Source organism: Equus quagga, chromosome 12, assembly GCF_021613505.1.
Source record: "Equus quagga isolate Etosha38 chromosome 12, UCLA_HA_Equagga_1.0, whole genome shotgun sequence".
NCBI classification, from domain to species: Eukaryota; Metazoa; Chordata; class Mammalia; order Perissodactyla; family Equidae; genus Equus; species Equus quagga.
Window position 1 is genome coordinate 17233340 of NC_060278.1, and position 213259 is coordinate 17446598.

The window sequence follows — 213259 nt, forward strand, 5'->3', positions numbered from 1 at the left end:
AAATTATTAAACGTTTCAAGCTGGTGACAGCAGAGCATTAAACCAAGTGTGGAGCCCATCTCAGTGTGGAGCTCTGTATAAACTGCACAGGTCACATACTGAGGAAGCTGAGCCTGTTTCCATCTTATAAAAATCTGGAACTCAGGGACACATTTCCTTCAGAATAGCACTGGTAAAAATGAAGAGTATGAGGGAAAAATGATCAGGGAGTGAAAACAAATTTCTGGAAAACAGGAAGCGAATGGAAGCATGCTGACAAATGAAACAGAAGGAAACGGCAGCCCAAAATAATTTCCAGAGAGAAATGCAGCAGAATTGGGAATCGATTTTCCAGGTGTTAGCTAGATGGGGCTGGTAGGTGCAGCGTGAGGAGGTGAGCCCGGAAGTAACAGAACTGTATCAGTGGCTCAGAATTCACTATTTCCCTCCACCAGTGAAGGCAGCCTTGTGATTACATGTGGGTGTAAGACTAGGTGCTCACTTCTAAGGAAATTTAACAAACAGCTCGGGGAATATTAATACTGACCCAGGAGGAAAGCAAATGTCCACAACAGATGAGGAGAGAAACCGCACCAGCTATCTAGAAAAGTCAGCTCAAACTGCATGCTTGAATATGAAAGGACAACCAAGCAGCAGCAGACAGAGGAAGACTTCCAGCAGGATGAATGGGAAAAATCCTAGATAAACACGCATAAAAAGGGACACTTGAGGACACATAGTTTAGCAAACAGACAGAGGTCTAAAAATTGTTATCCTCAGAGATATTTGAGAAAAGAGTGCATTCATGAGACAAACGCAGGATACTGTAAAACAAGAAAGAGGACTTAGAAAGTATCTTTTGTTAATAGCCAAAATAATTTTTAAAAATTTAATAGAAGATTTGGAAGATAAAGTTGAGGTAATCACCCAGAACATTTAAGCTAAAGAGACTTTTAAACATGAAAAAATATGTGAGAAGAAAAGATAACTTTAGCAAATTGGCCCAGGAGGCTGCCATCTGAGTAACGAGATTTCCAGAAAGAGTGATAGATCAGAGAAAATGGCAGGAAAGAAATTTCAAAGAAATAGCAGAAACCAATTTCCAGGAAGGAAGAGAGAAATGAATCTTCAGCTAAAAAGGACCCAATGAGTGCTGAACAGATTAAATCAAAAAAGACCCCCAAACAGAGATATTATGGTGAAATTTCAGAACATGATGAATAATTTTTTAAAAATCACAAATGCTTCCTAAGAGAAAACAATAGTTCCCTGCAAAGACTGGTGACGACACTGACACACTTCTGGGCATTAGCATTGGAAGCAGAAGTCAGTAGAACCATGCCTTCAAAATTTTAGAGAAATTAATTCTGAACGTAGAATTCCACGCCAGACAAATGAATAAAGGTGTGGGCAAAATAATATTTTAAAACACGTAACTACTCAAAATTTGTGCCTCCTAACCACCCTTTTAAGGAAAGCTACTTGAGAGGTACTCCAGCAAGATGTAGACAAGAAATGTCGGTTTCAACCCAGGAACCAAGTGAAAAGAAAGCACAGATAACCACCCAGCTGGAAGGACAGAAAGAATCAAAACTAGAGCAGTAAGTTAGTGGGTTCCTAAAGTCTTCAAGAAGAACTCATTGGGTTTCAAGCAATGAAGAGGAATGAAAAGCTGCTAGATCTTAGAGATAAGGAAGAGAGAAGCAGTTAGACGCTCTAGTAAAAAGAAAAAAAAAGAAAATTGTGTAAGGAAATCATCATTCAATAGAAAGCAAACTAAAATATGGCATAATTTTGAGCGCAGTGTAAGAAAAGTCATTTATTTATCCGGGTATATTAGCTTCCTGTGACACAGAGGTCCAGGATGGCGAGCTGGCCGCCGGGGACACACAGACCACCACGGAGTTCTTGTCTTGGAGGAGTTCCTAAAATAGCAGGAGGCACAATTGTGGAGAAAGGACTCAGGGTAGCAGCCTCGGGTTAAGTTGAGCCGATCACAGAAGCAGGACACCCAGAGAAATGTACTCCTACCTTCCCCAGAACCCAAACAAGCTCAGCTACGACCCTTCCTCCGCAGTCTCTCCCCAAACTTCCCGGCTTCCGCCCACAGCACTCTGCGCCTCGACCTAAGAACTGAGCCTGCGCCAACCCTGGTGTTCACGTGCCAACTCCGGTCCAATCGGAATCCCAAATCCGAGGGATTCCAGGGGGACGGACTAACCTCGGGGTGGGGCGGAGTCTCGAGGCCGAGTAACGGACGTGATTGGCCGGCTTCGGGGTACACATTCTTTTAGGGGCGGAGCCTCGCCCCTGGGCCTCGTCTAGTGAGCTGTTCTCCTAATTTGGGAAGGGTCGGGTGCGGGCGGGGCGTGGAGCGGCGAGAGGCGCGCTGTGCGCCTGCGCCGAGCGCTGGGACAGGGCGTGTTCCTTGCCCGGGTGCGCGTTTTGCTCAGACCGAGTGTATCTCCTGCCGTCGAAGTGCGCCCTGCGGAAGCCTGTCTCTCCCACGCCCAACCTGTTAGGTGCTGCCCCTCGCGGTGAGTGTGTGTGCCGTTGCATTTGGGGTTGCTTCTCTCCGCGCGTCCGGAGTGGTGCTGGACCCTTCCCACTCCCCTGCCCCCGCCCTGCCCCATCCCCCTCCCTGCACCCGGACCCTGCCCCGCTGGTGCCCACTTTCCAGGACCAGGGGAAAAACAGAAAGCGCCAGCCAGGGCGTTCTCTCCTTTCTGTCTCTGCACCCTCCTGGCCGTCGCCCACGTGCTTTGTTGTTGTCATTTGGTACAGATCATGTCCAAGTCCCTGAAAAAGTTGGTGGAGGAGAGCCGGGAGAAGAACCAGCCGGAAGTGGACATGAGTGACCGGGGCATCTCCAACATGCTGGATGTCAACGGCTTGTGTAAGTGCTCGGGCAGGGCGTTCCCCTTGGAGGAGCTGGAAGGGTTTATAAGTTTTCCGAATAACTGCCAGTCGTGGTATGAGAGGCAGTGGTTTACATCCCACCCCTGCTTGTAAACACCACTTGTCCAGCGCTTAACTCATAAAGTTTGCAGTCAGAATTTATCCTGTTCCTACTGGAAAACGGACATGAGAGCCAGGACCAGTACCACGCAGACTGTTGCTGCTGTGTACCTCATCAGATATCTATGCTGATTTATGGCATTTGGGTGGAATTTCCACACAGTGTACTTAATAGCCACTTTATGTTTTAATTGAAAATCATTTTTGAATCCTTCTTCCTTTCGCCTTATATAGTCTTTGGCCCTTAAACAAATGCCACACAAAAGTTTTGTGATAAGTATTCTAGTACCTGGAGTATGTCAAATGTTTCTTGACTCGTTACCTTTTTCGGGGTCTTTATGCCCGTAACTTAGTTCAGGCTTTCGTTATCTCCTCCTTGTGCTATTGTGATGTCTTCCTATCTTTCCCTCTTGCCTCCAGTTTTACTGCTCCTCTAGTTGAGTCGCGGTATTGCTTCAGAGTTATTTTCCTGTAACACACATCTTATTGTGTTACGCTGTCCTTTAGACCAGGGATTGCAAATTCAGATGCCTGCGGGGGCCAGGTGAGGGTGGTCATGAACTTCTTAACAGTGTCCCATCTGTAGGGGCAGCTGCTACGCTTGCTACTCAGATCCAAACACGTGTTGCCCCCTGGGGATGTTGGTCCAGAGGTGCCAGATTTTCTTTTTTTTAAGAAGCCAAGAATATGGATGAAATTTTCTAATTTTTAGAAGTTGGCAACTAATCCCAATATTTGAAAAATACTTTATAGGTGAAATAAAACACTTCTTCAGGCTGAATGTGGCTTCAGTTTGGACCTTCTCCCTTAAACACTTCTCCTGGTTGTTCATTACCAAGAGGCATGCTCCAGGTTGCTCGGCGTGACTCGCAAGTCCTTTCTGAATCAGACCACAACCTACCTTAGCTCCTCTCTCTTCCATGCGTTTGGCGTCCTAGCCATACTGAACCTATTGCCCTTCCTGAACCAGGGCACACTCTTTGGGGTCTTCATGCCTTTACAAGTATTGTTTCTTCTCACTCCGCCCTTGTTCACCTGAAAGCCTTTTACTTTGCCAAGGGTCAGCTCAGACATCACAGCCTATGTGAAGCCTTCTCTGTATCAAGCTAGCATAGTCGCTCCCTTCTCTAAAGTGGGACGTGCCTTGCGTCATGACTCTGGTTACATAGGATTGTAATGTGTTCTTAATCTAAACATCTCTCTTTCCCCTGGGAGACTAAGGCTGTGCGGTATTCAAGTTTGCTGCCTTTACCGTAGTGCCTGGGGCACAGTGGGTGCTCAGAAATGTTTGGTGAATGAAGGAAAGAATGATGGATTAGGCCTTCGAGTTCATGAGATCAAGACCGGCATGCGATACTGGAAGAGAAGGGGAGATGGTCAAGAGACCCTAAACGAGGATGGATTGCCTGTTAGGCATGGAGGGTGTGGGCTCACATTTATTGTGGATCCATGCTGTGTCCCTGGGACAGAGACTGGGGTTGGTGCTATGGAAGCTTCTTGGCCAAAGCCAAGGGGATGAAAAGCTTAGCCGATTTGCATTTAGTAAGCCAATTTAGGAAGACACCTGCTGTTAAACTTAGCTTTTGTACTAATTAGCATCTCAGCCCCTTGGGCTGTCTTGGTCCTTGCGCTGGTGATGGCTTCTTGGTGGCAGCACCAGAGCGGAGGTCTCTGGTACTGAATCGGCACTTACAGATTTGGATGTGTCCCCGCGCTGCCCTGCCCAGCTCTGCTGTGGTCGTGATGGTCATTGAGAGTGCTCTGCAACAGAGCAAGAGGATGGCCAGTGGCAGGCGGGAGGCCTGGCTCGGCTGTGCTCTTGGCCCCTGGCTTTCTGCTCTCAGCTCTCTTTTTCTCAGAGGGTGGAAGAAAGAGGATGCTTTTAGCAGAGGAACTTTACCCTCCTCAGCTTTGAAGAGGACTCTCTATGTAATGTTTAGAAGTAGGGGGAATGTGGTGTAGCTATTTCAGTTCAGTTGCATTATCTCTTTGAAGCCTCGGCTTTTATTGAAGAAGAAAAGATAGCCACTTGCTTCCCTAAAAAGATGCTTCCGGTGTAGTATTAGGTGCTGAAAAGCAAGAGCGTTCTTAAGTTTTCCCAAAGAAGTGGCTGAAGGAAGAGCAACACTTCTTCTTGGGGAGTTCGTGGAAGTGAATGTGGAGATTCCGCTGCCTCTGTATTGTGTGTAAACCCAGAGTGGCTGCTTTCTGCCGTAACTCCCTGACTTGTGCACTTCTGAAATCTGGAGCGTTCCTGGCTGCCTTCTGAAGACCTTTTCTCAATTGGGGCTCATTTATCAGAAGTGCACATAATGCTTACTGTATATATTTTAATTTTTTATTTTATTGTTTACTTTTTAGCTGGGGAAGATTTGCCCTGAGCTAACATCTGTGCCAATCTTCCTCAACTTTGAATGTGGGTTGCTACCTCACTGTGGCTGCTGACGAGTGGTGTAGGTCTGCGCCTGGGAACTGAACCTGGGCCGTCTAAGCAGAGTGTGCCAAACTTACCCACTAGGCCATGGGGCTGGCCCCTATTTTAATATTTTACATATTAAAATATTTGACGTGGTTACATTAACTGTAGTATGAGAATTTTCATGTTCCTTTACTTATAAAATTTTAACTGTGATCAGGAGGTTTCATGTATTAGTGTCAAGATTAAGTACAAGAGACTAGTCATCTGTGTGGACAGAGAATGGTTATTGCATCTCAAGCTTTCCCTTCATTATCCTGACTGTTTAATTTCTCAAAACATAAGCCAGAATTAAGTTTGGAAGATAAGAGTGGAAGTTTTGTGCATATTCTAAGCATGTGAAATGTCCGTCTTTCTGCTTGGGAGAGTTGTGTCTTATGAACACAGCGCTTTACTTCCTCTGAGACAGTAAATTGCCTTTTAAAAACTTTTTTCAGTTTAGGTACCAAAAGCTTTCTGATGGGGAGAACTTCCTGGGCTGGGGACAGACGGCGGACAGGTTCTCTAGTTTTCGGCCAGTCCAGCCAGATCCTGGATGTGGTCAGATCCTATCCAGTGAGGCAGAAGAGAACGGTGCTCACGAGCGGGGCCCTTGGAGTTGGATAGACTGGCTTCAGATTCTCCATCCCCTTGTTACCTCTGTGTAGCTTGAGAGAGGCGACTTAACCGTCCTGAGCCTCAAGGTCCGCATCGTTAAGAGGAAGCGTAAGTACCACGTTCGTAGGGCTGGTTTTGTGCTAAGTGCCCTGATGCGTGTCAGCTGCTTGCTCAGCACCGCACCTGGTGCTGATGATGAGCGCACAGTGAAGTTTCGCTGTGAACACGAATACCCGCATAGAGCCCCACGAGCCTCGGGAACCAGGTCCAGCCTCGTCCATGGCCTGAACCGAGAAGAGCGTGGTTTGTTAGACTGGCTGAGGCTTTTGTGTCGTATGCTAATATTTTCTTTGTGGCTTATGAGAACCTGGACTGCCTGGCATTTTTGCCTAGGGTTCTTCTTTTTTATTTATTTTTTTATGGAAGTAACCTTGGTTTATAACATAAATTTCGGAGGTACATCATTATATTTCAATTTCTGTGTAGACTACATCATGCTCACCACCCAAAGACTAATTACCATCCACCACCATACACGTGTGCCTAGTCACCCCTTTCCCCTCCTCTCTCCTCTCCTCCCCTCTGTAACCACCAATCTAATCCCTGTATCTATATGTTTGCTTGTTGTTGTTATTGTTGATTTGGATTACTGTTTCTTTGAAATGACTCTTCAGTTTCTTTCTTTTCCTTTGTTTGTTTCCTACATGGCATGTAATCCACACACACATTCTGTCTCACAGCATCACTCTCCTCACCTGCGTGATAAAGTTGCTTTTGAAGGTCCTGCAGGCAGCCTCCGCTTGACCAGCGTCCCATCAGTAGCCTGGGAGACTTCTGTCATTTCTTTTACTTAAGTCTTCTGTGACTTTTTAATCTCTTCAGGTTTATTGCCCTCTGGGCGGTCAAACCTTTATCAGTTTTCTTTTGTCAGGTTAGACTGAAATATCTTTCAAATAAACCTTAAAACAGAAAAATAACCTGCCTCCCAGGGAGTGGTCTTTCTAAAGGACCATGCAAAATAGTTGACACACACAGTCGTGGGTTATCAGGGAGGGCTGTTCCAGAAGCCTTTTGAAACCTGGAAGTGGTCACCCGGTTGGGCTGTCTTTGGGGGAAAGATAAAAGAGCTGCAAGACTGTGTCTTTTTAGCTTTATTAAGACCTTTTATTTTTTTTACTACTCCTAAGTTGTGTGTATAGGTCCACCGTTGTGTCTCTAAACGTGCAATATCTTGGCCTGGGAATCTTTTTCCCTTTTCTCTCTCCAGCTCACCTCCTCCCCCGCCTTGTCAATGAACGCTTGTTGAAAGAAGGAATGACTTGTCTATCCACATGACTCCCTTCTTGTGCCACCTCTGAGAAGCTTCCTCAATCCTCAGGGGTTTTTTTTGTTCTTTTTTGAGGAAGATCAGCTCTAAGCCAACATCTGCCGCCAATCCTCTGCTTTTTCCTGGGGAAGACTGACCCTGAGCTAACATCCATGCCCATCTTCCTCTGCTTTATATGTGGGATGTGTGTCACAGCATGGCTTAACAAATGGTGCCATGTCCGCAACCGGGATCCGAACCAGCAAACCCTAGGCTGCCAAAGCGGGACATGCGAACTTAACTGCTGCATTACTGGGCTGGCCCCCCGCAATCTTCAGTTTTAACCCAGCATCCTGTCTGGCCTGGTGTGCACAGCTCTGTTATCTCTGCACTTGGCATTGTGCTTGGGAGAAGTTTATTGAAGGATGCTATTGCTTTTGGTTAAGAATTCAGGTGAGCTAGGGTAGAAAGTGTGGCCCTGGAGAGGGAGCATCCGCTGTCTCCATTCCACAGACTCCTCCCCACCTTCCCAGAGGGAAAGCAGTCTGTACCCATCAGGAACGTCCTAGAAGTGTTCAGTTTTCAATTTTTGATTTTAGGACAGGGTAAAAACTGAAAATGTTGCATCCAGATAGGAAATAAACATAAAGAAAACTTGTGACCCCTTTGGTGTAACTGAACTAATAATGACCTTCTGTTATTTTTCCATCATTCCACATTTCTGCTCCAGTCAGCCATGGCTTCTTTCTTGTAAGTAGCTCTTGTGTTACTAGCTGTGTAACCTTAGGCAGGTCACTTACCCTCTCGGTGCCTCAGGTTTCTTGTCTATAACATTAGCTACCTCAGAATTGCTGTGGATTGTAAAGTGCCCAGTATACCATCTGGAGTGTCTTAATCCGTTTGGGCTGCTGTCACAGAATACTGCAGACTGGGTGGCTTATAAACAACAGACATTTATTTCTCACCGTTCTGGAAGCTGAAAGTCCAAGATCAAGGCACTGGCAGATTCCGTGTCTGGTGAAGTTCCACTTCCTGGTTCACAGACAGCATCATTTTGCTGTGTCCTCAACAAGGAGAGTGGCAGCTCTGCAGGGTCTCTTTATAAGGGCACGAATCCCATTCATGAGGGCTCCACCCTCATGATCTCGTCACCCCCCAAAGACCCCACCTCCTCATACCATCACATGGGGATTAGATTTCACTGTGTGAATTTTGGGGGGGACACAGACGTTCAGTCTGCAGCATCGCACATTAGTCTTAATATTCACTATTGTTAGTATTTTAAAATCTTTTTTGTCTATGATTGTGTAAAAAATGCAGAACAACGTCTCTTTAGTTGTTGGAATTCTTGGGCATGGCACTTCCCCGGTAGCCTTTGCCTGTGTGTCCCATTGTTTCATCGTCTCTGGGCCCCCAGTGCCTCATTCCTCTCCTGATTCAGAATTCCCGGGCGAAGTTGGATGGGCATGCCCAGTGTGACAGGGTCAGGAGGAGAAACGGTTGCCTCACAGGGCAAGTTCAGAGCCATCGGCAGTGTGGGGAGGTAGCTGGGAGGACAGCAGGGCATGTCGCAGGATTTTAGTTGTAACGTGCTTGTGTCTGTTGAGAATGGCAGGAATTAAAAACTTGGCAGTTTTTCAACTAATAATTAAAATACTATATGTCATTCAATAGCTGTTTATTGAATGTATTTTTTTTTTATCATGGGCACTATCTAAGGATCTTTCTGGGAGTTTCTACCATATTGAATCTCTAAATTATCCAGTGATAAATTAATATTTGCTGTGTTAAGAAAATTAATGGATCTGAAGCGGTTTTTCACCGTTAGACACCATAACACCCACTGCTTTGCCGTGATAGCCAGCTTTTAATTGCAGTAGTCGGTGCTAGAATTGATGTGGATAATAGTTGAAAACCAGACCCTGTATTCTTTCATAAATTTATGTGAACCCACTTTAAAGAAAACCCGATCTAGATATATGAGATCCACTTTTCTAAAGCAAGAAACTAGAGGTGATTTTTTTACATCACATCAAGGCCTGTTACTTCTTTGAATAGCGAGTTTGCACAGGTTGGTCTATTTTTTATTTTTTAAAGTAAAAGATGGCAGAACAATGTGGCTGAGGAACATTCCATGCAGATCCAGCGCCTGGCCAGCAGGGGTCAGTGTTGAGCCTCACCATCACATGCCCCCTCAGCTGCTGCTGCCTCGGTAGGTGCTTCCTTCCGCCTTCCTCACAGCGCCTCCTTCGGGTAAAGAGAGAGCCTCCTTTATGGTAATTTATCTGTGAAGCTCACCGTCAAAGAAACCTCCCCTCTGTTATGATCCAAAGCATCTTTGACATTAGCTGTTTCATAACTGCCTTGCGGGTCTGAAGCTTCTGCTGGAGGCTCAGGGGCTCCTGAATGGAGGGGTGCTGGTCTGTCAGCGTGTTTCCCACAACAGATGGGGGCGAAAGAGAATTCGCAGTGTCCCCTTCGGCCAGATTTCACCAGATGCTTAATAATGTAAGACAGTATTTTAGATTTGAGGTGTCGGTGAAGCCAAAGAGACAAATGATAGTATAATGTTATTTATTAACTAGTTTGCTCGGGCTGCCAAACAAAATACCCCAGACTGGGGGGCTTCAACAACACACATGTGTTTCTCACCATTTTGGAGGCTGGAATTCCAAGACCAAAGTGTCAGCAGGCTTGGGTTCCCTGAGGCCTCTCCTTGGCTTGCAGACGGCTGCCTTCTCGCTGTGTCTTTCGTCTGTGTGTCCACATTCCTGTTCTCATCAGGACACAGTCGGCTTGGATTAGGGCCACCTCAGCAGCCTCATTTTACCTCCATCACCTTTTAAAGTCCTGTCCCCAAAGACGGTCACATTCGGAGATACTAGGGGTTTCCGGTAACTTGGCTTGGCTCTTTTGGGGTTCTCTCTTCTGAGGCTGGTGAGGCGCCATTTTATTTCTCTCTGCTTTCACCACAGATGCTGATGTCATGTTGGTCCTTTGTTGGTTCTCCCCAGGCACTTGTATTCGGGAGTTTATGGGGACACTTTATTCCTAGTTTAGTTGTGAGTTGTGTCCTTGGATCTTTGATTGCTATCTGGCTACTCTATTTTTATGTGGGGGTCAAGATTCCTAAAATGTGCGGCCGTGCCTGCCCCATCTTCCCAGCACTCACTCAGACTTGGTTTTTTTTGTTTTTTTTTTTTAAAGATTTTATTTTTTCCTTTTTCTCCCCAAAGCCCCCCGGTACATAGTTGTGTATTCTTCGTTGTGGGTTCTTCTAGTTGTGGCATGTGGGACGCTGCCTCAGCGTGGTTTGATGAGCAGTGCCATGTCCGCGCCCAGGATTCGAACCAACGAAACACTGGGCCGCCTGCAGCGGAGCGCGCGAACTTAACCGCTCGGCCACGGGGCCAGCCCCTCAGACTTGGTTTTTAATGTAGCAGATACAGGAGTTGGTCACTGGGCTTCCTGTTCTGCTACGCGCACCTGTGTCTTCTGGCCTGCATGTTGGGAGCCTGAGCTGTGGGGTCTCCCAGCTTGTCTACCTCCCACGTCTTGCTCTGCCACACAGATGTGGCTGTTGTGAGGTTTTCGAAAGTTTTCACTGTTAGCGATGAAATGGTGATGATTAAAGTCAGTGGTGAAGCTACACGCACAAGAGACCCACCAAAATGGTGGAGTGGGGGAGCAAACCCACTGCCCTGAGGGTCTCAGTCTGGAAGTGGCACATGTTGCTTCCACTCAAGTTCCCTTGGGAAGAACCCACCATACAGGGAGCTGTATTCTTGATGCTCATCACCAGTCCTTAGGTCAGGATTCCTCCCATTATTTAGATGGAAGCTTACATTGTGGTGGATTCCTCAGGAAAGGTCAAGAGCATAATACCACTGGAGTTGCTGCACATTGATGATAGGTGGAAGTTTGTGTCCTTTTTTCTTGAAAGTCAGCCTTACTGGATGTAAAGACTCACAATGTGTTTCCTGGGGTCTTGTACATTTGTTATTCTATTTTCTTCTGCATAAAGCATTGCTGTGCAAAAGTCTGAGGATAATCTAATTTTCTTTTCTCTGTAAACATTTAGTCTTTTTTCCTGGAGGCTGAAAAGATTTTTTACTTTTTCTGTAAGTCTGGGTGTATTCGTTTTCTGTGCCTGTTGTAACAAATGACCACAACCTGCGTGGCTTAAGACAATGGGAATTTGTTCTCTCATGGTTCTGGAAGCCAGAAGTCCAAGATGAAGGTGTTGGTAAGGCTGCTTGCTCTGGGGGCTCCAGGGGACAATCTGTTCCTTGTCTCTGGAGGGGAAGCTGGACAAGGTCATGTTAGCCAGGGGCCCAGCACCTGCTCCACCCTCTTCAGTGGATGAGAGGAAATCGGGTGAAACCTTCTGTCCTCTCCCTGTCTGCCATCGTTTCTTTTCCACTTAGAGTCTTAGACCTTCCACAGAAGGAGAGAGACATTGTCACAATGCTTCCTGTTTGGGTGTTTTTTTTGATGCCTCAGTGGTTGAAGGGTTGATATCAGGAGCCAGGATAATGTTATGGCTCAAAGCACAGACTTGGGAGTCACAGTCTTTACTAATTATCCCAACTTTGGTGTTTATTAATAAGTTCTTGGAAAGATCAGCTGGCGTCTCTGGGTGTCAGTTTCCTCATTGGTAAAATGGGAAAATACGCTGCTCCTCAAATAAAGGATGATGTCCGTGTTGTATCTGGTGTGGAGTAAGTACTCGAAAAATGATGGTCATGAAATTAGTCATTAGGAAATTTTGCACTTGTGAAGCTGAGACAAGGCTGTTTTTTGTTTTATTTTATTGAATTCACATTTATAACATTGTGAAATTTCAGCTGTACGTTCTTATTTGTTAGTCACCATATATATGTGCCCCTTTACCCCTTATGCCCACCCCCCAACCTCCTTTCCCCTGGTAACCACTAATCTGTTCTCTTTGTCCATGTGTTTGTTTATCTTCCACATATGAGTGAAATCATGTATTTGTCTTTCTCTGTCTGGCTTATTTTGCTTAGCCTAATACCTTCAATTTCCATCCATGTTGCAAATGAGACGACTTTGTCTTTTTTATGGCTGAGTAGTATTCCACTGTGTATATACACCACATCTTCTTTATCCATTATCAGTTGATGGGCACTTGGGTTGCTTCCACATCTTGGCTATTGTGAATAATGCTGCAGTGAACAGAGTGGTGCGTCAGTCTCTTTGAATTGTTGATTTCAAGTTCTTTGGATAAATACCCAGTAGTGGGATAGCTGGATCATATGGTATTTCTATTGTTAGTTTTTTGAGAAATCTCCGTATTGTTTTCCATAGTTGCTGCACCAGTTTGCATTCCCACCAGCAGTGGATGAGGGTTCCCTTTTCTCCACACCATCTCCAACATTTGTTGGTTTTTTGTCTTGGTAATTATAGCCATTCTGACAGGTGTGAGGTCATATCTCATTGTAGTTTTGATTTGTATCTCCCTGATGATTAGTGATGTTGAACACCTTTTCGTGTGACTACTGACCATCTGTACATCTTCCTTGGAAAATGTCTGTTCATATCCTCTGCTCTTTTTTTTATCGGGTTGTTTGTTTTTTTGTTGTTGAGTTCTTTATATATTTTAGAGATTCACCCATTGTTGGATATATGATTTGCAAATATTTTCTCCCAATTGGTGGATTGTCTTTTCATTTTGTTCATGGTTTCCTTTGCCTTACGGGAGCTCTTTAGTCTGATGAAGTCCCATTTGTTTCTCTTGTCCAAGTAGACATGGTATTTGAAAAGATCCTTCTAAGACTGATGTCCAAGAGTGTACTTCCTATATTTTCTTCTAGGAGTTTTATGGTTTCATGTCTTACGTTCAAGTCTTGAATCCATTTTGAGTTAATTTTTGTGTATGGTGAAAGATAATGGTCTACTTCCATTCTTTTGCATGTGGCTGTCAAGTTTTCCCAACACCATTTGTTGAAGAGACTTTCCTTTCTCTATTGTATGTTCTTGACTCCTTTGTCAAAGATTAGCTGTCTGTAGATGTGCGGTTTTATTTCTGGGCTTTCAATTCTGTTCCATTGATCTCTGCGTCTGTTTTTGTGCCAGTACCATGCTGTTTTGATTACTGTAGCTTTGTAGTATAGTTTGGAGTCAGGGATTGTGCTGCCTCCAGCTTTGTTCTTTTTTCTCAGAATTGCTTTAGCTATTCAAGGTCTTTTGTTGCCCCATATGGATTTTAGGATTCTTTGTTCTATTTCTGTGAAGAATGTCATTGGGATTCAGAATGGGATAGCGTTGAATCTGTAGATTGCTTTAGGTAGTATGGACATTTTAACTCTATTTATTCTTCCATTCCATGAGCGTGGAATGTCTTTCCATTTCTTTATGTCATCATCGATTTCTTTCAGTAATGTCATACAGTTTTCAGGTATAAGTCTTTCACCTCCTTGGTTAGATCTATTCCTAAATATTTTATTCTTTTTGTTGTGATTGCAAATGAGATTGTATTCTTGAGTTCTCTTTCTGTTAGTTCCTTATTAGACTATAGAAATGCAACTGATTTGTGTAAGTTGATTTGTAAATGTTGATTATTTCTAACAGTTTTCCAATGGATTTTTAGGGTTTTCTGTATGTAAAATCATGTCGTCTGCAAACAGTGAGCGTTTGCTTCTTCCTTGCCAATTTGGGTACCTTTTCTTTCTTTTTCTTGCGTAATTACTCTGGCAAAAACTTCCAGTACTATGTTGAATAGGAATGGTGAGAGTGGGCACTGCTCTCTTGTTCCTGTTCTCAGGGGAATGCTAACATCTGTTGCCCATCTTCCTCTTTTTTCTTTTGCTCACCAAAGCCCCAGTACATAGTTGTATATCTTAGTTGTAAGTCATTCTAGTTCTTCTATGTGGGATGCTGCCACAGCATGGCTTGGTGAGTGGTGTGTAGGTCTGCACCTGGGATCTGAACTGGTGAACCTAGGGCTGCTGAAGCAGAGCATATGAACTTAACCACTTGGCCATGGGGCTGGCCCAAGAGTTTTATTGTAAATGGCTGTTGGATCTTGTCAAATGCTTTCTCAACATCTGTTGAGTTGGTCATGTGGTTTTCATTCCTCATTTTGTAATGTCGTGTATCACATTGATTGATTTGTGGATGTTGAACCATCCCTGTGTCCCTGGTATAAATCCCACTTGATTGTGGTGTATGATCTTTTTGATGTATTGCTGTATTCGGTTTGCCAATATTTTGTTGAGGGTTTTTGTATCTATATTCATCAGTGATATTTGCCTGTAATTTCCCTTCTTTGTGTTGTGCTTGTCTGGCTTTGGGATTAGGGTGATGTTGGCCTTGTAAAATGTGTTAGCAAGTATTCTGTCTTCTTCAATGTTTTGGAATAGTTTGAGAAGGATGGGTACTAAATCTTCTTTGAGTGTTTGCTAGAATTCTCCACAGAAACCATCTGGTCCTGGGCTTTTATTTTTTGGGAGGTTTTTGATTACTGTTTCAATCTCTTTGCTTGTGATTGATCTATTCAGATTCTGCATTTCTTCTTGATTTGGTTTTGGGAGGTTGTATGAGGCTAGGAATTTATCCATTTCCTCTAGGTTGTCCAATTTGTTGGCGTAGGTTTTCCGTAGTATCCTCTTATCATCCTTTGTATTTCTGTGGTATCGGTTGTAAGTCTCCTCTTTCATTTCTAATTTTATTTATTTGAGCCTCCTCTCTTTTTTTCTTAGTGCGTGTGGCAAAGAGTTTGTCAATTTTTTTGTCTTCTCAGAGAACCAGCTCTTGGTTTCATGGATCCTTCCTACTGTTTTTTGCTTTCAATTCATTTATTTCTGCTGTGATGTTTATTATTTCCCTGCTTCTGCTGACCTTGGGCTTTGTTTGTTCTTCTTTTTCTAGTTCTGTTAGGTGTCCTTTAAAGTTGCTTATTTGAGATTTTCCTGCTCGTTACAGTGAGCCTGAATTGCTATGATTTCCCTCAGCATGGCTTTTGCTTCATCCAATATAAGTTGGTATGGTGTATTTTCACTTTCATTTGTCTCCAGATATTTTTTGATTTCTCCTTTAATTTCTTCAGTAACCCATTGGTTGCTCAATAGCATGTTGTTTAGTCTCCATGTGTTTGTCACTTTCCCAGTTTTTTTCTCGTAGTTGATTTCTAGTTTCATAGGTTGTAAAAGATGCTTGATATGATTTCAATCTTCTTAAATTTGTTGAGGCTTTCCTTGTTTCCCAACATATGGTCTGTCTTTGAGAATGTTCCGTGTGCACTTGAGAAGAATGTGTATTCTGCTGATTTTGGATGGAGTGTTCTGTATATATCTACTGAGTCCATCTCGTGTAGTTTTTAATTTAGTTCCACTATTTCCTTGTTGACTTTCTGTCTGGTTGAGCTATCTGTGGATGAAAGTGGGGTATTAAGGTCCCCTACTATTATTGTGTTGCTGTTAATATCTCCTTTTAGGTCAACTAATAATTGCTTTATGTACTTTGGTGTTCCTGTCTTAGGTGCATATATATTTATAAGTGTTATGTCTTCTTGGTGGACTGTCCCTTTTATCATTATATACTGCCCCTTTTTGTCTCTCCTTGTCGATTTTATCTTGAAGTCTACTGTTTCTGATATAAGTATGGCAGTACCTGCTTTCTTTTGTTTGCCCTTAGCTTGGAGTGTCATCTTCTATCCCTTCACTCTAAGCTTGTGTTTGTCATTGGAGCTGAGATGTGTTTCCTGGAGGCAGCATATTGTTGGGTCTTGTTTTTTAATCCATGCAGCCACTCTGTGTCTTTTGATTGGGGAATTCAATCTATTTGCATTTAGAGTGATTATTGATATATGATGGCTTAATGCTTCCATTTTATCACTTGTTTTCTGGTTGTTCTGTGTTTCCTTTGATTTTTGTCCCATGTATTTGGACTGCCAGTTCAGTTTGGTGGCTGTCTATGATGGTTTTCTTAGTTTTCTCTTTATTTATCCTTACTGTCTCTGTTCTGGTTTTTTGTTTAGTGGTTACTGTGAGATTTGTATGAAAGCTCTCGTAGATGAAATAGTCCGTTCTCTGATAGCCTCTTATTTCCTTAGTCTAAGCAGCTTCCATCCCTATCCTCTTCCCCTTGTAAGTTATTGCTGTCACAAATTATTCTGTTTGTCTTGTGAGTTTGCGGTTAAAGTGAAATGATTATATTCATTCTTTATGTTTTCCTTCCTTTTATGTTGTAATTGTTTGCTAATCTGTTCTGATAGAAAGTTGCAATTTTCTGATTTTGTCTGCCTATTTATCTCCTTGCTTGAGGCTTTGTAAACCCTTTTTTTTTTTTCCAGGTATACGGGCCTTCTTGATCATTCCTTTTCATGTGTGTGTGTTGGGGGGCGGGGGGTCGTGTAGAGATGAACTCCCTCAGCTTTTGTTTATCTGGAAAAGTTTTTATTTCTCCATCATATGTGAAGGATATTTTTACTGGATAGAGTATTCCTGGCTGAAAGTTTTTGTCTTTCTGAATTTTGAATATACCGTTCTACTCTCTCCTAGCCTGTAAGGTTTCTGCTGAGAAATATGGTGAAAGTCTGATACAGGTTTCTTTGTAGGTTATTTTCTTCTGCCTTGCTGCTCTTAATATTTTTTGTTTGTCCTTTACTTTTGCCAGTTTTGCTGCTATATGCCTTGCAGTAGGTCTTTTTACATTGATATATTTAGGAGATTTGTCAGCTTATTTTACTTGTAATTCCAGCTCCTTTAACAGGTTTGCAAAGTTCTCAGCTATTATTTCTTTGAACAAGCTTTCTGCTCCATTCTTTTCTTCTCTTTCTTGAGTACCTGTAATCCTTATGTTGCATTTCCCAACTGAGTCAGATATTTCTTGAAGTATATCTTCCTTTTTTTTTAGTCGTAGTTCTCTGTCTTCCATCTGAAGCATTTCTATATTCCTATCTTCTAAATTGCTAATTCTGTCCTCCAAAATATCAGCTCTGTTTTTTAAGGACTCCAGATTTTCCTTTATCTCGTTCATTGTGTTTTTCATCTCCAGCATTTCTGATTGGTTTTTCTTTATAGTTTCACTTTCTTTTGTGAAGACTTCCCTCTGTTCATTAATTTTGTTATTGATTTCATTGGACTGTCTTTCTGAGTTCTTCTGTAACTCATTGAGCTTTTTTGTGATGGCTGTTTTGAGTTCCCTGTCATTTAGATTATAGATTTGTGTGCCTTCGGGATGGATTTCTGGGTGTTTTGTCTTTTTCTGTCTGGTCTGGAGTATTAATATACCTCTTCATACTGTGTGATGGGGTGGATTTGTGCCTTCGCATAGTGAGAGTATCTGGTCGCAGATTTCACCTGCTGCCACTGGTTGGGGGGGCAGGAGCTGTGTATTCTGAGCCTGCCGGGATCCCTGTCAGCTGGCACAGGCTGTTTTGAAGATCTCGTGGTGGGAGCTCTGGTGGGGCAGGAGGTTTGGGGGTAAAGAGCCTAATGGCCTTTGGGCTGAGGAGTGGAGGCAAGGATCTGTGGATGCTGTCTGGGGCACCTGTGTTTGCTGGATCTATGTCTTGAGAGGAGAGAGGCAGATGGAAGAGGCTGGAGTAGGATGATGGGAACAGACATCATGCTGGGGAGATCTAGGGAGACCCTGTAGGTGGTCAGAAAAAACATGCCCAAGTTTGACCTAGAGGGCAGCTGATGACGAGTGTCAGTGCAGGAGACTAGTTATCCTGGACTGGAGGAGGCAGCACTTGGAAGTCAGGATAAGGGATGATGTGGGGAGAGAAGCTGAAAGCCCATGGGAAAATGCCGATGAGCTGCCCATCAGACCAAATCTTATCTTTGGTGTAGGTGAGAGCAGGTGGTACACTGGTCCTCAAATATTTAGTGACTCTTGAAGGATTTATGACTCTGAACTCTGAGAGCCACCTGGCTCTGTGTAGGCAGCTGGTCTAGGATTCCAGTTCTTCCTGCTTCTCAAGAGGGACTTGCCTTTGCCGGGACATGTGGGGCTCTTGGGTTGAGGATAAGAAGTGTGGAGGAAGGTTGAGGTGGAGGCAGAGAACCACTGCTCGAGAGAAGTGAGGAGTCGGAAATGTCTGCCATTGGACCCTGGGAAGAAAAGAGAGTGCCTCTGCCTCACCTGGCTGCCTTGTTTATCGCCAGGGATCCATGGAAGTTGAGAATACCCCATGTTGTCTGAAATGGAAAGCATGCACATTTGGTACTACCCGTGTCTTCATTTTGCAGAAAAAAATGAACCTATGACCTCAGACTTCTTTTTTTCTTTTGGACATCTTAAAATGGCATACAATTGGCCATTTGTAGATATTTTCTTTGTTTTTGGGGCCAGTAAAAAAATAGGCTCAGAATTAATCAGCTTCTTATTTGGAAACAGCTTTGAAAGGGTTCTCTCTGCTTACCAGCTCTGCAGCCATGAGCAGGTTACTTAACCTCTCTGTGCTTCATTTTTCTCAGCTAAAACTGGGAGGGTGGTGGTTAATCACAGTACTACCATGTAGGGTTATTGTGAGGAATGGTTGAGGGGATACAGTTCTTGGATCTTTGCCAGCCACGTTTTAAGGATTTAGTAAACATCAGCTATTGTTATTACTTTATTTTGTTTTATCATTTTTGATTCTAGGGGATGTCTATACAGTGCCCAGCAGAGCATATTGATGTAGTAGGCATTCCATAAATACTAGTTCTTTCTTATCTTTTCTATTTTCTTTGTTTTGTAGCATCAGATAATTTAATTCAGCCTTTCATTTTCAAGATGAGGAATTTGTGCTCCAGAAAAATCCCGTGATATTTTTCAGGATCTCGTGGGATTACAGTCTGGGTCTCACACTGCTTGAAACTCCCTTTTCTTTGCTTTGAGTCACTTTACGTAACTGTCATATTTTATTCAAGAGAGAAAGGAATTTTTGCGTTCAGGTTTATACTCTTTTTGTTATGATAGGAATTTCCAGCATCTTGAAAAGAGCTCTCCGTTCCAGATATGAATATTATTTTCCCAATTTGGAAAGAAGCTCCAGATCTGGAATCCGGGAACCTTGGTTGGACTCTCGGTTCTCATGCTGGTGGTCTGTGGAACCTTAGAAAAATCACCTTACCTCTCTGGGCCACCTTTTCCTTATTAATTGCATCCCCTTGTTATTACAGAGTAAGCTCCTTGGGGGCAGTAACTGTGTCTCACTCATCTACCGCATCACCAACAAAGTACAGTGCCTTGCAAAACAGTCCTAATTCACTGAGCATTTGTTAATGCCATGCTACTTACAAATCTAGAGCGGTTAATGACTGCATACTGTAGGTGGCTTACTATATTTTTCTCTTTAATTCTTCAGACATCTTCAGAAATAGAATTTTTCTTTGTCTTTTTTTGGAAGGAGAGACTTTAAAGGGAGGTGTTCAGACAGGAACGATGTGGGCTCCACGTTTTTAGTAACACAGTACCCTGTGTCTAGATCTTTTAACCTAATGTCCTGGTGGATGCAAAGCCCCTAGTCAGTGAGCAGCTCATTGGGGGTTCTCAACCCACATGAATTCTCTGCCCTTTTTTACGTATAGAAAGAGTTATCACTTTTTTCCAGTGGTCACGTGCCGGGGTCCTGCCCCGGCGGAGTCCAGGTTCCTGAGGGATGGACGGCATCGGCGCAAAGAGGGGAAAATAAGGGGGATGTGAGACTTGGGTTGGTGTTAGCAAGTCCGACTTTACTGTGCACCAGTGTCGTTTATATATTTTTCAGGATTAGTACAGAAATAGTTCTACATATATTCTCAGAGAAATAAGGAAGTAAAAAACGAGCACAAGAATATTTATTAGCATTCTATTCTATAGAGCATAAGGTTAATGGTAGTCTTCTCAGCAATTAACTAGTGTTTGTTGTCTCTAAGCTAAAGGAGATAGGTACCTAGGCGTCTGTTGTAATTCATGGTAAAGTTAAATCAAAGAGAGAAGGTCCAGGCCTCTGGACAGGACAGCAGTCCGTCTGGTTACATCCTGGTGGAGCCATCCCTGCCTCCCGCAATCATTTATGCCGTTAGTGTAGATGGTTAATGGGAACAAAAGGCGACTCCAGGGTGTCTTATCCCCAGGGCTATCTGCATTCTCAGCGGGCAGTTAAACATCTTTACTTTTTCGCACCCTTTAGGGGGTGGAAGCATTCCTTTGTCTTTTAGATTGTAGAGCTAACAGTCCCTTAAGTACACTGCCGGAGAAAGTATCACTTTGTTAGTAAAGGGCTGAAAAGCTAAGCTAAACTATATATCTTCAAGAATAAAAAAGAGAAATAAGTATACACATAACCTTGATAGAAAGCATGCATATAATTCAGAAAATATCAGGGGTGTCGGCCAGCCATTCTTCACCGAGGGGCATCCCTGCACCCCTCGGCCCTTCTACTCATCAATTATTTATTATTTATTGCTTTTAGGAGAAAACCTCTATAACATTTTAACAGAAAGCAGAAGGTCAAGAATAATATATAGATACTTCTTGATCATCCAATTAACCAGCAAACTTAGAAGGACGATGCATATATTTTTAGACAAAGAACTGGAGGGAGAAGGAAACATTAACCAGATGGAGGCCATAAACCTAATTCGACATCTTATCTGGGCAGGATTCCTTTCTGCTTGTCTCAAATGGGACTGTGTGCTCCTCCAATAATTAACTGAAAAATATCTTGAAAGTTACCTGCAGGTGGTCACATTCTCTTACTATATCTAATTTTCCCAGGAGGTAGTGCCTTCCAAGCAGCCACCCAAAGGATTGAAAACTGGAGGTTAAGAAAGGAAAAGGAATGAAGGGCAATTAGAAGCAGCACAGGTTTCAGAACTATGTGAGGGGCTGGCTGGTTATTCTTCACCAAGGGGCGACCCTGCACCCCTCGGCGTTAATCGGATGGACCCTGTCAAACAGCCGATCAAATGATGTAGCCACGGCTCCCAGCAGTCACGTATGATAAATTGCTTTCTGTTGAATGAAAGAGCAGTTAAGTACAGTTGATGGACCCTTTATCTGCAAATAGGAGAATTCAGTCAAGTAGCCAATTTTGAAAACTTGCTACTAATGAACTTCCAGTTCTCCACAATAATTAATTGTGAAATAAAGGAAAGCTTTCATACCATGGTGATTTTTCTTTGAAGTTTTATATTATGAACAAAATTCAAAAGAAGTCTGTTTATGATTCTGGGTGTGTTGATGAATATGATATTTGTATTATATTTTGGTATGAAACATTTTATTGTCTGTCTCTGCTTTAATATATTGTCCAAAGCCGCATATTTAAGAAGATCTGAATCTGTAGCCTGCTACCAGGGGTGAAATAACTCCAGCCATGCGACATGGGCAGGCATTTTAATCATGCATCCTGGAGACACAAAACCCAAATGGGTCAGCCTGGCTTCCTGGTGCTGACATCTGGCCGGCTCCCACATCCCTGTGGAGTCTCTGAATCAGGGTTATTTAGGGCTGTTGCTGTTTCTAGCTTAGTGGGGAGCCAAAATGGAAAAACCATTTGGACCATCCTGTATTTTAAGTTCAAATTAATTCTTCTTTTTTGGTCTACAACTTTGAGAGGAATTCAGTTAACAGAGGATGCTGTTTGCAATGTAATCTGTAGAGTGGCACAGAATTTGAATGGTGCCCCCTGGGGTTGTCAAACAAGGTGGCCCTCTTTGAATATCCCAGGACATATGATGGGTCTTCGAACATGGCGATACTTGATACAGGAACTGTCATAAAGGGGTAAACCATGTGCCTTCTCATGATAGCAACATTTTTCTGGTTGCTTCCATTCGGAACACAGTCTGTAAAATGAACTGGTGGTCCCAGTCCAGTTTTTGTGACGAGCATTACAGACCTTTCATTTGGAACCCAAGGGTGACCCATTCCGACCTGTGACAAGATTGCAGAAACTTTCAAGTCCCATATGATTCCCCTTGTCTCCTCCTGGCCGTGTGTTCGTCTCTGGATATAAATGTCACGCTGTGAAGCTGAAACTTTTTACCTTCTTGGAAGTGCTACCAAAGGAATAATTTACTTTCTAATTTGCCAAAATGGAGACTGTAGAGACAGTTTCCAGTGTGCTACATCATTGTGATATGTTGGCTTATTTTGGAAACAAGTCTATAATGTCATCTGCTGGTACTGAGAATTTCATCATGCTGATTTTTCTTCTCTCGTGCTGCCTACTTTATGCTGAAGAAGAAGGGGGAAACTGAACCTTTTAAAAATAATAATAATTGCTCCCATGTATTATCTAGAAATGGTGATTCTTTTTCTTGTAGTGTTTAGTTAGTCCTTTGATTTTTCTGGATTTGTTCCATTAAAACACTACCTGCCCCCTCCAGTCCTGTATCTTCCCTATTTTCCATCTATTTGCTCAAAGAAGTCTGGAATTGCTTCCATACTCTCCAGCTTCCATATGTCCTTCACGTCCTGCTTCAGTGCGTTGTGTCCTCTGCCCTAAAGAATTTTTGGATGTGTCATCTTCCAGGAACTAACATCTCCTTCTGAACTGCCATTATCCCTTCCAATAGACTTCTCTTGTATCCATGATCCTTTTATGTCTTACATTTTGGGATTTTGGTACATGTTCTTTGCTCTCTAAATTGAGTGACTCTGTAGTTTGTCATCCAAACTAGGCATCATCCAGGACTGTCCCAGGCTAGCCAGGATGTATAGTCGACATTACTTCTAAGGGAATCTCCAAGGTAGAAACTATTGGCACTCTGAGCATGCTCAGTGAGTGTCCAGTCAGTGAGTGCCCCCATGAGTTCTTGATTGTCTTTCTTGTGAAATTATTGAACCAACCAGTTCCTTTTTGAGCGTTTTCCTATCATTCCCTTCTTGGCTAGAGAACAAACGATCATAAATCATAGGTCCACTGCCAGCAGCCTCACCCCGTCTCCACCCTCCCCTACAAAACACCTCCCTCCCAATGATTTTGTTTTCCCACTGTTCCTGTTGGCCTGATACAGTGTTCACCCAAATATCATTCTAAAGGCTAGAGGCCAAATAATAGCCAAGGCACCATAACATTTGACTGTGTGTGTCAACACACTTCTTAGCTGTTTAACTGACTTTTGAAATAGATTCTGCTTTGAAAATGCCTGGGTAAAGCATAGTTTAATATTGCTGTAGGAATTTTAATACAAGTGTGCTCTCACGGTTGTGGCGCTGCTCATTCTCGACAATTATGGTGGGCTGGACCATCAGAGCATGTTATTCACACGGTGGAGGGTCTCCTAGCGTGTGATTAAGGCCGCAGGGCAGGTCAGGAGGGGGACAGCCTGCTCAATTTTCCCAACATGTTTGACTAGGGGGGCTTTTGTATTTTTAAATAATCCATTCTATTTTGGTAGACCTTTTCTCCCCTTTCTTAGCAGCACAGTTTCCATACAAGACTCACAATGAACTCACCATTGCCGAGTGGAAGGGAGTGGCGGGTCAGATAAATGCATCTGTCACTCCTTGGTCTTTGCCTGTACCAGGCTTTGATTCATTCTGTGATTTTGATCCTGCCCAGCCTAATTGCCCTCCCCAGAGACCTGGCCTTCAGTCCTTTATTGCCCTAAATATTCCTTCAAAGATCTTCTATGAACTTTTTCTTTTTTACTCTAATTTTTCTCCTCTTACCTATTGTTAGCATGCAGCCCTGTAACAATAGTGAGAAAGGAAAATACATTCTAGTGCTGTGAATGGGTGAAGCAGCAATTCTGAATTTCTCTTGTCTATTAAAAAAAAAAAAACTTTCAAATTTCGTCACTTTCTCTCCTTCTAAATGCTTGTTGAAAGGGCACAACGTGAAGTGATTGAAAAGAACTAGCTTTCTCTGATTAAGTCTTTCATTGTGAACGTTAGATGGGAGAAGAGCAAAAGTTTTTGTTTTTCTAATTAGCTGTGATATTTTAGGAAAAATTAAGGCAGGGGGTGATAGGATTGTCAGTTTTCTTCTGTAATCAGAATGACCTTCTGTGACAGATGGAGTGGTCTGCTAGTGTGAGAGGCTACTCGTAGTCTGCCAGTTTGTGTTTGCGTCATCTTTCTCCGTAATAAAACCCTGAATTTCTAGCTGGCACATGGTCACCTGGAACACAAACTGCATTTCCCTGCCTCCCTTGCAGCTAGACGTCTCTGTGCTACAAAGTTTTGATTAATTGCTTGCAAGTGGAAGTGCCACGTGCCACTTCTTAGAAGCATTCTAAAGGAGGAAGACTTCTTTTTCCTTTGCATCTTCCTGAGGGGAATGCAGGCATGGTGACTAAGCTCAGGCAGCCATCTTGGACCATGAGGTAGGATCCATGCAGTGTGGATGGTTGGGCAACAAGATATCAGGAACCTTTGGACTGCCTGTGTGTAAGTGAGAGAGAAACTCCTGTTTTGTGTAACTCTTGTTATTTGTGGTTTGCTCTCACATGAAGCTGACCTTACTCTTAATTCATACAGCTATGAATCTGTTTCATTTGCTTTGGTACGAGGGCAACTCTTTGAGGGTGTTTTTTTCCTATATCAGACTGTACACCTGAGAGGTAGAGGAATGCTTTATTTGGTGGACAAGAAATCTTAACTCTTAGAAATAAAAAGTCTGAGATGTTCTGTAATATCTAAAATCTTAAACATCCTGTGAGACGCTACCATTGTGGTTGTTTTAAAAACCACAAAAGTGCTCTCTTTCCATTTGTCTTTCTCATTCCCCCTTCCCCAGTAGTTCAGTCCAAAGCCAGCAAGTGGGACAGAAAGAGGTGCTCAGGGTTTGGGGGTTGCGTAGTGGCCTAGAGTAGGGTGTGGGAACCTGAGTGGGGTGAGTTGGGCATCTGTGCAGGGTGGGGGAGCCTGGCTTGGGAGGTCCGAGGGTGAGGAGGGCGTCGCTGTGGAGGGCGCAGGCGAGGAGGGGAGGGTGAGTCTGAGCCGAGAGGGCGGGTGTCCAGGTAGGAGGAGGGCGTGTGGGGAGGTTGGTTCCTGCATCGTTCACCATACTGCATCAGTTCACCCTGATGGAAGGACTCAGAAGATTCCACAGAGCCTCCTCGTGTTAGGATTTAATAGGCACAGGGCATGGTTTAGGAAGAGCAAGAAAGCACAGCCAGTATCAGGGGCCCGAGAGGCTCACTGGTGACCCCCAGGTGTCATTTCTTCATTGCTCAGGACATACTTCGTTTCCAGAGATGAGCCATCAAGACACATGTGAGGAATCTGGGGTTCCGGAGAGGCTGGACAGAAATGCTCAGCAGTGTGTTTTATGCCTGACTGGTCATACACCCTGTAGTCAGATGTAAGCCGTCAATCTACACATCTCCAAACGTGAACAAGCTGGCCGTGGGTGCTCCAGGTCGTTCTCAGCTTTAAACTGAGTATTACACGTCTCTGGCTAGGGTGCTCGTGCTCATCTTGACCGAGAATCAGTACCAGGCTTCTGGGGGTCCCTGAAGCTGTGCATGGAGCTGTCCCAGTCTAGCTGTAAGAGAGCTGTGTTTTATGCAGTTATATATAGAAGTATTGATTACGTAAGTAAGTAGGTTGAAGATAAAGGAAGCCAGAGTTCTTGCTGTTAGAGAAGGGAGTTACAGATATGGAAAGGCAGGAAACAGGCATGAACCGTGTAGCAGTGTATTGGAATTGGATATGTTGGTGTGGACTCATGGTTTTCAGTAATGTACATAGTGAAATCAATATAGGGATGTGTGTGTGTTTATTCTCTAGCTCTGGCCACTGAGAGGGACTGAGAATACTGACCCCAAGATATCTAGTGCCCAGATTTTAGCTTATAAATACCATTTTCTGCAAAAGGGAATCAGAAGTCATTGGAGAAATGGCTGATTCCAGGGCAGTGGCAGAAGTACAGGATGAACTCGAATATCTTGTGCCAGAAAGTAAGGAATTGCTCAAAAAACCATGAGGATGTGTCAAAAGGACTTAGTAGCCAGCTTCGATGGGCTCCCCCAGCCAAATCAGGGGCAGTGTGAACATCAACATAAATAATAATGATTGTTTATAACCCATTGACTAAAATAGGAATCCACAAAGCTACGCAAGTATAAATAAATACATCTTGGTTTCTCAGCAGCAACACGATTGCCCTTTCAGACGGGATGTTGTGGGTGGGCTGCCTTGTGCATTGTGGGGTGGTTAGCAGCATCCCTGGTCCCTCCTACCGGATGCCACTACTTTAGACCAGTCCTGTCCAAAAGAAGTATAATGCAAGCCACATAGGAAAGTTTAGATTTTCCAGTGCTCACAGTTGTTATAACCAAAAATGTCTCTGGACGTTGCCAAATGTCCCATGAGGGTCAAAATTGCCCTGGTTGAGGACCACGAAACACACAAATAAATTGAAGGTGTGGTGAGAAGCAGGATGTTTATATAGTTTCAAAGTGTTCTCCCTCCTCATCCCCACTATCCCCCCCCACCAAATACTAATTATAAAGAGATAAAGAATAAATTGACAGTGGAGAAGCCAGGCAGACAGAAGTGGTCAAGGGAAGATGATCAGTGACAGGCCAAATGGAAATCGTGTGCCACCTCATAGGATGCAGTGAGAAGAACAGCATTTCTTTGATATTCCTGCCCAAGATGCTCAACCTAAAGCTAGTCAAGAATAAACAAATGCCAAATCCACAAGGAAGACGTAAACAAAATAATCTGGTCTGCAAGTTTCATCATTGCCAAGGTTACGAAAGTCAAAGAAAGAGAAACTTAGACTGGAGGTGACTTAGAGAGACCAGGTAGCTACATGCAATGTGGATTCTGAACTGGATCCTTTTTTTAAAGAAATAGTAGGAGCGTTTGGCAAAACTTGGATGAGGGCTGAGGATTCGATGGTAATGAGGTATTGTGTTAAGTTTTTGATTGTGATGGCTGAATTGTGGCTATGTAAGAGAATGCCTTTTTTTGGTAGGAATATCCTAAATTTATGGGGCATGAGACCAGCAGCTTAATCTAAAATGGTTCAGGGCAGGAGAACAGGTCTTTATACTGTATTTTGAGCTTTTCTATAACTTTGTGATGATTAATAAAAAGAAAAATACTCAAAAGTTGTGGTCAAGATTGATACAGTCTCATTTTCTTCTAAGCATGCTGGGGTCCAACACTGAGACCCTTCTTGAGAAAGTTTTTATCTTCTTATCCCCTTCAGGAAAAAGCTCTCTTACATTAATGTAATATTCTCATAGAAAGAATATTGGAAAAATGTCTGAATCTGTTTCTTAACTAACATATAAATTATAATTATATACATAAAACATATATTGTTGTGTGTATATATATCATACTGATCATACAGTGAAGTTTTAGAATCCAAAACGCAAGGCAGGTCACTTTTTTCTCAGGGGTTTTTCTGTGTGTGTGTGTGTGTGTATGTGTGTACCTGTGACTATTTTCCTCCTTTAGAGTTGGAAAAACCATCTTTTAAGCAAAGCTCATCTTGTTCAGCAGATTAAACCTTCATGCTAATGTTTGAAACTGGCAAGCAATCTGCACGTGCTTTGAAATGTCAACCAAAATATTTTTAGAGGAAAATTGGGTTTTTAAAATTCTGATCATGTGATAGTGTGTAGAAGAATTTCTGGGTCGACAGTGGACGTAGATGCGGTCGTGTGCTGCCAGCCTTCTGTCATGTGCTCTTTCTGTTTTGATGGGATGGGTTTTTGCACAGGTCAGGGCTCTGTGCCCCTCCACACTCTTGGCCGGTTCTTCTGACCGGCGCGTGTTATTGACATGGGTCACTAAGGCTGGGCCAGCAGACCAGGTCTCTGAGCAGAGCTAGCTGGCCCTTTGATGTTTGATCTGTGACATTAATCTCATTAGCTCTAACTTGCTTTGCTAATTGCACTGTTAATTGCATGACTTTTCTTATTTGGTTTAACATTTAACAGACAGTGTTCTATGAATCCTTGCTTCTATTTTGGGGAGTGGTAGCACTTCCACCTGCGAAAAGAATTTAGCACTTTGTCTTGTAGGAGTGTAGGTGTAATTTGGGTACATTTACTGACTGTGTGATTTTTCTTTTTTTCTTCTTTTACAGTCTCCCTGTCTCACATCACACAACTGGTCCTCAGCCACAACAAGCTAACAAGTGAGTTACCGTCATCATTCGTTGCACAGTTTCCACCTTTTAGGTGATATAGTGATGCTGCTGATTCTCTTGTTTCCTTTAAAGATAGTAATGACAAATGATTATTTGGGGGAACCTAAAATTTATTTTGGTGACATTAAGATATAGGAGCACATTGTCTTCAATATTTTGTGCTTTGCTCTATTTTGAGGATTTTTTCCTATCGTGTGTGAATTGAAGAAAGAGAATGACGTCGTTTCTCTGGAAATGGCCCCATTCAGGGACGGTGCATTTTGCAAGTGACCTGAACTGCTGGACCAATCATTAGTATTTCACGAAAAAAAAAAAGCTTATCAAAAAATAGTAGAATAAGAATTCTTGGCTTTCATCTATACTTCCCCCTCAAAAGGGGAGTACTTAACTGTTTTACGCGTTTCTTCCATGGTTGATAGGGGAAAAAACTCGCAAAGTTGTATAAAGTATATATATTTGCATCTGTATTTTTCAAGTTTTTGAGTCTGGTCTCCAAGAAAAATTCTCTGGGGCGTTGGTAGTGCCATGGTATAGTTAACGATACGGTAGAATTAATAATGGTTTTTATAAGAATATCTTGTGTGAATGATATGGGCCATTTTATTCTTAGGGCTGTGGCTTTAAAGATTTTAATGACAGGGACCCCACTCTCCTTTCTCCTTCCTAATTGACTGTCACTTCTTTGTGCTTGCCATATTTCCTGCAGACTTGAATGATTTTCTAATCATGTGGCAAGAATTTGTTAGGGAGCTCTCTGAGTCTGGTGAAATTGAGCAGAATGTCACGTTGAGGGATTTGTGTCATGAATTTATGTGTGTGTGTGTGCATTATATACAGCTCGAAGCAATGTCACTGAGCTGTTGATTATTGAGAATTAAGAGTGGCAGTTAGGGCCCCTCATGTGCAGGAGACAGGCAGATTAGTTCGTTTTTAGCAAAAAGCGCCTGTTTGCAAGGCAAAGGCAGAATGGCTTGATTGTCATGTTTGAGGAGTGGTGGCCCCAGATGCTGCAAGCGTGGGCTACCAGTCACATTTGGGCATTTTTGTAACAGGTAATATGCTGCTACACTTGTGGCTTTTGTAGCAGATGGTCCTCCTGTCCACTGAGTCCCTAACCCCAGCCCAGAGTGGGTTTGAGGTCGTTTTGAAGAGTGAACTGGACGATCCCGGAATTTCTGAAGCTCCCCATCATGTAGTTTATAAAAGCATGTCTTAATTGCCAAGCTCACCATTGCTAGATCTACGTCATTATTAAAGTGAAAACAGTGTACATTTGTACAAAAAGGCAAACCATTTTTATTCCTTTTATATCATTAATTGCTCTGTTCTTTAAAAAATCCTTCAGATAGTTGTAGTTTATTTCTTTTTATATGTGCACGAAGGTAGAAATCTCAGAAACCGGTGGATCAGTTTCTTTCTCCAGGCAAATAATATGGGATCAACTTAGAAAGGCATAAATACGGAGTTAAATTGTATCTGCTTTTGAAGAGATTGGCTGTGAATGGATCCAAACTTCCTATTTCTTCCCTCCCTGGTTTTTTTTTTTTTCTTTCCATTTGAGACAGTCTTGACCTAATCCAGTAAACTCTAATTAATCGTCTTGGTAAATTCTGTTTCAGGCCATTGTGAGTAGTGTCAGTGACACCCGATCTGTTCCACTAAGGTCAAATTAGCATCTTTTACTATTTTTCTGGCATTTAAATGAATGACTTTGCTATGGTTTTTCAAGTATTTATAGTAAATATGTCCATTTGATGGAAATATAAATATGCATTAAATGTAAGTGGCTGAGCACACCCTCCTGTCACTTTTTATTGTAATCAGTATCTTTCACTTGCCGTGGTGTTTAATAGGAACTGCCTGACAAAGCTACATTAAAACCACTGGGACTCAAAAGATAAACCCCTCAGCACTGCTTTGATCTTGGAGAACTATTTGTGTCTTTCTCTTAGTATGCCAGTTACACTGCCCTCTGACATTTCCACTGCGTACAATGGAAGGAATGACTGGCTCACTCATACTGGCACCTGATTTGGGGACACTCTTTGGCTCCATGCACTCGACTCAGTATCTTTGGGGTCATCAGAACCTCATCAGAGTCTCACTGTGGCACTGAGGTGACTTCCTTTCCCTGCTGGTGGCTTTGACATCGACAGGTCCACTCTGCAGGACAAGTGAGGCCGTGAGGAAGCTGAAAGTCGCTGATGATCCTTAAATTCCCCCAAGATTTTGTGAGCAGAAATTCTTGAAGTTTTCTATATTAGGGTTCATGAAAGAGATTTCAAAATCGTCAAGCTCATCGCTATTAGAGGCTCATCATTGTCGTTGGTGCTGTGGAGTGGATTCCGCCTCCCAGCGACCCTGTGGACCGCAGAGTGGAGCCCTGCCTGGTCTTTTTACTCCATCCCCTCACCTTATGGCACTGTATCAGCCAGTGCTCCACTCCTGTTTTCATGGCCAATTCTTTTGGAAGTGGGTGGCCAGGTCCTTCTTCCTAGTCTGTCTAGTCTGGAAGCTCTGCTGAAACCTGTCCACCATGGGGGACCCTACTGGCATTTGAAATACTAGTGGCAGAGCTTTCAGTGTCACAGCAACATGCGGCCGCCACAGTATGACAACGAGACAGGAGGTGTGGAGCCCTGACCGGAAAACAAACGCAGGCTGCGGCGGTGAGAGCACCAAATCTTAACCTCTAGTCCACCAGGGCTGGCTACCTCATTACTGCAAGGACACTATGTAAGTTTGAACCTGGGGGATTGGGGCAGTGCTGATGGGTTTTCGTGGAGTCAGTGGGGAATCGCTCTGCCTGCAGCAGCTTCCCTAGATGTACACGTGGCCCTGACGTATTTAAGGAGATGAGAGGCAGAGTAGCAGGTGAATCTTTTCCTCTGCCTTTTTGTGTGACTGGGCAGGTGCTATCTGGGAACCCAACAGAGGTTCTTTCTGGCCCAACGGACTGGTTTCAGAGTAAAGCTGAGGTTCTGTTGCCAGACTCTCCTTTTGGAAACACCAGTTTCCCTGTGATGCCACACATCTGGCGGAAGGCGCGTTCTTTGCCTGCCTTTCAGAACCTGCCCTGATCTGGCCGCATTCTCCAGCCAGCCTCTTCTCCCTGCATGCTGCGGTAGGAAGATGGATGAACCTTTTCTCCCCAGGCCCAGCCCTGCCACAGCGCCTGTGCTGCCTTGCCCCCTCCCTTCTGCTCTGCAGTGGCCTCTTTGCCCTTGCCCCCGCCACATCCTCTCCTTGTTTCTTACTTGTTATGGGCTCATTTCAAATGTGGTGGACTGCAGGCGCTCTAAAGAAACATTATTTTTGTGTTCTGCAAATTGATGTCCCTCTCACCTTTATAGTCGTCAGGGCCTTTCATAGTTAAGGAATGATGTCGTGGCATTGCACTCCTCAGGCAGGTAGGAAAGGTGGTATGACCAGCGTGGATACTTCCTCCACCTCACAGCCCTCCTGGGCTCAGCCGAGTTCCACTTCTCTGTCAAGCCTCCTTTTACAATTGTAGGCGTCACAGCTTCTGGGTCTCTTACTCTTTCGCTTAAAGTTAGTTTTGTATGTTAAAGGTCGCAAATTATTTACTAATTTCTTCATATAATTAATTGTATTACAGTCATGCGACACTTTCTGAGGAATGTGTCGTTAAGCGATCTAGTCGTTGTGTGAACATCACAGAGTGCACTTACACAAACCCACGTGATAAAGCCTACTACACAGTTAGGCTAGTGGTTCTAATCTCGTGGGACCATCATCGTGTGCGGGGTTGTCGTTGACTGGAACGTCATTAAGCGGTGCCTGGCTGTGTGAGTTTCCTGAGGTCGGGAACCCTGTCTGATGCTATTTTGTATCCCGTCCCAACGTGCCAAAAGCACGCTGAACTGAGATGGACTCTTGGTTAATACGGTTGATTAATGGGTTGGTGGGAGATGAGTTGTTCTAAGTCCGAGCTGACTGAGATGATACACGCAAGGGCTTGCTTGCTCTCGGTGTTTCCAAAGATGGGAACGTAGCAACTATTCTAAAGGCTGTCTTCCTGTGTCCCTGCCCTCCTCCTCCATCCCCTCTCTCTGTGATTACCCTTCCTTGTAAGCCAGAGTTAGCTGTCTTTTTCAGTCATCTCCTAATCTGGTCCTCGATTGTCAGGGTGTTTGGGGAGTGTTAGTTTTGTCAATGTTTTTCTGCTTGTTCTCATTCTTAAACAATTTCTTTTGAGACAGCCATTTTAAGACTCGTCACTAGGGGTCACTGTTGAGATACGCATTTTTCCCGGGTCTTGTGCCTAAAGATTAAGAGCCAAATCTGTGTTATCAGATGAATGTTTTGCAAGCAATTCGGCTCTGTCCCACAGGGTATGTTGCTATTGCCATTTGCATAGTGAAGTTTACCAAAATTAAGGTAGACCCTTCTATGAGGAGGTATGTGAATTTTGTTCTGCTCCTAAAATTATGAATTCAGTTTCACATATAATTTCTTAGTGTTTATTATGGCTACTTTCTCAAGTTAGAAACTTTTAATTTCTTCCATTCTCTTTAAATTGGAAGAATGTTATTGCCTTCTGTAGTATTTTGTGTTGAGTATATGTGAGATCTTTTTTCCTGTGGAAGACGGTTTAAAATATGCCTGTGTGTAACCAGATTTTAATTCAAAAATAACCGTGTAAAACTCAGGAAGATGTGCATTTTGTGCATATTTATACTGATTCTTCTACTAAATGCCATCGTGTAGGGCACAATACTCTGCATTATGAAATGAATTACATTCTGCATCAGCGATACAACAATCTCTGAGCGTTAGTTTTTTAATGTGAAGCTTTTCTTAATTTTAAAAATAATTTTATTCTTACAGCAAAGCCCATATACAGATGTTGATAGCACCTTAAATATGAGAGTAGTATTTTTCATCTTGTGACTCATGCATATGAGGATTAAGTGCTCATATTTGTGCAAAAAATGCTGTTTGCCTTGTGTAAACATTGAGAAGCCAACTCTATGTCAACCTTTCCTGAATGTGGGTCTCTAATGTGGTTATTTAGTTTTATACTTGGAACTTTCAACTGTCATGTAAAACCTTGTCTTGAGGTATTAGCCATTTTGCCCGTAATTTCAGGCCTTAAGGTGACCATATCTTGTCATTTAATGTATCGGAAATGGCTAGGCAGGCAGTAAACATAAGTTTTATGGCAAAATGTGTGTGTGTGTGTTTTTAACAGACTATTTCCTATTAGTTATGGCTTATGTATGAATTCGAAATTATAGTAAACAAGAAATGCTAGGCTATTTTTTTTTTTGGTGATTTCAGTCATTTCTTTATCCGTGATATTCTGAATACATAGAAGCTAATATAATGTTTTAAGATTTTATGCAGATATGTATATAATAGGATATCTACCAGAAGTGTTATTATGAATGAATTAAGCAGCATGTTCCACATGAAAATATTGCATTCACAAAATATGCAGATTCAATTATAATGAAGAAAATTAAGCAGTTTCTGAAAAGTGTAATAAATTGAAATCCTTTTCTACAGACATAATAGATTGTTGAGATGACTGAGAAAAATTAACTGTCCCAACTCATAAGGATGACCTTCACCGGTCTTCTAACACCTTCCTGTTCCGAGGTCTCTAGTTATTTCCCTGTTCATAGATTATTTGTCATGGCTTATGCAAAAGTTCTGTGCATGGCTTGTATGAAATTAAACTATGAGGGGGGGTATGCAAAATAAATCGTCTCTGTGTCATGAATTTATCTTGTGATGATATCAAAACAACTTGCTGTTTGCATTTTAACGGGGTATAAATGTATTTATAATACAGAGGCTTTGATCAATAGCTTATTTTTTCAATTAGTGCACATTTATCAGTTTGTTACTGTGCCATCATTTGAAAGATTGGATTTGAAAAAATGTATACATAGTATTTTTGAATCTGACAGCTATTAATTAAACAGTATCTGTTGGATGGTACCAGTGGTTAGGTTACCATAAAAAAATTGCCTGCAATTGGGAGTTTGTTGTTATTTTTGATTTTAGTAAGTGAGTAAGTATGCAAGATCTTCACATGTGTAAATTGACTAGTCTATAGCCCAGAACCAGGGCAGTCAAGGCCAAATGGGTGAAGTCTTGGCTCTCCATGGTATGCCCTCTGCTCAGAAACTGTGGTCCTCTGATCCCTTTCTTGCCAGCCCCACCAATGAAAATGTACCTATTCTTAAATCCCTTTTCTTGGAGTCCTGCTCTGTGCTAAGAGGAAGTCAGCTGGAGCATAGTGAATCAATCCTTCGCATTATATTTTTAAACAGAACAATTTCAATTATGAGAATTTCAGCATGGTGGCATGCTGTGGAGAAAATCATGTGAGGGCAGGTTGAACCTGTCATTTTCCAAATCAAAACTAGTCCATTTGGGGGAAGCTGATCTTCAGAAGGGTTTCTTTGGCTATTTACAATAGAGCTCTCAAACAGAATTGACTTAATAGCAACATTTTTAGGTTTGCTTTTTTGGTTTTTTTGGTGAGGAAGATTGGCCCTGAGCTAACATCTGTTGCCAATCTTCCTGTTTTTTTTTTTCTCCCCAAAGTCCCAGTACATAGTTGTATATCCTAGGTGTAAGTCTTTCTAGTATTGTGTGGGATGCCGCCACTGCATGGCTTGATGAGCGGTGTGTAGGTCCGTGTCCAGGATCCAAACCAGTGAACCCCTGGTGGTCAAAGTGGAGGGTGCGAATTTAACCACTATGCCACTGGGCTGGCCCCCAGCAACATTTTATGTATAAACCATCTGTTGACTGTCTCTCCTGGATAATGTGTGTGTGTGTGTGTACATGTGCTGTGTGGAAGGAGGGTGGCGGAGGACGTTCTAAGAGGTGCAGTACTTGGGTATAGACATTCTTTTAGAGCAGTTCCTAACATTTCATAAGTCACTGACCTTTTTTAAGAATAGGGTGAAAGCTGTGTCCATCTAAAAAAATGCACATAATGGTTAGAATTTGGACAGAGCTGTGGATCCTGTTAAAACCATCCATGAATTCTTGAGAGGTGCATGTAACTCAGATTTAGAAATCCTGCAGGAGTGGAAAGATAACATTAGAATATTTGTAGTGTAGATACACTGATACTCTTTCTGAAAAGGACGTATTTCCTGGAAATTCGTAAAAACTTGAGAAAGATGATTTTTAATGCAACGTGAAACTCCTTCTTGATAGCTTTTACAAAATATTCATAAGCGCTACCCAATTTATCTGCTTAAATTTAAATTTTATTAAATAAGAATTTGTAATCTTGAGTGGAATACATATATATATTGTTTTTTTCCCTTCCAATAAAACCTTAAGAATGCCTTTCTGTTTCAATTTTTCTTTCTCTTTGTCAATCAGCTTAATAGGACAAACCACCATTTGGGGATAGTATTGACCACTAGTTAGCAAACTTATCACCCTCCTTTTCAGTTACTTTCAACCTGAACCCTCTCATCTAAATTTTCGCTGTTCCTTTAGCCTTTTTCTCCTGTCTGTGTACTCTCTGTTCTGATCACCTGATTCTTCTCTGAGTGCCTGCTCCTTTCTGCATATCTTGCTCATCCTTCAAAAAGTTGAGGTGAATTCTCACCTTTCTCCTTTCCAGCCAACTGAACCAGTGCTGCATGGAAAATAAAGGATCAGGCACCCCACAGCTCATTAGACTCTGAAGGACCACACCCCAGATGCACCATGACTTCGGTGCGGAGGGAAGGAGGGAAGAGACCTAGCGTTCATTGACGCCCTACTCTGTACCTGGTGGAAGCAACAGGCTGAAAGTAGTCAAGTAACTAGAGCTGGAAGGTGGTGGGGCTTAGGGCTTCCAGGCCTCTGTGCTCGCTGTTCCTGTGCCCATGATGCGTGTGTGCGGTTCAGACGTCCCACTCAGGTGGATCAAGAGCTCCCTGGATGAAGCATTCCCATGGCTCTGGGTCTTGACTTGTTCACGTGGAAAAGCAGGGAGAATTCCTAAAGTTAAAAGACAGAGTTGTTATTGTTGGTGGGGGGAGGATATCAAAGCTGCTGTGTGGATTTTGTGGATTTTTCTAGAGTGGGCATCTCCCCCACCTTTGTCTGTCTTCCTTTCCTCTTTCCTTTCCTTCCTTTCTTTCTTCTCTTCTTGCCTCTTTCCCTTCCTTCCTTCCTTCCTTCCTTCCTTCCTTCTCTTCCTCCCTCCTTCCCTTCCTTCCTTCCTTATGTAATTACTCCCTTCCTCAGCATGGACACCTAAGGTGAGGAAGGAAGAGAAGCACCCCAGTGTGGCCTCTTGCTAAAGTCATTCTTCATTGTAAAAGAAGACATGAACTATTGGCAAGCATGTTTTGTGTGTGCGTGAGAATTCGACTTGTCTACTGTCTCCCTCTTAGTGTTAATGATGGAGGATTGAGAGTGTGTATGCATAAAATATATTATAATGATATTTGTTTGTTTAAGAGCCTAGAGAACTCTTTTTATGACTCTGAGCTTGCATTCTCCATTGATTGATTGAAGGTTTTTCAAGTTTCTCCTTTGCCTTCGTGCCCTTCACGGGGTTTTGGAACTTCTTAGCATTTTTCCCCGAGGAGCCTCTGTCCTTCTCTTGCCCGTCACTAGATATCTCTTCCTCCCAGACCATGGAATGCCACTGCCTTTCCTCTTAGTCCTGCTTCTCTAATCCAGGGCCCAAATTACACCTCTTTATTGAGGGATTGGCTTGCTGGTGGTATAGCCCCTCGGTGCTGGTGTGTAGTTTAGAAGGTGTGTTCCCGTAAGAACTCAGGGTTTTGGAATCCTGAGGACCGTGTTGACCATTCCATGGTTCCCTCTGGGAGGTTAATACAAGATTCAGAATTAACTAAGTTTCGCATCCTCAGAGGAGAAGAAATCCGTGCTTGTCAGCTTTTTAGATTTGTTTGGCTGTGCGTACACACTTTTTATAGCCCAGGGACATATATTTTTGCATATTTGACTTTATACTACAAAATCTACCCTACTGCTTGCTTGTAACTTTTTTCCCCTAATTTTTGTATAATTTATTATTCTCATTGCTGCTGAAAGAGTAGGACCTTTTTTTTTTTGCAGTGAATTGAGTCAAGGATATTTTTGCTTAGTAAAATTACTTAAACTGCAGAATCTTAAGGAGGCCCATAACAGAATACAATAAGTGTGTACTTCTAGGTGTGGGTAATACTGGTGTTTTGGTTTTTTTTTTTTTTTTTGCTGAGGAAGATTGTCCCTGAGCTAACAGCTCTGCCATTCTTCCCCTACTTTGTATGTGGGATGCTGCCACAGCATGGCTAGATGAGTGGTGGATAGGTCTGCACCCAGGATCCGAACCCACAGACCCTGGGCTGCTGAAGCAGAGTGTGCGAACTTGACCACTACACCACCAGGCCAGCTCCTAAATACTGTTGATTAACTGAAAGTATTGTCATTTATAAAGCTAATAATATTGGAGGGATGTTGGCCTTTACTGCTTGAGTGTTTAGATATTTTGCTATTTTATTTTGCTTTGAGAAACATGTAGATCCTTTTAAATGAGAATTTGCTTCACTGTTTCATAAACTTTATGTTTTTAAATAATCATAACTACTGTAATTCAATGTTCTAATAGCTCCTTTGGGGGAGATCCCATAAAGCCTGTAAAGCTAGTTATCATTAGTCTACTTTTGAACTTCAAATTTTTATGCTAAGATATAATTAGTTCATTATCCACCTTGTGTTTTTGGCCAGAAAACAAAAGTCATTAATCACTCTAAGTACAAATGGCCTTTTTTTGCATATAAAATTCTGAAGAATGTAATTATTTGTATGCGAGAGTGAAGAGATTCTTCCGTACACATAATCATTAAAATGAGATTCGGGACTATGATTCCTAATTTGCTGGAAGAATTGGCATCTGTATAATTAGTCTAGACATCGCCTCTGTGGTATGAATAGACTAATGTCTTCCAGCCATTGTAGCTGAGGATTCAAAGGGCTGTCCTTTTACTCTGACCAAGAATGCTCCAAGTCACGTTTCAGTGACAGTCGTGCGTCGCTTAATGACGGGGACATGTTCTGAGAAAGGCGTCGCTAGGTAATCCTGTTTTTGTGCGAACATCACAGAGTGTGCGTATGCAAACCTGGATGGTACAGCCTGCCACACAGCTAGGCTGTATGGCACTGCTCTTACTGGACCACTGAGGTGTATGAGCTCCGTCGTTGACTGGAACGTCGTTATGCGGCACAGGGACTATAGTTCCTGTTAATTTGGCTTCTTCCCGTCTTCTCTCATTCAGGCCAGAGGGGGATGGTTGTTGTCCAGTATCGTAATCTTCAAATATTGGGGCAAAGAAATGTTTGCTTTCAACATTAACTCCTAAGTGGTCTCCCCACCCCCCCACTCTATGTAGAATGAATAATCTCACTCATTTTCACGTATTTTCATGTTTTTTGCGATTTTTCTAGGAACTTTGTTGTAGCGCTGTAACTTAGGAATCTAGATAACTGGGCTCATTTTAATATCTTCTACCATCCTTTTATCCTTCTCTGTTAAAGACATTTTTTAAAGCAGCAGAAGCACATAAACATCTGACCAGGCATTTGCATTTGTTACGGCAACAGACAAAAATCTCTTGTTTTTAACATAAATGTGTCAGGTTTGGGGAAGCAGTGCTATTCGATTTATTTTGCTTTGCTTTATCCCGTGTGGTATCCTCGGGCATTGTTTGGTCCCAGGGTCAGTGGGACTTTGGAGTCACTGCGCATGGGCATGAGACAGTAGTGTTTCACCCCTTGCAGGAGGGACGTGCCCACCTCTGGGCCGTGTACCAGTCTTTGCCCTCATTCTAGCTAGCTGGTTCCCAGCAAGTACCAGCCCTGAGACTCCCTCTTCTTGCACTTGGAGTGGTTCGCAGTCCATCCCACATTTCCCATAAAGGAGGCAGTGGCCGAGCCATGGATTCAGTTTTTCAAAGAGGCGTGTGAGCAGGGTCCCCTGACTTTCCATCCCTAGCCTAGTGCCTCTCCTTTGCAGGACTCACCAGAGCTGTCGGCAGTCTGGATGCTTCTGCAGAAGTTGTTGGGCACAGTGTCGTTCTAACTGCTCAGAAGTTTGGTAGAGGTGGCGGATAGAGTTCACCTCCGGATTTCATGCCAGTGCTCATGATGAAATCCTACATGTGTTTCGAGCAGCTTCTGGCTTCCCAGCGGCCGTGGGCGGATACATGGTGCAGGGTCTACGACTACCCTTTTGTAGCTGAAGAGGACCCGGCTGTTGGTGCCCACCATATGGCTCTAAAGACCAATGCATGACCCACCGGCTCTTCCATGGGCAGCCTGCAGGCGAGCTCCTGACCTTATGTTTTGCGTGGTGCCTGCTGCTCCCAGAGCCTGTCACTCGTCACAGTTTTCTTTCTTTGCCTCAGGGGCCACACAGTGCTTTTGCTCAAAAAGCCTCCGGATCGGCTGCAGCCCAGCTGGTCTGTACTGTCGCTGCCACCCAGCATTCTACAGTTAGGCCTCAGTGTTTCGAAGGCCAGACATATAGCAAGTGGCATCTCTTCACATGACCATCCTTGGGCACGATGGAGTTGCTGCCAAGTGACTTAATTCGATGAACTGGGGAATTCAGTACTTTTTCCCCTTGAATGTTGTTCACACTACTTCATACTGTTTTCACCATAAAGATCTGTGTGGGGAAGCAGAAGTTGATGGGAAATGGTTTGATTGCAGCCCCCAGGTTGGGTGGATTAGATATCTAGAGTGTCTATTTTTTCACTTTTTATCAACCCCCAGCCTCAGTGGCTCACTGAGGTGACAGAGGAGTCTTAATTTGGAGCAGATTAATTATTATGATCTTGATCAGCGTTGTTGTGTGGGGTAAGGGACATATGTATTGGAGTAATGATTTTAATGTCACCAATGAATTAAAAGTCTTCTGAGTCAAAATATGATCCCCAGACCAGCAGCATCAGCATCCCCTGGGAACTTGCTGGAAATGCACATTCCCAGGCCCCACCCCAAAGCTACTGAATCAGGAACGCTGAGGTACCCCCTCCTTTGTTTTAACAATCGCTCTGGTAATTCTGATGTATGGAAGGTTTGAGACCCTTTGCTCTAGAGCAGGACGACCCAGTACTTTCTGGAGTGGAAGGATTCTTCTCTGTGCTGTCCAGTATGGTAGCCACTGGCCACATGTGACTGTCGAGCCCTTGAAATGTGGATAGTGTGACCAAGTGACTGAATTATTAATTTGACTTAATTTCGACTCATCTAGATTTAAATTTATTATTTTTTTCTCTTTTAATACCTTCATCCACTTCCCCCACTTCCCACCCACCGCCTCTGGTAACCACAAGTCTGATCTCCTTTTCTATGAGTTTGTTTGTTTTTTTTTTTAGATCCTCATATAAGCAAGATCATCCAATATTTGTCTTTCTCTGTCTGACTTATTTCACTTAGCAGAATGTCCTCAAGGTCCAGCCATGTTGTCGCAAATGGCAGTTTCCTTCTTTTTTATGACTGAATAATATTCCATTGTATGTGCGTGTGTGAATACATATACACAGACACACGTGTCACGTTTTCTTTATCCATTCATCTATTGATGGAACTTAGGTTGTTTCCATGTCTTGGCTACTGTAAATAATGCTGGGGTGAATGTAGGGGTGCAGCTATCTCTTGGAAATAATGATTGTATTACCATTAGATAAATAGCCAGAAGTGGGATTCCTGGATCATGTTGTAGTTCTATTTTTAATTTTTTGAGGAACCTCCATACTGCTATCTATAACGGCTGTCCCAATTTACATCCCCAGTCTAGATTTAAAGGTAAATCGTCACATGTAACTAGTGACTGCACATTGCCCAGCCCAGCCTCAGAGCATGCCCTGCTGTTTATTATTGTGAGGATAAACTCCTAAAATGCTTTAAAAATAAGTTCTTGGTTGTAGAATTACTAATTTTAGATCCCAGGATCAGATGCTCCTGGAGTGAAGCTCCAGTTGCTGTAACAGTAGTTTATTCAGGCTCTTCTGTTGGGGGAGCTGGGGAGCTGTCGCTAGCTAGTGGGGGGCACATATTCTTGAGGGTGATGTTGATTTTGTGAATACGCTCCAGCTTGTGCAGTGCGTGGTAGCTATGCCTCTGGTAAATACAACTGATGAGGACGGATAATGTCCTTTGAAAAGGAGTCAAGCTGTTGCTCAGGAATAGAGCTGGGTCAGCTGGGTCTTGGTGTCAGGACTGTGGTCTGTCTGCTGTGTCCAGAGTGTTTTCTGAGCCTTCCTGCCCGAGGGAGCTTTTTAAAGAAACATTCATGTAGAAGATTAGGTGAGTTGGCTTCTTGGCCCCCACTGCTGAGCCCCCCATGGACTTTGGGCTTCTTGTTGTGGAAGTGTCCAGAGACTGTGCTGGGGCTGACTGCTGAGTGGGGCTGGCACGCTGTGCTCAGATAGACGAAACTCTAGAATAACACTCAGGTTCTTAGATTTAGGAGGGCTTAGAGGGAAAGAGAGCCCTGCTGGGCTTGTTAGTTGGAATTGTTATAAATGCCCGAAGATACACTTTGAGTCCAGTCTCTGTTCTCATAGTTCCTGGCATGACCACATTTTGTCACTTCTTCCAAAACACAGTCGAAGCTCTGGGCCAAGAGCATCCCCAGTGGTCATCAGATCTTGTAACTGGAGCAGAAGGGGGCATTTTAGGAGTCAGGGAACACCTGACTGTGGTTAGGGATCTTGCTCGCACATCTAGCAACTGAAGTCTCAAAATGAAAGCGGCCGTCATTGACAGAAAATGATGCTCAATTCTCTGTCACCAGCAAAGTTCTGCGTGACTGAGCTTCCTAATTGAGGGCCCCATTTGTTGCATTATTTAAATTCATGTCGTTGATTTTCATAATCCAGCTCTTCTTAGAATCATAGAATGTTAAAGCCAGGCAGAAGAGAATTTAGAAATGATCCTAGTCCAGCCTTTTCATTCTACACTCGCAGCCCAGAGAGGTTGTGAGTTGAGTGAGGACACACAGCGAGTTAGGGCCAAGTCAGGGGAGGCCAGAGCCAGCCCGAGAGGACCAGGCCAGGATTCCTGTGTTCGTACATCACACTGCCCCTCTGTTTCCTTTCTGTGCTCAGCTCCTTGTTGTCTGTAGACCACATGTGTACAGCTGGGGTCACAGAATCTGGACAGATTAATGGAAAGGAACATTTCAAAGGTGTAGTAAGAATTATAATCCTCACTGTTTAGTTATTTTATAAAATACTTCTTCTTGCTAACCTGTCACATACATGTCTTGAAAAATTCTACCAGGATGTTTTGGCTGGCGACAGAATGCCGCTTACCTTTTCATATTAGCTAAACTTGTTCATGCCTTGTATATATATGATTTAGGTATTGCACAACTCATATTGTTAACTGGGGATGTTTTTGGACAGTGTTTTGGGGGATTAGTTTGTTTTCCAAGCAGTAGACCTGTTTCCATTTCTCAACTCTGATACTCTTTCCTTTGTAACTAACTTTCTTTAAATTGCATGCCTCTCTTACTTTATCTCAAAAATACTGAAATGCTAGATGCTGGAAGTATGGAGCTGTGCACGTAATAAACATTCTCTAAATACTGGTTGAAAGACTGAATATTATCCTATCCAGACTGGTCTGAAAGTTAATTTCTTTGATTTTTACTATGGCCAGGGGGAAAAATGCTATAGTTTAAGGAGACTATTAGCTGTGTAATTTTTTTCCCCTCTAGCTTGAATGGAGTCTTAAACAAAAAGATTCACACGTGTCCGAAAAGGCTGCGAGAGATTTAGTAAATTGAATGTGGGGTTATTGTTTGTGTCCACAAAACGAAGCCCTAAATCACATTTAGCATAATTTGTGGCTTTAAATTGGACTGATTTAGCAAGGAGAGTGAAATAATCTCTCATCCTGTCAAAAGGGCGATACCTTCAGACCAGGGTTTAATTGCATTGGCAAAGTAACTTTGGGAAAGCAGCAGTAATTCTGGCTGCATTATTCTTGGTTTGTGGCTAAATAGAGATCATCATTTTCTCCAGGTTGCACTAACTTTCTTTATTGCTCTTCAAACTAATCAGATGAATGCAGAGGGAGAAGCTTAGTGGTAGCTGGAGGGTGAATGGGAAGGGGTGAGGTCTCCAAGCAGGGTTGTCATCATCTGTAGGGCTGTGCTTCCCACACTTCATGGTTCGGGGATGGGATGGGTGAGCTGCCACTCAGCGACTCAGCAGGCGCAGCCTGACGAATGTCTTCTTGATCCTTTGCACAGAGTGAATACTGTTCATTCACACAGAAGTGTGTTATTGACTACACATTTAAAAATGTGCTTTTGCAGCGAAATTGTCCAGGTAGGGCTCATATGCATTCATGTTGGTATCCAAGAGTACGGTTTCTCTAGGTAATTTCCAGCTGCCTCAATTATCCCATTAAAATCCATCCTTTTATCTCCATCCTCACAACCAGCCACTTCAGTAACTACTCGATGCCTTGCTCATCTTCCTTCTGGACCACTGCCTCTTCCCGAGCGTCTTAGTCCACACTGGTTCGTATTCTTGACACTCCCTTCCTCCAATGAAACCGTTTCCCTTCCCTTTTACCAAGCATTCCCACTAAAAGAAATCAGGTCATTGCTACTTTAAGACATTTTATAAAGCTGAGAATGACGACTCAGAACTCTTGTGGACAGCGTGCTGTCCTCTTTACTTTTGTCCCCCTGGGAGTTACACACTGGACTTCTTGGAATGGCTATCTCCTTGAATATTTTAGATGTCTGGAATTTTATGTACACCTTTGTAATGGTTCTCAGCAAAGCTGCTCCCAGGTATTCCCAGTCTTCTGAAGCAGGCCCTGGAGGGGGCTGGGGTATGGGAGCTAAAGGTACTGGCATAAGACAGGACACTTCCTTGGGCTCCACTCAAGGCCCGTGTCAGTGGTTTCAGTTACCTGGATAGTCTTGGTGTTAGAGTTGACATGGACTGTGGACAAGCTCATGGCCAATAACAAATCTTTGTAGAAGGACTGAATCAGCGATGGGGATGGGTGAAGTACCATCTGTTGAACATCCTTCTGTACCAATTGAGAGTTAGTACTTATGGGGTAAAGATGCCTTTGGCTTTTAAATTGGTATTTGCAAGTAGAGACTCCAAGGAAGGAGGAAACTTTCAGGCCCCCAGTGGTTTATTTTCACCTCTGATCTGCATACTAGTATTCCTATCATGCCACTGAGTTGGTTTTTCATTTTTCTATATAATAACAGTGCATTGATCTGTTACTAATCTGATGTAACCTCTATGTGTGTGTGTATGTGTGTGTATTGATCAAGGTGCAAAGGCCAGAAGCCAAAATCAGAAAGTGGATAGGTTGACTATTTCATCATTTAAAGTTGAACTTAAATTGTTGTGATTTAGTGCAGTGTGAATAGAGCAGCTCTTCAGATGTCCAATTATTGAAACAGATTGATGAATGTATCATGACTCGGGAAGGGTCATGGGGTTTACTTTCTTCTGGTGGAGCTGCGAGAAAGCCAAAAGGAAGAAAACAGTTGCACTTACTAGACATTATAGGACAATTACACAAGTATATATGCTTTGTAATATTCACTTATAGGCTGTGGTTGGCTCAGAAATTCTCTTTTGCCCTTTGAAGAATCATTTCCGTTTCTACTCGGAGGTGAGTTTACTACCTAAGGAAAACCTCCAAAACATAAGCAAGCTCTAGACGTGAATTAGATGGTCATATTGGAGTTTCAGCTCTCTCTCATGTGAAAAGAAAAACAAGATGTGTTGTTGGCATTCCCTGTGTGAGGAGGCAGGTTCCCGCATTCACGCTCAGCGTTTTTGTTTCCCTAGCTGTGCCAGCAAACATAGCAGAACTGAAGAATTTGGAAGTGTTGAACTTTTTTAATAACCAGATCGAGGAGCTGCCCACACAGATCAGCAGCCTTCAAAAACTCAAACACCTGAATCTCGGGTGAGTCTTGGGGGAGGAGGAGAAGGGAAAAGAAGGAGAGAGCGGAAGAGGAGTGCGGGCTGTGGGTGAGGGCGGGGGCGCCATTTGGATTACTGCCTTGGAGGAGCTGGTTTCTAATTTCTCTTCTACGTTTTAGGTTTTTTAAAAAAGTTTTATTGTTTTAATACATCCTTTCTATTGGCCTACATTAGCCCATATCTATTTGAGAGCTAATCGAGAAGCTAATTGTTAGCGCAATAAGGGAGTTTTTTTTACTGTATTTTGTTTCCAATAAAATTTTATTTCAGTTATGTTGACCAGGAAGGGACTTACTGGCATAACATTAACTGTTCAGACCAGTTGGAATATGGTCGATTTTTCTCTCTGTATTAAATAGAAATAATTCACAAAGCGCTTTTCTTCTATGGAGGGAAGGGTTCCTTTCCTAACACTTCTTCACTGATTCTTGTAATTCTTTTGTATGGTTGAGAGGTTATAGTCCTGTGTCTTTCTTGATACAAAAGTGAAGAGAGGGGTTTGGACTCAGCTGAGGTTGGAGAACCAGGTAGCAGTGAATATTAATAATACCATATATTGCTTTGCAGTTTTCAGAGTCTTCTTGCCGGTATTTGACCCTCTCAACAATGATGGGTGGGGGGAGGGCGGAGCTTGTTGCTTTCATTTCATGGAATGGAAGCCAAGCCCTTTCTGGGAGGTTAAAGAACTTGCTCTGATTGCCCCTGAGGCTAGTGACCAAGCTGGACAGAAAACCCCGTTGTCTTGGATCCATGCCCTCTCCATCACATCCCACAGATGCCACCAGAAGTTGGGCTTCTGAATTCCAGCTTCCTTGTTATAGCTGTTAAATGAAACTGCTCACTCTTGCTTCATCCTCTTTGGGAAGTAGTATATTCATTAAATTATAGCCATGAAATGCTCTTGTTAAGTTAGTGGTTTACATGGAGTGGCAATAGACGCTGGCCAGCTATTTATCGACTTCTTAGGAATCCATCATGAAAGAAAAAATCTCATTCCAGGAATGATTTTTAGTTCCTTTTTTGCATGGGGAGTTTGGGTGGATACCCTATTTTCTCTTTCTTTTTTTGTTTTTGAGGAAGATCAACCCTGAGCTAACATCCATGCCCATCTTCCTCTACTTTGTATGTGGGATGCCTCCCATGGCATGGCTTGATAAGTGGTGCCATGTCTGCACCCAGGATCTGAACCGTTGAACCCCACACTGCCGAAGCGGAACGTGTGAACTTAACTGCTGCGCCACCTGGCCGGCCCTGATACCTTATTTTGATGTATACTCTGGTTAAGAGACAATCTTTGTAAGATCCATCAGCATTCTTTTTCCTAATGTCTAAGGGGAAGTAGAGTTTAAAGGAGGGGAAATATCACTTTAGATCATATGGCTTTTTCTACTACAAGTAGTGGAGACTGTATACCCATCTGGCAAAGCAGAAAAGAAAGGATCCTGCATTTATATCTTTGTTTTGAAAATTATTAAGTCTTAATGTTTAATTTACATGTAAGAAAGAAGCTGAAACTAGGCATATATACTAGATGTATAAAACTAGGTATGTTCTTACTGTTAATTTCTTCATCATTTATTAAATGAGTTATTATTTATGTATAAGGTGCTTGGAACAGTGCCTGGCACATAGTAACCAGTACATAAGTGTTACCTATTTTCATCATCATTGTTTTATTTACTCATTTATTTCTTGACCATGTAAGTGCCAGTTCTGCATCAGGAAGCTTGCTGGCGTTGGGGATCAGAGGTGAAAGTCACATCCCCTGGCCTTCAGTGTGGAGGCAGAGCCAGCTATAAATGAACAGTGACAGCATTCAGTTTGGTCACTGATGTGTGGAAGTTGTTGAACGGCAGTGGGAGAGAAGGACAAGGAGCCTGTTAGACCACAGATGAGACTCTCGGAAGGGTTCCTACAGAGGGTAGCATTTGAGCTGAGACTTGATGCATGAGAAGGAATTTCTCAACCTCACAAGTAGAGGGAAGACATCTCAGTTTGTGAGAATGACATATTTAAAAGTTCGGAGCACTGCATGTTCCAGGAATTGCAAGTTCCTGGTGTTGCTGAGCATAACATGTGAGGCAGGGAGTGGTAAGATAGGAGGTGAGGCCAGACAGAGAAGCACAAATGTCTTCTCTTCCTTTAATGAGCATTTCTTGAGCTCCCAACTGTGCGCCTGGCTCTGTTCTCAGTATTGGCCATCCTGCCCTTAAGGAGCGTACATCACGGTTGGGGACACAGGCTAAAAACTAATAAATGTCTATAAAGGCACGGAGTCGACATGCTAGTGAAGGGTCTTGTATGTCATTTGAAAGAGCTCCGATTTTATCCTGCTGACCATGTAGGACTTTGCACAGTGGAGTAGCGGTGTGAGATGAGGTCAGATTTTCATATGAAAGGTCATGTGGAGGAGAGGTTGGACAGGAGGTCAGGAGACCCGTAAGATGCTAGGTTAGCGTTCCTGGTGGACTAAGGCAGTGATAGTGGAGGCAGGGGAGGGTTTTATATGAGAACTCTATAGGAGGTAAAACTGGGAAGACAGTAACTATGGGATGGGACAATCCCTGGATGTCTGTCGGGGGCAGCTGCAATAGAGATGGAGATGGAGACAGCTTCAGGAAGAAGATGATCAGCTCAGGCTTGTTCAGCTGGGTTCGAGGTGGCTTAGGACAAAGTTTTAAACTTTCCTTTTTGATTGAATGCATCTTAGTTGCCTCTTTGTCGTCTTTGGAGCTGTTCACATCTTTGGCTCTTGGTGCTTTATTGATTGTGTAAAGCTTTCTGTATTTAATTACAAAGCTGCATAGATAGGGTGGTCAAAGTTGGAGCAAAATTCTTAGTTCTTTGGGAAAGGAATTGACATGGGTTTCAGTAAGGGATACTTCTGTCCTCAAGTGGCATAAAGAATTACACCTGCACAGCCCTGTTTAAGGCAAGTCACAGAGAGAGGACTCTGTAGAACAAGCAGCCGGAATAAAAACATACACAGGAGACCCTACAGCAGAGCAGTTAGGCCACGCGTATGCATGATCCAAACAGCATATCCTCTTAGAAGTTGCTTTCACAGCTTTATATAGTATTTGCTGTTTATTCTGTTGATTACCAAGACCTGAAAGAACTTTTTGGCCATCTGAATAAATAAAGGAAAGTTTAATTATGTTATTAATTCTTTAAATGTGGTTCATCTTAGTTACTTTGCAAAAATGTAAAGTCATATTTAGGCTTACGTGTTGGTAATTATTACTTTATAGGATATAGTGAGATTTGGGATGATAAACCATGTCCAACTCTTCTGGAATAGCTTTTGACCTAGCAGGATGCCAGAGCTCATCTCGTGAACACTTGGAAGTTTTCACCAAGCACAGGGTTAAATGTTCGTGGATTTGGATTTTGTTTGTGGGTTTCTGGGGTTTTTTTTTTTTTTGCTAAATGTGTGAGCAGGTGGAGGTGAGAGACGTTTTTGCCTTTAGCCAAGGAGGTCTTATTGAAGCAAGAGTTGCCCAAGAGGATGTCCAGAGATCAAAAGGTTCCAAAAGGGAAGCATTAGATTGGGTCTTCCCAGCTTTTGAAAAAGAGAAGGAAAAAAGATGCTGAACAGCCTTTGACTATCTGTTTTATACATTGCTCCATCATATGCAGGCATTTTCTCATTTCCAGTCACATTTGAAAAATGTTCATTGGTGAACAGAAGAATTTATACCATTTGGCATGGTTGAGCCATGAGCTGCTTTATCTTGAAACACCTGGAGTGATCGGAGAGTAAGCCGGTGTGCTGCAGATAGGAAAGCCTTTCCTGATAGTTCAGGCTCTCCACTGTGGTCTTCTCCTAATGTGAGCTTGCCTGTTTGAGGCTGGGTCAAAATCTCTAACTTCCTGAAAAATAATTGTAGTTATACCTATCATTTCTTGAGAACCTACTTGTAAGTCACAAGTTGTGTCAGATGCTTCACATGTTTTCTTTCTCCTTCTCCTGGTGATCCTGCCAGGAAGCTGTTGGTATCCTCATTTTACAGTTGAAGAAATTGAGCCTCAGAGAAGCTGAGTAACTTCCCCAAGGTCATCCAGCTAGCTGGACTTCTAACCGGCCTCTGTTCTTCCACTTCCCCTCCTTTAACCTCTCATGGAATCCTTGAGTGCCAGCATTCTTGGAGGGGGCCCTGGGAATAGATGCCCCACATGTGTAGATGTTGATGGATGTTAGCACCCACTGTAGGGGAAGCCAGCGCCTGTTACCTGTCCTTCTGCAGAGAGATGTGCTGTCTGCTGGTGTGCATGTGCTGGTGTCAAGAGAAACAGCCAGTAGTCCCTGCAGCTCCTTGCATCATTTGTAGCTGGGACTGTGTCAGCACTGCTTCCAGACCTCCAGCAGCATTGAAGTTAGAGCTGTCTTTCTGCCTGCGGGTTAGTGGGCCCACTGCCATCACTACTACTGTCACCTGCATGGAGGCTCTGCCGCGTTCCTAACACGCTGGCGGGATTGGTTTATTGCTCAAGAAGAAAGAGAACCTGCAATTTAGTAGACTTTTGCCATTTCCTGTACCTCATGTTTCAAAAGTGTACTTCTGTCTTTGGAGAGAAGAAAGTTATCGGTGATTTGCAGAAATGGGAAACTTAGAGCAACATGTAAAGAAAGAAGCACCTGCTGTATACTTCTGTGCTTTTCTCACCATCTCTGATTTTTCCTTTGGTTTACTCAGAATCCTTGCGCTGGAGTCCAGGGATTGGGGCTGCTCTGGCCTCCGTGAGCGCTAGGTGCTCTCAGACACCTGTCACCTCATCCGTGCAGTCAGAAGTCCTTGGTACTTACCTTCTCTTGGCCTGTTTTTTCCTCTCAGCATTAGAGAGATAATTGTAAGCACTGTCCTGCCTGTGTTACACAATAGTTTTGGTGACCCAGGTGGAATACTTGACAAGTGTGCTTCACAGGTTGTGAATTCGCAGATATATCAGTTGTTGTCATTACAAGAAATTGTCATGGAGGTTATTTTGCTGAGGGTGAGGTTACCCTAGGACTTCATACCCATCAAGAGGTGGCAATCACTTTTCTCTTGGCTTCTGTCTCTGCTCTGAGCTGTTTCTTATGAGGCCTGGTTGGTGCGTGTGGACAGGGTTGTATCTAGTAGGAGAAGGATTGATGTCTAGAATTATTTTTAGTGTCACAGTCCCTCCCACCTTTCAGTATCTGTCAGCCTGTATTAGATTTTTTTTAAAATTATGTTTGTCAGCTTTTAAGTATGCTCAAAGGGAACTGCATTAAGAAAAATAAGGATCTTGAAGAAAATAATAAAAGATAGTAATAGACAATTTCCCTTCGATTTCATTGGCAATATATATGTATTTTATTTTCACTTGTGGTGAAATACATATAACATAAAATTTACCATTTTACCCATTTTAAGTGTACAATTCCGTAGTGTTAAGTATATTTACATCATTGTGCAGCCGTATCTCCAGAAGTTTCTCATCACACACAGCTCTATATCCACTAAACAACTTCCCGTTTCCCCCTCCCTCAGCCCCTGGCAACCACCTTTCTCCTGGGAGATAATTTTGAATGTTAGTAGTTGCACAAAAAGTTACTTTTTTTTTTCCCGTTGGGAGGAATAAGTAAAGCAAAAAATCTGAAAACTGTCAGCTTAGATTGTATCTTTGGAGCTCTTATTATTGCTCATTCATAAGGAAGTTTTTCTCTAGAAGGACAGATGTTTTGTGATGATTTCAGTTTCTATGTAAAACAATGATTGAGCATCACCATTGGAGAAAATGACAACTAAGACATTTTCAACTGTTTGCCAAACATACAGATTCTCTGACCAAAATTACTAGGTTGGTTAAAATAACATGAAGTGATTATAGAATTATGGCCTCTTTTAAGCTTTCAGCCTCTCGCCTGTGGCTCTTGGGTCTGTGGAGATCTGAATGTTCTGTCTGAATATATGTTTTGTGTGTGACATCTTGCATTTTTTTTTTCCCCAACAACAGCATGAACAGACTTAACACTTTGCCTCGCGGGTTTGGCTCCCTCCCGGCTCTCGAGGTCCTTGATCTGACTTACAACAACTTGAATGAAAGTTCTCTTCCTGGAAACTTCTTCTACCTGAGTAAGAAACTTTTAATTCTATAAATCTCCTTAAAACAGTCCTTTGCGTTCTAAAAGGGAAATTTATTTGCCGGGGCCCAAACTCCCAGAGAAATTATTGGAATCTATATTTTTTTCTTCACAGATTCCTTTTGAGTATTCCTCCATAGCTCAGCAGTATGTATATATGATATATAGTTACCTGACACCATTGTGCTGGAGTAGACTTGGTAATGTCATATTAACTTTCCAGGACAGATTATGTACCTAAATGAGGTCAAGTCTCATATTTAGCTAAGGAACTTGGCTTTCGTTTTAAAGAATGTGGAAAAAAAAATAAAAATAAAAAACCAAAACATGTGGCCTCTCCTGTTGCTTTTATAGGCTGTTTACCCAAGCATATTCTAAAAATATCCTTTAATAAACTCTCACAGAATTTTAAAAATTTCCAGCCATAATTCTTGTTTTAGGCCTTTAAAAAAGTACTCTTATTGATAATAGTCTGTATTGTCTAATATACAAACATTAAGAAATTGTTAGTCGCAGATGGACAGCGTTTATCCTTTTATACGCAAGCAGATTTCTTGCTGCAGATGCTCATAAAAATTAGGAAAAACGGAATTTTCTGAGAACTCCTGAAATATTTAGGAAAGAGTTGTTTTCCTTCAGTGAGAGTTCTGCTTTTCCAAATAGTGACATACATGGCATCTAGGAGTTCTGAATTTTCTGAGCTAGTCTCTAAAATTTCATTTTTTACCTTATCTAGACTCTTCTCTCAGACTTTCTCGAGCACCTGAAACCAACTCTAAAATATTTTCTGGGGCCATGGAAGCAATTGTTTTTATTACGTATGTTAACATACAGTTCTGTCAAGTTTTAAAACATTGGACTATAGTTAAATGTCAACAAACCAAACATGCATCAGATTATACTCCTCCTTTTTGGTTGAGGATAAAAAGATGGTTTAGGATTTTTAGCCTTCAGTAGTTTGGGTTCATGGTATTGTGTTATTTTGTGAACAAATCTGATTACTGATATTCTGTCTAAGTTAGGGTTTTCTTTATTTTTTAAACTCCATGTCATTATTTTAGCCCCTTTGTCTTCGTTTATTTTTGTCATTAAGGCTATAGAAACAAGTAATAATAATATAGCCTGATTGTGGAAACAATGAAATAGTGATTGTGGCCTTCATCACCAGAAAGCCTTTTAGTTGTTTCTTTCTTTTTAACATAGTTGCATTTACGTGAAAGAGCCCTTTTACACTAAGTACTGATATAAATGACACAGTGGTTTTCTTTGTTTTACTTTGGATGCAAATCAAGCCATAAATGTGATTCGGAAGTAATAGGAGAAAAGTAGCTATCTTTTCTGAAAGCGTATTGCGACTCCGTGCCAGAAACTGCTGGTCCCCAGTTGTTAATTGTGTCAGTCCTCTTGGATATAGCTGTTTTCCTGAACACGCCAGCCCCACAATAAGCCAGTAAATCTAAGTTTGACCTGCTTGTTATTATCGTGAGCCCTAGGTATGTCACTGGCTTTTCACCAAGCCAAGGTTATTAATCAAAGCTGACTCCCTTGTATTGATCAGACCTCAAATGGTTGGGTTCCATGCCACCCTGTTTATATATTGCTGTTTAATTTGCAGCCACCCTGCGTGCACTCTATCTAAGTGACAACGATTTTGAAATCCTGCCTCCAGATATTGGGAAGCTCACAAAGTTGCAGATAGTAAGTAATTTATCTAAATTCTCAGAAAATCAATTCACTTCTGCAGCCCTTGTAGGAGCAGAATCAAGTCAATTTGAGCAGGAGTGTGGTTTGTTTTGCAGGAATAAACCACTACTCCTGAAACTGTTTCTTGTTCATCTCCAGACACTTGTAAATAAATTGGAAGGATTGAGCCTTGTAAGAAGAGAGGGCACGAAAGAGGACAAGAGTTTCTGTTGAGCACCTCTTGGTGTGAAAATTGTTTTGACAACTCCTTGTTTTCTTATATTTAGCTCAGCCTTAGGGATAACGACCTGATCTCGCTGCCTAAGGAAATCGGGGAGCTTACTCAGCTCAAGGAACTCCACATTCAGGGGAACCGCCTGACCGTCCTGCCCCCAGAACTAGGTAAGGTTGCTGATGAATGATCTGAGTTCTGGGTTTAGTTAATAATGATGATCCAGATGCTGCAATTCTGCACAACCCTCTCTCGTCTTCTTGGCAAATCTCCTCCACCGAGGCACCCAATTCTGATCATTTCTAGTAGCATTTGTCCTTGGCCAGAGGTTAGCTGTTATGGGTTTGACCTGCCCTGATGCTGTGTTCAGCAGCTGCAGCATCCAGTGTCTCAGAAACTGTAGACAGAAGATGACCCAGCTCAGCTGCTTGCACAGGGTAGTGGAAAGAGCCTGAGATAGTGGTAATAGTCTCATTTATGGCTCCTCCTTTACTAGCTAGTGATGTTTGTTTTTATCAAACCATCACTCTTATTTTTTTTAATCCCTTAATTTTTTGTTTTAATCCCTTGAAAACTTTTACCAAATAATTAAAGTATTTATGATAGCTGCTTGAAAATACCTTTTCCAGTCATGAATTTGGTTCTCTCCTGATTCCATCTCCAGTGGGAACTGTGAAACATATTCCAGCTGATATTCCCCAGTCCTGCTCCCAGGGTGGCTGAATCTTACCACTCTGCCTCGTCATTCAGATGGTCCGGGGTGGGCTAACGACGTCCCTCAGAGGTAACGTCCAGACCAGTTATTCTGTGACTGAGGTTATGCTGCTCTTCTGGGAAAGTTTCATGAGTTCACTTTTCTTTTCTCGTGTAGACTCTCGGAATCCTCTCATTGCTTCAATACATTGAACTGCACTGTTTCCCAAACTATGACTATTTGCTTTTCTGCACCAAAATACCATAGTTTTAAAAAACACATTCAACCCAAAGTTCTTTGAGGAAGTACCTCAAATGCGTCTGGTGGTTTTACAGAGGCCAGTTATTCTCAATTAGGATGGCAGCTCCATGAGCGCAGAAGTTTATATTTGTCCCCTGCTCTGTCCCCGGTGCCTGTCATGTGCTAGGTATGAAGTAGGTGTCAAGGGACATGTACTGAATGAGTGAATGAAACAAGGACCTCAGATAGCAAGGTGTTGGGAAGGCCACCAGGAGGCGGAGTTTGACTGCTCTCCAGAGTCGCGCTGTCCGGTATGGGAGCCACAAGACACATTCCAAGTCCTCAGTAGCCACAGGTGGCCCCATTGGAAAATGCAGATAGAGAACATTTCCATCAGTACTTCCAAAGGGAAGTTCTGTTGGGCAGCACTGGTCCAAAGGAAGAGCATTCACATGATTTCATGGAACAAATGTAAAGTTTCACCCCCGCTTTTCCCATCTGCTTTAGCTCCTTCGTTGGTGTAAAAAGTCTAGAGGCATTTGTTATTGATTTTAAGGGCTGAGGCCTTCCCTTCTCTAAGTTACAAGGAGCCAAGTCTCACTTTAGGAACAGGCTACAGGCTAAAGGATCAGGAAAAGATCTTTGCAAAAGTTTTTAAGGCACAAAACTTCTCGTCAAAAGAAAGATTCTGTATGGTGACTGTGAACCATTGGTGTTAGCATGAGTAACACCTGGGACTTTTGCAGACTACAGATACTGCTCCCTCCCCAGCCTGCTGAATCAGAACCTGCACACGTGAGACTAATTCTTGTGTAGTTGGTAACGCTCCCTCAGTGCTTCTGGCGTGCATACTTGGTTAGTGTGATTAAAAGAAGTGAAAAAAACAATGTGTATTTTGTTGTCGTTTTATTTTATTTCATTTTTCAAGCCATGAGGCACTGTAGGTCATTAGATTAATCAATGATTTCCATCAGGTAATAATTTGTTAGAAAAATACTTAGTTGAACCCACATATACATATGTACTTAAATGTCTTGGAATCTTACTCATATTGCCCATCTTATTTCAGTCCTGCCTGTAGTCATATTTGTCTCATGTTTCTGTTAAGCTCCCCAATAACAAGTTAGATATTTTTTATTCAAGAGTAGAATTGAGAGGGGCTGGCCCCGTGGCCGAGTGGTTAAGTCTGTGCGCTCCGCTGCAGGCGGCCCAGTGTTTCGTTGGTTCGAGTCCTGGGCGTGGACATGGCACTGCTCATCAAACCATGCCGAGGCAGCATCCCACATGCCACAACTAGAAGGACCCACAACGAAGAATATACAACTATGTACCGGGGGGCTTTGGGGAGAAAAAGGAAAAAATAAAAATTAAAAAATTAAAAAAAACAGAGTAGAATTGAGAAGGAAATTGTTAAATGACTTTATTTTTGCGAGCTATACCTAGAAAAGCTTAATCTCAACATCTGTCTGGTGGCAGTTTTCCCTAATTGCAGGCAAACACTTAGCTAGAAATAAATGATAAACCCCTGGGAGTTTCTGTTAAAAATCTCAACTCAAGATGGAGACAGATGTATTATTTATTTTTGGACAGTGATTTTTTTCAAGTCAAGAATAAAATAATACACAGTCATGTAATAGTAGCTATTATAATAGCAGCCAGTATGTATTAAGGCCTCGTGTGCCCTGGCCCTATGATAAAGTGCTTTTTCTGCTCTGTCTCCTGGAATCGTCATAAGAATAGTAAGCCAACTTTTTAGAGGAGAGAAAACTGAGGCATAGAGAGGGTTGCTGACTTGTCCATAGGGATCCAGTTATTGAGTCACGGAGGCAAGATTTGGACCCTGATAGTCTGTCCTCCAGGCCCATATTCCTAACCTCTGCAGTCTAGTTCTTCCCATCTGTGTCCTACTAAGAGGATTCCTAGAATGCGGTTTCCAAGTTGGAACAAAACACGACACCTGCCCAGCCCCCGCCCCACAATGGTGGCAGGAGGAGAGTGATACAGTGTGAACAATTGCATGCCTGGCACCAGGATGGGGGCAGCAGGGCTAGAATAACACTGTGTGAAATGCAGATGAGGTGGCATCTGCAAAACGAATTGCTCTGCTGGTACTCCATTCCAGGCCACTTGCATTGTCCCAGAGGTTCTTTCCCCTCAGTAAATATCCAGCCACAGGAGGAATGTCTTTTGTTTGGCTGTGTACTCCATATCTGAGGTGATCTGGAGCTGCCTGGCTGGCTGACGAACTGTGGTAGGGACTGAAGTACTTGAAGCTTATTATATCTGTTCCTACAGCACCCACTGGCTGCAGGGTGCATTTTTTTTTTTTTTTTTTTTTGAGGAGGAAAATTTCGCTCTGAGCTAACTACTGCCAATCCTCCTCTTTTTGCTGAGGAAGACTGGCCCTGAGCTAACATCGTGCCCATCTTCCTCTACCTTTATATGTGGGATGCCTATGACAGCATGGCATGCTAAGTGGTGCCATGTCCACACCCGGGATCTGAACCAGTGAACCCCGGGCCGCTGAGAAGCAGAACGTGCGAACTTAACCACTGTGCCACCGGGCTGGCCCCTGCAGGGTCCATTTTAAAGTACAGCTAGTGATCTCTCCCCTGTGTATTCATTTTTTTTCTTTTACATATCTGAATATGCAGGGTAAATGCTTTTGAGATTTCTGTGAAGTTTCCTTTAAAAATAAATTTGGAGTTTCTTAAGTTGAGACCTTGTTGGTAAGAGTATTTGAACCAAGCAAGAGACTTCAGATGAGTTCTGATTTGTCAGATCTAAGGACGTGCAAGGATGACACAAAATAAAGTCAGGGGCTTGGTGGGAGTTTTCTTATGTAATTGTATTACTTTCCTATTGTGCATCCCTGAATAAGCTACTTTAACCGTTATGCCTGGTTCCTAAACTGTAAAGCACTTGATTTGATGTTAGTCCATATTCCTATAGGAAATTAGATAGCAGTTGGGTCTGTCATTCACCCATTCATTTATTCATTCCTTCAAACATTTATTAAGTTCTTATTTTACAACAGGTTTTGTCTCCAAGGAAGTTCCTTTTCCAATAAAGTAAAATTCACTTATTCGACAGCTGTTTATTGAGTCCCTGCTTCATGTTTTATTTCCTGAGGATAAATCAAGAGACAAAACACCCCTTATGACATTCTGGTGGGGGAGGATGGATGGATAGATGGATGGATGGATAGATAGCAAGCATATCAGATGATGCTAAGTGCTCTGGGAAAAAATTAAGCGTGGGAGGTATCCACATAGAGGGGAAGGTCTTGCTGTATTATACAGAATGATCAGAGAAAGCCTCACTCATAAGGTGGTGTCATTTAAGCAGAGACCCAAAGAAGGGAGGGAGCTTTCCTGGCAGAGGGAAGAGCAAGGGCAAAGGTGGGCATGTGTCTTGAGGAACAGCAAGACTAGTGTGGCTGGAACAGAGTGAGCGAGGGGGAGAGTTGGAAGAGATGAGCTTAGATAGGAAGTGGGACTAGGTCACATGGGATCTTGTAGGGCATCGTAAGGATGTTGGCTTTCACTCTGAGTGAGATGGTACAGTAGGCTGAATAAGGGTACCCTAAGGATGCCCCCATCCTTATCATCAGAACGTAGGAAGATGTTACATTGCCTGGTTAAAGGACTCTTCAGATGTGACTTAGAATCTTGACATGGGGAGGTTATCCTGAATTACCAAGGTGAGCTCAGTGTAATCACGAGTCCTTAGAGGTGGGAAGCAAGAGGATCAGAGACAGTAGTAGAAGATGTGATGACAGAAACAAGAGGTTGGAATCATGTCTGGAAGGGGCCAGGAGCCAAGGAACATGGGCGGCCTCCAGCAGCTGGAAAAGACAAGGCAGTAGAATTTCTCTGAAGCCTCCAGAAGGAGTGCAACCCTTCTGCATTCATCCAGATGGTGGTAGTGGTCAGATTCTGGGTCTGTTTCAAAGGTAGAACTAACGGGAATCTGTGATGTTTTAGATGAAAGGGGAGAGAGGGAAGATTGACTGTGAGGTTTTGGACCTGGGGAACTAGCAGGATGGGGAAGATAGTGGGAAGGGGGGTTGGGGAGATGTGGGAGGAGAGGAGCTAGTCGTGAGCTGAGTTTGGGTGTCCTCAATTTCAGATGCCTTTTGGATGTCTAATCAAGAAGGCAACTGGATATTAGGATCTGGAGTTCAGGAGAGAAATCTGGGCTGCATGTATAATTTGGGGCGTTATCAGCTTAAATGTGATGCCACAGATTGGATGAGGTCCCTTAAATGTGACCGTAAAGGGTGGAAGAGAGAGCCGTGAAGCACTGGTTCATAAACACTGAAAGCAGAAGGATTGGAGACCTTTATGAGTCAGGCTGCCTCCCAGGCGAGCATCTGTGGCAGTCTCGGTGGCTGTGGTGCCCCTGGCTGGCCCCGTGTGCTCATGCAGTGGGTATGCTTTCGCTTCATAGGAAAAATGGGTTCCCTTATGAGGCAGATTGAGGCTGCTCCTTTTTTCCTGACCCCTGCTAACTCTGCCAGCGAAGGAGTGAAATAGACACAATTGAAATGGTCTCCTGAGTCTGCCTGAATCTAAGTCTCTTTGGACCCGTATTTTCAGCCAGCAGCTAATCTCTGCTTCTAAAAAGCAGCAGTGTGACTAACTGAAGTTTCGCCCACTTTTAATTAATGGGAGAATTAATTAGTGGAGTGGAGAAAGGGCCTGCATTGGTAGGGGAGGAAGGGAAGGCAGGCATCCTGACCAATCTTCAGAAGAGATAAAGCTGCGGAGTCAACAGCCTTATGGTGGTTTCAGAGCTCGTGTCTCTGTGGGCCATCTTTTGTTCTGCTTTTGCATTTTGTCGCGTGCACGTGAGACAGTTGTGGTCTTATGAGCTGGAGATGTGAGATGTATGTTTTCGTATGGTCTCTTTCCTAAGTTTTCCAGGGTTCAGTTAGTTGCTCTTGATGGAATCATTTCTGGTTTCTTGGCTTCGAGACGGTCGTGAGACCTCTTCTCCTGCTTTTGTCAGCCAGATAATTGCCGTTGGTGAAGGAAATTGCATTGGTCAGTTAGGCATGCAAGAAACCAAAGTGTTTGAGATGTCAGAACCTTATCTACACCAGTTTGTGTATCCTTTGAGAGCAATGCTACATACACCTGGGCTCACTGCCTTTCTGACCTACTGTATGTGTCAGTAATCAATAGCAATTTTTATTACAGAAATATGAGAAGCATATGTATTCTTTCTAGCGTGCTCCTGAACGGTGGAAACGAATATTAATCCCATTCAGAGAGTAAATGTTGTCGTGAATGAGTTTCCCTCCAGTTGTATTTTCCAGAACGGACAGAATTCAGAAAGAGTGGATATACCAGCCTAAAATCCTTCCATTACACCTCTTAATCCTTTTCTTTATGGGCATTGAGAAGCTGCAGAAAAATCTTGTCTACTGAGGCAGGCAAGAAGGCAATGCAGTGTTCTCTCTTTGGTCAATCAAGTCCCAGGTTATAAGTGTCTTGTTTATCTTCTCCTGTGTTATTGTCACTCTGTCAGTTGATTCCCAATGATCTCATCCAGAGGTTTACAACGTGCTGAAATGTATGCAGTAGATGGTAAGGCTTTGTCTCTTCCTCACTGGGCTGGGGCTCCAGTCTCGCTCGCTATCCCAATTCCTTGCTCTGTAACTGTGGGTAAGTTATTTTATCTTCCATGCCTCATGTGGTATGAGGGTAATAATAACCCTACTTCAGAGTGTTGTTGTGAGGATTAAAATAATCTGTGTAAAGAATTTAGCCCCATGCCAGGAGTAAGTACAGCCGCTCAGTAAATGTTAGGTAAATGAACACAGGCACACAGGTGCGTGTGTATGGGTGTGTATAGTGTGTATACATGTACACACACCCCAGTGGATTTCATACTGTTAAACTCTGGCTGTTTAAAGGCTGCTTTTCTGAAACTTGGGCTCTTCTAAAACAGTCTAAGCATCGTGGTCGCCCCAAATCCCACCCTTTGACAGGGGAGAAGCAGTTAGCCGTCAGCGAGAACAAGAAGGTCCAAGACCTGAAGTGTCTGTTGCCCGCTGTGATTGGTGGGTTTATCAGGTGGTTAAAAGAAAGGCTGTTGAATTACCCTCCGGTGTACAAGCTGAGAAGAAGCCTGGGCGGTGTCAGAGAGAGAGGCCGGGGTAGAGAAGGGGAGGAGAAGGTGAAGATCAGAGGGAGTGGCTCTGCACGGCACACAGAGTGGACAGGAGGCTGGCAAGAAGCATCTCACTGCCACCCTTTCAATCGCATCATCATAATTTTAATAATATACTTTGTGTGTGTGTGTGTGTGTGTGTGAGGAAGACTGGCCCTGAGCTAACATCTGTTGCCAATCTTCCTCTTTTTGCTTGAGGAAGATTGTTGCTGTACTATCGTCTGTGCCAGTCTCCCTCTATTTTTATGTGAGATGCCACCACAGTGTGGTTTGATGAGCAGTGCTAGGTCTGTGCCCAGGGTCCGAACCTGTGAACCCTGGGCTGCCGAAGCAGCGTGTGTAAACTGAGCCACTGTACTACCAGGCTGGCCCCGATAATACACTTTTAATTTCACTAGTGATTTTCCAAGTCTCTGCCTTTTTGTGAGTTTATATGGAGGCTGGGAGCAGGTCACCTGGTTCTTCCACCTAGAAAGCTCTGTGGTTAGCTTTTTGCTTGGACCATTGGTGGCTTCATTCATTCCTTAATTCCTTCATTCATTCACTTGTTCACTTTTTGACATCCTTTGTATGAGTATAAACTTGTCCCTAAGTATTGAATACTTCGCAGTGTTTGCACTAATTAGATTCACTTCTTCATCCCATATTAAGATATTAAACTGCCTCTCTGCAAGAAGCAATTGTTTTCCAATTGTTTAATTTCTCCCTGTCTTATGTTACCTTTTGTGATAGTGCTCATTTCATTGACGATTTTTTTCCTCCTCCCAGAACTTGTGATAATCATTGTTCTGAACTAATTGTCCACATTTTTTAATATTACTGATGTGTGCATACACTGTAATCCTTTTGCCACTTGTCTACATATTAGTAATTTATTTCACATGTAAAGCACACTAAACCCGTCTTTCTAAATCTTTATTATTTTGTTATAAATGAAAACTGTTAAAGATCCAGAATGTGATGTCTGACTCCTTTGGAGTTGGGCAAACTAGTTTAGCTATGCTGTGCAGTCTTTTAACTCTTTTCTTAAGAAAAGATGTAACAGCAGTTATTAACCATCTCTAGAATAATCAGACACCAAGGACATAGTAAGAAGTTAAAAAAATTTTCTAGATTCTCTATTCTGAATAATTATCCACCCTAACCCCAGGCCACTTTATATTGTTATCAGAATTGGTTTTCTCTATCTAAATCCTGTTACTTGTGAAAGGTAGAGATGGGTCACGATCTGTTAATTAGGCTAAGAAGTGGTCCTTCTGAATTTGTCATCTTTCCTATTTCTCTTCTCCTTGATTTTGTTGATGATGTCCATCTTAGACTTGTGAATGAAGTCAAGACATGGGACTGCGTAATTGAGAGGGCGGTATGTGGCACCAGGTTGCCTAGGGTGCGGTCCTGTCTCTACTCATCACAGGATGGGTGACCTTGAGCGTGTCACTTACCCATATGGTAGTCACTGGCCATAATTAAGTAGCACTTGGCCTTTTTCCAATGGGGGTACAGTTTCTAGTTCACTGAGATCCTCACCTGACCCAGTTAAGATTCCTGACAAAATGAAAATGAAGAAATTACATAACAGAATTATACAATGTTTTGGATATTTTGTTTTCCTTTTAAAATTAATTTTAATATACAAAAATATAGCACAATATCATGATCCTATTACTGACTGGACAGTTGTAGGATTCATAAAGTTTAGTTTGGAATGCTGCTGGCGATGTGGTCTGGATAATGATGCATGAGTTTAAAACTATACAATAAACATAGTCTCATTTCAAACTCATTTGTAGAAAATGCCCAGAATTTGAGACTTTTTGGAAGTGCTATTGGTCCAGACTCCTCACTTGCATTATTGGGGTTTTTTTGCTCCTCCTACTACATTCCTTTCACTGGCCTCTGTATGCACTTGAGTTTGTAAACCCTAATTTTACTCCTGGACCCAGTCTTTCTGTGTTGGAAACAGTGGCCGCATGCAGGAGTCTAGTGGCTGGGTGCAGGAAGCATTCGGTGCCCCTTGGTTCCGTAACAGTTGCTCCTGCTGTTATTCATCTTATCAATATTTTCAGTAGTGCTCTTCATCTCTGTCTCTCCCCTTTAGAAGAAGTGGCTGATTCTGGCTCTGAGATCCTCCTCCCGGAAGCCCTCAGAGAAAGTTGCTGTCAAGAGCTGGGTGAGATGGAGGAGTCTGGCACAAGGGCTTGTGATGAGCAGGGAGAAGTGGGTGCAGGTCTTCAGAGAGGAGCCAGGGAGAAGGAAGAGAAAGGAGGCAGGAGGTGCTGGTGCACGTCTTTGCATGTTTATATCCTTTATGGGTTAAAGGTTTATCATTTTAGTGTTTTGTGTTGATCCAAAGAAGCCAAAAGAATGTAAGAGGAGAGAGCGAATATTTCTTGAGCATGTAAACTGTCCCATTAGGCATTTTATATGTCTTCTCATTTAAATCTCACGATAGCTGTGGGAAGTTGGGGGCTTTCTCCCCATTTTGTGGGTGGGGAATAATAAGGCTCTGAGAGGTTTAGTCACCTGCTGAGGTCACACAGCCAGTTAGACTAGAGCTGGCCTGTAGAACACATGCCACAAGCTGTGCTAACTACGCCAGGTTAACCAAGGGTAGGACCATTTGCTAATTCTGTTTTGTGCCATTTCTGGAACAAAGCAAAATATATTAGTCTAGGGCCAGCCCTGGTGGCCTAGTGGTTAAAGTTCAGCATACTCTACTTTGGTGACCCAGGTTTGGTTCCTGGTCGTGGAATCACACCACTCATCTGTCAGTTGCCATGCTGTGGTGGCGGCTCACATAGAAGAACCAGAAGGACATAGAACTAGAAAATACAACTATGTACTGGGGCTTTGGGGAGAAAAATAACATTAGTCTATGTAAGAAATAACATTTTTATGAATAAAAGGCTCTGTGGGTCAGATACCAGTGAAGATACGCACTCCAAAAGACATAACTGTTAGTCTCTGAAATGGTTGCCAAACGCCATGAGATGTTAGCTTAATAGAGTGGTAAGCGGCAGGTACTTTCTGCGTGGAATTATAGACGCTGCCACTTGTGCAAAATCGAATTTGTCAATTGGTCACGAACATGTTTGAAGTTACTTTTAAGCTAGGTAGAATTTGTAAATACCTCAGTTTTTACACAAAATATCATCATTTACAAAATAATTTTATAGACTTTATCTCAACTCTATAATCTAGGCAAGGAGAGCTCTTTGGCCACCATTTAAAGATGGCGAAACTGAGCCAGCTTTGATGGCCTAGCAGTTACGGTTCGGCGCTCTCTGCTCTGGTGACCTGGGTTCAGCTCTTGGGTGTAGAACCACCCCACTCATCCATCAGTAACCGTGGTGTGGTGGTGGCTCATATAGAAGAACCAAAGATCTTACAGCTGTCCGCAACTATGTATTGAGGCTATGGGGGGTCAAAAGTAAGAAACAGAAAAAGGAGGAAGATTGGCAGCAGGTGTTAGCTTAAGGAGAATCTTCCCCCTGCCAAAGTAAAAAGGAAAAAAGATGGCAAAACCAAGATGTATAGGGAGCTAGTGACTTAGCCAAAGCTATGTTATTGACATGGCTTGTTACTGACGGAGTCAGATTTTTAGTTCATATCTTTTGACTTCAAAAATAAGTATTCCTCCTGATAGTATAGCCATAAATGTATTAACAATGAGCCAATAAAAAGTCATCATTGGGGCCTGCCCGGTGGTGCAGTGGTTAAGTTTGCATCTTCTGCTTCAGTGGCCCGGGGTTCGCAGATTCAGATCCCAAGTGTGGACCTACACACCACTTATCAAGCCATGCTGTGGCAGGCATCCCACATGTAAAAGAGAGGAAGATGGGTATGGATGTTAGGTCAGGGCCAGTCTTCCTCAGAAAAAGGAGGACGATTGGTGGCAGATCTTAGCTCAGGGCTAATCTTCTCAAAAAAAAGTCACCATTTATCATTAGATGACAGATTATCGTGATTCTAAACATATGCCTTAATTCTATTCTTTGAAAAATATGGAAAATGTGAGGGATAGGAAACTTTGAATTTTGACTTGAATTATATCACATGCTCTTACATTTTATTTCTGTGTTAATATTCCTTTTGCCATACTTCACAAAAAATAACGTATCCTATTCTTTGATTCCCGTGGTCTAGGTTGATAATCAAACATGACTCCCGTCAGGTCTCCTCCATGATATTTTTTAACAAGTTCCATTTTATATATTCGATTTCAGCGAATCTCGAGCCCCAGAAAATGCTTTAAGTGTGGATTTTAAAAATGCTAAGCGAATTATATTTCTGCCTGGTGAGTTATTGCTTTAAAGGGGGTGGGAAGTTGCAACACATAAAACGTTTCCATTCTGTCTTATAAATTTCAGGAAGCCCAATGTCAGGTTCATTGTGATTGAACATGTGCATCAATCTGTGTTAACGCCGGCTGGGAAAGCATGCCACTGTTTGCAGTGGACCATCCTTTGATTTAATAGGACACTAAATGTATTCTTGCCCTGGGAGAAATGCCGGCAGTACTGAGATTCCAGATGTAATTTTTTTTTTTTATTCCAGAGGCGTATCTGTAAATACAGTTCCTATCATCTGAACACATATATAATAGCTTGCATTTATGTAGCATCACCTTCAAAGCCTCTCTCATGTATAATATTATTCTTATATTAAAAATAAGCAGTGTTATACTGAGTCAGACCCGAATGGTATTGTGTGTGTGTGAATGTGAGTTTCTTTTGCAGGGGTTGGGGTTTGGAAGGGGCGAAGGATGATGTCCTTCATGTTGTCAACACCAGAAATTTAGTGATAGGATAAGCCAGAGCTTTGGGTCCAACTCCTCATGGGTCATAGTTATGTTTATTTAGACCTTTCCAGAATCATTCACGTTTTCAACCAAGTGTTAATTCCATAAGTTGACTACCTACTGCACGAAAGCATCTAGTGGTGCCATTTGTGCTTCTGTAGAGTCTTCGGCAGCAGCCCGCATTCTAATATTATTAAACACGCCCATGTTCACTGTCAGTACACGTTTGGCGATGTTCATAGGCATCAGTACTCTCTGTTGCCTTTTAGATTTGCTGTTTTAAGAAGAATGGCTCTTGTCCTTGGACAGCCCCTAGCTACCTTATTGTGTCAGATTCTGACCTCTGGCCCTGTATACGGTGTTTTCTTGTAATCTGTTGGGTTAAGGGAACTGCAGTAAATGAAACAGACATAATCTCTGCCCTTATAAGGGGAATCTTTGAAAGAAACAACTAAACAAAGAGTCGAAAATGACAAAACGGAAATTAAACTGATACCCAGATCTGCTAGAAGGTCAGCTCCAGTGTTACACTTGAGCTTGCTTCCTTCAGAGAAAAGAGAACGCCACCCTCTTCTCTCACCTGGGTTGCCCTAAGAACCTCCGAACTGGTTGCCCTGCTTCCTCTCTGGCTCCTTCCAGTCCAGTCTTCACACAGTAGTCAGGTTGGTTTTGTAAAATCCCAAATAGGATTATATCACTTCTGAGATTGGAATGCTTTAGTGTACTCTGTTGAGCTATGAGACCCCAAATGTTGAATATAAGTGGCAAGAGCAGACATCCTTATCTTACTCCTGATCTCAGTGGGAAGGCATCCAGTCTTTCCCCATTAAGTGTGTTTTCTGTGAGTTATTTGTAGATGACCTTAGTCAAGCTTAGGAAGTGCCCTTCAATTCCTTGTTTGTAGAATGATTTTATCATGAAAGGGTGTAGGATTTTGTCCATTGCTTTTTCTGTATCTGTTGAGATGATCATGTGGTTTTTATTTTTGGTATTTTCCTTTTTATGTATTTCTGGATTTGATTTACTAATATTTTGTTTTAAGTTCTTCCACTTTGTTCCGTTCATGAAGGATATTGGTCTGTAGTTTTTTTCTTGTCTTACAGTATGCTTTTGTATCAGGAATATCCTGGTCTCGTAAAACGTGTAAAATTGATATTATTCTTCTTTAAAGGTTTGAAAGAATTCATTAGTGAAGCCATCTGGGTCTTGAGTTTTCTTTGTGAAAAAGTTTTGAATTATGTATTCATTTTTTTTTCATAGATAGAAAGCTCTTCAGATTTTCTATTTTTTTAGTGTTGGTAATTTGCATATCTCAGATTTCGTGTATTTCTTCTAAATTGGTCTGTAGCATCTATAATGATGTCCCCATTTTCATTTGTGATACTAGTAATTTGTGCTTCTTTTTTCCTCCCTTTGATTGATCTAGCTAGATTTCATCAGTTTTATTGCTCTTTTCAAAAAAACCCGTGTTGTTGTTTCATTGAATTCCTTTATTCTTTGTTTTGTATTTCATTGACTTCCTTTTTTTCTGCTCATTTTGAGTACAATTTGCTTTGCTTTTTCTAACTTCTTTAGGGGAAAGCATAGATCATTGCTTTTGAATCTTTATTCTCTAGTATAAGCATTTAGAGAAATAAATTTCTCTCTAATCACTATTTTAGCTAGATCCCACATTTTTTGTTTTCATGATCATTCAGTTCAAAATATTTTCTAGTTTCCCTTGTAATTTCTTCTTTGGCATGTGGGTTATTTAGAAATGTTTTGTTTTCAAGTATTTGAAGATTTTATAATCATTTTATTATTGATTTCTAATTTAATTACATTATGATCATAAATTATAATCTATATGATTCTCAACTTTTTAAAATTTATTGACTTGTTTTATGGCCTAGCATGTTAATGATTTTTCCATGTGCACTCGCTATGTGAAATTATGTACCCTGTGAGATTATATACAGTGTTCTGTAAATGTCAGGTCAAATTGGTTGATATAAGCTCCAATAGCATAGTTTTTTTCTTGTCAGCTATCTTTTAAATAAGAAAAGGGAAAAATATCTTTAGTGTTTATTGACATATTTACCTTTTCTGGTGCTCTTCATTCCTTGATGTAGATACAGGTTTCCGTCTGATATCATTTACATCCTGAAGAATTTCCTTTTATACTTCTGCTAGTATAGTCCTTTGTGGCCACACATTCTCTCAGCTTTTCTTCATCTGAAATATCTATTTTGCCTTCATTTTAAAGGATTTTTTTTCATAGGTATAAAATTTTAAGTTGACAGTTTGGGGGTTTTTTTCCTTCCAACACTTCGAAGGTAGTGTTCTATTGTCTTCTGGTTTGTGTTGTTTTGGCTTCATTCTTGTGTTTTCTGTATATGTCTATTTTTCTACAGTTGCTTTTAAAATTTTCTCTTCATAAATGGTTTTCAGCAGTTTCATTATGTGCCTTCCTGTGGTTTCCTTTGTTCCTTCTTCTTGAGGGTTTTATGGAACTTCTTTGATATATGAGTTTATACTATTTATCAAATTTGATAAGTTTTTAGCCATTATTTCTATATTTATTTGTTTACTTATTTAGCTAGCTGTCCCTCATGTCTGTCTCTTCTTCTGGATGTCGTATTACACTTACGTTAGATTGCCTGGTGTCTTCCACAAGTCACCTGCACAAAACTTTTTGTTTTATCTTGTTTTGTTTCTTTTCAACCTTTTCCCCCCATTTATGCTTCAGTTGGATAGTTTCTTTTGCTTTGTCTTCAAGTTAATTGGTTTTTCTTTCTGCAGTGTCTAATCGCCTGATAAGCCTATTCAGTGAAATTTTCATTTCAGATCGTGTATTTTTCAGTTCAGTTGTAACCATATAGTTCTTCTCATTATTCTATTTGTCTATTAATAGTTCCTATTTATTTGCTTATGCTCATGTTTTCCTCTAATTTCTTGCACACATTTTAAATAGCTGTTTTCACATTTTTGTCTGCTAACACAATTTCTGAATCTGTTTCTGTTGACTGATTTTTCTCTTGTTGATAAATCACCTTTTTTTGTTTCTCTACATGTCTAGTGTTTTTTTTTTACTGTATGGTAGACATTTTGAATAGTATACTTTTGACTGGATGGATGTTATAATCTCTCTTCGTGGGCTGTTGAGTTTCCTTCTGGGAAGCAATTAATTTATTTCCCACCAGCTTGATTCTTTCAAGGCTTGTTTTTAACCTTGACTAGGGTTGGTCTGGACTAGCCTTTACTCCAGGGCTAGATCAGCCCTCTTCCTAAGACTTTCAGGATCTCTATCTAAGGAACAGGCTCTTCAGTGAGGTCTCTACTCTCTGGCTGATCAGAAAGTGAATGTTTCCTAGCCTTGTGCAAACTCCAGTAATTGTTTGGCTTACATGTCCTCTATAGTTCGTTCCCTGTTAGTTTATATTTTTCTTTCCTAGCCTGGAGGAGTCTTGCCCTGGACACTGCAGTTATTATTCAGCCAAAGAGTCATAGGAACTCTCTGCAGGTTTCTGGGGCTCTTTTCCTTTCTAGCTCCTTTCTTTCTACCACCCTGCCTCGAAAATTCCCATTACCTTGGTAGCCTCAAATGCTGATCTTTCTGCAACACCACTGTGGTTTGATCCCCCACTTCCTGCATGACTGTCTGGAACTGCTTCTGGGAGAAAATTAGGGTAATCGTGGGGTTCTTCTCATTTCACTTCTCTCAGGAATTATAGTCTGGGGCTGCCTATTGCCCAGTATCTAAAAGCAGTTATCCATTTTGTCCAGTTACTTCATCATAGCTCGAAGCAGAAGTCAGGATTAGTGTTTGGTAATCTTCACTGTGGGCAGGTGAAGTGAATGAATGAATACAGTTATTTTTCTGCCTCTTTCTTGCTCATTTACACAGCCTCAAGAAGTTACTTTAATTCACTTTATCCCTTCAACCTTGCACTCACTGGCTTGGTGTTGTAGCAGACATGGAAGTATTATCATGCTTTTCATCCTCCATGTTACTTCCAAATGTTCAGTAAGACCATTTCCACTTTCACTCTTGATATTACCACATTTTTAACCCCTAGAATAATCTCTTGGTCTTGACTGCTTTTTGGATTATCGTTTAAGCCACTGTTACAGCTAAGACCAGCCATGTAAGTTTGCAAGGGCTGCTGTAACAAATTATCACAGAGCGGGTGGCTTAAACAGCGGAAATTTATTTTCTTGTACTTGTGGAGGCAGGATGTTCTAGATGGTGGTATCAGTAGAATTGCTTCTTTTTCTGGCCTATAAGGGAAGGATCTCTTCTAGACCTCTCTCTTTGGTTCGTAGACGGCCGCCTTCTTGCTGTATCTTCATAGTTGTCCCTCTGATGTGCACGCATGTCTGGTGTTTCTCTCCATGTGTCCAAATTTCCTCTTCCTATAAGGATGCTGGTCGTATTGGATGAGGGCACACTCTAATGACCTCATTTTAACTAAATCACTTCTGCAAAGACCCTGTCTCCAGATATAGTCTCTTTCTGAGCTACTGGGAGTTAGGACTTCAACATGAACTTTTGGATGGAAGACACAATTGAGCCCGTAGCACCAATCATTTTTCTCATCTCTTTATTTATAAAACTTGGTGTAAAACTTGATGTCCTTTGAGACTGTGTCATTGTTCACATGGCTACTTATGGCTGTCGATCCCTTTTATTTTGCAACAATAGGTCAGGTTTCTTTAAGCCATCATTTTTTATCTTTTCGAGAATCACTGACTCCTTTGAGAAACCAGTGAAACCTATATAGAGCCACTCTCCCCAAAATATGTTTTCACATGTGAAACTTTACATATAATTTCGAGAATTTTAAAGGCTCCCAAATCCATCTATGGACCCTTCAATGTAGAATTTCCACCCCAGATATTCTTAGTTTTAACCCTTTGTTCTGGGTTCTATTTGCTGACTATCATTTATATATATCTGCCAGACTTTCTTCTGAATCACATGCAGGTAAAAAACAATGACTGAGCCCAAGATATGTGAATGGATTGTGCATGACGTTATAGCTGGAGAAAGAGGAAAGACATTCATCACTCATTTGATTGGTTCTCTTTTGAGTCTAGTTCATAGGATACAACGGTAGCTGGCCGTATATAAACTTTAAAGGGGTGTTCGCTTTTTTCCCCTTGCATTAAAAGGTTATGTGCTGCAATGTGAGACAAATAAATCATGATTCTCTACAACAACAGCGTTGTAGTCAGTTATATAAATTGCCAGTGAAACACTAAATCTGTCACTTTGTGTGTTCTGACCATTTAACAATTGGAACAGTGTTGGAAAAGAGGGCTGCCTGGAAACAAAAGAAGCAAATAAAGTGGCAGATGCAATTAGCAAGATCAATGGTTGGTGTTAAAGGTTCATTGTTTGGTCATTTCAGTTGATCCAAGCAATTGCTATCCAAGAGACTTCGCTAGCTATAATTTGCTGTAAAAGAATACAGAAAAGTGAGCTGCCCAACTTTACAACATCTTGGAGGATGTTATTTCTCAGCTTACTGTGTTCCTTAGGACAGTGACCAAAAGATCAAGCTTGTTCTTTTCATTCATGCTTTTCATTGATATTACAGAACTTTTGCTCGCCCTGTAAACTTTTTTGACTTAACTGTTCACCTGCTTATTTAACAAAAATCTCCCGGTCCGTGTTTGAATCCTTCGTAGCAGTTCTTTGAATCTCAGTTTATCACAACTTTCTGTTTCTTCAGGCTGCCAGATTGTGCACTGTCAAGTCGTAACCTCAGGATGACTTCCTGAACTGCGGCCAACACCACTTTGAATAGCATTGAATTATCTGTGTTAATAAGATTTTTATAACTTTGTGTTTCATTGTCTTAAATTGGTCAGTTTTTATAAGTGAAGAAAGTTGGAAATGTGCCAATAATGATGATGATGATGATAATGACACTAGTAGCTCCCATTTATGAGTGTTTGTATCTCCTAAATAAGATATTTAATTCTAAATAAGGTCTTCCTATAAGGTGGAGCTACTGTGTCACCCATTTTACACATGAGAAAACTGAAGCTTAAGGTGACTTGCCACAGTCACAGAGGTGGAAAATCTCTTCTCTGTCAGACTCCTTGCTTTTAACCATTACTTATGTTCTCTGGAGTCTCTTAAATGCTTATTACCTAATATCTTTCCAGACCTTGTGAAAGACACAAAAGGTATGATGCAGTTCTCTCTCCCACAGAGCCAATAGCCTAATGAAACCTAAAACGGTTAAGGAGCTATTAAATTAGGACACCAAATGTAATTGCAGTAGGATTGCAGGCTGGGGAAGATCAGCATGGCTTTGGATAGTTTAAAAAGCCATCAGCTTGGGCTGCCATAACAAAAATACCTTAGCCTGGGAGGCTTAAACAATGGAAATTTATTTCGCACTGTTCTGGAGGCAGGAAGTCCAAGATCAAGGTGCCGGCTGACTTGGTTCCTGGTGAGGACCCTCTTCCTGGTTTGCAAGAGGACACCATGTTGCTGGGCCCTCACGTGGCAGAGAGAGTTGTCTCTTCTTAGAAGGGCACTAATCCCATTCATGAGGGCTCCACCCTGATGACCTAGTTACCTCCCAAAGACCCCAACTCCAAATAGCATCTCATTGGTGGTTAGAGCTTCAAGAATAATGGGAGAGACAGTCCATAGCAAGCAGAGATGAGATGTCAACTGGCCCTTAGCAGAAGCCGCAACAATAAAAGACAAAAGAAAAGCAATGGTGTATATTAAATTTCTTGACTTAAATACAAATTTAGTCATCTCCTAGTATAGCCTCCTCCAGCACTCATCGAAACTTCTCCCTTTCACATAGCTAGGTGTTCTGTGACTGGTTGGACAACTTTGAGCATCCCCATAGTGAGATGCTGCTCATGCTGTTCCTCCCCATTTAGCCCAGTTGGTTCTCAGAGTTTGTGAGATCATGGGCTACTTAAGGAAGCTAATGAAAGCTATGGATTCTCCCTAGGCAAAAAAAGTGTATACATGCTCGTTGGAACTGGGCTTAAAAACGTCCATCCTGGCCCTACCCTACACTATCAGCTTATTTTAACCACTCTTGGAGGTGTTGGAGATAAATGGCAGAGCTGCTTTACATACTTCAGTAGGAAAAAATTAGCAAGAACAGATGCTTCACAAGGGAAGATGGATGGCCAAGCATGTGAAAAACTGGTCAACCTCACTAGCAATCAAAGCAATATAGATTAAAAAAAAGTTGCCATTTTTTAGTGTATCAGCTAACAACGACTTTAGAAAATAATCATATAAAGCGATGGTGAGGGCTTGGGAAATGAACGTTTTCATACACTGCTGGTGGCTTGTAAATTAATGTGATGTCCTAGACTGTATTTTAACCGTATATATCAGGCACTATGAAAGCTTCCCATCTTTTGTGGCAGTATATGCCTTTCTGGGAACCTGTCCTCAAGAAATAATCAAGAACTCGGACAAGTTTATACAAATATGTTTTTGTAGCAGTCTTTATAATAGTGAAAATTTTGAAGCCACCTTAGAGTCCAATGATATAAGAATAGTTAAATAGTTACCTTATAGAATATAAAATGACATGGGAAGTGCTTACAACAACCCATTATTAGGTTGAATGCATAGTATGATTCTAATTATAGGGAATAAAAAAAGTTATTGATTAATGTCTTTGTATGTTGGGGTTCTAGGTGATTTTTATCTTTCAAAAGAATTTTTCAGAAGTTTTGCAATGTATTTGTGTTAGCTTTATAAACTATATCAAATTAGCTTTTACTGCATAACAAACTACCCCAAAACCTAGTGGGTTAAAACAAAGCCATTTTATTTGCTTATACGTTGGTCAGAACTGTCTCATTGGATACTTACTTGAATCTTCATGGCTCAGGGGTCAGCTGGGGGTTGGCTGATGGCTGATGATCCAGGATGGTGTTACTCACGTATCTGGGGCTGGCAGGCTGTCTGCCAAGGCTCCACAATGCCCAGGTGCACGGGCACTTTCCAAGCCTGTGTTTGGTTCACATTTGTTAATGCCTCATTGGCCAACACAAGTTACATGACTAAGCCCAGAGTCAATGTGCAAAGGAACTAAGAATGGGCTGGGGGAGAGGATTTTTGCAGCCATTTTTGCAAGCAGTCTTTGACCTAAACAGTTAGATAAAAATGTCATTAGAAAAATAAAAAGAAACACCTAACTATCCTGAAGTCCTGAATTACAGCCTCTGAGAGTCATAGTATCTTTATGTTGTGGTGACTTTATCTCCTTGTCTTTTCATTCCTTTGTGGCTGTAATGAGCAGGGAAGAGAGTAGTTTTCCAGCTTCATTTCCCCTACCACATCCTTCCCCAGCTTCAGTAGCCAGGAGCTTGGGCTTGTCCATTAATTTTCTTTCTCTGTAACTGAAACTTTCTGCCACACAGAAGAAAACCAACAGAATGAGAACAACATGGAAGTTAATAGAAGTTTAACAGAAGAATGCCTATTTTATGGGTCTGATGTGGAAATAGTGTGTATTTCTTTTTGTAATATTGCTAATAATGTTTTATAGCTTCTGTAAGCATCAAAACATATTTAATTTGCAGATTTTGTGTGCCAAGGTAAAAATGTATTATGTTACTCTCACTCTGTGTAATAGGAGGCAACAACTTTCATAGACGTTTGGTGAATAGTATATTGAGGCCTTGAAAAGTTTCCTAAGTTGAGATAGCTGAGAGAGCTAATATAGATAAGCACCCAGAATGTTTTTGCAGAGTGTCTCAGTTTCCTACTGTAGAAGATTGCCACAAACTTAGTGGCTTAAAACAACACCGATTTATTCTCTTACTGTTCTGGAGATCACATGTCTGAAATCAGTTTCACTGAGTTAAAATCAAGGTGTCGGCAGAGTTGGCTCCTTCAGGAGGCTCCAGGAGAGAATCCAATTCCTTGCCTTTTTCAGCATCTAGCGATTGTCTGCATTCCTTGGTCTGTGATCCTCCATCTGAAAGTGCATCACATCAGTCTCTGCTTCCATCATCACGTTGTCTTCTCTCAAACCGATTCCTCCCCATCCCCCGTAGAAGGACCACTGTGATGACGTCAGGCCCACCCAGATCATCTTCCCATCTCAGGATCCTTAACTTACGCACATCTGCAAAGTCCTCCTTGCCGTATATGCTGACATTCACAGGTTCCAGGAATTGGAACATGACTATATTTAGGAGGCCGTTATTCAGCCTATCACACATAGTAATATACACATGAGCTTCATAATGCAGTCATATTTGTGAATTATCATTTCTTCCCCCCACTTCTTGGTGGGCCCACTCTCAACCTCCGGGGTTGTGTAAGCTGGGTGGTTTCATGGTACCTCTTGACTGCAGGGTCCTGATTCCACTGGGATTTGGGTCTGGGTTTGATGAAGTGTGTAGGTGTATGTATGACTTGATTTTCATTATTCATATTGGGAAGAAATGAAGTTCATACTGCTTGTCTCCCTCATTCTATATATTGATATTATGATTAATAGTTTTTGACACAAGACTATTTTGAAATAGGAGTCTTTGATGACGTATTTTGACAGGAGCAATGTCATAGTTTTAGCTGCTCTTACAGGAGTAAGAGGGGATACTAGCTTAATATTCCCTACCTGAGTAAGCAGCCAAAGACAGCGTGTCCAGAAATAACACCAAAATGTCAACCACAAAATCTCCTTAGAATAATCTCATTCAGAGAACTTGAATCTTCCTTCCTTGCAGTTTTGAAATATCAAATTTTTTAAAGACAGGGAGCCCTAAGTTATTTCTTTTTCAGAGATGCCAGATGGATGTTGAATTAAGTCCAGTTTTTAGTTTTTCTTCAGATAATTTTTTTAAGTTTGTGGTGGAGTTTTGGATCATTATCAGTATATAGAGTGCATATACTGATCCTCCACCGTCCCCCACAGCTCCCCACAGCCTGGCATCAGCGTGGTTGCCTTGGTACCTGTTTCTGAAGGATGTCTGCAGTGAAATTTGGTTGTTTAAATAGCACGACTTGTCATCTAAAAGTAGAAGTCATTAGCACGACGCCGCTTGGTTAGTGGTGTCTTGAATACAGTTTTAAAATTTTTCTTATTTTATCACTTTACTGTTAATGTTTACTCATTTCACCACTGGAAATTTCAGGGCCCAGTTCACAGTATGAATCCGGAGTGAAAAATGCAAAAACTTCTCCCTAAGAGTCTCCTGTAACTTGTGCCAAAAGCAGTGGCCTGAGTTAAACATTTCGTGTATTTTGAGAGCTGTGAACTTTGAAATTCCAGCTCCGTTATTACCCTGCAGGATCAGTAATACTTAGATGTGTGTAGCTGTAATCCACAACTGAACAGCCTTCTGTCGTGTCTAAGGAAAACGAATTCTAAAATTCTTGCTGGCTTCAGTTTGGACTTTAATTGGCTTTCATTGTGATTATGAATTTGCCAGAAACACATAGTTATCTCAGAAAAGTTAGAGTTTGTTTTTAAGTTGAACATAAAAGTTGAATTGGGTGCTTTGGGGGAATTTTTATCCATTTGTCCCCATCCCAGTTATCTCCTTTGTGTAATTATTACTAAAGATGCATCCAGGTGGAACATCATCACTCTTCGAACCCAGGTGAGTTGACTCTCAAGTCGACGGCTGCTGTCACTGCAGGTGAGAGGGTAGCATCCTGCTACCAACTGCAGCTTGGGTTGGGAGGGAGGTGCATTAATTATTTACTTGTAACTCTCCCCTCATTAACTCCAGGTAAATTGTTAGAAAAAAATGTTCTGGAGTTCAGAGTATTAGTTTTGATAACAGGAAAACAAGTTTAATTGGAATATATCATCTTGTTTGTAAAATAGTCAAATCATATACAGTTCTTTTTCTTTGGGGGATCCAGTTTTGTCATTAAGGTGCTTGATCTTCCTTGAACCTTGTGGCTCACTTCATCCGGTGGGTATGTGTAGGTCGCAGATGATGAGGTCTGTTTTTTAGGTGCATTTAATTTTATGCCTTTTTTTAATTTGGTAGGAAGGTTGGTGGTGGGAAAAAGGAAAGGACACCATTTTTTGGTTCTAACTAGCTCAATTTGACAAAAAAAATGTTTCGCTATTATAAAATGTTTAGTTCTTTCAAATAATGAACATGAATTATTCAGAAAGCTTAAGAAATTCACTTAAAGTCTCACCAACTTGAAATAGCGATTCTGTTTTGGTGGCCATCATTCTAGGTATGTCTCTGATACGAACAGAAGGGTGAGTCGAGAGTTAGAAGGGTAACTATATTGATAAATGGAAAAACATAATAGTTTTTAAATGCTAAATTTTTTTTTGAATTTAGGCAAGGAAAATCAAATGAAGAAATTACTGAAGTTTTACTGCTTGTGCCCAATAATATTAAGATATTAATTCCTAAAAGATCACTCTAAAAGTGAAAATAAAAATTATGGACAACATTGAGGCATTTTATATATATAGTCTATATATATACGCATGCACAACTTTTATACATAAATATATTTAAGTATATATATATTTTATATATATATATATATTTTTTTTTTATTGAGGAAGATTAGCCCTGAGCTAACATCTGCCACCACTCCTACTCTCTTTGCTGAAGATGACTGGCCCTGAGCTAACATCCATGCCCATCTTCCTCTATTTTATATGTGGGACACCTGCCACAGCGTGGCTTGATAAGCAGTGCATAGGTCCGCACCTGGGATCCGAACCAGCGAACCCTGGGCCACTGAAGTGGAACGTATGAGCTTAACCTCTGTGCCACTGAGCTGGCCCCCTATTTAAGTATATTATTTTTCAAGATAGGTTGATAGTTTCTTGATTTGTTTAATTGGCTGGATTTAATTGTTAAGTAGCTTTTTGTCACGGGTTATTTTGTGTCCTGAATTTCTGCATACTTGAGAATGTCTGTCCTTTGTTATTTTATACTCTGCCTGGGTATAGAAATCTTGACTCACCTTTTCTTTTCCTAAAACTTTGTAGACGTTGTCTCTTGACATTGAAGGTTGCCAGAGAGACATCAGAGACCAGCCTGATCTTTTCCACTTACTGGGAGACTTGCTTTTTCTACAAGGATGACTATAGGATTATTCAGTTATTTTCTCTCTCCCTCTCCCCTCTGTCCTTTCCCATCTCTCCTCTGTGCTCACCCCCTCTCCCCTCTATCTATTAAAGCATAATGCACATACCAAAATGTGTATACAACATAGGCTTATAGCTCAATGAATTATCAACCTGCAAGAACTCAAGGAGCAACTACACAGGTCAAGAAATAGAACACTGCCAGAGTCTCAGCCTGCCCCTCAGGCCTCCTTCCAGTCAATCATTAGGCCTGCCTTTCTACCGAAAAGTAACTGCTGTCTTAACATCTAATGCTATGACTTGGTTTTTCTGTTTTTGAATTTTTATAAATGGAACCATTCAGTATGTATTCTGGCTCCTTTCACTCAACGTTATGTTTGAGATTTATCTATGCAGTTGCATATAGCTGTATTTTATTTGTTTTCTGTGTTCCAATGATATGAATTATCTATGCATCAGCCCCATTTCTTATTTGAGCTGTATGTATTTGCTTAAACAACATCCCTCTCACTCTTCAGACCTTCCCCATTGGGGGCCAGCAGTGGAATGAAAGGCTCTCAGGCTCACGTCAATGGCACCACTGCATCCTGTCCCTCCTTTGGTCACTTCCTTCTCAGACAATGAAGGTGCTCACTGTTCCACCTTTTCTTCTAGCAAACCATTACCCTTAGCTATTGGCACTTCAACTGAAGGCTCATTGGATGGTGCTTATAGAACTGTGACAAAAATCTATGTGATATTTGAATTCTGAGATGCTATCTGTCAACTACCAATGTTCTCCCTCTTTTTCGTCTAAATTTCCCTGAATTCAGCTAGTTTGTCATAGTTTGTGATGGTAGGTCGTGACTTTTTACTTGTTTCATTTAAGAAATCATTCTCTCCCTTCTCCCAGTAGATTTTTAAGGAAGGAGAATATAGGAAAATGCTTGCATTCCATCCTGTTTAACTGGATGTCTCCTAAGTTACCTTGGGAGTGAGTACTTTTAAAATCTAAGGCTCGTGGTGCAGATGAACCAATATGGGAGAAGCGTGGGTTGACTTTTCAGTTTGCTTTTCATGCCACCTCAGTTGGCCTTCTTCCATCTTACTCACTGGCATTGTGCCTCCACCCGTCTGTGTCCATCTTTTTGCAGACCTACCTCTCTTCTGTCCTACGGTAGCCCAGAACACCTGCCACTCTAGCTGAAACTTCCCATTCTTCTTTGAAGCTGCTGATCTCAGAAGAGTGCTTTAACCAGAAGGGGTAAATTATAGTATGAGGCTAGCTTTATGTTCCTTTATAGGTTTTTAATATCAGGGAATGGAGAATTATTGTATGCTGCCTTTGCGTAGGAGCTTAATATTATCATTCATCATCAAAAAGCGTCTGAAAATTGCCATCACAGCTCCTGCTTCTCTGCTTCATTGGACTGTAGTGAGGTGCTTTTTGTTCTCTTGTGCTTAATTTGATGCCAATGGGGCAGCCCCCTGAAGATACAGCCGTAACTTTTACAAAGGAGCAGTATTTCTTTAAAGAATATACACAGTTTACAAAGATTTAAAGTGACAGCAACATGTTTGAGGAAAGATTTTATCCAAAGGATGAAAAAAAAGCCTGGATATTAGACAACTAAAGAGAAATTCAACCTTTATATCTGATCGTATCCTTCTCTTTCTGGATCCACCAAAATGGTACCCAGAGTTGAAAACACCAGGAGGAATAATTGAAGTCAGACTGCCATGCACTTTACTCGCGCAGCTCAAATTACGTCAATTCATATAATAAATTATATTATATATAAAATGTAGTAGGTTGTTACATACAAATAGTGTGGTCTTTGGAAAGCTTGATTTCCTCTAACCTATATTATCCAGAATATTGTCTGTTGGGTTCTTCTGTGTTATATGGCCTGTATCTTGAAGATGCTTAACTTTGTATTTTTATTCATGAATCCTAATTCCGTATTCTCAACCCAGCTAGTTCTCTGGCCTGATATTCCAAACTAGATACCTTACTGCCTGGTGGCTGTTTCCACTTTGATGTTCCACAGTTACATCGCATCTAACACACCTGGAATAGTGCTATCACTTCTCCTCTTCTTCTGGAATTCTCTGTTTAAGTTGGGGGCACCACCATTCATACGTTTGCCAACTGAAAGTCTGGGTATCAGTTCCTTTGCTTTTTCAAATCAGTTTTCTAGATCAGAAGTTCTCATCTTTTATCTTTTTTGTGATGTAGTCGAGTAGTGGTAGCAATCACCATGGTAGTAATAGAATACATTTCTGTTGTACTTGCTGTGTGCCAGGCGCTGTTTGAAAAGCTTCACGTTAAATAACTGTTAATCCCTTAGGAACCCTATGAGGTAAGCACTTAAAATCCTCCTGTTGCAGAAGAGGCAGCTGAGATGCCGAGAGGATAAATAAATGACCTGTCCAAAGTCTTAGTGTTAGTAAATGTTGCGTCTGGGATTTGAGTGGAAATATATGGAAATGGATAAGGATTACCAGAGCGTTCTTCCCATTGCAATTATTGGTACACTAGTTGTTTTCCGCCCATTTCTCGCTCAAATGTATGAGCGTATTGATATTAGAAGGTTAGTCTTGGATCCAGCCTAATTTATAAAGAACATTTTATAGATCATTCAACTCTCTTTAGTAACAAATTGCTTGGGAAACAGCTCAGAACTCACTGTCACATTCCTGTGTGTCTTTGTGGCAAAGACTCCTCTTCTGTACAGAATGAGTAAAGTACTCTATCAAAAAACGGAGGTCTGACCTTACAGCTTTCCTGCTTTACACCTTTTGGTGTTTCAGAGCATATGCAGATAAAGCCCAAGCTCCTTAGTGTGGTTGATCAGGCTCCTCATGATCGGGCCCCTGCCTACCTCTCTAGACTCCCATTCTTCCCTGTTCTGATTGTGGTTTTTGCTTTTTGCTTCTGGTGAATTTCCCCTCTTCCTAGAGATTCTACTGATTAAGTATCTGGTTAAGTCCCATTGGCCCCTAGAGAGTCATTCCTTACCTCTGCCACCATTTTCGCTCTAGATCAAGTGCTATTGTGTTCTGATTATCTTTTTTGTATGTATCCATTTGAACCACTAGACCATGAACACCTTAGGAACAGTTTCTTCTTTATCGTGACACAAACTATACTAAACAAATGTTTGTGAATAGATAAGTACCTTGATTAGTCAGAACCAGATATCTAGAGCAGATTTTCTCTCTGCTTCTCCAGTTACTTGACTATTAAGAAAATGAAGATAGTGGCTGTTGTGGGTTGAATTGGGCCCCCCTAAAATCCATGTGTTGAAACCTGAAACCCCAGCACCTTAGAATGTGACAGTATTTGGAGATAAGACCTTCAAAGAGGTGATGAAGTTAAAATGAGGTCCTTAGGTTGGGCCCTAATCCAGTCTGACTGGTGCCTTATGAGAGGAGGAAGTTTGGACACTCAGAGAGACACCAGGGTTTGCGCCCAGAGAGGAAAGACAATGGAGGACACAGTGCAAGCCAAGGAGAGAGGCCTCAGGAAAACCCGAATCTGCTGACACCTTGACCTTAGACTTCCAGCTTCTAGAAGAAAGTAAATTTCTGTTGCCTAAGCCACCCTGTCTGCAATATTTTATTATGGTAGGACTAGCAAACAATACAGTGGCATATAAAATAACTTCTGAAAACCAGTGTGATATCTGGAGTTGTGTGTGTGCGCCCACTTCCACGTGCATATGTACACGCATGAAAGAGTTGCCGTGTTTGGAATAATTCATTTTCTATGTAGCAGACTTACTCATATGAGAAACTCCAGTACATGAGAAAATGTTTAGCAAGAATAGAAGTAAGGAGAATTTTCTGCTTAATCTGAGTTAACTATAAAATTAATAAGACTTTTTCATTCCCTAAACATTCTTGGTGATATGTGTGTCGTTTTGTATTGTGAAATGCTCAAACATCATCTGTGTAATTCACCAATATCTGTAGTGATTTAGTGCTTCTGAGCATTTCTATTTGATATTGGTTTCTATTTGGTATTTATATTTATAGATATATTTCTGGAATATGTATAATATATATATAATATATGTAGCATATATTATATGTATGTTTATATACTATGTTTATATTATATATTTATATGTAATATATATTAATATGTTATATAATATATATTTATATAATATATATAATATATGTTTATTTATATAAAATATATAATATAATATATATGTTTGTTTATTTGCTATCCAGGCTATTTCATATGATGAGCTATGTACATTTTATATCATAACCATGGTTATGCTGTTTTAGGCGTCATCAGCCAGTTGCCCTGAGCCTGATGCGCATCAGAGTATGTTTGGCGTTGTCACTATCATTTTTTCTTTAGAGGCGAAGGAGGAAAAATAGGCAAGACTTAGGAGAAGAGAAGAAAATGAGCAAACAGACAAACTAGTCCTTTCTGACAGTTGCCCGTGGCATGTAGAAAGGAGCAGACCTTGGTTCGAATCCCAGCACTCCCGTGTACTGCTCTCTGGTCTTCAGGAAATGATGGAATTCTCTCTAAACCTCATTTTCCCTAACTGTGAGGCACCTCCTCAGGTTGCAGATTCCTTTGAGGCCTGAGGTCGTATGCATAAAGCATCAAGGCTAGTCTCTGGTATATAAATACATAAAAAGCGTTTTCCCCATTCTCGAAATACTAGATAATCGCTTAAACCAAACGTTTTGTTTCCTTTTTGTGTTTGGGTGAAGTTGAATCACGCATGTAAGTGCGTGCTAATAGCCACTTCAGCACACCTTTGAGAGCTTGCTACAGCACCTTCTGTCTCTTTTCTCTGCCCTTCCCAGGCATTCTGTTCCACGCAGGCTCACTCACATCTCTGAGGTGTCATTACTGTCCAACGGAGCGGCAGAGGGGACATAGCAGAATCTGTGGTGGGGGCTGGGTGAGGTGTAGATCAACAAGTGTATGGTTGTTTTTAACACCCTTTCCCTTTAGATCATGGGAGAGACAGCCTTAGAGGGATAAAATCTCATCCCATTTGAAAAGCACATTCCTATCATATGCAAGACACCAGGGAGAGAAAAATGAGTAAGATGGAATTCCCATCCTCTTTAATGAGGGACGCCGGAATGGAAGCAAAGTGATTATAGTTCCAGTGTGGTTATGTAATGGGAGGATGGACCCAGCAGTCAGTGCTATAAGAGGAGCAAGGACGAAACTCTGAGAAAGGGCATTTGAACTGGTGCCAGGCACCATGCAGAGCAAGACCATCATGGCCTCTGTGTCCATGGAGTTTACCGTGGAGTTGGAGAAACAGACCAAGAAAAAAAAAGGCCAACGAGATAATTATGAAATGTAGTAAGTACTGTGAAACAAACAGATAGGTGCTGTGATAGAAAAATCACAGGGATCGCCTTTCACTGAGGAAGTCCAGGCAGGCTTCTCTGAAGAGGTGACATTGAGTGAAATGATGGTTTGTCAGGAATGGCAAGGGAGAGGGCATTTGGGTAGGTGCAGAAGCAAGAAAGGCCACGGTACATTTGAGTCATTGCAAGTAAGTCACACACTGTGTCTAATGGGAAGCGAGTCTCAATGTCTCACTTTCCATCATATTCACATGTGAATGATTTTTGCATGACATTGTTTTTAAAGCACAATTGTTTGAAAGTTGAAGCCATGATTCTGACCACTGTGCAGGGCCCAGGTTGTTTATCCTAGATGTCATCATTTACTATTTTAAATTTACATCATTGACTAAGGGGGCCTGGGTCTTGATTAAGCCATAGGGCGCCATTTGTTCTTCTTTGTTGATGTCAAATTACCACCAAACAAAAATTTTTCCCATGTGAACATGCCTTTCAGTCTGCAGATCGTGGAGATTAAATAAAATGATAAATGTGAATAATGTATAAAATGGCACATATAAATAATTTACTTACTACTTAAAGTCATTTTTTGTTTAGAACAATTCTTGCCATTGAAAATACATTAATTCTATTTCTCTATTTTCTCAAACCAGTTTTCATGATAATAATGAAAAGGAATATTAGGATAGTCTGAAGTTTGGGAATTGACATAGCAAGCTGGAATTTCGGGGTTGACAACACTGTATAAACCAGTAGCAACCAGTAGAGTTATTCACAAGTGCCATTGCCTGGAGCCACGCCAGGGCTAGGCTAATTTGAGCTCTAATTTTTTGTAAATAGATTGAGTTTCTGAAACACCTTCACACATTGAAAACAATTTTGTATTTATTGATTGTTTTTTCCCTTGAGTAGAGAGTATCATAGTAATTTCCTTTTTTATTGTTTGTTAACTGTGACGGTATTGCGTATTTTTAACCCAAGACAGTTGGCTTGCCAAAAATACTGGAAACAAATTCCTGATGTAATCATCTCACCCGAATTCCCAATTGTGGTAAATCTCCCTTTTCTCTCTGTTATTTATAGTGAGTGCCTTTTCATTTCAGGACTGGTTAATTGTCTAAGGAAATCCTTGGGAAGTAGAGTAAGACTTTTTTTTCCTTGAGTTGTATATATAGTTATTTTGCTTTCATTTTTCTTGAGCCTTACTGTTAAATTTTTGAAACACATTAGTTTATATCTTTGGCTTATGCTTGACTCTGAATTAGCATGAGATGATAAGACACTTGTTTATGTTGGTTTGAGATGTTGACGTACCTTATATCACTTATACTGAGGAAAAGTATATAGTTATCTGTAAAAGTAGAAACAACAATTTCTTTCTTCAACTACATGGTTCTTCTGCAATGGCATGCAGTTTTTCTTTTATTGTATTTCTTAAGTCCTGAAGTAGGGTGAGTGTGTAGGTGGGTGTCTACATGTCTTTGTGTATTTACACACAAGGATATACCACTTGCAGAGAGTTGTGATTTTCTTCCCATTGCATCTTGCTTCTATTATTGTTAAACTTGAAAATAAGTGAAAGTAAGCTTCATCAAAACGCATTAAAATGGATTGTCAGTACATAAACTAAAAAACATTTGGCGCATTTTTTAGTGTGACTAGTTTTGAATTCACTGGAAATTACGTTACAATTGTTGCAGTTTTCCTTGTAGACTTAGCGTTTGTGTCACTCACAATTCTTAATTATCTTAGTACATATTTTATGTGACATAATATCTGCACTCTTACCATCTCCAGCTCTGCAGAGAGTGCAACACATGGCACCAAAGTAATAAAAATATAAGCTCTCGAGCGAGAAGCAAAGCCGAAACAAGCCATTTTTACATATAACTTAAGTTTCGGTTCTGTGTAGTAGGCTGATCCCTTACTTAACCTTTAATAAAATTGGATTCAAGGGTATTTATATATAAATAAAAAAATAAAGTTAATTTCATTTCATACTTCCATATGAGCAAGTGCCTAGTAATATGTTACGACGACATTTTAACTTCAGTGTTAGTCCTATTGGCTGGAAAATTGCTGTATTTTTTTAGCAACTGTTTTTGAGGTTGGACATTAGAAAGATGAGTTGTTGCCATTTGGGAAGGTTATTAAGATAATTATTATTAAGATTATGTGATTGTATTCATGCTGATTGAATCAGCCTATATTTGTTTGACCTTTTATCTCCTATGAAGTTATCTAAGAAGTCATTTCCTCTTTTTACACAATTGGGAAATTCAAAGTCGATGAAAATCTGGATATGTGTACGACTCCATCCTCACAAACCCCTCACACCATCCAGATGTTCTTTAATCAGTTCTCGAGTTGCACCTGCATCCAGATCTTGAACAGATCCCATCTAAGTAATGTTACAGTTCGAATGTTTGTAGTCACGGACTCTCAAAGTACCGTTACAGGTGTTGGGTGAAAAGGGAAGAATCTCAGATCTGTTGGTCACGTCGATCCGGTGTCTTCATTTGGGCCTGATGTCACGGTGTGGCAGGAGGTAGCAGGAGATGGGAGTGAGGGGGGCATAATCCCATTGCCTTCCACCCCTATCTTCCCCTAAAACTATCAGAAGCATGTGAGACCTCTCAGAGTGCTTATAGTCAGCCATGGACATTGTGACACATGAGTCGTTGCTGTTTCTCTGCAGTAGTGTAGAAGTTTCCATTTTTGGAGAGAGATTAATATATACCACTCCAACATCCACACCCTGGCCCTGTCACCTGCCACCCTTCACCTGTCCCCAGTGGCTTGTTCTGTGATGGTCCTACCCAGACTCCAACCTATTCTGCCTTTTCGTCTGATCAAAAATTTCCCTAGGTAGTTTCAATTTCCATAATCATCTAGTGATTTCCCTAAGATGCTTATTTTTAAAATGAGATAATAGTACTTTCCATGCAAGATTGTTGTAACTACTTAGAATAATATGTGCAAAGCTCTTGAAGCAACATCTGGTACATAGTACATGCTCAACCAATAATAGCTGTTATCATTATGATGATGATAATGGTCAGCATTCATTGGTTTGTGGGTTAGGGGTTTTTTTTTGACATCTTTAGTAGAACTGGTAAGAAGTATCTAAAAATTCGGATTTCTTTTTCAGTACTCTAAATAGATTTAATATTCTTTTGCTTATTTATTTAAAATCTCAAGGACTTTTTATTCAAATATTTTTAAACTTACTAAGGAATAATTGACAAATATAATTGTATATATTTAAAGCATACAACACGATGATTTGATATACAGTATAGAATGATCACCAAGATTATTGGTAAACAGCGACTTTTCTAAGTATGGTCCCTGGACCAGAAACATCACCATCCCCTAAGAAATTGTTGGAAATGCAAACTCTGGGGCCTCACCCAGGTCCTGCTAAAGTCAAAAACTGAAAGTTTTAACAAGCCCTCCAGGAAATTTTGATGCACACTCAAGTTTGAAAACCACTGCTTTGGAAAATCTGAGAAACACAGAAAAAGCTAACTTTCATGATCCTACCATCCAGAAATAATCACTGTTAAGATTCTGAATATATTTCCTTCTAGTCTTTTCTCTATTCATGGGTGTATATACTTATGTGTGTATTTTCTTCTACTCTTCTTCCTAAGCGTGTGTGTATATACTTATGTTTTTTTAAAAAACGTATTATCATACTATGTGAGTTTTATAGCCTACTGTTAAACTCAATATTATGTCATGACCATTACCCCATGCCATTAAATTTTATTTGAAAACATTTTTAATCATATGGCTACATCCTATGAGTGTCTCATAATTTATTAACCAACCCCTTAGACATTTGACTTGTTTCCAGATGTTCAGGAGGAGCACAAGCAACACTGAATTGAAAATTTGTATTCATAAATCATGGTGAATATCTATGATTATTTCTTTAGCATAAATTTATTACCAGGGTGGAATTACTAGGTCAAACAGTAGGAACATTTTTATAGCTCTTAATATATATTGCCAAATTAACTTTCAGAAAAGAGATGCCAATTTGTACTGTAACGAGCAGTGTAGGGAAGTGTCCAATCCTTGAACCCTGGACTAACTTCGGAATTGCAGTCCTTTTGAACATGTGCCAGTTTGATAGGAGGATGTTTATGAATTGTGAGTGAGTAGGATATAACTTGACACTTTCTAGTCTTTGTAGTGGCTGACAGTTTTGTATTTACAAATGTAAATGGTAGGTGCTAAGACATTCAGGTTGTGAATTTCTAAAACTTTGCCCTTCCCATCCTGCCTGCCCCTCACTTAACAAAGACTCTGCAAGTTTTGTTGAAAGGGGGTTGCACCTCTTCTAAAGGTGTGCTCTGGAATAAAAATAGCTGGGCATCCTGGGTGTAATGGTGAGCCCATGTTTCTCCAGCTTTAGGGATTTACTGAGGATCAGAGGGCCTTCTAGGAAGAGAAAAACAAATTGTTTCTGTCTGTAGTATCACAAGTCAATTAAGTAACACTGTTATTAATATTAAATCTGACTAGTGAGGGAATTGTTGAAGGGATTTGAAACAGACTGTTAACTAAATGCTAAATTAGCTGAAAAAATGTTTTATCATTAAGGCTTCCATCTTTTATATGTTTAACTTAAACAGCTGTGGTGAAGGCTGGTTTGTGATAACTTAATCGATCCTATAAACAGTTGCGATACTGAAACTTACTCCTTGAACATATATTTATTTTAGTTTATGTTGCGTTAATCAGTGACTTCTCCCTGGGTCCCCAGGTTAACTGGGACTCCCTTGGTGCTGACATTTCCAGCTTCCCAGGTGATTAGAAGGATGTCCTAACTCGGCCCCCATGAACTGAGGATCAGGGTGAGGAAGTGCCCTCTGGGATCTTACCCCAGGGGGTTGCTGCAGACTGCTGGTGTTTAGAAATCTTTCGGCCTTCTAGGAAATGACATGAGTGTTCCTAAATTTTATATTAACCCTACTTTTGTGTGTGTGTGAGGAAGATTGTTGCTGAGCTAACGTCTTTGCCAGTCTTCCTCTGTTTTATGTGGGATGCTTCCACAGCATGGCTTGATGAGCCATGCTAGGTCTGCACGTGAGATCTGAATCTGCTAACCCTGGGCTGCTGAACGAGAGCATGTGAACTTAGCCACTATGCCACCAGGCAGGCCCCTGTTAAACCTACTTTTGATCCCAGATCTTTGAGAAGCTTTATGAACGGAGCCCTTTCCCAGAAGAGTGCCATCATGCATATAAAGACTTACTGTGCATTCAGTTTCAAGAGGTTATGAATTCCTTGAGTGAGCCCCTGTTTTAGGCAAGTTGTTTTCAAATATGCATTTTATCTCTTTTGCAGATTTCATTTATAATGATGAATAATGAAAAGAATATTTTATATTTATATGGTGTTTTCCAGTTTATAGAACCATTTTATATGATTTTTTTGGCTCCTGTCCACAATCTTATCAGTTAGTCCTATTACCCCCGCCTTGGCAGATGAGGAAACTGAAACTCAGAAAAGCAAAAGGATTTATCCAAAATCTCTGGATCGCGAAGTTGATGAATGGTACTTGGGATCAGAAGTCAGGTCTGGCCACATCCACTGAGCTCTTGTCTACAGCTGATAGTATTACATAAGCAATAAAAGGGAAATCTGGCAAGCAGAAGAAAAGATTACCTCCCACACTGAGAAGAATGATTAGGAAATCTGACACGAATATCAGGCCAGGTTTAAAACATGAAGTATTTATTTAACATCCATAGAAGGGGACTTGCACGATAAAGCAATGGTGGTGGTGTGTGTTGGGGGTTCCCCCTGCTCTCTTGCTGGGTAGTCATACTTATAGGTGACTGGGAGACACTTCTATTCCGTCCGACCCTGGAACACAGATATCAAATGGCCTAGAAGAGCACCAGAGGGAAACCACGTAAAATGCTATTTTTCTTCATTGGTAAAAGGGCTTTTAGACCATTCACACCAGCACACGCATAGATCACATGCCGCTTCTGTTGGAACCGTTTGGCAGGGTTTGTTTTTTTTTTAAATCTTTTTTATTGAAATTATACTTTTCTCCTGAGCAGATCAGAAGAGTAACAGTTTATTTAAGTACATAGCATAGAGCAACAATGCATTGTATATATTAACTGAACAAAAAATAGAAATGTGTGGCCAGAAAGCGTATGGCAGACAGTTGCCAGAATGACAGTGTGGCCTCGAATTCCCCACGGAATAAATTTGAGAGCTGTCATGAGGCATCCCAGCTTGCTTTGATTGCACTCATGATGCACAGAAAGAGAAACAGCTTCAGACCTAGATGCTCAGTCCAGTTAGGGCCTCCCAGACCGTCACCTATAAAGCAAGGTATTCCCTGTGGTCAGATGATGCCATTTTAAATAAGATGCACTTCTTTGTACTAATTAGTCTATCTCATGTATTTTGAACTTGTTTTTGACAATTTCCTTTTAATGCACTTTATTCTTTTTTAATTATAAGAATAATCCATACTTGTAATAACATGAAATTCTCGAAAGAGAAAATTAATAGTTTACCTTTTGTTCTGCTGGTTCAAATCCCTGTCTTACCTTACTCTCCCCTCTTTTAGGAAACCAGCATTAACAATTTGATATGTATCGTTCTCTTTCTTTTTCACATGAACATTTTCTCACACATCCATAACGAGATTTCTTTCCCCTGTACTTTTTTCAAAAATTAAATCCTAGCAGATTTAGTATACCCTTCAACTTTTTTTTTTTTTATTATAGTGTAGACCTCTTTTTAGGTCAGTACGTACAAATAAGTCTATTTCATTCATTTTAATAGCGCATAACATTTCATTGTATGGCTGTAGCATACGTTATTCTGCTTATCACCTGTTGAACATTCTGGTTGTTTCTAGTGTTTCATCACTGCAAGCATTAACTGTTATAATGTAAGCATCATTTTATAAGCCTTCTGATCACTTTCCACGCAGTAAAATGTGTTGCTAAAGAAATGAAAAAGTAGGAACCATCCATCTTCAGCTATTATCTAGAATCATGCACTTCTCTAATTAGTAGTCTAGTACATAGCAGTATGAATTATAGAGGTTTATGTGTAGAATCTCTCTTCATATATGGCACGGCCCTAAACGTTGCTTTTATTTTGAAGTCATTTGTGGTGAGCTTCTGCGTGTGGCTTCACTGCAGAGCAGAGATGATCTTTCAACTGTCATGATACCCCAACTAGACTCCTTCAAGAGCGAATCAATTACCTGGGTTTGGGCGACTCTAGTGTACTAATGATGGACTCCCCAATCAGCATGGTTTGCTAAGTTTACCTTGTTAGTCTTAGATTTTTATGAGTGAGAGAGTCTGGCATTTAGAGTGCATTAATTTAAAAAGCGCCTGTGGTATTTTGGAATTAGGAAGGGAGGGAATGCTGCTTTGATGACGTGAAAAATTTGCCCAGATCCCGTCGCCTGCTTAATATGTGATAAATAATGGTACAGGCCACATGTTTCAGGATATTGAGTGCTCGGGAAGAATTCGTAACCATGTGATTATGAAAACAACCAATTTCCATAAGTGAAAATGAGCGTGCTTGTTAAGGGGGCGGCAGTTGCCTATTGCATTCAATCCCATTTGTAACTAGCAAGGAGAATGAGGGTTTTGCATGATTTAGTATTTACAAAATTATAGTTGCACGGCAACGCTCACTCTCCTAGTGGCTTTGGGAGGAAGCATATGTGGTCCTTGTGCAGGTAATAAAATGGAAAATCCAATTTGCAATTGCAGAATAAGCCTCTGAGTGATATATGATCTTCATAGCAGCATTGGTCAGAGGGTCACCGCTAATCGTGGTGCGGGCTGGCTTCCCCTGTGGCCCGGGCCTTCCCGCTGAAGAGTGAGCACAGTGAATCTCTGTCTGGGAGCCAGTCAGCGTGTCTGTAGATGCACCACTCTCTAGCTTATTAGATCCTCTTTGTCACAGTGCTTAATCCTGCTGCCTGATCCTTGTTAGAACACCACCGGCGCGCCGCTCGGGCTTCTAATAAAGGACTTGGGTGAGGGCTTCTAACTAGACGCACTGGAGCGTGCGGCAGTCAGGGCGTTTGCTGCCTGACTGACAGTGGGCTGAGATGCTTCCTGCATGTTATTACTTAAAAGGGAACCCACCTCCGACAGCTGACAGATGAGCCTTGCCGAGGCAAGGGTAACTTGTTGCTAGGCCAATAGGAGACGGGTGTCATCCTTTCACACAGCATAATGGCCCAGCTTTACTCTAATTATATTAACCCTCTTTTGAAATTGCTGCATCCCAGGCTGGCACAGAGTGAGGTTAGAGAGCCGGAGACAAATAGTCGGCAGGGAGGATTAGAACTGCACAGAAGCAGAGATTGTGTTATCCACCGGTGACATTAAGTTGAGAAACAAAATAAGTACACCCTGTTACGCCAAGCCCGGTTATAACTCTGAAGAGTCAGTGCTCGGTGTGGCTCGTGCGGTTTCCATCTCTGTCATCTGCCTGCTTTAAGGTTTGCTATGGACATTAAACATGATTTTCATGGTTCTTTGTTAAAAAGAAAGCACAGCCTCAACCATAAAGCTATTGTTTTGTTTTTTTTTTTCCCCCAGTGAACCTGAACTGTTGTTTTCTATTAGGCTGCTCAGTTTGGTAGCTCTAGGAAGCACCCGTGAATTTGATTCAGTAGCGTTGTCGTTTGATGCTAAAATAAACAATTGGGGGTGGGAGAGGGTAACCCAGTCACTTCTCACCCCCACTGCAGCTAGAATGTACAGTTGACTTTGAAGCGATGTAAATGAAGATACCCATGAATAGCCCGTGGTCCTCTCCGTGTGCCCCAACTTTCAGACATCAGCATAAGACTCCTTTTCCCTGAAGGGAGTGTGTCTAGCTCGCATCCAGCGTTTCCTGCCTGCTCCAGTTAGCAGATGTCGTTAGCAACCCCCTATGCCTCTTCTGTCTCCGCTGACAGCACGTAAATAGAGACATTGCTGGGGATTGACAGATCTCCAGGGGCTTAGAGTCTGCAGACAGAAGGGCCCAGAGAACACGGCTGACCTTTCTTGGCATTATTCCCCTAGGTCTATCTTCCATGTGTGGCGATCAGGGAGCGTAGAACTCGAGTATGTTACTTTCAGAGGATTGCCCCTGAAAAAACTGTCGGCTTAGTAAGAGGCTGTTAGTAGGTTAACAAGAGGCTGTGTACCTTCCAAAGTGGGTTAATAGGTTGTTGATAGTAAAGGGCAGGCTCTTCTTTCCCACAGAAATATGCACCTGTATGTTAAGTTCAAGGATACTCCATTAAAACCTGCTTTGCTCATAAGATACCTGTACTCTTGGATTATTGGAGCAAGCCTTGGACCTGGGTGGAAGGGAGCTTATGATGCAGAATCTTCTTTCTCTTGCTGTCCCCTGGAACTCATTCCTGGGCAAGTTTGGAATAGCTGAGCCTTCTCTGTGGGGTCCTTCCTAGGCCCTCTGCTGAGTCCACGTTGCTCTCACTCTCAGCTTGCTGAGAAATGCTCTGTGCTTCAAATATAGCTCTCGCCACTCTTCTTCCCCAGAGTGAAAAAAATAAAAAAATAAAAAACAAATCGTATTCCTGTGATTCCTGTCTGAACCAGATATCAAGGGGAAGCCAATCCATTTGAGTTAATCCATGGTAACAGGTAAATGATGGAGAGTCCAGGATGGTTGTTCAACAGATAAAATTCTACCCAGTAGAAATTCAGGCTGTATTTCTCATTAGGATGACCAATTTGAGGGGACAAGAAAGAAAGATATTCAGGGCAGAGTCGCCACAAATACGGAGATTCCCCTTTACTTAGGAATCATTTCATTTCCTTGTGCAATTTATACTTTTCATGGCTTCTTTTTCCTTATCCACTTTGGAATACATAATATTTTTCTGAAGGTGTCAGGTTTTTTTTTCCATAGTTGATTCTATGCTGAGGTCAGTGGGCAGAGCTTACAGGCGGGAAGATGGTTTTGTAAAAGCATAGATAGCTTATTAGGCGAATGTTTTAAGACAGATGTGTTCACCTCAATTGCCTCCACCCCTAACTTATTAGTGAATTGCTACACCATGGTACTGTTGCCTGGTATGTAGGCCCTTCTCTCAATGGCCATGCGTCTTAAGAACAGTGGGCAACGTATACACCGTATACACATTTAAGACAAAACACTTCAGAAATACAGACTTGTTTTTAAATGGAAGACTTTTTCCAGAAATTTCTGTTATATTCATTTTTAGGAGAAGTGGAAATTGGAGAAAAAGAAGTAATGAGAATGATCTGAAAGACAGGATATAGAGTATAACCAGTGAAATCCTAAGAGGAAGTAAAAATTATAGAGAAATTTAAACAAGCAATCAATTGCATTCTTGGGAAAGAATGAACCCCCCTTTCCAAGTAAAGGTAAAACCAAAAGAAAGATGGATGCCAGTCCATTGCCAACAAGGTCACACCTGGTAAGATACCCAGCTGAGCAGAATATGTGCAAGTCCTAGATTTTCATTACTCTAGGCAGTTTTCTGATTCATGGTTTAGAGAATAAAGCCCATTAATTTCCCAAATGATTTAACATCTGACTAACGATGTTTAACTGTTAAGATGAAGAAATTGACATATTGATAATCTTGGAGAGAAATGTATCTGCTTATTTTTGTACTTAATACCAACAAATTCTAAGTAGCTTTGGAAAGATCATGATGAATTACTCACTCTTAATATTTAGTAGTATCTATTTTCTTTGTGAGTATTTTTATGAAATTGTAAACACTATTATATTGGTCTTTTCTTTCTCCATTTTTTTCTGAGTAGTTACAAGTTCATATACCAAAAAGAAGACAGATTCAAAGTATCAGTTGTTTTAAGAAGAAATGTTACATCATCTTTCTAGTAAAAATTTTTATTTACCTTTTCATTTCTAAAGCTCAGATCAACTAGGAAATTATGTGCTTCATGGTATACTTGCATCCCAGAATGTGTTTTCAATTATCTTGAGTTACCAGTTATGACAAAATTGACAGTACAGCCTCAGAAAAGGACAAACATGTTACTTTGGCTGTGTCTTGGAAAGAATAATTGCTGGATATCTGTGTTCAAATAGGCTTGGGTTGTAAACCAGGAGTCTGAGAATGGAATTCCTCAGTAGGACTTTTAGAGAAAGGCCTTTGGTGGGTCTGTTGCCAAGTAAAACCACATACATCTTCTGCTGCTAACCTTGCCTGCCGCATCTCTCTCTTTCCTAGGTGAGCGTGTTATAGGAAATTCTTTTGCACACTGCCTTTTCCATGTTTGAATATACCAAAAAGAAAAAAAGAATAGAGTTGACAGATCATCAACAGATGAGTGGCACTTGCTGGCTTTTTAATGCTACCTTCGTTAACTCATCCTTGGTTTATCTACATTGACATGTAACCTTGAACGTTTCACCAGCCGTTATAGAAAGACTACAAGATTTGGAGTCAGAAGCCTGAGGTTCAGATCCCCATTCTGGTGTTTTCTGATCTTGGACATATTACTTAATTTCCCCAAGTTTCCATTTCTTCACCGATAAAGTGATGTTAATAACTGACCTTAGGGATTGCTGGTGAATCAAATGAGGAAATGCTTTAAAAAAGGTAATTTGTAAAGTGATAAGGACTATACAAATGTGAGTTTCTATCATTACCATGTTAACGAGATTCATTTAGTGCTGATTCTGAGATGTGCTTATGGTGCCTGAGTAATGCAATAATCATTTTACTTGGGCGATATTCTTATCTTCCTTGACTCATAGTCTGCTTTGGATGATGAAAAAAGTGGTGCTGATCCGATTTGGTTTAGATCAGAATTGCACAAGCAGTGATGTACATTGTCAAGACAGAGTTTCAGGAGGTTCTAATATTAACACTTCTCTCAATCTTGGATGGGGTCATTTTAGTCTCTGTAGCAAATACCTAGAAAAATAAAGCATATGCTACATTTGTAAGAATTCCTTCCAGGTTAATTTCTTCCTGCCTTGTTCCTTCTTCCACTACCTCTCTCCCTCCTTCCTTCCTTTCTTCCTTCCTTTGTTCTTAATTTCTCAGACTAGGGTACTGTCACTAACTTTGCTTCTGTACCGGTAATGATTTATGGTAAGAAATTCAAAAAAATCAGATCAAATGACCCAAAAGGCACTTAGGATTTCCTGTGGTTACTGGGCAGGACTTCTTATCCTGGTCTGTGTTGGATGAAATGACCTTCGCCTTTTTTTCCCTCCCTTTTTTCAGGAAACTTAGATTTAACGGGTCAGAAGCAGGTTTTCAAAGCAGAGAACAATCCCTGGGTAACCCCGATTGCTGACCAGTTCCAGCTTGGCGTGTCCCATGTGTTTGAATATATCCGTTCCGAGACGTATAAATAGTAAGTAGACTATGATTTTTTAAAGTGATAGACTGTGCTTTTATAGTATTTGTAATTATGCCCTTTGAAAAACCATCATGTGCTGTTGTATTGGTGGCAGTTAGTTCATAACATTTTTAAATGTTTTATTAATCACCACATGTAGTAGTTGTCCCTGTATTTATAGATTATTTTAAGTGACAATTTCAAAGGAGATTTATACCAATTTTGTATAGAAAATTTTTAAGGTATTATATTAGTTGAATATTCGTGGTGCTAAGGAAATTCGCCAGACACATCAAGATCAGAACATACCTTTTTCTCCTTTGAATGCAAAGAATAACAAATGTTATGAACAAAATTGTGAAGCAGCTTATTTATAAAATCAATAGAGAATACAAGGAAGCATCATTCTATTCTTTAGAAGCTTTTGCTCATGGGAGATGATAATCTCTCTAAGAGAAGAAAGGCAGAAACCGAGGCAGAGGAATCAGCTAGCTTGAAGTCGCAGCATCAAAATCTCAAGCCCTGGTGCTGGGACAAGGGTGGCTGAGGAGAGCCAGCCCAAAAACCTAACTGTTCCCACCTCTCTCTTCCTCACCGTGTCGGGGTTGGAGGGAATTCTGCTACTTGCACCTGCTCTGCTGTTGTGACATCTTCTGTCATTGTTGGCCCCTCATCCCCCCCCCCCCCCCCCACATTGAAGTGAACATTCATCTCAATCGAGTTACCTCTAGTTTGAAGAAAATTCAAAAGACTTGAAAAAATCCATAGGTTTAATTTGTTTTTGTGTCCATTACCAACTTTTGAGAATTTAGCAGCCAACTATTAGAGGCAAGCTGGAGGATTGTTAAAGGTCATGTTCCATTAGGAGTCTCTTTTTTTGGTGTCAGAAGAATGCCGCCCCACCCAGCCCCCAGCCCTGACTGAACCTGTGCTGGGGTTAGTGGGTCAGTACTGACTAACAGGGCAGAATCCCTGCCTATGATTGGCCAGCCGTGGCTCTGTAGCCCTCCTCCCTGGATGCCATGCTTGTGGTGGTCCCACATTTAGGACTTAGCGTGCTCATATTTCCATGTGACAGGATCACAAAGAAGAGGAGCTGTGAAGGACAATGGCATTGAAACTAAATGGATTAAAATGACCGAAATGAGAGCATATCCTCATATATGAAAGCAGCTTAAAGCATGGTTTAGATTTCTTTTAAGATAATACCGTGACATTTAAAATATATCTTGAAGACTTACCTTAAGAGTAAAATGAGACAAATATAGGATGTGTTATTGTTTTATGAGACCCATAGTTATGTGCAGTTATTATAGATATATAGTTTTTTAAAAATGAATATAGCTCAGCCTTGGAAATTAGTTAATTATGAAAATGTGTGAAAATATAATCGCAAATTAACAGATTATTGTTCATTTTGTTGCTCTTAAATTGTTAATCATCGCTATCATCGGTTTTAGATAGAAGTCTAATTTTTTGTTAGTAAATGGGAGCTTGGTTTGTAGTGTATCTTTTTAGAATCATTGTATGTATTTTAACAAAAATAAAAATACACAAACAAGCTCCTATTAACCCAGAATTAGAGGAAATACTTTGTTTATAATTCTAGTTAACCATTTTTTATTTTCCCATACATTAATTTATAATTTACAGAGAATTAGAATGTGTTGCATAAGAAAGTGCATCTAATTTTAATTTCATTTTAAAAGATTAAATTGTGAATTTATGGATTTTGTATTACCTCAGAGTCATCATTAGGCAGTTAATTACCATTATATGCCATTACAAACTACTTCTATTTATTTGAACATGGTTAGGATTCTGGATGAATGAGAGGTGCGTTGCTTTGAATGAGTTAATATCTGAAAGGGAATGTGTGATACAACATTTGAATCAGTAACATAGTTGATGTGTATATTCTTATCTCTATTATTAGCATTCTATATTTGAGGGTTGGAGTAATCTAAGCAATTTGCCTACCAGCTATTTTTTCTGTGTTTGATTTCCTCATGGGGAATTATATTATCTTTTATACAGTTAGGTCAACATTAAAAATCTTAAGTAAGCATAGGAGAGCCATTGTCCCCTTTCTAGGGGGACCAGTCAGTACCCCATGCACTGGTTTTAGAGGTGTCTCCGTGAGCATCTTCTGGGAGAATGCACTTGCGCTGAGCTCTGGGAGCACAGGGGCACTTGGCGAGTTCCCTCAGAGTTCTGTTGTCCCCTCCTTGGGAATATAAGAATGGTAACTACTCCTGTATTTCAGCTTCTCTGTCCTCTCATTCTCCCATTCTCGTTCTCCCAGCCCAAAACACGGACTATTAACTAAATAAGATGCTACGTCAAACTCTTAGTGTTTTTTTTTTCTTTTCTCAAAGCCCCAAGCATGGTTGTATATCCTAGTTGTAAGTCCTGCTATGTGAGCCACCACCACAGCACGGCAACTGACAGACAGGTGGTGTGGTTCCGCGACTAGGCAGCAAACCCAGCCACTGAAGCAGAGAGTGTGGAACTTGAACCTAGTAGGCTATCAGGGCTGGCTCTCTTAGTCTTTGTTTAAAAAGTACTTGTACAGAAATGCCACTGTTATGTTTCACTGATTTTTAAAATTTAAGGTCCTCTTTTATATGAATAGATATATATTACTATATCCTCATGTGACTAGACTCTAACTTCTCTAATTTTTTTCAGCAGCCACTACATAATTAGAGGACTTTTAGTATCTGAAAAAATAGTAATCTAATTATTAGGTACTTGGCTACTTTTGTGTGTGTGTGTGTGTGTGTGTGTGTGTGTGTGAGGAGAATGGGCACTGAGCTAACATCTGTGGCCAATCTTCCTCTTTTTGCTTGAGGAAGATTGTCACTGAGCTAACATCTGTGCCAGTCTTCGTCTATTTTGTATGTGGAACACCAACACAGCATGGCTTGATGAGCAGTGTGTGGGTCCACGCCCGGGATCTGAACCTGCAAACCCTGGGCTGCAAAAGTGGAATGTGCAAACCTAACCACTACACCACCAGGTGGCCCTTTGGCTACCTCTTTAAAGCTGTACATCTGGCGACCTCCAAGGAGGCAATTTATTCATTACACTTGTATTATTTTAAAAAAGTAAATTTCACATTCAGTACTTTAGTCTTAGATCTTGTATTCTAAAACCTGTAGTTTCTAGTCTTCACTTCTTTGTCTGTTTCACGTAAGCCACGTACACCCCTCCGAATAAAAAAGATCCTTTTTTTATATATAGATCTTCAGAGTACCACGAAAGCATATCTTAATTTTGTTTTGGCACTTAGAATACCAGTGCATCGCCTTCCTTTTTTTTTTTTTCATTTTTCTAACCAGTTGACCCATTACCTCAGTGAGAGCACTAAAGAACTTACCAGCCTTCCAGTTTCATTTCCATTCACGTCTGTGGTCGACTTTCACAGCGACCTTCGTGTTCTAAGCACATCCTCGGAGGCCTTCTGAGTCTAGAGCAGCGACAGGCAGAGAAGATGGATTATCTGATTTCCAGGCTCTAATAGACTCCAAGAGGAGACATGGATGTTTGAAACAAAACAGTGAAGTCAGTGTTTAGAAGAATTAAAATAGTTCGTGATAATTTAACTTGATGGAGGTAGGAGCTTGTGCACTTACACAGGAGGAGATGTGGGTAGGTGTGGCTGGGAGGGTGGGGAGGTATACTTCTTGAGGACATTGGTCTTTGGAGTACATCTGGGCATTCATCATGTCCTCCTCATCATTTCTCAGGTGGAGATAGCTCTTTGTTTGTTTATCATTCTTTCAGCACGGGGTGGGGGGGGGGGGGCATATTGGCTGGTGTCATTGCATTTGCAATTAATCTCCCTTTGTCAGAGTAAAGGAATTTGCTCGGTCGGGTTGTTGAGGATCAGATCCTACAAGTACATTAGGGCTATTGTTGAGTTACTCCCTGCTTGAGGGTGGTTCTCTCCAGGTTTGACCTCTTTTATTTCTGTGGAGCAGAATGATGATAGAATAGTCACTGCTTGTTAAGTTTCCAGAAGGTGGAATTTTTTCCCCAGGAGGAGAAGTCAGATTGGAGTCAGGATTCTTGACAAGATTCTTTGTGAAAGGGAGTAACTCACACTTTTCACATTTCCATCAAGGAAGGTGGATAGAAACGGCAAGCCATTTTAGAAGCTGACAACTTAACTCTTAACAAAAGAAGAGGTTTGACAAATGTTAGGCTGAGAACGTGTTGGCTGAAAGAGGCGTTTGGGAAACAGGCATCGTCATGAAGGCTGCAATTTGCAAAGCATGGCAGGCCTAAAGCCTCATTTCCAGGGCGGCATCACACCGAGGATGCTTCATCATTCTTCCTGTCTTGTGGCTATGTTTTCGCTCTAGGGAGAGGTGCCACACTCACTCGCTTTTTATTTTGTTTTTTGATCTTAAATGAACATGGCCATACTATTGTTCATGTTAGTTAATGGAAGCATTTTAACAAAGCAATGCCTGGTGAATGGTGGACAATAGTGAGGAAAATGCTGGCAATTTCTCTTCACTAGAAATCTAGCAAAATAAATTATCCTGTTTAATTGATAAGGAAGAAGACTTTATCTGCTGCTTATTGTTTCTCCAGTTGTTTTACTTGTGAAATTAAAACTAAGTAATGTTCTTTTTTTCCTGTACTGTGTGCAAACCTAGCAGAGGCTAAGATGGACATAAATGGGCTTTATTAAACAACTACTATATCAAATGGCTGCTGAGTCAGTGGCCTACAAGATCCTTAAATAACAGATATGTCTGGTCTACCAAAAGGCTAAAGCATTTCAAATTTAATGGGCGACCCCATTCGTATTAAGACTGTCCCTTGCAGAAGGAAATCATATCCAACAAAACTGTATAAACGTTATTATTTTCTGATGAAGTGTAAATGGATGCACAGAACTATCAGATGTTTTTATAAATATCACAGAAGGATGGAGGAGAGGGTTAACCTGCCAGGAACTTTCCAGCAGTTAGTGAATTTTACATAGTGACAGTCAGTATGCAGAACAATGTAAGACTTTTCTTTTTCATTACTCTGTATGAAAATAGCTCAAATTAAGCCAGAGAAAAACAATATTTCTATATAGTAGACATGAAAATGAAGAACCGTTTTCTTTTCCCCAAAGCTTTTGGCATAAAGATTGTTTTTATTTTTAAAAGTTGACAGTGTATTGGGTTCCTGGTAATTTATATTTCCTTTATAGATGGTGCACATGTATATTTGGGTTCCTTTTTTAAGTTAATAAATGTATTATCACATTTCCTCCATAATACAAAGTATGATTCAAACTTTTGACATCTCTGGACCTATTTGCATGCAAATATGTTGCATTTAACTCATATTGCTAAGAAATATCAAAGAGAAGAGGGAAACCCATAAAATATGTTATATTTTGGGTAGGATGATGTTACATCTCTTATCTCATGTTGACTTTGTATGGTAAAATTACACAGTATTCCTTTTTCTCCAGGTAGAATGTTACAAGTGCAAACAGTTAAAGAATGTTTATTCTACTGAATGAATGTTAAGTCAGGGCATCATATCAAGTGTTGATCTTTGACTTAGTCACTCAATTGTTTCTCAGTGTGGCCATGAGCTATTAATTGGCCTGGTAAATTAGGACCTCCCTTCTTAAGGTAATAGGAAGAAAACAGACTTTTTGAGGAAAAGTACATAACAGTTTTGTCTCTCTTCCAAGTTTTTTGATAGATTGTTTAATGTATTTTACATTTAAAAGGAGTTTTGCTTTTCTGCATTTTCACAATTTCTTTGATACATCGAGTTTTTACAAGCTTTTTAAAGGCTTTACTTTTCTGTAATTTCATAGCTCATGCGGAATGGTTCAGTTTTTTAAATAGACGCTGCTTCCCTTTTGACATTTCCAGTGCACCTGGATTCTAGGAGAGGTACAGAGGGCAACCTCGCCACCCTCCCCACCAAACCTGGGAAGGTCAAAGGTGAACCCTGCATGGGTTTAAAAACCAGCTTCAGGAGGCTAGCTAGTATTCCTGAAGGCATCTAGGAAAGCCCATCTTATACATATTCTGGAACGTTTTTTCTCTCTGACGTGCCTTAGATACAAATGCAGCCTTGGAAAAGGTTCCCTCCATGTCCACATTCATTCTCTGGCCCTCTAATGTGGTCACGCCTCAGGCACGCTGTGCTGGCCTGCTAGCTCTGCAGGGACCTGGTGAGATCAGGCTTGACCAATGAGCAGGAGCGCTGTCAATCTTTCTGCGTTTTACTCAATGGCTAGCGCACATATCATTAAAGAGTTGTGAATAAATTTAGAGGGGCGAATGGGGAAAAAACACAACTGCTACCTCGAAGGGAGAAGAGTAAGGTTTATTCTGAACCTCACACTACAATAGGCTTTTACGTATGATTTTGAAGAGCAGAACTATCATGTTCCTCCCCGCCCCCACCCCTTATCTCCTCCTGACTCATGTTGACTATCAAGCTTGCATTCAGCCTGTCTTGTATGGCTGTAATGTACAGCGTGAATACGTTACAGTATCAATTTAAGGTAAATAGAATATAGATAATTTGTCTCACTTGACAGAAGGAAAATAAACACAGGCTAGACTCAATCTACACTCCAAAAAGAAAATGTGTCAGGTTACTTCCTCTTCAAGAAGAGCTATTTTGAGTTACATTTTTACATGATATTCGCTTGTTATAATCTTGTGGAACTATTGAATATTGACCTACTTAATGAAATGAAATTGGTCAACCCTACCTATTGATAACCTTTATTAACTCCCAGTAATCTTCAAGTTCAATGCTTGATGCTTTCTCTCCAGTCAGGATGAGTTATTGCTTACATTTGCTGTTTTTATTTGAGTGATAAATTAACAAGTGGCGCTTTTATAATAAGGCAAAATTGTTTGATTTCTGTTCTCTACACAGTAATATCTTGTTTTATTACATGCTGGCTTTTTATTGAGCTTTGCTCTCGTATTCTAGTCCAGCATTGTTATATAGGTTTTTGGAGTTTTTTGGTAATTTTTGTCAGTTAAGGGTATTATCAGATATTTTGATTTAGACTGCATAATATTATGAAAGGAATTTTAATCAACTTTATCAGATAAAAAGCTTCCACGTGAATTGTGTTCACAGGAGTTTGTCAATGCCCCAGTGTATTCATCAGGCATTAAGGAAATAACTTTCCATGTTTTATTCTCTTGTGTTTGTACATTATTTCATATGTGTTTTTAAGACTCATGGTGTAAAAAGTTTGTGGTCAAGAAAATCTTGTTTTCCACTCTAACAGTTAATTTTTAAATAGCCTTACTTGGAACATATACAATTCTGTCACCTTTAAAGTGTACCGACCTTTAATTCTCTATCCTATTAGATAGTGTTTGTTTAGAGAGTAAATAAATTGTCTTGAGGTTTTGGTTATTTTACATGGTAATTGTTCTGAATAAGCTTTGTGGCTTTCTTTTTTCCTGGTGATAATTAATTTTGGCTGGTTAAGCCCCCCAGCAGAAATGCATTGTCTCACAGTTCTAGAGGCTAGAAGTCCAGGTCAGGGTGTCAGCAGGGTTGGTTTTTTCTGAGGGCTGTGAGGGAGGGATCTGTTCCAGGCCTCTCTCCTTGGCTTGCAGATGGCCGTCTTCTCCCTGTGTCTTCACTTTGCCTGCCCTCTGTGTGTGTCTGTCTCTGAGTCCAAATAGCCCCCTTTTATAAGGACACCTGTCATATTGGATCAGGGCCCACCCTAATGACCTCGTTTTAACTTGATTGCCCTTGTAAGCAGTCTGTCTCCAAACATGGTCCCATTCTGAGGTACAAGGGCATAGGGATTCAACACAGATTTTTGGGAGAAAGACACAATTCAACCCACAACACTACTGTTAATCTTAAAGCCCAGAAACAGCATTCAATTCTTTATCAGTCTGTTCTACCACCTTGTCTTGACTCTCTTCTCTCGTAGACCCCACAACTTCATGGGTAGCAAATTCTGTTTGTTAGTGAGTGTGTTTAAATGACTCTATAAGACTTGATCCACCCCCAGCCCTGCCATGCCTCTTAATGCTTGGCTTCCGCAGTTGTGTGTTCCTCCAGAAGATGCAGACTCACTGCTGTTTCATTTTAGGGACACGTAGGATAAGTTCTTGTTTCAGTGTTGGGCAGAGGGTCAGTGTTTTTATTTCTAATCTTTAAGAACGGGCTATGTTAAAACAGAAGCTGGTTAGAATTTGAAGATCCCTTGGGAATGAAAGGCACCTAACAAAACTCCCTATTTTGTCATATTTGGCTAGAGAATTCAAGAAGGGAGTGTCACAGAGAACACCAACCATGGGCCCCATGTGGTGTCTTTCACAAGAATCTCAGGGAGGGAAGATGCAATGGAGGGCCTTTGTGACTCCTGGCTGCTTCTTGTGATGGGACCCCTGCTGGTGTGCATGGGATCTTCTCCCTGGGACTTTGCAGTACCACTCAGGTAGCTACTGGAATTGGCCCTCTGAGGAAAGGGGTCAGGGATTTCCTCTCTCATCTTGGAGTTCCAGTAGCCACATCTGCAGCCCTTATAACCTTTGTTCCATTTTTCCTATGTTGTCTCGGGAAATCTCTGCAGTCTGAATGGTTAAGATCAAGACTACTGATAATGCGTCACAGAATTTTCTTCTCGTGTAATTAAAGCTGGTTTGCTTCACCAGCGCAAAGAGGGACGTCAGAGATGGAGTGTCTATTTTCCTATGATGCACCATTGGTGTAAAGACACAGTGACATACTCTGCTGTGACACTGTGAGGAAAAAACAGAAAACAAGGTCTGTTCTGAGAGGACTGGCCTTAGAGCTGGCACCTAGCCCCAGGGCTATCAGTGACAAATGATGTCATCACACTCACTCTTGGCGTCCCCACCTTCAAAGCCAGAGGTTCAAACTGGATCATCCCAGAGCGTCCCCCAGCAATGATATCTAATTCTGGGTTCTTTATTTTTCTGGGAAGCATGTCTTAGTGTCTATATCAATTCATTATTTTTTAAATTTAGTTTAATTCTTGAATTTGCCCACCGTCTGGATTTACTTTATTGATTTTTTTTTAAAGGCAATGGAAAGTGATGATGACCCCGAATATAAATTGTTACAGGAAAATGGATACAAGATAAAATTACAAGATCAACCTTTTTATTCTATATTTTATGGAATACCTAATAGATGTTTGGCAGTAACTTATTCGTACACATGAATTCCTGACACTTTCGATTCTTCAGACTTATTAATCAGTGTAGTCAGCACCAGAGCAATTTTATGAGACTTACCAGTCATCAAAAATTTATTATCAGATAAATCAAAGAAACAACGAGCATCTTAATAGGGTAGAGAAAGTGGCATGTAAAGGATCGTTTAAGACTGTGCTTTTTGTCAGTTGTGTGTTATATTTACAACCAGCGTCAGAGAACTTGCTCATAATTTCATGCAAAGACTCAGCAGGGCGATAGTTATCTTCTTTGGTACAACCTTGTCTCTTTGTTTTTTTCCAGTAGAATATTGTGTTTGGTCTAACTGTACGACTGAGGAAGCTAAATATACAGAAGGGTAGGATACATCATGTTCTGATGTTCTGATGTCAAGCTTACAGCATTTGTTTTAAAACAGTATCTACGTTTTCTTGAGAATTTCATTACGGTCGTCATCCAAAGTTAAGAATTATCAAGCCCAGTCCTTCCCTTGGGGATAAGGTTGCTAAACTTGAACTCTTGGAAATGGCATGGGAAATAGCAGCAGACCAATTGCCTTTCTTGGAGATGAACTCCATGTGTGTCTTCTGACTAATGTGAGACCTGGGCTTCTGTCTGCTCTCATCTTGGCACTGTTTTTGACACCACCCTGAAGGTAGAGTAAAAGACTTGGATCTTCATCATGTGAGATGAGCTGCTTGTAGGGGAGTTTTTCCATCACTCTTGCCCTGTCCTGAGTGTGCTGGAATCACATGATCCTCTAGGACAGAAGGATCGTAGCAGTGGGCTGAGGAAGAGCTGAACTGGCACTGGAGAGCCTTGATGCAAACCCACTGGGAATGGACCCAGAGCGACAAGGCTGGGTTACCTCTCATCAAAGATGCATCCTTCTTTCTACCTCACATTTCCATAAGTGCTGTTTTCTCTGTCTAGAATGTTCCTTCCTCCCATACTTGCTGATTGATTGCCCAATTATTCTTAAAGTATCTAGTTAAATATTGCATCCTCAGAGACCTTTTTTCTGAGTGTTTCATCTACTCTAGGTGCCTTTTGTCAGTTTTCTTCAAAGCCTTTACTTTCCCTTAGTAGCAGCTTTAATAGTAATAATAATGGCTATCAGTATTGCATACTTACCGTGTGACACTAAACTCATATGTGCTATTCATCAGTTTATAACTCAGTGTTTATTTCTGTGAATACTACTTATATTTGGGGGGGGGTGCAGTTATATTATGTTTTCTGTCTTTTAAGAGACTAGAATCTTTCTGAAAGCAAGACTCATGATTCCTTTGTGACTGGACTTCACATGCGGCCTTCCTCAAATGTCTTATATAAATGAACTGTCTCTGCAGAGGGGCCTCCGACAGGTTGCCCTGATTTCTGAAAGGAAGACTGTTCTGGCATCCAGAATGGACCAAGTTGTAGTTCTTTGTTTTTGCTGGTACATGATAAACAATCTTCGAAACGTTAAAACGCGTTCTCAATATATAATGTTAAGCAAAGATTATGTTTTCACAGTAGTCTTTCATTATTTATATAGATCTCTTCTTGGTACCACACTGCTCTCATTAGAAATGAAACAGTCCCTTCACTTCACAGATAAATGGATGGTGTTTGAATGTGAGACCTTCCTCTGTGTGAACCTGCAGGCTCTGTGCTCATTTTGTCTGCCTTTTCTTTGTCCTTCAGGGGAGTGTGTGATGGGGTGTGTGAGGTGTGATTGTGTTTGTAAAGGTTTAGGGTATTTCTGAGGGAGATGCAGTAAACTAGTACGTGTGCTTATCTTTAGGGAGGAAACTGGATGGCTAGAGACAAGGAGGGGAGGGCACATTCTCTTCACTTTTTACCCTTTGGACCTAAAGAATGTTCTATTCTCTATTGACTAGATTATTACCAGTAGGGCCCGTGAAGCTAGGAAGGAAGAAAGCACAAAGAATGTAGCTATGTGATTGGTTTTGTCTGCTGTGATGTCCTCTTTCTATTCATTTTCCTTGCCTGACTGGAACCCCTTCTTACTCGTCTGTCTTTAACCAGGTGCACCCAAAACCTTCCAGGTGATGTCGCCTCTTCTACTGTGTCCTGAATGTTGGAAAGCAACTCTGAATGAGAGCTTGAGAGAAAGTTTCTCACTTAATGCCTCGGTCATTCCTGTTCTTGGCTTAAGCACTGTGAAATCTTACATCACTTATAACACCTCTCAGATAACATCAGGCTTTCCTGGACCCTTGGAAGAATCTAGAACAATCCTTTTTCCCTTCACAATCCGATGTGAAACAGGAGAAGGTGGTCATTCACAAAAACCTAACAAAAGGGAATAGGGAAAAAAAACAGAAAATGTAATTTTGTATTGAGCTTCTCTATTCAGGGGTATTTTCCCTTCTAAGATTTTGAGTAATTGAAAAATAAGCTTTTCTATATTTGAAAGGTCCTGAGGGTTTGAAATAAGGGAGAATGGATCTTAAAAGAATTGACTGCATATTAGTGGATGCGATTGGGCTTCAGGTTCGCATATATGAGACATGGACCTTTTTTTTGTTTCAATTCTTCTCTCTCCTTTCATTTTTTTGGCTCTAAGCTAAGATGACGTGTGTGTTTCAGACTGTTTGTGTGAGATTATGAGCATTTTTAATCTGCTGTTGTGCATTCTCAATAGAAACTGCGTGAATGGTGATCTTTTAATAGATGTGTCCTGCAACTGGCAAATTTATTTTGGTACTAAATTCTAGATAATTCCAAAGGAATGTAAATTTTGTCAATAAAAGTTTTTGTTGTGAAATACTGAAAATCTGGGAACTGTATTTTTTAAAGTTTTCTGAAGCCGGCTTCTGCTTTATTTTTATAAGTTCAATTGACAAGATAGGGCAACAAGAAAAATACTGGTCATCAAGCTGATGGAATACTGTTAATTTTTTACTGGAACATGGTTAGAGAAAGAAATAATGGCATGTGGGGAAAGTGTTCCTTCAAGACCACTGTGTAAACACATTAAACAAGGTGGCTTTGTTTTTACTGTGGTTGAAATACTCAGAATCCTGAGCAGCTTTTACTGGAGAAATTCAGAACTTGCACAATAAAGTCAGCCACTCCCAGTATCCCCTTGTCCCCATTTTTCTTCTCTTCATGGACTAACATCCAGGTGGATTAGTGTGTGACAGAGGTTGCCTCAATTACACTAAGGAGAGAGAATTGGCCTTTGTTGACTTCCTGCCGTGGTCCAGGCCCTGGTGGGCTCCTCACAGGCTTCAGCTCCTATAGTCTCATTACTCCTTGAGATGTAGGTATTCGCCTGGCTCTCAGATGAGAAAATGGACAATCACAGGTTATGTAGAATGACCAATGGTTAACCCATGTGGTAGAGTCAGAAATCAAACTCTCTCTGATAAAAGAATACTATCTCGTATTCTCCTTGTTGCTTTTGGGTAATACCTGGGAAGAAAAGGAAGAAATGCTGAGTTTATGCTGGCATTCGCAAAGAGAAGTTAATGCATGGTGATTAAGGGTACGTTCATAATCATTTGACTTTTGTGGTTCTTGAATCAGATTCAGCCTCCTGCCATGCCTACATCTCATCCTAGAGTTGTAGGCACAGGCAGCATTCAGGGTCCCTAAACATGTCCCTGCTGTAGCTTTTTAGTCCCTGAAAGCCTGTCTTCCTGCATTTACCCTGATTCTGATTTAATATCCTGATATGTGAGTGGTTCTGGTCTGACAAATACAAATCCATTTTCCTGCCACTACCCTTTCTGGTTCAGTGGATGTGTATCCATCCACTGTGTGCTACATGTTTATCTTGTTTTACAGTTGGATTCAGTTCTTTAATGCATATTCAAGGGTGTGGCCCTTCTCTACCGTACTATATCATTGATCTCTGTAGGCATCATTATGGACTCCTGGACTTTCTCAGCACATCTTGTACCAGTGACTGAAATCAGATTCATTTCCCCCCAAGCTTTCTCCATGGTCCCTTCTTCATGTCTTTGTTTTCTTATTAGCTCCAGACCCAGGTTTTAATTCGTTTATCCCAACAAAGAACTGACTCTTATCCAAGGAGTCTTGGTTCCTTTAAGTGGAAAATAACATTAGAATCCAAAATCTATGGTCCAGGAGTGCATGTTTTCCAAATAAGCATCAAGGGTAGAGTAGAGTGACATGAGATCTGCCACCCACTTAAGTGACAAAGCAGAAGAATTACCTGTTTTCAAAGACGCATACATTCATGTTAATGGTTCCCATTCACCTGTGTCTGTGTTGTTTGTTTTGGCCTTATTCTACTATTGGAATTTATTATTCCAGTTCCCCCTTTGCCAGGCTGTATGTACTAAATCATTCATGTGTTTACATGACTGGTAATCCCACATTTGCATGTCTTCAGTTTCTTCTCTCTCTGTCCCCAGACTCAAATATTCTGCAATCAGCTGCTAAACATTTAAGTTCAGAGAATCTTGTCATTGTCCCCAGAACACCTGAAAAGAAAAAGAAATAGTAACCTCCTTCCAGGTTTTATACTAAAGAAACCAAAAGTGTGGGCCACTCAGTAATAGAAAGATGTAGATCACCTGGTATCTAGATAGAATTCCATCCAATTAAGAGACAGTGACAGTGAATCGGGGAAAATGTACCAGGACAGCCTTTTGAAGTTTTGTCCATTTTCTCGGGTGCTCATATTTGTCTTTTAACACAAACAGCTTTACTCTGATATTGAATTCATAAATGGCCTTTGGCTTTCTCCTCCATCTCATTTGAGTTTCTGCTCAGATGTCATCTCAAGAAAACACTTTCCATATCACTCTATCTAAAACAGACCCCACAGCCACCATCCACCCTTGCCCCTAACTTTATTGTCCCTCATACGCTGATTTGCCCCCTTAGATTGGGTCCCACCAAGAGCCGGGACTTTATTCTATGCAATACCGTGTCCCAGGAGCCACAGACAGCTCCTGGCACCTGCTCGGCTCTCAAAATACTTGATGAATGAGACTTGTTATTCTTTCAGCTATACATTGTAGCCCACAGTGAGACATTTCTGCTAGAGGAAAATTTTTAAAAGCCTTCCATCACACATCCATTACACATTTTTAGTGTTTCCCTTTTTCTTCTTGTGTCTGAGTTGCTAAGATTTCATGATATTATTAGAGCTACTTCCATCACCATAAATGTTTCTGTGATGTTTCTAAGGCTGCAACTTTCCCTAGCCAGCTATTTCCCATCAAATCTAGTAGCTCTTTTTAGCGAGGCTTTGAAAGAAACTCCGCACATGAAATTTTAGAGGATGATATGGAAAAAAAAAAAAAAAATACCAGAACTGTAAGAGGGTATTTGACCTGGACTCAGCCCATTAGCCTGTTTTCATTTTTGAATCAGCCAGGCTCCGTCCTCTAACAGACACCTTGTGTGTGGGACCTACATATTGGCTGCTGAGCACCTCAGGATGCAGATGTGGCTTTCGTCCTCTATCATGGTAGTGTGAGAGTCTATAAAAGGTGAATTGGCAGGCTTTGAACTATAGAAATTGCTTAGAAATAAACAACAGAGGAGAGGACAGAACGGGGGAGGCCAGTTTTCCTCCCAGCCCTAAAAATGTGTTTTGTTGATAAGTCAGAAAAACCATTTTGAGCCCAATCTCTGAACCTTGGAACCTAGCTGCGAAAGGACGTCAGGAATTCCTCAGTTGTCACTCAGTCTTGGGGAACCAGAGGCCTCCTATCTCTGCATTGAGAAGGGGTCCTAACCTGTTGTCAGTTGTGTGTCCTTCCCATCTGTGTCACCGAAAGGCAGTCTGAGCTGTCGAACTCAGGAGATGCCCAGCAAAGGTGAGGAGTGATGGTGTGCTTAAAGAAACCTGTGGCTTGTCTGCACACAGAAGGATCCTATCAATACCCCGCTTCCAAATTTGATACTAAATTTTCTCACAGGTTGGCATTAATTTTGTGTATTTCAAACACATTTCTCCTAGTCAAATTTTCATTGCCAACTAAGTGTTGAGGACAAAAAGATGACGTTTTAAGTGTTTTTCCTAAGATGTGGAAATAGTGTGGATTAGTTTCATTATGTGCACAAGAAAGAAAGAAAGAAGGGGGCTGGAGAGGAAGAAAGAAGTGTAGTTGCTCTGTTTCCATTATGCCAGAATTCCTGCTTTTGAAAATAAGTGGAGTTGCCTCCTTTACAAAAAAGAACCAGAGGCAACTGTCAGAACTGCAGCCAGTGTCACCCAGCTTCTGGTTTCAGAGGCTTGCCAGGTCCTGGAGGGGCACGCTTCTGCCAATGTATCTTGGGCACCCTGGAGAAGATTTCTGTGGGGCCAAAGGGCTTCTGAATATCCTCAAAGGAAATGTAAACAAATTGTGAAATGTTCCTGGATACTGCCTGGGAGTGAACACAGGCAGAGGGGGGCTTAGCCACTTTATGTCAGGCAGGTGTTACCTTGGAGAATACCCTAGCTCCAGGAGGCACACAGAAGTCCCCTCCACAGTATAGACAGTGGGTGTGAGTGCTGGCTCTGGAGGCAGGCTGCTTGGGTTTGAATCCCACTCTTACCTTTCGCCATCTTTGTGACATTGGGTCAATTCGATTTTTTAAAAATTTAACACCTTTATTGAAGAGCAATTGATACACAGTGAACTATATATTTAAGGTATACAATTTGATACATTTTGACATATGGATACTTGTAACACCAGAATCAAGATAGTGTATCCATTCCTCATCTCCAAAAGTTTTCCTGTGCTTGTATCCCTCCCTCCTGCCCCCTCCCCTCATTTCCCCCATCTCCAGGCAACCGCTGACCTACTTTCTAACTACATGTTAGTTTGCATTTTGTAGCAAGTTGTATAAATATAGACATATAGTGTGTAATCTTTTTTTTAAAAAAATCAGGCTCCTTTCATTCAGCATAGTTATTTTGAGAGTGGTTATTGTTGCTTGTATCAATAGTTCATTTCTTTTTATTGTTGAGAAGTAGTCCATTGAGTGGGTATACCACCATTCATTTATCAAGTGGACTGTTGCTGGACATTTGAGTTGTTTCCTCTTAGGGGCTATTGACATAAAATTTCTATGAACTTTCATGCACAAGTCTTTGATTCGCATGTGCTGTCACTGTAAATACTTAGGAGTGGAATGAGTGGATCATATGGTAGGTATAGATTTACTTTCTTAAGTAACTGCCAGCCCATTTTCAAAGTGGTGGTATCAGTTTTTATACGAACCAGCACTGTCTTAGAGTTCCTGTTCCTCCACATCCTTGTCTACACTTGGTATGGTCAGTTTTTCAAAAGGTTTGTTCTAGTAGTTTCTCATTATGGTTTTAAGTTGCATTTATCTGATGAATAATGTTGTTGAGCTTTTTCCATCCTTATATCTTTATTTAGTGAAATTTTTGTTCAAATCTATTTTTTTAATGGAATAGTTTATTTTGTTATTATTGTTTCGAGATTCTTTCTATGCTCTAAATGTAAATCCTTTATCAGATGTATGCTTTGCAAAGCTTTTCTCTCTTTCTGTGGTTTGTCTTTTTATTCTCCTAGCAGTATCTTTTGAAGAATAAAAGTTTTTAAAGTTCAGTTTATCGATTTGTTCTTTTATGGATTGTGCTTTTGGTGTTGTATGTAAGTATTCTTTGCCTAATCCAAGTTCACAAGATTTTCTCCTTTGTTTTAGTCCAGAAGCTTTATAATTTTAGGTTTTGCATTTAGGTCTATGATGCATTTTGAGTTAATTTGTATATGGTTTGAGATATGGATCAAAGTTCATATTTTTGTACGTAGATGTCTAATATTTTTGCACCATTTGGGTACAGGTTGGTTGAATTTTTTTTATTTTTTTGAATCTTCTGTACCCTTACTCATTTTCTGTCTAATTGTCATGTCAGTTATTGAGAGAGTGAAATGTTAGACTATAATTATGGATTTCTTATTTTTTCTATTCTGTCAGTTTTTGCTTCATATGTTTTGAAACTCTGTAGTTAGATTGATAAATGTTTAAAATTGTTTATGTCCTCTTGATGAGTTGACCCGTTTTTATGATAAGTGAAATGCTTTAACCCTAGTAATATTCTTTGGCCATAAATCTACTTAGTCAAATATTAATATAGCCTCCTCATCTTTATTTTGTTTAATGTTAGCATGGTATATAATTTTCCATTCTTTTGCTTTTCACCTATTTGTGTCTTTGCATTAAAGTGGGTTTCTTATAAGTAGCATATAGTTTGATATTGCTTTTTTCATATCAGTAGACAATCTCTTTCAGTTGGAGTATTTTGGCCGTTTACATTTAATGTGATTAGTCATATAGGTAGGTTTGAATTTGTCCCTTTACTATTTTTTTCCTATTGTTTCATCTGTTCTTTTCCCTCTTTTGTATCTTGTGGGTTGTATATTTTTTAGGACGTCACTTTATCTCCTTTGTTGGCTTATTAGCTATGATCTTTTATTCTTAATGTTAGTATATACTTTATTTAGTTTTTATAGTTCACATTTTTCACATTTCACAATGAAGTTATAGCACTTCACATATGATGTAGACATCTTAAAATAATGTACTTTTATTTCTCATCTCCCAAGCTTTAATGCTTTTGTTTTCATAAATTTTACTTGTACTAATGTCATAAACTCCACATTACATTTTTATTATTTTTGTTTTAATAGTGAAATATCTTTTATGGAGATGTAAATAAAAATAAAGCATCTTATCTATTTAGTTATGTATTTACAATTTTTAGTGCTCTTCATTCCTTTGTAAAAATTCATATTACTGTCTAGTATAATTTTCCTTCCCCTTAACTTTTCTTGTCATGTGGATCTGCCATATATGAATTCTTTTAGATTTTCACGTCTGCAAAACTCTTTATTTCACCTTCATTTTTGTATGATATTTTCACTAGATATAGAGTCTTGGATAGACAGTGTTTATCTTTCAGTACTTTAGGGATTTTGTTCCACTATGTACTCACATGCATTGTTTCTGACAAGAAATCTGCTGTATCTTTATCTTTGTTACTTTGTATATAACCCTTTCCTCACCTTGACTGCTTTTAAAATTTTCTCTTTATCTTATATTTTGAGCGATTTGATTTTAATGTGCCATAGTGCAGTTTTCCTCTTTTTTTGTGCTAGGAGTTTGCTGAACTGCTTGGATCTGTGGGTTCATAGTTTTCATCAAATCTGAAACTTTCACCCTGTATTTCTCCAGTATTTTTCTAACCACCCTACACTCCTGCCTCTCTTTTTGTGACTCTATTTATATGTTTTAGCCTCTTGTGGTTGTTCCACAGCTCAGTGATGTTCCATTCATTTGTTTAATCCTGTTTTTTTCTCTTGAGTTTCATCTTAGATCATTTCTGTTTGTCTTAAAATTTCCTCATCTTTTCTTCATCTCATCCATTATAGTTTTCATCTCTTGTGGGTTTTTGAGTCTCTTTTATATCATTCAAAAGTAAGGATACTGATTAACTCTAGAGGAATGGGAGGAGATTTCAAGAAGAGGGGTTTCACCTCATTCTTGTTGTCCTAGGTGATGGTTATTACATGATCCTTCATTATTAAACTCCTGTTAGTTCAAGGAATGTACATGTTTTATGCACTTTTTAGCAACAGTCATATTTTCACAGTTTAAAAAATGTTTTGGGGACTGGCCCTGTGGCCAAGTGGTTAAGTTCACATGCTCCGCTTCAGTGGCCCAGGGTTTCCCCAGTTAGGATCCCGGGCGCGGACATGACACCACTCATCAGGCCACGCTGAGGTGGCATCCCATATAGCAGAACCAGAGGGACCTACAAGTAGAATATACCACTATGTACTGGGGGGCTTTGGGCAGGGGAGGAAGAGAAGGGGGTGGGGGAGTAGGAGGAGGAGGAAAGATTGGCAACAGATATTGCCAATGGCTCAGGTGCCAATCTTTAAAAAAAGAAATAAAAAGTAAAAAGAAAAAAATTTGTATAAAAAATGTTTTAAATGACTTAAAAATGCAGTGATTTGGTTGTGCATTTTGTTGGATTAAACCCCAATGACAAAAAGAACTGCAAAAAATGATAACTGTTTTCAGATGTATTAATAATAACATTTTTATTGCTTTTGAGATGATTGCATGTTATAGTTTAAAGCAAACAAGTAATTATGTTAGTATCATTAGAGACTAAAATTTTCAGCAAAAGAGAAAGGAGATACAAATAGAAAAATGAGACATGTTGGTTAAATCCTACAATCCTAAATTTTAATTGGAAATATAGTAAGAACTCGTGATGTATTTTTTCCTTCAAAAAAGTATCTTTTTTTGTTCTGTCCACCAAAGAGGCCTAGAAAAAAATGACCAACACAGCAGCAATGAGCACTCCTAGCTCCTGGATCATTGTCTTTGAATACCATTTCCCACCAAAAGAACTCAGGATCTTTAGAAAAATGGCTAATCTAAGATCTCTATCAGGAGCCTTAAATATCTTGTTAATCCAGAAAGCAAGGAAGCTATCAAAGATGGTATCAAAAGAACCCAAGGTGCCAACTTGAAGAGGCTCCAGTTGGCCAAAAACAGATAGTTTGGATATCAGTAATAATAATAACTTCAGTGTATTAACACACGTCCAACGTGGCTTTTGAAAAGCTCATTCAAGCAAATAAGGTGTAGAAAAAAATTCCTTTTGGAGGTAATCAGGAAATTTGAATGCTGGATATTTGATGATGTTAAGAAATTATTAATTTTTTATGTGTGATAATAGTTTGTGTTTATATACTTAAATGTTAATGGATGAACTAATATAATTTCTGGGATTTTGCTTCAGAATAATCTAGTGCAGGTTGGGGGAGACAAGTAGAAGTGAAAGTGAGTGAGACAAGACATGCCCTGAATAAATAATTTTTGAAGTTGATGATGGGTACATGGAGACTTAGATTGTTCTCTTGACTTTTGTGTAAGGGTAAACTTTTCCCAAATAAAGTTAAAAATATTTTAAATATAATTAAAAAAAATTAATACTGTCTGTATCATAGAATTCTAAGGTTATTGCCTATAAAGTCATTATCACATTACTCAACCTTAAAAAAGAAAATAAAAATAGCTCAGAGCCCATGCTCTGCACCCCAGTTTTCCTCCCCAGGCTCTAAAGTATTCTTTCATTTCAGTCCAATTTAGAGGCAGAAAAGATCCCTGCAGAGCTCTCCGTGGTGCTGACCAATGCTATCAAGGGCGCACTAGAATAAAGGGTTGGAGGCAAGGCAGGGGGCATGAAAGATGGGTTTGGTCTTATATACACTGAATTTGAGGTTTATTGATACCTCTGAGTGGGGAGAGATGTCACAGAGGAGAGATGTTATGAGCCTAGTATTCAGGAAACCAATTTAGGCTGAAGGTAGAGTTCATCTTCCTTTTGGCTAAGTCCTTCCAGGGCCCCTGTTTTTACTAGGGGTTTACTGCCATCCCCTCACTGGAGTGTAGCCCAAGACACTGCAGCAACAGACTGTTTAACTGTTGGATTTTTTGGTTCGAAGAGGTGGGTTTTCAGGTTATCAATTCATGTTTCTGTGTATACATTGCTAGCTGACTTGAGGAATTTGACAGAGATTGAGTACCTGTATTTTGGATCTGACCATGGAATAAAAAGGAATCTTTAGCATGTACAATTATGTAACAAGCACAGGAAACATTAGCTGAGTTCTATCTCTTCAACTTTTAGGTACCAAGCCAAATCTACCAACCCCTGTGCTCTCCTGTATGATTTAAAATATACCAAAGTTTTTCTCCTTAGTTGGTTCTGGCATAAGCAATGGGATGCAAACATTCACCTGGTCAGCCTAAGAAAACAATAAATTGAATTGATTTGTATTATAGGGGCCTGAATAGAGACTGCTTTGTCTAGATGTTAGTTTTATCATTTAAAATTTTGCCCTAGAAACCGTTTGTGATCAAGCTGTAATTTTTAGGGACCTCTCTCAATCAATCTATGAGCTAACGCGTACTGGGTGCTAATAAATAACAGCGCTTTTGCCTCCCTCTGACTATTGGTGTATAAATGAGAATGAAGAAGAGAAGATGAAGAAATCACTGTTTTTGTGAATAAGGTGTCACCGTTGGGTAGAGTCTTCTCTTTGACGAGCTGAGAAGATGACATTGGCTTTCCCTAGGATGGGTAAAGAAAGTCTGAAAGATCAGCAGCTGGTGGATATCCCAAAATGGAAGTTAATGAAAAATGGTTAAAAAGCAGTGTAGTGCTTTGGGGAAAAAAAAGAAAATGTTAATTTCAGGAAGACACTACAAGAGAATTTGTGCGGGCTTTTTTAGAGTGAGGTAGTCATGGATTTGAATCCCAGCTCCACAATCTGGGTGGCCACGTTTTCGTGAGTACCCTATTTAAGTGGTCTGAATGTGTTTACTCTTCTGCAATCTATTATGGGCTACAGGGTTATGGGCCACACTCTGAGTAAACCTAGTCTGACATTTGTTATTGAAAATTAGCTCTGATACCACCAGCAACACACACTTCTGAAGTTTGTATAAATATCCATCTTAAACAATAGAATTTTCAGATACTCTACTAGACGGTCAGTTGAAATAGGCTTGACCTCCTGCAGAAAGCAATACACAACACTGTTGAAGGAAAAGCCCAGGGCCTCTTAATGAATTGATGTATCATATGGCCATGAATATGTATAATGTTACATGAGCAGTTTGGTTAGTTTAAATGTGTTTCCAGCCATGTTGGTATACAGCAGACCCTCTGATAAGACATAGCTGCCTGGAGTCATGTCGACGGGTGATTCTCCTGACACAGAAAATTGACATTACAGTTGGAGAAATGTCGACCACCTTCAAAGACAGAAAAACAGGTCACTGCAGTGTGATTCCTTTTGTTTACAGATGTAGGAAAGTTAATAATGAGGGCGATCGGGGCAAGGGGAGCAGAAAGGAGAGAAAACAGGAATGTTCTTAAAATTTACGTCTAAGGACCTTTTGACTGCATTTAGAACCAGGGAAAGGAGTAAAACATGTCAAATTAAAGTCCATTTCAAATGTTTTGTTTTGGGGCCAGCCTGGTGGCATAGTGGTTAAGTTTGTGCACTCTGCTTTGTCAGCCCAGGGTTCACCGGTTAGGATCCTGGGCGCTGACCTACACACTGCTCATCAAGCCATGCTGTGGTGGCATCCCACATAGAAGAACTAGAAGGACTTAGTACTAGGGTATACAACTATGTGCTGGGGCTTTGGGGAGAAAAAAGAAGAAAGGACGATTGGCAACAGATGTTAGCTCAGGGCCAGTCTTCCTCACCAAAAAAAAAAACCCCAAAAGAGATTGTTCAAATGTTTTGTTTTATTGTGTTCAAGTTTTATGGAATTATGAAGATTTCAAAACCATAGAGATAATCTAATTTCCCTCCTTATTTTTCACATGATGAAACTGACTCTCAAAATGGTTAAGTGATCTATCTCAGATAACCTAGCTAGTTCATGTTGTCTTGTGCTCATAGAATCTTTCAATGCTCTTACCTCTGCCTGAAATACTTCGACCCTGCACCTGTCCTCCCCCGTGGCCTGGTTAATTCCTGCTGTGCTGCAGATTTTAGGTCATATGTCCTTTTCTCTGACCCTGACCACTGCCCCCACCCCTCGCCAAGGTCAAAAAATTATAATAGAAAACAACTCCAACTGTTTATTGAACACTTATTATTTAATGATCATAACAACTCTGTGAGGTAGGTACTGTTTATCCCCATTTTACAGAAGGAGAAACTGAGATACAAATGGCTAAGTAACTTGGCCAGAGTTACAATCAATATATGGTAGAACCAGAATTCAAACGCAGGCAGCCTCACTGCAAAATCGGAGCTCCACTCCCCACAGGGTTCTGTCAGTTGTCTGTTATTAGGATACCTTGTACCTCTCTTAGTGCTCGCTGCTCCTAATGTATTTATTTCTCTGATTATGGAATACATTTTTTCCTACTAGATCATAATGTTCATGAGGGCTCAGATCATGTATCTTTTGATTCATCATTTTTGCTTAGCTCCTAAGTGCCTAATGTCTATCTAGCAGCTCATTACATATATTTTTCATATATAAAATGGAGTTAATAGTATGTTTTATGGTATTATTTGTTCTAATTGCATCGTGCTGGAGTACAATTGCATAGAGTACTATATACAGCTGCACTGTCATGGGAACTAAGTGAGAGATGCACACTCAGTGCTCACTAGTTCATGTCACTTGATAAATGTGTAGTAACTGTGGGGCTCTAATTATAGTAAACAGGGTTAGAGATAACTTAGCTTGAGAGCACAAGACAGAATCTGAACCCACGTTCAGTGCTCTTTTTAGTCCCTATTCCTTTTTGTACCCATCATGAACATAGTTAGAAAAGTGAGTCTTAGAAAATATATTGCTTCACAGAGCTGATTTCTTAACTAAATAGGCAGCTCAAGTATAAGTTTCATCCTTAATAAGTGTCAGTTTCATCCTTGAGACCAAGACAGATGCAGAGTCTTTATGACCCAGTGGTAGTTAGCAGGTAGCTTTCTGAACCAGTCTCCTGAGCATGAACCCTTAGGAAAGGCTAAGGTGAGCCTTTTCAAATCAGCATATTCTTTGAGGCTGTAATTGTTCTGTCCTCATTCAGCTGCAGTAGATGAGTTCTTGCTCCTCTAGCCTTTCTTTGGTGTTTTATATGCATTTGTTTCTACATGTATTCCATGTCTTCCTTTGTCTGTTTTGTGTGGTGCGGATAGAACTTATTATTTCAGATCATATCCTTGAGCTTAGTTCAGCAGTGTTACTATCTCTAGGGTGTAGAGATGCATTTTGCAAGTGATCAGCAAGGTATTCTAGTGTGCAGACGCTAGCTGTAGAATAAAAATTGTTATAAAATTATAAAATCGTCACAGATAAAATGGCAAAGAGATCAAAATTAATCTTAAAAAAAGCATGAAACAAAATGCAGATATCCTAGAATCAAAATAGTGATATTCATGAAAGTGACAATTAATTATTTAATTCCAAGGACAGACACATTATAGTCTAAAAATAAATTTCAGGTTCACGATTGACTAGCTATTTTATGTGGCAGAATACCAGCTTTGCATATTTATTAAAATTATTCATAACTGCGTGGCTGCCTAGATGAACTGTTGAGGTCTCATTCCTTGATCCAGTATATTATCTTGTCTGTTTTATCATGGTACTGTCATAGAAATTTGTCTAAATTTTAGAGTGATCCATGGAATATTTTCAGTATCAGCATCTCCTAAATACATATTTCATCATATCCATTTTGCCTAATATGGTCTTTTACATAGGTTGAGGGGAAATCATCTCTCTCTTTAGAAAAACTACAGCTTTTTTTGTTTAGGGAATAAATTTTAAACAGATATCTTTATTCGATACAAAAAGTTATTATAAATCATTAATATTTCAGTATCGAAATATTCCTGCTACCTAAAAATTCAGAGAAGATGTGAATTCTTTGGAAGAGTAGAAAAATAGTAGAAGTTTATGATCTTCGTGAAGATTTTATAGAGAACTGTTTGCTTTAGGTGTTATTTGTTGAGTGTAATATGCTGCTCTGGTTAGGATGGTGAGTTCTGGAGTCAGACTTCCTTCAGTTCATATCCTAAGTCCACCACTTAGTATTGATTTTATTTAACTTTTTGAGCATCAATTTTCTTATCTGTAAAATTGAATGATAGTGTCTGCCTTCTTGGGTTGTTAGGGAGGATTCTGAGATAATGCATATAGAGTCCTTAGAACTGGACCAGGCACGTAGTAAGCACTTCATAAATATCAGGTGCCGTAAGTGTTCATAATAATAATGGCGTATCATGGAATGCCACAGAAAGTGAGGTCTGGGGTTTCAGCGACAATATACGGTAAAGAAATTTTATCTCAAGTAACATATCTCTAAACTGGTAAAAACTTCGAAGATGATGCTAGGAAAGAAGAATAAATACACCTTTTTAAATTAGAATATTAACAATAATATACTAGAGTTCAAAGGAGCCTCAGGTAGTCTAGTTTAATGCCCTCTTTCTTGGCAAGGGTTGGAAGTGCAGCTCCGAAAGGGTAGGCAGTTGCCGCAGGATTTCTCCCAGGATTGCAGACTCTGACCTAGCTCTCCTGGCTCACGGGTTAGTGCTCCATCTGTTCTAAAGCACTGGCTTATCCTTGAAGCCCTCCTAGATGTGGTCATTGTATTAGGAACTAAGAAGTATGTGACATCTTATCCAGTAGATAAGACTTCTTTGCTTCTCTTGGTTTGGTGTCCTAGTGATTATTAATCCTCTAGAAACATCTTTCCATACACCCAGGAGTCATGCAGAAAATGATTCACTGTCCCAGAGCTGGTGCCCTCCTCCATGAGTGTGAGCAGCTCCATCTGAATGCCTCGATGGGACAATAGCTGTAGCTCTGGGGAGAGTTCAGAAAAGGGAATGTCTGCAGAGTTGTCTAGAATTTCCCTGGGGATCTCATAAACTTCTAAAATTAAAATGAAGCCTTTCTTCCTTATAAAACAGAGTCATGTGTTAAAGGAGATGCATTAGATGCTTCTGAGCTGTATATTTTCGTAGGTTCTATAAAATTCTCAATAAAGGAAAGGTTAGAGTTTGTACCGTAAAGAGCGTTAATGGAGGCGTATTTAACCTCAGTCCCTTTTGTGATTCCTGGAGTGTATTGTAGTTGAACTACTCTTCTTTGACAGTTCCCCATTACCCATCACCTCCCAAAATGACCCTGCTGTCACCTGGGCGCTCTCTTTCTTAGGAGTACTAACCACCCCAGTTTTGGGGCCAGCGTTTCACCAAAGGGGAAAATGAAAAGAGCTGATTTCACCTCGTTAACAACATGGGCATCGAGCTTCCCTTTGAGCTCGGCCGCAGTTTTGTGTTTGTGGTTAAAGCGAAAAGATTGTCGTCATGCCAGTTTGTGGGGTATGCCGAGTGGAGTCCTTCTCCTGTATTTTTATGGAGACCACACGTGAAAATATGAAAGACCAATGGGAGACCTTTGCCTACTGATGACACAAGTAGTTGTTCAGCTCAATGAGGGGCTATTTTTCTGACATTCCTGGTTGTCAGCATGGCCGCCTAGCCCACCAGCCTCCTGTACTGCACAGTGGGAGAGCTGAGCTGATGATCCCAGGCTTGTTCTGCAGAGCAGTGTTCAGGCTTAAGTGAAGAATATTTTTAACCCATTATCCAAGAGCATTAGGAGAAAATGTTCAAAGAGTCTTGATGCGGTATTTAAGAGAGTAGATACCCAAATAAGCCAATTCTAGCCTTAAATAGTAATCCATCTTTATTTTGAATCCCTTCATCTTTCCAGGATAAAGACTCCTCTTTGAGGGCATGAAAAGGGGCAAAAGAAGCTAGAGTGTTACCAATGATCCTTCCTCCTGGTGTACATGAACACATAGTGCCCCTGTTTATTACAGATTGCTTTGAGTGGGCCATCCAGAATAAACTTTTCAGAACAATAGTGAACACGTCTGCCAGGCTGGCCGTGGTGCATACAGATCTGGCTGGGAGATATTTAAAGGTGTACAGGCCACATGGAGTGAAAAGCAACTGTTTGAGGAACATGAATGGGCTTTTCTTTATATCGCTATTTCTGGCTCTTTTCAGGTTTTGTTTTTGGTGAGGAAGATGGGCCCTGAGCTAACATCTACCACCAATCTTCCTCCTTTTGCTTGAGGAAGACTTGCTGAGCTAACATCTGTGCCATTCTGTCCCTATTGGGTTTGTGGGATGCCTCCATAGCATGGCTTGATTAGTGGTTTGTGGATCTGCGCCCGGAATTCGAACCCACAAACCCCAGGCCACCGTAGTGGAATGTGCAAAACTTAACTGCTATGCCACTGGGCCAGCCCCCTCCTTTCAGTTTTTATACTGAGCAAATATGGTCTCATCCTTTCAAACTTAGAGGGGTTTGTTTGAAGGATCCCTGAGAGGTGTCCCCAAAATTGTTATCATTACCCCTGCCGACATCTCACTCAGTCATGGATTATAGTCAAATGTAATCTTATCTATAGCTTCACATAGTTAGTCATCTTTTGGTAAGTTTTTTCTATTATTTTGTCTTTTAATTTTAAAATAGGAAAACATTGTTCCCAGCTTTTTCTTTAATTAAGATATGAGCTATTAGAGAGTGTCTAACTAATTGAAATCTGGAAGCTTCTTTGATTTAAATGCACATGGACTTTCAACAGCATTTTCATTTATTAATTCTTCTTTCCTATATTCTGAAATTAGAAAAAATATATATTTCAAGTCACCAAAAATGTGCTTCTAAAACTGTGACTAAAATTTGCCGAAATCAAGACACCCAAGAGTCTGTTAAGAGTTAAGACAGGTTAGAATGTGTACATGAAGGACAGTCAAAAAGTGGCAGTGTGATTTTATTAGGAAACTGAACATAGAGAAGTCTTTGTGGAATCAGTAAGAAGCTATGGTATATATTTAACAAAAATATAAGGTAACTTCTCTTTCAGGTATGAAGTAGTAGTTCATGATGTCTCTTAAACAAATAAATATTGGTTCATGAGGATTTCTAGTCTATCAGAAATTCATTAAAAGAATTCAGTGTTTCTCAAGGGGAAATGCTATCTATAGACACCAAGGGCATATGAGGTAAAGTGGTCAGTGAAAATGCTTTGTCATAAACTTACTGAAAATAGGAATGTCATCTGATAAGTATATTAGATTATACAAGCTGTATGGATGTTGCTTTATGGGTGAAACTTTTGATCTAAACTTTGTAATTTACAGAGAAGCATTATTTCAAAGCCTCTCTTGCCTACTCATATGGTCAACTAATTTTAACCATCACTAAAAGACACTTGCAAAAAGGAAAAGATGCCCATTTTTTAGATGTGTGGACAAAAAAGAAAACTTGATGTTTATGGGAACCAGATATTCTGAAATCCTTCTCATCTTGAAAGGCTAGGTGCAGAATAAATCAGAGAAACATAGTTTTTAGATGTATTGTTGAACTTGTAAGAGAGTAAGGGAACCCCAAGAGGCAAAAGTCTGTATAGTAATTTGAAACCAAAGAGGTGTGCTAAAGAGACCAGGACTGCCCCCTTAGCAATGCCTGTGTAAGGAATTCACAGCTTAATTGCCCTGGGGGAAAAAGAGATGAGTAGGCCCTCGGCCTGGGTAAAGTTGGAGGGCCAAACATGTAAACTCTCACAAAGCTAAAACATTCACAGAGGCTGCACACTCAGTTACAGTCAGAGCTGGAAAAAAAATCAGCCTACCCACAAAGGGAGCATAGGAGGAAATCTGTTTTTGCTGCTGCTCTAAGGAGAGGAAAACAGAAATTGTCGTAATCATCTCCCCTGAGGCTTTGCTACTATAAGCTTGTTTTTGGATGAGTCTGGGATATAAACTTAGACTTCTTGCCTGGTCATGGAAACCTTAACCTAAAAAATTTAAATAAAATGATTGGCACCTCTTAGAGATAAGGGTAAATCCTCTCAGGAGGAAAGCATTCATATCCAGCTCCCTCAGAATTCATACAGAGTCATCTTCTATGAGGTCACCATAAAAAATATCAAGCACTCAACAAAGCAAGTACCAAACAGGGAATAACAGAACCAAAATTCACAAGAGTCAACAGAAACAACCAACAAACAGATTTGGATCCCCTGCGCTTTATGACGCTGGGATGCTGAATACTAAATATAAAACAATTGCATGTACAATCTATCAGGAAAAACACTGAGCGAGGAATAAGAGACCATCAAACATGACCAGTTACCCTGATACGAAAACCAGACAAGGACGCCACAAGAAAAGAAAATTACAGGCCAATGCCCCTGATGAATGTAGCTGCAAAAATCCTCAATAAAATATTAGCAAACTGAATTCAACAACACATTAAAGGATCATACACCATGATCAAGTAGGATTTATTCCAGAGATGCAAGGATGGTTCAACATCCACAAATCAGTCAGTATGATACACCACATTAACAAAATAAAGGATAAAAGTCATAGGATCAAGGGCCAGCCCGGTGGCACAGCAGTTAATGCATGTGCTCCACTTCGGCGGCCTGGGGTTCGCCTGTTGAGATCTCGGGCACAGATGTATGCACCACTTATCAAGCCATTCTGTGGCAGGCGTCCCATGTATAAAGTAGAGGAAGATGGGCACAGATGTTAGCTCAGGGCCGATCTTCCTCAGCAAAAAGAGGAGGATTGGTGGTGGATGTTAGCTCAGGGCTAATCTTCCTCAACCAAAAAAAAAACAGAAAAGAAAAGGATGCCATGAACAAATTGAAATTATAAGCCACAACTAGGAGAAGTAATCTGAAACACATATCACTGACAATAGATTTGTACCTAAAACAAATAAAGAAATTATATGAATAAAGTAAAAATAGGGAAAAGGTGTGAATAAACATTTCAAACAAAAGAAAATATGAATGGTTCATAAGCATGAAAAATGATCAACCACATTAGTAATCAGAGAACTGCAAATTAAAACCACAGTGATACTATTTTGTGTCTGGCAGGTTGGCAAAATTAAAACTGAGAACCATACTATCTGTGGACAAGGACTTGGGGCCACAGGAATTCCCATGTTCTCATCTCATCCCCTCAAAGACTCAGGCAGACAAGTAGAGGCTAACTTGTCTTGTGTTGTATCAAGCATAAGTAGAAAAGTAATTTAACGAAAGTGTTACTCTGTTTTTCTTAATAAGCACTGAGTTATCTTTGAAGCCAAACTGCTCTCTGGTCAAACCTTGAACATGAGGACAGACGTGGTTTATATTCTCAAGGGGAAAGAAATATCTACAGTGAAAGATTCACAACATACAAGGTGATCCCCATCATTTCTTTTTTCATCCCAACCCACAAGCTTAGATAATTCAAAAGAGAACTTCAAGGAATAGTCTTCTAAAATATTGTTGTTACGTGCCATCAAGTTGGCTCTGACTCCTGGCGACCCTATGAATGAGTGATGTCCACAGTGTCTTGTCCCCAAGAGCCACAATCAGCTCCTGTAGACTCATGCATATGGCGTCCTTCATGGAGTCAGTCCATCTCATCTTTGGTCTCCCTCTTTTCCTGCTGCCTTCTACTTTTCCCGGTATTATTGTCTTTTCCAAAGAATCCTGCCTTCTTTATGATGTGCCCAAGGAGGACAGCCTCAGTTTATCATTTTTGCCTCGAGTGATAGTTTAGGCTTATTTGCTCTAGGATCATATATAGGACCATATATTGTGCTTTTATTTCTGGTGTAATTGAACTCGATACATTGGCGTACAAAATGAAAACACATAAGGTACCCAGTGATTAGAGGGAAAGGCATAAAACACTAAAAATCCTTGTGTTTGAGATGAAGAGAAATCATGCCACAAAACCCAGTTATCCACTAGAAGAATTCAGTAGAGGATTAAGTTGTGCCATGTCATGGACCAATGGGGAAGGATTCAGGAACTTGATGACCACAGGCATAAGAGCTGTCTGTAGGGATGGCCTCCAGGGCAGCTGAAGAAGATGGTGGGAAGGGGAAAATAAAGGGGATTTTCTGAACTTTTAGTTTATGCAAACAAACACCAAAGTCTGGTCCAGAAGAAGAAAATCTAACCTAGAATTGTTCTTTTTGTGGAGTATCATACAGATTTATGGTAATATTAAACAATGAATAAGAACCCCCCACAAATTCTAAAAGTCTAACCTGGAATAAGTTCATGGACATTGTTGCTTGGTTCTTTCGATGCTTAGTTTTCAGATAGCTTTTAGTATCTAGTGAAGTGTATGTGTACATACTCTTACTACCCAACAGCCTGTTTATTAGAAGTTCTCAATGCTTGAGTTAAACGAGATGATCAAGTTACCTACCTCATTAGCCAGATAAACTAATGGAAGTACTAGAAGTTACCATCTTGGGGAGAAATTTCCCAGCTCAGATTTGAACACTCATCAAATTTTGTGGCAGTAGACAGGGTCTGAATCAATATTTCTGCCTGGAAGTCACATAACCTCTATGCGAGATTAATGTGGTTCCTGGTGGACCCTGTGTTCTCCATCAGCGAAATACGTGCACTTGTCATTCATATTTTGTTTTTAGCTTGTTACATTGACAGAAAAATCTCTGCAGAATAAGGTACCAGTTTTCTGAGCATAGGAAGCTATATTGTATTTGCATATTTCCATTATTTAAAGCAAAAGGTGTTTTTCCTTGAAACATTATTTGTTAGGTTCTTCTATGTGTATGGTACTGAAGAACATTGTCGACAGCTACTAAAATGTCTGTCTCTCATTTTGTTTCCATTGATTGCTAATTTTGTTGATTAAATAGTACAAGAAATAAGGAAAGTTTTTTTATTAAGTGAGATATTTCCATTAAATGACATATTTCCATAAAATTTTCTCTAAAATGCTGAGTAAAATTTCTGACTTTTGTTAAAGCCACTTTTCTTTGTGTGTTATATAATATGGAAGTACCCTGTAAGCCAATTCTGCTAAGTCAAGTAAATTGTTCCAGTTGTACCTCTGTTAATTCAAGTACACAATTAGGCACACGCTGTGTACACTTGATCGATCAAGGCCACGAGATGCAAAGGAATTCTGAAGTTACCAAGAAATCACTTGTTTAAACACATTGACTTCGTAACAGCCCCAGCCTACAACCACTGGCTAAAACGTAAAAGAAATGAAATTCTTGATCTGGTGTTTACTTTATTTTGTACGTGAAGTAGTAATCATCTTAACAAATAAACAAGCAAACAAAAGCTTAACCTCATTTATAATAGCAATGATCCAAAGTCACAGTGTCCCGCAGTATTTGACTGAGTAATTAAATAATGATGCAACAATATGATCGAATCCAATGCAGCCATTTAAAATCATGTTGTGTAAGACTAATGACTTTGGAGAATTTTCATAACATATTACAAATTTAAAAAACAGACTATATACCTATACCTATATGCAAATTTGTATTAAAAAAAGCTTTTTTAGAGGATATGCCTTAAATATTAATAGCAGTTTTCTGAAGTGGTAGGATATGTGGTTTTTGTTCTTTCTTCATGCTTTTTATTACTTTCTAATTTTTCTCTAACTACCTGCAACTTAATTATTTATCATTTTCACTAACAATAGGCAAATGTTCTAATAAAATCTCATAATTAAAAAAAGTATTAAAGAAAAAAGGAACCTCATACTTCTGTATTTTTATCATCACAGCAGTATTCAAAAGAATTATGAGTTGTTAATTGTATATGCATTATGTGTTTATATATATACAAAATTATATATAATTATATAACTATTGAACCTGTGTGCCACATGCTCCGCTAAGCCCTTCTTGCAGGTTTTCTTATTGATTCCTCAGAATACTCTTTGAAGTCGACAGAAAATGTAATCGTCCCCACTTTATAGATCAGCAAACTTTGGCTTCCACTGGTTAAGTTCTTTGCCCTCAGTAATGCAGCTACTGAGTGCCAGAGCCCAGCTTTGAACCAGAGTCTGTCTGAGACCCAAGCCCATGCTCTTAAGCACCACACTTTTCTGTCTTGTATTTTTTTGGGTGATTGTTACATATTAGCAACGGTTTTGCCTTTATCATTCCCATTTCTGGTCTCCCATTTCTCATTGGAAGAAGAAGATAAAATTTCATTTGAGAGACAATTTTAGGGATTGTCACAATTAAATTGAAACAGATGGTTCACACCTATATAATATCCTCAAATATCCGTTGACTAAGCGTTAGGTTGCATTTTGCACATTTTGTTGAATAATGCCAGATGGATTTTTCTGTTTAGGAAGGAGAAGTACGCATGAGTTGTATCAATGATTGTGATTTTGAAATCCATGAATAACTGATTTCCTTCATTTTAGCGTGTGTGTGTGTCTGTGTGCGTGTGTATGTTTTAAGTTGGGAGAAGCACAATGAGCCAAGTACGGGAAACCATTTGTGCTTCAAGGTCATGCTGACCCTTGCGCTGGGCAGTTGGAGTTACTGCAGGGCGTGTGGAAAGGAGGGCATTATTACTGCAGAATCTTACTCATGTGTTTAGGAATCCGAGGGGTCTAAATGAGAACACGGCTTCCAGGACCAGCATCCATTAGCTCTGCCGTCACATTTGGGCCTTGGTGAACTTCTGTGAAATCCTTTGAGAGTACCATTCTCTCCTACTTTTTATAAAATTTTCAAAAAGCACATCCCAGTAATTAATCCAGAGAAAAGACAATCTTGTCTGGCATTACCTTCTTCCTTCTCTTCTGAAATCAAGTACAACTAACAAATGAAATCATAATAAAAGTTTTACTAAAATAATACAATTACTCTCAACATTTCTAGTCAAAGAGGCCTTTAGGCTCTAAGTATTTTAGCTGATACATATTTGCATACCCAAGTATAACTTGTTACATATTTTTAAGCCAATGAATGAATGAATATTTAAGGAAAAAAAACCTCTTGATTGTTTTACTTCGTGTGGTTAGGTTTTAACACATTTATACTCACCCATCCTTTGTAGAGGCAAAGCGGGAAGCCTCATCATTACTATATAAAGCTAACAGTGGTTTTATTTTTATGTGTTACACACCACACACACGACATGCACACAGAGTATTGTTTTGTGAGATGAATTCTATGTAGGAGTCTGAGATCTATTTGTATCCTGGCTCTTCCCTCATTTTATATCCTTTGGCACATCACGGAACCACCCTCTCTTGAGTGCATCAGCTTTAAAATGGGGATACTGGTAATAGCCTACTACAACACAAAAGCTTGTTTACTAAACGTAGATGATGTATGTCACAGTTCACAAATATGAGGCATTATTCCTTCTCTTTTTTCACTTGCCTCCATGAGTACTATTTGAACCTTTGGAAAGAGATATTTTTTCAATGGTGACTCAAAGTTTAATGATTTCTCTCTCTCTTCCACTCCTGTTTTTTTCTCTAGATTTCCTTATTGGTCCCTTTAATATTCTTCTGTTCTTTAACAATGGTTTTTTAAAAATTATTAACAGAAGGGCTGCCTGGTGGTGTAGTGGTTAAGTTCACACACTCTGCTTCAGTGGCCCGGGGTTTGCAGGTTTGGGTCCCGGTCACGGACCTAGGACTGCTCATCAAGCCATACCATGGCAGCATCCCACATAAAAGAGAAGAAGATTGGCACAGATGTTAGCTCAGGGCCAATCTTCCTCACACAGACAAGAAATTATTAACAGAAGTCTCTTAATTTTGTATCTGCCGCATTAAAATAAGCATACATTTTCTTTTTTCAGTTGAAGTATAATTTGCGTACATATAATGCACGGGCCATAAGTGTACATAGCGCCTTGAGTTCGACAAGTGAATATATCCATGTAACTAGCACTCCAGTTAAGAGATAGAACATTCTCGTCACCTTGGAAAGTTTGGCAAAAGATTGTCTATGTTTGGCTATGGTTCAGTTCTCCACTCATTGGTTTTCTTGCCTTCGTGCGGGTGAATCACCTCTTCGTGTTGTCAGGGCTGCTTCCGTGGCTTCAGGACAAACTTTCTGAATTACCTCCTTTTGCTGATGACATGCTTTCTGAATGGGAGAAAGTTTGCTTGCTTTTTCTGTGTGAATTTTCCTGTCTTTTTTTTCCTAACGTCTCTCTTCCCATTTCTAACTGCTACTGGCAATATATTTCTCGGTTTAGCACCACTGTGAATCAGCCTCCAGAGAAGTCATTTAAGGGTTATGAAGGGTTCCCTATCAGAAACGTTTTAGTGTTGTCTCTGAAATTTATCTTCAATTATCTGACCCCTGCCATCACTCTGAATTTATCTGTATTTTGTATACGTAAATGCTTTCTTCCCCTCAAAAAATTTAGTGAAATGTAGTAAAAGGCTGCATTATTGTCAGTTGTAGGAAATTCAACTCAATGGCAAACCAGCCATTCTTTTTTTTCCTGAGGAAGATTTGCCCTGAGCTAACATCTGTTGCCAATCTTCCTCCTTTTTTTTTTTGTATGTGAGCCACCAGCCACAGCATGGCCACTGACAGAAGAGTGCTGTAGGTCCACGCCCGGGAATCCGACCCAGGCCGCAGAAGCGGTGTGCACCAAACTTAACCAGTAGGCCACTGGGGCTGGCCCCGAACCAACCATTCTTGTGCAGTGGAAATAAATATTTTGTTTATTTGCTTCACTTTTTCCCCCTCTTTCAAGTAGACGATTCTTGATTAAGTTCAAAGCTCTTCCTCTTCTATTTAAGTCAGTTATTTGTGCTTTTTTTAAAAAGCCTTCCTTAGATATAAAAGATTTCCATAAGTAAAGTTTTCAAAGTACTATTGAGAGTTGCTAGCCATCATTCTGTTTTTATTCTTGGAATCAATACCTAAACTAATACCTTTGCGGTGAATATTTCAAATGAGCATTGCTTATTGGAACTATTTTAAAAAGTATCTGAAGTGTGTTTGTTCCACCTTCCCTGTGTATTTACACCTCTTCGATTTTGCTTTATGAGTAGCAAAAGCAAACTGTCACTATTTGCTGTAAATTGAAGCTTTTAATAACTATGTCTGTTCTACAGCATTTGTCAGCTTTGAAAATTCTGTCAGGAGAAAATAAAAATAGCAGGGAGACTCAGCAGCAGTGACACTGAGAATTTATCTGCTTATGCTAAAGAAAGGTAAAAAATATAATCTTGAAGGATGAGCATTTGGCGTTTTTCCTTCAAATAATGTAAGTTTAAACTGACTTTTCCTTGAATAAATTTTAGATGAAAAGCTGGCAAAATAAATGAATGAGGAAGTTTCATCATTAAACACAGACCACCTTTTAACCCAGAAAGAATACCTTTTAACCTAGAAAGGAAAGAATAAAGAGATTATTTCAGATCATCAATTCAGTCATATATGCCGTGTTTGACATGAGCTTGAAAAATAAGTTTTATAAATACATAAAAAGAAACATGATAGCTCAGTAGTAAAAACTTTAATGCATATAGCATTTAAATTTTTAAACTATTTCATAGTAAAAATTCATGTGCAGAAGATCATCTTGGATGTGTGACAATAAAAAATTTATCTAATAAAGATGATTCAAGTAAATCAAATCTAAATAAATTCCATCGTCCACGTTTTTGTTCGTAAATCGTGTGTGTCAGTTATAAATATTAAAAACATGAATGAAATATATATTATGAAAAATTCACTGCTCTCTCTTTTTTAGATAAAAACATTAAAAGTTTTTCAGAACTCCTTGGTATTGCTGATTTTCAGTGTGTTAATTTAAACTCAGTTGTTTTCTGTTTCTCTCTACTTGTAAGTCTCTTCTCGAAAGATACCTTTATGATTACCTTTATCAATAACGGTTAACATTTATGAAGCACCTGCTGTGTGCCATGTTTGGCATTGACCACAGGTCAGTAGTAGTTTGCATAGGAAGCAAAGTGTTGTTAAGATGATGCTTAGCTGTGTAGTCTTTATTTAAACTCTATTGTAACAGAAAGGTGATTAATGAGACTGTATTATGAACCTGCTTATGCCTTTGTCAACCTTGTGATGTGCCTGCAAATAGAAGGAATTTAAAAAATAACCACAGTCAAGCTAAAGAGATGGTGTCTGCATTTACAAAATGAACGTGCCTGCACGTTTTAATTTCATTTTGTATTAGCCTGACTCCATTCTTATGGATTGAGCCTGAGGGAAAGAGTGAATTAGTTATTGTCAAAATTAATGAGATAATTGCATATGTGTGATTTTACAAAGCACTCTACAAGTGTATTTCTCCTTGATGACAAATGCCTGGTCCTAATTCATCCTTTGGAGGGAGCGGAATTTGAAAAGAGTTTTAAATGGCAAGGTGTGTTTTGTTGTTTTGTTTTAAGCAAAAGTTCTAAAATATAAAAGTTTTTGATAGTGGCAAGTTGGGAATTTGGTTTATCACTGTGTGTGCATAGAGTTTGTTTTTTCCGAGAAATGTCCTTATGTCTCATAAAGTTTCATTTCAAACAAGATTAAGGAGTGATTTCCAGTAAAACTAGGATGTTAGTCAAACATTTACAATTTGTGAAGGTGGTTGTATTTTCTTTCTGCAGAGCGTTTTGATACTGAATCCATGAAGGATTGAGGTCCCCTAAAAAAATCACTTGCCTGTAAAGAACTTAATAGGGAAGACAAGAGATGATTGTTCTTTTCTTTGGTGTTTTCCCCATCCTGATTTGCAAGATAGTGGTAACAAAGCTTTTGATTTAATTTTCTCTCTTTTTGTGCCTCTGCCATACAGGAAAGTTAAAATTCCTCTATGTTTGCTTTGTCTTTTTTTAGTAGCTCTGATTTTCAGTAGCTCTTAGGATTTACAAAGCTGTATCTTGGGTTCTTTCAGGTACAATATTTCTTTTTAAATACTGATAAGATTCTCCACTCTGAATATGCTTTTTCTTTTTAGTTTTGTTAATTGATTTGGATAAATAAGTTATCCCAGTTGTTTGGATACTGCAGAAATAAGATGCATATCTCAGAGGAGAGTAATTTAATTCTCAGTTTTCACACATGCTGCATGTTCTGTCTTCGTGATTCACAAAGCCCACTTCTAATCTACGTTTTGTTTAGAGTATTTGTCTTGCTTATGAATAAATTTCAGTGAAAACCTTTTTAAGTGAAAGCTGCGTTGATGCTTCAAAAACTAAATTAAAAATAAAGATGAGATTGTTTAAATCTCTGATTAAGCAAGTTCGTAAGGTTCTCATGGTATTTTTTTGAAGAAATATTTAAATGGATTTCCCTTAACTATTTAAAAGTCTCAAGACAGAATCTCATTTTTTAGGCTATCTAGTGGAAAGAAGAAAATGAATCTGCTACAGAAAAGTCTGTCTTTGTAAATAACTGATATATAAAAGTCATTTGCCATAACTAATGCTTTTCTACTTTGTGACTTGGGCAAATTTAACATTTTTCGCCCCACTGTCTCCTGTTTTTAATAGTTAGATTACGCAGTGCTCGTAATTGAAAAACAGTATCTTGGATTTCAACAGTAAAGTGTGAATTACAGAAACTCTTGTTCTGAATCTTCTGTCTATATTCCAGGTGCATTTGATTCTCTGTAAGCTGTTGTTTTTAAGTATGAGAGCGAATCATTGAATTTCCTATTTAATTTCAGAAAAAATGGATTTTAGTTTGTTTTAGCCATCCATATACCTTCCTCTCTGACTATTATCTCCTTCCTGCCTCCTCAAACAAGTTATAAACTTGACTAACTGGAGATTCGGCTTCTACTCCTGGAAGTATTGCCAATTCAGAGGCTCGTAACAAGCCTTGACGTATTTTCACGGGTAACATGAAGCAGAAAAGCAATAAGCAGCGTATGCAGAGTCAGCAAATTAGTGAGCATCTGAGAAGTCAGATTACCTAATTCTGATAGTTTTAACTGTCTTTGAACTGCCTTAGTTCCCCCCAGGTGATCAGTTTTTGAGAGACTAGAGGAAAAAAGTGATTCAGAGAGACTGCATTCTGAAGTGAGCTCGTAGGTTAGTGGCCGTCCCAGTTCCTGTGCGTGTGCCAAAGAGCTCACGTAGTGTTGGGTTTTATAAGAGCTTTATTGAGATATAATTTACAAACCATACGATTCATCCAGTGAGTGTACAGTTAATGACTTTTAGTGTATTTCTAGAGTCTGCATCCATCAGCACAGTCAATTAGAGAATTTTTTCATTACCTCCAAAGAAAACCCACACCCTTAGCTTCATCCCCAACTCTTTCTCCAACCCCTGGCAACCACTGATCTCCTTTCCTTCTCTATATATTTCCCTATTCTGGGCATTTTATATAAATGGAATCATATACTATGTGGTCCTTTGTGACTGGCTTCTTTGACTTCAGCATAATGTTTTCAAGATTTGTCCGTGTTGTATACCACGTATTAGTAGTTCATTCCTTTTTATGGCCAAATAACATCCCATAGTGTGGTTGTACCACATTTTATTTATCCATTCATCACTTGCTCAGTATTTAGGTTATTTCCACTTTTTTGGTTATTATAAGTAATGTTGCTGTGAATGTTTCTGTACAAGTTTTTGTGTGGACATATATTTTCGTTTCTCTTGGCTATATACTTAGGAGTGGAAATGCTGGGTCTTATGGTATCTCTGCTTTTAACCGTTTGAGGAAATGCCAGACTGTTCTTGAAAGCGCCTGCACTGTTTTTTGTTCCCCCCAGCAGTGTATGAGGGTTCCAGTGTATCCACATCCTAGCCAACACATGTTGTTTTCTGTCCTTTTTATTATAATTATCCTAGTGGGTGTGAAATCATAGCTCATTGTGGTTTTAATTTGCATTTCCCTAATAGCTATGAAGTTGAGCATCTTTTCATGCGCTTATTGACAAATTATAATTTTGTTAGTTACAGTATCTTACAAACTGATGCTCACTACCATAGTACTCAATGAAACTAATACTCAGAAGTATCTGCAAACATGTGCCGTGGCTGTCTTAACCCCTGAAGCTGGAAAGAGCTTTGCACCCTGCCTCAGTGACCTACACGGTAGCGGGAGGAAAAAACATGTTAACAAATACATGAAATAAAGTCTTTGGGGAGCTGTGATGGAAGTGTGGGCAGAGAACAGTGGGTACCTAAAGGTGGAAGCATTCAGTCCTGCTGGAGAGAAGAGGATTGATCAGGAAAGAAATGTCACAGAAGTGGTATTGATTTATCTGTTAACAATTATATCTCAGGCATTGAACCGAGAAGGAGGGATGCAAGGATGGGAAGACAGAGCTCCTGACTCTATTAAGAGCGATCAGTGGCTGTTGTGGCTTTTGATTCCTGACAGTACAGATGTTTTACGCCACAGTTTAACATAGCCCCTCTGACCTGGTGTCTTTCTCCTCTACTCCAAACTTCCTGATTGGGGAAAGTGTTTTCTCCTATTGGGTAAGACGGGCAAGATATCACAAAGCAACTGAACAAGAGCTGGGTCCATTTGCTGGGTCCAGAAACTACTTTTGTTTTGTTATTGTTTCTGTTTCTGAATGCGTGTAAGAATCTCTTTTATTGCCAGGTGGATATCTGAAAAAAAAGAGTTCCTTTTAGAAAAAAGTGTGACTTGTAATCTTCAGTTTATGAAATATGAAATGACCTCCCTAGGTCCTTTGCACATGTGAAAGAAATTTTTTTCTTTTGGAAAATGTATTACTATTTGCCTATGATTAAATGTTTTGATTTTCAGGGATTTTTTAATTATTATTCTTCTTTCTCTTTCTGCTAGCTTTTATGATGGTTTTTGGAGAAAAAGATCAGCTTCTGGGAAGCATGCAAATAAAACTCCCTTTTGTACTAAGTGTCACCCAGAACATTTCTGTCTTTTAAAGACTCTCCAGGATAGTCTTTAAAGATATACAAGAGAAGTGACTTTCAGCATCCTTGACTAGCTCAAATCCTTATTTATGTTTACTAAAATTGCAACTCTGACATGATATTTTAGAAAGCCATATAAAATGATTTTGCCCATTGGTTATGACATGAGATGGCTTAAAGAAAGATAAATGTCTGTCTTGAAACTCCTGGAATCTTTCCAACTTCACTGCTTTTTTCCTCCCCCTTAAAAAGGGAGTGCTGAGAAATCAGAGCTATTAAATATTATCAGTCAATTTCTTTGACTTTATTTGTCTATAGATAAAATTAGATCAGGAACAAAGGTTTTCTGGAATGCTTTCATGAAAAAATAGGCTATTGCAGAAGTACCATGAAATAATTAAAGCTCAATTATTTGTACTAGTGTTTTCTTAAATGTAATTTAACATATCATAATAGATATTTTTGCTTAAAACCATCACTTCTATTAATAGCATTGAGAAAACTTTCATTCCTGCTCCCTTCTGCTATGAGTATTGCTCTACAGTTCACCATAAATATTCCTCTTTCTTCTCTTCTTTCTGCAGACCCGTTTAGCATGCACAAATTGGAACTTTGCCATCTGTGTGGCAGTTGATTCCATGGGCCTTGGAGACCCATAGTCTGGTTCAGATCCTAGTGTCACCACCTTTTAGCTCGTGACCTTGAGCAAGTCCTTCAGCTTCTCTTACATCTCAGTTTCCTCTTTTGTAACGTGTAAAATCAGTAATAGTATGTAAATCCTGTGGCTGCTGTGAGGAATAAAGAAGACAGCACCTGGGAAGCACAGGGCAGAGTGCCTGGCACATGGGACACACCGTGTACCACACCCATCATGTAACCTATGATTGCTGTCTTTATGGTTAAATATACTTAGTGGGAAAGGAGAATGTTGAAATTCAGATCCCTTAAACTATTAGGAAACATTTTGGTTGTGGTGATAACTCCCTTTGAAAACATGAACTTCCTGTGTTATTTCTAAGTCATCTCCATCCGGGTGTGTAGTGGATAAGTTGTTGATAATTGAAGGCCTGTGCCAGGTGCGGCTCAGGAGTTGGGGGGCAGGCGGTGTGCTATACTGGTATTTTCTAACTTAGCTTAACAGCTGCCCTACCAGATAAGTGCCCTTATTATGTAGATTTGGAAATTGAGGCACAGAGAAGTTAGGTAACTTTCCCAAAGTCACATAGTTAATACAAGTTTCACCAGAATTGATAACTATATGGGTCATTTTATACAGAATGATAACTTTATGTTATTTGGGTGGGAGTGAATTATGATTCAGAAGTTGTTTCTTAACTTTAAATCTTGGAAGGAGGCAGAGTATGGTAACGAGTTCACCACGTACTTCTTCCTAGACTTATTTTTTATATAATATGTAATTCATATAATAATATATTTTAGGTAGTTCATTCATTATCATAAATGAAACTTTGGTTCATAAAGTGCAAAGCTAACTAATTTAATGATTTCTTTAATATGTGGGCATTATTCACATACTGAAAATAATTTTTACATCTTCAAGTGTGCACTGGAAATCCCCTTGAAGTAAAGTGGCCATCATGGTCTTTCTCTTCTCAGTAACAGATCACATCTGTTATCCTTTCCTATAAATCATCATTATGTGTTTGACGTTGTCCAGACAAATCCGTATGATCCACATGGCCGGGCGTTATTGGACTGACTTCTCAGATTGTACTCTGATTCTTAAATGAAGCAGGTCTGTACAGATTCTTAACTATCCTTCATGGTAGTTCTCTCTGAATAGCCATCCTGTTTTATAAATCCCTTGATTATGAAAATACTGATCACTTGTTTTTGTCTTGTGAGTAAATTAAGCAATAAACACATGCACTGATCAAAAAGGACTTTTTACCTCTTCACCTCTTAGAAATAACATTTTAATTTTAGAGCATTGATAAACTTTTGTTTTGGCTTGTTATTTAAAGAAAAAGCATGAGATTTTACTGTGCATAAATTATATCCCAGTAAACCTGACTTTTAAAAAGGAAAGGAAAGCGTAAATATTTGAAATCTCAAGACGAGCAAAGAATCATATATAAATTCAAAATAGAGAATTCGCAAGGATTTTGTTCTATATGGTGGTTAGTCTTTTGGAAATAGGTTTAAGATTAGTGGTTTTATATAATAAATTGCTATTTCAGGGTCCTTTTAGAGAATATCTATATGAAGAGACAAGAATGTTATAAATTGGGTTTCAAGAATAATGGTCTAATTTTACATAATAGTGCTATTCCTCCAACGCCAAGAATGATGTTTCTTGTTTACTTAGTGTATGAAAACATGCCATCCTAGATATAATTAATGGCCAGGAAATTTAAGACAAAAGAAAGTGGCTCTTCCTCAGCACGCAGCAGACAACCTGTGAAAAATCACTCATGGATGAAGTTCGAGACCCAGATTCTGTAGCTGATGGTAGATTTCAATTGCTAACCAGCATCCAAAGTCAAAGGCTGGCATCAGTGCGGTTTCTGCCTTCGAGATGCCCTCTGTGGATCTCCACAGAGCAGCTCTTTATTGTTCTACAGCTCTTCTAGATTATTCGGGGTTTGGTTTTCCAGATCATCTATGACCCTGTCTATCACTTCTTCCCCCTTCCACCCCCTGCCTGTGCGCATCTGGTTGCTTTTTAGTCACTTTATTAAAGGGAAACTGAACATCAGTATTCTTCTCTATCACCAGGTAATATGTTAGGTGACAGAGGAAATCCAAATTAGACAAAATCCAGCTGACATCCATGATCATTTTGATCTCCGTTTCCATATCCATGAAGAGTCAAGAGTAGGATGTTTTTGTAAACATCTAATGCCAAGTTTACAAACGTGAGCTGTATCCTAGACTGTTCGAGCTGAAAGAAACAGCTAGGACCCTTTTAAACTTACAGGAGCCGGCTTCCAGGAAGCCCTGTGCCAGGCCACGGACCCCCTGCTCATCTGCCATGTGGGGCAGGCTTCTGATCCTCCCTCCTTGAGAGCCAGGCCCATTCACAGGCTGACTCATGTCCTTGCTCTGTGATGGTCCTAGTAAAGATGTGTTTCAAACAACTAATACTATATATGAGAGTGTGTGTGTGTGTTTGTGTGTGTGTGTGTGTGTGTGTGTGTGTATAAATAACTTTTTAAAATTCTTCTCTCTGCTCTGAGGGAAAAAACCTGTGTGTTGGTGGGAGGTTGTCCCGTCAAGTGATTCCGTGTGTGGCTCTGCAGAGCCTTGATTTTAATGATGGTGATGATGGGAAGGACATTAGATGTCTTCTTGCCTAATATTAGTGTGAGAGGACCCATTGTTGAGCTCCACTCCTTCAGCTGCATTTATTGAGCACCAGCTTTACATTCACCGGATTCATGGGTAAAGAAAGATATGTCCCCTGCCCACATGAACTGTACAGTGGAGTAGGGGAGACACACTCTAATCAATCTCATAAATAGATGTGTATTATAACCTATATTGAGTATGGGAAAGGAAATGTACTATGCTATAAAAGCTTGTATCAGGGGACTTGACAACTGAACAAAGCTCTGAATAGTGACAGGAGGGAACCAGGTAAAGGAGTCCAGGGGTGAAAGTGGAAGGATGTTTCCCGCAGAGAAAGCCACACGTGCAAAGGCCCTATGGCAGCAGAAGGCAAGGCCCTTGTGGGGAACTGACTCTGCCTGGAGCAAGGAGAGTGGTCCTAGGTGAAGTCGGAATGCTGGGCAAAGGTACCTGGTAGCCGTGTTGAGGATTTTTATCCCAGAGCGAAGGGAAGAAACTGTGAAGGGCAGGAGTGGGACCAGATTTGCTTCTGAGATCACTTTAGACTACAGTATAGAACAAAGTGAAGGGGCCAGTAGAAGTGGAGAGACTCCTTGCTGGGCCATCTCAGGGTCCTAGATGGGAGACACAGGCACTTGGACCAGGAGGTGATGAAGAGGTTGAGAAAGTTATTTAGAGTTGAGAATTTGGGAAACTTATGTGATGACTGGACAGGAGGAAGGGTGAGGTGTCCAAGACTGTTTTGAGGGCTTGTGTTCTCATCGCAGTCAGAATAAATACAGGGCCTAAAATTAAAAGTACAATTCAAAATAACCAGAATCCAATAAGCCCTGGGTCTTGTCCCCTTCCCCCTCCCCTTTCCCTTCCTTCCCTCTTCCCCTTCCTCTCTTCTCCCACCTCTTTCTGTCCCCGCCTCTCTCCTCATCTCTTCCTCTTTCCTTCTTTCTTAATTTTCCCCTTTCTGGTTCAACTCAGGCAGAAAGATTGGGTGCTTACACAGAAACTTCGGTCCCTAACTTTGCAGATGCCCAATGCTAGGTCATTCCCGTTCATCTGAAATGGGGGTTTGGTATGAAACCTTTCTAAAATATATTGTCTCATTTATATGAAAAGCATACAACTTCCGAGCACTTATTTTAAACTCGCTGGTGACATAAAACATGAGCTGGCTCGGTGGTTTCTAGGTGCTAAACCGAATGTCTGCGTGAATTGCAGTGTTGCTGTAAATATTTCCGGGCACAGACAGGTAGATGCAATAGGAAAAACCCGAACAAATTCTTAGGATGCCAATATTGTCACAAAGTCTCCGTGCAGAATGAAGTTGTTTGACAAAGTGTTTCCCTGGTGATTTGGCTGCAGATGAAAATGTCTTCAGCAATAAAATTCCGTGCTTGAGTCTCAGTGCTGTGCTCTCATCAGTCAGGAAATGACATATCAAGGATCTTTTTTGCTGTGTTAGTTAATGTTTTGGCAGAAATATGTGAAACATTGTTATTCCCCTCATTTTCTGTGCATGGATTTTTTTCCTACCTTTAAACACACATTAATTTTACCAAAATATTTGCCAGCTGTGAATCTATTACTGATCCATAGGATTGCATTAGAAGAGAGAGAAAGGTTTTTATTACAAGGGTTTTCTTAGTTACCAGTACTAGACGACATACATAGCAAGAGCTGCTGTTGTGCCATCATTTGCAAATAGTTTCAGGGAAATTTAAGGGTTGGTAAGGCAATTAGCAATGAAGCATATTTTAATTATAGTAACTGGATAAGCTGCATACAGCTCTATGAATTGATACATTTTTGTTTAATAGGTCACGGTGAGTTTAATCACACTTATTGTAGCCACAGTTTTATTAGCAATGATGTTTTATAACTTAATAATTTATACATGAGTTCAGAAGTTCCATTTGCAGGATATCGAAGAAATAATTTACCCCATACATTACCACTCATCAACAGGAAGAGGGTCCTTCAGGATCCCAAGCAAATAACTCTCCGAGATCATTTGGCATAAAAGGATGCTTTTAATAATGAGATCATTTGACACCGCATTACGTTATTTCTGTGGATGCCAAGTCTGGGTTTCACAAAGTCACTTAAGAAACAGGAGAGAAGATGAATCACAGTAATTTCACACGTATTTAATAAGCATGAATTACCCAGTGAGGTCTACATCCATTCTTTCAGTTGTGAAAACTGTAAGTGATTTGAATTCATGCTGTATTGTAGAATTTTCTTCTCTGACGCTACCTCTCCCCCCAGTCCTGCCAGGCTTCAGTGCGTGTCGGAAGCCGTTACACGGACTAGATGGAGCTGTGTGTAGTGTAATGGCATGTGTGTTATACTTTAGCTTGGGTTTTGCAAAGCCTCGGTGCATCCTCATCTTCTGGCGTCCATTGCCATCTCAGGGAAAGCACAGTCTTCATCTCATCTCTAAAACTAACCTCTTCAGGAGCCCCTGTGAGAACACCTTGGGCCCCAGTCCCTGCACAGGAACAAGGAAAGTCACACTCGTGATTGACTGCTTTACAGCAGACAGACGTGGGGCTAGTTTATACTTGTCATTTTCATGAAGATTTTATTTTAAATCATAAGCGCGCTGGGGCTTCAGTTCTAGAAAGTCTTTTGAGGCCGTGAAGTGATATTTGAGAATCTTTGGGCTACGGTGATCTGCATAAGATGCAAGGATATTAATAGGTTCTAAGCCAAAAAAGGGTGTTACGTTCAAATAAGCTTGAGAAACCTTGGGGAAACTTTCTGACTTCCAGGTGTTCATCTTTAGTGTCCAGGGAGGGCATACAGGGTGCAGCGTTTCCCAAACTTTATTGACCATAGAACCCTTTCTGGAAGAGTCTCTTACCCTCAGTTTCTTACTCTATAAAATATATAAATATTAAAATATATATATAAAACATGTAGAAAGTATATGGTTCCACTATTCTGTCCACAGCACAAATTTTGTCAGGGTAGAAGAAATGATGTATGGTCGTGTGATATTCAAGCTCTAACGTACCATAAAAATGTAACCAATTACGGTTATTTTTCTCCTTTGATCATTGTAGAACTAGAATGTCAGAGAAACGATGTGCCAAATTCATTAATTGTTTAGGTTCTGGTGATGTGGATACTGCTCTTTGTGTCCTTTTTTCTTCCCGTCACTTTCTTTGATGCTGGGAAAATCTCTTCTTTGTTGGAGGATCCATATTACTAACTGCGGAAAATTATCATTAGTCTGTGGTTGATCGGAGTGTTCATTTTCAGTGATTTTATTAGTTGTGTTTATACTGCCTTCTAAGTGTTCACCGTCATTTATTAATAATGCCTAGAATGGCTTTTCTTCATATTAATGCAGCCCTATAATTATCTGTATGTCCCCTCTGTTTTCTGCACTCACTTTTCCAGATTGGTCTAAGCTTTAGAAAAGATGGGAGGTGGGGTGGGCAGAGAATGCAATTCACAACGAATTCCCACTACACAGACAGGTAGGCGGTGAGCCCTACGAGAAACCTCCCGCTGGCTCCAGCTGCCTGCCTTTTCCTGTTTAGTTCGTGCTCGTGGTAGCATATTCATAAATGTTGATTTAATTGATACATAACTTTGCATACCGTAAATGCTGTTTTGATTTCCTGTAGAGGCAAGATTGAATTTCTTCATGGTTTCCTTCAATGCTGTTGATTCTCTTAGGGTCATTTGGAGACATAGAGCTTTCAGTGGTGGTCTCAGTGAGCTAAGGTGTTGATAATGGAATTTATTGATAATGCTTCTGTTGCAGGAAGTAGAAGGAACATGTGCCACTCAATATGAAGCATAGTATTCTTTTGTTACTCATTTATTCACCCAACCAGTATTTATAGTGTCTGTTACTCACCCTGGATCCAACAGGGAATGGAACACAGTCTCTGTCCTTGTGAAGTTTGTGTTCTAGTTGGGGAGATGATCAGTGAACAGTGGGTGGGTGTTATGTCAGATGGTGATAAGAGGGAGGGGGACAAAGGAGGCCTCAGAGACCTGAAGGATGTGCAGAAATGTAGGGGAAGATGGCTCCAGACAGGGGGTCAGCAGGTGCACCTGCCCAGGGAGGTGCAGACTCGTGGCACAGCAGTGAGGCCATTTTAAGGCCAAAGAGGTGACAGGGACAAGAGTTTGGTTTTGTTCTCAATGAGACAGGAAGCCATTGGTGTGTTCTGAGCAGAAAAGTAGCACAACCTGGTTAGTCTTTCAGACAGATCACGGCTACCAAGAAGTGAAAAGGAGAACAACAATTTGGAGGCAATTGCAATAACCAAGCAGGAGATGATGGTGGCTTGGCCCAGGTGGAAATGATGAGCAGTGGAAATGATGAGAAGTAGGACAATGCTGGTTATTTATTAGAAGGGGTGGAGGCTGACAGAATTTGTTGATGAATTGGATGTGTGATGGGAAAGAAAGAAAGAAAGGAGTCAGCAATGACTTTATGTTGTAGCAGAATAACTAGAAGAATGACATTGGCATTATTAAAATGGGGAATCAATCCTGGGAGTGGGGTGGATATGAGAGATGGAGAAGTTTGGGAACAGTTAAGGGGGTGCTGCCTCTCAGACAGCCAGGGCGAGAGGTGTTCGGTTGGCAGGTGGCCCTGCCAGTTTGGAGGCAGGACTGGGATCTTGGCTGGAGATATAAATCTGAGTGTCAGTGGTGTCCAGAATGACTGATAGTTGTGTCTGGAGAAGTCAGAGACTGAGCCCCAGGCACCCCAGTGTTTAAGAGTCAGTGAGAAGAAGAAAAACCAGCACAGGGAACTAAGAAGGAGCCGTCAATCATGAAGCAAACCGAGAGAGCGTAGTGTCCCGGAAACCATGTGAATGAATGGTCTCAACAAGGTGGAATTGATCAGCTTTGCCGATTGCCATTGATAATTGGAGTAAGAGAAGATTGAGACTGGCCTTGGAGTTAACACTGTAGAGGTCTCATCAAAGCTCAGAGCTTCTTTTGGGGACGAAATGAGGTTGGAAGCTTAGCTGGAATGGGTTCAACACAGATAAATCTTTTGAGAGTTTCCTCCAGGTGGAGGCAAGGAGATGGGCAATAGCTGTAGGAGGATGTTGGGTTAAGTAAGGAACAACGTTCTTAAGATGGGCAGTAACACAGTGTGTTTTAGGTTAATGTGAGTGGCTAGCAGAGTGGGAGAAATAGATGATGGAGGGAGGAAAGGGGACAGTTGCTGGAGCAGTGTCATCACTTGGGGAAAAGGGGTTGGGATCTAGAATGCAAGTGGAGAATTAGCCTTGGCTAGGGGTCCAGGCAGTTCGTCCAGTGACGGAAGAGAAGGCAGCGTATAGGGAGCAGGCACGGAGGTTATAACCTCCTCTTGGGACTGGATGGAACTTCGCTTTGGAGTGTTTCCATTTTCTCAGTGAGATTAGGGAGCGAAGTTATCAGCTGAGAGGGAGGATGGACGAGGAAGTAGTGTAGTATTAGAAGTTTGAGAGAGAAAAGAGAGTATAAAACAGTTGGCTAGGAGAGAGAGTGAACTGAACAAATGAGGTAGGATGGCCAGGAGTGGGCTTCTGGTGATAATCCAAGAGAACTGAACTGTCTCTTTCTTCTTGCTGTGTCAGGAGAATTTGCCCAGGATATCTGCAAAATTAACCACTACTCCATTGTAGAAATATACCACAATTTGTTTACCCATTTGCCTATTATTGGACATTAATGTCGTTTCCAATTTGGGGCGATTGTTAGTAAGTACAACTACCATGCACATTCTTGTAAAAAAGTCTTTTTACGGACATATATTTTCATTCCCCCGGGGTCAATTCCTAGAAGCAGAATCACTGGGTCATAGACTAGATATATATTTAACTTTGTAAGAAACTGCCAGTTTTCTAAAGTGGTTCTGCAAAAGTAATCAGGCAAATGCTTCAGCCTCTTGGGTGGAAAATAAGCTATAGTAAATGGAAAGTGCAAGGGAGTTGAAATTCAGAGTCTCAGCTTAGTCATTAGCGAATCAGGAAAGCCACGGAACTGCTATGCGCTCAATTTCCTTGAAAGCCGCATGGAGGAAATAAACTAGGTAATCTACAAGGTCCCTTCCAGATCCCACATTCTGTGAATTTTGGTGAAATTCAACAACATGGTAATAAACAGACAGAAAGCCACGTTTCGGCACATTTTTATTCCGTGGGAGTTGAGCAGCATTTAATATACTGGACACAAGAAGAAAATCTAGAACATATGGTGCAGAGGCAAAATGATTAGGCTTAAATGATGCACATACTTGTGTGTGAAAATCACATATTCTTTAAAAGAAATCATTGTTAGGTGATACAGGATTCCACTCAAAATTTAATATAAAAAGTTGTATACTTATAACATTCTGCTCTAGTTAGAACAAATACTGGAAGAGGCAATTGGATGGTTTAAGGAAAAAGGCTTACACATCCACTGTTGGATTGCCGTGGCTTGCTTTGAAACTAAAATAACAAGACATTGGCCTCTTACTTCTGCAGAACTGCTGGGAAAGTGTTGTATTTACCTGGGCTCTCTCCAGCCAAGAGCAGAGAAAATTTCTGTTTCCTTCCAGCGACAGGAGTAATAGCCATCTTGCACTAGATCTTGTCTGTAAATGGATTTAAATATACGTTGGTGCAAATCTCTGCGAATTCTTGGCTGCCTGTTTTCATACTTCAGCCCTGCGTGGTGAAGGGTACACTTTAGCAGACTCTGAGGAGTCATGGTTCATTTGATTGAAGCCATCTGATAAATAGAGGATGCTAGGAAAGACAGATTGAACATCAGTGTGAGATCACATTCTTCTATAATTTGTCTTTCGGGTTAATGATAATTAGGAGTGGGGAGAGGAAAACCATTTGGACATAGTGCTGAACCAGGTGGGGAACCTTGGCTAAACTGTGGGTGGTGGGGAAGATGGGTGTCCAGTTGGCGTCCGTCACCCCTTGGAGTTCTAGGGTTGTGAGATCCTAACCCTGACAGGGCAGGGCGAGTGCCCTTTGCTTGTCACAGCTTTCTCAAAGGAGGCTCTGAAGAGTCTGAGCATTGGAAGGCATTCATAGGCCCATGGAATGTTGGATTTGAATGTTAGAGGTCAGTTAGGCCAAACTCTTGTGGCATGTAGAGTCCCTTCCACAGCATCTTTGGCCTGATTGTCGTCTGTCCTCTGCTTGAATACCTACAGTGACTCACTTCTTCAGCACATTCACTAGGACACATGCTTTCCAGAACATTCCCCCAGGGTACAGCCTCCCCAAGCCAGTGCTCACCTTTCTTCCATGACAGGAGGAAAGAATCTAAAAACAAAAGCATACTCCCAGCTAGCATGGGGTGGGAGTTCTGGTTGGTTTTGTTTCATTTTTCCCCCTAGGTGGGTATGGATCGCAAGCACCATACGCATTTTATTTCCTTTCTTTCTTGGTCATCTGAAGAAGCACAAATAAGCTTTTTCCCCCCCAGGCAGGGACCATCATATGCTGTGTGGCCCTGATTTATCTTTACATTGATCTGTAAAGATGAATCCTTTCTCGCATTCGGCTTATATTCTTCATAGCTGTTCAAAAGTCCATTTATTTGTAATTCTAAAGCAGAGATTCTCAGCCAGTGCAGTTTTGTTCCCCAGGGGATATTTGGCAATGTCTGAAGACATTTTGGTGGCCACATCTGGTGTGGGGGTCTGCTGTTAGCATCTAATAGGTAGAGAACAGGGATAGAGGCTGGTAAACATCCTACGGTGCAGAGGATGCCCTCCACAACAAAGAATTATCTGGTCCAAAATGTCTTTGCATTGGGATTAAGACACTCCAATCTAAAAGAACCAGTAGTTCCAACCAACCAGTAGTACCATCCGATGGTGGCCAGCACAGATGACAAGTTTTTGCTCTGACACATAGCTTTATTTGTATCTAGGAAGATTCAAGTGTTTTAATTTCAAAAACAGAAGAGCTTCTGCATTTATATTTGTCTTCAGGGTTATTACAGAAGAGTTAATGGAACCAAGCAGTTTGCCAGGGAAACAATTCATTGAGCATCAGTTTTGAGGTGTGGTTGTAATATGACACTGATGACAGGGCAGTTCGCTTACTTTAATGTTTCCTCACACAGTGGTGGATACCTTTGAATCCTAAATAGGCACTTGGTTTTTGGGGGGTTTTGTGTGTGTGTGAGGAAGATTGGCCCTGAGCTAACATCTGTGCCAATCCTCCCCTATTTTGTCTGTGGGATGACCGCACAGCATGGCTTGATGAGTGATGTATAGGTCTGCACCCGGGACCCAAATTTGTGAACCCTGGGCTGCCAAAGCAGAGCACGTGAACTTAACCACTACACCACTGGGCCGATGAGGCAGTTATTTTTAAAAGACCTTCCAGGTTTTTTAAGATATGTCCAACTTATGAGTAATAAACCAAGGAAGTATAGATTCCCTCCACTTAAAAGAGAAGAATGAGCAGTGAGGATCAAAGTGTTTGAAAAGACTTTGCTCTTTCAATAGTTGATTCATACAGTTTCAGAAAGCAATTTGTTTTCCACAGTTTACCTAGAATTCTAAATCTGGTGTATTGTTTATTGTTGGTAGGGGCTTTATTTCATTGCTTTTGTTGTGTAGTAGGGGAGACAAAAGGAAAATGTTTTGAAAGAAAATCCTGAGTTCTTTCTTACATCATCTAGAGAAGCAAAAGTAATATCAACTCAAGTCTTGATGTGTAATAGTAGTGTAACAGACATAAGCATTGAATAATTTCCCTCTCACCCGTTTTGGGGTAGGACCCATGCTGAGGAAGAATGCAGAAGAGCTTGTCAGTCAAGGCAGCAGCTAATTAGATTAGCCCCAGTGCTTCTCTGGACAGCTTCCAGAAGCATGCACCCTGTCACATTTCCATGGGTGTCAGTTCAGGCTCCCCCCTCCCCCCTTCTTTTGGCTGAAACCAATCCAAGCTTGAAAATGGATGGAATATACCTTTCCAGGGTGCCCACTCTGTGCTGCCTGTCTGCACTAGGGGTGGGGTATTAGAAGAGAAACAGGAAGCACACATCCTTTAGGGGTGCAGAAGTAGGGTCAAGGAGGAGTCCCAGGCCCACCATAAATGTAACTCAGTGAAATAATACGGTGGTAGTATACCAGCAGTATAGACAGAGGGCTATGGGATTCTGAATTGCACCGCCAGGTGAGTTTCTCTTTTTCTTTTCTGGCTTGTATGCATAATTATTAAATGACTATTTTCACTTTTAAATGAAAATGGCAAACCTACAATTAGGGAGCTGTTGTTAAGTAATGGTGGATCCATTGGAGTTTGAAGATGTTCCAGAAATTCTCCTTTGGTAGAGCTATTTATTCATGGTTAAAAAAAAAAAAAAAAAATCACCCCCCTCTGTTTCCTCTTATTGTGAGGCTCATGGAATCACGTAGTGGAGGGCCTTATGGTGGGCGCCACTGGGCAAGGGCACTCTCTCAAGAGTGACCGTGCTCCCTGCTGTGCTAGCGGGACCCAGCACCGCTGCACCCTGGGCTTGTTTGTGGCTTAAATCATCTCAGTGCTCTGAATTCTTCCCCCTGGAGACACGCTCTGTACTGTCCCCCGCCGATGATGGCATTGCCGCTCTCATGCAAAAGCTTGTCTTCTGATCCTCTATCATGGAACATGACAGTTTTCTCTGTGACGGCGAATTAATTGTCAGAAATGGTTTGCTGGCAGACAGTTGGATGCTAATTGTGATTGGAACCTTTGGGGCCCTTAAACCCAAATCTGTTGATGTTTGTTGGTGGTGGTAGAAATGAAAAAACGTAAAATATGAAAGGAATTTTTTCTTTGGAACAACTGAAAGCAATGCAGATTATGCCAGGAAATTTTGATTGAGTTAACTATGAGCTAAGTTAAAACTACTCAACCCATGATTGTGAGGAAAGGGATGGAAGAAGTGGTTAATTTATTGTTACTTTTTGGTAAAGAGAGGTTTGAGTTTGGATATTTCAATGCAAAGCAAAAAATTGGCATTGATTAAACTTGAGGTGACATTTGGGGAGGTGTTCTCAGAATGTCCAAGTTTGATTATCCAATTTGACTTCACACTGTGTCCCAGGTTTGTGAAATCTTTCTAGCAGGTTCCACTGGGAAGAATTATTTTCATTTAAATGGATCATGACCGCTGGAGAAAGAATCATGAAATGCACCTGTAGTGTGGGGTCATGTTGTGAACAAAGCTGCCCAGCTCACAGAGGGATGGTTTGGAAGTCAGCCTCTGCTAAAAGTGGCTTTGGGTATCATTTAATTCTTTCCCATCAACAGTTACATTAATGAGGTGTAGAGACGAAGGCAGGTGGGTCCTTCATGGAGGCCGTGTGACGCAAGAATGTGGATTCTGTCACTGGCTCTCATTGGGGGCAAACAAGAAGGAGGCCACTAGACCCTTGATCATTGGAAGGGGTGATAAGCCACTGGGAGATTGTCAAAAAGTAGGAAGGGGATCAAGTATTAGTGGGGAAAGCAGAAAAGTAGAGAAAAGAAGAACAAGGAAAGTTCCTCTCATTTCCTAGAGGTATGTGAATAAGCTGGCTTTCTTTAGCAGGGCTTATGATATGATACAGGCAATGTTCCAGCATACCTTCTAGAATAATCTTTAAGGAATAAGTAAACAAAAGGCACCTACTTTTCTTTTGAGATGCCATGGATTTTTTAAATAGGGTTTTTCTCAAGGAAAGTTTAGGAATTCATAATTTGTTATTAAATTAGGTGGCTAATATAAAATAATATAAGAAATAAATTTTGTCTAACTGTTGCATCTCAGATAATCATCAGACAGACTGTCTTGCAGAAACATAAACTTCCCTTTAGATTTTACTTCGAAATGCAGCAGCACAGTGAGTCCCCACTCATGAACTGCTCTTAGCACAGCCTCATTTCTCGGGGAAAATTTACACATAGACAAAGACAGGTGCATAAAAATACATTGCATTGTTCCATGGCAGAACAGGGTGTAGTTGAGGACACAGTTCTGTTATGACGGGTTATTTTAAAGTCCTTGAAATTTTTCTCCAATTATGCTTTGGGTTGAATTTCCTGATATTTTTTTCTTGCTTCCAAGGTACAAATGCAAGATAAGATGAAAGGGAAGTTTAAGGGAATTATATTTATTAAATCTCATTTCTCTTTGCCTCCTCCAACTTTTTCTTGATAATTTTAATTCTTGCCATGCAGCAATTCACTCACCTCAATTCTCCTTCTCATGAGCCAGAGAGGAAAGCCCTCTGTTTAAAGAGACTCAGAGCCTTCAGTCTGTCCTAGTTTGCTCAAGGGAGGCCGTGCCATAGCAGAGATCCACCTGGCACAGGTAGAGATTGGCAGTTTGGCTCTGTTGGGAGGGGTGAGGTGGGTGGGTGGCCAAGCCAACAGCATGAACACCTGGATTTGTTCATGAGTTTCCACATTCGCTTATTCACACCCTCCTTCACTCGCTAGCTGGTTCACAAAAACTTGCTGAGAGTTCGAGAGTGCCAGAAGCTATACCCATTGTGGGGAACAAAACATACCCCCCAGCCCAGGGGTTCAGTTCCCAACTGTGCCTTGCAGCAGCTCTGTAGCATTCAACAGAGGCAAAGCACAGAGGAGCCAAATTAATACTACAGCCCAAGAGCCGTATTACCAGATGGGCTCATATCTGTTTTGAATGGACACAAGAATTACAACATTGCACTTCCTTGTTTTCAAAGATTGGAAAACCACATCCATCAGCAGTCTCATAGGTGAATGTCTCTGTATTCCATCAACTCTGTTGGAGACCTTCTGAGTGACTTTGGGCAGAGTGATGCTGTCAATCTGAAAAGAGCCTGGACCGAGGCTCCCAGTAGGTTCGGAGCATATTTCTGGCACCAACCACCTCTGCCACCTTGGCCAACTCACTTACCCCAGCCGAGCCCCAATTTCTCATCTGTAAAATAAGACATTTAAACAAAGTGAGTTTAGATCATCCTAAATTTTTTAAATCTATGCCTTTTTATTTTAATAGATAAAAACTAGTGATTTTAAGGTTTAATCCAATTATTTTATTACCAAAATGGGGAAGAAAACCCAACCAAAAACTTTTTTTTTTACGTTTCTGACAAGATGAATGTCAAAAAATAGCATTGGACATGGCACCACTCGACAAGCCATGGTGTGATAGGCGTCCCACATATAAAGCAGACGAAGATGGGCACGGCTGTCAACTCAGGGCCAGTCTTCCACAGCAAAAGGAGGAGGATTTATGGCAGATGTTAGCTCAGGGCTAATCTTCCTCAAAAAAAAAAAAGAGAGAAGACGAAAACTTAGCGATAAACCAAACTTCTCAGGGCTGTCCTTTAGAGCTAACTAGAGGATACCCAGCCCCTTTGTTTTTTCCTCTAAAAGTTCACATTTTTTATAAAACAACTCCAAAGTGAAAAATCCTGTGTCGTGTAAAATGATTAGTCATATTTGTGGTTAAGGACAAATACACGGTATCAAGAAACAAATGCCTTTTGTCCTTGTCTCATGTGGCTGTTTCTTAAATGCACAAAAATTTTGTATAGCATAGAGTAAAAAATGGAAAACTTTTTGCAATCAGTTGATTCTAACTACTAAGTGAAAATTGAAGCTTAGCTCATTTAGAGGAAGTTAAATTATGTGTTCAGTGAAGTCTTTAAGGTTTATATATTCAAAAAAATTAAGTATTGTGTTCAAAACATAAATTGATTATAATGTAAATCGAATCTACTGTGAAATGTGAGCATGTAAGTGTGCTAATACATGTATGTACATGATGTGTTCTGATATGAAGAAAGCTTATTACTCCTTGATTTTATAATTTGTTGCTATTTTACAGAAGGTTAAAGCAAAATGGAAGTGTTGGAAGGATTTCCAGAACCATCCATCCCAACTTCTAGGATTGTGTTCTCCAAACTGCTAATTAATCTAGAGTCAGCTTCATATATTGAGATGTTTAATCAATTGGCAGATTGCTGTCAATAAATGTGTCTTAAGTGGTCTGTAATAGACAGGCTAATGAAGTACCCTCTGTGAGTGTCAGAGCTATTGGGAAAAATCTCTCTCCCTTCTGGGCATCTTGCCATACATTGTTAGTCTCCCCCTGATGCAGAGAAGAATGCCCTTCACTGTTGCCAATCTCACTTTTCGATGGAGTATCGGGAGAAGCAGAAAGTGAATTTCATTTTACACTCGCGGTTAGGTGGAAAAGGGCGTTACTGGTAATATTAATGGTATTAATAGTAACTAGTGTTTCTTGAGCAATTATTGCATGCCAGGCTCTGTGTTCATCGCTTTGATTTCGGTTACCTCATTTAATCTTCTCGGCAACCCTGTGAGAAAGGGCACTGTTTCTCAAACCTCTCAGATCCTCTGTGTAACCCATATTTTTGTCCTGCCACTACAATCCTGAAATAGGTTTCGTAGGTGACATAACCTGCTTCACGTGTAATTGTTTTTAAAAAGTCATTGTAATTCCCCAACTATAACATAGAGAGAAATAAAAGGAATACAGCCTGTTAGTGAGTGCGTTCGGTCTATAAACACTTGCTCCTGGCTACACCAGAGGATGGGGAGGAGTGGTCAGGTGTGTGCATCTGGGCGTGGAGGTCCTCTCTGGGAATTTGACAGCGCTCACTGCAGACTGACAGAGAGCAGAGGTGGTAGCTGCTCAGATGCTGTAAGTGGTCTCGATGTCAGTGATGCGATTTGCCGAAACGGGGAACAGTTCTTAGTGAAGCTCCAGAAACAGAAAAAACTATACTCCCACCTCGGGGAGTCTCACCCAGTGCAATTTGCACAAAAATTGCATTGCTGGAATATCCAGTACACATTGATACTGGACAGAAAATACTTTGTGTTCATACTTAAAGCAGGTTTAGGTTCTAGAGTTTCCGTCTACATGAATGTTCAGTGGACACTGAGAGGTCCTGTATCCGGGAAGACCACTCGTAATGTTGCAGGCCTGGCCTGCATATCCAAAGACATGGCATCCCAAACTTTCATCCAGTAATTGCCCTTAGAGCCCCCAATCATTGGGACAACCACAGACACCCCAGCAGATTTCCAGCAATTCTGCAAGGGAACATTGCCACCCATGAGGCAAGGGTACTGTGGTTTTCATCCCTATTTTCCACATGTGGCAACTGAAGCGTCAGTAATTTGCCCAAAAGCACATAGCTAGGAAGTGGCAGAGCTGGGATTCAGACTGTTCCTTCTGACTCCAGAATCTCTGCGTTTAACCCGCCTCTCCATCGTCCCCCGTGCATCGAGACAGGCCAGTCTCGCCACGTGGGAGCACGTGTGGGCCTCATGGGTCGTTTCTTAGAATTGTAATGTTATGAGGAAAAGGATTTATTGAAAACCCACTGCTTGTCATCTATGTCCAGGCGCTTTGCACACATTGTCTAACATTCACAACAACCCCACAATGTAGTGTTTTTATTCTCTTTTCGCAGATCAGAAAGCTTGAGTCTGAGCCCCTTCCCCAAGGTCACCCGGCCTGTGAGGAGCAGAACTGGGTTTCACATTCCTTTTGACTTCAAAGGCAAGCTCCTGCTCCCACTCCTCAGAGCTAGGATGGGCCCTCAGGAGGAGGGAGTGTGTATAACTTGTTGATAGCATTCACCCACCCCTTCTTGATTTTCTTCTACTTTCTCATTACCCGATAAGTAAGGTGCCTCAATAATTTACTGGCCAAAAGAGGACACTCTTGAGAGTGAAAGCTGCCACTCTTAGACCAGCCCATGGATATGGGTCACATGGTGATGCTGATTTCAGGGCCTTGAAGAAGGGAGCACTCACCAGTTTATCACTGGTGCTCATACGCGGAGCTAGAAAAGGACCACATGCTTCCCAATCGGAACACACTGGGGACTCTGCTCTCACGGAACTCTGCCTTGCTACTCCCAATGGCTATGTGACCATCTTGAAAGGGACAGTAACTTTTCTCGTTTGAGATCTTTTCCAGTTTAAAAATTCCACACCCATGTCAAGAGGACATGACACTTGGACAGGCAAGCCTTGCATATTTCATCTCAGGGCATCATGAGAGTAGGCGGGGGACAGGCCTGGTGGGGACACACTGGACCCCTGGGGACAGAACCTCTTCATAGGTGATGGCTGGGGGAAAGAACCTGCTGCCTGCATTGAGCATCGTCCTCTTTCCCTTAGAAGCAGGACCGTTCCTTCAACTTACGTGTAAAGCTTGTACTGAAGGAGTATGAGTGACTAATTCTGCCTGAATTTCCCCAAGCTCCTGCGCTTATCTTTGTTTATTATATTAATAAATAGCATGCAACTAATGTTCCCATCTGGCAGGGCTGAGAAAAGAGCATAAAAATGAAGTTGTGGTTGCATCTCTTAAATACTAATGAAGGTGATACGTACTTGGCATGGTAGAAAGGTGGGTCTTCATTTTAGAGTTCTTAATTAAGAACTGCCAAGTGACTAATATTAATTAGGAAGCCAGCTGTATCCTTCAGTTTCGTGGTATATTTCTTCTTACGAACCTGTGAAGGGAGTAAGTCAGAGCCTCTTTTAATCAATCAGCGCATGAGCAATTGTCTGTTAAGTATACTTTGTGTGTACGGGACCAGGCTGTGCGGACAGAGATTTATAAGATACTGTCTTTGCCTTGAGAATCCCCATCTAACTGAGGAGTATGTACCAACAGAGACACCCAGTATTTCAGGACACTGAAGTAAAAGATCCTCTGAATCATATCGGTGGCATAAGGGGAGTATGGCAGTGTGGTGGGAGGGAGCTTTTCCAAACTATGCAGGGGCCTTCCCTCTCCCAGGGTCACAGGAGCCTGCCAGTGTAAGTGATGGAGGGGTATTATATCCCCAGGTGTGGTGGGGTAGACAGAAGAAGATTGAGGACCACCCAACAAACTGGAGAGTTGGAGCTCAAAGGAAAGAACGATGATCATGGGCAGAAATAGTCAAGATGACTACAGCTGGGCTCTGAAGTGGAGGGACAAGATTTCCAATGGGTGCGGAGCCATGGGCAGCCCACAGAGGTGGAAGGAAGGGAGCAGGCCAACTGGAAGTCATGGACATCACCCTGGTATGTCACCTTCAGCTCTTCACTGCTGAGTCTCTCTACCAGCTGTTGCATCAATAATTCTCTTGGCGCTGTTCATGCCTCCACATGCATATATTTGAACGCGGGAATATTTCCTGAATGTTTTTTGTGCTGTACACAATGCAGTGCGCACATGTAGCATGTACTTTTAAGTTTGATCTGCTTTAGTAACATATCCTTGATCACTTTCTTAAGTCTGGATATGCAACAATACCATATATCAACCTATGATTTGTAGCGTTTTCCAGTTTCCCTGGTGTAAACCCTCTACCATGGCCATTTTAAAACTGCCCGCATGATGTCATTGAACACGGTGTTAGGAATAGTTACCAGTGGTATATATACCATTATATTCTGTTTCTGGCATACTGATACAGTGGATGCAAATAACCTCAGGAACATAGAAAATAAAAAAATGTGTAATGATAAGAAAGTGAGAAGCCTTTTTATGTATCTTTTGAACAGGTTATTGCAGGGATAATTGACTCAAAATAAACTGTACCTACTTAAAATGTAAAAAAAAAAAAAAAGCTCAAACGTGGCCTCCTACACGGACTTAGTACCCTGAGCTAGAGGTGGGGGGAGTGGTTGAAGCAGAAACTCTGTCCACGGTGTATTCCTGGCATGATCACTCAGCTTCTTAATAAAATTATGCCTAGAATGAAGGGCTTAAGATGAAGCACCTCAAAATCCCTGTCCATTTTCCAACTTTCTAAGTCTCCTTTGACATTGATGTGTTAATATCCACTGAATTCTATTTCCTTCAATCACTAGCAATTGAAGAAGGATTATATGAGATTCAGTTGGAATGTACTTTCTTTCAACTTTGCCTTACATAGAGTGTTAATTTTCGCAGGGTTTTTTTTTTTGAGCTTGAATTGTAGTCCAATTTGCAGTTCTCTCTTAATTTCATACCTAGAAACTGAGATTTCTGAGTCATATCTGTAGATGGACAAAATTGCCTGGCCAGTGCTGTGGGTCTTCTCATGCAGGAGCCTTGAGCCCTGAAATCTGCAGCTCTCCATGCTCCTTCACAGACTTTCTTGAGTAGTTAGTATTTCTTCCAGATGATCCAAGGAGAGCTCTAAGTCAAGGATCCTTAACTTCAAGCCTGAGAAGTGGTCATTCACAAGGTCATTCACATCTAAGTCTAAATCTGAGGGAGCTGAGTTTGATGAGCTTTTCTCTCCTCAAACTCTGCCACTGAACTCTTTCTTTTCACATCTGTTCCACTTGAGTGCTAATTCTCGTGCAGTTTACACCTGTGTGTGTATGGCAACCCTCTCTAGCCCTGGTGTATAAACAACCTTTTTCAAGAAATCCAGACATCCAGAGCAATCTTCTTCCCAGCTAAGAAACGTTTTCCCTGAGCACTTCGGAATCCTATCTGTTGCTTAAGATGAGGTCCTGATCAGTGGCCACCTTTGGAATGCTGCCCTATGCTGTGGTCCTGCAATCCTTGAATATTACCACAAGCACAGTTCCCTTCAGAGAAAAAGAAACCTTAGAAATAGAGGATCTGTGCTTTTCATTTTGTAACTTGGAGAATGCTAACCTCATGTACCAGCCTTTTATTGAATTTAAATGGCTACATGTGAATGGTATATTTACAAAAAATAAGTACAGAAAGTTAGGAGAATGATTTTGCTATATCCAGTAGCACTTACCTTGTTACAAGGTTTAATATTTTCCCTTAAATCAACTCACATGCTTAAATTTATGTTTAAGAGAAACTGTGTAGCAGTATTCTAGATGGTAAATTGACAGCACTTGCAGTTAATAGAAATACACACGTAGTAATTAGAATGTAAAGTGTCCTTCAGTATACATGGAGTCATATCACAGAACACCTCCGTGAGACATCACTTGGGGGAGATGTTACGTTGGTGGGGGCTTAGATAGGATGAGGGAAACAGACCCCTTTCTCTCTGGCTTTAACATCCAATACGGACTTAAGGTTTAATTTTACTTGTAAGTTTTGTTTACAACAGGATTTTTCAAACTCAACACTATTGACCTTTGGGGCTAGATAACTCCTTGTTGGAGACTATCCTGTGCACTCTAGGATGTTTAGCAGCATCTTTGGCCTCTAACTATTAGATGCCCGTAGCCCTTCCCCAGGTATGACAGCCAATGTTATTTCTAGACCTTGCCGAATGGCCCGTGACAGAGGGGAAAATGGTGCCTGATTGAGATCCACTGTGTTATACATGAGTTGTTACGTTGCTTTTATTATCCTTGTTGTCTTAAATTGTTACTTTGTTAAGTATGCGTATTTAAAAGATGCTCGTACTTTTTGAGACCATGTTGTAGCATCTTTGTGAGCATGCCTTTAACTCCCCTACTTCCATAGTGGAAGTGGGCCTGACCTCCCCTGGTACCTGCTGGGGCACACCTAGTCCCTTCACCATAGAGGCGAGTTAAGTCTCCCCACTGGCTGTCAGTTCCCAAAGCCCTCTCCTTCGTAAATGAAAGACTAGGTCTTCCCTTCCTTCCTCATATGTTTCTGGCTTATATAGAAATATGCTTCATTTTAAGACAATCCAGTGAAAAATGATTTCTTGTGTTATCCCCTATTTACAAAAACAGAGGTCTACATTTTTGCGAGATATTAATTTAAATGTATTATCTCTTTTAGCTCCCACAAATGTCTAATGATGCTGATTAGTATCATTTGTCCTTGTTTTCTTCAATGAAACTGAAGCTTAGATAGGTTAAATGACTTGCCCCAAACCACACAGCTAAAGTGGCTTTTCTGTCAAAGAAGAATGTTGGAAGCAGTCTGTCCCCAAACAAAGAAATATTTGCATTAATTATGAAATGCAGTATGAATTCATAGGTAGCCTGTCGATAATTGTGATGATGATTATGTGGTAGATACTGATGCTATGACTTTTGTTTGAAATTATAAACCTAGCTATAAAATTATAAACTGATTATTACTGTTTAAAAAAATGCTTCAGATTTAAACCTGAAAGAAATTTGCCAAAATACTAATAGAAATTATGTTGAGCTAGGAGACTTCTGGCAGTTTTCTTTTTTAACCCTCTTCTGAATTTCTAAATAGGTTGTAATATATTTCTATTTCTTTGAAAAAATTGAAATTTATAAGTTAAAAATGAAGAAAGATATAGTTTGGATTACTGCCAAAGTTCTTTTTTCTCTATAATTCTAGCTAAGAAAGGTCCGTATTCTGCACATGTACAGATGTTCATGTGTCCATATGTCTGGAGTCAGCCATCTTTCAGAGTTGATTTGCTGTACCTTGGGGCAAAGGGCTGGCCTGCCATGTCTGGTTGAAGGAGAGAAACACACAGGATACTTCCTTGGGGTACCCAGCCAAAATAACATGTACTGATGTAAGCAGGCAGTAGGTCAGCTCCCTCTCTTTATTGTTGTTGTTTTTTAATATGAATGCCTCTGGGATGAGATTGAACCTTCAACCAAAAAAATGTCACGGAACTTGCTGCATGCCTAGATTGATTCATTCTTGGTGACAGTAGTTACAGTCACGCGTCACTTAACGACAGGGACACATTCTGAGAAATGCATCATTAGGCGATTTCGTTGTTGTGAGAGTTTACTTACACAAACCTAGATGGTATAGCTACTAAACACTTCGGCCATATGGTGTACTAATCTTATGGGCCCACCATCATCTAGGCGGTCTGTCGTTGACTGAAATATCGTTACTCGGAGCACGACTATATTCATGTTGCTGTCACGGAGGAGTTATTGACAGTGAACTAAGTCGCTATCAGCTTTTACACTCATGAAGACTCATAACTGTAACGTAACAAATTGACAAGACTGTGAAGTGAAAACATGACGTACTCTGTTACAAAGAAAAGTAGATACTTGCTGGCAGAATGCCTAGAACATTTTTAACTACATGAGTGTTATCTCAAATGATATTTTTATTTAAACATCCTTCCATCTATATCTTTCCATTCACTTTTAATTTCTTAGTACTTCATAGTAGACAAATGTGCTTTGAGTGGAGTATTTTGGTAACAGTTGTGAACCTTGTGTTCAAGGGGAATTGTTTTCAGGTGCTGAGTACCTGACATTTCATCCTCATGACCACTATATTAGGTGGCAGAGAGAATGCCCATTTTAAATATGAGTAAACTGAGGTTCAAACAGATTAAGGATGCTCACGTCTGTGGTTCTGTACGGTGATATATTCCTGAGTGATTCCTCTTGAATATAGGGTAAGTCTATTGTTCCATTCCGAAGGAGCTCTCTTTTTGGCTTCTGGTGTGTATAATTAATCTTGTCAAATGCTAGCTGTTTCTTGATTTAATATCTACTAAAATTTTCTGTTGCTTTTTGCTTTTTTACTGTTTTCATGTGCTACTCTTAATTTGAAATTGTGATTTTGGTTAATTACCTACCCAGCATGATTATTTCCCTTAAGTACAGGAGAATGTGGTTTGCCAGTTCTGTCTTTCTTGTTCATAATGTTAGGGTGTGTACAGTTCATCTTAACATTAAAGGAATCATCCTCCTTGCCTGTATTCTGGGCTCTTTCTTCTGGCCTTGATTCTGTGCCCACCTTTCCCACAAGTATGAAATTCCCAAGGAATATGACCTGATCTGGAATCGTTTCCTGTGTGTTTACCATACACATGATCTTCACATCCATCAATAGATAGTCTTCTGTACTCACCAGAAGCACTGTGTCATGTCTGGAGAAAAAAAAATTTTAATGTTGTCTTTAAAAAGCTGTAGACATTTTAATAAAAATTTCTTCTCAGCTTTTCTCTGATGTGTATCAGGAGAAAAGTACAGTAACAGAGAACATGGCATTACTGCAGCTTGCCTGTCTGAATACATTTCAGTTCATTGAGCTAGATTTCCCTGAAAAGGGAGTATTCCCAGCCAAGTCTGGTCTAAAAAGATACCCAGGGTGGTGAGCCCAGATCTTTGGTGCCTGCAGGTGCTATTTTCTTATCCTTAATATTTTAAATTGTTCTCTGGCACCATGGCAGACAGGATCAAAGCTAATGGCCTGATGAAAAGTTGCGATGCCCAGTAACAGATGGAGATGGGCTGAAGCCTCATACCCAGTAAGAGTGGTAAAGCCTCCAAGTGTTCATGGCCAAGAGTTCAACCCAAGCTGTCTCCAAGCCTTTGGTGACCTCTGCGGTGTGGCAGTGGCATAGTCTCTCTGAGGGCTCACAACCTACTTACAAGCAATTCCAAGAGCACTGAGCACAGAGGCATATGGAAATTCCACTCTCAAGCTTAATATACAACATGCAAAATGAATTTTTCATATTGGGTTTTAAAAAATGGCAACATTCCAGCTTTCCCTCGCTGGTGTGCCTTTTGGAATTAGTGCCGTTTAAAGCAGCCGGAGGGGGGAATGACTGTAATGTAAGCACGGCAGTGTTTGCAAGTGAGAGCTGCGTGAGGTGATGATGATTTTGGAAACATTATTCTGGGTGTGGAATTGAGCAAAGCGTCATTACTAAAGGAAAAAGTATCTAGAGACACGTTGTTAATGCTCTCTCGGATTTGGGCCTGGAGAACCATACTGTGAGTTGAATGGAAGATAGATAGAGAGAAAAATAGCAAATTAAGGGGACAAATAACCAGAGAGAAGAGGGGGTGCCCACTGGCACTGGCAGAGGAGAACGTATAACCAGCATCTGATGCATTTCCTTAAGAATCAGTGTGTTTGCAAATTGCTCCGTTGCATCTTAGCAGAATCTAATCTGAGTAACGAAGAGCTGACTAGCGAACATGGTTGGATGAATTCCCTCAGTACTCCTGAAATATAACAGAGCAAGGAACAGTGTAATGAAAAATAACAGAGAGAGTAGCTAGGGGCTTAACTTATGATCAGTGTTCATTACAACAAATGACATTTTCACTGCAGAGTTACCATAAAGATTATTGACTCTTACGTAATGTAGTTCCCATCTGAATAGACTTGAGAACAGCTTAGCCTGTGAATGGGAGAGCTGAAGCAAGTGGAGGACTGAAGATGTACTCAATACCCTTATTCGTTTTTTCAATTAGTGAAATTTCAATTAGTGAGCCATCCATTCAGAACCATGGACAGAGCAAGAGAGACTGAACCTTCTTCCAGGAAGACTCTCCATCATTATCTTCGGCATTGACTAGCATGGTTATGTGTTCCGTTCAGTGAAGACCAGGCTTACAAATGGACTAAACTTATTGGTAGTTTTATATCCAAGGCTCACTCCTTATGTTCTCTGCCATTTGATATTTTCCTCAAGTATATACACGTTACAACATTTTTAAAAAAATGTATCTCTTTGGAAAGAAACTGTGTTTTGTGGAAAACTTTGGGCATACAACCGTAAGGCGTTTTGCCCCTCTGGGGCTTCAACCAAGTTGAGAATGGACAACCCCAGTTCTGAGCACAGTGTGTAATAGCCTTGGTTTATTGAGCATCTGTTTGGTACCTGCTAAGCACTTTGTTATTTCATCCTCCCACCAACCCTGTGAGGTATGTCCTATTATTATCCAGCCCATTTTCCAGATGAGAAAGCACGCTCAGAGAGGTTCGGTAACTTCTCCAAGATTGCCGAGCTGCCAGTTATTAGAGGTGAACTTCAAAACCTGGTCTAACAGTCTACCAGACATTTTTACTTGCAAACAGGTACTGAGCATAGAGAGAGAGTCTTTCTCTCCCGCTCTCCCTCTCTCTCTTCCTCTCTCCCTCTCTCTCTCTCTCTCACACACACACAGACACGCCAAAAGCAGGCTGGATTTTTGAAATCAGGGCTTGGACCTTTCTTTTCCATTTGATATGAGATCCTACAAAAGTGACTTAACCTCTTTTACAAGTGGTTGTGATGAAGAAATGTCTCAAGTTTAATGTGCGGCCAGACACAGTGACAGACCCTTTACGTGATTTCCTCGTTCAGTCCTCACCACCGAAAACAGTAGGTTCAAGTATAATTCCTATGTTAAGAAAACAGAGGCTCAGAGTAGGCCAGGCTGCACAGCTGGTCAGTCTGTCCAGAACCCTTCTGTTCAGCTGGACTTCACGAGTCAGACCAGCCTTGCTCGTTGTGGGCCGTTTCAAAGCCCACTCTGCAAAGTGTCCCCCCACAAGAGAGGCTCACCATTGATATCAACCAGAGGCGAAGGTGGCAGCCCTCATTGCATGGGCGATGCAAGCAGAGCAAGGGAACCCAAAGAGGCTCGCGGGTTAGGGGCTATGTCATTGCAGGGAAAGAAGCAGTGGAGTTTGGAACAGGTGAGTAGAACGATGAGGACGTCTGTGGGAGCTCCGCAGTAGACGACTCTTTGGATCTCCAGCTTCGTTTAATTTTCAATTTTGTCTTTCTGAGTTTTATGGAAAAAATACCTCAACAAGGAATGGGAACTTTAAAAATACTCTTGGCGTTGATACAGCCAGCATATTTAATATTTGTCCTCTTCTCTCTTCTGAGCACCTTGTTCTTTCTCTCCTTTATAAAAGCCTGATTGTGATGTCTCGCCTCAGGGCCACCTGCAGTGGGCTTCTGTCGACCTCCCTGCAGCGCACCCCCGGGGCTCGCTGGCCCAGAGATCAGAGATGGGCAGGGAGATGGGGCAGCAGGAAGTGCCAGAAGCTAGATTTAGTATTTGCCACTTCAGAAGGAGCAGAGCTGGTGAGGAAGTCCAGCTTGCCTAGGAAATGGCAAAACTCAGGAATAACGTGGCCTCTAGCGGCTGCTGCTTGAGCCCCTCCTAGTTCAGGCCTCCCAGATGGTGCTCTGGCCAGTGCCGGTTGATGACTTTTGCCTCTTACAGTTGTTTTATGTTTTCTTCCTTTTTGGGAAGAGGGGCCTAACTATACTTCCCTCCACCCAAGCAGTCTTCATAGGCTTCAGGAGTTATTTCTGTTGGCCCTTTACAGGCTCATCCTCAGAACTATTACAAATGACTAAAGATATTGAGAGAACCTTTAGGTAAGTGAGATTACTTAGAAAAAAAATAGAGTGTGTTTGTGAATCTGTGTGTATATATATCCTTCCTTTTTCTAAAGCACTGAAAGTAACCAAATGCCAAGAAAGGATCCATCAACTTTCAAAATTCCTTTCATCTAAGTCCAAGAAGATGGGGCATTGTACCATATTCACATGGTCTCTGTCTGTGCCATTCAATCTGGTAACCGCTAACCACATGCAGCTCCTGAGCTCTTGATTATAGCTTATCTGATTGGATGTGCTGTAAGAGTAGAATACTCACCAGATTCCGAAGACATAGTACAAAAATTGTCATTAGATGTATATGATAAATATACTAAGTCATTTATAATTTAACGATAAAATAGGTCAATCATTTGTATTTGATTACGTGTTAAAATTATTGTATTTTGGATATATTGGGTTAAATATATATAATTAAAATTGACTATCTGTTTCTTTTTACTTTTTTAATGTAGCTCGTAGAAAATTTAAAGTTACATTTGTTGATCTCATATTTTGGACAGAGCTATTCTATACATATGTGAAAATATGGAATATGTCTCTACAAATTAGAAGTACTAATATGTGTTTAAAAATAAGATTTAAAACATAACTTCCTGAAATATATATGAGGGGGAAAATGAACTCCCTGTAGGTATTCAATATAGCAGGTACGACTGACTAAGAGACCCTTGTTTTACCTTTCCGGGGAAAATAGCAATTTTGATTAATAGCTATTCAGGGGAGAGTATTTTTCCATGAAAACATAGGTCAGCTTGAGTCCATCGTTACAGAACATGGCTTGTTAATATTTGAATAACTGTCATGCATGCATTCCCTTTGTGATTTTTCACCCAAGTGTCATCGCCTCGGCCGCATCATGGCCACACCCACTCGATGTACTGGAAACCATGACTACAGAGCAGCCCCAGGTGGTGGTCCACAGATGCCCTGGTCCTCTGGCATCTCCACCGCATGCTTCTACTTTTGTTTCACATTTACCATCTGTGTCTAGGATGCTCTGACACCTTCCAGGAGTGTTTTGTGGGTGAGATTCCTGGATGAAACACTTGAGATTCTTGGATGAAAAGGTCTGTTGTGACAAGCGTTAGCTCTTCTCTCCTCACCCACGGCCACACGTTTGCTGAGTCTACAGGTCTCTGTTGGGGACAACAAACAACTAAAGCCTGAGCCCCCAGGGAGAGTCCATCCTCCTGTTGATGCATTCCCATGGTCCCCACCCAGACGTATTGCTGATGCATGGAACCCTCTGCTAGACTGTTTTTAACATCAAGCATAAACCACAAACATCTTAGTTCTTAACCTTTTTGCACTGGAAGACCATAAATTTCTCTGGGATTCTTAAAAATCTGATTAAAAAAAACTGAGAGGAAATGGGATGACATATATTAAATCTGCTGAATATATCAGAGCTAAAAATATTTTTTAAATCTTCCATGTCTCTTCGGAGTATGTCATCTTACGCAAAACAGGAAAGTGAAACTAGAGGAAAGATGGGATCCAAAGACTCGTCTACTGTTAAGCTCTCATACCTGTCTTCTCTGTTATTCTTTTGACAATTGTTGGCTTGTTCCCAAGTACCACTGTTTCTTTGCCTACCTAAAGCTGATCTCCGCCCCCTCTGCCAGCCTCCCCTTACCACTGGTCAGTAGTTCCAAGATTAGGGTCAGGAATGGAGGAAAAGCACAGATCATCTTGCCATGCCATGTTCCAGAGGTGGGGTTTGCCACTTGAGAGAGAGCCCAGCTTACATGAGGGAATTCAGCTTTGCCAGGGAAGTGGCCTAAGGGAATGAATCGAGTTTAGCTGTCTCTAGCTGCTGCTTCCTGAAGTCCACCTGGTGAGAGCCTCATGGCTAAAACACTGTTTGGAAAAGTCCACCCGTAGGTAGATGGATGCTCTCTTGATTTTGATTCCTAAGGTTTGTTTTAAAAAAATTTTTTTTATCTCCTTGCTCTGTCTGTAAGTGGAACATGACTCACCTTATAGAAAATCCATGGACGGGGAGGAGGGGCAAATGATACATTGCTGGCTAAAATCTCAGGCATCATGCTGTAATCTGACCAGAGCACGGGGGCCACCTTAGAGATGCGAGCCCTTTAAGGTTCCATTTAACATGATTTTGCTTAAGGGTTAAATGAGTTAATAAAAGGACAGCACTATACAAGTTTCATATATAACATGCGCGAGTTCCATTCAAATGCCCATCTCTGAGCAGGTTGAAGCCTTTGCCTGGAGCACTTGATCTGAGTGGGTTCTGGGTGTAGTCTGATAAGCGCCCAGTCGATGTGTGAGGGGGTGCAGCAGGGTGCGTGCTAGTTACCACTGCTGTTTAAGTCCAAACACCCCACTCTCTATCTAGGGAAACACAGATCACCCAATTAGTGGATTTATTCCAAAGCGTTCCTAGTTCCAGTTCAGTGTTACTTGCTCTGCACTCTGGAACTTATAGGCTTATACTTAAATTTAAAGAGCTGTCTAGCTTTCTGGTGACCTGGCCATGGGTCACCTGCCATGGTCAAATCATCAAGTCACCTGAACTCAAGAAACAGAGAGAGAGGAACAGTCTCAGGAACAGAGAGTCCAAATTGTGAGCCTCAAAGAGGAGGAGAAATAGTAGTAGTAATCCCTCTATATATGCTTTTACTGTTTGTCCTTACGGTAAAACCAAAACAAAGGAAAAGCAGAGGCATCTGTGTTTAGACACTGGGCTTCCTGGTCCTGTGACACTAGCTCTGTATTTGTAATATTATTTATATCTAGAGCCACGGGACAAGTGTGCACCCTACATGGCTTTGTTCATGTGATATTGCTTAAGGTTGAAATGAATGAATGTCTAGAAAATGCCATAGAAACTTCCTGTGTCAGTGCTCATGTGTAGTAAGAGCTGCATGAGTTTTGCTGTTGTCATCACCAGCTCGACAACTTCAGAGGTCGTGAACAATGCTGAGCCATTCGCGAAGGACCCATGTGTGACCAGAAAGACTCTTATCTTTCCATGATAATAAAAATTCATTCTGATTTTTAATTTGTCTAAAGGAAAGGATTTAAAAAACCCACTATTTTCCTAGTGTTCATTTTAACTTAATTCCCTTTTATAAACGATTACTATCTTCAGCTTTACTCATATCAGAGGTAATTAATGTTCAATAAAAAACCCATTGCACTTAAAGGAATTTAATGGAAACCCCTGGTCACAGTACTAGGAAAGAGAATTTCCACATGAAGATGATGGACTGGGCTCCCAGTGGCCTCAACATGCTGCCATGGTGCGTTTACTGCCCAGTCTCACCCTGAGAAGTCCTGCAGAAACTGAGGAAAACACTTAAGAAACTGATGTAGGAACCAGAATTCCATAACAAGATAACTGCCTCCAAAGACTATAAGACTTGCCTTGGCCTGCGTAGCACGTCTTCTTTCAGTACACAGCTCTAAATGGGAAGCTGATGTATAATCACTTGAAGGGCGTGGAATTGAGAACATTGGAAAATGTTTCTTGCCTAAGATATTCTTTTAATTCACCAATCAATATTTATTGGGTGACTAGTGTTTGGCTGGCCCTGGAGAAACAAAATGATGCAGACAGTCCCTGTTCCGGTTGGGAAGACGTTCATGTAGTCAGATACTCTTAGTACATCCTAGTAGGTGCAATGATGTCTGCTTTCATTCACTCAGTCAACAAACCTTCATTGTGTGCCCATGGCACACCAGTCACAGAGTATACTAAATAAGACAGACAAGGTTCCTGCTCTGAGTTAGTCTTCTGTTAAGGGAGGCAGGAAACAATGAGTTAACTCTGTTAACAATAAGTAATCAAATAAACAAACTAATTATATTGTGACTATTGGTGTGAAGGAAATGAATGTGGTCAAAGATGGATAATGTGGGCAAAAAGGACCTCTCTTAGAAATTCACATTTGAAGTAGACCAGAGGGATGTGTTGCTCAGGACTCAGCATTCCTTTGATTACAGGGAACACAAAGCCTAAGAGGAGGAGGGATTATTTGGTTATTTTATATAAAAATAATCTAACAATACAGTAGACTTCAGGCATGGCGTGATGTCGGGGTTCAGTGTTGTTGGACCCCATCTCTCTCCCCCTCTCAGTTCTGCTTTGTCTGGGCTGGGCTGGTGTCTCTCCAAGGCTGGCTCTCTTCACAAGATGTCAACATGGCTGGCAGCAGATCTAGGCTCCTAATTCAAGTAAAACAGGAAAGAAAGAACTTTTCTTCCCAGCAGTCTGAGCTGAGGTCTTAGGTCTTTCTCTAGTTGACTTAAAGTGGCCACAGGCTTGTGTATGAACTAGTTACTGTGCCCAGGGCAAAGGGAGGGGGTTGAGACTGAGTCTTGTTTTGACACTAAAACTGGGTCAGCATAGCCATTCACATCGAAGCTATTTAAGCTCTCGTGCGTCCTTACCCTCACCCGTAAGACGGAGGTGGTAATAGTGCCTGTCTCAGGGAGACCTGGAGAAGAACATTCCAGGCAGAGTGGATAGCAAGGTCAAACCTCAGAAATAGGCAGGGGCCTGACTTGTCTACACCCTGTGCTGGGGATTGGGGACGTGGAGGGTGGTGCCAGAAGGCCGGACCACACAGTGCTGGCGCCATGTTTGTTTTCTCTGCTTCCTCTGAGAGACGTAGCCCTGTCGGGCCTGCATAGAACTCACAGCCTGGGTCCTCACCGCCCCTCTCTGCAGGGTGCCCACTGCCACCGTCACCCACTGTTTGCCTTGCTGGCCAACAGCAACACTCTTCTGATGGACAGTTCTCTCTCCAGCTTTGCTAGTACCCCTGGTCTGGTTCCAGTCAAGTCTCACTGCCTCAGAGTTGTGCTGGTGTAATTTGGGGTGACTCTTCATGTTTCTGCTTTAATCTATTTTGTGTTGATATTTAACACGGAAAAGACATTCTTATTGCCTTTAAATTCAAGTTTTAGGGTAATGCCTCACTCTTACCCCAACTCGTAATCTCTGCAGCCAAGTCCGTTTGGCAGGATGTGAAATTTAAAGTGGGTTATATGATATGGACAAAAGCAATAATTTGTGCTTATCTTGTGTTAACATTACAACTGTTCATGTTAAGGGGTCTATTACATAATTACTATTTAGCTTTTGAGAGCCAGATTCAAGTTAGAGAATTTTAATATTAATGTTTTTTCAGAAGTAATTTTTAAAGGGGGTAAATGCTCATGTAAAAGTAATTCCTCACTTCCTCGTATTTATGAATAGCTTATACGTCTATGTGTATTACAAACACATCCAGACATATATGGTTAGGTGTCTCCTTTTTAATCTCTACCAGTGCCAAGTACTGGATCACACAATAATTCTTTTCATAAAAAATATTCTCCAGTACTCTAGATATGAAGTCTATTAAGGAAGTAGCTTGTTTAGAAAACTTAAAAATGCCCTTAGACTTGTTTCCCTTTGTCTTTTAGTTTATTTTGGAAATTGCAGCATTTAGCACTTTGCAGTTTAATTTAAAAGGATTACCTATTTTCTTAAATGCTTAAGCAGGGAAGCAAGTTGGAGTTATCGATTTTTGTCTGCATGTATTCCGTGAAAGCTGTATTTGCTCCTTCCCCAGGGAACATACCCCCTGAACTGCATGCTTGCTGGTGACAGCTCGGACCTCTGATACATAACCAAAGACCTTGCCTAATATCCTTGCAACTGCTCGGGGAATTTTTATTAAGTGAAAGCATCATTAGAGTAGACAGGATGATGAAGTTTAATGAGCATCTTTTGTGCATGAGATTGTTAGTTTTGCTCTGCCAGCATCCTCATTTCTCCCCTCCAGTGGGGCAGATAGTGAGTCTAGAATGCATGGGGTGTTTTTAAACCTGCTTTATATTTTATATTTTTGTATAGCGTAATATCTGTCCTAAGCCAGCTACAAATTCCCTTCAGCTATTTATAAGGGTGCCATTTGCACGTGTATGTTTATACTTTCATTTTACACAATGTGTTGGGGACAGAGAGCAGTGAGGGTTATAATGGAGAAGAATGTAGGAGACACATATGGCCATTAGCAAATTGCATAGAACCATCTCTTAGAGGCTTGATCTCAAAAAATCATTGCCTTTTGAATTAATGAGACTTCTCATGGGAATATGGTAACTGTTAATTTTTTTTTTCTTTAAGACTCAGCAGTTTATGTGTTAAGGTTCTGTCACCAGCCCCTCATAGCTGCTAGATGGGATAAATAAAGATATTGCAAATGCTTATTAATAATCCAGGCTTCACACTTTGTCCACAGATTTATTTGGGGAGATTTTAAATTTAGCTTCCTACCATAAGATCACAGATTATAAGCAAAAATTATTTCTCTCCATTATTGTCACTGGCCATATACTTAGATTTTAAAATTGGCTCTTTTCTTGGTCTGTATGAGGACTTTCCATGGAAACACCCAAAACAACAGGAGGGAGGCATACGACATGAGCAAATGACTTAAGAGCAGCATATTGTACCTCTCATGTACCTGGCATTCTGAAACACAATATTTACATAGCACACAATGTGCTTCTAGCACTCTCGCACAAAAGAAGTGAAGTCTTCAGTCCCCACCCTCAAGAAAATGGTAGGCTTATTAAGAAGACAGAACTGAGAAATCCAGAAGGATGGGAGACAAGATAACTTAGTGCATTAGGAATTTGAACTTCGGAATAGTTGCCTGGGTTTGATCCAAGCCTAAACTTCCTAAGTTTCCTCAGTTGAAAAGTAATAATAAAAACCCCTACCTCACTGGATTGTTGTGATGTGAATGCAGATTGCATGGTATCAAAGCATTCTGCTGATGCTTCGAAATAATGAGCCAAGAACGAGAATCACTTTATGTGTCATCAAAGACTCAATGGTGAAATCCTGATTAATCCGACAGTATTTTGTGAACACAAGAAATCGGGGTGGGGAGGGAGGTGGAAGCGGTGAAAGACCTAAAAATATGGATAAGGTCTGAATTGCAGAAAGAACCCAGGCTGGCATTCCAGGCAATAGTAACACAGATCAGCAAAAAACAGAGACACCAGAAAGAATGCTGGCTGGCAGGAAAGGCTAACCCTAGGCCTCCAATTGATTTAGCACTTGTTTTTCAAAACACTTTAGTGAGCCTAAGCCAGTCTGATTGCCAAAGTACCTGTGAGGTAGACAGTGTGCAAATATTCCCATTTTACAGTTAAGATAACAGAGGTTCTGGAGGGATGTAGGTCTCTAAGTTTACTCAGCTAACAGGTGGCAGGACTCACATTCACTCCATCTTTCGTATACTCCCCACGGCCTTCCTCCAGACCAGCCTGGCTGTACTCAGGTCTGTTAGTAAACAAACTGAGATGAAATTGAGTAAGTTAAGCATTACGTGGCATGTTCTGTGGCTGCTCTGTGCCACATACCGGGCTGGGTATTTGATCCACTGGGCAGTGGATGCTGTTTTCCATATATTAACCATGGGGGGATTATTCTGTTGGTCATGTGTAGGACATATTGGAGGCAGGAAGGGGTCAGCATCAAGGAGACCAAGAAGGAATCCATTTTAATAACCAAATGGCTATGTAATATGGATCTGTATTAGGGTCGAGGAAAAAGAAAATGGATAAAATCATAGGATGATGGAAATAAGAAGAAGCACCTAAAGCAGCTAAGTAATCCATTGAGTTACGAACCTTTTGAGAAGCTGATGAAAGCTTTGTTCCCCTTCTGCTGAAGAAAACGCACACAGTTTTGCTTGGAGTTTCAGATGCTTCCCTGGTCCCAAGCTAAGAATTTCTACAATAGAGGAAACTTCAGTCAAACTTGATTCATGTGGTGACTGAGAAAAAAGAGGCAGATGTCAAAGTGGCTTGAACATTCTGATCCTGAAGGTCTGGGGATGTGGAGGACAGACCCGTGGAAGTTGGGATGGGGAACTGTCACATGCTTTGGTTGGGTTTAATAACTGAGCATCCCAGGGGAGATATGGCAGAGCAGGGGTTGAAAATGGCAGTGACTTGGAGGGCTCCTGCTTAGAGAGAATTGTTGAAGCTACGAAATTCACTGATCTTTCTAGGGAAGAGAATACAAAGAGAGAGAAGCAGAAACACAGGACTAAAGTATCGGGAGAGAGAAAAAGAACCAAGTTAGTGCGTTGCAGCCAAGGGAGGAGATTTTCACGGAGAAAGTGGGCGGTCCACAGTGGTCTTGACTGCAGCATCTATGAAGGGCTGAAGGTCTGCTGCAAGAGACCCTTGGATCCAACAGAAACGAGAAGACTCAGATTTTTATTCCCCCAAGATGAAGATGCCCATATTAAATAAAATTTATGTATCAATAATAGAAAAGTGTGGATATCATCCTGCTGAATATAATGTTTGTTGAAAAGTTTATTCTGATTCTGGCTGACTGGAAGTTATACTCTGCAATCTTAGATGTCAGTGGGCTGAGTGTTCAGTTGCATGGAGCTTAAAGTGGCCAGCCTGCCGGCTGCTTTAACAAGATGCCTCTGAAGTGATCGCTCTGGTGACCCCGGCAGTCCGCGGAATCGTTTCAAAATGATTCCTCCAGTGAAGGTCTTCAGCAGGGGTTCTTCCAGTGGCTGCTCAGGGCGGGCCCCCTCCCACATGGATGAGGGTGGAGAGCTCTTGTGAGCCAGCAGTGCTGGCTGGCTCATCTCCCACAGTGTGGAGCATCTGCAGGCATCTCCCCTCTGGGATTCTCTTTGGTGACAGAAGACTGCTCGTCAGACTCCTGAGTGTTAATGAATCCTTTGCTGTCCCTTTAGATTGTTCTTTGTTGGTTTTCCCCTCCTTAATCATCTCCCAGTTACCCACTATAAACCTCAGATTTCAGAGGAGAAAAGATTTTCTAAGATTCTGTGCCATAGGGTCCCTCCATTTCCTGGCTTGAGCATTTTGCCCACTGACGGCTGCTGCCTATTGGTAACCTTGAGCCAGGCTCCCTTTGTCAGCATTCAGGCTGGCAGGGCCAGGTTTCAGTGCCCACAAACAACCTCCCTGAGAAGGGATCTGCTCCAGAGGCACATGACGGCAAAGCAGGGTTGCTGGCTGTGCTCTGTGCGTGATGGCAACGTCAAAAGTGGAAGAGGCTGGCCAGCTTAGCCTGAGTCTTGACCTTCATGAGAGGTGAAAGGTGGCGGCTGCCATTCTGGGACACCTGCTATGTGCCTGCACAGCAGACCCTTTCCATGTCTGGTTTAATCTTCACCAAGCCCTGCAAGGTAGCTGGGAATTTTCACCCTCGTTTTGCAGATGAAAACATCAGACTGTAGTCACTGTCCCAAAGTCACACGTCGTTCACAGTGAAGCAGGGTGCAAGAGTGCAGGGGTGAGTGACGCCCTGAGACTGTTCTCTGGTCCCCCCTGGGCAGGGTGCTGTGGGCTCCTGTAGGGCGAGACAGGTGCACCTGAGCAGAGCACTAAAGGGACGTGCCGGTTTTGGAAGTGTGTATGTCAGGGTCTGAGGGATGCTTGGGATTTTCCCAAGTGGAGGAGGTGGAAGGAACAGACCCAGCAAGAGAAGGTATATTCACCAAGGTCCTAAGGGAAAAAGCACATCATGAGAGGAGGATGTGAGACAGTCAGGAGGACAACAATGCATCCTCAAGGCCGTGGACTGTACTAATTAATCATCTTTTTTACTTCCTGTATCTTATGATGCTTTGATCTCTTGGGGGTCTTGCTGACTGAGGAGAGACTGCCCTTCTCAGGCCTAGCTTAACTCCTAGAGACAGCGGACAACTTCTCTGCTGGCCTTTGATGTGCAAACCAACCAGTCCAAGGCCCATACCCCCAACCGCCTCCTTTCTGGAACTTGCACACACCAAGCCGGTATTTCCCTTGCCCTAAATCACCCTAGGCCCAGGTATTGGACAACTGGAGCCCACCCCTAGAGTCCAGAGCCCATGGGAATTATTCATGTATCCAATTCTGAACTTGCTCCAACTTGCCTACCCTGCTTCCCCCATTCCTTCCCATGAAACCACCTTAAAGGCTCTGGGCCACCCGTCTGCTCTGCCCCTTCTGCCTCCTGACTGACCTGGGGCTTTGCGGCATGGCCCTTTGTGGTGTGCCATGTTTCCTCCTCTTGGGAACGGCATGTAATAAAACTTCTTTCAGTGGCGGTGACCTCTCCATGTTGTCACTCAGTCACCTCTGTAAGTTAAATTCCAGGAGTATCCAAAACATGGGCCTCGGGTGTTAGCGTCATCAGAGAATGGAGGGGGCAGGGGCCATCCAGGCTACCTGTAGTCGAGAGGGGATAGCTTGCCTGCCTGTCCCCTTTCTTCTGGTAGAAACAGCACCCATTTTTCCTTTGGGCACACTTGGCCCTTTCTGAAACCTCGTTTTTAACTTTTCCTTCTTTTCAGTGAGCTGCTACCCTCAGAAATTTTCTATTTTTGCCCGCTGAAATTAAGCAGAATTCTCACTGATAGCCTGCCCTGTCTGTCCCAGAGAGGTCACTTAGTGTGTTGATTCTCTGCTGCTGCTGTAGCAAATTGCTATGACCTTGGTGGCTGAAAACAAAACAAATGTATTATCTTACAGTTCTGGTTGTCAGAAGTCAGAAATCAAGATGTCCGCAGGGTTGCATCCTTCTGGAGGCTCCAGGGAGAATGTACTTCCTTGCCTTTCTAGCTTCTAGAGGCTGCCAGCATTCCTTGGCTGCTAGCCCCTTCCTTCATCTTCAAAGCAAGCAAAGTAGTGTGTTCAGATCTCTCTCTGACTCTGACCCTCCTGCCTCCCTCTTTAAAGACCCTTGTAATTACACTGGGCCCACCCAGATAATCCAGGATAGTCTTCCCAGCTCAAGATCCTTAAGTGATCGCCTCTGCAAAGTCCCTTTTGCGATATAATATATGCACAGGTTTTAGGGGACTAGAGCGCAGACATTTGGGGGGCCATAATTCTGCCTACCACACTTACTTACCAAATGGAAGCCCGATGGCTGGTCACTGGTAGAGCCAGGAAAGGAACCAGAGACCCTGGGCCCTAAGATGCCGGTCATTACTGCTCTGCCACAGCGATGTCTCCGTGTGGGAACAGCCACTCTGAAGTGCCGACCCCACACGGTGGAGGAGTGAAGGGACCAGGAGAGGAGGACAGCCTCGGCCCGGCTCTGCCGTGACTCACCGAGCAAGTGGGGCGATGCATTGAGCTCTGCCTCAGTTGGTTTCTTCAAAGGGAACTTAAAACCTTTCTTCCCAAGATGCTTGGGGATTTGGCGGGGATAGAGAACACCATGTTATTTTTGAGAGGAAAAGGCCCTAAAGAAGGACAGTGATCATCTGCTTATCTTTATTTAATCACTCTGACTCTAACCCTGCGTCAGTCCTGTTTTTCCACCAGCATTCGCTGACCACTTCCAGTAGGCTTGGCATGGTGCCAGGCTTATTTAACCATCACGGCCACCCTGCAAGGAAAATGACATTGTTATTTTACAGATGGGGAAACTGAGGCATGGTGGGGGTGAGGGTCACTGTCATTTGCCCAGGGTCGTCAGCTAGCGAGTGGCAAAATGAGGACTTAAACATGAAGCTCAGGACTGCTGTCTCCCGTGTGGCCCCTTGTGGTGCCTTGCTGTGCAGCCCCAGGAAGCCCAGGCACACAGTGAGGTCTGAGTATTAAAAGGCAGGCATTGAAATACTGGAACATTCCAGTTCCTTCCTAAAAAGGAGAGGAGCCTTGCTGAGTCCTGAGCAGCTTTTGCGTCTCCTTCTGAAATGACATTGCTGGATTTCCACCGTCAGGATCCAGCAAAACAGCCGCTCCTTCTGGGAGGCCTTCCATGCCCACTTGGGCTCTTCCTCGTTCAGGTCCTGGCACATGGCAGGCCCCTACCAAATCTTACTTCTTGTCTTTCTCCCTGACCTCTTCTTTTTGTGGATACCACTTTCCTGGCACTTAACTATTGCCAGGTTTGCAAGTGCGTGAACTATGGAGTTGTATTTTTGTAACCCTTCAAGTTTGATGTTGTCTGTGAGTAAGAACGTGTCTGTTTTGTCCCTTATGGAGATGAAGATTTGGGAAATAGTGGAGGATACTGAGGCTGTTGTAAGAAGGCTGTTTAACTGAAGATACTGAGACATGGGAATGCACAGAGCAGACTCACGCCTTTGCTTTGGGCCAGGGGAGAGGAGCTTGGAGACCAGAGGCCTCCGGGACCTGTCACACTGCAGCGCTAAGCCCCTGAGCTTGAGGAAGTCAACGTCCTGGGAGGAGGGAAGGGCAGGGACCAGTAGAGGGTAGGTATGTTTCAGAGTGTGCGTTGATAAAGGTGAGGAATATAAAGGACCAGTCCCCTTCGGCTCAGGGTTTCTTCTACCTGTTTGATGCATCTGGGAGAGATGCTGGAGGAGGGGTGAGGGAAGGGGGTGCACAGATTGGACCCCTCCCCCCAGATAATGCAGGATGGTCTCCCCAGCACAAGAGCCTTAACTTAATCACTTCTGCAGAATCCCTTTTGCCAAGGAAGATGACAGTCCCAGGTTTCAGGCATTGGGACAGGGACACCACTCGGGGTTGGGGCAGCAACAGCAGTAAAGCTGGAGTGGCTGAACTTTCCTCTCTGCCTGAACTAATAGTTCTTTACCTGGGATGCAGGGCCCCCAGGTATCCATGACATAGCCTTCAGGGGATCAGTGGCCCTTTTCAAAGTGTGGAGGAGGGGACCTGTGTGGTTTTAAAGAACCGTTTTCCTGGTGGCAGGTTCTCTTGGGGAAGGACGTGTCCCTCCTGTGGGGACACAGGGTGGCCCTCTGTCAGGCCAAGCAGGACTGGGCCCTCTGTCCGTTAGATTAGCAAAAAGCCTTTTAAGCTAACTTCTGCAGAAGTTGAAAGCTAACTCGCAGGCTCTGATGTTACCTGTCTAGGACATGTGGTACCTCCTTGACACAAGAGATGGCCTTCTCCTTGACCTGGAGAGCATTCCCAGCACCTGGCGGGACATACATTCTCCAGCTTGTAGGTCTGTCCGCTGCCACCTCCAGACTCTGCATTCTAAACTCCTTGGGAGCAGAGACCTATGGTCATGACCACTGTTGGTAGAACCTGTTCTAAGGAGACGCTTGGAAGCTTCTGGCAAAGATAGAGTACGGTATAACCTATCAAAACCCTAGTATCCAACTTTCCCTAACTACTCCATCAGTTGGACAACTCCCTATGCCAGTTCCATCCCTTGACCGGTCAACCACGGTTGCTGATGTCATGAAGAGCATTAGTATATGCTAAGTCGTGCCACACTGTGCATGGCCACCAGTGTGCCTAGCAAAATGTGAGTGTCAGGGGAAGGTGTCACTTCCTTGAGTGGACCTTAGAACAAGGGACACCTCCTGTAGGGAGGTCAGTCTTTGTGTCAACCCTTGTTCTGTTGGCACAGGCGATTGCAACAAGCAGAGTCAGGTGTTGTCTTTCCCCTGGAGGAATTGAGGCACCCACAAGGCTCTGTCGGGGACATAGGTATATCAATAAGGGGAGTTAAGGCTGAGCTGTGTTTATTTGAGGGTGGTTTTTAATTTTCTTTAATCAGAATTACTCATAAATTATCGATTAATTACTAGTCACTGTTCGGTTCAGTCCTCTCAGCTGCAGAACTAGCTTCGCTCTGCGATGAATGCTTGCCGCTGTAATTGTAGGGTGCTTTGTCAACATTTAATCAGCGGTACTTATTAACGTGGCATTGATGTGTGGCCGCCATCCCAGCACCATCCATCATGCGTGAGCAGCCAGAGCGGGCTCGGATGCCATTGCTCTCTGTCACATTATCCAGCCCGTGGGCTTCCAGGCCAGGCATAATGTTCACTTTTCACTAAATGGACACTCTATCTCTTCAGTTCAACCCGATTTTTGTCACTGTCGACTTAAACACTGCCAGCCTTGTGATCCTCAGTCTGGAAGGCTGGGCTGAGCGTTACTGGGTCTCCCAGTCCTGCTCTCTCTTCCTTTGGTGTTTCATTCTCTGCCCACTGATTGTGAAATGCCAGGAAACTTGTCCAGAATCAGACTTCATGGCATGCTCTGTGTGTGTGTGTGTGTGTGTGTGTGTGTGTGTGTGTTTGTATGAGAGAATTTTAAATTCTTAAATACAGTGTATAACCCAGAGAAAACAGAAGTGATCATTTCGTTTTCTTCAGCTTACTGAATATTCCTGGGGATTAATTGTTTAAAGCTCTACCAGTAGAAGCTTATCTTGTGTTAGTAAGGTGGATCTCACCATTTCCCCCCTCTCTCTTTTCAGCCTCTACGGCAGACACATGCAGGCAAACCCAGAACCGCCGAAGAAAAATAATGACAAATCGAAAAAGATCAGCCGGAAACCCCTGACAGCCAAGAACAAATAAGGGGTTGGCATGAGCTGGGCTTCTGGTCGCTTCTCTCATTATGACTTCTCTTCTCTCCTGCTCTATCCCACAAATAAATAGTGTGTGTGGGGGAGGGAGGTTTCTTTTCACTTTCTCTTTCTAGTGCTTTCTACCTTTTAAATACTTTTGGTAGGTGCTAGATTTTTCTAAGTTCTTGAAACCATTTCCATTCATTTCCTTAAAATTACCAAAGGCAGGAAACAAAGCTGTAATTCAACTGCAAATTCCCTAATAGGCACAGGTTTCAGTGCCTTGAAGAGATGTTCACAGAGTTGCTTGTTATGAAAAGAATAATTAAAATCATGTAATCATTTAAATGTCACAGTTAACACTGTTCATTCCTCTGTTTATTCACATAACTCATTATTTTGCTTTCTTAAAAGTTTTCCTTCACCACCGAGATATTATGCTAACTTACAAGTGATTTTAATAAAATCTTGCATTTGTGTCACATGTTGCTTCTTGAATAGAATAAAGAACGATCTGATCTTGGGGTATACACATTTTTGTTTACTTTTTTCCCCAAAATTATCTTGCCCAATTTTACTGGTTGTAGATGATAAACTCTGAAACTTTCCATGAAAAAAATGCAAAATTAAATCAGAGTTAGATTCTTCTCACATCGATTTGTCAGGTTTTTTTTTTTCTTTGAAGACTGTTTCTAAATTAGGTAGGAGCAGAAAAACAAATCTCTGGGATATTCTGCCAAAGGATTTTGGAAAGCAGCATTTCTTAGCTGAAGAAATGGTGACTTCTGCCAGTGGCTGGTAGACAAGAGCTGTGAAATGGAGAGAGAAAAAAACTCAAGTGTGTTTCTTGTCACTGCAGAAAATCTGCTCATATCAAAGCATTCTTCTAAGTGACTTTGATGATGCCAAAGAAATTGTGTTCATGTGCACACTCTTTACCACACCCAGTGTAGAAACTGCAGTTGCAGAGTCATTAAACATCCAATTGTTTAACATCTGTGATAGGCAGCTTTGTTCTAATCAGTAATATGTATGTAAATGAAAATAAATACAAGCAGAAGTTTTGTGCTAACAAGAGGGCTGCCACCACCAGAACGGCTTGAAACAGAAGGTGTGTGAAGATGTCACGTACTCTCAGATGGATTGTGGTGTATTTACCCTGCGTCATCTCCTTTCAGTTTTGCAGTTGAACTCCCAGGACCAGGACGACTGGAACATGTAAAAAGCCAGAATCAAACGAACGCAAAAATCCTGAGTTACTTAGGAAATGGACTTTGCATTTGAATCAAGAGGCCGCCGATCAAGGTCTATGCTTCTAGTTTCTGGGTAACTTCCTGATAGAACAGTTCACTGTGGGAAAAGGGATCCCCAGGTGCCATCACCTGTTTGGGGGTATAGTTGATGTGATTTTCCTAGGTGCAATCTTTGCCCCAGCCTGAGTTTTTAAAATTCATTTGTAGCACATGAAATTGCAAGAGGAAGAACAATGCCTCTACTGTTGTTGATTGGAAAGACATCATTGAAAATTAAACTAGCAACAAAGCATTAGTTAAATATAACAATGTACTCTTAGGAATAATTTTTTAAAAAGAACACTCTAGATAGAAATATGGGTAATACACATAAATTCACAAGGAGGAAATATCTCTAAGAAACATGAAAAAAAGAAGTCCATACTCACTAGTAATCAAAAAAATACAAATCAAAGCAAAATCAAGGTATGTGTAACTATGAGAAATGTGCAAATATTTTTTAAGGCAGTATCAAGTGGTAAAGGGGTAACATGAGCTACACATTCTTATGCACCACTATTGGGAATGTAAATTTCTCTCCAGAAAGGTGGTAGCAGTTTGACAATATGTAGCAAAACCATACAGTTATATACTCTCATCCAGGATTTTTATTTCTAGGAATTTATCCTGAGGAAATTGTCAGAGATACACAAAAAGGGCAAAGTTTGGCAATTGCTGTTATAGCATTGTATACACAATGGAAACATGGGGAAAAGGCAAATGCCTATCAATGGAGAATGGTTAATTGTGGTATCCACGTGATAAACTTTTACAAAGATATTAAAAATAATTGAACAATATCTAAGGGCGAAGGAAGGTAACCATATCATCCATTTAAGTAAAAAAGCAATGTTTAAGGATGATGTGTAAGGATAGCCCCAGTTGTTTAAAAAGGAATTTGTGTTTATGTTTGCACAGAAAAAGGAAATGACTTGGGACTTTATGGCTGATAAATTATCTCTGTATGGTGGGTTAAGATTTTTTTTTAATTTTCCTTTTTATACTTACTGTATACTTTAAATTTTCTATAATGAGCATGTATACTTTTGTAATCAGAAAATATTAAATGCATATTTTTTCAAAATAAAATTGCTGTTTTATGTAATCCAGAAAATATCATATATTTAAATTCAAAGCATAATTTAAAATGTTGGGGTGATTTTCTTTCTTTCTTTTTTTTCTTTTGTCAGTAAAGTCGGATTTTCACACCTTTATATACACTTGGTTACTTGATACCTAGTTCAACAAAATATCCACAGTTGAAAAGGGAGGTCTTTTCCCTTAGTTTTATTGAGATTGTCGATTATGACATACAGCACTGTGTAAGCTTAAGGTGTACAGGATAATGACTTACGTATATTGTGAAATGATTACCATGATAAGTTAAGATCATCACCTCATATGGATACAAAAGGAAAAAGAAAAGTTTTTTCCCTGTGTTGAGAATTCTTAGAAGCTACTCTCTTAACAACTTTCAAACACACCGTACAGCAGTGTTAGCTATCGTCATGTTGCACATTACATCCCTGGTACTTATATGTCTTATAACTAGAAGTTTGTACCTTATGATCACCTTCCTCCAATTCCCTCTTCCTCACCTCTTGCCTCTGGTAACCACAAATCTGATCTCTTTTTCTATGAGTTTGGTTTTTTGTTTTGTTTTAATTTAATTTTTTTTTAAATTCGATCCATAAGTAAGGTCATGCAATATTTGTCTTTCTCTGACTTATGTCACTTAGCATAACACCTCAAAGTCCATCCATGTTGTCACAAATGGCAAGATTTCCTTCTTTTTTATGGCTGAGTAATATTTCATTGTGTGGATATTCAGTTTCTCAGCACCGTTTATTGAAGAAATTGTATTTTCTCTTTGAGTGTTCTTGGTTCCCTATTAAATATTAGTTGGCCATATATGCATGGCTTTATTTGGAAGCTGTCAATTCTGTTCCATTGGTTAATATGTCTGTTCTTATGCCTGTACCATACTGTTTTGATTACTATAGCTTTATAATAAAGCTTGAAATCAGGAAGCATGAAGCCTCCAGCTTGTTCTTCTTTCCCAGAATTGCTTTGGCTGTTCAGGGTCTTTTGTGGTTCCACATAAATTTTACGATTGTTTTTTTCTGCTTACATAAAAAATGCCTTTGGACTCCTGATAGGGATTGCATTGAATCTGTAGATGGCTTTGTGTAGTATGGGCATTTTAGCAATATCAATTCTTCCAATCCAAGAACACAGGATACTTTTCCATTTATTTGTGTCTTCTTCAGTTTCTTTCATCCATGTCTTAGAGTTTTCAGTGTGGAGATCTTTTGGCTTCTTAAATATAAATATAAATATATTCCTAAGTAAATATATTTACTTAGGTTAAATACATTCCTAGCTATTTTATTCTTTTCGATGCTATTGTAAAAGAGATCATTTTCTTTATTTCTTTTTCAGATAATTTGTTAGTGTATAGAAACGCTACTGATCTTTGTGTATTAACTTTGTATCCTATAAGTTTACTGAATTCATCAATTAGATAGAACCTTTTTTAGTGGAGTCTTTAGGATTTTTCTATGTATAAAATCATGTCATCTGCAAATAGAGCCAGTTTTACTTTTTATTTTCCGATTCTGATGCCTTTTATTTCTTTTTCTTGCCTGACTCCTCTGGCTTGGTCTTCCAGGACTATGTTAACTAAGAATGGTGAGAGTGGGCACACTTGTCTTATTTCTGATCTTAGAAGAAAAGCTTTCAACCTTTCACCATTGCGTATGAGATTAGCTATGGGCTTATCATATATGACCTTTATTATGTTGAGATTCATTCCTTCTCTACCTAATTTGTTAAGAGTTTTTACCGTGAACGGATGTTGAATTTTGTCAAATGCTTTTTCTGCATCTATAGAAATGATCATACAGTTTTTTTCTTTCATCTTATTAGTATGATATATCACATTGATTGATTTGTGCATGTTGAACCATCCTTGCATCCCAGGGATAAATCCCACTTAATCATAGTGAATGATCTTTTTAATGTGCTGCTGAATTCAGTTTGAATTATTGAGAATTTGTTGTTCTTACTGCTGTTGAGTTGACTCTGACTGGTAGTGACCCTGTGTACAGCAGGGTGAAACCTTGCCCAGTTTTTTTGCCCTAGCATCCTCCCACCTTCTGGCACTAGATCAGACAATTCACAGTGTTCATGGCCAGTTTTTTCAGAAGTGGGTGGCGAGGTTCTTCCTGGTCTCTCTTAGTCTGGAAGCTCCACTGAAACCTTTTCACACAGGTGACCCTGCTGGTATTGAAAATACCATTGGCATAGCTTTCAGCAGTACAGCAACATGCAACCACCACAGTATGACAACTGACAGACGGGTGGCATGGTTCCCTGAATGGGAAATAAACCTGGGTCGTGGTGGTGAGAACGCCAAATCTTAACCACTATACCAGCAAAGCAAGCCTTATTGAGAATATTTGCATCTGTATTCATCAAAGATGTTGGCCTGTAGTTTTCTTTTCTTGTAGTGTCCTTTTCTAGCTTTGGTATCAGGGTCATACTGGCCTTGTAAAGTGAGTTTGGGAGCATTTCCTCCTCTCCAGTTTTTTGGAAGAATTTGAGAAGGATAGGTGTTAATTCTTCTTTAGCTGTTTGGTAAAATTCACCCGCCTAGCCATCTGGTCCTGAGCTTTTCTTTATTCAGAGATTTTTGATTACTGAGCCAATCTCCTTAGTCCTAATTGGTGTGTTCAGATTTTCTATTTATTCCTGATTCAGTCTTGGTAGAGTGTGTGTTTCTAAGATTTCTTCTTAGAAATCTTCTAGGTTGTCCTTTCATTTCTTCTAGGTTGTCCAGTTTGCTGTTGTATAGTTGTTCATTGTAGATATTTATGATCTTTTGTATAGCTATGATATCAGTTGTAATATGTCCTCTTTCACTTATAATTTTGTCAGTTTGGGTTCTTTCTCTTTTCTCATTGGTTAGTCTAGCTAAAGGTTTGTCAATTTTGTTTATCTTTTCAATGAGCCAACTCTTAGTTTTGTTATTCTTTTCTATTGTTTTATTTCTGTTTTGATCTTTATTACTTTCTTTCTTCTGCTAACTGTTCTTCTTTTTCCACTTCCTTGAGGTGTAGAGTTAAGTTATTTAAGATCTTTCTTAATGTAGGTTTTCATTACTGTGAACTTCCCTCTTAGAACTGCTTTTGCTGCATTTCATAAGTTTTGGTATGTTATGTTACCATTTTTGTTTGTCTCAAGATACTTTTAATTTTTCCTTTAATTTCTTCTTTGATCCATTGATTGTTCAGGAGAGTGTTTAATTTCCATGTATTCATGAGTTTTCCAGTTTTGTCCTGTTCTTGATTTCTAATTTCATTCCATTATAGTCAGAGAAGATAACTTGGTATGATTTCCGTCTTCTTGATTTTCTGAGACTTGTTTTGTGGCCTAATGTGGTCTATCCTAGAAAATGTTCCATGTGCACTTGAGAAGAACGTGTATTCTACTGTTGTCAGATAGACTGTTCTGTATATGTCTGTGAGGTCCATTTGGTTGATAGTGGTGTTCAGATTCACTGTTTGCTTATTGGTTCTCTGTCTGGATGGTCTATCCATTGTTGAGAGTGGGGTATTAAAGTCCCCAGCTATTCTTGTATTTCTGTTTATTTCTCCTTTAAGCGCTGTGAGGTTTGGCTTTATATTTATATTTAGGTGCCCTGAGGTTGGGTGCATGAATATTTACAATTGTTATACCTTCTTGATGGATTGACCCCTTTTTCATTATATAATGACTTTCTTTGTCTCTTTTTGCCATTTTTAAAGTCTGTTTTGTCTAATGTAAGTATAGCTACCCCTGCCTTTTGTTGTTGTTACCATTTGCTTGAAATGCCTTTTCCAGCCCTTCACTCTCAGTCTGTGTGTCATTAAGGCTAAAATGAGGCTCTTGTAGACAGCGTATCATTGGTGGTTGTTTTCAAGAATTTATTCAGACATGCTATGTCTTTGATTGGAGAATTTAATCCATGTACATTTAAAGTAATTATTGATAGGTAAGGATTTACTATTGCCATCTTAATTGTTTTCTAGCTATTTTCTAGATCCATTATTTCTCCTCATCCCACTATTTTTTATGTGTGTTTTGATGTCTGTTGGTATCAGTATGTGTTGACTTCTTTATCATGTTCTTTTGTATAATTACTACAGGTTTTTCCTTTGTGGTTACCATGAGGTTTACATAAAATATTTTAAAATTATAATACCCTATTTTAAACTGATGATAATTTAACTTTGATAGCATTCCTAAACTTTACACTTTTACTTCTCCTCTCCTTCACATTTTAGGTTATTGATGCTACAGTTTAAATTTTTTGTATTGTATATCCAATAACAGATTATTATAGTTATGATTATTTTTACTATGTGTTTTTTAATTTTTAAATAAGAGTTGTAAGTGGATTACACACCATCATTATTGTATTACAGAATATGACTTTGACTATATGTTTACCATTACCAATGAGTTTTACACTACTTTCTTATGTTTTTATGATATTAATTAGCATTGTTTACTTTCACTCAAAGAATTCCCTTTAGCATTTCTTCTAAGACAAGTCTAGTGGTGATGAACTTCTTGGCTTTTTGTTTATTCAGTAAAGTTTTTCTCTCTCCTTCATTTCTGAAGGACAGCTTTCCTGTGTATAGAATTCTTGGTTGACAGTATTTTTCTTTCAATATTTTGAATATATCATCCCATTCTTTCCTGGCCTGAAAAGTTTCTGTTGAGACATCTGCCAGAAGTCTTATGGGGATTCTCTTGTAAATATCTTGTCTCTTTTTTTTCTTGCTGCTTCAAAATTCTTTCTCTTTGACTTGACAATTTATCATTTGTCCTGGTGTGACTCTATTCGAGTTCATCCTGTTTGGGGGTCCTTTTGGCTTCATGGATCTGGATGTCTATTTCTCTCCCCAGATTTAGGAAGTTTTCAGCCATTATTGCTCTAAATGTACTTTCTGTTCCTTTCTTTTTCTTTTGTCCTTCTGGAATTCCCATAATGTGGATATTGTTTCTTTTGATTGTGTCACATAAATCCCATAGGGTTTCTTTACCCTTTTTCATTCTTTTTTCTTCTTGCTCCTCTGACTGGATAATTTGTCTTGTCTTCTCACTCACTGATTCTTTCTTCTTTGCAGCCAGTTCTGCTTGTGAAGCTCTCTATTGAATTCTTTAGTTCAGTCATTGTATTTTTCATCACTAGCATGTCTAGTTTTTTTGATGGTTTCTATTTCTTTGTTGAACTTCTCATTTGGTTCATGAATTGTTTTCCTAATTTAATTTAGTTGCCTGTATGTGTGTTTCTGTAGTTCTCTGAACTTCTTTAAGAGAACTATTCTGCATTCTTTGACAGTTCAGAGATCTTCATTTCTTTAGGGTCATTTATTGGAGTTTTATTAGTTTCCTTTGGTGGCATCATGTTTACCTGATTTTTTATGATCTTTGATTCCTTGTGTTGGTAGCTTTGCATTTGAGTAGGTGGTCTCTTTTCCAGACTTTGCAGATTTGCTTTGGCAGAGATAGTGCTTTACCAGTCAGCTCAGTTTAGGTCTCTGGATGTGTCCACTCATAATGTCCTTGGGCAAGTAGGGCTTGCTTTCAGGATCAGTTTTTGGGCAAGGCCACTGCTTGAGCTCTGAGGGTGGCGGATATGGTTGCCACTGGCTGAGAACATGTGGTTAGGACTGCTGGCTTGCTTCCTTGCCCAAGTGAGGCTGTGCAATGGGTTCTGCAGTTGCCTTGGTTCTCTGCTCAGGCATCCTAGACAATTGGTACTGAGTAGTTGACTCAGAGGTAGGTGGGGCTATGAATTTCCCTTCCCTGGTGGAGTAGCAGAACAGGCCCCAAGGCCTACAAAGCTGCTTGTTTGGGTACCCAAATCCTGCAAGAATGCACACTGAATTCCCTGGCCAGGTGAAACCACTAGTTTTGCTCTGCAGATAGGGCAACACACGGTCTGTGCTCTCTGTTCAAGGGACACTGTAAGCAGAGCTTTTGGGATGGGCTATGCAATTCATGTGTTCTCTGGTTGGGTTCCCTGGTTGGCCAGGCTGAAGGCTATATTCAGCAATGAGCAGGGCTATGAATTAGTTTCCCTGCCCAGGAGGAGTGGGGGAACCAGCTCAAGCTTGGCAACGCTCTCTGTGGTTTTACTTTGGCAGCCTGCACCCCAAGTTCCCTGGCTGAATGGTGCCACTGGCTTTGCCCTGTAGATCAGCTCTGCCTGCCAGACTCTACACACCAGTGTTGCTGGGCCATGCAGCTTTCCAGGTGTTCTGGTCAGTCGAGTTGGGAGCTACAGTCAGCAGTGGGTGGGGCTCTGAATTAGCTCCCCTTTTTGGATGAAGCAATGAAGTCAGCTCCAAGCAACCTCCCAGGTTTCACCATCAGGCTTTCTGGTCAGATCAGGTCAAAAGCAACACTCAGCAGTCAGTGAGGGCTCTGAGTAGCTCGCCTGCCTGGGTTGAATGAGAGAACCAGCTCCTAGCCTGGAAAAGCTCTTTGTTGGTGGTCTTGACTCTGGTGACCTCACCCTAAGTTCCCTAGCTGAACTGTGCCACTGGCTCTGCCTTGTGGACGATTAGCTCTGACTGCCCAACTCTCTGCTTGAGTGTTGCCAGGCTACATAGCTTCCAGTCGTTCCGACAAGGCTCTCTGGTCAGGAGGGGCCAGGTGCTACACTCAGCAGTGGGCCAGGCTATGACTCAGCTCCCCTGCCTGGGCTGGGAGCAGACCAGGCTCCAGGGCCAGCAAGGCTCTTTGTTTGAAGACCCTAATCAGGCAGACCTGCCCCCCACTGAGTTTCCCTGGTCAAACTGCACCTCAGTTTTAGCTCTGCAGATGAACAGAGCCACTGGTTGGGACTACTCCTTGGGTTCTACAGGTAGGAACTATTCTGCCAAAATTCAAGCACTGGTTGTTGCAAGCCTTTATACCCTTCTCCATCACAATCATATTCCTAGTGGTCAAGCCCTGCAGATTTCCCTTGTTCCCCATGAGGTGCACCCAAGGTGGAGACTCCAAAGAAGCAACCCACTAGGGGTGCTAGATGTCTACCCTCGTCTCTCTTTTCCCTCTGGAGGAACTGTAGGCTGGGGGAGACCTCTGCATGTGGCTCTGTGCTGACCTCGGAGCGGGGCAACACGGTCAGTGTGTAGCTGCTCTCTTACCCTTCTAATGCAGTCTGTGTTGGTCTCTGTGGTGCAGGGGTCGACTCAGCCTCACCCCCGGGTTCTAGGATTTTCTCAGTGGTGTCTTGTCCATGAATAGTTGTTAGTTGTTCTCGTGAGGGAGAGCCAAGTCAGGAACAACATATGTCGCCGTTTTGGTGATGGCACTCTCTCCAAAAGGTATCTTTTTAACAAAGAGAACCTGATCTTTTCAGCACAACGATGAGATTGGTTGTTGCTGTGGGTGCCTTGTAGTCTCTCAAAGTAGCGTCTGATGTGGTGCTCTGAGCCTAAGTGGGAAACTATGGATATTTTTTTAATCCTTGTTTGAAACATCCTTCCTCATACTTCACCTCCTTATATAAAATACTGACCCTGCCCATGTGCTGGATACCTTCGAGGTGGCATGCAAAATACTTTTGTGTTCATAATTGTATTCGGTCCTTGCAACTACCATGTGAGATGGGCAGGGCAGGATTACTTAGGAATAAATTGTATAATTGTATATGATGTGGAAGAGAAGTGTTTTTCTTTGCTGGAAGTTGTTCCATTTATTATGAGTCTTGATTTTTTTTTTCCACTTAAGATAGGAGCAAGTAGAAAAAGTGGAAGCAACTGGAATAGGTTGGGGTTGGGGGAGAAGTTCGTTGTTAAAAAGGTTTTGTGGGTTTTTTTGTTGCAGGATTACTCAGAGACTTTGCCATCTTACTGTGCATTTTGTATCTCTGAGAAGGAGCTATGGTATGCTGGGCAATTTGACCAGAGAACCACTTTTTTCACTGAGCATTACAATGTACTTTTAATCTGTGGAACCCGTGTTGGAAAATGTGCTCTATAGGATCAAGCGTCTGGCCTGGAGTCACATCAGATTCCCTCTGTGGAATCAAAGCTCCTTGGAAACCACTTAGCAGAGGTGAATCCTCACTTTGATAAGTTGGAATAGATATAGCATGAAAATCTTATGAATCCAGAGGGAATTGGGTTCTCTAAGTCACTGTGTCAATATTAAATGCTGGAAATATAGAAGTCGACCCCAACTTTCTATGTTTTACTTACTTACAGTCACATATTATGTTTCTTGTTGTTTTACTTACACTTAATACTTGTTTGTTGCACTGAGTTGAAAAGGTAAGTTTATAACAGTTAAGTTTCTGACAAAGCTTCATAATAATATCCCACATACACCCTGTTAGGAAATCCTCTAGGCTCCACCTTCAAAATGTAACCAAACTGCAGACTTCTCACCTTCTTCTCCCACCTGGGTGCCAGCCACCCTCACTTCTCACCTAGATTATTGCAATATCCTCCACTTGGCTGTCTGCTTTCGCTCTTGTCCTCTTACCATCTCTATGATCAAGAGTGATCCTTTTAAGACAGACATCAGAAGATACTTCTGCTCAGAATCTCCCACCGGTGTCTCCTTGTCTCCTTTCACCCAGAGTAAAAGCTCCAGTGACTGGTCTGCAAGGTCTTGTGTGGTCTGCTGTCCCTCTCCTGCTTGTCTCGTTCACTGTGCTCCAGCCACCCTGGCCTCGAGGTGCCTCCCTCTTCAGGCCTTTTGTGCTTTTGATCCTTTCCTAAGATGTTCTGTCCCCAAATATAAGTTCCTCATCACCTTCAAATCTTTGTTAAAAAGTCACTTTCTCAATAAAGCCTACCCTGCCCCCTGTTTTAAATTGCAGTTTGTTTTGTTTATTACTTGTCCCCACCCCCAGAAGGTATGCTCCATCGTCCCTAGAATGTATGCCCCATCGTCCCTAGAAAGTAGGCTCCATCATCCCTAGAATGTAGTAGAATGTGGGCTCCATCATCCCTAGAATATAGGCTCCATCGTCCCTAGAATGGATGGAAAAGAATCAGCAAACTATGGCCCACAAGTCAAATCCTGCCCATGCCTATTTTTGTAAATAAAGTTTTACTGAAACACAGCGATTCTCATTCATTTACATCTTGTCTCTGCTTTTGTGCTACCACAGCAGAGCTGACTAGTTGTGACGGAGACTATATGGCCCCCCAAAGCCAAAGATATTTGCTGTCTGGCCCTTTACAGAAAAAGTCTGCTGATTATTCCATTAACTGTTATATCTCCAGCACTTAGAATGGTGCCCGATGTACAGCAGGAGCTCAATAAATGTTTGTTTAATTACATTCAATACTATTGTCATTAATATAAAGCTAACGAAGAAGGAAGGGGAAGAAGGAAGGGGAAAATCTTAGACATTCCTTTAGAGTGTTCTGTTTTGTAATTTGAGTTTATTTTATCAAGGCCAAATTTCCGTAAGTGGAAAATAGTCTCTGAATATTACAGGTGAGACTTTATTCAACCCTGTAAAAGTTCAAACAAACTTTCAGCTGAATTTTTGGGTTCTCCTGTAAGGACCCAATTGTTACATACTTGATTATTTAAAACCTTCCTCCAATAACCATTCATCTCTTCTGTAGCAGCTTGAACTTGAAGGGCCCTGCACCCCAATGTACCTGTTATGAGTCCACAGGAAGGGCCCAAAAATGAAAGCCAAAGTGCTCTGGTCAATATAAGTCAAAAGAGCCTGTGGATCTTCACCAAAATCCACGTCTCTGGAAAATGATGTTTAAAGACAGCAGGACCAGCAGCCAAAATACTACTGGTCTCTGTCTACTCTGAACACTTTGTGACCTCAAATTAGGCATTAACCAATTATGTGTATATTTCTCCACCTACAATGTCAACAAAAGATCATGCTATGTAGTATACTATAGTTATGTATGTGTAGTGTATATATGTGTTCTGTGTCATTGATCTTCAAATATATACACTTACATATATACATATAGATGCACAAATATATATGCGTGTGTCATTGATCTTTCCATCAATAATAGGAGACCCTTGTGCCCTTTACAAATGTCCTGTTTCTATTAATACTGCATATACATATCTTGTGATAGTACCTGTTACTTCATGCTTATTTCATACATAACTGAACTTGGTGACTTGCCATTGCTTGATTTTATCCTGAATATGTTTTGTATTACTAATAGCACTTAGTGATTGAGTGACTTGCATGTCTCAGGCACTTTATGTTTTCTTTCATTCTCGTTCAGTGGTCATCCTCATTTCATAGGAAATTTGACTCAGATTAGGGGACATTCCTAAGGGACCAAAGCTAGTGAGTGGCAGAGCAAGGATGTAGAAGAAAATTCTTTTGAGTCTAGAGCAAATACTCTTTCCTCAATCCCACGTTGCCACTCTGCTGTCAAGCATGGCTCCCTGAGTCTCTCCAAAAGGTGGCAATTTCCCTTCCCATCATCTCTTAAATTGGAGTTTCTGGTTTGGATCTCCTGAAATGTTCGTTTTATTAACTTGTTAAGTCAGGGCATGATGACAGCCAGGTCGGTGAAGCATTATCCCATTTCTGTACATCCTGGACCTTTGGTTTCCACTGTTTCTGTCCCCCAAGCTTGGTAGGGTGACAGCATCTCTCTGATGCCCAAGTGATGTGTTGACTAAAGCAGATCAGCCTCACTCCTGAGAATAGCACTGCTTTTCCTTTCTCGTCCAGAACGCAGCACTTCACACACTGTCCCATCAAGGAAGGATTTCCCTCCAAAGGGGATTCTCTCACATGACCCGCCCAAAGAGCAGTCCCTCCTGAAATAGGTGGCAAGTGTCTTTGGGTTTCATTTTCAAGGAATTTTGGCCTGGCATGATTGGACTCCTTGTGACTTTGTTTCTAGTGGCTCAGTCACAGACCAAGGAGAGACCCCATCTTATTCACCCTGGTATGCTCAGACCTCGCAGAGCACATAGAGCATTTTGGACATTCGAATGTTACTGAATGAATGAATACTGTTTCCACTGGATATTTCTTACATCTTGTTGCTATTTTACCTATGTGTTTATTCTCATTTGATAAATGGAGAGGCCATGTCTTATAATGGGATGTTTAAAGGCTTTCTGAAGAATCAGGCAGTGCATCTAATAAGCTTGCAGGCCCAGGAATTGAGAGTGAACTAAGTAAGCAGGGTCAGGTAAGAAGGTAGTGTTATCAGAAAAGGCCTCTAGTTAGGAAATTTGTTCATCCCCAATTGCTTAAGAACCCAACAAGACTTCGGTTATGCAGCTGCCAGTACACACAGCTCCCTGAGGTCAAGAATTCTCTCCCATCCCAGAAACCCTCTTGGTTTACACATTCACAGGACCAACTTTATATGTCTCTAGAGGCACCATCTTCTTGATGCTTCTACTGCCCAGTGTGCTGTGAAATTGGCATTCTCCGTATACAGGTGTTGTCAGCAAAACCGGCTCATCTCTGCCCCAGGAGGAAGGCAGCTTCCACGGCTAACAGCTGAAAGTCGGGAAAGCAGCCCAATCCATTCATAACTCCCCCGGAGTGCCACCGAAAATAGCCCTGCCACACCAGGCGGACAGTCTCGCTGCTTGTGTGGGCTGCTGTATTTGTCACTATGCAACCACGATTTTAACAAAGATCTACTTTTTAAGTCGCACAACGCAGCCGCGAGACTGATATTTCCATTAGGGAAGGCCCTGCCTGTAGATGAGGAGCTCTGAGCTCCCGGATTCTCTAACCATTTAGCAGTTCTAGTATAGGGTGGAGCTTTTTTGTTGCTGTTTTGTTGGGATCAGTGATGGAAGGGCTTTGGGTGAAAGGCAATAAAAATCACACCTGATCCTAAAACAAACCATCTGAGGGAGTGGTGGCTTAAATTTCAGGTGCATGGAGGACACACATGAAGATGCTGGGGCTCCCCCGGGCCAGGAAGAAGCTGCTGCTGGAGGGAGCCATCCACGTTGATGGGGGTGTTCAGATGGGCTTGGGCTTTGACTTTCCTTGGTCAGAAGTCACCTGCCTTGGGTATTAGGCTGGGTTGAATAGGGTTCCCCCAAAGATTCATGTCCATCTGGAACTTCAGGATATAACCTTATTTGGAAATATAGTCTTTTCAGATGTAATTAGTTAAGTTAAAATGAAGTCATACTGGATTAGATGTGCCCTAAATCCAATGATTGATGTCCTTGTAAGAGCACCATTTGGTAACAGATGCACACAGAGAAGAAGACCATGTGACCGTGGAGGCAGAGATTGGAGCGATGCAGCTACAAGCCAAGGGATGCCAAGGTTTGCCGGCAACATCAAAAGCTGGAGAAAGCAATGAAAGATCCTTCCCGACAGCCTTCGGAGGGAACATGGCCCTGCTGACACCTTGATTTGGGGCTCCTCACCTCCAGAACTGTGTCAGAATACATTGCTGTTGATTTAGGCCACAAAGTTGGTGGTACTTTGTTACGGCAAAGTGGGAAATGAATACAGGCATCTAGAACCAGCTCAGGGCAGACCTGGGCTGCTTCCCTGCGAGAGGCCAGCGAGGACCACAGAACATGATGTGCGGCCAGCAGTGACTGCCCCTCTGATCAGAATGGAGAAGCCAGAGCAAACTAGGGCTGTCTGTGGTTTCGTTCCATTGTTGGCAGGCCCAGAACTGTGTATGGTCACCATCCTGGGATCCAGCACATTGACCTAGACTCTGTGTCCCTGGAGTGCTAAGGGAGATGACTTACCCCATTCCTGGCTATGCATCCAGGTCCCCAGTTAAGAACCTGAATGATTGCTACTTCATCGGGTAGCTTCTATTGCTGCAGAAAAAGGCTAAAAATGGAATGATCTCTTTTGAGGAAAGAAAAGCTTTTGGTTACTTCATTAAAGAAATCTCATTTCTTTATAGGTGTGGGGTGACATGCTGTATTCACGCTTATTTTCTGATGCAGAGCTATAAACAAAGACAAAAAGAATCAACATGAAGAGGGTTTTTCCAAGCTGGCTAAATTATCTTATTTTTTTCTTTGTTGCCTAGGTACAGTTTTATGAACAGAATGAAAAGCTCTCATCCAGTTGCCCCCTGAAAAACTTTCACAATGGGTTTGTGATAATAGAAGTGATTCTTTAATTCATTCATCAAAGAACATTTATTGGCTATATGTAGAATATGTGCTTATTCTCACAGATTATCTCTGGAAGCATATAGGTAACAGCAGAGCTTGCCTCTCAGGACGGAAACTGGGGATTTACTTTTCACTGTCTACTCTTTAAAAAATTATCTACATGTATCAAATATTTAGAATAAATAAATAGAATTTTAACTTTAGCATGCCAATGGTCTCTCTAAAATAATTTTTAAATATTTATCAAGCATGCATTACATACAGATGCTATACTAACTATGGAGTATACAGTTTTTCAACAAAGCAGACACCATCCCCGCCCCCATGGAACTTAATAGTCTAGTGTAATGCGAGAAACCATCGATAAACTAATATGCACACAGATAATTATAAAATTACAAATTTGATAATCCTCTGAAAGGGAAGAATTTGGTACTGTAAGAAAGAATAACACAAGGGACTGAACAAGATTGGGGCATCACTGAAAACCTGAGGGAGTCATGTTTTCTCTGAAAGAAGGTAAAAGTTAACCAGACAAGAAGAGGGGAAAGGAAGTCAAGCTGAAGCCTTGAGCCGAACAGGAGCTTGGTACATTTCTCAAACTGGAGAAAGGCCAGAGTGGCTGGAGAAGAGGGAAGAGGTAGGAGAGATGAGCAGGCACCAGATCTCACAGGATTTTCATTCATTGAACAAATGTTCATGGAGTGCCTCCTTCATGCCTGGTACTAGAAACACAGCGGGAAATAAATACAAAGCTTTCTCAGCTGTCTTATGGAGTCTGGATTTCATCAGGAGCCCAAACAGAATCCGTTGAAGGATTTGAAGCAGAGAATTCATATGATCTGATGTAGATATTTAATAGACCACTTTGGAGCAGTGGAGAATAGATGTATCAGGCTGCCTTGGCGCAGTAGAACCTAGGTGATGAGCTCTGTCAGGCTACTTGGCTGCGTGGATACCAAGGTTAACAATACCAATGTTTATTTTTCTGGCCTCAAATAGCAAAATAGCGGCCATTCTATTCCACAGCAGTGGTGTGTCCATGCTGTTAAAAGTCTTTGTAGGAAACCAAAAACTGAGAAGTGGTATTTAATCTGGTTATTTGTTTTTACCACTGACTTTTTAAAAAGATAATCAACTTCATTTTACCAGGAAGAGCAATTAGCACAAATTAAGTTCCCCACTGCGCCATCATTTAGCAAACTGCTATAAATGCAGGGCTATATAACAATACCAGAATAAGACCAGGCACCAAATTGTCACACTCAATCAATTAAGGATATTCCTGTTGTAACTTTTGTTTTGCTGTTTTACTCTTCAAGGCCACTAACATAGCCCTCCTAGCAGCTCATTGATTCTTTTTCTCTATGATTTCTGACTGTAAGAGAACAGAGATCACCAACTTTATAAAGTAGAGATCATATATGTGCATAATAAGAGTTCTTACCACATTTACATTTTTCACATTTTCCCAAGAAATGCTTCCTTGCATATAGTTAGCAACTTATGCCGTTATATCTGGAGACAGAAGTCGATCTACGTTCCCTACTCAGCCAATTTCGTTTAATCAAAGATTTGGGAAATAAAATATTGCTATCTTATCCACATCCCCCCTCCTCTTAAAAAAAGATCATAGTATAAAAAAAGGATGTCAAAGAACCTTGGAGGATTCATTCAGACGAGGTTTTTGGAGATCATCTCATTCCAACCCCTGAAGAGAAACCGAAGAGAAACTTGAACAGAAAACTAAAGCCCTGAATCTAGTGATCCCAGAAATTCAAATCTCAGAGCTACGTAGCGGCCAAATCAGACAAGAATTGGGATATCCAGACATAATTCAGAGAACGCTTAATAAAATACTAAGGGAGAAGAATGGAAACAAACCAAGGAAAGGTATGCTAATGTGGTCTGTCCTCGGAACTTGCATAATCACCATACGTAAGTGCACCTCGCTTCCCTCATCCAAAAAGTGAGAATGACAGCACCTGTCTCTTCTGTCTCTTCTCTGAGGAGCTGCCTGATGTAGGAGATCTGATCTTTGGGGAGTGCTTGGAGTTGCCAAAGGCGGGGTGTCAGAGCCTAAGAACATGGCGTACCAGTTATTTTGCTAAAGTGCAAAGCCCTCAGCCCCACCAGCGCATCTGGAGCCAAACCACCGGATCAAATCAGAGCTCGCGCAAAGCCTGCATGACAAAAGCCCCCAGATCTGGAACATGATATAACAGGACAGTTATTTGGATAATCCCAGAGATTTATTTGAGGTGGGAGGGAAAAAACAGACCCCCTTCCTTAGCTGTCTGAGAAAAATAGAGCGAAAACTCTTCCAAAGGTGAGCATTGTTTGTTGGAAAGACCTAGAGAAAGATCAAGTGCAATCAAGGGCTAGTGAAATGGAATGGGTGGTTTCATACACATTTTGAAGATTGCCTGAAGCAGAGCACTATATTTGAGTAAAAACCCGACTTAACAGAGATGTGTACTGTCAGCAGGTCTCTCTAGGCCAATCTGTTCTTGCTAGGACTGGATTTCCCTCCCAAAGTAACAGAGAGATAGAAGACCAAAAAAGGAGACCATCTCTCATTTCACCTGGCCCCTAATATGTACCTGGGTCTTTGTGTGTAGTTTCACCTAATTTTAAAGAACCCCAATGCAATATGGTAGTGCTAAAAGATAGGTTTGCATGTCTCAGTTAATTGTTCTTTTTTCATTGTTCTAAAATGGCTTAAACATTAAATCTTGTTGAAATGCACAGAAGCATCTTATTGTAGCTTTGCCTCCCCTGCTGTCTCTTCCAGCCCTTGACGCCCTTCACGTCTTCCAAGAGAAGGTTACAAGCCCTAAGCAGCTCTCCCTAAGTAAGTGGGAGCTTGAGTAAATGAAAAATAAGGAGTGACCAGAATAAATAAGCATCTAGAAAGATGCTTGAGTGAAAACCCTTGAGTAGGCTGATGCCTGGATATCCAAAGCCAAGAACTACTAGGATGACATTGAGAAGAAAAAGAAGGGTAGCAGAAAGATGGTCATGAAAAATCTGCATCTTAACAAAATAATTCAGGTCATTAACAACAGGAGCGATGGGATTCACATTTTATTCCATAGTATTCGAAGTAACAGTAAATAATAATTGTCTCCTTCATCACACCTCCGTTTTGAACATGCAAATTAGGTTAAATTATTTTGGGTTTCCAGCCATATCAACTGAAATCTTCTTGTTAAGGGACTCAAAGCACTTTACAAGTGGGTTTGAATCCCCCTGTGGGGATCTATAGCAAAGCAGCGTACTTCCACCCTCTTTTCGACAGAAAAGTTTAAAATGGTAGAAGTTTTGAGAATTATGTTGTCTACCATAATTTTATGCTTAGATCTGTGTGTGGCACAAGTAGTTGTTAAGCGTCAGTAGAGGCTTTAGCTAAATTCCACTGCTTAAAAAGGTGCCTAGGGGATGGGATCTGAAGCCTGCAGAGTCACAAAAGGGTTCTGCCCTCGATTGAGGGGGTTTCTATTACGGAAGAGTCTGTTATAGATGTGAGCCTATGGCTGTATTTCAAAGGCTGTGTTTCTTGAAACATTTTAATGTCCTCCCTCAGTTGGAATCATCAGTGTCCAAAATAACAAATGGTCCCATACTTTTTCTCCTCTGTACCTCAGGAGGCTTGCTTTTTTGAAGTAGATGGAAATTGGTTTGGAAATCATGAGGGAGGTCCAGAGAAGACTAAAATCAGCCATTCAAAGCTGCCAACAACCCCTGGACCCCCCTCTAAATTGCTATTTCCATGTCACAGAGTTTTTTCATTTTAAAACATTCTGAGATATTTTCATGGTGTTGTGGCTAACCATTTTTAGTCAGTTAAAAAAAATGCCTTTATCACCTCCCACCAGGAAACTCATGGAACACACTGTTGGATATGCTAAAACTTTTCTCATTTCTCTTTAAAAAATATTAATGGTAAGCATTAAAAAAGAAAGGAAAAGTATTTAATTTGGTTTTCAGAGAGCTTAGGTTGAGATTAAAAATTGTGCGTATAAGTGAAGAAGGCGTCTGTGAGTAACCACAATGAACAAACCTGATTGTTTTAATTGGACGGCAGGGCAAATGCTGAGTGCTGCATCCTGCCGAGTGGGTGCAGAGAACGTGCCAGGGTGCACGAGTGGAAGCAGCTCCAGGTTGGATGGTTTAGGTTTGCAAAATTAAAAAGCTCGGGTTCCTAAACACTAGTAGGTCTGGTGGAAAGGAAGATGAAAGCAGAAGGAGGTAGACAGGGGCTGGGGTAAGAGAGGGAGCTGAGACCAGACTGGTTCTCAGCTTGACATAATGAAGAAGTCTGCAGTCCTGCTGAGGAGCAGGAGGGGGAGTCCCTATTAGGTCCCCTCTCAGCTTCCATCTCTTTCCGGAAATGAAACCCAGGGCTCTCTTCCATCCAGCTTTCCTCCAGGCCGAGGACAGAGTGCCTATGGCCCTGCGTGAAAGAAGGACAGGCCATGCAGATGGTCTTGGTGTTACCCTCAAGCAACTGAGAGCCCTCACTCAACTTTTAATAGCTTACAAACTCTTCCGGCACCCGGGAGAACGTGTGAGTTGGTAAAAAGTATGATGCTTTCTTTGTTTTACTCTATGATAGACATAAACCATGGCCGAATTCCAGGCACAGTTTGTAACAGAAGAGAAAGATGGCAACAAACAGGAACACATTCATAGACTCTTAGCCATTGGTTTTCTCCCCCATGTTGGGAAGAAATGCAAATGAATACAATAGGACTTTTTATTTTCTTTTCTTAAAAAGAACAAGAAAATAAGTGAGATGAAGTTGGAGGAGAAAAGAGTAAAGGAAATAAAACTAGGAGAAGAAAACATAATTCTTTTTCTTTTTTTCTTTCTGCTTTATCTCCCCAACCCACCCCCGTACACAGTTGTATATCTTACTTGCAGGTCCTTCTAGTTGTGGGATGTGGGACGCCGCCTCAACGTGGCCTGATGAGGGGTGCCATGTCCGCGCCCAGGATCCGAACCCTGGGCCGCCGCAGCAGAGCGCGTGAACTTAACCACTCGGCCACGGAGCTAGCCCCAAGAAAACATAATTCTTTATAAAAAGAGCTCAGTATGTGTAAAATTCCCCTCGATGGCTTTCTCCTCCAAGTGGATCATGAATCCACCCGTAGTCAGAGAAAGGGAATTTGCCACCGAGAAGGGAGCTCTAGTACATGGAAGACTTGGCCAAATTCTTATTTCCTCTCTCTTAAGGAGGAAATATTTCCTCTCTTTTAAAAGAAAAAGTAAATAGGACCTCTGAACGGAAGCACTTTAATAAGCAGTGAAAATGGGTGAATTGTGTGCCCCCTACTCAAATTCATATGTTGCAGTCCTAATTTCCACTGCCTCTGAGTGACAACTTATTTAGAAATAGAGTCACTGCAAACGTAATGAGTTAAGATGAGGTCATCCTGGAATAGGATGAGCCCCTAATCCAGTATGACTGGCATCCTTATAAAAAGAATGACAATGAAGAGAAAGACTCCCAAAGAGAGAAGATAATATGAAGAGACACAGGGAGAAAATAGACATCTGCAAGCCAAGGAGAGAGGATAGAAGAGATCCAATCCTGCTGACACCTTGGTTTCAAACTTCTGGCCTCCAGAACTGTGATACAATAAATTTCGGTGTGTAAACCACCCAATTTGTGATACCGTGTTATGGCAGCCTGGGTAAACTAATACGAGCAGCTTCTCTGGAGCAAAATAGTATCACGTTATATCAAAAATCATAAAAGCTAACATCCATTGAGCAATTTCTACGTGCCAGCACCTATGCTTTATATATGCATTACTTCTCTTAGGCCTCGAGGTCTCAATCTCAGTTGCCTCACGATATGATGCCTGGAGCTGTGGCAGCCATCTTCATCCATGAGTAGGGACAAGCCTAAAGACTGAAGCCAACCTACTGAGGATGTCAGAGTAGAAAGACAGAAAATAGCTGGGTCCTTCATGATAACACAGGGTCACCAAATTAACCAACCCTGGAAACTTCTGTCTTGAGACCTTTTTTGATGTGAGATACTATCTTTATTATTTAAGCTATGTTTTGTTGTATCTTTTGTTACTTGTAGTCAAGAGCATCCTAACTGATACATTTCCCTCCTATTGTGTTATTTTACCAAGTTCCTCTGAAGGTAAGGGTTCTGTCACTTTCATTTTTACATTTCTAGATCCACTCAAAGGACCAGTATCTGGAGGTAAAATTCAGTCAGTGTTTGCTGAACAAGTAAATAGATGAACGTGTCCTCAAACAGATAATATCAGTGGCATTTAACAGATGGAGAGATGAAAACTCCATGAATTTGCTTTATTTGCTGAAGATCATGGAGTGATTCCATGATTCAGTGGAGTGGTGGGGTCCCCTGACCACCTCGTTTTCACACTGCATTGCTTTTGGTGCCATTTTGTATGATTATGGAATTCTCTCCCCAATACTACTTTCGTCCCCAATGCTTTCAACTTGTACACGCTGTGCATACTTCCTATTTCTGTGTTGTTTAGAATTTTTTATCCTATTTGTGAATACTTTACCTATTTGTATAAGTAAGAGTCTAGAAGCCAGGGACCACATCTGTGCTGTTATCTTTGTGCAGTACCTGATATAGCTTGAGTTTAATTTGGCAATAAATAAATCCCTCTGTATGATGATGATATCTGAAAACATAAAGTGAAGTCCTCAGAGAAATAATCTTCTCTTCTCAGCCTGTGTGCTGTATGCTCTTCAGGAGGGCATGGCTAAATGAGAAGTTAATGGGATTGGAAATGTTTTGTGCGTGTGGTCCAGGCCAGACAGGTGTTGTTCTTGTTGTTGTTTTCAAGTTTGTGAGTTTAAGTTCTCTGTACTTTGTGCAAGTTGGATTTGCAAAAAAGACATTCACAAGCCCACACGCCATCCACGAAATGGATCTCACTGTTTTGAGGTCGTATCTCCACATTTGGGACTGGTAAATGTGGAATGATTATCTTAATACCCTGGTCTTTGTCTCCAATTGTCTAGCCATTTCCATTTGGATGTCTCATTGTGACTTCAAATTCAACATGTTTATGAAGAAACTCATAGTCACTGATGAACATAAATTCCCTTCCTTTTTGACTTTCCCCCACTCCTGTCACTTTTTTCCCCATCCTCGTGGTCACACAGGATCAAAAACTTTGTGACTTTTGATTCATTGGTCTCCTTCACTTTCTATATCAAGCCAAGTCCTGTCCATCTTCCCTTTAAAATATATCTAATTTGTTGCCACACCTTTCTGTTCCCGTTACCACCACCCCATTTTACTCCCTTAGCTGCTGAGGATACTATTATTTCTCCTCATCTTGTTTCCCTGAATTCAGTCTGTCCCCCATAAAATCTGTCTTTACATTGCACATGAACCAGTCTTCCTTAAACGTTATATCATCATGATGTTTTCCTCTTCAAACTTACAGTGGCCTCATATTTCCTTTCATACCTAAGTACATCTATATTCCCGGAGACTTATCCTACTTTGCCTGTGTAACCATATTTTCCACTCTTTACTAACATACATTGGCTCCAGCAGACTGGCTGATTTCCTGCCCATCTCCCCAAAATGGATAGCATATTTTCTCTTCTCATCCCCTATCTTAATTGCTCCCTCTTTCCTCTTAACCTGTCCAAAATCAGCCTGGTCTAGTACAGCGTTCTCAACTGACAATGATTTTGTCCTCCAGGGGACATTTGGCAATGACATTTCTGATTGTTACAACTGGGTAAGCAAATGTTACTAGCATATAGGGAGTAAAGGCCAGGGAGCCCACTAAACCTTCTGCAGCTCACAGAATAGCCTCTCATAACAAAGAATTATCTGACCCAAAATGTCACCAGTGCCAAGATTATGCAAACCTCACCGAGTAGAATGAGTACAAGAAACAGGACTCAATCAGAACTCTACTGAGTAACTTCAGTTGAGCTCCCTAAGACTGAGGCATCTTGTATGTCAAATGAGACAAGTGGGCTACAATGTCATGAGCTCTGTCCACCCCTTGCATCCCTGTTGAGTCTCCTTAATGCCTATAACGCTTGTTAATCTGTGCTACATGCTTTAAACCTTCAGAGGTTGTGTTGGATATTGTTGGCTGTTCCTTGTACGTGTATTCCTCTGCTCAGATAGACCCTGGCCTTCTCCCTGAAGATGATGACTATGTCTCATTCTTGTATTCCCCCCAGCACCTTGCCTACCGAGCAAAACAAATGCCTAAGAAGCCTTTGGTGATTGATTGGTTGATCATATTCCCAAGCAAATATTCCCAAGCCACCTGAGACATAGGAATATGCCTATGTATGCTCAGAAAATCAAAACACGTTGTTTTGTTTGGTCAAGCCAAATGTTTCAGGTTGAGAATGTGTTGTTTTGCCTAATAGGATAAAGGAACATTGCACTCCTTCAATCTAACCCGTTTGGGCTGGCTGATAGAGCCAAATTCCAGAGAGGAGGCCGTTTCTCCAGGGATTCGCATAATTTATGATGATTATGAAATTAATACATATTCATTAAGGAAAATTTTAAAGTATAGAAATATGTATAGCACAAAATTAAAAATAAATCCTAGCCCCACTATCCAGAGATAACCATTGTTATCATTTTGATCTATTCATTCAGTTTTTTAATGTATATATGTGTGTGAATATATTTTAAAAAGTAAAGAGCAATGTACATTCCAATACTTTGCTTTTATTCAAAGACACAAACATTTTCATCACAAACATGTAGGAGTAACTAAGATGACAAAAGATTCCCCTCTCCTTATCTTATCAATATTTTCCCACAGAGACAACCACTGTTAACGAATTAGCATGTATCCTTCCAGATTTTTCTACTCCTATACAAATATATGTCTTTTTATTTTTACAAAAATAGCATCCATATTGTTATGCAACATATATTTCCACCTAATATATTTTGGATAACTTCCTACATCATATAAATCTACCTCTTTCTTTTAAACCTACATAGTAATGCCATTCAATAAATATAGCAAAACTTTTTGACCAATCCCCAGTGATGGCTCCTTGGATTTTTTTCAGTTTTTGCTCCTATAATCACCTTTGCAAAGAACATTTTTGTACATATATGTATTTCGGTGCTTGTACAAGTTTTCCTGGAAGACAGATCCTAGAGTGGAAATGCTGAGTCAGAAGAATGCACAGTCTAAACTTTGTTAGATGCTGCCAATCTACCCTCCAGAATATTTGCTAATTAGCTCTTAAAAAAATGAATCCATTTGGATCAACCTTGTTGAAAATTAGTACAGTTTTAGTAGAAGATGAACATATATAATTACTTTTCTTATTTTAATATCGTGCAGTATATTGCAAGGTCAAAATTATATCCCAAATTGACTTTTAGATTTAGTATGAGTCTTTGCATATTCTCTGTGCAAAATCTCTCTCCCATTGAACATGATCAGACTGTCCTTGATGTCTGAATAAGTAGCCACCAAGTTTCCCAATGAGAAAAGTAGCATGCCTTGGTGACTTTGGAGTCACGCAGATTAGATTTGACTCCTGCCTCTTCTAATTATTCACTGTGTGTCCTTGGGGAAATTATATAACCACTCTGAGTCTCAGTTTCCTTTTATGCAAAATGGAAAAAATAACAGTCAAGACTGCTTTGTAGAGAGGTTCAGAGATTAACACTCTTTCTACAGTACCTAGCAAACAACAGACACTTGGTGGTTCGTTTTAAGGGAGTGATGGATGTGGCTCAAGCAAGAAGGAAACCTATTACTCAAAATGATCCAAAAAGAGATGCCAGACCAAATATCTTATTTTCCCCATCAGGCAGAGTCTTGGTGTTGGTTAACTCTAGAAGACTTTCAATTCATTCTTATCATTTGTTTTCCCTAATAGCTGCAATTAAAACAAAAGGGGAGCCGGCGGGGTCAGATCCCTGCGTCCCCCAGAACACTGCAATCTCTTTTATCTTAGGACTGAAAAGGACCTATCTCCACATGTTGGTTGACGGGGTTATAGTCAGCACCTTTAGGATGAGCCAGACAAGGAAACTTCCACAAGGATTAAGGCAGCAGGGAAATGTCATTCTTGGGTAACTGAAGTCTGTTATTTTGCTATGAGCAGCGCTCTCTGCAGTGGCATGACAGTTCTCGCTCCCTGTGGGTACACCAGAGCTCAGACTTGTCATGAAAAGGTAAGGGCGAGAAATTCCACAAAAGAATTGAGTGACAGTAATTGGAAATAATTTGAGTAGAAGGGATATGAGAAAGTAACTTTTTTATTATTAATTCTCTTTTTATAATATAAATGATCATTTGTAACACATTTATTTTGACAGTAGTCCCAGACTTTAAAAAATATTCCCATGAACCGGTTACAAACTGTGATAATCAATTTCTTGGAGATTATACTGATTAAGGAAATTATTCATCTACTATATTTTTCATCTCAGATATTTTTCAAATGTCACTTAAGTCTCTTAAGCTTAAAAAGCCTTGCTATTAGCCAGTATGCACAGTCAATGAAAAACTGATGGCACAAATATTATGAATAGTACCTCTTAGGACAAAATTTGATTTGTTTGAAGGAAGATGACATTATAAAGGATAGTCGAGATGTCAGTAGAGGGAGTTGGTATGCTATGTGATTTACTTAGCATCTTTGTCACTTTATAGATTGAGTTATGATTGATGGTAACATTAATATAGAAAGTATGTTAATATTAGAACAGCCTTTAAGATCCCCTACTAGAAAATTCTCCCCCTCCTCAAATTGATATAATTTGGAATAAAATGCCCTAAGGATACAATGATTCTTAGTCTGCCTGCCCTTTGATATAAGGATTCAATTTTTTTTTTTAGAAAAATCCATTTTTGAGGTATACTTTATACAATAAAGTGTACCCATTTTAAGAATACATTTCAGTGAGTTTTGGTAAACTTACACACCCTTATAACCATTCCCACAATCAACACATAGGACATTTTCTGCACCCCGAAAGTTCTCTTTTGTCTCTTCCCAGTCAACTTCCCTTCCTCTTTAGCCCTAGGCATCTGCTAAACTAATTTGTCACTACGGATTGGATTTGTCTTTTCTAGTTTTGTATAAATCAAATCTTATAGACTGCGGTATTTTGTGTCTGACTTTCAAAATTCAACCATATCATTGCCTGCATCAATAGTTCATTCCTCTTTTTTGGCTTGTTAATATTGCATTACGTGAAGGTGGCACATGTGTGTATCCCTTCTCCATTCACTTGATGATGGACATTTAGTTTGTTTCCACTTTTTGGCTGTCATAAATGAAGCTGCTTTATACATTCATGAATAAGTCTTTGTGTGAGCATATGTTTTTATTTCTCTTCGGTAAATTTGTAGTAGTAGTACGGTAGGACGTGTGGTAAGTGTATATTTAACTTTATAGGAGTCTGTCAAACTGTTTTCAAAAGGGGTTGAACAATTTTATATCCCCATCACCAGTTGTTCCATATATTTGTCAACACTTGGTATTGTCAAATCTTTTTAATTTTGATTATTCTGATGAGTGTATAGTGATAGCTAATTGTGGGTAATGACTAATGATGTTAAATATCACTTCATGTGCTTATTGGCCATGCATGTATCTTTCCTTGTGAAGTATCTGTTCATAACTTTAGCTCATTTTTAAAAATTGGGCTGTTCGTCTTGTAAAAGTTCTTTGTATTTTTTAGATATAGTCCTTTTTCGGATAGATAGATATATATTGCAGATATTTTCTCCAGTCTGTGGCTTGCCTTTCCATTTTCTTAACATTGTCATTTGAAGACCAGCAGTTACAAATTTTGATGAAAAAGGGCACTTTTTAATACCTGCTCATGTCTCCTCCACAGCTTTGAAATTTGGATAGAGTTTTTTGAATACAAACGTAGACCCTTAGCGAATCTTTGTTTGTTGACAAACTGGGAAAAGCAAAACCATTAACTCTGAATTCAGAATTCTGTTTTAAACATTGACATTCTGGCTTCCTTCAAGTAAATTATGCAGATTTTTAAAAGCCATCCCACGAGGTAGAAAAAAATATTGCTGCTCCCATTTTATGGAAAAATAATCTGAGGTGTCAAAAACTGCAAAACTGAAGTACATGACCTGAGGTGATGCAAAGTGGCTGAGGGAGAGCAGGGATGCAGGAAAACTAATTGGTCACAGCGATGGGTCTCGTCCAAGCCCTTCAGGGTCCATCGCCTGGCGCCCAAACCCATTGAGCTAAATAATTACAGCAAGACGGGGGCCTGAAGGGATCAAGCCCCCACTGCTGCTTTAGATTCTTTTCATTTTATTTTGTCTCTTTTCTCCACCCTTCCTCCCGTCCTTCCTTCCTTTTCTTTTTTTTTCCTTTTTCTCAGTCTCTTTTTCTGCCTTCGCCTCCATTATGTGCTTCATTCAACCATGCTTAGTTTTGCAGTTTTTTCTCTCTTTCTCCCTCTCCCCTGCTCCCTCTCCTCCTCCCCTCTTCTCCTACCTCCTCCTCTCTCCCTCTCCTCCCCCTTGCTCCTCTTCCCCCCTCCTCCTCCCTCCTTCTCTTCCCCCCTCCTTCTCCCTTCTTTTCCCTCTCCCCATTCTACTCCCCCCACCCCTCCCTCCCTAGCCTTCTCTCTCCCTCTCTCTCTCTCTTCACCTCTCTCCCTGCCCCCTCCTCCTCCTCTCCTTCCCTCCCTCCCTCTCTCCCATCTCCTCCCCTCTCCCCTTCCCTCCTTTCCTTTCTCTCTCTCTGCCTGTCTTAAATGAGAAACTCACCTTTTATAATTAATCAAAGCCTGATTTTCATGCTGTGCAGGAAAACATACATTTGACTATGTCTGTATAATCTCCTGATGATGGCAGAACCAAAGGCAAAACCCAGAATCCACTTCAGTGCCACAGATGCCAGCTAGGGCAGACATGTTGACTGCATAGATGAGTCCAGTAAGACTGAAAAAATGCACGTCATTTCAGGCGAAAACGCTGATGTGTTTTTTCTTTTTCTTTTAAATTCAGTTTACTAGCAATGAATATTTTCCTCTTACTAAGCCTCTGTAAAACAGCAGCCACTTGAGTAGATAGGATCCCTCTATGTCCTCACCTCATCTCTGGCCACTCCCTCATGTTCCACTGTGTTGGTTGGTTGGTTGGTTGGTTTCCATGCCAAGAGCCGCCTACTGCAGGCTGTTCTTGAAAGTCCTCCCCTCAATGGTGCCTCAATGCCCTTCTTCCTGCCCGCTCATCCTCTGCCTACCATTCTCCTCTCCTTCCTTCTTCTTCATAATAACATAATAGCTATGTTTGTTTACAAAAAAGTATACATGCTTGAAATAAACTCAAGTGATACAGAGAAGCTCAAAATATAATTTTTAAAAAATTAACCCACCACTTAGAAATAACTATCATTCGCATTTAACATTATTGCAAACTTTATATATACACATGTATACAAGTTCTATATAATATATATACACACATATATACAAATAAAATGTACTTCCTATATATTTCTACATGGATGGCAGGATAGATTCTTAAAACTTTATTGAAATGGGATTATATTAGACATAGTATTTTAAGTTAAAAGTTTTACATTTAGGGACCAGCCTGGTGGCACAGCGGTTAAGCTCACACATTCCGCTTTGGCGGCCTGGGGTTCCACAGTTCGGATTCCAGGTGTGGACCTACACTCCACTTGTCAAGCCATGCTGTGGCAGGAATCCCACATATAAAGTAGGGGAAGATGGGCACAGATGTTAGCTCAGGGCCAGTCTTCCTCAGCAAAAAGAGGGGGATTGGCGACAGATGTTAGCTCAGGGCTAATCTTCCTCAAAAACAAAGTTTTACATTTATTTGAATTTATAAAGAGAAAAAGAAACTGAAAGAAGAATAAACTTTAGATAAAGGTTTCTTCACCATAAGTAATATTATTTCCTAGAAAACTCCTATAAAGTTAAGACAAACACAAAATATTAACAGAATCATTCTGTTTTAAAACAGCTTTATTGAGGTATGATTGACATACAATAAACTGCACACACTTAAAATGAACAATTTGGTTAAGTTTTGCATGTGTGCATACCCATGTGAACAGACCCTTCACCCCCAAATGTTTCTTTATGCCCCTTTGTAAATCCTTCACTTTCATCTCTCTCTGCCTCCCTTCCCCAGTCAAAGGGATGTGTTTTCCATCACATAGATTAGTTTGAATTTTCTAGAGTTTTATATAAATAGAATCAAACAGTATGTACTCTTTTTTTGGTCTGGCTTCTTTCACCCAGCATAATTATTTTGAGGCTCACCTGTGTTGCTGTGTGCATCCGTAGTTTATTCCTTTTGACTGCTGCATTGTATTCCATCCATTGTATGTCCATACTATGATTTGCTTATCACTACCTGTTGATGACCATTTGGGTTATTTCCAACTTGGGGCCATTACAATGATAAATTGGACTTCATCAAAACTGTAAAACTGCTCTTCAAAAGACATTAAGAGAATGAAAAGACAAGCCACAGACTAGGAGAAGGTATTTGCAAAGCACATATCTGATAAAGGATTTGTGTCTGGGATATAGAAAGACAATTCAGAACTCAAGAAAACAAGCAACCCATGATAATTTTTTTTAACTATTTTGATTTTAACAGAATCTGCTAACTCCTTGCTACAAAAGATGAGCAAGTTAGCTCTTACACTTCATCGTATGATTTCTCCTTCCTCTTCCTATTTTTGTGGTTATTTTAGTATTTTTATGTTGTCAAGGTTTATAACATTTTCCCTGTGGCCGGTAATCATAATTCCCACTATATTTGCTCTTAACCCTTTATTTAAACAGCTTCAATGCTCACAGCTAGTTCTTTCACCATAGCTTCTTTATTCCTAAAGCTTTAATTTTTGTTTATTCGTGACTGGCTGGATCTTGTTAGCGGTAACTTTGTTCAAGAAGGACTCATGACGCCATGCTCAGTACGTCCTTGGGTGCTTGATCTTACTTTCTGTGGCTATTCTTGATTATTGGTTGTGTCTGCCTACCTTTCCTCAGCTCTCAGCCTAAAAATCAGTGTCTTTTAAGTGAGGCCTTCTATAACTTTAAGATTACATTAATATCTCTGTACTTTCCCTTCAAATTACATAAAACTATAGTTAATTAATTAATCAATTGTGTGATTTTTGTTTAATGGCCTTCCTAGACAGTATAAATTTTAAGCGTAAGAATCATGACTGTTTTATGATAGTGGTGACATAGCACCTAGCACAGTTTATGGCTCCAAAGAGATGATTAATACATTTGTCCCTTTATTTAACAAACATTTATTGTTTGAGGAGCTGGAGATATAGCAGTAAGTGAAACAGACTAAAAAAATTTATCTCTACCCTCATGGAACTTATATTCTAGTTGGCGTGGGATGGGCAGAAAATGGACAAATAAACTTAGATGTAGTATATAGAGGATTTTAGAGAAAAATACATAAATTTTTATATAGATAATTTATATATAAAAATATATAGCTATGTAGAGTGTTTTAGAGAAAAACAAAGAAAGGGGTAGAGATTATGGTGATCTGAGATAAGGACTGTTTATATACAGTGGCCAACGGAGGCCCTACCTACAGTTATATTTAAGAAAAGACCCGAAAGAGGCAGTATTCACTGAGGACCAGAATGAAGATAGTAAGTGGGAAAGAAAAACTGCAACTGATACAAATATGAGGAGGAAGAAGGCAAGTTCAGAATGGATTACTAATCTCTTCCTCATTACAGAAGTCCACATGCAACCAGGAATTTGTCCTGAACTAAGCAGCAGAAATGTCAGTTCGATTTTCTCATTCACTTCATTCCTGCAACCATCTCTGTTCTCGACCAAGGAAGGGAAAAGTGTTGCAAGGCACCCTTAAGGCTCTGTTGGGATTGCCAGATCTGTTACAAATTGGGAACAAAAAGTAACAAGAAACTCTCTTAAACAAGGAATTTTCATAAAATAACTCCCCAAACGTGAGGTGCTTCTGTTTTCTCTTTATTTCAGAATAGGGAATTAGAGAGGACTTATTCATTCTTTCAGTAGGTATCTTTTGAGCATCTCCCCACGCCATTAGCTGTACAAAGCCCTGGGGATGGAGCATTACGCAAAGCAGGTAAGATCTGACTTGCCGTCATCAAGCTTCCAGCTTAATGATTAATACTGGAGGGTCACGTACTAAGATTTACACCACAGAAATTGGCAAGCACTACAGATCTGAGCTTGATTAATGGTTTTGTTGATTTTCTAAACTTCAGATTAAGTGATGGAGAAAATGTTAACCATGTGGATTAAACTTCAAAGTTTGTTATAGTTGTATCTACTTCATTGTGAATAGCATGAAAAATGGAAGCAGTATTCTAGTGTTCAAAAATTATTACCCGGGGCTGGCCCCGGGCCCAAGTGCTTAAGTTTGCACACTCTGCTTCAGCGGCCCAGGGTTTCATTGGTTTGGATCCTGGGTGCAGACCTGGCACTGCTCATCAAGCCATGCTGTGGTGGCATCCCACACAGAACAACCAGAAGGACCTACAGCTAGAATATACAACTATGTACTGGGAGGTTTTGGGGATAAGAAGAAGAAAAAAGAGAAAGAAGGAGAAGATTGGCAGCAGATGTTAGCTCAGGTGGCAATCTAAAATAAAAAAAATATTATTACCTGATTCAGCAAAGTCACTTATGTCATTGATGAATGAGTGAAATTCCAACATACATCTTCTTTCTTGTTCCACTTTCCTCTTCTTCATTAATGTAAACAAAAGTATCAACCAACATTCATGTCAGAACTATGCTCATTTGTCATTTGCAGCCGGAGCTTGGCTACAGATCCAAGAATTTGTCAAAAGTCAACAGAAGCATTCTGTAGAAACAATCAGCTCACATTTGAATTGTTGTTGTTGGTTTTTCTATCCACAGCATCATTGTGAGTTCAAAATCAAAGGTCAGAAAGGCAAGTGCTCTGTGTTGCCTGTTGGTTTATAACCAAGCTTCTTCACATGAGGGAGTATCTGTCATGGCCCAAGGTAGACAATGGCAGAGGCTGATTTACCCACAGTATTCATGATTCTCCCCAGCAACACTGGGTAGGGTAGCCAATAGAAAATAAAACCTGTGTACCAAGAGGTGGCTGAACTGATCCTCTATTATGAGTTGGACACAATGAATCGTTCTCTCCTTCTCTGTCTCCTTAATGCTACCGTTGGGCTACTGATGGGTGAGACACCTGGCTAGGCCTGATGATTGAGTCAGCATTCAGAAAACAGTTTACCTCTGTGAGATATACGTATACAATAAAATAGATGGATGGTGCGGCAGCTTCACTTTTATTGGGTTATTAAGTCTTTGTATCTGAGTGTCCCTTCCTCATAACACTTTTTTTTTTTTTTTGGTAAATTTAAGCCATAGATGGCATGCCATAAAAGGGGCAAGAAAGTTGAAGTTTTATAATGGTCTAGGAATTCACCTCTTTGAGGAAGTATCTCCACTTTACAGCAGAATTTTCCAGCATAGCCAAATGTGAGTAGGTGAAATGTCTTCTTTTACTGTGGATGAAATATGTTGTTGAGTGACCAGGATGCTCAAGGTGTCCCTGCTTCTGGTGCTTGCTAATTCTGAGCTTTGTGGATTTGGGCCAGCAATGCAAGTTCGTATTGAAGGCATGAGAGGATGATGCGGAAGGAAGAGAAGGTAGAATTTTTCCCCAGAGTCCCTGGAACTGGCTTAGCTTCTAGTCCAGAAGACTAAGGACACCCAAAGATTTGTGATGTCATAGATTAGATGGCAAGACTAGGCTTGGGATTCCCAGTCAAATCAAAGATCGGTCTATGCAAACCTTTGGCATGTTATTTTACTAAACGCAAGTAAATACATTCTTTTAGAAGTTTATTACCAACCTGAAAGCATTCTGGAAGTGGTGGTAGTCCATTGACTCTGCTTTGGCTCATTCTCTTCCTAAAAATATTTCTCACATATATATTCATATAATATGTAGACACACATATATACATATGCCTACCTATATACATAGATAAATAGGTAGGTAGATGGGTAGACAGATACACAGACTTGCATGACTCATGGGATACTCTATCAGTCAGGGTCTAACCAGGAATCAGAAACCATTTGAGTTTTCAAAAAAGCGGGACTTATAATTCAGATAGTGGGTTGCCCAAGTGTGGAATAGCTGAAAAGCTAAACAGGGGATGGTGAGATGAGCCAGAAGTTGGCAACATCAGGGAGCAAGAAGGATGGTGAGAAGAGGTGGAATTACTGGAGCCTGCGGTCAGGGAAAAGCAGGATGAGCTTTTTCTCTGTCCCTTTGTTTTTTCTACTCTTCTCCATCTGGCCAATCACAGTTTCTGACATTTCGAACCATCAGAGGAGAAAAGAAGGAAGGATATGGGGTGGATGGGAGAAGACACTTCTTAACTGACCAGTTACCTCGTGGCAGCTGGAACCACCAAGGAAACACAGCGAACATCCTAGAGGCCTTCCACAGAGGAGAGGCAGGGAAAAATACCCTGCTTTCTTCCCCTTCAGCACCTCCATCCCTCTGCAGCACTTCTCATTGACCAAACCCAGCTAGAGCCCAACTGGCATGGGAGCCTTAGAAAGCAGCCTCCCAGAGTCAACTCCCTTGTACTAATTTCCTATACCTGTGTAACAGGGTACCACAAACTTAGAGGCTTAAAACAGCACATATTTATTATTTCATACTTTCCCTGGGTTAGATGGGTCTTCTACTCGGGGTCTCACATGTTGAAATCAAGGTGTTGGCCAGTGATGTGCTCTTATATGAGGCTCTGGTCCTCTTCCATGCTCATTCAGGTTATTGACAGAATTAATCTCCTTCTGGTTGTTGGACTGAGTTTTCTCGCTGAGTGTGGAGTCTAGAGAGGCCCCTAGAGGTCACCCTCAGGTCCTGGCCACGTGGCCCTCTCACAACATGGCAGCTTCCTTCTTCCAGGCCAGCAGGAGAGGCTCCCTCTCCAGTCTGCTAAGGCAGAGTCTTACAACATGGCCTAATCAAGGGGGTGAGTACCCCATTATTTTCACAAATCCTGCCCCCATTCAAGGGGAGGAGATTATGCAGAGTGTATATATCAGCAGTTGGAGATTTGGGGGCCATCTTAGAATTCTGCTGCCACAGCCCTGAGACACTGACCAGAGTGGAGGGGGACAAAAAACCAAAATGGATCTGGGGGCAACCAGGCCCAGGACCAGCACAAAATGCAAAGTCAAAGCAACTTTATTTCCCTTTTGCTTGAATTTCCTTAGTGAGTCTCCTTAATTGCTTACCTTGGATGAAAATGTTGGCAGACCTTGTGATTTCTCTGATCATTCTTAGGTTATAACACACTGAGGCAATTTAGCAATGAGAATGTCCATTTGCAAATAAGAGTTGATACTTTAGGGTTGGTCAAAATTGATGCTTCTCCTCCTTCTCCCAACTTGGGCCCAGTGGAGTCTGGGAGCTGCCGTTGGGGAAGATGATGTGATTAGCCCTGCTCTTTCCTTACTTTGCTCTCCTCCTCCCCCATGTTGCTAAGTCCAGGTTCTCACACCCCCACCATTGGAGCAGAGGGAAGGGAGGGGCCACAAAGTGAGTGTGGAATGTGAGCTGGAAAGTTCATATTTGACTGAGGCTATCAAAGTTGGCTTCCTGCTTTCTGGGCCTGGCAGATGTTGAACACTTTCTCTCCCTTGTGGATGTTTCTGTGGGTTCTTCAAAGACATCTTCAGAGCTGTCCCACCTATAGTTCCCTTAGTGAGGGAGATTGAGGCTATCTTCCCACTGGTCTCTAAGGGCTGTTTCCTCAACCTCTGTGAATCTGGATTCACCTCCAGCCTCTTTCCACTGAAGTTCCCTGACCTGCTATGCAGCCATCTTAGACTGGATTAAGACTATCACTTGTCTGCTCTCTCTCAATCGACCCATTTCCACTCTACAGGAGATACTGGTGGGTCCTCTGCTCTGACAAACTCTTGCAGGCAGGGTGGTCCCCAGCTCAGCCATCCTTCCTTCAGCCAGCCTGTTTTCCACTCTTTAGGAGTAGAAGTCAGATACCAGTCCACTGAGCCCCACCATGTCATTCTAACTGTGGGAGTCTTGATGAAGCTCCACGAGGCTTGAAGTGCAGGGACAGTCTCTCTACCCGGCTCCCCTGGGTTGTTGTGGTGAAGTGGGGCTCAAAGCACCCTAGGAGTTCTCTTATATCCCCTTTTTAGTCATTAGATGTGTGTAGGGGTTTAAGAATGATGCAATCCTTTTTCCTTTTCACTTTTGAGAAAACTTGCATCTTGGCCTGGCACCTGACTTAGAAATATCATCCAATTAACTCAATGCTTCAGTTGAAACTTACTTATTTTTTCCAGATGAGGAATCTTAAAATCAAGGCGATCTCCTGATGGCGTAGAGAGGACATATCCAAGTTTTGAGGGAAACTGATCTATCTTCCAGCCCCCACTTGTTTCTTTCACAGAGAGACTCAATTATTGTGAGAAGCTGTCCCAGACATACTCCTG

At 40.9% G+C, this 213259-nt stretch overlaps 1 protein-coding gene across 3 annotated transcripts; it reads left to right on the forward strand.

The window, feature by feature from the left end:
- The first annotated feature begins 2368 nt into the window (after positions 1-2368).
- Positions 2369-177762, forward strand: RSU1 (Ras suppressor protein 1). Of its 3 annotated transcripts, none has more exons than XM_046679956.1 (9): positions 2369-2516; positions 2764-2875; positions 28375-28425; positions 45282-45402; positions 51402-51520; positions 53144-53226; positions 53499-53613; positions 95035-95167; positions 177188-177762. In XM_046679956.1, exons 2-9 carry the CDS (start codon positions 2767-2769, stop codon positions 177288-177290), a joined length of 834 nt encoding a protein of 277 aa, XP_046535912.1. In that variant the 5' UTR covers positions 2369-2516; positions 2764-2766; the 3' UTR covers positions 177291-177762. The 3 variants fall into 3 exon arrangements, with proteins under 3 accessions (XP_046535912.1, XP_046535913.1, XP_046535914.1); XM_046679957.1 differs by lacking the exon at positions 177188-177762 and adding an exon at positions 106393-106411; XM_046679958.1 differs by lacking the exon at positions 95035-95167.
- The last annotated feature ends 35497 nt before the right edge of the window (positions 177763-213259 follow it).

Bases quoted from the DNA above. Each gene is read 5' to 3' on its own strand.
- RSU1 (XM_046679956.1), top strand. From the start codon at position 2,767: ATGTCCAAGTCCCTGAAAAAGTTGGTGGAGGAGAGCCGGGAGAAGAAC. The intron at 51,521-53,143 runs GTAAGAAACTTT...TTTAATTTGCAG, and splicing joins TGGAAACTTCTTCTACCTGA to CCACCCTGCGTGCACTCTAT. The intron at 53,227-53,498 runs GTAAGTAATTTA...TCTTATATTTAG, and splicing joins AGCTCACAAAGTTGCAGATA to CTCAGCCTTAGGGATAACGA.